The 242,815-nt window shown below is 41.0% G+C and overlaps 2 protein-coding genes and 1 non-coding gene across 11 annotated transcripts; 2 read left to right on the top strand and 1 right to left on the bottom strand.

The window, feature by feature from the left end:
* Positions 1 to 1,048: 1,048 nt before the first annotated feature.
* Positions 1,049 to 17,153, top strand: NQO1 (NAD(P)H quinone dehydrogenase 1). The gene is made up of 6 exons (XM_003814544.5): positions 1,049 to 1,580; positions 9,436 to 9,600; positions 9,714 to 9,844; positions 12,925 to 13,038; positions 14,874 to 14,975; positions 16,713 to 17,153. Exons 1-6 carry the CDS (start codon positions 1,574 to 1,576, stop codon positions 17,016 to 17,018), a joined length of 825 nt encoding a protein of 274 aa, XP_003814592.4. The 5' UTR covers positions 1,049 to 1,573; the 3' UTR covers positions 17,019 to 17,153.
* A 2,167-nt stretch (positions 17,154 to 19,320) lies between these two features.
* LOC112437472 (small nucleolar RNA U13) lies at positions 19,321 to 19,424 on the top strand. Its single transcript, XR_003026075.1, has one exon. It is a non-coding gene; the product is annotated as a small nucleolar RNA U13 (small nucleolar RNA).
* A 3,898-nt stretch (positions 19,425 to 23,322) lies between these two features.
* On the bottom strand, positions 23,323 to 165,428 carry NFAT5 (nuclear factor of activated T cells 5). Of its 9 annotated transcripts, none has more exons than XM_003814542.5 (15): positions 164,995 to 165,428; positions 162,826 to 162,879; positions 101,117 to 101,242; positions 80,067 to 80,625; positions 74,228 to 74,420; positions 71,860 to 72,050; positions 67,746 to 67,918; positions 57,490 to 57,624; positions 57,311 to 57,363; positions 50,278 to 50,410; positions 42,628 to 42,711; positions 36,822 to 36,970; positions 33,674 to 36,161; positions 32,540 to 32,783; positions 23,323 to 31,556 (listed from the first exon to the last, which is right to left on the bottom strand). In XM_003814542.5, the coding sequence occupies exons 1-14, from the start codon at positions 165,065 to 165,067 to the stop codon at positions 32,548 to 32,550; spliced, it is 4,647 nt and encodes a 1,548-aa protein (XP_003814590.2). In that variant the 5' UTR covers positions 165,068 to 165,428; the 3' UTR covers positions 23,323 to 31,556; positions 32,540 to 32,547. The 9 variants fall into 9 exon arrangements, with proteins under 9 accessions (XP_003814590.2, XP_008965495.2, XP_063453776.1 ...); XM_008967247.5 differs by having other exon boundaries at positions 42,628 to 42,708; XM_063597706.1 differs by lacking the exons at positions 162,826 to 162,879; positions 164,995 to 165,428 and adding exons at positions 81,075 to 81,136; positions 82,816 to 95,999 and having other exon boundaries at positions 101,117 to 101,240.
* Between the last annotated feature and the right edge of the window lie 77,387 nt (positions 165,429 to 242,815).

Here is a 242,815-nt window from a genome sequence, read left to right as displayed (position 1 = left end):
CCCTTTTTAAAAACGTCCTTTTATACTATTTTGTCAGATGGGGTCTCACTTTGTTGCTCAGGCTTTTCTCAAACTCTTGGGCTCAAGTGATTCTCCTGCCTCAGCCTCCCAAAGTAATTCGTAAATACGTGTAAATAATATAGTCCTCTCTTGTTACATCAAAATGAATGCAAAAATGTCACGATGGGGCCGGGCACGGTGGCTCATGCCTGTAATCCCAGCACTTCGGGAGGCCGAGGCGGTAGGATCACCTGAGGTCGGGAGTTGGAAACCAGTTTTCTGGTGCCTCCTTAACTTTTGCACTGGAGGGACAACGGAAGGGCCCTGTGTCATCCTCACCTCCCCCATCTGTAATTCTTCTGATGGTTAATTACCACTTTAAAGCTCTAGTTCTTTTTCCTTCACCTACTGAGAGTATATCTCCTTCTTTACAGTAACTTTTACTTTATAGAGATTTTTTTTGAGACGGAGTCTCACTTCGTCACCCAGGCGGGAGTGCAGTGGCACGATCTCGACCCACTGCAACCTCCGCCTTCCGGGTTCAAGCGATTCTCCTGCCTCAGCCTCCCGAGTAGCTGGGACTACAGGCACCCGCCATCACGCCTGGCTAATTTTACAGTACAGACGGGGCTTCACCAGGTTGGCCAGGCTGGTCTCGAACTCCTGACCTCAGGTGATCCACCCACCTCGGCCTCCCATATTGCTGGGATTACAGGCGTGAGCCACCGCGCCTGGTCCCGTTTTGGCTATTCTTTAATATGCTTCCCTATAACTGCTATCTCCGCACCAGCCTTGCCTTAGCTCATGGGAAACAAAACCAATTAGTTCCCCCATTACCTGCCTTGAGGAGCAGGGGTGGTGCAGTGGCATGCACCCAGGGAAGTGTGTTGTATGGGCCCCCAAGTGCAGAATGTGAATCTTGCAAAGCAAGAAACAAATTCGTCTCCACGGAGCATGTCTCCCCAGGACTCTCAGCCTTCCAAATCCGCAGTCACAGTGACTCAGCAGAATCTGAGCCTAGGGCACCACAGTAATCCGCATCCGGCTCTTTTTCTGCTCCATTTCGTGCCAAGGCTAAAAGGGCATGCCCACTTGATCCCTGGACTCTCTTGGGACGACTTCCACCCTGCATCCTCTTGCACCTCAGGGCACAGTGCGCAGATGGGCTTGCCTTAGCACCCCCAGCCAGATTTTTGAGGCCTCTGTCACACACACCCCTACAATCCCCTCCCCCAGCCCCCAGAGACTTTTCTTGACTTCCACCAGTTGCTCCGGCGGGTGAGAGTGGAGAGGCCCCTCCTTCATCCCCCAGGCTCCCTCCCTTCCTGGAGCTGCAGCCTCGGCATCCTCCGCCCAGCAACCTAGGATTCAGGCGTTGGGTTCCGCCCTTGTAGGCTGTCCAACTCAAACGGGCCGGACAGGATATATAAGAGAGAATGCACCGTGCACTACACACGCGACTCCCGCAAGGTTGCAGCCGGAGCCGCCCAGCTCACCGAGAGCCTAGTTCTGGCCAGGGTCGCCCCGGCAACCACGAGCCCAGCCAATCAGCGCCCTGGACTGCACCAGAGCCATGGTCGGTGAGTGCTGCAAAGGGCGGGGTGCTTGGCGGTAGTCTCTCGAGCACCGGTGCCTGTGGAGGAGGTTGTAGGGGCTTGGCCCTGTATTTTCTTCCTTGACTCAAAACCCACAAAGGGAAGAGATTAGGGACCTGGGATGAGCCTTGATCGGACTCCGGGAGAAGGAGAGCTTCTGTTTGTATCCGGTGTCGCGGATCCTTACTCACTCCACCCCACGAACTCTAGTGGGCATTTAGGAGAAACTTGACCTTGGAAGCAGAAATTCCCTCCAAAACTGTGGTCAGAAACTGGCCGTCAGAGGCCAAATCAGGCTTACGGTCACAGCCCATACCTCTTTTGGTCTATAGTATTTAAAACACTTTGAAATAAGTTGCTAACATTAAAATGGGTGATTTCACTTAAAAATGTGGATTCCGAGCTTCTGAAGAAAATGAGAATATCTGGCGATTGGTGGACAGGAGTGGAGGAAACTGATGCCTTTAGTTTGACGGAGACCAGAACCGGCTCCAGGCTGCCAGGCACAGGTTTTGTTTTGTTTTGTTTTGTTTGAGACGGAGTTTTGCTCTTGTCGCCCAGGCTGTAGTGCAATGGCGCTATCTCAGCTCAGCGCAACTTCCGCCTCCCGGGTTCAAGCGATTCTCCCATCTCAGCCTCCCGAGTAGCTGGGATTACAGGAGTGCGCCATCATGCGCGGCTAATTTTTATATTTTTAGTAGAGACGGGTTTCGCCAAGTTGCCCAGCGTGGTCTCGAACTCCCGACCTCAGGCGATCCACCCACCTCAGCCTCCCCAAGTGCTGAGATTACTGACGTGAGCCACCGTGCCTGGCCTTGGGAGGTATTTTCCATTGAGGCCCTTGGATTAGGCAAACCTGATCAGATCGTACTGGATCCGTTTCTAGTATTGGGTCCACTTCAGTGATAGAGCCTTCCCACTCGGCCATCGACCCTAGGGGAACTCAGAGGTCACCCCAGCTCCACCCAAGGCATAAATAACCAGCTGAGACAACTGCAGGGATTGAGAGCTGTTTCCCAAATAATCTCACTCTGAGATTGGACAGTACCAAGATTTAGAAAGCTGTTGCCTCATCTGGGGCAGAATCCTGCGTTTTGTAATTTCCTTCCCTGTGGACCTGGTCCTGCCTCTAAAAATGCACCTGTACACAAAGAAGCCCATCTTGGTCAAAGTGAGTGGAGGAACAGACTGCCCTTGCAGTTGACAAACTGAAATTATCAGGATCTCTGAGAAAGGGACTAAGCTGGGGATTGGTAGCCCAGCATGAGTTACTGGCAGAGACAGCAGGGAATAGATTCTGACAGCTGAGAGGCTTGCCGCATACACGGTGGTTGCTGTTTCCCTTGTATTTCATTCTTCAGCGTCGAGGCACTGGCACCCTCTCCTCCAATACTAGGGCAGGAACTATTTCCTGACTTTTCAATCTTACAGAATGTTCTGTATTTATGTGTAGCTTAAACACAAAAAAGGGCGGTGGTAATGAGGTGAAAAGGGAAGACTTGGATCTTGTATAATTAGTTTTAGCTGTACCCAGCTAACCAAATCTTGAGGTTAACTAAAGCATCCAGGTTTTTTGTTTGCAACTAATAGATGCATCTGATTCGCACTCATGTTCCCTGGAGCACTCAAGTGAGAAGAGAAGGCAGAAGGAGAATGCATGAAACTGATACAAAGGCTTATCTTTATCATACTTCTTTTTTTCTTTTTGAGACAGGGTCTTGCTTTGTTGCCCAGGCTGGAGTGCAGTGGCATGATCAGGGCTCACTTCAGCCTTGACCTCCTGGGCTCAAGTGATTGTCCCATCTTTGCCCCCTGAGTAGCTGGGACTACAGGTGTGTGCCACCACACCCAGCTAATTTTTTTGGTCAGAGCAGAAGAACTTGAAACCCAGCTAATTAAAAAAAAAAAATTTTGGCTGGGAGTGGTGGCTCACTCCTGTAATCCCAGCACTTTTGGGAGGCTGAGGCGGGAGGACTGCTTGAGGCCAGGAGTTCAAGACCAAGATTCAGCTCAAATGGCAAGCCTCTGAGGGCCTTTCCGAATGGGCCAGCCCTGAGGTCCTGAAGTTTTCCTCTGTTGAACTTTTTGAGATGGAGTCTCACTCACTCTGTTGCCCAGGCTGTAGTGCAGTGGCGTGATCTTGGCTCATTGCAATCTCCACTTCCCAGGTTCAAACGATTCTTGTGCTGCAGCCTCCCAAGTAGCTGGGATTACAGGCGCCCACCACCATGCCCAGCTAATTGTGTATTTTTAGAGACGGGGTTTCACCATGTTGGCCAGGCTGGTCTCTAGCTCCTGACCTCAAGTGATCCACCCGCCTCGGTCTCCCAAAGTGCTACGATTACAGGCATGAGCCACCACACCCAGCCTTCTGTTGAACTTTGTCCCTTACCTCTCCTAACACACTAATGCCATTGTACCCTGAAGAGGTTATCCGTGTGTGCATCTTGTGGCCTCTCTCAGGGTAAACTCTAATAGTCTAACTCCTCCCAGGTCATGTTGCTCAGCTAGTTAAGTGGCAGGAAGGGAAAATGAACCCTCCAGGGCCCAGAAAACTTTTAAATTGCCTATTCACAACCATCTTTTTGTTTGTTTGTTTGAGACAGAGGCTTGCTCAGTTCATTGCAACCTCCGCCTCCTGGATTCAAGCGATTCTCCTGCCTCAGCCTCCCGATTAGCTGGGATTACAGGCACCTGCCACTACACCTGGTTAAATTTTTTTTGTATTTTTAGTAGAGACGGGGTTTCACCATGTTAACCAGGCTGGTCTCGAACTCCTGACATGAGGTGATCTGCCCGCCTCAGCCTCCCAAAGTGCTGAGATTACAGGTGTGAGCCACCGCGCCCCACCCACAACCTTCTTTTGATCATTTTTCTTTTGAGTTGTTTTGGGGATCTACCTATTCCAGGTACTGCACTTTGATGGTTATATTTGTTGCAAATATATTATTCCTGCCTGTGTGTTGCCTTACATGAAAAATTGTAAAGTCACAGGCCTGCTTATAGCTATTAGAGTCTGAGCTCCTTGAAAGAGCAAGAGATGGATATCCTGATTTGCTCATTTTCTGAGAAGTGCCTTGACTGTCTTACTACTTAGAAAATGCTTGTTAACATTGATGAGAAGTCAATAAAATAAAAACTGTTGGCTGGGCGCTGTGGCTCACGCCTGTAATCCCAGCAGTTTGGGAGGCCGAGACAGGCGGATCACGAGGTCAGGAAATCGAGACCATCCTGGCTAACACGGTGAAACCCCGTCTCTACTAAAAATACAAACAATTAGCTGGGCGTGGTGGCGGGCGCCTGTAATCCCAGCTACTCGGGAGGCTGAGGCCGGAGAATGGCGTGAACCCGGGAGGCGGAGCTTGCAGTGAGCCGAGATCGCGCCACTGCACTCCAGCCTGGGCGACAGAGCGAGACTCTGTCTCAAACAAACAGACAAACAAAAACTGTCAGAGCGGCGATCAGTAAACATTGATAAGACTAATGGCAAGTTAAGTTACAAAGAAAATGCCTGTTAGAGCTGAATATGCTCACTTCCCTCCCAATCATGTTAAATCCATGGGTTAAAGAGGTAGGAATTTGTTGAGGCAGCCTCAGAGCTTCCTTTTCCTTTTTCCAAGCTATCCCAAGCAAGTCAATCACTTCCAGCGCATTGAAATCATCATCAGACACCTATTCCACTGAATCTTAGTTTCAAGAGTCCAAAACCCTAGGACCAAGTTTGGAAATCCCCTGTTTGGCATACTGGGCCCTGAAAGTTACACTTGGCTGAATTTAGCCCAAGAGGCACTTGCCTTGCTAGATGTGGTCAATAATAAAAGCAGGAAGAGAGCTTAAGGCTTAAATGTGCCTTTCTAGTTATTTTAGTTATTTCTAGTTATTCAGATGGTGCAAAAAAGTTGCAGATGCCGGCTGGGCGCGGTGGCTCACGCCTGTAATCCCAGCACTTTGGAAGGCCAAGGCAGGTGGGTCATGAGGTTAGGACATCGAGACCATCCTGGCTAACATGGTGTCTCTACTAAAACAAAAAATACAAAAAAATTAGCCGGGCGTGGTGGCACGCGCCTGTAATCCCAGCTATTCGGAGGCTGAGGAAGGAGAATCGCTTGAACCTGGGAGGCAGAAGTTGCTGTGAGCTGAGATGGCGCCACTGCACTCCAGCCTGGGTGACAGAGCAAGACTTCATCTCCCCCGCCCCCACCCCCACCCCGCCAAAAAAGTTGCGGATGCCTTCTCTCCCAGCTCCACCCACTGTTCATGGTAGGGTATGAAGTAGCAGCGCACATTATCAGGAGCAACTGTGGGGGTAAGCGTCCTTTCTCTGGCAATTCGCTCTATGCCCTTGTACGCTGTTGTTTGTATTTCTCACTGTTTGTAAGTCTCACTGTCGCCCAGGCTGGAGTACAGTGGTGTGATCACGGCTCACCGCAACCTCCACCTCCCTGGCTCAAACGATCTTCCCACCTCAGCTTCCTAAGTAGCTGGGACTACAGGCACACACCACTACGCTCAGCTAATTTTTTTTTTTTTTTTTGGTAGAAACGGGGTTTCTCCATGTTAGCCAGGCTGGTCTCAAACTCCTGGGCTCAAGCAAGCTGCCTGCCTCGGCTTCCCAAAGTGCTGGGATTACAGGTGTGAGCCACCACGCCCAGCCACTCTCTGTGTTTTTAAATTATTCCAGCTTCACCACTTAATGACTACACACTTGGGTAACTTGCTTCTCTCCTGTGCCTCAGTTTTCTCATCTGTAACATGGGGCTACTCATGGTATTGACCTCATAGGGTGTGTCTCAGTCTATTTTGTGCTGCCATACATAATACTTGGGACTAGGTAGTTAATAAAAAAGAGAAATTGATTTCTCACAGTTCTGGAAGCTGGGAAGTCGAAGATCAAGGTGCTGGCAGGTTTGGCTGTCTGGTGAGAGCTGCATTTGGAGGAATGCTGCGTCCTTACACAGATGGTGAGAGGTAGAAGGTGGAAGGGCAGGTGAGCCCCGTGCTGGGCGAAGCCTCTTTTATGAGGGCCTTAATCCCACTCATGAGGAAGGAGACCCCCTCGCCTAATCACCTATCATAGGCCCCATCTGTTAATCCTCTCCCATTGGCAGCACCTGAATTTTGGAGGGGGACACGTTTAAAACATAGCAGGTTGTCCTGACAAAGGAAGAAAGTGCAGGCCGGGAGTGGTTGCTCACACCTATAATCCCAACACTGTAGGAGGCTGAGGCAGGCAAAATTGCCCCAGCCTGGGCAACACGCCTCCAAATTTGACCAGCCTGAGCAACATGGCAAATCCCTGTCTCTACAAAAAAAAAAAAATTAGGTGTGGTGGTGCACACCTGTAGTACCAGCTACTCAGGAGGCTGAGGTGGGAGGATAGCTTGAGCCTGAGAGGTCAAGGCTGCAGTGACCTGAGATCATGCCACTGCATTCCAGCCTGGGCAACAGATCGAGACCCTGTCTCAGAAAGAGAAAAAGAAAAAAAAGGAATGCAAAGCACTTAGGGCAGTGCCTAGCACTAAGGATCCACTAAATACTGTTCTTGCAAATTGAAGCATGCTGCCTCTGACAACCTTGTTAATATAAAAGAGGCCCATTTCCCTTCTACCTGTACCTCTTTGCCATTTCTTATAAAGGAAGCTGAGCTGTTAATAGTTTAATGTGATTGGCCTGGCACGGTGGCTCACACCTGTAATCCCAGCTACTGGGGATGCTGAGGCAGGAGAATCGCTTGAACCTGAGAGGCGGAGGTTGCAGTGAGCCGAGTTCATGCCACTGCACTTCAGCCTGGGCACTCCAGAGTGAGACTGTCAAAAAAAAAAAACAAAGTTTAATGTGATCACTGCACATTTTTCCCCCTCATACCAAGGTGCTGCAAGTCTACATACAAATATATGTCATTTCTTTTTTTCTTTTTCTTTTTTTTGTATTTTTTTTTCTTCCTTCCCTTCCCTCTCTCTCTCCCTTCCTCTCACTTCTTTCATTTTAAATAAAAATGGATTCATATTCACTTGCTTTTTTATCAGTTAATAATATAGCATGGATATCTTTTTGAGTCACTACATATAGTTAATTCATTTTAATTTTTTTAATTTTTAAAATTTGTTTATTTGAGACAGGGTCTCCCTCTGTCACCCAGGCTGGAGTGCAGTGCAGCGATCACGGATCACTGCAGCCTCAACCTCCTGGGTTCAAGTGATCCTTCCATCTCTCAGCCTCCTGAGTAGTTGGGACTACAGGCATACACCACCGTGCCCAGCTAATTTTTGTACTTTTTGTAGAGAAGGGATTTCGCTTTTGTCATGTTGCCCAGGCTGGTCTTGAACTCCTGGGCTGAAGCAATGTTCCCGCCTTGGCCTCCCAAAGTGCTGGAATTAGAAGCGTGAGCAACCGTACCTGGTCAACAGTCTCTAAAAATTTTTTTTTATGACAAGGTGTCACTATGCTGCCCATGCTGGTCTCCATCTCCTGGCCTCAAGGGATCTTGCCGCCTCAGCCTTCCAAGTAGCTGGATTACAGGCTCCAGCCACTGTGCCCAGCCAGTTTAACTCATTCTTTTTTATATATTTTTTACTTTTATCTTAATTTATTTATTTTTCTGAGACAGGGTCTTACTCTGTCACCCAGGCTGGAGTGCAGTGGCAAGATCTCAGCTCACTGCAACCTCTGCTTCCTGGGTTCAAGCGATTCTCCTGCCTCAGGCTCCTGAATAGCTGGGATTACAGGTGCCCGCTACCACACCCAGCTAATTTTTGTATTTTTGTAGAGACAGGGTTTCACCATGTTGGCCAGGATGGTCTTGATCTCTTGACCTCGTGACCTGCCCGCCTCAGCCTCCCAAAGTGCTGGGATTACAGGCTCGAGCCACCGTGCCTGGCCAACTCATTCTTGTTAACAGCAAAATATCCTGTAGTGTGGATGTACCCATAATTTCTTAAAATGTTCCCCATAGACAATCAGGTTATATCTAATTTTTGCCAGTGAAAAGCATGGTGTAATACACATCCTTGCTCTTATAGCCTGAAGCTTTTAGTCTGTAGAACAGATTCCCCTAAATTGGAGAGCGAGATAAAAGATTTATGTGTCTTTAAAGTTTTAAGAGATTCTGCCTCATTACTTTCCCTAAAGGTTGAGGCAATTCATATCCCCACCAGTAAGGTGCCAATTTTTCTGTTGGTACAATCTTAATAACCCTGGGTGTTATTTGTTTTACATTTTGTGGGTAAATGTAAACTCACGGTAAATGTAAACACAGTACCCATGTAAACGAATGGGTAAATGTCTCATTTTAATTTTGCTTTTCCTGACAGGTCACGCAGAGCATCTTTTTTTTTTTTTTTGAGACGGAGTCTCCCATTGTCGCCCAGGCTGGAGTGCAATGGTGCAACCTTGGCTCACTGCAACCTCCCCCTCCCGAGTTCAAGTGATTCTCCTGCCTCAGCCTCCCGAGTAGCTGGGATTACAGGTGCCTGCCACCACACCCAGCTAATTTTTGTATTTTTAGTAGAGACAGGGTTTGGCCATGTTGGCCAGGCTGGTCTCAAACTCCTGACTTCAGGTGATCTGCCCGCCTTGGCCTCCCAAAGTGCTGGGATTACAGTTATGAGCCACGGAGCCCAGTTGTCAACATTATTTATTAAATCAGCCACTGATTTAAATGCTTCCTTTAATCTTCAGTGCTTTTAAGGGGAAAATACATTTCTGGCTACAGGAGATGGAATGCAATAACCTAATGTCAAACAAAGCCGCCCCCTCCTTTACAGACTGCAACTCCCCTGTAGCTGAAGGTTTGCTGGTTGGTAATGGGTTTTCCCTGTGTGCTTTGTGTGTGTCTCTGTAGGCAGAAGAGCACTGATCGTACTGGCTCACTCAGAGAGAACGTCCTTCAACTATGCCATGAAGGAGGCTGCTGCAGCGGCTTTGAAGAAGAAAGGATGGGAGGTGGTGGAGTCGGACCTCTATGCCATGAACTTCAATCCCATCATTTCCAGAAAGGACATCACAGGTAGGAGTTCCTCCTCCCCTCTTTAATTAGTTCTTTGCAGATCTCCTTGCCTGTGGGTCCTCTGGCCCAGCTTTGGCCCCTCTGGCCCCAGCCTCTCTTTTTCTTCTCTGCAGGTAAACTGAAGGAACCTGCGAACTTTCAGTATCCTGCCGAGTCTGTTCTGGCTTATAAAGAAGGCCATCTGAGCCCAGATATTGTGGCTGAACAAAAGAAGCTGGAAGCCGCAGACCTTGTGATATTCCAGGTATGGGGGGACATCGGAAGGGGTGTCAGGGACATTTGCGTGCTTATTGTCCTAGACATGTACCTAATTAGCTATGGGATCTTAAACAGTTACCCACTTTACTGCATTCTCTCCAAATAAGGGTGATTACTTTAAAGGTGCAGTATTACATGGATTTCACAGATATTGGGAATCTGGCTGTATTACTGTTGCATGTGTAAATGCAACTGCAAGGCCAGGCACGGTGGCTCACGCCTGTAATCCCAGCACTTTGGGAGGCCAAGGCAGGTGAATCACAAGGTCAAGAGACCAAGACCATCCTGACCAACATGGTGAAACCCTGTCTTTACTAAAAGTACAAAAATTAGCTGGGCATGGTGGCATGTGCCTGTAGTCCCAGCTACTCTGGAGGCTGAGGCAGGAGAATCACTTGAACCCGGGAGGTGGAGGTTGAAGTGAACCAAGATTGCGCCACTGCACCCCATCCTGGTGACATGGCGACAGAGCGAGATTCTGTCTCAAAAAAAAAAAAAGAAAGAAAGAAATGCAGCTGCAGAGATGATGTACAGTCCTTGAGCTTGCTTTCCTCCAGGTACTTAGTCTCCCCTTCAGTTAGCGATTCCTTCAGTTAGCGATTCCTTCAGTTAGCGATTCCTTCAGTTAGCGATTCCTTCAGTTAACGATTCCTTCAGTTAGCGAATCCTGCAGTTAGCGATTCCTGTTGGACTCTCTCAAAATTTGCAGTTCTCCTCCTTTCTCCATAAGAATCCCAAATACTTTGTAGAATAATCCATGAGACATTGACTTCTCTGCCATTGTAGCCTGCCAGCTGAAGGGGGCTTTGAAACCCTGCTGAATGTGTTCCTGCAGCAAACCACGGCCTTTCTTCTTCGAGAAGCTGCCTTACCGTTTAGCAGACAATGCTGGGATTGTGCGTGCATCTCGTCAGTGATCTTTCCTATAAATGTGACTGTACTCAATGACTTTGCTTTTACAATTCCAGCCAGTCTTTTGATATTGAACATAGAATGTATATGATCCTGGAAACCACGAGGAGGGTGGTACAGGCTGTGTTTTTTTCTCTCTCTCTCTTTTTTTTTTTTAGTTATTCAATCAGCTACAAAACATCCAATCCTTGAAGTCCTTTATTTTACCCACAGGCCTGTTGCTAAGAATCAAAGCCACATGCCACTAGCCAGTACCCCAAAGGATGGCTTTAAAAAAAAATTTAAATTGGAGACAAGGTCTCACGGTCACCCAGGATGGAGTGCAGTGGCATGATCTCTGCTCACTGCTGCCTCAACCTCCTGGGCTCAAATGATCCTCCCACCTCAGTCTCCCGAATAGCTGGGACTATCAGTGCACACCACCATGCCCTGCTAATTTTTAAATTTTTTTGTACAGATAGGGTCTCACCATGTTGCCCAGGCTGGTCTCAAACTCTTGGGCTCAAGTGATCCGCCTGCCTGGACCTCCCAAAAGGCTGGGATTATAGGCATGTGCCTTTCATATCTTTAAATCATGAATCAAGGATAAGAAAACCTCCTGGTATAGTCCTTACTCTGCTTTTATTAGGATAAGCGGTCAGACAAGACTTTCTCATGGGAAGTCCCTGATGAACCTTAGTCACACTAATTATTATTTATTATTATTTTTATTTTTTAACATTTTATTTATTTATTTATTTGTTTTTGAGATGGAGTCTTGCTCTGTTGCCCAGGCTGGAGTGCAATGATGCAATCTCGGCTCACTGCAACCTCCGCCTCCCGGGTTCAAGCCATTTTCCTGCCTCAGCCTCCCAAGTAGCTGGGACTACAGGCATGCACCACCACGCTTGACTAATTTTTGTATTTTTAGTAGAAACAGGGTTTCACCATGTTGGCCAGGCTGGTCTCAAATTCCTGACCTCAAGTGATCCACCCACCTTGGCCTCCAGAAGTGCTAGAATTAAAGGCATGAGCAACTGCACCTAGCCACGTTGATTATTATTATTATTATTATTATTATTATTTAGAGATGGAGTCTTGCTCTGTCACCCAGGCTGGAATACAGTGGTGATCACAGCTCCCTGCGGCCTCCAACTCCTGGGCTCAAGCAATCCTCCTGCCTCAGACTCTCATATAGCTGGGACTAGAGATATGCACCATCACACCAGGCTAATTTTTAAATTTTTTTGTAGAGACAAAGTCTCACTTTGTTGCCCAGGCTGGTCTCAAACTTCTGGGCTCAAGTGGTCCTCCCACCTTGGCCTCCCAAAATACTGGGATTACAGGCATGAGCAACCACACTCAGCCATCACACTGATTATTAGTTTGCATTTTTGAGTGATTTTGTTTATTCTAAGTGATATGATTTTTCATCCACGATAACAAGGGACAGTCATAAAATGAAGAAGGCCTACATTTTTTTCCACGATGGGGTCTCACTCTGTCACCCAGGCTAGAGTGCAGTGGCACGATCTTGGCTCACTGTAACCTCCACCTCCCGGGTTCAAGTGATTCTCCTGCCTCAACAGCCCAAGTAGCTAGGACTACAGGCGTGCGCCACCACGCCCGGTTGATTTTGGTATTTTTAGTAGAGATGAGGTTTCACCATGTTGGCCAGGCTGGTCTCAAACTCATGCCCTAAAGTGATCCACCCGCCTTGGCCTCCCAAAGGGCTGGGATTACAGGCTTGAGCCACTGCGCCTGGCCAACAGTCATATTGTTGATACCACACCTACTAAAGCGAACTCTTGGGAAAATACTGATTGAAGCAACAGCATGAAGCAAACCTTGTTTGCAATCCTTGCTATTTAGACTTTGCTGCCAAATGTGATTTCATACAAACAAGTTTCATATCAACAAGTCTTCTGTGTATCTAGCTTTACTCGGACCCACTCAATATTTGCATTTTCAGGGAAAAAGAAGACTGTCAAGTTGGCTGACCAAGGACAATAATGATCTCTTTCCTTAAAGTGCTAACTCCCCAGGAGGAATGGGAAAGGTGTGAAGAGGGGCTTCCTGCACAGTGCCATCATGGGGAGCGGCTCAGCACTCCGAGCCACCTTCTGGGCTTGGGGAGCCCCTGGTCTTACCTCAATGATGTCTTCTGTCCCACAGTTCCCCCTGCAGTGGTTTGGAGTCCCTGCCATTCTGAAAGGCTGGTTTGAGCGAGTGTTCACAGGAGAGTTTGCTTACACTTACGCTGCCATGTATGACAAAGGACCCTTCCGGGTAGGTGGATGATTCTGAATGCTCTGACAGCCGGCTTCTGGGTGGTCTGTCCTGATGCAGGGGTGTTTGTTTGTTTGTTTGTTTGAGATGGAGCTTCCCTCTTGTTGCCCGGGCTGGAGTGCAGTGGCGGGATCTCGGCTCACTGCAACCTCCACCTCCTGAGTTCAAGCGATTCTCCTGCCTCAGCCTCCCGAGTAGCTGGGATTACAGGCATGTGCCACCATGCCCGGCTAATTTTGTATTTCTAGTAGAGACGGGGTTTCTCCATGTTGGTCAGGCTGGTCTTGAACTCCTGACCTCAGGTGATCTACCCGCCTCAGCCTCCCAAAGTGCTGTGATTTCAGGTGTGAGCCACTGTGCCCGGCTCTGATGCAGGGTTTTGAGCACAATTAGATCCTAAGCCTAGGCTCCAGGTCCTTTGGGAGAGACGCATGATCAAGTTTTTACAGATGGAATGACATGATGTTTGGGATTTGTTTTAAAATGCTCCAGAGGCCGGGCGCAGTGGCTCACGCCTGTAATTTCAGCACTTCGGGAGGCCGAGGCAGGCAGATCACCTGAGGTCAGGAGTTGGAGACCAGTCTGGCCAACATGGCGAAACCCCGTCTCTACCAAAAATACAAAAATTAGCTGGGTGTGGTGGCGGGCATCTACAATCCCAGCTACTCAGGAGGCTGAGCCAGGAGAATTGCTTGAAACCCAGGAGGTGGAGGTTACAGTGAGCCAAGATCACGCCACTGCACTCCAGCCTGGGCAACAAAGCAAGACTCCATCTTAAAAAATAAAAGGCCAAGCGCGGTGGCTCATACCTGTAATCCCAGCACTTTGGGAGGCCGAGGCAGGCGGATCACAAGGTCAGGAGATCAAGACTATCCTGCCTAACATGGCGAAACCCCGTCTCTACTAAAAATACAAAAAAAATTAGCCGGGTGCAGTGGCACGTGCCTGTAGTCCCAGGTACTCGGGAGGCTGAGGCAAGATAGTTGCTTGAACCCGGGAGGCAGAGGTTGCAGTGAGCCGAGGTCGCACCACTGCACTCCAGGCTGGGTGACAGAGCGAGACTCCATATCAAAAACAAAAACAAAAACAAAAATTAGCCAGATGTGGTGGTGGGCACCTGTAATCCCAACTATTTGGGAGGCTGAGGCAGGAAAATCACTTGAACCCGGGAGACAGTTTGCAGTTGGTTGAGATGGTGCTACTGCACCCCAGCCTGGGCAACACAGCCAGACTCTGTCTCAGAGGAAAAAAAAAATGAAATAATAAAATAAAATAAAACGCTCCAGAGAAAAAGGGGGTCATGGGTCAAGCTAAAACTAGAATAGCAGAATACTGAGAGGTGAAGGTGAGTGATAGATGCAGCACTATTTTCTCATTTACATGTGTTAAAAATTTCCATAATAAAAACAAAAGAAGGCCTGTCTTCATTTTTTGGAGGCCCAAATCCTGCACAGGGAACCCTTCGAGACCTTCCAGATGAAAGAGCTTGTCCTACGCCATGCCTAGCCCGTGGGAGGATGGATAAGAACAACCAATAACTCCACCTAGGCAGCCAGCAGCCAGCACTGATTTTGGATATGGTGACAGCCTCATCCTAAGCCACATGTGGGGGTTTGGAATCCTTCATTTGCCCCAGGCCGCCGGTCTGTAGACCATCTAGGCTGGCACTCCTGCAGAGTCATATTATGTAGCTCAGGGGAGCCAAAGTATGAAGTAATATAAACAGCAAATAGGACAGACTTGTGTGTTCTTTTCCCTGGAGCTGTTTCATTAACTTCTTGTCACCAAGGGGATGTGGAGGGAAGTGAAGTTTGTTATTGCTTTTTCTTTTGCAGAGTAAGAAGGCAGTGCTTTCCATCACCACTGGTGGCAGTGGCTCCATGTACTCTCTGCAAGGGATCCACGGGGACATGAATGTCATTCTCTGGCCAATTCAGGTACCTCATTTTCTTTTCTTTTCTTTTTTTTCTTTGAGACGGAGTCTCACTCTGTCATCTAGGCTGGAGTGCAGTGACACCATCTTAGCTCACTACAAGCTCCGCCTGCTGGGTTCAAGCAATTCTCCTGCCTCAGCCTACTGACAGGCACCCACCACCATACTCGGCTAATTTTTGTATTTTTTAGTAGAGACGGGGTCTTGCCATGTTAGCCAGGCTGGTTTCAAACACTTGACCTCAAATAATTCTCCTGCCTCAGCCTCCCAAAGTGCTGTGATTACAGGCGTGAGCCACTGCACCTGGCCAGGTACCTCATTTTCAACGAACCTTCAGGGGAATTCATTCATTGAGCCTTCGTGGGGTTCAAAACCTCAAGATAGCATCTGAAAATAGATCTTGAGTTGTGAAGATGAAAGCATGGTCATGATTCAGAATGATGGGAGCCTCCTTTAAGAACCTGCCTGCCTTCCCAGGTGCCTGTGTGTGAACACACCTGCGTGTGCATGTGTTCAAACAGCATTCTGTCCCAGCCAAGGACTAGTGTGAATCACTACCCTTGATTTGTATAGCCGTGGGCCCTGGTCTCACCAGATAACTGACATCTCTCTCCAGCCTTCCTGTCCTTCTCCAGGTTGCTGATACAGTCCCATGGACTATTAGAGCCCAAGACAATTTAAGAAATGATTTACTGGGAGGCTGAGGCAGAAGGATCGCTTGAGCCCAGGACTTTGAGACCAGCCTGGGCAACATATAAGACCTCATCTCTACAAAAAAAAAAAAACAAAATTAGCTGGGTGTAGTCATACACCTGTGGTCCCAGCTACTTGGGAGTCTAAAGTGAGAGACCCAGGAGTTCGAGGCTGCAATGAGCTATGATCACACCACTGCATGCCAGCCTGGGATACAGGGCGAGACCCTGTTTCGAAGAAAAAGGAAATAATTTAGTCCAGCCAGTTTATACATGGATAAAACTGAAGCCTGGGGTGGGCTTATTGGTGTTACCAAACCCTCAAGATAATTTCTATAAAGAGGGAGGTTGGAGAGAAGAGCCAGTGGGTGGCCACTTATGAAAATCATTTATCAAGACTCATCTGGGCCTGTAATCCCAGCACTTTGGGAGACTGAGGCAGGCGGATCACTTGAGGTCAGGAGTTTGAGACCAGCCTGGTCAACACAGTGAAACCCTGTCTCTACTAAAGATACAAAAATTATCTGGGCATGGTGGCGCATGCCTGTAATCCCAGCTACTCAGGAGGCTGAGGCAGGAGAACCGCTTGAACCCAGGAAGTGGAAGCCGCAATGAGCCGAGATCGTGCATGGCACTCCAGCCTGGGCGACCGAGCGAGACTCTGCCTCAAAAAAAAAAAAAAAAAAAAAAGGACTCATCTGGTTATATGGAGAGGCAGAGAAATGCACCCACGCAGGTCTTGGTGAGTCACCTGCCAAGAAACTGAGACTCCCTAAAGTAACAGAACTTCCAGCCTTCTTGGCAAAGGATCCAGGTTGGCACAGTTTCAAGGTTTATGCATTTAAAGAAGAACACACCTGAGAAGGCTAAAATTGGTAACGGCTAGGTAGAGGGTAAGAGAGAGACGCTAGCTCTGAACTGATTCTCTAGTGTGCCTGAGGCCTCCTTATCAGAGTGTCTTACTGAGAAGCCCAGACCAACTTCTGTTGTTTATAGTACAACTGCATGGAATTGGTTGACTTACCTCTCTGTGCTTTCTGTATCCTCAGAGTGGCATTCTGCATTTCTGTGGCTTCCAAGTCTTAGAACCTCAACTGACATATAGCATTGGGCACACTCCAGCAGACGCCCGAATTCAGATCCTGGAAGGATGGAAGAAACGCCTGGAGAATATTTGGGATGAGACACCACTGTATTTTGCTCCAAGCAGCCTCTTTGACCTAAACTTCCAGGCAGGATTCTTAATGAAAAAAGAGGTACAGGATGAGGAGAAAAACAAGAAATTTGGCCTTTCTGTGGGCCATCACTTGGGCAAGTCCATCCCAACTGACAACCAGATCAAAGCTAGAAAATGAGATTCCTTAGCCTGGATTTCCTTCTAACATGTTATCAAATCTGGGTGTCTTTCCAGGCTTCCCTGACTTGCTTTAGTTTTTAAGATTTGTGTTTTTCTTTTTCCACAAGGAATAAATGAGAGGGAATCGACTGTATTCGTGCATTTTTGGATCATTTTTAACTGATTCTTATGATTACTATCATGGCATATAACCAAAATCCGACTGGGCTCAAGAGGCCACTTAGGGAAAGATGTAGAAAGATGCTAGAAAAATGTTCTTTAAAGGCATCTACACAATTTAATTCCTCTTTTTAGGGCTAAAGTTTTAGGGTACAGTTTGGCTAGGTATCATTCAACTCTCCAATGTTCTATTAATCACCTCTCTGTAGTTTATGGCAGAAGGGAATTGCTCAGAGAAGGAAAAGACTGAATCTACCTGCCCTAAGGGACTTAACTTGTTTGGTAGTTAGCCATCTAATGCTTGTTTATGATATTTCTTGCTTTCAATTACAAAGCAGTTACTAATATGCCTAGCACAAGTACCACTCTTGGTCAGCTTTTGTTGTTTATATACAGTACACAGATACTTGAAAGGAAGAGCTAATAAATCTCCTCTTTGCTGCAGTCATCTACTTTTTTTTTTTTAATTAAAAAAAATTTTTTTTTGAAGCAGTCTTACTCTGTTACCCAGGCTGGAGTGCAGTGGCGTGATCTCGGCTCACTGCAACCTCTGCCTCCCAGGTTCCAGCAATTCTCCTGCCTCAGCCTCCCTAGTAGCTGGGATGACAGGCGCCTGCCATCATGCCTGGCTAATTTTTGTATTTTTAGTAGAGATGGCATTTCACCATGTTGGCCAGGCTGGTCTCAAACTCCTGACCTCAGGTGATCCGCCTGCCTCAGCCTCCCAAAGTGCTGGGATTACAGGCGTGAGCCACCGCACCTGGCCCTTGCAATCTTCTACTTTAAGGTTTGCAGAGATAAACCAATAAATCCACACCGTACATCTGCAATATGAATTCAAGAAAGGAAATAGTACCTTCAATACTTAAAAACAGCCTTCCACAAAAAATACTTTATTTCTGATCTATACAAACTTTCAGAAGGTTATTTTCTTTATCATTGCTAAACTGATGACTTACCATGGGATGGGGTCCAGTCCCATGACCTTGGGGTACAATTGTAAACCTAGAGTTTTATCAACTTTGGTGAACAGTTTTGGCATAATAGCCAATTTCTACTTCTGGAAGTCATCTCATTCCACTGTTGGTATTATATAATTCAAGGAGAATATGATAAAACACTGCCCTCTTGTGGTGCATTGAAAGAAGAGATGAGAAATGATGAAAAGGTTGCCTGAAAAATGGGAGACAGCCTCTTACTTGCCGAGAAAATGAAGGGATTGGACCGAGCTGGAAAACCTCCTTTACCAGATGCTGACTGGCACTGGTGGTTTTTGCTCTCGACAGTATCCACAATAGCTGACGGCTGGGTGTTTCAGTTTGAAAATATTTTGTTGCCTTCATCTTCACTGCAATTTTGTGTAAATTTCTCAAAGATCTGAATTAAATAAATAAAATTCATTTCTACAGACCCACACTCATTGGTATCAGTGAAGCTAATGATAGTGGAATCTAGTGGGAGGCAGATCAGAGGATTCAATCACAAACTGCAGCTGGAAGCCCCTTGGTGACTGGCTTGACAACTCACCCAGCAAGGCTGCTTCCTACTAAATGGTAATGGAACAACCTATTCAGTCCTCTCAGGGAATTTAAAGGAAAGAGAGTGGCATAGAAATCAAGAAAAACAGGCTGCGTGCAATGGCTCACGCCTGTAGTAATCCCAGCATTTTGGGAGGCAAAGGCGGGTGGATCACCTGAGGTCAGGAAACCCAGTCTCTACTAAAAACTTAAAAAATTAGCTGGGCGTGGTGGTGCGGGCCTGTAATCCCAGCTACTCAGGAGGCTGAAGCAGGAGAATTGCTTGAACCCGGGAGGCGGAGGTTTCAGTGAGCCAAGATCGTGCCACTGCACTCCAGCCTGGGTGATAAGAGTGAGACTCTGTCTCCAAAAAAATAAGAGACATCTATTAAGATTGCCAGGTGAGGCTGACAAGTAGGCAGTTGGATAGGAGGAACCTGGAGTTAAGGCAGAAGTTATGGCTGGAGATGCACATTTGGGAATCTTCAACATATAGATGGTATTTAAAGCAATGAGATTGGCTGGGATCAATCTCTTTGAGTTTTGAGAGAAGAGATTTGATGATTTACCTCTGGGGCTCGACAATGTTAGGAGATGAAGATGAGAGTGAAAAGCAGTGGTCAGATCCTTTTGTAGTTCCTAAGTGTGTTGATTGGGTGTTCACGTGCATGTGTGAGATGTGGCACCCTTGAATCTTGTTATGACATCAGTACATTTCCCGTCTGACATGAAAAAAAAAAAACAAACTGGTGTTCAGGGATGCAGGAGAGCTGAGTGTGGTGTCCCGAAAGCCAAGCGAAGAAAGTGTTTGAAGATGGCCGGGCGCGGTGGCTAACACCTGTAATCCCAGCATTTTGGGAGGCTGAAGAGGGTGGATCACCTGAGGTCAGGAGCTCGAGATCAGCCTGGCTAACATGGTGAAACCCTGTTTCTACTAAAAATACAAAAAATTAGCTGGGCATGGTGGTGCGTGCTTGTAATCCCAGCTACTAGGGAGGTTGAAGCAGGAGAATTGCTTGAACCCAGGAGGTGGAGGTTGCAGTGAGCTGAGATCACACCATTGCACTCCAGCTTGGGCAACAGGAGTGAAACTCCGTCTTGAAGGGGAAAAAAAAAGTGTTTGAAGGAGGGAATGATCAGGTGTGTCAAATACTGCTGACAAGCCAAGCAAGACGAGGCCTGGGAAGTGACCACTGGACTTGGTCACATGGAACCCATTTGTTGGTGACATTGACAAGCACCATTTCAGTAGAGTGGCGTGATGAAAGCCTGATTTGAATGGGTTTGAGAATGGAAGGAGAGGAATAGAAATAGTGTGGAGGAGGCTGTGTGATCAAAGAACAATTTTTTTTAAGAGATCAGAGACATTACAACAAATTTCTATGTCAATGGAAATGACTCAGAGAAAGGAAAAGTTTTGATGCTGATGACAAAGGGACATCTTTGAAAAAGCCAAAATGCTATATTTGTATATTTATCCCCTCCAAAACTCAAGTTGAAATTTCATCCCCACTGTGGCAGAATTGAGAGGTGGGGACTTTTAAGAGATGACTGAGGGCCAGCATGGTGGCTCACACCTGTAATCCTACCTAGCACTTTGGGAGGTAAGGCAGACAGATCACTGGAGCCCTGGACTTCAAGACCAGCCTGGGCAACATGGTGAAACTCTATCTCTACAAAAAATGCAAAACTTAGCCAGGTGTAGTGGGGGTATACCTGTAGTCCCAGCTACTCGGGGTAGGGACTGAGATGGGAGGATTGCTTAAGCCCAGAAGAGGCTGCAGTGAGCCGTGATTGTGCCACTGCACTCCAACCTGGGTGACGGAGTGAAACCGTCTCAAAAAAAAAAAAAAAAATTATGAGGGAGGGCTCTGTCCTCATGAATAGATTAACCCACTACTCATGGATTAATGAGTTATCATAAGCGGGCAACTGGTGGCTTTAAAATAGGGAGACCTGAGTCCTTTGCATGCTCAGCCAGTTGCCCAATTATGATAACTCATTAATCCATGAGTAGTGGGTTAATCTATTCATGAGGACAGAGCCCTCCCTCATGATTTTTTTTTTTTTTTTTTGAGACAGTTTCACTCCGTCACCCAGGTTGGAGTGCATGCTCAGCCCCCTTGCCGTGATAGCTTGCAAAACCTTGGGATTCTTGGGAGTCCTCACCAGCAAGAAGGCTCTCACCAGACACAGCCCCTCCACCTGGACTTCTCAGCCTCCATGGCTGTAAGAAATTCTTTTTCTTTATACATTGCCCAGCTTCAGGTATTCTGTTAAAATCAAGAGAAAACAGACTAATACATAGAAGGATGTGAGAAGTAGTGCGCAAGAGCTAGAAGAGCAGAGTAGTATCAGGACTAGTAATACTAATACAAGGTAACACTTAGGAGGCACTTACTGTGCCAGGAACTAGGTAATTTTACATGGACTAACTTGCTTAACTCGTTCAACAACTCTGCAAGGAAGGTTCTGTTATTGTTTTCACTTTATAGCAAAGGAAATTGAGGAATGGAGGTTATATTATAGGCAAACTCAAGAGCCTATGCTTTTAAACACTATGTTATATTGCCTCAGTAGAATAGAAGCAGAGATGGCACCATGAAATAGAGCATGAGAGTAGCAACCAATATCTCTTTTTCTGAGAATAAGACCATTAGTGTTGCTGTTGAGAAGGTATAGCTATTTTTTGATTTCTAGAGTCCCTACTGTGTTCTCAGCAGGGAAAAATGATATTTTGGTCCTCTTCTAGGCTTAGATGGCTGCAGATAATTTGTTTCTTGTAAGTTAATAGAGTAAGGCTCTTACCAGCTTAGAGTAGAGCAGGACAATTACCTCCCTTATTCTGGACACTGTACTTAAATTATGTAACTGAGATTGCATCAGATTTTCTGGCAGCCCCATCCTATTGTAGTCCCATCTTCAGATCAGTATTTTGCCCACATAAGCTTTTTTTGAACCAAAATATATAATTTGATATACTTATTACATTTCATTTGGTTATTGCTCATTTTCAGTGCCATTGAAGTCAATAAACACCAAAAGACAACTTTTATTCTTTTTTTCCTTTTCTTTTTTTTTTTTTAGACAGTGTCAGTATCTGTTATCCAGGCTGGAGTGCAGTGGCATGATGATAGCTCACCGCAGCCTCAAACTCCTGGACTTAAGTGATCCTCTCACCTTAGCCACCTGAATAGCTGGGACTATGGGCGCATGCCAACATGCCTGGCTAATTATTTTATGTTTTGTAGATACGAAGTCTCACTTTGTTGCCCAGGCTGGTCTTGAACTCCCGGGCTGGCTCAAGTGGTCCTCCTGCCTCGACCTCCCAAAGTGTTGGGATTACAGGCATGAGCCACCATGCTTGGCAAGGCATACTGTATTTAGAACAGAAGCATTGTTTAAAAAATAATAATAAATTATATATATATATATATATAAAATCTCCTAACAACTCATTTAGATATATATAGAGATTTGGATGTATTAAGAATTGTTACTCCTTTACAGAATCAACAGATACTGTCTATATTTGATAGGAAGTATAAGTATACTGTCTAAAGCAATGTCTTTTACGATTCAATTAGATACCATATTCATGACACCCATGTATCTGTATTAGCATTTTTAAAAAAATATTTTTCTTCCTTTTTCCTTTCATTTAAACATTAAAAAAAAATAGAGACAGGGTCTTGCTATGTTGCTCAGGCTGGTCTCCAACTCCTGGCCTCAAGTGATCCTCCTGTCTTAGCCTCCCGAGTAGCTGGGATTACAGAGGCATGAGCCACTGAGCCCAGTGATTTACTATTTTTCTTTAATTTGACTCACTTTTTCCCTCACTCTGGTAGGTAGACACATTATTATTTTTTTATTTTTTAGACAGAGTCTCGCCCCGTTGCCCAGGCTGGAGTGCAATGGTGCGATCTCTGCTCACTGCAACCTCCGTCTCCCGGGTTCAAACGATTCTCCTGCCTCTGTCTGCCAAGTAGCTGCGATTACAGGTGCCTGCCACTATGCCCAGCTATTTTTTTTTTTTTTTTAGTAGAGATGGGGTTTCACTATGTTGGCCAGGCTGGTCTCGAACTCCTGACCTCAGGTGATCTGCCTGCCTCAGCCTCCCAAAGTGCTGGGATTACAGGCGTGAGCCACTGAGCCCAGCCTATATTTTTTTCTATTACGCATCAAAACACTTATACATGTAAGTTTAAAAATAGTGTTTATCCACGTACCATGGGTAGTTGTGTACCACACTCTGATATGCGCTAATTTAGAGATGTAGAAATAACACCAAAAGAATAAACAGAGATTGTCTCTGGGCATGGGACTGAGGGATGGGGAGACTTGGTTTTCATCAAAAGCACCTCCGTGTATATGTATTGCTTTACTAAACATGAAACATTTAAATTATACGTAAAACAAAAATTCTGTCACACTGAGTCACTTATACTCTACCTGGCAAAATGGTAGGCACAAAATAACTACTCAGAAATATGTGTATATTTCACACCTCCTCCCTAATGATTTTATAATTTCAGCCATATACTCATGCTGCTCAAAACTGTTGTTCATGCACACAATTCCATTCACAAAGTTTGAGGAAAAAAAAGACAGCTATCCACTGCAAAATGAAAACTTTCAGTGTTTTATTTTTGACTGCAGCTGTTTACAGAAATATAGTTGCGAGTATACAAATGTTCCAATAGAAGCAAAATATCTTTTTAATATTTAACAAGTTATCACAGATAGCTAAAAACATAGATGCAAATGAAATTCCCCCAGAGAACAAACTGAAAATATCTGGTATCAGTGCTCTGAAATCCCAACTATGAAAGCCATATACACAAAAATGTAACCCTTATATCATTGCAGGACAATGGAAGAAGGCAGTTCAGTGGTTGATCAGTGTGCTCAAGCAAATAAAATTAAATAAAAATTAAAAATGGCAGAATGGTAGCTAAACCACTTGAGAACAGGTTAATGAAATTATTGGTACTATACTTAAAACACTAAGTAAAAGAAGTGAATGAAACTCATTTAAAGTTGTCAAAAAATTAGCAACTACTTGGAGCTTATCAATTAAAAGGAAACAAGGTGAGCAGACACATTCATTAGATCAAAAGAAATTAGATCAAGTTCACTGGAATCAGTCTGTAACTACTCAAGTCACAATGACTTCAGTGCAGGAGTTTTTTACTGGACACAGAAGTCTGATTCCAAGCCCACTCTTCAACAGCTGAGATTTTGTGTGCGTTTATGTATGTGTGTGTGTGTAGATGTTGTCCTGAGGTTCATCAGCTAAAATAATATAATAAGCAATCCCTACAAAATATTTCAAACCAGGCAAATGACTTCTGGAAGAGAGAGAAAGGAAGGGGAGAGGGAGGGAGAATATGAGTAAGCAAGCAGGGTCATATGGTTAAACACGGAATTTTTTAAAGGAGTTATTACAAGTGGGAGTCAAATAGAACTGTGGTAGAATGCTTTGGGTACAGGAATATGTTATGCAATAAAGTGAGGAAGAGAAAAAGGGAATAAGAAGGGAGGAATGTAACTAGAGCAGCTCCCAACAGTTTGCCTATGTATTTGCCAGCACCAAAATTTGTAGAGTAAGCCACTTACATTTCCACTGCTAGTATTAAGGAAAGACAGCAGTGGTGATTTTTATAAAGTGAGTATACATTTATTTTTATTCTGATATGTGAATTTTTCTTTCACGAGTTAATTAACTGGTAATTTGTAAACAGTGGGAAGAAGATTAGAACAATTATGGAGGTACTGAATTACACAAGGAGATTAAAATGAAATGAATCAATCTACCTATCTTGTGGTTAGTTTATATTTACCACGATGCATACACTTGAGAAACGAGAAATGCCCAAATTGTATAATGCATTATCTTGTTTATTATTTATTTTAGTAAATAATTCTTGTCTGAAACATAAGCTCCAAGGATAGCTATATCTATACTGATAGCTTAGTTCTTATACAAAGCAAGCTACTTTTGAAGAAGTTTTACCTATTAAAAAAATAAGTTAAGGTGCCATGTTGACCTGGCCAGCCATCTTGTTTACTATCTCAGATACAAATATAAATACAAGGAATGATGATTTTGTTCTGAGGGTTGGTCTAGCCAGGGAAAAACTGTGGTCTGCTGGTAAAGTACTAGGCAATGAAAAGAAAGCTTGTATTACACTGCCCATAATGTACCCATTTTATGGATAAACAGGAGACTTTAGCACCGGTCAATTATATTAGCTACTTAAATGTCATAACAATTAAAATAAACATAGAACATTGCACCTATATATTTAAATCAGTCATTTAATGTAAACTTTTTAGTAAGTGGTAGGAAAATGCCAAACTAAATTAACTGAATTATCAAGAATTAGACTAATTGTGTATGTACATAAAATACACTATATCTCTATAGGCAGTACTGAGAATTAACTTTTGCCAATAAAAGATTATAGATAACCAGGTTAAGCTGAATTTACATGAAGAACAATGTATAACTATATCAGTCTGAGTGGAAGAAAAACTCTATATCTCAACAGAGTCTTAGCCCAGTGGTTCCTAAACTTTAAAATGTGCATCAGAATCACCTGGAGGGCTTGTGAAAACAGATTGCGGGGCCCTATTCCAGAGTTTCTGACTCAGTATGTCTGGGATGGGGCCCAAGAATTTACATTTCTAACTAGTTCCCAGGTGATACTGATACTAGCTGGTGGGCTGAGAACCATACTCTGAGAACCACTGGTTGCACATACTACATATGTAGAAAAAGATATATTGTAATGTTCTTATATACATGGCACAAAATATATAGACAACTGGTTTTAATGAATTCCCAAACATGTAGGTTAGCAAGCTGAATGTTTCTAAAATGTGACGTTTCTAAAATGATGTGCTAAAGCATAATTATTTCCCCTTATAAGTAAATTACATTTCAAAGTCTTAAGTCCTATACAGTCATTTTAGAAAAATCCATATAACATTTATACCAAGTTGGCTATCCAAAAGAAAAGGGACATAACATTCTAAATAGTTAAGATGAATTCATTAGGAAGGAATCATCACTATACAGCATTCTTGGCTTCTTTGGAATGATTAAAGTGCATAATATCAATAGGGTATTAAGAATATTGCATAAAAGTTTGCAGTCCTCAGTGCCACTAACAGTCACAGAAATACTAGCACGGGGAAAGCAGCCCTATCCCAAAGGTAAAACTATCCTGACCTGTTGCTGATGATCCTTTCTTTAAGCACCACCGCTGTGGTAAGGAACTGGAATAGAGGCAAAATTAACAAAAACCAAGGCACTCCATCTGACTGTATCTGATCAAAAGGAATTATCTTAGGTCTGGAGGGAGTCAGATATAACCTTTTTCTCATTTCCTTTGACACTTTTTGTCTAGGTAAATTAACTGAGGATAGACAAGAAGTACACTAACATAAACAACTTTGCCCTGTCTAGTTAAAAAAAAGTGGCATAATCAGGCTTTACCTAAACTATGTTTTAGTGATTTATTTCCATCTAATTAACATCAGAGAAAATGCTTTCAACACTTTCTTCCTGAAATTTACACACATCTGGTGCATGGAGTTTCACAGATGCTAAAATTCTCATCAGTATTCAGATAAGACCTACCATTAGCTGGTTGAGATGAAGACAAATTTAGTTTATATAAAGGCTGAACAGTCTAATTCTGTAATCTTTTACCCTCTCCCAAAGAAACAATTCTAGCAATGTACCTTTTCTTTTATTCTTAAGCCAAAGGGAAGAAATGGAGAAAAGAAGGTTTAAATGGAAAAAGTGAAAGCTGGGACCTACTGAAACTATTTGTTTATGTGTTTTTGGAAACAGTGAAAAATGAAATTATAAATGATAAAAAGGCACTTTTCCATAGCATTTGATCTAGATATAAAATATTAATTTAAAAAATTTCCTGAAAGAGAAAGTAAAAACATAATTTTATTAATAAATGAGGCTAGAATGGCATAAAAATAAATGGGGATTAAAGAAGTAATTAGGCCGGATGTGGTGGCTCATGCCTGTAATCCTAGCACTTTGGGACACCGAGGCAGGTGGATCACTGGAGGTTAGGAGTTCGAAACCAGCCTGGCCAACATGGCAAAACCCCATCTCTACTAAAAAAATACAAAAAAAATTAGCCGGGCCTAGTGGAGGGTGCCTGTAATCCTGGCTACTTGGGAGGCTGAGGCAGGAGAATCGCTTGAACCTGGGAGGTGGAGGCTGCAGTGAGCCGAGATCGCACACTGCTCTAGCCTGAGAGACGGAGCAAGACTCCAACTCAAAAAAAAAAAAAAAAAAAAAAAAAAAAAAGAAGTAAAGTAACTAGAGCACTGGGACCTGGGACCATCCACAAATGATACTGTAGATATTATTCTGATATTTACTGCATTATGAGCATTATCTCTACAATTTTGCTCTAGTGACACAAGCAGAGAAGAAAACCTCTTTTTAATACATGTTATGAGATTCTACTAACCCACTTACTAGGGTATATACTATGAGTTATTTTTCTAACCTATGGTCTTTCTTCATGGAGTCCCTCCACACAGTCTAAGGCATGCAGATATAAGACAGCTGTCTTGGTTAGGGATAAAACCTATGGTCATAAAGCAGAGGAAAGCTAATTAATTTAAAAAATCTTTTAGGAAACAGATATTGGAACAGAAATCTTCATCAGAAAAATGAAAAATTGTAAGATTACTATTTCTGGTGAAAATGTATAACCATGGTGATTTGAGACTTTAATTATTAAATCGTTTTGTCCTGGTCATTATTTGTTGATGCATCTAACAGATTCACTTTCCTAAAACAAGCATTTATAAAGGCTTAAATGGTCAAAAAGAATTATCTTAGTTCTGGAGGGACTCAGATACAACTTTCTCATTTCCTTTGATACTATTTTTCCTAGGTAGATTAGCTGAGGTTCTGATGAGCAAGAAATGCACTAGAATAAAATTCCAAACTACAGCACATGTGATATTACAAAAAATAAAAATAAAAGGCAAGGAAGGATGGATGGAAGAAAGGAAGGAAGGGAGAAAGGAGGGAGGGAGGAATAAGGGAAGGAGAAACAAAGAAGGCAGGGAGGAGGGGGAGATGGAAGGGAAGAAGGGAGGCAGGGAGGGGAGGAAAGGGAGGGAGGAAGGAAAGTCCTTCATTAATACTTCTTCTATAATAAAGCCCTTAAAAACTTGTTCTTTTTTTAAACTATTTGTTTTAAAACAGATTTGCATTGGCTAAATAACATGATACTTTAATCATAAAGGTAACATGATCAAGCTTAGAGGCAAAATATGACTTTGAATTATCGTCACCCATGTTGGTGTGGATATATAATGGAATGACAATAAGGAAACACACACATACACACAGAGAGAGAAAGAGATAAGCTCCAAGCATTAATGTGAGTTGCTGAAAGCAAGAACACTTAAATGTAACAATATAAAGAAGAAAAGGTGGCTCACAGTTTATTTAGGTCCTTCTGCCATAAATACATTTAATAAATTGTTGTTTCTATGGCCTTTGCTGGCTCACTGAGTCTCTCCCATATGTAGCTATAACTTGTAACAGTAATCAGGAAATTGCATTATTAGCACAAATATCAACCACTGAGCTTCAAAGAAGATGAATACTCTTTGTAGCCAAATTGTATTTTCAGAATGTTGTACTTAACATTGACCTTTAGGGGTAAGGAACATTTAACAATGTAAAAAAAACAACAAACCTATTATTATTGAACAAGAATATGGTAGCATAGCACAGCCCTTGTATAAATAACCACAAAATTTATGAGAATAAAAATCGGGTTTTCTGTCTCCATCTGATCAAACCACTACAGTTCAGGTATATATTCTGTTCTAAACTTAGATATTATAAAACAGAAAATTGGTCCCAGTGCCTTGGCATTGCCAATTAGCATTTGATAACAATAAACCTCTTGCTAAACCACAGAAGTCAGCACACAAGCCAGTCGCCACTTCATCCACAGTGCAGTATTAACAATCATCCTAATTAGAACTTGAACAGATAGATTTCTTTAGTCTCCTATGTAATCTCTTAGAAAAAAGTTCAGAAAATTCAAAAATAACTTACAGATTTTTATTTATACTACTTTTTATACCTGCTGGGTTTGCTTTGTCTGAAATTTCAACCAACCCTACTTTAGGGTTAGAGTTTTACATTTTCAAACTGAAGCACTGGATTGTGTGGCTGATCCTCCTCATAACCTGAACTATACTGGGTAATTTTTCCCAATAGGGGTTGGGGGAGAAGAGATACACTGAGGAAAATACTTTTGGTTCAGAGAATTTATAAAGTAGCTCTGGATATTACAAGATGGGAAAAATGTTATTAAAATTACAAACATGGGTTTTCTTAGTGTCTTTATAAATAAAAGGCATAGAATACAGAAAGCCAATTAATAATAACAATAACAACAATAATAAAATATTAAATATATAGTGAGCAAAGACTGAATGGCTCATTCTTGTGAAACACCATTTGACGCCATTGCCTCAATGGGTTTCCTGACTCTAACACTTGGCTGAGTGAAAGCTCCAGCAAACACACAGTAAGCTGCCTTTAGCCCACTACTGACATCAAGGAACTAAGTGCCTGATGGAATGGCCACAGATGAACAGGTCATTTGTTTCAAAAGATACTTAAATACTCAATAAAGACATAACAAACCCCACCCCCCCTCACTGTTATCAGACGCCACGTTGTGGTAGAACATCAGACAAACTCACAAATTTACCACAAAAATGTGTGGCAAAAAAGAATAGTTTATATATATGTATATATATAAATTTCTATATTTATGCCAATGTACTCACTCAGTACAAATAGCAAAATAGTATACCATTTCCTAAATACAAAATATAGCTTTCCAAAAAAATGAAACACACATTAGATATAAACCATCCAAAACTTGAACGATTGAAAACTGTATTCAAAATTAAATGACCCAGAGTAGGTCTCTTTCTGAAAAGTTCCCTTCATATCGGCAAGAAGCCTGTACTACTGAAAACGTAATTCAATGCCTCTCAATCAGAGAGAGAAAGAAAGAAAGGGGTGGAGGTGGAGGGAAGAAAACATGAGAAAAAAGAGAAAAAGACAAAAGAGCACATTCAAAGAACAAAGGAAGATCATCACAAAACAAAAAGAAGGAAAAATCTGGCTGTGTAAACAAAACCAACACCACAATTCCACACAGTTCAACTAAATGTACAGGATAGAAAAAAAAAAGAACAGAAAAGTAGCCTTCAACAATTACCAGGTTATTTTTTGTACACTTAAAAAATAAATGACACGGACAAGGATACCAAAACATTATCTCAACACATAGAAGCCACACACACGTTGGCCTTACACTGCATTGACAGCTTTCCACATGCCAAAAGGAAAATGAGACATAAGCATGTGTCCAGACACAGGTGGTAGTGAGAAGCAGGCATCCCACGGGTGGCAAGAACACCCAAAACTGTATAACTAATGCTACAACTGCCAAGTTCTGGAGTGTGTTATTTTGCTCTTTATAGATGTAACACAAGTTAATTCTTCATTTTAAGTCAATGATACGACCCTGTAAAGCCTAAGGCTTGTGGGAACCATCAGGTAAGTGACCACTTCAAACTGTAAAGCACTGAGGTGACAAGTGAATTTATACTCACTGCAGATCAGGGAGAAGTGATATTTCAAGAAATTTTAGTTTGCCTTTTTTTTTTAATTAAAATTTATACTGTTTCCTATTAGAGGGAAAAATTTGAAGACTTCAGAACAGCACCGTTCATGGGGAAAAATGTGTCGTTTCTCAGGAATCAACTCCCAATAATTCCTAAGACAGTACTCTCTGCCCTGTGCTGCAGGATTGCTAGGTCACCCTAGATTAAAGTGGCCAAAGATGCTACAGGGTCATGAAGCCAGTAGTATATTAATAGTTCTCTAAAGTAAAGTGAAAAAGAGGTGAAAAGTAATATAGATATATATAAAAAGGGAATACCAGCCTAAGACTGGGTTAAGAAGAAAACATTCAAATTTTTCTGTCAATTTAAACTACTGTAGGAGGATATCAGAACATAATTTATCATATATTATCCCCTTCATTTTTTACAGATAATTATTTTTCTATGCACAGTTATGGCTAAACCCCTTAGTAGAAACCCAGAGAACTAACAACTCTCTGAAAAAATAAAATCAATAGCATTCCAGCTGTTCCCAGTTTTATAAGTGTATCATCTGCCTTTGTGTTAAATCAAGAGTACTTTTATCTGCACATACAGTTTACTTGTTAGAATGTTACCCTTCAGTTTCTCCAATAAAACTGAAAAAAGATTCCTTCACTTTGGCCAACAGCTGTGCCTTTTATATTGAAAAAAATCACAGCCTTAGTTATTATTGAACTTTACTTTTTCAAAAGCCATTACTTGACTAAAACAATGCAGGAAAGAAAATAATGAAGAACAAAAGTAAACATGATATATTATTTTCTAATAGCAATAATAACTGAGTGGTCCAGCCTTGAATTTAAACTGTACGTTTAAGGAAACTGCGCCTAGGAAAATAATAACAATTAATTCTGCCAGCTGGAAACTCAAATAGATTCTCAGTCATCACTGTTATTAGGAATATAAAGTATGAAGATGTTAACATTGGTGGTTAGTCACTGCAACAAGCAGCATAGGTGTGCTCTTTTGCAGTCAGAGTAAAATCTATCAGTTTACTCAAACACAGTTTTTCATATTTTGTTTTGTTTTTAAAGTAATAATTCTCATGGGACCACAAGATCTCAGGACATCTTGGAATCAGGATTTTCTTCGTGGAATTTCTAAAAAAGAGAAAAAGTTTAATGTAACTTACTAGGGAGGGAAGCATTTATAAAGTTTCTGACACCCTGAATGATCCTAAAGTATATTATGGTACTGTAAGTAAAACTTTATCATATTTGATCTTCCACAGACTTTTCTGACTCAATATTTATTTCTGGAGGAAGGGATAAGTGAGGCATGGTTATATCCAATATATAGTACAAAGGAAACACATTTTGCATACTCATCAGATGTTTTGTTATTCCAAGGCAAAGAAGCTCAGAGGCAGAAGGAATGTCCAATATAGGTTGAGTATCCCTTATCTAAAACGTTTGGGATCAGAAGTGTTTCTGATTTCTTTTTTGGATTTTGGAATATGTACATATACACAGTGAGATATCTTGGGGATAAGACACAAGTCCAAACATGAAATTCACTTCTGTTTCACATACACCTAAAAAAATCTATCACAGCTGAAGGGAGCTGGGAGGATCTTTTTTACCCTTGGGGACACCAAATAAACTGCATGTTGTGAGCCTGACTTTTGACTATGACCCTATCATATGAGGTTAAGTGTGGAATTTTCCACTTGAGATGTCATGTCAGCATTCAAAAAGATTCGGATTTCAGAGCATTTTGGATTTTGGATTTTTGGACTAGGGATGTTTGGTCTGTATTTTTTTTTTTTTTTTTTGTATTTTGTAGTAGAGACGGGGTTTCACCATGTTAGCCAGGATGGTCTCGATCGCCTGACCTCGTGATCCGCCCACCTTGGCCTCTCAAAGTGCTGGGATTACAGGCATGAGCCACCGCGCCTGGCCTGGTCTGTATTAACTATATGACCATAAGCTATCATTCAGAATAATTTTATTCAGAGTAAAAAAGTATCATCTTGTGAGAAAGCCACATTTTAAAAGATTAGAACTACTATTACTTAACCTAAATCTGTTAAGAAGAATAAAATCTGATGCTTTTCAATAAGAAGCCAAAATGCAATACTTACATATCCAGTTAAAAGGAGCCAGTCAAGTTGTTCCCTTGGTTTTGCAATGAAACAAGCAAATCAATCTTTTCGATGTTCTGGTTGGTGTTTATAGAGGATGCCAGTGGAGAATTCTCTGGCATTTGCTGAGAAAGAAGTGTTGTCACAGGTGGCTGGCCCTCGTTTTGTGGTTGGCCTGGCTGACTTATGGCCATCAACTGATCAGGCAATGTAGCTGGTCCAGAGGTTAAAAGCTGACTACAGTCTGCAGAGACATTGAAAACAGAAGCTTAAAAGCTGACTACAGTCTGCAGAAACATTAAAAATAGAAGCTATCTGATTAGTAAAGATTCATGAAAAGATATTTATTAGTTGTTGGGGAAAATTCATTACTGCATTCTCCTTGTATATTACTAAAAGTTAGGCACCTGATAGTCCAAGAAAAAGGTTTTCACAGACTGGCACTGGAATTCATCTTAGGTTTCCTTTAAGCAGTCTAAAAATACAACTTTGCTTAAATATCAAAAGTCCTATATAAATTCCTTGGTATATAAACATTAAAGATGAGTTTCTACCTCCTGAGAAACTACTTACTTCAACTGGGTAAGGTATTATCTGTCATTCTGACTTCATTTTCCTTTTAAGTTTATAGCTTAAAATGGCAAACACACATTTTTATACATTGCCATATTTAATCTTCCCCAAATCCATGTAAAGTATGTAATATTATTACCATTTTAAATGAGAGAATTGAGACCCATAAAAGCCAAATAACTTGTACAAGATCTTATAGTCTATAGGTGATAGAGTTCTAACTACAATCTGTACTCTTAAAACAACTATACAGGACAGGTGTGGTGGCTCACACCTGTAATCCCAGCACTTTGGGAGGCCGAGGCCAGCGGATCACTTGAGGTCAAAAATTCAACACCAGCCTGGCCAACATGGTGAAACCCCGCCTCTAACAAAAATACAAAAATTAGCTGGGCGTGGTTGTGCACACCTGTAATCCCAGCTGCTTGGGAGGTTAAGGCAGGAGAATCACCTGAACCTGGGAGGCAGAGGGTGCAGTGAGCCGAGATCACACCACTGCACTCTGCTTCCTTCTAATAATAATAATGACCAATTAAGTAATGAAAAATTAGAGTTTCTTACTATTTTGAATGCCAAATAAGAACATTCCTGATGTCTGCTGAGATGAGCCAGGAGAATTCTGCAGTTGGTTCATTGTGCCTCCTGCTGTGTTGTGAAATAAAGTAGCCTGTGGTTGAGGCGAAGATGTGGCTCCTTGAATTCCAGGCATGTTGTTCTGAGGGGAATAAAGAGGAGACTGTTGCATATCTTGTTGATTTATACTGGTCTGCAAGGCAGACATGGATGCTGGAGATAAGAAGAGAGTTACTTGCTGCTCTTGAGAACTAGGTGACCCTTGTACCAACTGAATCTGAGGAGAGCTATGGAACAAGGGGGTCTGTGATGATTCCGACTGGGTAGGACCTGGGTTCTGAAGTGAGGAAACTGTGGACTGACTCTGAAATTGCATGGGCTGTTGCTCTTGATTCATTGGGGCCATGTTACTTTGTTGGTGAAAAATTGACTGGTTCTGTTGCTCCTGATTAGCCATTGGATTTTGATTTGGGTTGAATATCATGTTTGGTGGTGGTTGCTTTGGAGATGCCATTGTAGCCATGGTATTCTGATTACTGAATAAAATGCTCTGTTGTTGTTGTTGCTGCTGTTGCTGCTGCTGTTGCTGCTGCTGCTGCTGTTCCTGGGATGGAGAGTTACTCTGCATGGCAACTATTGAGTGCTGTGACTGGAACATGGTTCCTTGTTGGCTTTGAGGCATTGGATTAGGTGGAAGGGAGCCCAGGGCCACCTGAGGCTGAAATAAACCCTGCTGCGGGGGTTGTGCCTGTTCTTGGGAAAGCATAGGGGTCTGGATGTGTGATATTGGAGCTTGCTGTTGGAAAGCAGCTTGTTGTTCACTGTTTGATGTTGACTGAAGTGGAGAAATTGAGTTCGGTGCTGCAAAAAATGCTTCTTGGGCTACTGTGTTAGTCTGAAGATTATTCATGGGACTCTGGGAAAGAAATATGTTGGCTGACTGCTGGTCTTGAGGAACTGAAGAGCCCTGTAACACAGCAATGGTACTTTGAGAGTGAAACATTGGAGGCTGCATTTGTTCAGAGGAGGTCGTAGAAGTCTGACTGTGGACAATAGGATTTGGACTATGAAAGAGAGAACCTTGAGTTTCCTGGGAAAGGTTCTGAGCATCGGCAATAGGATTTTGAGAATGAAAAAGTTGGGCCTGTGAATGAGAAGACTGCTGCAAAAAATTTCCAGATTGAAGTGACATCATCTCATTCCCTTGCTGGAATAAACCATTACCTTGTTGTTGGGTACCACTATTCTGAACACTCATCATACTTTTTGTGGATGAAAAAAGGTTAACTTGAGGTTGATTGTCCCCACTATGTTGCATTTGGACCATGGTCTGAAAGACACTGTTCTGAATCTGTTTTGCTTGTGTTCCAGTTTCTTCTCCATCTCCTGAACTTGATGTCTGAAACATGGTAGTGCCAGGGGTTGCAACCTGCTGTGTGGTAGTTGTAGAAGTTTCATTTCCAGAAACTGCAGGAGGAGAAGAAAACAATTCACACTGCATTTGCATATCCTCATTGGTAGACAATGCACTCATCATGTGAGAAGTCTGCTGGTAAACTGGCGATTGCTGAAGGTTTCCATTTGCTGAAGCAGTTGAAGGGAATAACTCTGACTGAATCTGGGCAGCTGCCTGGCAGATACTCTGTTGCATCTCCATCACCATTGCGGCTGAAGATTCCATCACTTGCTGTTGCTGCTGCTGCTGCTGTTGATTAGATAACGTGTTTTCAGACTGTGGATGAACACTTTCAGCTCTTCCAGGTAATAAATTATCTGGTCTGGTATGGACTGTTGGCTCTGTTGAGGAAAACATTCCAGGGCTTACACCACTCTGAATTTGACTGACTTGTTGAAAAATATCTGCACTAAGCTGCTCTTGAACATTCTCATTACCATCTGGAGCAGAAAATAAAACTGAAGATAACTGCTGCTGTGCCTCTAAAACTTGTTGGACCAAGTCAACACTTCCACTGCTGCCACTAGCAGTACTGCCTGTGAAACTCCCTGCTTGCAGCTGCTGAATAGTATTCTGAAGCTGACTCACACTATTTGGTGATGGAAAAATATTTGATGAAATCTGCTGCTGTAAAGTCTGTGCTTGTTCTTGTAGTGGTGACTGCTGCTGTTGTTGTGACGCCTCAGTCAGTTGTGACAAATTAACCACTGTGCCATCTGACTGTAATACCTCTCTAGACTGAGTTTCTCTTGTCTGAAACTGTGTAGCCTGCTGCAATAGCGCATCGCTGTTGGGCAGCTGACTAGAAGCAGAAACTGCTGGAAAAGTACCAGGCTGTGAGATGTCCTGGGTTTGAATAGTTGTCAGGGTCTCTGGGTTGTATGCCTTGGGCTGAATCTGCTGCTGTTTTTCATTTTCAGAAGGTAGGTGGGAAGATGATGGTGATGAAAAAGAGCCATTTCCTGCTATGTTTGAGATGTTTTCTAATGTTTGCTGAGTTGATCCAACAGACTTTGTAGTCTAAAAAATAAAAATCCCCAAATATTATGAATATATAAACATTAAACAAGTTTGTAACATACATCAAAAATCACTATTGCTCTAAAAATATATGCAGGACCAGCTTTCCACTCTATATTATTATCATTTAGAAAACAGGTACAGGACTACAATTCTCCATAACATGATGTCTCATTTTCCTTGGGATATATTTTTTAAAAGTACGACAAGCAAAGATAGTCAAACAAGGAAGTAGAATAATCAGCTATTGATATGCTTAGGTGAATTAAGGGTAATCAGAACACATTAATTTTATGGTTCATGAAGACCAGGTATCAAAATATCTCAATTTTGTGGCTCCTCAGTAACATTACAGGGGATAAGACAAGTAAAAAAAAGAAACAGAAAGTTATGGGAAAAGACTGGGAAAAAAATAAAAACATCTCTAATTCTGAAAATGCTAAAATTAGTACTTTCATCAATATCTCATGCAACATATTAATTCCTCCCTTGTATATTGGAAGTCACTATGTGGGCAATTTTGCTGAAGTATAAAGCATTCCCTCTTTACAGCAAAATTCATTAAGTGCATCCAAAGTAAAAATAATGTTAAAAAAATAGGAAAAGTAAAAGACAGCAATTTTTATATAGGAGGTTTGTGCACTAGTCAATACAGCTTACCTTAAAAATAGTGGAAGATCTTTTTTCTGCTGTTACTTCCATTGGAGTAACATCTTCACTCTTAATCATACTGCTTGGTATGAGTGGAGTCATCAGGGCATTAGGGATAATATTTACCTTATCTAAATTACATCCAGTAGTTTTCATTGCTGCATACACACACACACAAAAAGAAAAGTTTAAAATCACAAAATTTACCAACTATTTCATTCTAAAATTTGTTGATTATTAGCCATGATTTAAATGTCTATTTTTTTGATGCTACAATGGTAGCATGAGATACAAAACTGGTATATTAAGATATATCTTCCCTTTTATGAAGTGCATTGGCTGGGGGACCTCTGGAATGGGCCTGGAACTTAGCTTAAATATTAATAATAAGCTTAAGCAGTTCAATTACCAAGCTATATTCCCCAAGACGGTTCCAAGTGCCTTGAATCATACTACCCAACCTGACCAAGAGTATATTATAGGATAAAGCTTAAAAATCTCCAGGAGGATAAAGCTACTCAATTACAAACTACACTCTCCTCTTAGCATTTAGCTATCTGACAATATAAAGTCTCAGAACTTCTTAAGGACTATGAGATTGTCAGAGCACTTCTTTCTTAAACTAAGTTCAAGCTTCTCATTAGAAAATACCACCCAGTGATTAATAAATTTTGCTTTTCTAAATTAAAAGAAAACTAAATTAATTAGAAAACTTGAATATGACAAGTTGACCCATGGACACAATTCTCTTTTAGACTGGACTTTAAACATCTTTTTTTTTTTTTTCCCAGAAATAAAGGCTATTTTAGGTTTACAAACCAAATTTCCCAAGCAAAATGAAAAATTATTTCCCACCTCCTACTACCTCCATTTTCAGGAGTAGTTAGTTCTAGATTTATACCTAGAGGCAACATATAGCAAGATTCTACCACTTCACTATATCTACCTTTCCCCCTTGATTGCTTTTCTTTCTTCTTTTTTGTCTACTTGAGTCCGCAGTGGCACTCAGTGGTACCTACTGCTATTGCTAATGACAGTCTTCTGAGTTGAGCACATAGCCAAATCCTGATTTAAAAGTTTACTACCACTTGGAAGCTCTATGGAAAGAGTCTTCAGAAAGCATAGCTGTTAAATTTCTTAATTTGATATCGAGAAGAAATCCTGGCTATAAAGAAGCTTTTAAAATGGCACATGGTCTATAAGTTGGATCTCTCCCTTCATAAATTTTTGTTGTTGTTGTCAGTCAATATGCTGCTGAAAGGCCAAGTGTGGTGGCTCATGCCTGTAATCCCAGCACTTGGGGAGGCCGAGGCAGGTGGCTCACTTGAGGCCAGCAGTTCGAGACCAGCCTGGCCAACATGGTGAAACTCTGTCTCTACTAAAAATACAAAAATTAGCAGGGCATGATGGCACATGCCTGTAAATCCCAGCTACTTGGGAGGCTGAGGCACAAGAATTGCTTGAATCCAGGAGGAGGTGGTTGCAGTGAGCTGAGATCGCTCTACTGTACTGCAGGCTGGGCTACGGAGCAAGACTGTCTCAAAATCTGCTGAAAGTAAATATTTTCATCTAAAAATGTTTGCAATTTTCTTGTCTTACTTCAACTTGCCTCACAGCCATTTGGCTAAAAACCTAATTCCTATGAAAACTGATTATTTTGACAGAGGGGAAAGTGCTCATTTAACTTTTGACATTCCATGTTTTATTATTCTACCTGTTTGAGAAATGAATCATTTATTCATGAGTTCTTTGGACCTATTTTCACCTAAATTCTAATACCAATACAATTCCCCTAACAACCAGATTTTTATTTTATTTTATCTTATTTGAGACAGGGTCTCTCTCTGTTGGTGGGAGTGCAGTGGTACAATCAGGCCTCACTGCAACCTCCACCTCCTGGGCTCAGGCAATCCTCCCACCTCAGCCCCATAAGTAGCTGGGACTACAGGCACACACCACCATGCCTGACTAATTTTTAAAATTTTTTTGTAGAGACAAGAGTCTCATTACGTTGCCTAGGCTGGTCTTGAACTCCTGAGCTCAAGTGATCCTCCCTACTAGGCTGCCCAAAGTGCTGGGATTATAGGTGTGAGTCACCACACTCGGCCTACAACCTAATTTTGACTGAGACAAAACTTGGGATCATGCACAGGGCAGGCATTTAAAAGTAATCTAAGAATATCCCATAGAACATTTTGAAAAACCATTAGTGTTATCTTAAGTTGATCCTGTAATAGTCAACTACTATTATTGCTTTTGAATTCCCTTAGATCATGAGCTCTGTGAAGGCAGATGTTGTTATCACCTGTTGCACAGTAGGTAATCAACAAATGTTTGCTGAATGAATGAAGAAAATAATCTTACTTTAGCTTTATCACTGTCAATTTAGTTTGTTGTTGATTGTTTGGTTAATCCTATAAAAATAAAAATATGGGCCAGGTGCATTGGCTCATGCCTGTAATCCCAGCAATTTGGGAGGCAGAGGTGGGTGGACCACGAGGTCAGGAGTTCGCCAGCCTGACCAACATGGTGAAACCCCGTCTCTACTAAAAATACAAAAAAAGTAAAAATAAAAAAAAGCCAGGCGTGGTAGAGGGCACCTGTTACCTCAGCCTCTGGAACCCAGGAGGCGGAGGTCGGAGGTTGCAGTAAGCCGAGACCATGCCACTGCATTCCAGCCTGGGCAACAAAGCAAGACTCCATCTCAAATAATAATAATAATAAATAAAAATAAAAATATACAGTCTGTATTTTTCTTTTTAAAAATATTCATTCATTCATTCATTCATTTACTCACTCATTCATTCAATTAGAGACAGGGTCTCACTCTGTTACCCAGGCTGGAGTGAGTACCTGCAGCCTCAAACTCCTGGGTTCAAGTGATCCTCCCACCTCAGTCTCCTGCGTAGTTGGGATTATAGGCACTAGCCACTGTACCTGGCTTATATTTTTATTAATAGTATTTTTGATCTAAAAATGTCCATGTTTACAGATAAGATATTATAATTCAATTAGAAATTACATATAAATAAATATATCACCTATACAGTTACTGCTTAACAGATCTACAATTTTTCTTAAAATGTATTTAGACAGTAATGCTTATTATCTTCTCCCCCTTTCTGGAAAGTGAGACTAGGTAGAGAAAGTTGAGCAAGAGTCTTTTACCTATCCTCAGTTGACCACTGACAAGTATGTCTACTGGTAAAGACAAACAGTAAAAGGACATTTAGTCTAATGCTCATGCAAAGACACAAGTCTTTCTACGGCCATATGCACAAAGGTCACAAAGGTTAATTTTATTTATGTTCCAATCCTTTTTTTTTTTTTTTCAGAGTCTTGCTCTATTGCCCAAGCTGGAGTGCAGTGGCTCAATCTGGGCTCACTACAACCTTCGCCTCCTGGATTCAAGCGATTCTCCTGTCTCAGCCTCCCAACTAGCTAGGATTACAAGCACACACCACCACGCCCGGCTAATTTTTTTATTTTTAGTAGAGACAGGGTTTTGCTATGTTGGCCAGGTAGGTCTCAAACTCCTGACCTCAGGTGATCCACTGGCTTGGCCTCCCAAAGTGCTGGGATTATAGGTGTGAGTCACCACATCTGGCCTTGTTCCAATTTTATTTAAGTCTAGTCCCACCAAAAACAGTCCAAAATGTCTCCAGGCCAGACATTAAGTTTGTCAGATATGTTCCATCTTGTTAATTTAATAATAATCTTCTAGTCAACTTCAATTTAGTAGTACATTATAAATGAAAATATCAGATTAATCTTTTTCTCCTCCTCACTAAGAATTAATTTGCTCTAAGAACATCAAGCTGGTGTCAATGCATTACAATCCAACACTTGCATTTTTTCTCAAGTAATCTCTATTTATCAAACAATTTCTCATATGTGATTTATATATTTTTTTTGAGGTGGAGTTTTACTGTGTCGCCCAGGCTGAAGTGCAGTGGCATGATCTCGGCTCACTGCAATCCCCGCCTCCCGGGTTCAAGCAATTCTTCTGCCCAATCTCCCAAGGAGCTGGGATTACAGGCACGCACCACCATGCCCAGCTAAATTTTGTATTTTTAGTAGAGATGCGGTTTCACCACGTTGGCCAGGCTGGTCTCAAACTCCTGACCTCAGGTGATCCAATCACCTCAGCCCCACAAAGTGCTGGAATTATAGGTGTGAGCCACCGTGCCCAGCCTGATTTAAATTTTTTATCAAAAAAGTATATAAACCAACCAAATTTCTGCTTTGTTTTGTTTTTGAGAATCTTGTTCCTTTGCCCATGCTGGAGTGCAGTGGTACGATCACAGCTCAATGCAGCTTCGACCTCTTCAGATCAAGCAATCCTCCTACCTCAGTCTCATGAATAGCTAGGATGATAAGTGCATGCCACCATGCCCAGTTAATGTTTTTAATTTTTTTTTTTTTGAGACCGAGTCCCGCTCTGTTGCCCAGGCTGGAGAGCAGTGGCACAATCTCGGCTCACTGCAGCCTCCACCTCCCAGGTTCAAGTGATTCTCTTGCCTCAGCCTCCAGAGTAGCTGGGATTACAGGCACACATCACCATGCCAGGCTAATTTTTTTTGTATTTTTAGTAGAGATGGGGTTTCGCTATGTTGACCAGGCTGGTCTCCAACTCCTGACCTCCAATGATCTGCCAAGCTCAGCCTCCCGAAGTGTTGATATTAAAGGCATGAGCCACCGCGCCTGGCCTATTTTTCTTTCTTTCTTTTTTTTTTTTTTTTTTGGAGATAGGAGTTTTGCTCTTGTTGCCCAGACTGGAGTGCAGTGGCACGATCTCGGCTCACCGCAACCTCTGCTTCCTGAGTTCAAGCGATTCTTCTGCCTCAGCTTCCCAAGTAGCTGGGATTACAGGCATGCACCACCATGCCTGGCTAATTTTGTATTTTTAGTAGAGAATGGGTTTCTCCATGTTGGTCACTCTGGTCTTAAATGCCTGACCTCAGGTTATCCGCCCACCTTGGCCTCCCAAAGTGCTGGGATTACAGGCGTGAGCCACTGCGCCTGGCCTGTTTTAATTTTTTTGTAGAGACAAGAAATCTTCTCACTGTGCTGCCCATATCTGTTCAGCAATAACTATAGATGATGCATTTAATTATTAGCCAATGGATATTTATCATCTCAAATTTCTGGACTCAAGTAATCTTCCTACCTTGGCCTCTGAAAGTGCTGGGACTATAGGTGTGACCCACCGTGCCTGGCCTTATTTCACTTTTTTTTTTTTTTTAAGACAGGGTCTCGCTCTGTCGCCTAGGCTGGAGTACAGTGGCATGACCTTGGCTCACTGCAACCTCTGCCTCCCAGATTAAAGAGATTCTCCTGACTCAGCCTCCCGAGGAGCTGGGACTATGGGCACCTGCCACCACCCCTGGCTAATTTTTGTATTTTCAGTAGAGACAGGGTTTCACCATGTTGGCCAGGCAGGTCTTGAAGTCCTGACCTCAAATGATCTACCTGACTCAGCCTCCCAAAGTTCTGGCATTACAGGCATGAACCACTGTGCCCAGCCTCATATACTTTTAATATTGGGTAATTAAAAAAAAAAACAAAACTCCTCCACTCCAATATACTTAAAAAATATATATATATATATATATAAACATATTCAGCAAGAAAAATATCAAATTGGAAAACAAGTCTCTACATTTAGTAAAGTTAAACACATATTTATTTTACAATATGGAAGATACCCTGCAAAGTATTGTAAGTACCTAAGAGAAAACAAAATAGTAAGGTGTGCTAGAGAAAACATACAGGAGCACCCAATTATGATTTTTGAGAAGAATTTACTTGGTACCTTTCATGGCCTCTTCAAAAGAGCAAGGTCTTGCTGGACTAGATATTTCCTTCTTCACATTTACATTCAAAGCACCAGCTGCTGCTATTAAAAAAAAGATTAATGTATTTATCTACATTTACTCATCCTAAAAACCTTATATCTTAAATTATTTAATTAGAATATCTTGTCACAAAGTATCATTTAATTATTTATTTAGCAGAAATTCTAGTTGAGGTAAATTTCTATCCTCTAAATTCTCCAATCTCCAAGTGGGCGGAGCATGTGATCACTTAGCAAAACAAAACCAGGCCATGTGTAGTGGCTCACATCTGTAATCCCAGCACTTTGGGAAGCCAAGGTAGGTGATCACTTGAGATCAGGAGTTCAAGACCAGCCTGACCAACATGGTGAAACCCCATCTTTTTTTTTTGCGACAGAGTCTCGCTCTGTTGCCCAGGCTGGAGTGCAGTGGCGCGATCTCGGCTCACTGCAACCTCCACCTCCTGGGTTCAAGCAATTCTCTGCCTCAGCCTCCCGAGTAGCTGGGATTACAGGCGCCTGCCACCACTCCCAGCTAATTTTTTTGTATTTTTAGTAGAGACAGGGTTTCACCATCTTGGCCAGGCTGGTCTTGAACTCCTGACCTCGTGATCCACCCACCTCGGCCTCCCAAAGTGCTGGGATTACAGGTGTGAGCCACCGTGCCCAGCCAATTTTTTTTTTTTTTTTTTTTTTTTGAGGCAGTCTCGCTAGGTCGCCCAGGAGGAGTGCAGTGGTATGATCCTGGCTCACTGCAACCTCCACCTCCCAGGTTCAAGTGATTCTCCTGCCTCAGCCTCTTGAGTAGCTGGGATTTCAGGTGCACGCCACCATGCCAGGCTATTTATTTATTTATCTGAGACGGAGTTTCGCTCTTGTTACCCAGGCTGGAGTGCAATGGCGCAGTCTTGGCTCACTGCAACCTCCACCTCCCGGGTTTAAGGGATTCTCGTGCCTCAGCCTCCCAAGTAGCTGGGACTACAGGCGCACACCACCATACCTGGGTAATTTTTGTATTTTCAGTACAGATGGGGTTTCACCATGTTGGCCAGGCTGGTCTCAAACTCCTGACCTTAGGTAATCTGCCCACCTTGGCTTCCCAAAGTGCTGGGATTATAGGCGTGAGCCACCGCACTGGCTGCCAGGCTAATTTTTGTATTTTTAGTAGAGATGGGGTTTCACCGTGCTGGCCAAGCTGGGTCTCAAACTTTTGACTTTAAGTGATCTGCCTGCCTTGGCCTCCCAAAGTGCTGGGATTACAGGCTTGAGTGCCCAGCCTACTATAACAAATTTAAACTATAAATTTAATGGGCCTAAATATAAATCAGTTCTAAAAAATAAAGTTTAATAAATTACAAATAAATTCGTTCTTGCTTCAAATGATTATATATTTTATTTGAATATACATATATATTTTCTTTCTTTGAGACAGGGTCTGGGGCTCTGTCACCCAGGCTGAAGTGCAGTGGCGTGATAACGGCTCACTGCAACTTCCACCTCCCAAGCTCAAGCCATCACCCACCTCAGCCTCCTGAGTAGCTGGAACTACAGGCACACGCCACCATGCCAGTCTAATTTTTATATTTTTGGTAGAAATGGTGTTTCGCCATGTTGCCCAGGTTGGTCTCAAACTGCTGAGCACAAGCAATCTGCCCACCTCAGACGCCCAAACTGCTGGGATTACAGGCATGAACCACCGTGCTTGGCCTTAATTTCTACTTTTCTTTTTTCTTCTTTTTTTTCTTTTGAGACGGAGTTTCGCTCTTGTTGCCCAGGCTGGAGTGCAGTGGCGCGATCTCAGCTCACTGCAACCTCCGCCTCCTGGGTTCAAGCGATTCTCCTGCCTTAGCCTCCCCAGTAGCTGGCATTACAGGCATGCCCCACCGCACCCTGCTAATTTTGTATTTTTAGTAGAGATGGGGTTTCTCCATGTTGGTCAGGCTGGTCTCTAACTTCTGACCTCAGGTGATCTGCCCACCTCGGTCTCCCAAAGTGGTGGGATTCCATGCGTGAGCTACCACGCCCAGCCAATTTCTATTTTTCAATATATTTATTTTATATTTTCTAACATGTCAAATGATAGTTATAACAAAAATAAAGAGAGAAATCTGTACACATCTCCTGAGAATGAAGTTAAATAATTTATCTTAGTATGCTTCACAGTAGGTCCAACAAATGATTTATAGGCAACTGAATGGAAAAAAAACACACATATTTATGCATGACATTAATTCTAGTAACAATAGATTTAAAAATATAAACTAATCCTTGAAAAAAATTTAAATTTCTACTTTTAAATCATATTATGAGTTATTTTTAAATTCTTATTATTTTTTTGAGACAGGGTCTTGCTCTGTTGTCCAGGCTGGAGTACATTGGCATGATCATGGCTTACTGCAGCCTCAATCTCTCAGGCTCAAGCGATCTCTCACCTCAGCCTCCCAAGTAGCTGGGACTACAGGTGCATGCCACCATGCTAAGCTTAGTATTATTTTTTCTTTGTAGGGATGGTGGGGGGCGTCTCACTATATTGCCCAGGCTGGTCTCAAAGTCCTGGGCTCAAGTGATCCTCTTGCCTTGGCCTCCTGAAGTGTCAGGACCACAAATGTGAGCCACCTCACCCAGCCAGTAATTTCTTTTTTAGAAAAAAAAAGATGTTAAATATTACGTCCCCATTTCTTATAGAAATCACCACTGTGGAGTTACAGCAAATAACATCTAGTGTGATTTTTGTGTCTGAATAGGCTGAAGTAAAAAAAATAAAAAATTAAAATGTTTTAATGGCTAAGCAAAGCTTCAGAGACTATCAATAATACAAAGGTTTTATGACTCTGAAAAGTATCTAAATGCCTGAGAGAATACACATTTTGATTTGGGGCAGTATGGCCCCATTGGATGTTAGAAGGTCTGTACCTGGAAGAATGTGTGGAACCAGGATATGTTCACTTGAGCCTTTGCCTTGACCCTACCTTTAGACCATGTAACAGGCACCCAGGATCCCTAGATTTTCTTTTTTTTCTTTTTTTTTTTTTAGATGGAGTCTTGCTCTGTTGCCAAGGCTGGAGTACAGTGGCGCGATCTCAGCTTACTGCAAGCTCTGCCTCCCGGGTTCATGCCATTCTCCTGCCTCAGCCTCCTGAGTAGCTGGGACTACAGGCACTTGCCACCACGCCTGGCTAATTTTTTGTATTTTTTAGTAGAGACGGGGTTTCACTGTGTTAGCCAGGATGGTCTCGATCTCCTGACTTCGTGATCTGCCCACCTCGGCCTCCCAAAGTGCTGGGATTACAGGCGTGAGCCACCGTGCCCGGCCAATCCCTAGATTTTCTGTACAACTATCCTAGATTTTGTGAGCACTCTTAGGCATATTAGGTGGAAACACTGATTAAGGTATCAAAGGCTTCCAAGTATAGGATGGAGCCAAAAAGTGGCAAAAGAAGGGTGGCAGGCAGGGATGCTCTCTCCTCATGCTACCATAGCCCAGCTTAGAACTCAAAGCAGTTTGAATTCAAACTAAATTCAAATTTAGCCTTTCAGGTTGTTATGAGGGTATTTTGGTCAAAGTAAGATAGGAGGTATTTCACTTAATGATTTGTTAGTTTTATTTATAACTTTTAAGTATTTCAACTAATAGTATTAACAGTCACCACTTCTACTCCAACATGTAAATATTAGGATGGACCTTGTTTTGGCTGCTATAATAATACACTATTGAGTAATCAAATATTTAACAACAGTCTCTAAATGAATCACAACAGCTATTAGTTTGTCATACTGAGATAGGCCAAATTCTCTGTGCCCAAGTTTTCCTGAAATCATATTCTCTCTCATGGCTTCCAAGACACTTCTCATGGACACTTGAAAAGATTATCACATTTCATAAAATACAAAAAAGTACAATTGTGGCTCATGCCTGTAATCCCAACACTTTGGGAGGCTGAGGCAGGCAGATCACTTGAGGTCAGGAGTTAGAGACCAGCCTGGCCAACATGGTGAAACCCCGTCTCTACTAAAAATACAAAAATTAGCCAGGTGTGGTGGTGGGCACCTGTAGTCCCAGCTACTTCGGAGGCTGTGGCAGGAGAATTGCCTGAACCTGGGAGGTGGAGGTTGCAGTGAGCCGAGATCACGCCACTGCACTCCAGCCTAGGTGACAGAGCAAGATTTCATCTCAAAAAAACAAAACAAAACAAAAACAAAAACAAAAAAACGAAAATTGCAGGAAGACTAATTAGCTGTATCATAAAGGCAGAAGCTAAGACATTAGATTGTATTACAAAGTTTGCATACCTTATATTTATTCAAACAAGGTTTTCTAAGAGTGATTGCTATCTCTAACATACAAAATATGCTGGGGGAAAACTTGAAAGAGCAAACATACAGTAATGATTGCCTAAGAATGGCCAAAATTAGGCAATTAGTATAGCCTTTGAAGTAGAATACTTAAAAGTTGTTTATTCAGCAATTTATCAAAGGCCAATTTCTAATAATTAGCATTTATCACTAAGAAATGATGATTCTTAGTGTTGATGCTAAGTACTTCAAAGTCCTGAAGTCTCATATCAATAAAAACAAAGAAACAAGTGAAGACAAGAAAATCTCAGTGTTTTCAGGATAGCAAAACCTTTAAGGCTATTTCCTGACATAAATTCCTTTCCCTTCCAACACAACTGATGCAGAAGCTCATCAGGAAACAAATCCTATGTATTAATTATACCATCTTTCTTCTCATGTTTGTGCAAGCTCCTGCAAAACATTAAATGTCAATATTTAGTAACTATCAGTTACTAAAATGCTTTAACTATCATTAATTTTCTTTCTTTTTTTTTTTTTTTTTTTTGAGATGGAGTCTTGCTCTGTCGCCCAGGCTGGAGTACACTGGCGCAATCTCAGCTCACTGCAAGCTCTGCCTCCCAGGTTCACGCCATTCTCCTGCCTCAGCCTCCCGAGTAGCTGGGACTACAGGTGCCCGCCACCGCGCCCGGCTAATTTTTTTGTATTTTTAGTAGAGATGGGTTTCACCGTGTTAGCCAGGATGGTCCTGATCTCCTGACCTCGTGATCCACCTGCCTTGGCCTCCCGAAGTGCTGGCTGGGATTACAGGCGTGAGTCACCATGCCCAGCCAACTATTATTAATTTTATATCAAATTTCCTTAGATGTTTTAAGCCTTCCTAGAAAGGAAACAATAAAATATTTGGTCTTTGAGAATAAGCCAATCTTCTTTCTCCTATTTTTGTTGAAGCCAGGATGTTATTTCTAAACTTTGCCTTTTTGGTCCAAAGTTTTCACACATGATCTTTAATTCTGAGACAAATATCAAGGTTATTTATTTATTTATTTTTTGACAAAGTCTCACTCTGTTTCCCAGGCTAGAGTATAGTGGTGTGATCTTGGCTCACTGCAACATCCACCTCCCGGGTTCAAGAGATTCTCCTGTCTCAGCCTCCCACGTAGCTGGGTAAACAGGTGCCCACTACCACGCCTGGCTAATTTTTGTATTTTTAGTAGAGAGGGGTTTCACCATGTTGGCCAGGCTGGTTTTGAATTCCTGGCCTTAAGTGATTCTCCCACCTCGGCCTCCCAATGTGCTAGCATTACAGGTGTGAGCCACCATGCCAGGCCTTCAAGGGGTATTTTAACAGTGCTGTACTGTGGCATACCTTTTGTAACAAATTAGTAGAAAATAATGTTGCAAAATTCAGATACGATTAAGAATAAAATAGGAGGCTGGGAGTGGTGGCTCACGCCTGTAATCCCAGCACTTTGGGAGGCCGAGGCGGGCAGATCACCTGAGGTCAGGAGTTTGAGACCAGCCTGGCCAACATGGCAAAACCCTGTCTCTACTAACAAAAATTAGCCACGTGTGGTGGTGCATGCCTGTAGTGCCAGCTATTCATTAGAGGATGAGGTAGGAAAATCGCTTGAACCTGGGAGGCAGAGGTTGCAATGACCCAGGATCACGCTACTGCACCCCAGCCTGGGCAACACAAGACTCCATCTCAAAAAGAAAAGAAAAGAAAAGAGAATAGTGAACAGAAAAATTAAGTGATAGAAAGCAATTAACTTAAACTAGTTGTTATTCTGTCCTAGCTACTGTTTTCTTCACTTTTTGATGCCAGGGCTTTCTTTCTTTGCCCCATTCTTTACCTTCTACCTCACTGGATCTTGAACTATATGGAAATAACATACTAATAAACTACAGATAGAGAAGAACTGCTAATTCTGAAGTATGCTTGAGACTGGACTGAACTGAACCAATGGTAAACATGGCAGAAGCCAAGCCTAGGTCAATGGAGCATGCAAAGAGTTTCCATTTCCAAAATGTTCTCCCCATTTCTGCCAAAAGGAGGCTTTTTGCTTTTTTCAGGCATCTAAATGAATGCAGGCAAATAACTTATGAGACACTTCATAAATAGGTATCTTCTAAACTTTGAACATTTTAGGGTCGGACGTGGTGGCTCACGCCTGTAATCCCAGCACTTTGGGAGGTCGAGGCAGGTGGATCACAAGGTCAGGAATTTGAGACCAGCCTAGCTAACATGGTGAAACCTCGTCTCTACTAAAAAAACAAAAATTAGCTGGGCGTGGTGGTGTACGCCCGTAGTCCCAGCTACTCGGGAGGCTGAGGCAGGAGAATAGCTTGAACCCAGGAGGTGGAGGTTGCAGTGAGCCAAGATCGCGCCATTGCACTCCAGCCTGGGTGACACAGCGAGACTCCGTCTCCCACTCACATGCAAAAAAAAAAAAATTTAGTTCCTCTCATTTCTAAAATATCAGGTTTTTGTTTTGATTTCTGTTTTTGAGACAATCTCGCTCTATCGCCCAGGCTGGAGTGCAATGGCACAATCTCAGCTCACTGCAACCTGTACCTCCTAGGTTCAGGCAATTCTCCTTCCTCAGCCTCCCCAGTAGCTGGGATTACAAGCACCCATCACCACACCCAGCTAATTTTTTTTTTTTTTTTTTTTTTTTAGTAGAGACAGGGTTTCAACATGTTGGCCAGCCTCATCTCAAACCCCTGACCTCAGGTGATCCACCCGCCTCGGCCTCCCAAAGTGCTGAGATTACAGGTGTGCATCACCGCACCCAGCCTAAAATATCGTTTTAACCCAACCAAAGTTTTATTTAAAATATTTATCAGGTATTATGGGGCAATATAGAAAGAAAAAAATATTTATTCACCATCAGTCTTTGGGATTTTTTATTTTATCACCTGTCACTCTAGTTTATCTCTTCTCTCTCTCAAAATGTACCCTATAAACCAGCCAAACTAAACTATTAGCAATTTCCCAAAGTTGTCACTTTCAGGTTTCTGCACATAAGCGGTAGTCAATGCATGGAAATTCTTATGGAGGAGTAACCTGTCAGATAGCTTCAGAGAATGTGACTTCAGAGCATTGCTGGCTTTCATTATTATAGTATAAGGTAGAAATGATTCCTTAACATAAGAGTAAAAGCAGTATTTGGCGGCTGTCCTCTTAGAAAATAATGTCATTTCCAAAAGAAACTAACATCAATTCATCTTAGTGAGCAACTTTCTTTTTGGTTGGCTAGTCATCTTCATATTCTTTCAAAAAACTGGAAATTAATTATTTGTTTTAGTTCTGAATTTTTCATTTTGACATACCTGGGTCTGGAGTGTAAGTGAATGGTTGAACATCATGAGATCTTCCAGCATTCGTCACTACATATATTCCCACTGACACAGGCAAAGTTATATGTTGGTCATGATAGGGGGGAACCTTCACAATAAGATGATTCTAATGTAAAGAAAAGCACAAGAGTTGGAAAAGAAGCAATACTTAAATTTAAAAATTTTAAATTAAGTATATTTCCTGTTAGCTGTAAAGTTTAAAAAGTGATTAAAAAAAAAGAATGCATTTTAAAGCTCAGGTTCACAGGCATCAGGATATTAATCTTAACACTGCTTTCAAGGTAAAATCCAAGTGTTTTACAATGGCTTACAAGGTCAAGATCCCTGCCCTGTCAACTTCATCTCATTCCTGCTCTTCTAGCTCACTACACTGTAGCCACACTGACCTCCGTCCCTTCTTTTAACATACTAAACTCAGTTTTACCTCAGATTCTCTATACTTGTTATTCTCTTCAATTGCAATATTATTCCTTCACCTCCTCAAATGGTGAGTTCCTAACCCATTATCAGGTCAGATACAAATGTCACCTCAGAGAAGCCTTCCCTGATCATCCTATTTAAAGCAAAAACCCTTCCCCAACCTTATAACATAATCTTGTTTATTTCCATAACAGCACTTATCATCACCCCTGCAAATTACCCTATTTGCTTGTTTTTTGGTCTTTCTCCAAACATAAGAATGTAAGCTCCATGAGGATCTAGGCTGTTTTGTTCTTCACTCTGTCTCACTTGTAAAGAATAGTACCTTACATAAGGTACATATTGAATAAAAGAATGAATAAATTATTAGAAAAAAAATATGCCCACCAAGGGCAAAGTCAGTTACTATACGTTCTGTACAACCTCAATGTGAGATGTATTTCACAATGCAGTTCGCTACTCCTAACAACATAATTCTCATTTTAAGTCAAATTGGATTCAGTTTATCCACATCTCAGTAAACCAAAGATGTTTTTAGTTGGAACAGTGGCAGAAGCATCCTTATAAGAGAAAGGCAGAGTTCATAAAAGTTTCACCAGTACTTACTCGAGGGTACTATATCTTCTTAGAGGGTAATATGAGCCATATTTGACTTTTTTTTCTTCTTCCCTAGTAGATTATTATAATGGTAGGGGATATCACAGGGTAGTGATTATGCTTTTTCACTAATGATCTGATTTGCAGGAGGCCGAAGCTGACAGCTGAGGGTGACGTGAGTTTGATGACATTTAAAATTTAGTTAGACTACATAGTTCGTTGACTCAGTTGAATAGAAAACATGGGACAAATGAGATCAAGGTCAAGGTTTCCATTTCTGAGAATTTAATTTGTTTCTGAGCCATCTTAAAACACTCTCTGAAATACAGTCACATTATAAATAAAGAACTAGGCCAGGCACGGTGGCTCACGCCTGTAATCCCAACACTTTGGGAGGCCGAGGTGGGCAGATCACCTGAGGTCAGGAGTTTGAGAACAACCTGGTTAACATGGTGAAACCCTGTTTCTACTAAAAATACAAAAAATTAGCCAGCCCTGGTGGCACATGCCTGTAATCCCAGCTACTCAGGAGGCTGAGGCAGAAGAATCGCTTGAACCCGGGGGGCGGAGATTGAGGTGAGCCAAGAGCGCGTCATTGCACTCCAGCCTGGGCAACAAGAGCGTAACTCTGTCTCCAAAAACAAAAAACAAAAAAACAAAAAACTAGCTTCTAATTTACGGCATTAACAGAATGCCTCCTAAGTTAGCCATCTCAAAAAAACCACATTCTTTTCAACTAGGTGGAAAAACGTACAAATATGCATACATCCACAGTTATGAGGCAGGAGCTAAATCTGAACACATACAAGGTCATAAAAAATGCACTGGTATTGATCTAACTTCTAAGAAACAGAGTTACTGAATCTTGTCTACCTCATTTTTACTCTGTTGTTTAAACACTACAACTATGTCACAGAAACAGTCTATCTAGAGTTAAGGAGATGGTTGAATGAACAGCTTGTGAGAGCTCTCACTCTTAAAACTGTTTGGCAAACTCCATAATTCAAACTATTCTTTTGAATAAAAACTTGTTTCTTGGCAATTAGTAACAGGACTAGTGTCTACAAATCAGATGCATATTTTATCAAAATACTTTTACTCTACTTGCTTTGGAGAGCACATTTAAGTAAAACTAATTTTGAAACCTTTTAAAAACCAAATGAACCTATTTTGCTACTAATTCTTCAAACTTCCTCAATCTGAATCTAGAAATTCTACAACTGATCTGAATTTAAAATTAGGTAAACTGTCACTAGTGATCAAAAGCTATTTTTAATACCCTCTCATAAATTAGAAACAATTAACTATCACTGAGCTAGGGATACAGTACATACAAAACATACAAAGGGTTGGGAGGCTTTGGGAGCAGGTATAATGCTCTTTGGGATAAAAAAAGGAAAACAATTGAATTTTAATTTCTTAGAAAAATCTGCTTAGATTCAAAATAACTTTTTCCCTAGCAGATAATCTTTTTCAGAGTGTACCAGCAATGGTGCTAGATATCTTTCACTCTTCTATGAGATACTTTTTATTTTGTCACATTAATTTTACAGTTGGGAATATATATAATTAGAATACCTACATAATTAGAATATCTACAATTAGACTTGACCAAAGACCCATTACAAAATTACTCTTAGAACTGATTTGGAAAACATAACCTCTAAGCTTTCAAGTCTTTGTTTAGTCTAGCTCTTCCCACAAATTCTTCTGAGGATCTTTTTTTTGTACTTCTTTCAAGAATTTTCTTTCCACATTTATACCATCTTCCCCGAGCTATCCTTTTATGTATATTTGTATATATAGATTGAATATCCCTTTATATATATATTTTTAATAGGTAATTAATGTTATATATAACTCATCTACAGTTGTTAAAAGGGAATAGACATAATGAATGATCATGTACCCATCATATTTGGTATACATGAGCATGAGGTATACTATGGACCAGAAGACCAGAAAACAATTGAACAAAGAATTGTTTTTCCAGACTTCATTAGTCTCAATATTTATAATACCGTATTACTTTTTTTTTTTGAGACAGTTTCACTCTTGTTGCCCAGGCTGGAGTGCAATGGCGTGATCTCAGCTCACTGCAACCTCCGCCTCCTGGGTTCAAGTGATTCTCTTGCCTCAGCCTCCTAAGTAGCTGGGATTACAGGCATACGCCACCACACCCAGCAAATTTTTGTATTTTTAGTAGAAATGGGGTTTTGCCATATTGTCTAGGCTGGTCGCGAACTCCTGACCTCAGGTGATTCACCTGCCTCGGCCTCCCAAACTGCTGGGATTATAGGCATGAGCCACATGCCTGGCAATATTTATAATATGATAGAAAAAGTGTAATACCTGACGAATTGATTTTGGGTTTGCAACTGAATGGCTATTACAATCTTTCACAATTGCAATTTGTGAAATTATCTTTAAATGGTCTTTTCTACTATACCATCTGCTGGGTATTTTTAAATATTGTAGAGATTCCCTTTCAACTTTTTTTGTGTAGGCCTAATATTTCTTTACTGATCACATCCAAAGTGTGTTGTCTTTTTTTTTTTGTTTGAGACAGGGTCTCACTGTCACCCACGTGGAAGTGCAGTGGCGGAATCAGGGCTCACTGCAGCCTCAACTTCCTGGGCTCAAGTGATTCTCTGACCTCAGCCTCCCAAGTAGCTGGAACTATATGCATGTGCCACCATGCCTGGCTATATTTTAAATTTTTTGTAGAGATGGGATCTCACTATGTTGCCCAGGCTGGTCTTAAACTCCCAGCTTCAAGCAATCCTCCTGCCTCTACCTCCCAAAGTGCTGGGATTATAGGTATGAGTCACCATGCCCAGACTCAACACATTTTCTTCCCCCTAAAGGTTTACTTTGTGGGTTTTCTTCCTTTAATATAATCTCTAGAATCAATTCTCTAGGATCTCAGCTCTGATTCCACTCAAAGAAAAGGCTTCCAAGAAAACCCCTTTAGAAAAAAAATAAAATAAAACCTCTCTCTGAAAAAGATAAAAATGAACAAAACCACAGAATTAACGACAGATTATATTATGATTTAGTTTGTTTACATACTTGCTTGCAAAAACCCCAGGACCTCCAGATATAGTCACCAAATAAGGATATAATTCCTTTCCATTCCACCACGTGTCTTATTTTTATGATTATTATTCTTTAACCTACTGTAGCTGGCATAACTGCCTTGAAAAAAAGTGTTTTAAAAATATAACTACCCCATGCCTCAAAAGGCAAGAGAGAGAGAGAAAGAAAAATGGAGGTAGGGAGGGAGGATAACTTATGAATATAAAGTTTTATACAAAATAGCAAGTTAACACTACAATTTGTTGGGGCTATGTCATTGATATTTTGTATAATTTATAAGGCAAGTCTCTCAATCTCCAGAAATAGTCTCCTTATCTATCAATCTTTATCATAAGAATAACAATCATAAAAGAGCATTACAAGCAAGGGAGTCTACATTAATCTAACTAATTTGTCAAGAAACAAAACATGTTCATAGCATACAAAAGTACTGCATGAATAAATTAAGTTTCAGTTAGGATTACAACTCTAGGTATTTAAAGACCTGGCTGAAATTAGGGTTTGAAGTATCCTCGGAAAGAACAAATGAACCTTACTTAGACCACACAGTCACCCATTTTTTTCTTCAAGGTGAATAAAATGAACTAATAAGTTTTTCTTGTGTATCTATTAAGTGTTTGGTATTACAAGGAACACAGAAGAATTATAATACATTGCCTCTAACCTCCAGGAGTACTCCAGAGGAAGCTATTGTTGGTTCATGGGAGTGGAGATGGTCTGATCAAATAATATAAGAAATAATAAAATGTTAGAGTCAGAGGAGTCTCAAATAATCTAATGAAAGCGCTTATCTTACAGATCAGAAAACTGGAGCACAAAAGTGATTTGTCTTACTTAGTTAACACAGATTGCTAATGACAAAGCAGGTATTAGAACTTCAATTAAGACTAGTCTGACTATAAACCCTAGGAGATATTGCCCAATGGTCTGTGTGACAAAGGAATGTTTGTTAAGTCCCATTATCTCTTTTCCACAACATGTAGTTGCATAAGGCCAGAGGAAAACTTGCCACATAGCATTTGTCTAGATATATAGGAATCTCCACACCATACGATATTGTCTAGGAAATAATTAACTTCACCCAGAGAGAGTTCTGGTCTTTACCTCTGGCTGCTAGGAGGTAATCTCTAGGTTCCTGCAATGTCTTGTGTGACAGTGGTATTTACTTGAGAGCTTTGGTCACTGGATAGTCTAACAATGTGATTTATAACAGAGGCTTTGGAACACACCATATCAATTCTAACCTTGTGGAAGTGAAGACCAAAGGTAGCTGCATGGGCAGTATATAATCAGGTCTGAAATAATAACTCTGGACACCAAAGGCTTGGGTGAGCTTCCCTGGTTGGTAATTCTCTGCATATTGTTATCATCACACATTGCTATGCCAAGATGGTAATGTCTTCCTGAGGATGACAGAAGGTTAGTGCCTGGGACACTCCGAGACCTTGTGTTATGCATCTCTCCCTTTAGCTGATTCTGATTTCTATCCTTTTGTTGTAAAACTATAGGCACTAGGCCAGGCACAGTGGTTCACACCTGTAATCCCAGCACTTTGGGAGGCCAAGGCGGGCAGATCATGAGGTCAGGAGATGGAGGCCATCCTGGCCAACATGGTGAAACCCCGTCTCTTCTAAAAATACAAAAATTAGCTGGACATGGTGGCACGTGCCTGTAGTCCCAGTTACTCAGGAGGCTGAGACAGGAGAATTGCTTGAACCAGGGAGTCAGAGGTTGCAGTGAGCTGAAATCGCGCCACTGTATGCCAGCCTGGCGACAGAGCAAGACTATCTTAAAACAACAACAACAAAACAAAAACAAACAAACAAAAAAACTACAGGCACTAAGTATAGCACTTCCCAGAGTTCTGTGAATTTTTCTAGGAAGTTATCAAATCCAAGGGGACAGTAGGAAAAATACTGTTTGAGCCACTCGTTCAAAAAAAGAGGGTGGCCTGGGGACCTTTGAACTTGTGTCTGGTGTATGAAGTGGGAACAGTCTTGGCTGTGCCCTGAGCCTTGAGTGTGGCAATATATTGGATATATGTTTTAAATTTTATTAGGTTTTTAAAAATACACAAAGGAATAAAAAATAAATTTTAAAACAACAAGGAAATTATAAACTTTTTGGATAAAGTGGCTATAGATTGTCTAATTTTTGCCTCTTCTATTTCTCTACCTTCTGTCATGTGCTCTTTTCTTTCCCCATCAGCTTACACTAAATTTTAGGCTTTGGGTAATTTACACATTAGCTTGTTCCTGTTTCTCTCTTCTCTCTCTGTCTCAGGTCTACACCTGTACATACTACCTCTTCTCCATGTGCCTTCTAACTTGCTTATAAATTTGGCCTTCTGTTAGTCTCAATTTCTAGGGGTTTGGTCCTGTCTGCTCTAAATACGAATTCCTAAGTCAGGTCTTGATCCTTGTTTTCAAGTTTTCATTGTTATTTGGGAAACAATACATGGTAAGGTCCTGCAAATACAGACTAATATCAGTGTGATGAGTGCTTCTGAACACAAGAAGGTTTAACAAATATAAAGCACCTGAAACATAACAGATTCTCAATAAATATTGGTTTCCCTTTTATTTAACTATATAGTGGATTAAGATTATGCAAATCCTCAGAGAAAATAAATATCAGGAAAGAAAGATTTTGTTTATTAACAATGGAAACATTTGTTAATGATCCTAACTTTTTAAAATAGAGGTGGTCATGTTTACCATTAGGAAAATAATTCTATTTTGGTTAAAGAAACTCAAGAAAGAAACTTTAAATAATTCATATCAATCCCACAGGAAGAAGAAATTTAATCTATTGATTCAGGAAAATTTCAAAACAAAACTGAATTGCTCAGAGAGTAAATAACCAAATTATAAAAAAGCTTAAATTTTACCTGATGAAATAGTTCCATATCAATTTCAGCTTCTGACTTCCAAGAGTTTTCATCTGATTGAAATAAAAACAGTGATTTATTAAACTTTTGAACTATTTTTTTTACTCTGTAGCTATAACTATATCCATATAACAAAGTGAAAACATACAAATATCTGTACCACAAATATGCGTACTTACCAGAAACATTTTCTTGGAAAATAACTTTAGTTCCTTTCAGAAAGTTCTTGCCGATTAAAAACACTTCTTCTTCTCCTTTCACTGAACAGCTATGCAAGCTTTTCTTTAAGATTTCTGGCACTCCTGCTGGCTGAGCTGTGGAGATACATAAGCATTCTATAACAAGAACCACCAAAACTTATTTCTTACCTAAAATCAACTTGCAATCATCCGGTTCTATGAGTTGTCTTTATTGAAGGAGGAGTAATAAATATTTTTATAGTTACACAATTATCTGGAAAGGCTATAATTCTTGCTCTACTGACAGGCTTGGTCATGTGACTGGTTTGGATAATCAAATGTGAACTGAAGTAATGTGCCAAGTCCAAGTGAAAGTTTTGAGAGCCATCACATGGTTTTACCAACTCGGTTGTTGTAAGCCACTGAGTTTTGTTTTGTTGTCTTCTTTTAAATTGTGTGTTATTGCAGTATCATTTAGACTTCAGCTATTGATACAAACAAGTATCCTGTCTTTGTTAAATACAGGTTGAGCATCCCTAATCCAAAAATCTAAAATCTTTTTTTTTTTGAGACTGAGTCTCACTCTGTCGCCCAGGCTAGAGTGCAGAGGTGTGATCTCAGCTCACTGCAACCTCTGCCTCCTGGGCTCAAGTGATTCTCCTGCCTCAGCCTCCTCAGTAGCTGAGATTACAGGTGCACACTACCACGCCCAGCTAATTTTTGTATTTTTAGTAGAGACGGGGTTTCACCATGTTGGTCAGGCTGGTCTCGAACCTTGTGATCCACCCACCTCGGCCTCCCAAAATGCTGGGATTCAGGCATGAGCCACCATGCCCAGCCAAAAATCTAAAATCTTAAATGCTCCAAAATCCAAAACTTTTTAGTGCCAATACAATGCTCAAAAATTTACACACCTGGGCTGGGTGCAGTGGTTCACACCTGTAATCCCAGCACTTTGGGAGGCTAAGGTTGAAGGATCACTTGAGCCCAGGAGTTCAAGACCAGCCTGGGCAATAGTGAGACCTTGTTTCTACAGAAAAATCAAAAAAATTAGCTGGGCGTGGTAGTATGCACATACAATTCCCAGCTACTTAGGAGGCTGGAGTGGGAGGATCACTTAAACCCCAGAGGTCGAGGCTGCAGTGAGTCATGATTGCACCGGTGTTAAGTACTTATGTGTGAAGAAATATAAGAAAAGGATTGCTTATTGGTAGCATATAAATTCAGAGTCGGGTGAAACACTGTTTCTACTAAAAATACAAAAAATTAGCTGCGCGTGATGGTGGGTGCTTGTAATCCCAGCTACTTGGGAGGCTGAGGCAGGAGAATCTCTTGAACCTGGGAGGTGGAGGTTGCTGTGAGCCAAGATTGTGCCACTGCACTCCAGCCTGGGTGACACAGCAAGACTTCGTCTCAAAAAAAATAAAAATAAAAATAAATTCAGAGTCAGGAATGATGGTGATGCCAAACAGGTTATTTACAAAGATTGTTTACAAAGGTGGCTGAAACAGTGACACCTTTGCTTTTTGAAACTCTGATGCACAAAATTATTTAAAATATTATGTAAAATTACCTTCAAGCTATGTGTATAGCTGTACATGAAACACAAATGAATTCTGTGTTTACACTTGGGTACCATTCCCATGAAACCTCATTATGTATATGCAAAGAAATTCAAAGTCCAAAGAAATTCAAAACCTGAAACACTTCGGGTCCTAAGCATTTAAGATAAGAGATATTTAACCTGTTTGTATATGATAAATGACATTTTCAACAATGCTGGGGAGTTTAAAAGAAATTGTGAATGTATAAACAAATACACTGGCCAGGTGAGGTGACTCACGCCTGTAATCCCAATACTTTGGGAGACCGAGAGGGGCAGATCACCTGAGGTCAGGAGTTCGAGAAGGTCAGGAGTTCGAGTTGGTCAGCCTGGCCAACATGGTGAAACCCCATCTTTACTAAAAATACAAAAAATTAGCTGGGTGTGCTGGCACATGCTTGTAATCCCAGCTACTCGGGAGGCTGAGGCAGGAGAATCGGTTGAACCCAGGAGGCAGAGGTTGCAGTGACCCAAGATCACGCCACTGCACCCCAGCCTGGTAAACAAAAGTGAAACCCTGTCTAAAAAAAGAAACAAACAAAAAACAAAAAAACAAAAAATAAGTATTGTCTAGAACCTATAGGGTAAATGTGTGAACAGAATGGAAAGGGTTATTGGTCATACACTGACAATGATATACCCTTTTAAATGAAGAATTAACTAAATCAGTTTATTCAAAGGTAACTTTTTGGAGTAACAGGAAATAGATACTTGTTTTTAAAAACATTCCAGAAACATATGGTATATCTTGTTAAAATTACATTAATATATTGTATTACCAAAATGAAACGTAAAGCGTATAACCTTTCCCTCCATTTTCAAATACTGTGTGGAAATTCCACTTCACTGATTACTGATAAAACTTTTTCCCATATCTCATTTTTTAAATTTAAGTGTTAAAGGCATAAGACGGCCAAATGAGGCCCCAAGGTTTAGAATATATTTGTCTTCTACATATTCGTATTTACATTACAGAAAGAACTAGTCGGTTACTTTTTTTTGTTTGTTTGTTTCTGAAAAAATGACCTGCTTTATTCACAAGTTATACAGTACAAGTCAGAAAAGAAGTATATTGAATCTTGACATTATACAATTATGCAGAAGGGATCCCACATATTATACAGTTTTGTTACTTAAAATTTACTATTCTTGTAAAGTTTTTTTTTTAATGTATTATTATTATACTTTAAGTTTTGGGGTACATGTGCACAATGTGCAGGTTAGTTACATATGTATACATGTGCCATGCTGGTGTGCTGCACCCACTAACTCGTCATCTAGCATTAGGTATATCTCCCAATGCTATCCCTCCCCTCTCCCCCAACCCCACAACCGTCCCCAGAGTGTGATGTTCCCCTTCCTGTGTCCATGTGTTCTCATTGTTCAATTCCCACCTATGAGTGAGAATATGCAGTGTTTGGTTTTTTGTTCTTGCGATAGTTTACTGAGAGTGATGATTTCCAATTTCATCCATGTCCCTACAAAGGACATGAACTCATCATTTTTTATGGCTGCATAGTATTCCATGGTGTATATGTGCCACATTTTCTTAATCCAGTCTATCGTTGGACATTTGGGTTGGTTCCAAGTCTTTGCTATTGTGAATAATGCCGCAATAAACATATGTGTGCATGTATCTTTATAGCAGCATGATTTATAGTCCTTTGGGTATATACCCAGTAATGGGATGGCTGGGTCAAATGGTATTTCTAGTTCTAGATCCCTGAGGAATCGCCACACTGACTTCCACAATGGTTGAACTAGTTTACAGTCCCACCAACAGTGTAAAGGTGTTCCTATTTCTCCACATCCTCTCCAGCACCTGCTGTTTCCTGACTTTTTAATGATTGCCATTCTAACTGGTGTGAGATGGTATCTCATTGTGGTTTTGATTTGTATTTCTCTGATGGCCAGTGATGGTGAGCATTTTTTCATGTGTTTTTTGGCTGCATAAATGTCTTCTTTTGAGAAGTGTCTGTTCATGTCTTTCGCCCACTTGTTGATGGGGTTGTTTGTTTTTTTCTTGTAAATCTGTTTGAGTTCATTGTAGATTCTGGATATTAGCCCTTTGTCAGATGAATAGGTTGCAAAAATTTTCTCCCATTTTGTAGGTTGCCTGTTCACTCTCATGGTAGTTTCTTTTGCTGTGCAGAAGCTCTTTAAATTAGATCCCATTTGTCAATTTTGGCTTTGGTTGCCATTGCTTTTGGTGTTTTAGACATGAAGTCCTTGCCCATGCCTATGTCCTGAATGGTAATGCCTAGGTTTTCTTCTAGGGTTTTTATGGTTTTAGGTCTAACGTTTTAGTCTTTAATCCATCTTGAATTGATTTTTGTATAAGGTGTAAGGAAGGGATCCAGTTTCAGCTTTCTACATATGGCTAGCCAGTTTTCCCAGCACCATTTATTAAATAGGGAATCCTTTCCCCATTTCTTGTTTTTCTCAGGTTTGTCAAAGATCAGATGGTTGTAGATATGCGGCGTTATTTCTGAGGGCTCTGTTCTGTTCCATTGAACTATATCTCTGTTTTGGTACCAGTACCATGCTGTTTTGGTTACTGTAGCCTTCTAGTATAGTTTGAAGTCAGGTAGTGTGATGCCTCCAGCTTTGTTCTTTTGGCTTAGGATTGACTTGACAATATGTGCTCTTTTTTGGTTCCATATGAACTTTAAAGTAGTTTTTTCCAATTCTGTGAAGAAAGTCATTGGTAGCTTGATGTGGATGGCATTGAATCTGTAAATTACCTTGGGCAGTATGGCCATTTTCACGATATTGATTCTTCCTACCCATGAGCATGGAATGTTCTTCCATTTGTTTGTATCCTCTTTTATTTCATTGAGCAGCGGTTTGTAGTTCTCCTTGAAGAGGTCCTTCACATCCCTTGTAAGTTGGATTCCTAGGTATTTTATTCTCTTTGAAGCAATTGTGAATGGGAGTTCACTCATGATTTGGCTCTCTGTTTGTCTGTTGTTGGTGTATAAGAATGCTTGTGATTTTTGTACATTGATTTTGTATCCTGAGACTTTGCTGAAGTTGCTTATCAGCTTAAGGAGATTTTGGGCTGAGACAATGGGGTTTTCTAGATATACAATCATGTCGTCTGCAAACAGGGACAATTTGACTTCCTCTTTTCCTAATTGAATACCCTTTATTTCCTTCTCCTGCCTAATTGCCCTGGCCAGAACTTCCAACACTATGTTGAATAGGAGTGGTGAGAGAGGGCATCCCTGTCTTGTGCCAGTTTTCAAAGGGAATGCTTCCAGTTTTTGCCCATTCAGTATGATATTGGCTGTGGGTTTGTCATAGATTCAAGATAATTTAACTTTTGGCCTTTTAAAAGGTCCTTTCTTTAAAGTTTACAAGATGGGTCCCCAACAGACGCCATACTAAACACAACTAAAGTCAAGATTACTTAAGCATTAACTGTTTTATTTTTAAGTTATTTACTTATTTATCTATTTATTTGAGACGGAGTTTTGTTCTTGTTGCCCAGGCTGGAGTGTAATGGCGCAGTCTTGGCTAACCGCAACCTCCACCTCCCAGGTTCAAGCAATTCTCTTGCCTCATCCTCCCGAGTAGCTGGGATTACAGGCATGCACCACCAAGCCCGGCTAACTTTGTATTTTTAGCAGAGATGGGTTTTCTCCATGTTGCTCAGGCTGGTCTCAATCTCCTGACCTCAGGTAATGGGCCCACCTTGGCCTCCCAAAGTGCTGGGATTACAGGCTTGAGCCACTGCGCCCGACCAAGTTATTTATAAGCTGACTCTTGAAAGGAATAATGCTTAAAAATTCCTTGAAAGGAATAATGCTTAAAAATTAGAACACACAAAAAAGAAATCACCTTTTTGGTATTGTAAAAACTGTGTGCTTTTAGATGCTTTTCAACTAGCAGTCTTAAAAATAAAGTTGAGGCCGGGCACGGTGGCTCACGCCTGTAATCCCAGCACTTTGGAGGCCGAGGGGGGTGGATCATGAGGTCAGGAGATTGAGACCATCCTGGCTAACATGGTGAAACCCCGTCTCTACTAAAAAATACCAAAAATTAGCCAGGCGTGGTGATGGGCGCCTGTAGTCCCAGCTACTTGGGAGGCTGAGGCAGGAGAATGGTGTGAACCCCGGAGGTGGAGCTTGCAGTGAGCCGGGATCGCCACTGCACTCCAGCCTGGGTGACAGAGTGAGACTCCGTCTCAAAAAATAAAAAATAAATAAATAAATAAATAAATAAATAAATAAATAAAGTTGAAAAAAATAATGAATATCTGAATACTGAAAAATAAGTAAGCAAATATTTCAACCTGTCAAGAGAATAAAGCTTTGTAATAATGTCTAGTAGAACAACATATTTAACAGAATATTTTAGAATATAAAGCCTACATCTGACTATGTAAATTACTAATCCTATCCAAAATTTTAAGAGAGGGATAGTTTGCTTAACAATACCATCCTTTCCCCATAGCTGTGGGATAGGTAGAAATAGGGGAAGTAGAAAATTCTTAAATTCAGAGTCTTATTTAATTGAGTAACCATAAGATAAAATCTAATATATATTACATGTAAGAAAGCCATGATTAATTTTGTCCTATTAAAAACTACTACAGAAGGGTAGATATGAAAATTTTTTCTTTTTTCTTTTTTAAAGACAGATCAATAAGACCTCACTCTGTTGGCCAGGCTGGAGTGCAGTGGTGCCACCATAGCTCACTGTATCCTTGAACTCTTGGGCTCAAATAATCCTCCCATCATAGTCTCTCAAGTAGCTGGGTCTACAGGGACATGCCACCATGCCCAGCTAACTTAAAACATTTTTTTTGTGTGTGGAGATGGACTCTTGCTATGTTGTCCAGGCTGGTTTCGAACTCCTGGCTTCAAGCAATCTTCCTACCTCGCCCTCCCAAAGTGCTGGTATTACAGGCGTGTACAACTGCACCTGGCCTTTTTTTTTTTTTTTTTTTTTAAAGAGATGGGTTTGAATCCCAGGCTGGATTCAAACTCCTGGGCTCAAGTGATTCTCCTTCCTCAGCCTCCCAAGTAGCTGGGACTACAGGTGCGTGCCACTGCACCTAGCTGAAAATTAATATTCTTAATTTGACATAACATAACAAAATAATATAAACATACATACCAAAACAAAAAACATATACACCTATATTGTCTGGAGAACATGAAAGATGTTAAGAATGTAAAAAGGGATGATCTTCTATCCCCTTAAAAACAAAAAGACAAAGGATCCAATGGCCATTGTTAAACCAATAATTAGAAGTAATTTTTTTAAAGCCACAAGGCACTGCATGAATCCTGATATTAGAAATTCTTTCCACTGAGTATCTATAGAAGGAAGATCAAGTATCTGTTTCCTCTTCTCCCTTCCAACTCTGTCACCTTTTGGCCCCTTTCCTTTTCTACCTCTCTCTCTTCCTGTTTCCTTCTATCTCCCATTCCAATCCCAACTCTTCGCACTAACCAATTTCCTTTTTACCTCTCATTTTACTGCAACTGCTTAAAGCTGCCAAAAAGTTTATATTCACGGAAAGAAATACAAGCCAGAAACTTATAATGGAACAAACATTTTAATTTTTTTAAATAAAAAGATTTTTGGGGTCCTGTGTTTTACTGTAGATCATTGTTATGTTTATTCTTCTTTTCCTCCCATATCCAGCCCTCAAAGTCGCAAGTTCAAGCATCAAGCTTCCTAAGTGGTCAGGATAAAATTCAAATTATTTTGCTGAATACACAAGTCTCTTTATGAAAGAGGTGTTGTCGGCCGGGCGCAGTGGCTCACGCCTGTAACCCCAGCACTTTGGGAGGCCGAGGCGGGCGGATCACGAGCTCAGGAGATCGAGACCATCCTGGCTAACACAGTGAAACCCTGTCTCTACTAAAAAATACAAAAAATTAGCCAGGCGTGGTGGCGGGTGCCTGTAGTCCCAGCTACTCGGGAGGCTGAGGCAGGAGAATGGCGGGAACCCGGGAGGTGGAGCTTGCAGTGAGCAGAGATCATGATGCCACTGCGCTTCAGCCTGGGCGACAGAGCGAGACTCCATCCCCCAAAAAAAAAAAAAAAAAGAAAGAGGTGTTGTCTACCTCTGTAACCTCAAATCTTACCACTTCATCATGTGTATCTTTTTATTCCAATCACATAAAACTCTTTTTATTTCCCCCAAAAGAATCATATCCTTTAAGGGAGCATATTTATACATGAATCCCTCTGCCCAGAATTACTACAGAAGGGTAGATATGAAAATTTTTCAAGTAAATCCCATTTTACTTGTTTTACTTCTATTTGTGTTTTAAGACAAGACAGAACAAGTTCTACCATCTCTGAGCAGTCTGAATTAGATGCTCTTACTATGTTTCCACTGTACTTTATTCACACAGCTACTGTGCAGTATAGTATCTTTATATAACTTTATAATACAATTGGAAGCTTATATAATTTTTATATGCAATTAAAAAAACAGAGACAGGGTCTTGCTTTGTTCCCGAAGCTAATCTGAAACTCCTGGGCTCAAGCAATCCCCCTGCCTTGGCCTCCCAAAGTGCTCCGATTATAGGTGTGAGCTCCCACGCCTGGCCTATATACAATTTTATATACACATATATGGAAGTTAATATAATTTTACTATAAAATTAGACATTTACTTGCCTGTTTTTTCCCCAGCCTGCTAAACTGTAAGCTCCTTAAACTATAATCTTTAATTTCAGAGTTAGGCACACTGTAACTATCCATTGAATTAACTATGAAGTTTTCCAAAAACAAACCATCAATTGGCATGCCTTTTTGTTTGTTTTAAAGCACTACAGGTGACTCGAACCTACACCCAGGATTGAGAACAACTGCATTTAATTTATGTTGACTAAATGAGTGACTGAATGAGCAATGAGGCATATTTTGTTATCAGAACACAATAAAAATTAAAAATTAAAAAAAAGCACTCATCTGAACAATTTCCTTTTTTTTTTTTTTTTTTTTTTTAAGAGACTGGGTCTCTTATACAGGCTGGAGTGCAGTGGTGTGATCATAGCTCATTGCTATCTCAAAACTCCTGGGCTCAAGTGATCCTTCTGCCTCAGCCTCCTGAATAGCTGAGACTACAGGCACATGCCATCATGCCTGGCTTTTTATTTTTTTTTTAATTTTTGTAGAGACAGGTTCTCTCATTATGTTGTTCAATACACTTCCATTATAAGTTTCTGGCTTATGTTAGTTTCCATGAATATAAACTTTTTGGCAGGTTTAAACAGCTGGAGTAAAATGAGAGGTGAAAACAAAGTTGGTTAGTAAGAAGAGCTGGGATTGGAATGGGAGACAGAAGGAAACAGGAAGAGAGACCAGCCTCGGCTGGTCTCAAACTCCTGTCCTCCTGCCTTGGCCTCTCAAAGTGCTGGTATTACAGGCATGAGCCACCATATCCAGCCTTCTTCTAACAACAACAAAAAAAAGGGTGGTGGGGGGTGCTGGGAGGAGTGGGCAGATCATTTGAGGTCAGGAGTTCAAGACCAGCCTGGCCAACAGGGTGAAACCCCACCTCTACTAAAAATACAAAAATTAGCCGGGTGCTAGTGGCACACACCTGTAATCCCAGCTACTCGGGAGGCTGAGGCAGGAGAATCGCTTGAGCCTGGGAGGTGGAGGTTGCAGTGAGCAGAGATCACACCATTGCACTCCAGCCTGGGCAACAAGCGAAACTCCATCTCAAAAAAGAAAAAAAAAAAGAGAGAGAGATGTGAAAAGGAAAATTTTTCCTATTTATTACCTATAACAATAATCATTAGAGAGAAACTACAATTATGGTGAGACATATATAACAACATAATTGAATTTATACACACAAACACGCATATATCATTTTCTATCCATGTCAAGGTTAGTGATAAGAATTGAATTTCCCACTCCCAACACTATACTATAATATTATAATTAGTAATTGAAACTTCTGACATGTTGTTATTTGCAAAGTTCTGCTTACCTTACTCATGTTCTAACACAAAACAGTTAGAACCATAGCAATTTACCACACAGTGAAGATGCTTAGAAAATGCTTTCGCTTTGTAATTTACTTCTGATAACCAGCTCAAATTACTTTCTTGTTTTTTTTTTGTTTTTTTTTTTTGAGACAGTCGCAGTCTGCTGCCCAGGCTGGCGTGCAGTGGCACGCTCAAGGCTCACTGCAGCCTTGACCTCCTAGGGCTCAAGTGATCCTCTTGCCTCACCTTCCCGAGTAGCTGAAACTACAGGCACAAGCCATCACACTCAACTTATTATATATATTTTTTTATTTTGTAGAGACAGGATTTTCACTACATTGCCCAGGCTGGTCTTAAACTCCTGGGCTGAAGGGATCCTCCCACCTTGGCCTCCCAAAGTGCTGGGATTACAGGTGTGAGCCACCATGCCTGGTCCAAATTACTTTTTAAATCAGCATATTATGATAATAGGAAACTACAAAATGTTCCACATCTTTTGAATTGTATCCCAAGTATTCACCTCTAGTTTGGTCTAGAAAATCTGACTACTGCTTTTAAAATATTTCAAATTTTGCATGATCACAAGCCGGAGCATGTGAAATATCTAAAATTTAGAGATGTCTAAAAGATTAACAGAAAATGAAAGAAACTCCATATGTTTAGTATCTCCGTATCTTCTTACTTACTACACAAAATTGGAGAAGAGGGTGTTTGCAGTGTCAAAGTGGAGCCATCTTTCCTCATGATATTAACTCGAAAAACCAGTCTGGCACGAGTGCTTTTCTTCTTGGAACCAGCAATTCCTATTCTGGCTTCGACATCAGCATTCCTCAATTTCAATATCCCTACGCAGTCCACCCTAATACAGAAAAATATATATATAAAGGGACATTTTGTTGTATAAATAGTATAATGTTCTTAATCAACAAGTTTGTTTTTAAAATTTTGCTTATCTATTAATTCTGTGAATATGTAATAAAGTTACAAAGTTCCAAGTTCAAAAAGTACAAAAGGGTAAATTCTAAACATTCACCACTGTTCCTAATCCTGTCAATCTTTTGTTTATAATAATAAAAAGTAAAAAAAATAAAATCACTATTTTAAAATCTGAACATAAATAATGGCTTATAAGAGACCTTTTTTTTTGAGATGGAGTCTCACTGTCACCCAGGCTGGAGTGCAGTGGCGTGATCTCGGCTCACTGCAACCTCTGTCTCCTGGGGTTCAAGGGATTCTCCTGCCTCAGCCTCCTGAGTAGCTGGGATTACAGGTGGCCGCCACCATGCCCAGCTATTTTTTGTATTTTTAGTAAAGATGGGGTTACACCATGTTGGCCAGGCTGGTCTTGAACTCCTGTCCTCAAGTGATCCACCCACCCTGGCCTCCCAAAGTGGTGGGATTACAGGCATGAGCAACCATACCTGGCCAGAGACCTTTTTTAAAATAAATAAATAAATAAATAAATACGTTTAGTCTCTTTCTTTACAGAGCTAATTCAGAAAACAGATAAAATGGATTTTACTTTTAAAAAATTAGTAGCTGCCTCCAGAAGGATGGAATAATAGCCACTAAAAAGTATGTTACCACATTGAATGATATGTGAAAAATGCTCATGATATGTTAAGTAAAAAGCAGATTACAAAACAGTGGGTACAGTATTTTCTCAATTTTGTCCAAAAAAGACTGGGAAGATACACATTTAAATAGTGGTTATTTCCAGGAAGTTGGTTTTTATTTATTTATATATATATATATATTTTTTTTGGACAGAGTCTCGCTCTGTCACCCAGGCCTGAGCGCAATGGCGCTACCTCAGCTCACTACAACCTCTGCCTCCTGGGTTCAGGTAATTCTCATGCCTCAGCCTCCTGAGTAGCTGGGATTACAGGCACGCACCATCACTCCAGCTCACTTTTGTATTTTTAGTACAGTCGGAGTCTTACTATGTTGCCTAGGTTGGTCTCGAACTCCTGGCTCAAGAGATCTGTCCACCTCAGCCTCCCAGTGTTGGTATTACAAGCATGAGCCACTGTGCCAGGCCAGAAGTTAGTTTTTAAAGGGCATGTTTTTAGCTTTTTTTACCCTGTGTTTTCAACTTTTTTTTTTTTTTGAGACAGAGTTTCGCTCTTGTTGCCCAGGCCAGAGCACAATGTTGCAATCTCAGCTCACTGCAGCCTCTGCCTCCAGAGTTTCAGAGATTCTCCTGCCTCAGCCTCTCAAGTAGCTGGGACTACAGGCATGCACCACCACTCCTGGCTAATTTCTATATTTTTAGTAGAGATGGGGTTTCGCCATGTTGGCCAGGCTGGTCTCAAAGTCCTGGCCTCAGATGATCTGCATGCCTCAGCTTTCCAAAGTATTGGGATTACAGGCATGAGCCAGCACGCCTGGCCTGTTTTCAACTTTCTTATATTGAATAAGTACTATTTTTATAATCAGTAAATTCTTTCCTTTCCTCCTCTACTATATGTATTTATTTATTTATTTTACTTTATTTATTTATTTTTTTTTTGAGACAAGTCTCGCCCTGTCACCCAGACTGGAGTGCAGTGGAGCGATCTTGGCTCGCTGCAAGTTCTGCCTCCCGGGTTCACGCCATTCTCCTGCCTCAGCCTCTGGAGTAGCTGGGACTACAGGCGCCCGCCACCACGCCCGGCTAATTTTTTGTATTTTTAGTAGAGACGGGGTTTCACCATGACAGCCAGGATGGTCTCGATCTCCTGACCTCGTGATCTGCCTGCCTCGGCCTCCCAAAGTGCTGGGATTACAGGCGTGAGCCACTGCGCCCGGCCTATATGTATTTATTTTTATAATTGTCTTTTTTTTTTTTTTTTTTTTTGAGATGGAGTCTTGCTCTGTTGCCCAGGCTGGAGTGCAGTGGCATGATCTCAGCTCACTGCAACCTCCACCTCCCAGCTTCAAGCAATTCTCTGCTTCGGCCTCCCAAGTAGCTTGGATTACAGGCGCCCGCCACCACGCCTGGCTAATTTTTTGTATTTTTAGTAGAGACAGGGTTTCACCATCTTGGCCAGGCTGGTCTTAAACTCCTGACTTAGTGATCCACCTGCCTCGGCCTCCCAAAGTGCTGGGATTACAGGCGTGAGCCACTGCGTGCCCAGCCCCTTTTTTAGTAATTTTCAAAAGTTACAAGTTAAAAAATATTTATGAGGCCAGGCGCGGTGGCTCATGCCTGTAATCCCAGCACTTTGGGAGCCTGAGGTGGGCGGATCATTTGAGGTCAGGAGTTCAAGACCAGCTTGACCTACACAGTGAAACCCCATCTCTACTAAAATACAAAAATTAGCCAGGTACGGTGGTGGGCGCCTGTAATCCAAGCTACTCGGGAGACTGAGGGAGGAGAATTGCTTGAACCCAGGAGGTGGAGGTTGCAGTGAGCCGAGATCGCGCCACTACACTGCAGCTTGGGCAACAAAGCAAGACTCCCTCTCCAAAAAAAAAAAATTTACAAAATATTTCTCAAAATGTCTTTTCCAACTAACCTTTTACCAATCTATTTAAAATGGCTTTCAAAAGAAAACTGAAAACCAAGTAAAGTCTTTAGCAACTATCCAATATGCAAATAATTACAACATAGATCTACCCCATACCAATATATTTCCTGCTGTTACGGTTCAATTTTAGGATTAAAGGTCCTTTACAAAACGCTTAAGGAAAAATAATTTTTAAAATTTAAATGTACAAGATGAAAAACACATAATCTAAATCTAAAGATATATATTTTTTAAACAGAGGAAAATAACAACAGACGGTGAATTTAAACCAGCAATATGTGTTTCACATCAAGATGGAATAAGGCACTTCATAGTCTCTGCTGAACAGTTTTTCAGCTGGGTGCAGCGGCTCACACCTGTAATCCCAGCACTTTGGGAGGCCAAGGTGTGTGGATTACCTGAGGTCAGGAGTTGGAGACCAGCCTGGCCAAGTTGGTGAAACCCCGACTCTACTAAAAATACAAAATTAGCCGGGTGTGGTGGCAGATGCCTGTAATCCCAGCTACTGGGGAGGCTGAGGCAGGGAGAATCACTTGAACCTGGGAGGCAGAGGTTGTAGTAAGCAGAGATAGCACCACTGCACTCCAGCCTGGGCGACAGATGGAGACTCTGTCTCCAAAAAAAAAAAAAAAAAAAAGTTTTTAAAGCAAACATTAAGAAAGTGGAATTCAGGAAAGCAAATCAAATTGAAGTTTTTATTTTCAATGTTACTATTATAAACCCAAAAAAGTAAGTCTTTGGCCAGCTTTCCACTTGGCTTTGATTTCCCTGCCTTTACCACGGGAATTCTTTTTTTTTTTTTTTTCTGTGAGACAGTCTCGCTTTGTTGCCCAGCTTGGAGGGCAGTGGCACAATCTCGGCTCACTGCAAACTCCGCCTCCTGGGTTCAAGTGATTCTCCTGCCTCAGCCTCCCAAGTAGCTGGGATTACAGGCACGTGCCACCACACCCAGCTAATTTTTGTACTTTCAGTAGAGACAGGGTTTCACCATGTTGGCCAGGCTGGTCTCTAACTCCTGACCTCAGGTGATCCACCAGCCTCAGACTCCAAAAGCACTGGGATTATAGGCATGAGCCACTGCGCCTGGCCCAACCATGGGAATTCTTTAGCAAATGGTAAAAGAGTTAATTTTAACCCATTACCATTCTGAAGTAATGTCTTTTTTTATTCATAATATTTAAAACATTTTAATAAAATAGTCAAAAAATCTTCTATACATTAGAAACTGAACAATTCTGCCTAACACAAGAGTGTAATGTATAATGAAAAATTCTTACTAAGTACTTACGCCAGTGTCATGTTGTTGCTAGGATCAAGGCCGACTTCTATAACAGTAGTGCCTTCAATGTCCACTTCTTTGCAAGGAGTTGTATTTCGTCCAGTTACCCTACAGGCCTGATAAAATCCATGTGGTTTCACTCGTCCAGAGTCGTTGCCCACAAACACTTGCAACACTACAGGTTCATTATGGCCTTCCAGCTGAAACCAGAAAACATGCAACAGAAACACTAATTAGCATTTCAAATAATCTAATTATAAAATCAAATATTTAAGACCAAATCCTATACTTGTAACTGAATTACATTTAAAAATATTTAAATCTTCAACAAAAATAGAGATAAAACATTTTCATAAAAGAGTTGGCTAAATTCCTGAAGTAAGTCATAGTTTTAATTCTGTAATAACTATACTTAAATTATAAATTTAGATGTTAGATGATAAATTATCATTTATAATTTATTTGTACAAGCAGATGAGAATGAATGCACAGTACTTCAGGCAGCATTTGGGTTGCTCAGGACCTACCACCATAACTAATGGAAAAACTCACAAAACTGTTAGTGGCATCATCATCATCATCAAATGAGAGTACATATACCAAATTTTTATTCTACTAAAGCTACTTGAGTAGAAAAGTATGAGTGCAGCTATATGAATAACAAGGAAATGAAGCTCATTTTCACGGACTAGATACATACATATAACATCATTAAATCCTGGGACAAAACATTATGGTCTGAGAGACTGCTAGTTCAAACGGGGATCTATGGATCATTACAGGTCTCTAGCAAGAATTCATAAATTAAATTATAATTTGTATGCTGAAAAATAAATAAATATTTAAAACAGCATTTGGGAACAAATGTTTCCAATCCTGATTCTTGATAAGGCTTATAGTTAAACATTGAAGCTCCTAATATAGAATGCAGAAAATCACAAAGTAAATTGTACAATGCATGCCAAACAAAGTACTTAAAAAATTCACACATCTTTTCTATTCCAGTACAGCTACATCTCTATAAAATGGTATCATAATGAGGAAAATAAGCAAACTAGTCAAATTGCTGGTCAGCAGAATCTAGAACAGTGCCTGGCACATGGAGGAGTGTAGTATTTGTTGAATGAATGACTAAACAAACTTTTAAGGTCAATTCATTCCCTATCATAGTTAAGCAATTAATCTAACAATACTTCTAACTAGACAAAACGTAACTTAAAGTCAGGGCAATTAGGTTAAACGTAATGACCAAACTACCAAAATATCTAGCTAGACAAATATTTACACAAAGCATAACATAGATTTCTCATTTGCCTGTTACCTGTCCTGGGATTGAAGGACTGGGTGTGGGTTAAGGTAGTATGTAGTGAAGAAGGGTAGACTTGATATTGTACACGTGACTATTAACAACCTTATAAATGGTGGCAGACACGTTTCCTGATTGATCCAGAGTTTCAATCATAATTTCATTCAAGTATAAAATGAAAGGCGGTCCACCTCTACTCCTAACTTAAAATACTGTTCAACTAACATATTTATACAAACTGTATTTAATAAGAATCTACCATATGACTAGCCAAAATTCCTCCCTACTTAGTATTTTGAAAGGGGTAGGGACACTTGTTAAGTCCTCTCCCCATTCCCCCATTTTTTTGAGGTTTGTCTTCAAAGACAAATATTCTTTATACCAAGATATCCTAGGTGCTAAAATTTGAGTCCCTTTTAACTTTTAGTCTCAACTTTAAAAAAAATTAAGACTCAATTGATACCTCATTTCTTTTTTTTTTCCTCATTTCCTTCTTTCCTCCTGTACTTGAGTGGATGCAAATGATATCCCATTTCTTAAACCGAAGCCTTAAGTATTAATCAAGTCTTTTCTCAGTCCAATAGTCTTGATTACTATAACCATCTCAAAAACCTTATTTTCAAAGTTCTTAATAATTTCTACTGTATTTCTTTGAATTTACTTTAATATTTCTTCCTCCAAGGCGGGAGGATCACTTGAGATCAGGAGTTCCAGACCAGTCTCGCCAACATGGCGAAACTGCGACTCTACTAAAATACAAAAATTAGCTGGGCCTGGTGGCACACACCTGTAGTCCCAGCTACTCAGGTGGCTGAGGCATGATTACTTGCACCCCGGAGGCAGAGGCTGCAGTGAGCTGAGATCACACCACCGCACTCCAGCCTGGGTGACAGAGTGAGACTCTGTCTCAAAAAAAAAAAAAAATTCTTTCTAAAGTTTGGGATGAATCTAATTCAAATATCAAATATGAGGGAAGAAAATTCATGATTTGAAAATATTTTACTTTTAAGGACATATTCTCATTCCCCTTTACATTTTAACTAAAATTCAAATGATAAATAAAGTAAATACCTTTACTGTAGGAAAGCCTTGCTGTGTTCTATCTTTTACTGAGCCACGGCTGCCCTCAGTCAGGTACCGAGCTCGGTGCTGTGTCTCAGGTTGTACAACTATCTTCAGCTCCTTTCCCTCACTTTTAACAGGATATTGTCCACACAACATAGGGCTCTTCTTTACTCCAGTTCCTTTTTGGTTTTCCAATGTTCTGAGAAATCAAAGCACAACATGGAGAAAGTATCAAAAAGAGTTTTTTGATTAAAAAAAAAGCCATTAAGACAAAGGAAGAAACAGAACTGGCAATAATAGTAAAAACAACTATTTAGCTTGCTGGCAAAATAAAATATTGCCTAAAGGAAGATACATGAGCAAAGTATCTTTAAAAAGGTTTTGTAAAAAAGTTTACTATATGATGCAAAAATAAAACAAAGTACGTTTGACAGAAAAGAAAATGAATGTATGTGAGTGGTAGGAGGAAGGGAGGAAGATTGAGCGCAATAAACTGAGACTAACAGGAAAGAATAGTTAATGTCACTATAACCTTTAACATTGTACTTCAGTCAAAATAAGATTTAAAAATTCCATGTATGCATTCCATATATAAATTCCAAAATTTATATAAAGCTATAAGATTAACTACTGTTATTTTTTAACTGCAAAGTAAAAGAAAAAAAGTGAGGGTAGCGAAAACAAAAAACAAACCCCCAAAAACCCTACATACCCCCATACAAAATGGCCTACAAACCAAATGAAGGTATATGTAGCTTATTCTTTTGAGTATCCTTCTCAGTAAACCAAACTGAAGAAATTAGATAAAAAATTAGCGATTCAATTTTTATTGGGAAATTAGCTTTACTCTAAACAATCTTTTCTAGGAGTGTGATTTTTCAGATTATTTTAATCTGTGATTAGTTAAGTAATTAAAGCCCTCAATAAAAATTTTTACAATCTGGGCTTTACAGCACCAGCATTCTACCTTTTTTTTTTTTTTTTTTTTTTTCTGAGATGGAGTTTTACTCTGTCATCCAGGCTGGACTGCAGTGGCACAATCTCAGCTCACTGTAACCTCTGTTTCCTGGGTTCAAGTGATTCTCCTGCCTCAGCCTCCCAAGTAGCTGGGATTACAGGCACGTGCCACCACGCCCAGCTAATTTTTATATTTTTGTTAGAGATGGGGTTTCACCATGTTGTCCAGGCTGGTCTCGAACTCCTGACCTCAGGTGATCCTCCCGCCTCAGTCTCCCAAAGTGCTGGGATTACAAGCATGAGCCACTGCACCTGGTCCTTATTTTTTTTAGTTATGCTTTTTAACATTTATTTATAATGCATTTGCTATGTGGAATGCATGTTCAAAGAAAAACAGTATCCCAAATGGTGGTTATGACTTCAGGCAAACACATTTAATCTGTAAAATAGTTGAAGCACTGCAAATACATAATAAAAACAAGTAAAAACAATATTGTTAGTTATTTTTCCTTTTGAGCAATGGTATGGTGTCTCACACCTGTAATTCCAGCACTTTGGGAGGCCAAGGGGGGTGGATCACCTGAGGTCAGGAGTTTGAGACCATCCTGGCCAACATGGTGAAACCCCGTCTCTACTAAAACTACAAAAAATTAGCCAGGAGTGGTGGCAGGCACCTGTAATCCCATCTACTCGGGAGGCTGAGGCAGGAGAATCACTTGAACCCAGAAGGTGCAGGTTGCAGTGAGCGCAGATCATGCCATTGCACTCCAGCCTGGTCAACAAGAGCAAAACTCCATCTCAAAAAAAAAAAAAAAAATTCACGTATGTTTTTAAATAAAGTCAGGGTCATAGCTTTCTCTGTGACCCTCCTAGTCCTAAGTTTTGACTCACATCGAAGATCCAGGAGCCAGATGACTGTGAAGAAAAATCTCTAAAAGCAACCAGATTCCAGTAGGAATATTACGACTTCAAACACAGAGAAACTAAGCAGGCTTAAACCCGGCTCTAATGTTTACCCCTCCAGCTGTAACCAAGTTGTTGCCTCAATCATCAAGAACAAAGTGAGGAAAGGCACTATCTTCAATGGAAATGGGGAGTAGGTTGAATCCTTGGCTAGGAAAGAGGCAAAAGAATGGAGCAATGAAGGAATGAAACTAGCATAGGAATTCAGTAAGACTGATAGATGAGAGGAAAAGTTCTCAAGGCGCAATACTGTGCTTAATCATCTTTATATTCCCTGAACCTGGCACACTTCCTGAAACATAACAGGTGCTGAAGAAATGTTTGTTGATGAAGGCAAATAAGAAGAAGAAAGGGACAAAGAAAGGAAAGCAGAGGGATAAAGAAGCTTCTGTAATATTAAGATGAGAAAGATCCTAACTGGACAAGGAATGCCATTCGTGTAAATTTGACATAAGTAAATCAAAGATCACTTGTGCAAGTCATTTAAAAGGCCCTGGAAGAATAAATTCTACGAACATAAGTATCAAGTTGAAGCTGGAACAATGGGCAGTAAACCCTGTTTTTCTTTTCATCATTCTGGGTACAGATTCAAACATTTGGTCTAACTAGTGTGCAGTTCCTCACACATGAAAGTCTATGATATTCTGTTTTATACTAATCTTAAAGTAAAAATATTCATTTATTGAAACTATGTAGAAATATCCCCCAAATATACATACAAAGAGATGAAAGAAAATACTGCAAAATGATAATAGCAGATTTACTGAGTGACTAGATTATGAGGTTTTCTTGTATTTTTCAAATATTTGTAATTCATATCTATCAATTTTATAATAGAAAAGGGAAAATTTTAGTTTGAAATACAAGGAAAATTCATAGAGCATATCGATTAACTTGGCAAGACATGTTTTTATACTCACTTATGCTAGTCAAGCTAATATTTATAAGGGCAAATAAATGAAAGTGAGTTTTACTAGTCTGGCAAAACAAATGATCTCACTTGGGATGAAGTATTGAGTGAGTATACACATTATGGCTTAAAGAAGAATATCATATGTAATTAAGCAATTTCTAAAATGGTACTTTAGAAGTCCTTAAAACTATCTTTTTTTTCTAAAATGTAAAAATGGAATACATACATATTGAGATGTATAGACATGTAAAACCATGAAAACATCCACTAATGCTTAGAAACGTAGTCAAGTTACTAATTTTTAAGGCATGATGGCTTAAGAAAAAATAAAGTAGCAGTCAGTTACATGGGATTTTACTTCTAAATGACAACCAAAAAGGAAAATCCACCATCATGGCATTCAGAAGTCATAAAATGACATTCTAATTTATTTGTGCCGCATAATCCTTCTGGTGACCTATGTCAAAAAAATAATTTTCATTACAAAAAGCCTAAAGTAGGTTTCACATCCAGATGACATCCTATCTTAACTTATAGAAATATCTAGAAGAGACATGGGGCAACAGATTCTCAGGACATTTAGTTGAGAAATTTAAGAATGATATGGCTAGGAATATTCAAATACTAAGCTTTTTTTTTAATGGTTTTATTCTCTTATTAGACTCTAACATCTTAGTCATATAAAAATGCTATTTTCATCTACAAGCTATCAGATTTCTATGTGGTATCTTGAAGATCAATAAACTGCTGTATACATTTTAAAGTACATTTTCTAAATACTTAGTATGATATAAATTGTAGATTTATGGCACATTAGATCTAAGGCTATATCCTTATCTCTCAAAACATTTTAAGATTTTTTTCACTGTTGAAGAATACAGGCTTTTAGCTTCTCATGCTCTGAAAAATTATTTTTAAGGCCGATTTTTCTATATATTTAGGTATGGTTTCATCCTTTCCTCAATATAGTTGTTATAAATTCCAATTTTAAAATTCTTCCATCATTTCCATATACTAGTTTCAAATATTTTTTTCATTACCTAAGAAGCTGGACATTTCTTCTGCTTGATGGAATTTCTGCTCCATGAATTATTTCATGAAAGAGTCTGTCTTGACCAATGTCATTATACTTTCCCTGGGTAACCTCAAATCATTTCTAAGATATAGCTATCATACAAAAGTAGAAGCAGAAAAGATGAAGGTCAAGATATTTAATTAGCAACTGCAAATCACTGTTTACTAGCCATAAGTAAAAATTCTATTTGCTCTAAATTTGAACCTTCAACATTCATTTTGATATAAAAATGAAAATTTATCTTCTGGAACTTTATATTAAAGACTTTCTCCACTAAAGCACAAATAAACACACACGTAATTAAATGATATTCATGAGACTTTTAGATCTGTGTTACTATCACAGTTACTTAAGTATTTACCTGCTGTATTCATTACATTTCAGAGCCTTATTTTATAAGTAATAGTTCTACAAATATTATGTTCTGAAATTCTTGATTTTATTAAATGGCAACATTTTAGGAAAGAGTATATCTTATTTTCTTTTAGGTAATTTACTAATCTGGACTTTCTAAAACTAAAAAGCATTTAAATATTCATTTTCATTTAACTACATCACCCTTAAGGAGGTAAAGAAGCGGTGTAGAGTAATTATTGCTTAAAGGGTAGATATTACTTTTTAAAATGTACTGAGGGAGTGCTTAAGGGCAAGTTTAACATATATTAAGAATATTCTCTATAATATTCAACTGAATTTTTAACCAAAAAAAGATCAGCGATGTCATCAAGTAGTAAACCAATCTAAAGCTTCTTGACCACTTTTTGTGTAAAACTGAAATTGTAGGAGATCCTGGGTCCTAGAGAGTTAAATTTTAACAAATTATTTTGAATGTACTATACAAAAATCTAATTTAAAAGTCTAGCAATTAAATATTACAATAAAATTACTAAAGGAATTAAAAGTCATACTAGTCTGCATTATAGCAGTGAATATTCTGTAACATAGCTATTGAACTATATTAGTGGGTAGTGTGACTGGCAGAGATGAAAGAAAACTCAAACAATGTACCATGATCCTGTTTCATCACCCTCTAAATAAGTAACCCAGAATCACAGAAAAAAAATGATTAAAAAAAAATTGACTCTGTACAATCAACGTATTAGTATCAAAGGAAAAAAGCTTATGATACATGAATCTAAATGAGAATCAAACTCTCAATTTAGTTTTTTCTTGTTTTCATCAATTAAAGAGAAAAAAATTAAGTCTAAAATCCTCTAAAAAATGTAAACCATATGAGGACACAATGTGAAAGAGAACATAGCTCTTAGTGACTGTCTGAGTTGTTTTGGATGGAGTCATTACATTGCTAGTTCTTTCGTTTTTTTTTTTTTGAGATGGAGTTTCGCTCTTGTCGCCCAGGCTGGAGTACAGTGGCGTGATCTCAGCTCACTGCAACCTCTGCCTCCTGGGTTCAAGCGATTCCCCTGCCTCAGTTCTCCCGAGTAGCTGGGATTACAGGCACATGCCACAATGCCCGGCTAATTTTTTTTGTATTTTTAGTAGAAATGGGGTTTCACCATGTTGGTCAGGCTGGTCTCAAACTCCTGACCTCAGGTGATCCGCCCGCCTCGGCCTCCCAAAGTGCTGGGATTACAGGCGTGAGCCACCGCACCTGGCTGAGTAAAAATATTTTTAAGTCCTTTTAAAATATAAATTCATTTGAAATTTAAGTTATTTCAGAACAGATTATTTTCATTTTCTACTACCTAACTATACTGATAATAAGATATCTATTGCTAGAATCTATGATTATTTTATTTTCTATCTAGTAAAAGTTGGTAATTTTAAGTTAAAATTTTCATGTATTTCAATGATAAAATTAGCACTGTTGCTTTATATGCAAACTTGAGCTGAGCAATTAGGAAAAACTGGGAATGTTTTTTTGTTTGTTTGTTTTGCATAATGATGATAGAATTTTAAAAAATGTGAATACCAACCCATTTCCCGCTTTTGAGTTGCCTTTGTTGTCCGTGGTAAGCTGAGAAAGCACATAGTGAGGTGCTTTGGCACTGTCGGCATCAAATATATCCATATTAGATTCTTCACAATCTCGTCGTTTGACCCCCGGCCTCTGCTTTGGATTTCGTTTTCGTGATTTACGAGGTACCTCAGTGTTATCATTGTAGGAACTGGTGCTCATGTTACTGAAGTTGGAGGGGGAATCCTCCATCCACATACTGCAGCTCTGCTCAGATTCCAATCCACACCCCTCATCCTGGCAGGACATCCGACTGTTATCCAGCAAGTCCTCAGGTGGTGGTGAGATGTACAAGACTGTGTGCCTCTTCGGTGTTGATGGATGCTGCTGAACTGTGTTACTGGTTAACTGCTTTTCACTTACCCCTCTGTTACTTACCCCCACGGCTGAGGAGCAGCTCTCCACTTGCATAGCCTTGCTGTCGGTGACTGAGGTAGAATAAATGGTAGGGCTGGAAGAGGTGGTAAAGGAGCTGCAAGCACCGCCCATGGAGGAAGAGGAGGGAGCTGAAGAAGCATCTGCAGTGTACAATTCAAGAGTAAATACACTATACATGTTTTCACCTATGCTGGCTAGCAGTCCCATTGAAAATGTGATTTGTGAACTGATTGTTTTTCCCCAAAATAAATAGTCAGAATTTGGTTATGTTTTAGAATATAAATGCTTCAAGCAATATAAGGCCTAAGAAATGGAATTTTTAAAAATGCCCAAATAGCATTATTTTACTTGTGTTACAATCAATAGATTTTTAAAATCTCATTTAACGTTTTAAGCTGTAAAGCAAAAATAAAGCTTTTATTGCCTCAGCTGGACATTCTATTGAATTTTAATCATTTAAAGTAATAAAGAAAACCCCAATATGAAATATATGCTTGTGGTCCACATTCAATGCCAATTAAATAATTCATTATAGAATTTGAAAAGTGGGACTGTGCTTAGCCACAAAATATTAAAATAAGTTTCTAACCTATGAAGCAGAGAACTACAGGTCATTTTTAATGCAGACACTCCCTGCTTCAGAGGCAAATCCTGGAATAAAAATATGAGAAAATAAATGAGAAAAGAGCTGCTGATTATTCCAGATATCAATTATAAAATGAGAAATAAATAGAAAAAATATATAATCAACTGAATTGGAGGCAAAATGGAACTGGTATTGTCACTATGATTTGTTGTAAAATCTAGGAGAATCAAGATGAAAAAGGTTTGATTTGGAACATTCTGGGTTGTAGAAGATAAGCAAGTTAATCATTGGGTCTCCAGAAGCTGGAAGTGGTAGTTCAAAACCATAAGCTCTAAAATAAATCCATCCTTTATGACATAATGAAAAGCAAAGGAAGAACTGATTAATGGATGGATTTCTCTTAATAAAGTACTTGATTACATGCTTGACAATTGGTTAGAGCTGTCCATTTTCTCTTTTTAAAGGACCTGGTTGATTGTGACTAGTAAGGGAATTTTCCAATGTAAGAACAATGGTAAATTTTACTGGCTGAAATCTAACAGAAAATAGTTAAGCATAAAAATCTCTGGAGAGCATCAGAATTAATATTTTTTATAAAACTATTTATCTATTATGCCTAGCAAGAAAGATTTAAGTAGATCTTTTCAGCATGTGTGGCAACTGGCAGAATAGCGCACTGAAAATACTATTACTTTAGCCCTTAACAGCATAAACTCAGAGGCGCGTTGATTGCTAAGGTTGGAAGTTGTCATGACTAACATTTTAGATATCATTTTATCTTGTTCACAATATGGAAAGGTTGTCATTACATACACACACAAAAATAAAAATAGGTAATGTGACAAAGATATGTTTCAATCTAAAATTAATTTGTATCTATGACCAAGTATGCCACTGTTTTAAAGTGTATGATAAAACTGTATGTGCAGTTATTGGAATTGCAACATACACATCAATTATAATATAAAGAGCAAAATGTAAGAATGTCAATGTTTACATAATTAAAAGCCAAGTGCCAAAGATCTGTTTTTTCAATTGAAAACATGTATTTAAAATATACCTAAATTATTTGAATGAACTATATCCACCCAGAATTCTTCATTACTGTCAAGGCTAAAAAGCACAGTAATTAATATTAGTCATCAAGAATATGATCTATATAATGCCACATGGAAAGATTTTTCCCAACTACCGTAAGTGAAGGAGTCTAAAGAAATTAGATGATACCAGTTCCATTTTCCAGTATGTATCCTTCTCAAATGCAGTAGCTGAAATTGGAAAATTCAGTCACTTTAAACTGCATTCCAATTTAAAGGAAAACTTATCAATTTTGTATCATGCATTAATGCAATGTTTTCTTAGTAAATAAATATTTTTAAAAGTTTGTAAAAACTACAAAATCTATATGCTAATGTCAGTGACAGTTTAGGAGCTGATTTGTAGCCACTTTGAGTTTAAATATAATTTTTTTCCTTGTCTTTTGAAAAATACTACAGAATTCATTTTAGAAAAAATAGAAAAGGTATTACATCTAACATTCCTTCATCTGTTCCAACTATTGGCAAAAACAAAACTAATTTTTTGTGTACTTATGAGCCTATGTTCTTCATTTTCAGAGAAATACAAGTATGCAGCATACAAGTATGCAGCATACAAGTATGCAGCATGCAATATTTGCAGTGGAACACACAAAACATGAATGCTGTGAACTTATATTTCTATAAAGCAACTTTCTCCCACTCACCCTTTTTAAATCTAAGGATCATGCACATGAGAATGCAGAGTATGAACATCTCAGGGATCCCTGTTCATGACAGATGGAAAGTACAGGTGAAAAGCAATCATGAACCCAAAAGCAAGTTATATGGTATTATGAATTTAATATGCACGATATAACCTTGTCTTGTTCTCTGAGGTAAAAAATTTTATCTTGCAAATCTTATCAAATATCAAAACCGTAATGATTATAAAACCTAACTGATTTAACAGTCAGACATAAGTGTGTGTTCTAGGGTAAGTATGCCAAACTGTGATATCATATCCTACATAAATTTAAATATTCTATACATTTTCCATGGACAGCTAACACATGATTGTGTGTGCACAACTGCAGGATTGATCCTGGGCATACTTATTAAAGAAAAAGTTAGCACAAAACTATGACACTGAAAATATTAACTCTGTCAGAAAAGAACAGTAACCATCTTTTAATAGAAAAATATTACTTTTTAAAGTCTACCTCAATTGCAAAGATTCTACTCATTTTAAGACAAATGAAATAATTTTTTTTAAACTGTAAAATTCTTTTTTTTTTTTTGAGGCAGGGACTCGCTCTGTTGCCCAGGCTACAGTGCAGTGGCACGATCATGGCTCACTGCAGCCTTGATCTCCTGGGCTCAAGCAATCCTCCTGCCTCAGCTTCCCGAGTAACTGAGACTACAGGCACACAACACCATGCTTGGCTACTTTTTAAATTATTTGTAGAGGCAAAGTTTTGTCATGCTGCCCAGGTGGTCTCAAATTCTTGGGCTCAAGCAATCCTCCAGCTTTGGCCTCCCAAAGTACTGGGATTATAAGCGTGAGCCACCACACCCAGCCTAAAATTCTTTACCATGGTACTACTGATACTCTGATGATGATAATGATGTATAAAATCTTTCATATCAAAACATTACATTCTGGTTAGCAAGAGATCTGAGTGCATTAATTAATAATGCCATGTGACGTAGTAAAATGGAGGGTAAGAACTGTGAGCACCTCGAAAGCACTGACAATATCTTTCTCATCTTAGATCCTCCCAACACCTATCACAGTGCCCACATTGTAATAAAATTCAAATTATTAAATTGATTTATGGGAAGCCAAAAATTTGATATGTATTTGGAGTTACATTAAAGATAAACTGGCAAATAAATGTAGGTTGAAGAATAAAAGAATTTTTATTCTTTTATATTCAAATATAATTCAAAGTACTTAGAATATATATTACTACGATAGCATTATTTGATACAGGGAAAATACTAAGAGTCTAGAGGTAACGATTTGCTATCTCTACTGAGAGTACTCTAGTAATTTTATTTCCTTAAATTATAAATAAGCCAAATTACCTACTTATATATCCATAAATTTACCATGAAAAAAATCCTTAATATCCTATTAAAATATAAATACATAAAATAATGATATCAGAACATTTTAACTTTCTAATGCTAATTAGTCATTTCCAAGCATTCCCAGAAAAGTGCTAACAAATCCTCCTGGGAATACCACTGTATCACTAAATAAAATATCAAAAAACAGCTTGATATTCTATAGAACCAAAGTGTGAATGCAGTTCTGACCTGTCTATATATTCTTTTTTTTTTTTTTTTTTTTTTTTGAGAGGGACTCTCGCTCTGCTGCCCAGGCTGGAGTGCAGTGGCGCAATCTCGGCTCACTGGAACCTCTGCCTCCCAGGTTTCAAGTGATTCTCCCGCCTTAGCCTCCTGAGTAGCTGGGATTACAGGTGCCCACCACCACGCCCAGCTAATTTCTGTATTTTAGTAGAGATGGGATTTCATCATGTTGGCCAGGGTGGTCTCAAACTCCTGACTTCAAGTGATCCACCCACCTCGGCCTCCTGACGTGCTGAGATTACAGGCGTGAGCCATGGTGCATGGCCATGTGAATAAATTTTATTGATTTTTTTTCTTTTATGAAGGAATTATCTTTGAACCTATAGTCTAACTTATATAGAATACTTTTATTTTCCTTTTTCTTTTCTTTTCTTTTTTTTGAGACACAGTCTTGCTCTGTTGCCAAGGCTAGAGTACAGTGGCACAATCTTGGCTCGCTGCAACCTCCGCCTCCTGGGTTCAAACGATTCTCCTGCCTCAGCCTCCCGAGTAGCTGGGACTACAGGCGCCCGCCACCACGTCCGGCTAATTTTTGTATTTTTAGTAGAGACGGAGTTTCACCATATTGGCCAGGCTGGTCTTGAACTCCTGACCTTGTGTTCTGCCCACCTCAGCCTCCCAAAGTGCTGGGATTACAGGTATGAGCCACTGTGCCTGGGCTAGAATAATTTTATTTTTTCTAAAGCATTTTCTGTGACCACAGAAAGCACAACAAACTAAAGGAAAAATTAATAGACCATTCTATAATTTACTCATAGAAATTTATAATGTCAGGTTATTTTAAATAGAATAATTTTAAAATTTAAAAGAGGCAGGTAAGTGTCATATGTAAAGTATCTTGTATTTAAGTCTATTTGCCACTATCAACAGTAGCCAGTTATCAGACCAAATGCCAGTAACGATGGTGAACTTGAATTGTACATACAGCTTCTTTTAAGAATTGATGGAAACTATAAATACTCAAAAATAGTTGAGATTCAAAGACTGGCAGATATTAAATAATGTCTACATGGAATATGAATATCCCAGAATCTGTAATTTAATAAAAGATGAAACAGGATTTTATTTGTTTTCTTTACTTTCTTTTTTGTTTTCTTTGTTGAGACAGTCTTGCTCTGTTGCCCAGGCTGGAGTGTAAGGGCACGATCACAACCCACTGCAGCCTCGACCTCCTGGGCTCAAGCGATCATCCCACCTCAGCCTCCTGAACAGCTAGGACTACAGGTATGCACCACCATACCTGGCTAATTTTTGTATTTTTTTGTAGAGATAGGGTTTCACCATGTTGCCCAGGCTGGTTTTGAACTCCTAGGCTCAAGGGATTCTCCCACCTCAGCCTCCCAAAGTGCTAGGATTACAGGCATGAGGCACCGTGCCCAGACTGAAATAAGATTTTAAACGATACCATTTATAGAAACCCATGTAGATTTTATATACTCCTTGCTTAAACTGTATTTTAAACTTAAGAACTATCAGCTCTAGATTTGTCAACTAGAAATTATTTTAACTACCATAATATATTAGTGCTTAAAATATCATAAAAAAGATATACTTTATATGGAACTAAAAAGTTTTAATAGAAAGCTTTGAAATTAGAAATATTTGCTGAAGTCCTCAAAAGAAAGAAATACCTTTCACTGCTTTAAAATATATGACAGAAATGATATTTAATTTCCAAGCTTCCAAGATTAAAATTTGATCCCTAACATTTGAATATGTACATATTTTATAATTTTTCAACATCTGTGCAAAATTGAGTTTTCTAAAAAAGCCAGTTTAAAAAAAGCCATAAAATTTTGCAAGAGTGCTAAATGAACAAATAGTGGAACAAAGAAGGAATAAATTATTGACTATTCAAAAAATAATCATTAAAAAAAAGATATTTGGAAACAATTTCCTTTTTTTTTTTTTTTTTGAGACGGAGTCTCACTCTGTTGCCCAGGCTGGAATGCAGTGGCACAATCTTGGCTCACTGCAACCTCTGCCTCCCAGGTAAAAGCGATTCTCCTGCCTCAGCCTCCCGAGTAGCTGGGACTACAGGTGCCCGCCACCACGCCTGGCTAATTTTTGTATTTTTAGTAGAGACGGGGTTTCGCCGTATTGGCCAGGCTGGTCTCAAATTCCTGACCTTGTGTTCTGCCCACTTTGGCCTCTCAAAGTGCTGGGATTACAGGTGTGAGCCACCGTGCCCGGCCTTTTTTTTTTTTCCTTTGAGATGGAGTTTCGCTCCTGTTGCCCCCGCTGGAGTGCAATGGCACAATTTTGGCTCACCGCAACCTCTACCTCCCAGAGTCAAGCGATTCTTCTGCCTCAGCCACCCAAGTAGCTGGGATTACAGGCATGCACCACCACGCCCGGCTAATTCTGTATTTTTAGTAGAGACAGGGTTTCACCATGTTGGTCAGGCTGGTCTCGCACTCCTGACCTCAGCTGATCCGCCTGCCTCAGCCTCCCATAGTGCTGGGATTACAGGCGTGAACCACTGTGCCTGGCCAGAAACTATTTCTGATCTAAAACACATAATGTTCAACCTTCGTTATTTCTTCTTAAGCATTATATTTTTCTTACTGGTAACAATGACCAACTCTGAAGTTCTCATCTGATAAAAGTCACCAGATACAAGGACATATTTTCAGATTAAAGAAGAAAGATATTCAGAGAAAAAAACTGTAAGGCCAACACTCATGTTGCCAAGAGACTGAAATATCTAGAACACACAAAGTGGCTGCAAACCTGCTTTGTCAACACCTTACATGCCAACCTTCATTTTCTACTTTTTTTCTTTTTCTTATAATATTAATGCAAAGTTTAAAACTTTACAAAAAGTTTTAGTTTCAATCAGTATCAATCCACTATTTAGAAACAAACAAACAAAAAGTAAGAAAGGAAGAGAGAAAGAAAGAAGGACTTATGAAGAAGTCTGAAAACGAGACCGACCTATACCCTGGGTGAGATTGGATGGGTTAAGTGTCTCTGGCACTATTTGTCTTCACTATTGACAGACACTGTCACACAACCCACCACACGATGCCTGTCTCTGAATGGCGAAGCTAGAATGCAAGTTAAGTGTATTAATAGAAAAAACAACTAGCATCCCAGCATATAAAATAAGCATTCCAGATTATTAAAAAAACAAAAATTGTAGGGCTGATCATTTACATGATTAAAACAGTTTCAATCTCCCATTTGTACTTTTCCCACCCAACATATGTTTACATGTTAAAATAAGCAATGTTTTAAAATGAACTTCAAAAAATTTAATTATTAACCTCTGAATGCATGTGGGGAAATTTCTTAGACAAAATTTTTGTGAACTCTTATTCACCAGTTTGTTCTGTTTATAGATGCTCTCTAATCCATAAGCCAGAATTCTCTCTTTCAGGTGTTTTTCAGGCTGTTCCCTTACCCAAACTCTTTTGAAGCGTGGAAGAAGATATGTTCTGAGCAATGCACTTACACTGTAAAAAAACCTATATTTTAGCAGCAAAATAACCTTTCCATTTTTCAGACCACACTGACTCCTACATACTTCTTTATACTCCCCTTAAAAAAGATACCAATTTATACTTTTAATGATACATGCTACTTTGTATAATATGTTTGATCCTAGAGGCTCTATTTTTTTAAAAAAAATAATGAGCACTACTGCTGAAGCTGAAGGGTTTGTTTCTGATTTATTGCACACATCTTTTTCTTCTCCAGTTCATCAAATTGCCATTCAGGGTTCTAATGTTATAAAACAATTACTCTCCAGTTTTTAATCTGAATTCTCCTTAAATAATTATTTCTACCTTATCAGAGTACCATTAATACACTCATATAATATTTACTAAAGAGTGCTCCCTGAAAAATAAAATGCTTATCCTGAAACTTAGAGCAATGTTTTAAATGTATTTTTTGTTCTATCCAAACAAAATTTTTTTCTATTCAAACAAAAATTCAACCCAAAGGATCTAAGCACAGTGTATAAAACATGTACTAGATATACACATTAAATACTTTGATTTTTAAGTCCATGTAAAATTCTTTCCTAATGGAAGAAAAAGATGTTTTCCATCATCCAATGATTTAAGTACCACTGGATACCATCACTTGTCAATACTGAATGAAGAGACTAATACCCAGATGTAATCTTCTATCTCCAATAATTTAAACACAAAAGGGAATAATTATACTAGCTGACAGCTACATTTATTACACTGCCAAATATACCAGGAAGTATAGGCTAAAAAGAGAGAGAGACAGAGACAAACACTGTACTACTGAAAGATAATGTCACTTTAAGATAAAAACAGAGTATCACTAAACTTCAAAATTAGAGAAAAAAACAGTTCCAAGGGATGTTATCTGAAGGACACTTCAATACACTACATTTTAAATATTTTAGATTAAAAAATAAAGGCATTCCTGCCAATTCTACTTCAATGTTTTTACTTTTTTTTTTTTTTTTTTTGAGACCGAGTCTCTCTCTGTTGCCCAAACTGGAGTGCAGTGGTGCAATCTCAGCTCACTGCAATCTCTGTCTCCTGGGTTCAAGTGATTCTCCTGCCTCAGCCTCCCGAGTCGCTGGGATTACAGGCACCCACCACCACCTCTGGCTAATTTTTTGTATTTTTTAGTAGAGATGGGGTTTCACCATGTTGGCCAGGCTGGTCTTGAACTCCTGACCTCAGGTGATCCATGCACCACACCTTCCAAAGTGCTGGGATTACAGGCGTGAGCCACCGTGCCCAGCCCTATGTTTGTTTTTTTTAAGATATGATTAAACAATAATAAAAAATCATTTACAGCATCATTAAAAACTTCTGATTTAATCAATCAGGTTTTAGACCTGGGTCTGGAGTAAAGTGTACATTAGATCCAATTGTAGACAAAATAAACTGCCTAGACAAAAAACCAGAAGTCATAAATTGCTCTACCCGAAGTTTTTTTGTTTTTTGTTTTTGTTGTTGCTTGTTTGTTTGTTTTTGAGACAGAGTCTCACTCTGTCGCCCAGGCTGGAGTGCAATGGCGTGATCTCGGCTCGCTGCAATCTCCGCCTCCCGGGTTCAAACGATTATCCTGCCTCAGCCTCCCGAGTAGCTGGGATTATAGGTGCCTGCCACCATGCCCAGATAATTTTTGTATTTTTAGTAGAGCCAGGGTTTCATCATGTTGGCCAGACTGGTCTCAAACTCTTGACCTTGTGATCCGCCAGCCTCAGCCTCCCAAAAGGCTGGGATTACAGGCGTGAGCCACCGTGCCCAGCCTCTACCAGAAGTTTTGATCATTAACCATGCAACTTAAATCACTTCATTAAAAAAATACTATTAAGAACTCTTAAACAGCAGACTTTATAGAATTAGTCCTTCAGAAACTGTCGGTCTTTCCTATGATTTCATCATCCTCTATCAATGTTCCTTTTATATACAAAGGTTCTGATATGGTTTAGCTATGTATCCCCACCCAAATCTCAACTTGAATTTTATCTCCCAGAATTCCATGTGTCGCAGGAGGGACCCAGGAGGTGGTATTTGAGTCATGGCGGCTGGTCTTTCCTGTGCTATTCTTCTGACAGATAATAAGTCTCACAAGATCTGATGAGTTTATCAGGGGTTTCCACTTTTGCTTCTTCCTCATTTTCTCTTGCTGCCACCATGTAAGAAGTGCCTTTTGCCTCCCACCATGATTCTGAGGCCTCCCCAGTCATGTGGAACTGTAAGTCCAAATGAACATTTTTTCTTCCCAATCTGGGGTATGTCTTTATCAGCAGCATGAAAATGGACTAACACAGTAAACTGGTATCAGGAGTGGGGTGTTGCTGAAAAAATACCAGAAAATGTAGAAGTGACTTTGGAACTGGGTAACAGGCAGAGTTTGGAACAGTTTGGAGGGCTCAGAAGAAGACAGGAAAATGTGCGAAAGTGTGGAACTTCCTAGAGACTTGTTGAGTGGCTTTGCCCAAAATGCTGATAGCGATATGGACAATAAGGTCCAGGTCTCTGATGGAGATAAAGAACTTGTTGGAAACTGGAGTAAAGGTGACTCTTGTTATGTTTTAGCAAAGAGACCGGCATTTTACCCCTGCCCTAGAGATCTGTGGAACTTTGAACTTGAGAGAGATGATTTAGGGTATCTAGTGGAAGATATTTCTAAGCAGCAAAGTATTCATTAGGTGACTTGGGTTCTGTTAAAGGCATTCAGTTTTATAAGGGAAGCAGAGCATGCAAGTATGGAAAATGTGCAGCCTGACTATGTGACAGAAAAGAAAAACCCATTTTCTAGGGAGAAATTCAAGCTGGCTGCAGAAAACTGCATAAGTAGCAAGAAGCCTAATGTTAATAATCCCCAAGACCATGAGGAAAATGTCTCCAGGCCATGTCAGAGACCTTTGTGGCAGCCCCTCCCATCACAGGCCCAGAGGCCCAGGAGGAAAAAGCGGTTTTGTGTGCTGGGCCCAGGGTCACCATGCTATGTGTAGCCTAGGGACTTGGTGCCCTGTGTCCCAGATGCTCCAGCCATAGCTGAAAGGGGCCAATGTACACAGCTCAAGCTGTGGCATCAGAGGGTGGAAGCCCCAAACCTTGGCAGCTTCCATGTGGTGTTGAGCCTGTGGGTGCACAGAAGTCAAGAACTGAGATTTGGGAACCTCCGCCTAGATTTCAGAGGATGTATGGAAACCCCTGGATGCCCTGGCAAAAGTTTTCTGCAGGGGTGGGGCCCTCATGGAGAACCTCTGCTAGGGCAAAGCAGATGGAAAATGTGGGGTTGGAGACCCCACACAGAGTCCGTACTGGGGTACTATGTAATGGAGCTGTGAGGAGAGGGCCAATGTCTTCCAGACCCCAGAATGGTAGATCCACTGACAACCTGCATCATGCACCTAGAAAAGCTGCAGCCACTCAATGCCAGCCCATGAAAGCAACTGGAAGGGAGGCTATACTCTACAAAGCCACAGGTGCAGAGCTGCCCAAGACCATGGGAACCCATCTCTTGCATCAGCGTGACCTGGTTATGAGACCTGGAGTCAAAGGAGATCATTTTGGAGCTTTAAAATTTGACTGTCCCACTGGATTTCGGACTTGCATGGGCCCTGTAACCCCTTTGTTTTGGCCAATTTCTCCCATTTGGAACAGCTGTATTTACCCAATACCTGTACTCCCATTGTATCTAGGAAGTAATCAGCTTGCTTTTTATTTTACAGGCTCATAGGCAAAAGGAGCTTGCCTTGTCTCAGATGAGACTTTGGACTGTAGACTTTTGGGTTAATGCTGAAATGAGTTAATGAGTTTGGGGGACTGTTGGGAAGGCATGACTGGGTTTGAAATGTGAGGACATGAGATTTGGAGGGGCCAGGGGCAGAATGATGTGGTTTGGCTGTGTCCCCACCCAAATCTCAACTTGAATTGTATCTCCCAGAATTCCCATGTGTTGTGAATCATGGGGGCTGGTCTTTCCCGTGCTATTCTTGTGATAGTTAATATGTCTCATGAGATCTGATGGGTTTATCAGGGGTTTCTGCTTTTGCTTCTTCCTCATTTTCTCTTGCTGCTGCCATGTAAGAAGTGCCTTTTGCCTCCTGCCATGATTCTGAGGCCTCCCTAGCCATGTGGAACTGTAAGTCCAATTAAACCTTTTTTTCTTTCTAGTCTCGGGTATGTCTTTATCAGCAGTGTGAAAACAGACTAATGCAGGTTCCCACTGAGAGAGTGTCAACATGACAGAATAACAAAGTCAGAAAGTATATCCCATGGCCCACATATATATACATCTTGACTGGTGTGTGAAACTTCAAAATAAGACCAAAAATAGACTGGGTGAGAATGCAAAGAAAAAAAGTCAAAATAAAGTTCAAAACTAATTTTTATAAAGAGAACCTATTTTTTAAAACCTTACTAATGGCCAGGCATGGTGGCTCACGCCTGTAATACCAGCACTTTGGGAGGCTGAGGTGGGCGGATCACCTGAGGTTCGGAGTTCAAGACCAGCCTGGCCAACATGGTGAAACCCTGTCTCTACTAAAAATACAAGAAATTAGCCAGGCATGGTGACAGGTGCCTGTAATCCCAGCTACTTGGGAGGCTGAGGCAGGAGAATCGCTTGAACCCAGGAGGTGGAGGTTTCAGTGAGCCGAGATCGCACCACCGCACTCCAGCCTGGATGACAAAAGTGAGACTCTGTCTCAAAAAAACAAACAAACAAACAAAAAAAAAACTTTACTAACAAAGGAGGTTAGAAACACATGGGGAAGGAGGTCAATGTTTATTCAATAATTACCACTTGTCAGAAAATGTTCGGCTATTTTACAAATTTATCTTCATAAGAACCTTAAGAAGAAGTTGGTATTATTGTCTAACTACAAGGATAATATTATTAGAAATTTATTTAACTTTCCCAAGAGTCCATCTATATAGGAGATATGATATGATAGCAATTAGATTCAAATTCAGTCTTTATGACTCCAAAGCCCATGTTAATCTCATCTGTGAGAAAAATAAACAAATAAATAAAACTATGTACATGTTGTGTGTGTGTTTGTAAGTAAGTTTGATCTAGAGAATGGCTGTATAGACCTGGTACTTTGAGGTGCTTTCTCACTCATTTTCTGATTTAATTTAGTTGATGATAATACCCTGTAATTATATGGGAAGAATAAATTCTACCTGAGTGGGCTAAATAAATACTGCCAGTACACACATACTTGATACATATATGCAATGATGGATGAAAAGTGAATATAACCTTACTTATGCCAAATATAAATCCATCAAGTATCTAATATATCCCATATATTTGTTAGTTTTTAAGAGTACAGTTTATCGGACACTTTTATTCATATAGTCATTTGCACCCACTGATTTTAAAATTATGAAATATTTAAAACACTCATGTAGCTTCCACTCATATTCAAAAAATGCTACCATTTTACTATGTATGTTTTTTTTTTTTTTTTTTTTTTTGTGAGTCGGAATCTCACTATCGCCAGGCTGGATGGAGTGCAGTGGCATGATCTTGGCTCACTGTAACCTCTGCCTCCCAGGTTCGAGTGATTCTCCTGCCTCAGCCTCCTGAGGAGCTGGGGATTACAGGCACCCGCCACCACACCCAGCTAATTTTTGTATTTTTAGTAGAGATGGGGTTTCACCATGATGGCTAGGCTGCTCTCAAGCTCCTGACCTCAAGTGATCTGCCCGCCTCGGCCCCCCACAGTGCTGGGATTACAAACATGAGCCACTATGCCTGGCCCATGTATGATTTTTTTAATTTTATTTTTTTAATTAACAAATAATAATCATACATATTCATGGGGTAGATAATGTTCTGATACATATAATGTACAGAAATCAAATCAAGGTAATTAACATATCCATTATCTAAATATTTATCATTTCTTTGTGTTAGGAATGTTCAATATCTTCCTTCCAGCTATTTGAAACTATATAGCATTGTTAACTACAGTCATCCTACAGTGGTATAGAACACTAGAACTTATTTCTTCTATCTAGCTGAAATTTTGTATCCTTCAACAAATTTCTCCCTATCCCTTCCTTCCTCCTACCCTTCCCAGCCTCTATTATCTATCCTCTGTCTTACTCTTTACTTCTATGAGACCAACATTTTTTAGCTTTCACATGAGTGAGAACATGCAGTGTTTAACTTTCTGTTCCTGGCTTATTTCACTTAATGTCCTCCAGTTCCATCCACATTGCCATAAATGACAAGATTACATTCTTTTTTATGGCTGAATTCCAGAGGAAAAAATATCACAGAAACAGGTGAAGTTCCTTTCTTATAAAACAATTAGTTATAAACACTTTTTTGCTTATATTTTCAATCTTGTTGGTGATATAAAAAAGTCCACTTCTATGCATTAATTTCTTAGGCAAAATTGTACAGAATGCATAAAATCAGTAACTGTATCTATTTTCTATAAGTATTTAGCTTATGAATGAGAATCTGTGAAGAGTTTCAAAATGCTGTTCTGTTGACTCAAGTAATATAAAAATATGCTTACTTATTAGAAACTGAATAAATCATAATATTTATAAAAGTGTTATTAAGAGGACAATAAAAAGAGAAATATTAAAGGAACAAAGCAATAATAGGCCAAGTTTGTTTTTTGGCAATGTCAATTTGTAACTGTCAAACAATTAGCAGTTGTTTCTGAATTAATGGCTATAGGCCCAAGTTTGCTCTCTAATAATGCAGACTTCAGCATAAATCCATACATACATACCATCCATATGTATAAGTGTATGTATTTAGATTTACTATGTAATTTCAGTATAATAAGATAGAAGGAGGAGTAAAGATTTTTAAATCTGCTTGCAACATGTTTGTAACTAGGATCTGACTTCCTTCTAGAAATGGTCCAGTTTTCTTGGAAAAAAGGGAATGGCCATAAAGAATAACCAAGATCAACTCACAACATTTTAGCTCACAGCATCTATAGGTGAATTACCTTTCTCGTTAGTGGGTTTCTGGTTTAATTTCATGAAGAGTATACTACATTAGGTGGCAAAAATTCTGAAATATGTTAACCCAGGAAAGCAATCAAAGGCAAATTTCTTCCTCAAATTTAGTCAACTCAAGAAAATCCTCATTATATAACTGTAAATACTTTCTAACACAAGTAAATTAAGTTATAATAAATTCAATGGGATAAAAAATTTTGTTGCTAGAAATCACTTTTATTAAATTATTATTATTATAGAAATCAAATTCCCATTTGAAGATCCTGACACTTGTAGAGAAGAGGTATGGCTTTTCAACTCAATATTCTATACATTGCCTAGTTAAGGATCTTGTGTTTCCCTAATCGAAGTGATAGCACACAATGCCAAATTCCCTCAAGCACAATGACAAGGAGTAAGAACTAGGTAAAAGAAAAAAGAGAGATACTTTATGGCTAGAAGGATTGTGATATGATGTGCAAATTATCTAACACAATTCTTGTCACATAGTAGGAACTTAAAAGTGATAATATATTTTCATTTTTTAAAAGCTGTCTCCTACAGGAGGAGTAACATATTTTCTTCACCTCAGTTTTTGTACAGTGTATTATTATAGATGGTTTAGAAATTTCTGTGATTTTAATTCAGGTGATTAGGAGATATGAAATGAATTAAAATATAGCACTTATTTGATTATAGGACATTAATTTGCATCTCTAGTGACCTCTCTTATAGTATAAACAGCACTCAACGAAATTTTGTAGAAAATACTTGTTACATACTTGAGATTTATTAAGTGACATGGCATAGAACTCAAAGCACTATATTATCAAAGCTCTTCCAAAAGAAAAATTTATTATATGGATCACTTCACATCAAGTTATGAACTTAAAAACCGACAGTGGTCCAACAAGTGGAGATATTCAACCAAGATTTCCACTGTACACACTTTATGACTGTGTATTATCTCTATACATGTTAAAAACTGCTATGAAGTTAGCCGGGTGTGGTGGCGCGCACCTGTAGTCCCAGTTACTCGGGAGGCTGAGGCAGGAGAATCGCTGGAACCCGGGAGGTGGAGGTTGCAGTGAGCCAAGAGCCTGGCAAAAGAGCAAGACTCCATCTCAAAAAATAAAAACAAAAACAAAAGCACAACTGCTATGAAGTATTAGTGTACTGTTACTTCTAAAAAGAGTATTAATATATAATTACTGAAACCAAAATATGAATATTATGAAACTATGCAAAAAAAGAATTATTAATGCATTATTAAGATTCTCTGGCTGAATTATAAAACCTATAGTTTAATTCATTTTTTTTTGTTTTGTTTTGTTTCTTTGAGATGGAGTCTCACTCTATCGCCCAGGCTGGAGTGCAGTGGCATGATCTTGGCTCACTGCAACCTCTGCCACCCGAGTTCAAGCAATTCTCCTGCTTCAGCCTCCCAAGTAGCTGGGATTACAGGAGCCTGCCACCATGCCCAGCTAATTTTTGTATTTTTAGTAGAGACGGGGTTTCACCATCTTGGCCAGGCTGGTCTTGAACTCCTGACCTCATGATCCACCCACCTCGGCCTCCCAAAGTGCTGGGATTACAGGCGTGAGCCAGTGTACCCGGCCTAGTTTAATTCATTGTTTAGTTCAAGAATTTGAATTAAAAATTTTAAAGAAACTTGAAACAGTCCATTTAGAAAAATATATTTTGAAATAAACTAATAAACACAATGTTATATTCCCAAATGAAGCCAAACAAATCAAGTCTAGAATAGAACAAGAAAGTAACTTGATTTCTTAAAATGAAGACTAAAGTTTATTGTTTACTTCCATGAAAGACTTTCTATTTTAAATAAATTAAGTAAATTTAATGATTAAAACTGTAAGCACATAGATTAAAAATATTTGAATATACAGCATGTGAATTATGTCTCAATAAAGCTGTTATTTTAAAAAACCCCAAACCTGCCATACATCTTTTCAAAAGCCCCAAGTTCTGATATAACTCATTTAGTTCTCCTAATACCTATGTTTTAATTCTGTATAACTATACTACAGGATTATCCAAAAAATAAACAAAAGAATCTTTTCATGATTTGTACTTCTTCTTAATAAACTCCTTATTTTGCCAAAAAGTGTCATCAATTCATTTGGATAACTCTTATGTTTTAGGAACATGGCCTCTCTTTTAATTACTGAGAACTTACAAAATGGTTCAGAAAGTTTATATTTTTAAAGCTTTCATTCATTGATATATTGAACATCTAAGGCTTAACTATCTTTCCACGGGGACAAAAACAGAATTCTTAAAAATGAGGAGGAGGGCCCAGTGTGGTGGCTCACACCTGGAATTCCAGTGCTTTGGGAGGCCAAGGTAGGAGAACTGCTTGAGGCCAGGGGTTTGAGACCAGCCTGGGCAACACAGGAAGACAACTCTACAAAAAATTAAAAAAAAAATCCAGGGCCGAGCATAGTGGTTCACACCTGTAATCCCAGCACTTTAGGAGGCCAAGCATCGAGGATCACCTGAGCCCAGGAGTTCGTTCGAGACCATCCCTAGAGAAGCAGCATAGTGAGACCCTGTCTCTACAAAAAACACAAAAATCAGCCAGGTCCATCACCTGAGGTCAGGAGTTTGAGATCAGCCTGGCCAACACAATGAAACCCCGTCTCTACTAAAAATACAAAAATTTGCTGGGCATGGTGGCGTGCACCTGCAATCCCAGCTACTCGGGAGGCTGAGGCAGGAGAACTGCTTGAACCTGGGAGGTGGAGGTTGCAGTGAGCTGAGATCACACTGCTGCACTCCAGCCTGGGCGACAGAGTGAGACTCTGTTTTAAAAAAAAAAAAAAATTACCCAGGTTCATGTGGTGGCATATGCCTGTGGTTCCCAGCTACTCAGGAGACTGAAATGGGAGGATCACTTGAGCCCAGGGGGTTTAGGCTGCAGTGAGTCAAGGTCACACCAGTGCATTCAGCCTGGGTGACAGACCCTGTCTCTTAAAAAAAAAAAAAAAAATTAGCCCAGTGTAGTAGTGTGCACTTATTTCCCAGATGAGGTGGGAGGATCACTTGAGCCCAGTAGTTGAAGGTTGCAGTGAGCTATGATCGCACCTCGCACTCCAGCCTAGGTGACAGAGCTAGAACATGTCTCTTAAAAAAAAAAAAGGGACAACAAAATTGGTGACTCTGAACTCTACCTCCCAGATTCTGATACTTGGCCCCATGAAAAGGGGAGAAATTGTGTCTAAATAAGTCCCTTTCCCCCACACCTTGACCCTGGGATTACAGGACTAAAATATATTATTGATGGGAGTGCGTAAAAGTATGAACTGTGTAGAAGCAGATAAAGGCTTGAAAGACGCTCTTTTACCCAATATTCTGGATTGTGGATTAGCAGCATCATATTTACTTATTCCCTTAGTAACAGGAAGAGGAAAAAAATCTAAATTGGTGAATCTGAGAAACACATTTTAAAAAATTAAACAACAAAAAAATGTCCATGAACACTCATATGCCCAGTCTTTAAATTTTAAAATTTAAATTAATTTAAAACTTGTCAAACACAAACCTTTATGGCAGAACTAGAAGTCTGTTCCCACCAGGCCCTCATACCTGAGAGCAGCCAATCCGGCTCCTTCAAAACTCTGAAGAATTAACTATATCAAGAGTCAATATTTTTACACATTTCATATTTTTTCTTTTTTCTTTTTGAGACAGAGTTTCACTCTTGTTGACCAGGCTGGAATGCAATGGCACGATCTTGGTTCACTGCAGCCTCCGCCTCTCGGGTTCAAGCAATTCTCCTGCCTCAGCCTCCGGAGTAGCTGGGATTACAGGCGCCCGCCACCACGCCCGGCTAATTTTTTATATTTTTAGTAGAGACGCAGTTTCACCATGTTGATCAGGCTGGTCTTGAACTCCTGACCTCAGGTGATCTGCCTGCCTGGGCCTCTCAAAGTGCTGGTGTGAGCCACCATGCCTGGCCCATATTTTTTCAAAAATGCTAAAGATTTTTTAAAAACCCATACAAGTCTAAATTAATATGCCTTTCCCTAGACATCTATCTAGCCTTTTGGCTAGAAAAACATTGAGTAACTTGGTAGTATACTCCAAGTAACTCTGACAGTTATATCACCAAGAATATTAATATGTCAAATAAAAATATAATTCTAATGATATATACTGATTTCCTTAAAATAATTATTCTGTGATTTAAACTCTCTTGTTTATAATGGTAAGGTATAAAGTACTCTTTCTAAGCTATTAGAATCCTAGAATAATCTACATTGGTTGCTAAATTTATATTTTGAAAAAGATTTTAAATGACTTGTTAATGATCATATAAACTTTCTGTGTGTGACTATAACAAAACTAGAAAGTTTACCTTCTTACTCTCTTTGCCATCTTTACAATGTCAATAATTTCAAGATAATAAGAATGCATTACTTCAAAATACTTCTTTTAATTAGATTTCTTATTTTCATGATTTTTCAACTCACACCTTTCAATGTAATTTATCTTGAGAGATTTTTCTTAAATATACTGTGGTGGGGAGAAGGTTAATATTTCATTAGGGACCCAAATTCAAGAACTTTTAATATTTTTTTTTATATATAAGAATTTCTAAACTTCAATTTGGTATTATCTAAAAGGAAGAATTGTTCTTTTTCTAAACCTAACATTTTTTTCAGCTTTTAAAAGGAACTGGATCTACCGTCAACAGATGTTAAAAAGCACAGAAGAAACAGACTTTTAGTTCTATATAGATTCAACGTATCTTTAAAAAACAATCTCAAAAGATACAAAAGAAATCAGTTAGTCAATTTCTACTTGTGGATTTAAAGTGAAGTATCTCATAAAAAATATTTTATCTTTGTCATATTTTATTATCGGATGCAATTTTAAAACCAGATTTAAAACTTAAAATTCCAGAAAAATATCATCAGAGCCATTTTAGAACCCAGTGGATATAAAGCAAACCAGGTCATCTTATCAATTTGATTACTAAAAAGTTCACTAATTCACAATTAAATCCACAGAAACTGTTAGAAAGTGTCTGGCAACACATGAACAGTGAACAGGGCTGATCAGTTTCTTTGCCATATTTAAAGTTTTCCTGCCTTCAACCAGGAAGGCTTCAACAATGCACTATGCAGCCTGAGAAAGATTGGTACATAAGGTTAATGGTACATAGGTTAATGCATATGAGAAATATATCTGAAGTTATACTATAGTACCAATATCCTCATTTAAACCACAACCTTACACTTTACTGTTCTCATTTTGAAACTAAAATAATTTACTGAAAACAATGCTCTGATAAACTTTAAATATCATTTTTAAAGATGAGAGGTGTCATATTAGGCAAGAAACCTCTAATTAGGACAGATAAAACTTCAAAAAAAAATATATATATATATGTTTCCTTTTTTTAAAACAAACACACTTAGCAGTCTATAAATCCAATATTAGGTGGGTAAACTAATATTACAGGAAGGACTGATACTAATTTGTCACTGATAACACTTTTTTCTATTAGCTTGTCTGTCAATCTTTTATTTTTATGTAAAATAAAAATTTGAGCCAATTGTATATCATTAAGTGTATGATTTGAGAGCTGAGTAAAAATAAGTCTAATAAATTTCAAACATTACTTTCTATACCTTTTCATCAATATAAGAAAATGTCTTTATATAAATATTATATTGACGTCCTCCATTACTTTCAATAAATTGAAAACTACGAAGTCACATATATTTTTAAATATAATAAAAAGGTTTCAGTAACATGCTATGAATATAAAAGACACTTGAGTGCTTCAGTCATTTTTCAGATCATATAAAATGTTTTCCCTTGGTGCAAGTCTTTAAAATTAATTATTAAACAGAAACTCAAATATAATTTTCTATTCACAGCTTGGTATTTAACCTTTTTAAGCGCAGTCAACCAAACAACTTTAAGCTGGTTCCCATATTTGAAGACAAGGTCCATTTTAGGAAATGGCATTTATAGATGAGACAATGTAAAATTTTAAGAAATAAGAATTACATTAAGAAAATAATATTGAAAAAGTTTAAGGTTAAAAGTACATATTTTAATGCCTCTTTTTAAAACCCTCAAATCACACTCTTTTTAGTATGAATTTTGCCAGCACTGTTCATGTTGGCCAGATTTCATGTTGGCCCTAGTTTTCTTTAATAAAGTAAAATGAAATGCATACCAGCAGCAACAACAGCTGGAGGAGGCGAGCCTGCCTCACCACCGCTTGTCTGACTCATTGATGCTACAGATGTTTCTCTAGATGGAGGTAACTGTAACTCCTTTGGGAGAAGATCATAGACAGATTCTGTGCGGAGGGGAAAGAGAGGAGAAAACAATTTTTAAAAGAGATTCAGTCAACAATCTAATATGCACAAAATGAGTATGTCTTTTCTCTCATGAGGAGAACTGTATTATTCACAAACAATCCCACAAAATTAATGTAAAGAGCTATTAGCAGCTGAGCACAGTGGCTCACACCTGTAATCCATGACTTTGGGAAGCCAAGGTGAGAGGATTGCTTGAGGCCAGGAATTCAAGACGAGTTTGGGCAACACAGTGACCCCCATCTCTACCAAAGGTTTTTTTTTTTTTTTTTTTTAATCAGCCAGGCGTGGTGATGCACACCTATAGTCCCAACTATTTGGGAGGCTCAGGTGGGTAAACTGCTTGAGGTCAAGGCTACAGTGAGCCATGATCATGCCACTGCACTCCAGCCTGGGTGAGACCCTGTTTCAAAAAAAAAAAAAAAAAATTTTTTTCTTTTATTATATAATCTTATTGAACTGAAAAATGAATTTCCCATTAGTTCTGTCCCTGTTTTCTTCTTGGCTTTATTCCTTATGTTCAAGATAGTCTCTAGAAAAAGTTATTAACATTGAAAATTGGATAAAACTAGACAGAATGGAAGAAATGTCAAATAACCCAAGATGGTCCAGTATCTTCCTTTGTAATAGTATAAGTAAAACTTACCCTTTACATATGAAATGGCATATACTACTGTGGATCAGCTTTAAATTGGCTTCTCCAGTCAATTAGTATAGTCCTGCTCTTTTACCCAACACCCTTGAGAAAATATTTTAATTCAACACTATCATAATTCATTTTTCCCAATTATTAAAATAAATCAATCTAATCAAAGAAAAACTTTGTGGATTGAAGCTTAAAAAAAAAAAAAGGAATGTTATGGCTCAAGCAAATACTTCTTACTCTCTGAGGCATCTCCAGCCCTGGAAAGGTAAAGGAAACTCTTAAATCAGACTGCATAATGCATAAATACCTATATTAGATTACGATTACTTTTGTATTCCAAATTAAAGAACGCTGTATCTTTTAAAAATATTTTGTAATACTATAATTGCCCATAAAATTATATATATTAAAATATATTTTAACTTTTTAAAATATCCTTTATTGTATAGGTTTTTAACAGAAATAATTCCCAAAATATCCTCTAAAGGTAGTAGAATCCATGTTAGAAGGAACTTCAAAAAACCAATTAGAGCTGGGCACAATGGTCATGCCTGTAAATTCCAGCACTCTGGGAGGCTGAAGGGGGTGGATCACCTGAAGTCAGGAGTTCGAGACCAGCCTGGCCAACATAGTGAAACCCCATCTCTACTAAAAAATACAAAAAATTAGCTGGGCATGGTGACGGGCACCTGTAATCCCAGCTACTCAGAAGGCTGAAGCAGTAGAATCACTTGAACCCAGGAGATGGAGGCTGCAGTGAGCCAAGATCGCGCCATTGCACTCCAGCCTGGGCAACAAGAGCGAAACTCCTTCTTTTTTTAAAAAAAAAAAAAAAAGAACAATTAGAGGCATATCGCATATACTTATTTTCAAAATAACTGAGGCATGAAATTTAAGGGACTTGCCTAGTATGCCAAGAAATCCAACATTCCAAAAATTGAAGAAGATTATTAATTATCTGCCTGAGTACTTTAAAATACAAAGGTAGCACCATAAGATATTTTATCCATGGTAAGAGACAATATTTCTAGTTAACTGCTTACTGGATTCATAAATACTTTGAGCTTCCTAGTTAATCACTAAAGTATATATCCTAACTTTGATGTGGATAGGGATAAGGAGGAAGGTCATGAAAGAAAGCTAAAATTAGAAGTTGTACTCTTAAATTATCTTCATTCACAGTAAAGAATAAACTTAAAAGTTTCTTTTGAAAAATGCTGTTACCTGGGCCAGGCGCGGTGGCTCACACCTGTAATCCCAACACTGGGAGGCCGAGGCGGGAGGATCACTTGAGGTCAGGAGTTCGAGACCAGCCTGGCCAAAATGGTGAAACCCTGTCTCTACTAAAAATACAAAAAGTTAGCCAGGCGTGGTGGTGGTCACCTGTAATCCCAGCTACTCGGGAGGCCGAGGCAGGAGAATCACTTCAGCCTAGGAGGCGGAGGTTGCAGTGAGCCGAGATCACGCCATTGCACTCCCGCCTGGGCAATAATAGTGAAACTCCATCTCAAAAACAAAAAAAAATGAAAGAAACAAAAGAAAGAAGGAAAAATGTTGTTACCTAATGCTTGAAATGTTCATCTTCAAAGCATGTGGCAAATTCAGCATCTGTCAGAATATAATATGCCCTGACTAAAAATTTTCAGTTTGTTAAAATGTTGTTAAAAGCCTTAAGTAGACGGCCGGTCACGGTGGTTCATGCCTGTAATCCCAGCACTTTGGGAGGCCGAGGCAGGTGGATCACCTGAGGTCAAGAGTTCGAGACTAGCCTGGCCAACATGGTGAGACCCTGTTTTTTTCCATCACATAAATCATAAATGCATTTCGGTAGATCTTTTTCTCTTTTTATTGAATCTGTTTCTTTTTTTTTTTTCAAATTTCCTTTTTGTTTGGGCAAAAAAAAGAAAAAAAAAGACTTGAGGCCAGGTGTGGTGGCTCATGCCTGTAATCCCAGCACCTTGGGAGGCCAAGGCGGGCAGATTACCTGAGGTAGGGAGTTCGAGACCAGCCTGACCAACATGGAGAAACCCTGTCTGTACTAAAAATACAAAATTAGCCGGACATGGTGGTGCATGCCTGTAATCACAGCTACTTGGGAGGCTGAGGCAGAAGAACCACTTAAACCTGGGAGGCGGAGGCTGCAGTGAGCCAAGATCACACCATTGCACTCCAGCCTGGGCAATAAGAGTGAAACTCCATCTCAAAAAAAAATAACAATAATAATAATAATAATTAGCTGGGTGTGGTGACACACACCTATAATCCCAGCTACTTGGAAGGCTGAGGCAGGAAAACTGCTTGAACCCGGGAGACGGAGGTTGCAGTGAGTCGAGATCGTGCCACTGCACTTCAGCCTGACCAACAAATCAAGACTGTTAAAAAAAAAAAAAAAAAAAAAAGCCTTTAGCAAATTACTTCCATCTTTCAAACAATATGGAGGGAGTAGAGATAGGGAGAACCTAATTAAAACAGAAATGCCATTATCACCAAATATTCATTGTAATACAATTATCTTTCTCATTCCAGGTTGAAAATAAGAGTTCCTTAGACATAAGAGAGAAACACACTCAAGTCCATTTTTTTTCTTTTTTTATTTGAGATGTAGTTTCTCTCTTGTTGCCCAGGCTGGAGTGCAATGGTGCAATCTTGGCTCACCACAACCTCCGCCTCACAGGTTCAAGCGATTCTCCTGCCTCAGCCTCCCAAGTTGCTGAGATTATAGGCATGCACCACTATGCCCGGCTAATTTTGTATTTTTAATAGAGATGTGGTTTCTCCATGTTGCTCAGGCTGGTCTTGAACTCCCAACCTCAGGTGATCCACCCACCTCGGCCTCCCAAAGTGCTGGGATTACAGGCGTGAGCCACCACACCCAGTCTCGAGTCTATTTTTTTCTTTTTCTTTTTTTTTTTTGCCCAAACAAAAAGGAAATTTGAAAGAAACAGATTCGATAAAAAGAGAAAAAGATCTACCCAAATGCATTTATGATTTATGTGATGGAAAAAAATTTATCCTAGTAATAGCCCAATCACTAATAGCATGTTACTAATCAGGATTTTATCTCCATTTCTCCAATTATTAAAATAAACTAATCAAATCAAAGCAAAACTTTGTGGATTGAAACACTCTAACTTTCCCAAAGAAGAGTATAAAGTTGAGGTATCATACCTCTCCACTAGAGGTATGATAGTAATGTTACTAAAAAGTACATGGAAAGAAATTAAATGCAGAACTTGTTATATTCCACCCCTCTCCAAAGTCTGCCCCTCAAAACAAACAAGTAAAATGCAAGGTCAAGTGGAAGGTATAGGAAGCATGGATTCCTTCACCAAAGATGTTTTCTGATTAACTGACTCAAGTGTTTGGAAATAAAAGAAGTCAGCCTGCCAGAAGTTTATCATGCCTATCCAAGGGAAGCTACAGTTCATATAGTCATTACCAGCACAGGATTTTATTTCAGACATAACTGGTTTGGTTCTGCTACTTTAAATAATTTCTCTAAGACTTAAATCATCATTTAAACTCTTCTTTTACCCCAGTACCCCAAAGATATTCCCTCTAAACTATAACCATACAATCTGAACACAGCCACTGGCCTTTCTCCTAAATCTGCTTCCCATGGGATACCGAAAGATTAAAGGAATATAAATTATGCTATTAATACTGCTATTCAACCCTAAATTCAATCTAAATTAAATGCTTTTACAGTCTCCACTAGCCAATGAAAGAAATCCTGAATAAGAGCACATGCACTTTATTTATTTTATTTTATTTTATTTGAGTCAGGGTCTCACTGTGTCATCCAGGTTGGAGTATACAGACACAATCAAAGTTCACTGCAGCCTCCAACTCCTGAGCTCAAGAGATCCTCCTGCTGCAGCCTCCCGAGTGGCTGGGACCACAAATGTACACCACCACACCTGGCTAATTTTTTAAAAAAAACTTTTTGTAGAGACAGAGTCTCCCTCTGTTGCCCAGGCTGGTCTCAGACTCTTGGACTCAAGTGATCCTCCTGTCTCTGCCTCCCAAAGTGCCTGGATTACAGACATGAGCTGCACCTGGCCCATATGTACTTTAAATCTATGAAAATGACAGTCCTAAATAAGTGCTGGCTACTTCATGTTATGCCACAGTATCTATTTTTCTTATGTTATCTTTTAAATCAGTTCAGAAATATAAGAGAATAATGAAATTCCAGGTTTATAAACACAAGATACGAAGAAACAGAATGGGAAATCCCTAATGGAAAGGCAGCTACTGAGGAAAGACTTCCTTAGAAAACAAAAGCAAAATCACTTAGATGAGAGAGAAAAGAGAGTGAGAGGAAGTGAGAGAGAAGGGATATGGGTATTAGATAAGGTTTCTTTTTGGAGTGATAAAAATGGCAATGGTTACACAACTCTGTATTTACATTAATAACCACTGAATTGTACCCTCTAAATGGGTAACCTTTATAGTATGTAAATTATATAATCAATAAAGCTGTTTTTTTTTAAAGGAAGAGAGTAATAGAAGAAGCACAAGAAAGAATTAGACAAGAACAAGCAGGGTATCTAATAGTGCTCTAATAAACTTCATGGACAAAACCATCTCTCTTCACATAGCTTCTATATATAAAGAAGGCCAAGCTGCAAACTAATTTGTCTTTTAAGGCTCTTCTACTAGAGGATCAGGAAAATGCTGCAGGCAGTTATTCTAAATTCAGTAAAATATGTGATAAAAATCTTTATAAGTTATTGTAAACAAGATGAAGAAATATAGACTTAATAAAATAGATGACTTCTAAACAACAGTACCCAAAAAATGTATAGGTTCAATCTGGAAGAAGGTGGTTATTATATCACAACTTGAACAAAGATATGAATTTTCAAATGACATAGGCTTAAAAGGGATTAAATCTTATGTCATAATTCATCACAGATCATGAAAGACTGGAATATCTGCCCAAAGGAAGGAGATGAAACTTAACAAGGATTAATGTAAGAGCTGGTAAAATCTGCTCTTGTGCAATAAACTTACATGTACTCACTCTATTTCTCTCTCTCTCTCTTTTTTAATCTAGAAGTGATTTTACTTTTATGTTCTAAGGAACTCTTTCTTCAGTCAGCCAAGACTAGGGTGATTATTTTCTTTTTATTTATTTATTTTTTCTCAGACAGGGTCGTGCTCTGTCACCCAAGCTGGAATGCAGTGGTGTGATCATGGCTCACTGCAGCCTTGACCTTCTTGCTCAAGCAATTCTCCCACCTCTGTCTCCTGAGTAGCTGGGACTACAGGTGCATACCACCATGCTCAGTTACCTTTTCAATTTTTTTGTAGAGACGCGGTCTTGCTATGTTGGCCAGGCTGGTCCTGAACTCCTGGGCTCAAGCAAGCCTCCTGCTTTGGCCTTCCAAAGTGCTAGAATTACAGGCGTGAGCCACCATGCCTGACCTGATTATTTTCTTATATATTTTTTCTATTAATGCTGCTAATAATTTGTGCGATAATGTGTAATCAACTCACCTAAATTTCATTAAAAATTTTAGTTGACCAAAATGCCAAGGTAAGTGCACTGCTTAAGTATCCATGTAGTAGAATTAGGGCAAGTGCGATATAATAACTCCATTAACATAAGTTATTAATATGTGTATAAGAAAAGTAGATAGGCAGAAAGGGAAGCAAGTTCAGAAGATCAAGAATCTGTCTCATGCTGGTGCATTCTCATAGAGCCCAGGGCAATTGGAAAAAGGAAATAGAGGAATGAAATCAACATTTTCAGATATTGAAAATAAATTAATGCTTCCCAATGTTGGGTGGAAAGGAAAACAATGTAAAAAAGCACTGACTGGTTGGCTTGTTTAGTCATTCTGTAAACTCTAATAGATCCATTTATGTCACTGATTATTTCTGGGTTAATTCAATCCTTTATTATTCAACACTGTCTACAAGAGGGTGGAAGAATTTCACTACAGTGGGTCAAATTTAAAGTAGGCAGAAATCCTATTCTGAGGCACAGGACAGTGAGAGAGAAGAAAAAAATTGGTAATTTAATAGGGCAACTTAATTTTTTATTTGTTTGTTTCTTCTCAGTTGGGCACTCTATGTCCAAACAGCTGATCACCCAAATCCCCTTCTCTACTGCTTTACTGTTACTGGTCATTCCAGGAAGAGATGAAAAGACCTCAAGAGTGCAGGGAGATAAGCCACAGGAAACAGCTGGGAAAAGACATGCTTTTCATGCTGTACTCACTCAGCAAAATAACAACATTAATAACATAATTACAGCTACTATTTTTTGAGCACTTTGCAGGGCCAGGCTCAGTATATGTATTTTTCTCATTTAACCTCAAAACAATCCTATGAGGTAGGTTTTATCAATAAAGAATGTGATATCTGTATTATAGTAAAAAAAGAAAAACACATGTGATAAAAGAAAGATGATAAAGTTTAGGACAGTGGCTTCCTTTGATGGGAGACAGGAGGAGTAGAAATAAGCTGAGCTAAACAATGGGTTCACAGGTGTTCTTTTTACTGAAGTATATAATCAAATAAAATATATACAACAAAATTAGGGCTATACACGGATAGAGCACAGCCTCACAGAGATGCTACAAGACTTAAATAAGTTGATCTCTTGAAAAGAAGTCTAAGTTCTTATTCTTTCTTAGAATTTTCATCCCTACCTCCCTACCTCACCCTTGTTGACCTAAGAGCTGGCATTTGGTGTTCAACTGCTTTCGGGTCAGAGAGTAAAAATCAAAATAGTCAGAGAGCCCATCTACTTTATGACTTTTCTCAAGACTGTCTTATTTACTTTCAAACAGTAAAATAAAGTTGTACAACTAATACTATGGACTTGCATCTATACAGAGGTGGATAATAAAAAAGGGGAAAAAAGCTCCGTAAATAAGATGTTTCTGTTTAGTTGTCAAGTAAGCAGCTAAAGAGAAATAAATATCTGTGGTAAAAAAGAATGTTCCTTTGTGTTGGGAATGCTTTAAAAATCTAACAAGAAGTAAACTAATGCTCAGAACAGATATTAGTTACTCAAACAATGAATGCTCTCTGATATGAAATGCAAACATTATAATCCTGAAAAATCCATTTCTAAACATTTTAATCTCTTTTTAAATATTAGATTTTACTTTTAAAAAAACCTCTAAATGTGAAGCTACTCTTGGAATCTGAAAGAGTTAGAAAAAACCTTCAGAAAATGGTTTGGGAATGAAATGCCTTACTCTTCCACCTCTCCATTAACTATCTCAATCAGCTGGTAAATTCCAAGGTTATAATTTCACATTAAATATTCTAAAACAAAATGCCTGGCATCTACAATGTGCCAACATAGTTCTGCATTGAAGAGAGACAGCATTCATTTTGTTAAAAACACTTCAAGCTTGACAGTCATCATACTTGGCATCTCTACTGGAAAAAATGTACTGGCTGCAGGTCCACTGGATATTCAGTTTCTAAAAGAGTATGCAGTCCAAGAATAACTGGTAGGTAATGCTCTGTCTTAACAAATTTTTCTCAATTTCTAAGTTTAAGCCAATTTACTAGTCTGCTGCCACATATTTACTTATTCATAGCACTTCCGCCAGGTTGTATTTAATTACTGTTTTCCTAAAACAATCTAGTGTTTTAAAGTAATTTTAAATAATATATAGCAGTATAAATTATATCAATTTGGGGAATAAGAAAACTAACTTGAGTTCTACAGAGTTTTTTTTTTTGAGATGGAGTTTTGCTGTTGTTGCCCAGGCTGGAGTGCAATGGCACGATCTCAGCTCACCGCAACCTCCGCCTCCCCGGTTCAAGCAATTCTCCTGCCTCAGCCTCCCAAATAGCTGGGATTACAGGCATTCGCCACCACGCCTGGCTAATTTTGTATTTTTAGTAGAGACAGGTTTTCTCCATGTGTTGGTCAGGGTGGTCTCGAACTCCTGACCTCAGGTGATCCGCCCACTTTGGCCTCCCAAAGTGCTGGGATTATAGGCATGAGCCACCGTGCCTGGCCTTCCACAGACAATTTAATATAGTATAACATATCTTTTTTCTACTAGGTATTATTTTTCACTCAAAAACTTTAAAATTATGTTCAGCCAGGCAAAGTGGCTCATGCCTGTAATCCAGGCATTTGGGAGGCCAAGGTGGGAGGATCACTTGAGCCCAGGAGTTTTGAGACCAGCCTAAGCAACACAGCAACACCCTGTCTTTACAAAAAAATACAAAAATTAGCCAGGTGAGGTGGTGCAAGCCTGTAGTTCCAGCTACTCGGGAGGCTGAGGTAGGAGGACTGCTTGAGCCCAGGAGGTCAAGGCTGTAGTGAGCCATGATTGTGCCACTGCGTTCCAGCCTGGGTGACAGAGCAAGGCCCTGTCTCAAAAAAAAAAAAAAGAAAAGAAAATTGTTCTCTAAATAACCTCTTAGCATGAAAGACAGAATGGAATATACCAGTCACCTAACTATTCTGATTATCTATATTTTAAATTTCTTTGTTATTTTCTGAAGAAATTTCTTGAGTCTATCCTAGAAGGAACAAAACTCTCTAGTTATCAAGAATCCATACACCACTGAGTAAAACATTTATGGTTTATTTATAATTTTTAGATATCTTACAAGAGTACCTTTTCAACAGAGCTTTAAGAACTTTGAGGCTGGGCGCGGTGGCTCACGCCTGTAATCCCAGCACTTTGGGAGGCCGAGGCAGGCAGATCACAAGGTCAGGAGATCGAGACCATCCTGGCTAACACGGTGAAACTCCATCTCTACTAAAAATAGAAAAATTAGCCGGGCGTGATGGTGGGCGCCTGTTGTCCCAGCTACTCGGGAGGCTGAGGCAGGAGAATGGCGTGAACCCGGGAGGCGGAGCTTGCAGTGAGCCGAGATCGCGCCACTTACTCCAGCCTGGGTGACAGAGCCAGACTCCATCTCAAAGGAAAAAAAAAAAAAAAAGAACTTTGGACTCAGATGGAGTCCAAGAGGAATAAGAGAGCTCAAAGGAGGGTATCGGAAGCCTAGAGGGGAGGGGGAAGGATACCTATAGAGAATAGGGGGAGGCCTGGGAAGGGATTTCAGAGCTTAAGCAGGGTGAGGAGGACATAAATGAGTGGATGAGAGGGGCAAGAGATATTCTAGACGCAGAGTCTGAGCAACATGAAGAAAGTATCTATATAGGACAGCCTAGTGTGTGGTGTCAGAGCCTAAGCAGGGTGAAGAATATATGAATATCTGTGCAGGGGAGGATGGCTCAGGTTGGGATGTTAGTGCCCAAGGAAGTGGGAAGAGGACAGCATCCACGCAAGAAAGAAGGCTGATGCACAGGGGGTCTGCCTAGGGTGGGAGGTGGGAACCCAAACAGAACGCAAATCTCCATATGGATGGACAGCCTAGCCCAAGGAGTAAAAGCATGAGTAGAATGAGAAGGATCTCTGTGGAGTGAGCAGGGAGAGCCCAGGATAAAATGCCAGAGCCAGAGAAGGGTGAGGAGGGTATCCATGCAAGGGGCAACCAACAGAGGGTATCATAACCTAAGTAGTAATGAGGATGTCCACATAGAAGGATTGCCTAAGGTTGGTTATCAGAGGTTACCCGGCAGGTATAATTAGTGTGTTCACTGGGCAAGAGAGGGGGAGCCCAGCACGGGGAGTTACAATCCAAGAGGGGTGAGGAGGGCATGTGAGGCCTTGGAACCTGAGCTGAATAAGGAGGGCATCTGTGTAGAAGGGTTGCCTACGGTGGGAAAGTAGAAGACTGACTAAAGAGGGCATTTCCGTAGATAGGCAGCCTGGCATGGGGTGTTGGAGTTCAAATGGGGTAGGGAAGACATCTATAGGGGTTGAGGGAGCAGAAGCAAAGGGCAGTTTTAGGTAGGATTCAAAATCCTAGCAGGATGAGCAAGATAGGAGGCTATCTACCTAGTAGGGCCGCCCAAAGTGGGGAGTAAGAAACCAAGTAGACTGGAGGGTATTCACAGGAGAGCAGGAGGACAGCCCCGGGTGTCAAGAGCATCCATGTAGGAGGCAAGCTATGAGAGGCCAAGTTGGGTAATTAGGGTATTAATGTGTCAGAAAGCGGGAGGCAGTAGCAATGGGAGATTGGTTACAACAGGAGATTGATCAAATAAGTAAACATAGTAAGATGAAAGGAAATCAAGTTTCTCAATAAGATGAAAGGAAATCAAGTTTGTCAAACAGTGAGTTACAAACATAGAGAGAAAAGAAGAAGGAACCCTATGGTATTGCATTGCAGCAGGAGGTACTGATGTGAACTCATCAGTCAATATGTACAGATAGAAAAATATAGGTATAAATGTGTATATATACCTGTGTGTGTGTACAGACATATAAATATACATATATTCCCTAGCTTCTGTCCTCTGAAAGGTCCTAGGAGAAGCAGCACCCCAAAAGTAACCAGGGCTTTTCAGAGAAATAGTATCAGGGCTGGGACAGGCAAAATACAAGATGAACCTGGAATGTCTTGTTTTGCTAAAGGTAAGAAAGTACTCAAAGAATTACGGGGGCATATCAAAAGGACACAAAAGACAGCATGGGTTGGGTGCGGTGGCTCATGCCTGTAATTCCAGCACTTTGGAAGGCCAAGGCAGGCAGATCACCTGAGGTCACAAGTTCAAGAGCAGCCTGGCCAACAAGGCAAAACGTCGTCTCTAGTAAAATACAAAAATTAGCCAGGCATGGTGGCACGTGCCTGTAATCCCAGCTACTTGGGAGGCTGAGGCAGAAGAATCTCTTGAATCCAGGAGGAGGTTGCAGTGAGCCGAGGTCGCGCCACTGCACTCCAGCCTGAGCAACAGTGAGACTCCATCTCAAAAAAAAAAAAAAAATTTAGCTGAGAGTGGTGGTGGGTGCCTATAGTCCTAGCTGCTCAGGAGGCTGAGGCACAAGAATTGCTTGAACCCGGGAGGAGGTGAGCCAAGATCGTACCACTGTACTCCAGCCTGGGTAACAGAGCAAGATTCTGTCTCAAAAAAAAAAAAAAAAAGAAAAGAAAAAGAAAAAGAAAACCATAAAAGTCCAGGAAACACCAAGGAATGATTTCAGATTCAAAGAAACTAAAGAGATATGACAACTAAATGGACATATAATTCTAAACTGGATCCTTTTGCTATATAGGAAATTATTGGGACAATTTGCAAAACCCAACTAGGATCTAAGGACAAGGTGAAAAAATGTATTGATGTTCATTTTTATTTTGATAGCTATATTGTGGTTACATAAGGGAATATTCTTATTTGTTGGAAATACCAAAGTATTGGGAGGCAATGAGGAAACATGTCAGCAACTTATTCTCAAATGATTCAGAAAAAAAGCAATAAATTATTTGCACTATATTCACAACTCTTTTGTAGGTTCAAGATTGTTCCAAAAAGTGCATTCAGGCATACATTTCATTAGGAATTTATTAATTACTACGGATTCAAAAAATTCAGCTATGTAACTGTAGCTTCACATTATAAGATCTCAATTTGCAAAGGAATGAATCTATCAGAGTAAACAAACTTATTTCATGTCTTCATTTTTAGGTATCTGGCAATCAAAAACCAATCTAGGGCCGAGCGTGGTGGCTCGTGCCTGTAATCACAGCATTTTGGGAGGCAGAGCTGAAGGACTGCTTGAGCTCAGGATGTCAAGGCTGTAGTAAGCTGTGATTGTGCCACTACATTCTAGGCTAGGTGACAGAGCAAGACCTTGTCTCAAAAGAAAAAAAAAAAAAAGAGAGAAAGAGAAGAAAAGAAAGAAAAGAGAGAAAAGACCAATCTACCTTGTTCTCCCTCTCACTTTTGCTACACTTTCTGTTTAAAATCAAACAAAACCAAATATTTTAGTTGAAAAAGGCAACAGAATCTTGGTTACGACACATACCATGAGTCTTCTCTTGGTCATATAATTACTTGTTTGACATCTTATTTGCCACAGTCACAGGGGCTAAGTATTTTTGTCTATGCCAGCTCCTCTTCACTATCACCTTCAACCTGACAAAGCAGTAATTAAACATTCATTCAACATTTATTTAGCACCTGCACTGATCTAGGGACACAATACAAAAGAAAGTCACCCTTATTAAGCAGTTCACAGTCTAGAGATAATAAAATGAGTCAAGTTTAAAATAATGCAGTATGTGCTTTAATAAAGTATGAAGTGTTACACAACTGGAGAAGAGGGAACCTTTAATGTTATCTGTGGAGGATCTGAGAAGGCAGCACAGAGGATGTAACACCAGAAGTCAACCTTGAATATTGAAATGGCTATTTAGCAGACAGACTGGGGAAAAGGAAGGAGAAACTATAAAAGCAAACCTGAACAAAAAGAGTATTTTCATCTCAGGTTTTTAGGTAACTCAGTTACTCAGAACATGGAAGTTACAAGCAGTAACATGAGATGAAACTACTAAAGGCAGGGTGAGGCCAGATTATGACAGGGCTTGTGTATCATGCTAAGCAGTAAGGGTTTTATCCCTCAGCGCACAGGGAGCCTTTGAGGGTTTTAAGCAAAGAAATGATAAACTCAAACATATATTTGAGGAAGATCATCCTACCAGGAATACAGAGAATAGATTAGGTCCTAGAGATGGCGATGAGTAAGAAGGTTTTTACAATAATAGCCTAAGCAAGAAATAATGAAATCCTGAACCAAGGCAGTGGCAGTGAAATAGTCAATAGGCTACGAATTTAAAGCTGTTTAAATGGATGAACTAAATTGGATGACTGGCTACGGTGGGGAAGGGAGAGGGGAAAAAAGGAGAGTTCCAAGTAGCACATAGGAACTCTGGCTTGGGAAAATTGATAAAAAGTGGTGCCATTTCCTGTGATAGAGAATATAGGAGTTAAGAATAAACCTGGAAAGAGAATTCAGTTTTAAATGATGAATTTGGATGCCTATGTGACATCCAAGTGAATACATAAACAGGAGAGAGGTCTAGCAATTGATGTTACTAAACAAATAGCCTGCTTTACTTTTGTTTTTTATATCAAATCTGTCCTAGAACTACAGTTTTGCTTTTTTTTTTGAGACAGGATTTCGCCCTGTCACCCAGTGACATGATCACAGCTCACTGCAGCCTCAAGCTCCCGGGCCTAAACTGATCCTCCTACCTCAGCCTCCCGAGTAGCTGGGACCACAGGTGTGTGCCACTATGCCTAGCTAGGTTTTTGGTGTGTGTGTGTGTGTGTGTGTGTGTGTGTGTGTGTGTGTCTGTGTATGTGCTTTATAGAGACAGGGTCTCCTTTTGTTGTCCAGTCTGGTCTCCAATTCTTGGGCTCAAGTGGTCCTCCTGCCTCAATCTCCCAAAGTGCTGGGATTATAGGCATGAACCACTGCACCTGGCCTAGATTAATTTATTTAGAGTTATTGCTTGCTTTTAAAAATACACATAAGAAATAAAAATTCAACTTGCCCATGATCTCATCAAAGATAACCATTAAAACAATGGTATACTTATGCTTCCTTTCCATATTTTAATGCAAAGTTTTTAAAAGTTGAATAATATACATAAACAATATCAAATTTTCACTTGAATATAACATTAATTTTCTACATGTACCATTTTTTTGACACCCCTCAGGTTGTTACAAATCATCTTTGTATCTATTTCCTACTTCTCCAAATGGGTTGAAAACCCTTCATGGACCAAAACTATGTCATGTCTTCTCTGACTAAGGTTCGGCAGTACTCTACTTACAAGAGACACTCAATGTTTGTTGATGAGGTTATCAAAATATTAAGGAAAGCTACTGGATAATAATTCTAAGTTGTAAAACAAGCTTCAAGAAAACTTCTAATTTTAATATTATTTCAGAAACACTGCTAATAAATAAGAGGTAATAAATGAATATATCAGTGGTGAAGAAACAACATTGTACCTGCTATAAAATGAACGACAGCTCAGTAAATATTCTCATTCATTTATTCATGTACTCATTCACTCAATAAATATTTATGGACTGCCTGATGTACACCAGGCTGGGGATACATCAACAACAAAACAGACAAAAATATGTCTTCATGGACCTTCCATTCTAATGGGCTTAAATGACAGTGACTGCTTGCTTGTCTGGTGCTATAGTCTGAGTGTTAGTGTCCTGCCAAAATTCATGTTGGAACCTAACATCCAATGTAATAGTGTTAAGAGGTGGGGCCTTTTAGGAAGTAAGTCATGAGGGCTCTGCCCTCCCAAAATGGAATGAGTGCCCTTATAAAAGAGATTGAAGGACACTGCCTTGGCCCTTTCACCACATGGGTACACAATAAGAAAGCATCATCTTCAAAGCAGAGAGCAAACCCTCAGCAGACATATAATCTGTTGGTGCCTTTATCCTGGACTCCCCAGACTCCAGACTGCGGACTATCAGCAATACATTTCTATTGTTTATAAATTACCTTGCCTAAGGCATTTTGTTATAGCTGACAAACAGACTAAGACATCTGCTAAAGAGAAAAGGAGACTCCAGTTTCCTCCAATTTTCTACCCTTACTAAACTCACATTTAATTGTTACCAGTAAAATAAGCTCATTTCTGGAATGTAAGCAATAAAAAATGTCAACATACATTCATTTTAAAATTTAGAACACATACTTAAAACAGAATTTTGCTGAGTGCTTATAAAACCAATACTGAATAGAGATCTGTTCCATGGCTATTAACAGCTAACCATATTATATAACCATATATTTAATAATCATTCCTTTCTAAACTAATCATGTCCTTGTAAACATACATAATAATCTATCAATGAAAAGAAACAAGCAGAATTACAATTTATATTATTTTACATATATTATTTTGTTGTTGATCTTGAAAGACAGTCTAATATTAAATTCACAAGATCAACAGCATTTTCAAAAATAAGAAAAAACTAATTTTGTCACCATTTGTTCATTTCGTGTGCATAGGTACACACACAGTAAATCACATGTTCACAGAAACCCGAGTCTGTTCCCAAAAAGCTTTCAGTCCAGTGAGGTTGACTGAAAGCACATAAATAGCCAATCAAAACTGTATCAAGACACCGGAGCTATGAGGGAAAAAAGGTAGTAGGAGAGAAGAAATATATAGAGGGCCATGCAAGAATGGTATGAATGTAATGAATGTAGTTTTAAGGGATTAATCTAATCTAAATTAATCTAAAATTCACATTAAAAGCAAGAATTTTAGAGGTAGAAGTGGTGAAAGTATTTGGTGTAACCCTCAGTTTTTACAGAGAGGAAATTATGTTCCAATTAGGTTATGACTTCCTTTGTAGAGCCAAGACTAGCTAAAGCTGGGTCCCAGGCAGAAGAATAGCTGGCTGAAAGATAAATTCTTTCCCCAGCATTCCTGTCTATGCAATTAGAGTAACACTGAGGTTAGGAATGCCATCTATTTTACTTACTATATTATTATGCCTGGCACATAATGGGCATTTCAATAATGTGCTTAATAAATAAACGAATGAATAAGCAAATCATCTACCTTAAGTGATTCTACCTAAACAATTCTAAAACATAAATTCCTGTTTTTATACCATAATCTTAGAGACGAAAAACAAAAATATTAGACAAACAAAAACCAAAAAAACCCATCTTGTTTTCCTTTCTGTCATTACCAGAATATCCTACTACCTGAACTAAAAATGTTATCTTTCTATGTTATATTTAATCCAAATACCCTGTCCCCTCACGTCCTATCTTCCAACTTCTACCCCATTATCACCTAAATCACCAATTTTCTGATTAACAAAAATCACTTTTCATATCTCAGGGTCTTCACTTTCAGTTATTTTTAAAGCCTTAAAAAGTTAGTTTTCTTTTTTTCTATTTATACACACAATTTTTTTCCCTTCTTTGACCCAACACTGAAGAACTCAACAAGACACTCGCTCTGTCTGTCTCTCTCTCTCTCTCTTCTTGTCTCACTCTGTTGTCCAGATTGGAGTGCGGTGGCACAATCATTGCTCATTGTAGCCTTGACCTCCCAGGCTCAAGTGATCCTCACACTTCAATGTCCCAAGTATGCTGGGCCTACAGGCTCATGCCACCATGTCCAGCTAATATTTTCTTTTTTCTTTTTCTTTTTTTTTTTCCAGTAGAGACAGGGTCTCACCATGTTGTCCAGGCTGGTCTTGAATTCCTGGGCTCAAGCAATTCTACCACCTTGGCCTCTCGAAATGCCGGTATTACAGGTGTGAGCTACTGCACCTGGTCCTACTTTGTCTTTTCTATTCTACACAAAGATGATCACCCACAAGCAAGTATTCAGACCTCATACTTTGAGATATAAGCTGATGTTTACAGAGATCAAAAATAAGTGTCTACAATGAGTGGCAATGAACAAATGATCAAATTCATTACTTCTGCCTCTTAATTCAATTTTTTCCATTTTAACTTTGTTTCCCTTACTTCCCGTACAACTGCAGAATGCCTCTAACTTAAGACTGGTTTTCAACAGGGAATACCAGAATTTCATGTAGACATATGTATATTTTTTTTAACCTGAATGAAGATGCCTGGGATTTCATCACAGACCGACTACTGAATAAGGGTTTACAGGGAATAAGATCACAGAATGTATATGTGTATAAAGTTTCACAAGTGATTCTGGCTAACAGCCATTACTCTGAAGCATGAAATTCTGCTGGAATGAAAATGGATTGACTTGTATTTACTACCTCTTTAAGCATTGCTAGTTAATTCATTTTTTTCTGAAGAGTCTAGGAAAGAACAGCAACCAAAGACCTGAACCACCTTCTTCTGCAGATTACCTAAATACTTTTTTTTTTTGAGGTGGAGTCTCGCTCTGTTGCCCAGGCTGGAGTGCAGTGGCATGATCTTGGCTCACTGCAAGCTCTGCCTCCTAGGTTCACGCTATTCTCCTGCCTCAGCCTCCCGAGTAGCTGCGACTACAGATGCCCGCCACCACGCCCGGCTAATTTTTTGTATTTTTAGTACAGACGGGTTTTCACCTTGTTAGCCAGGATGGTCTCGATCTCCTGACCTCGTGATCCGCCCGCCTTGGCCTCCTAAAGTGCTGGAATTACAGGCGTGAGCCACCACGCCTGGCCAGATTACCTAAATTCTTAAACCTAGAGGAAAAAACAATTATATTTACATAACAAAAAGGGGAAATAATTGTTGTATCTTTTTCCTGACTAAAATGACAACTACTATTTCACATGGTGGTAGATAATTTTCAGTATACTTAGATTTGATACATGTAGACTTGAATATACCTAAAATAGTGAAACAAATTAGCAGAGCTCCTATTATTTCAGCCTGAGAGAAATTATCTAGAATTACCCCTTATAGGCAAAGACTAGATTCTAAATGAGTAAAACTGACTCACTGATAGTGTATGGTACCCCTCCAGATCATCTGCCTGGCTATTCTCTAGCACAAATAATATTTGTTCTATAAAAGTTTAATACATTGTTTCTTACCAAAAAAGAATACTTTGATTGTGCTATATTAACCAGAGGTCAGTTTACTGATAGAAAAGGCCATTATTTTTTTATTTTTTATTTTTTAGAGACAGGGTCTCACTCTGTTGCCCAGTAGCATAATCACAGCTCACTGCAGCCTCAACCTCCTGGGCTCAAGCAATCCTCCCAACTCAGCCTCCCAAGTAGCTGGGACTACAGGCATAAGCCACCACGACTAGCTAATTTTTGTATTATTTTGTAGAGACTGGGTTTCACCATGTTGCCCAGGCTGTTCTAGAAGGCCGGGGCTCAAGCGATCCACTGCCTCAAGCTCCCAAAGTGATGGGATTACAGGTATGAGCCACTGTGCCTAGCCACAAGGCAATTTTTTAAAACATGAATTGTGATAATGATTTTCATTTGTCATTTACAATAGCAAATGAAAAGATAGCTTGTGCAGTCCTTTGTGCCACACGTGGTCTATAAATAGAAACAGAGAAACAGCGCTAGAAAGTTGAAAATTATTCTAAAAATAAATAACTGAAGTATCATGACTTAAAGTTTACAAAATATTTTATATGCACAATCATAATATTATTTGTGAAAAGTGTTTTGACATAAAGCATACATAAACAAAAATGGATAATTATTACTGATCTTATAGGTCATAATTTCAGAATTGACTCTTTTTTATTAGTGGTTTTTTTTTTCTTTTTTTAAAATGACTAAGTCTTGGCTCTGTTGTCCAAACTGAAGTACAGTGGTGTGATCATGGCTTACTGCAACCTCAGACTCCCGGGCTCAAGTGATCCCCCTGCTTCAGTCTCCCAAAGAGCTGAGATTACAGCCATGAGCCACTGCACCCAGCCAGTTTTAACTTTTTATTAAAGCATGACATATACATACAGCAAAGTGTACAAATCTTAAGTCTTGAGCTTGCAGAATTTTATAAAGTGAACATACCCATAACCACCACCCAGCTGATTAAGCATCCCTCCACATGCTTCCCCACTTCCAGAAGTGACAGATCTTCTGGCTTTTATCACAGACTATAGTTTTGCCTGTTTTTGAATTTTATATAAAAGAAATCAGACAGGATATGGGTGCAGACCAAAAAAAAAGCCACAAGTCATTTTTGGATCAGTTTTGATTTATTGAATTTTCTCCTCATTAAGTGTTTCCATGACTGGTGATTTTTTTATTGGATACCAGATATTGAGAATTTTACCTTGTTGTGTGCTGAATATTTTAGTACTCCTATAAATATTCTTGAGCTTTGTTTCAGGATATGGTTAAGTTACTTGGAAACAGCTTGATCCTTTTGGTTTTTGGTTTTTGCTTTTTTTTTTTTTTTTTTTTTTTGAGACAGTATTACTGTCACCCAGGCTGGAGTGCAATAGTACAATCCCGGCTCACTGCAACCTCCGCCTCCCGGGATCAAGTGATTCTCCTCCCTCAGCCTCCCGAATAGCTGGGATTACAGGTGCCCACCACCATGCCCAGCTAATTTTTTTGTATTTTTAATAGAGACGGGGTTTCACCACGTTGGCCAGGCTGGTCTGGTGATCCGCCCGCCTCAGCCTCCCAAAGTGCCGGATTATAGGCGTGAGCCACTGCGCCCGGCCTTGGTTTTTGCTTTTAAGCTTTCACTGGCAAGAACTAAAGTGTGTTTAGTCCAGGGCTAATTTTTCCCCACTAATGAGGAAAGACCCTTCAACACTACCCAATGCCCCTGAAAATAAGACATCATATCCAGTCCTTTGTGAGCTCTGGAAACTGTTCCCTCTAATCCTCTCAGGCAGTTCCCCCCCTTTCCAGCCCACTCCCCATCCTTGAGTAGTTCCCCACATGCATACAATGATCACTACTCAACTAGATACTCTAAGGAGATCCTCTATAGATCTCCAGAGTTCTCTCTGAGTGTGTCTCTCCTTTCCAGTACTCTGCATTGAGAACCCCGGCCATCTGGGCTTCCCCAGACTCCTAGCTCTACCACTTCAACTTGAGAAGCTTAAGAAGACTGCTGGGTGGCCAGGCGCGGTGGCTCACGCCTGTAATCCCAGCACTTCGGGAGGCCGAGGCGGGCGGATCACGAGGTCAGGAGATCGAGTCCATCCTGGCTAACACGGTGAAACCCTGTCTCTACTAAAAATACAAAAAATTAGCCAGGCGTGGTGGCAGGCGCCTGTAGTCCCAGCTACTTGGGAGGCTGAGGCAGAAGAATGGCGTGAACCCAGGAGGCAGAGCTTGCAGTGAGCAGAGATTGTGCCATTGCACTGTACCACAGCCCAGGAACTTTCTCCTGGCAGTAAGCCAGGGCAACTGTAGGCCTCATCTCATTTGTTTTCTCTTAGGGACCATTGTTCTTCATTGCCTGATGTTACATATAAAGAAAATAATTGTTTTATATATTTTATCTGGCTTTTTAGTTGTTTTGGGCAAGAGGTAAACCTAGTCTTTTCATTAATCTACCTTGGCTGGAAGCAGAAGTTATTCTATTGTAATTTTAACCCATATCAACATGTTCTTTGCTCAGGAAGGATTAAGAATTAACATTACCATTTCTACTTGACAACCTTTAACAGATTTGAAGAATTTTCAGGTTAGTTAATTTAATATTCAATAAATATTGTATGTGCCTTATGTAACATGCTGGGTTAAGCCCTTTGAAGCTTAAAAAATTAGTCTTAATTTTGTAAAAGCACAAAATACTCTGTACACACACAAGTGTATCCTCTAAGTGCAAAGGGATTTAAAAGAAATTAAAGATGCAGTAGTTCCTGCCCTCAAATAACTGAAAATCTAGCTGGGATAAGGTTACACACTTACACACACACACACTCTTAGAGAATAAAAATAAGCTGTACAATATCGACAATGGTGATAATTAAAGACAAGAGACAGGAAACCAGGGTCCTGAGTAGTTAAAAAGTGCCGTTTGGATCAGATCTAGTAATGGACTAGCACAAGCTTATCAACTGTATAATAAAGCAGTTTTTCTTTTCTTTTCTTTTCTTTTCGAGACGGAGTCTGGCTCTGTCTCCCAGGCTGGAGTGCAGTGGCTCGATCTTGGCTTACTGCAACCTCCAACTCCCAGTTTCAAGGGATTCTCCTGCCTCAGCCTCTCTCGAGGAGTTGAGATTACAGGCGCGCGCCACAACAGCCGGCTAATTTTTTATATTTTTGGTAGAGACCGGGGTTTTGCCATCTTGGCCAGCCTGGTCTCGAACTCCTGACCTGAAGTGATCTGCCCACTTTGGCCTCCCAAAGTGCTGGGATTACAGGCGTGAGCCACCGTGACCGGCCAATAAAGTAGTTTTTCTAGTACACTGTTACAGGATTATACTACCATAAGCATTTAGTTTTCTAATTTCTTTTTAAGCACCATGGCCCTTTTGAAATTATATCAAATGCAGAAGTACCTTTTCAGAAATCATAGTTAACAGCAGTTTGACTACTACTGGTATGAGGAAAACAAACACATGAAAGGGAGTAATGAAAAGAGAGAGTGGAAAATGGAAAAAGTATGTCACAGAATCAAGTCAGGAAATTGAAAGTACCTTAGAAAAGAAATTGAGAATCTCTTCCACTGACATGAGCGAAAAAGAAAATAGAAAATGAGAAGACCAAAATAAATTTTTCAGAAGAAGTCACAAGTTGAGAAGCTTTAGTGAGATGGATTCAAATGTGCTCTAGAAGAGAATTCAGTTGTTTCCATTTGCCAGTGGCTATGCTGTAGAAGCAGATGCTTAAGAGGTATGTAAGAAATCCTTCTACACCTATTTATCTTTAAAGGGCCAATTACAAAATATGGAAGAATTAAGGGGTTAAGACTCAGGGGATAAAGGTTCTAGTATTAGAGGTTGTCAATATCATTGTTAAAAGCACATAAATTTTCATTTGGCTTGATCAGAAACTCACAATCATGACTATACATAACAGATAATTAGGACGCATTTCAAATATTTATTGTAATCTCTCTTTTTTTGCATTAAGGGGGATAAAGTAAAAAGAAGAAAGTCACAAGGTTCCTTGGAAAAGTCTACAACCATTATACAAAGCATCTGATCCTTGTGTCAGTATACCAATATTGTTTATAATAAATAAGAGGTAGGCAGCATGTCATAATGAAAGAACAAAGGTAGTCAGAACTGAGGTTTCATCATAAATGTATCACTTATTTTTTGTGTGACCTTGGACAAGTTACTTATCACAGCAAGCCTTGGCTGTCTCATTTATAATACAGTGGTAATACCTATCTACCTTGTAGAGTTGTAAGCACTAGCAATAATGTGTAGAACACACCTAGAACTATTATTAATATATTAATTGGAGCTACTAACATAAATAAAAACTATAATTTCTGCCCTCAAAAGGGTTAGCAATGAGGAGGTGTTACTAAGATATTCCACGGGCATTATTTCTTTTATTCCAAAGGCAATCTGATGAATACCTCATGCCCATTTCAAGGTGACTCTGATTTCACTTCACAATACACAGCTTTCCTTTTGTTGTTGTTGTTGTTCTGAGACAGTCTCCCTCTATCACCCAAGCTGGAGTGCAATGGCGCCATCTCAGCTCACTGCAACCTCTGCCTCCCCAGTTCAAGCAATTCTCATGCCTCAGCCTCCTGAGTAACTGGAATTACAGGCGTACCACCACGCCCAGCTAATTTTGTGTATTTTTAGTGGGGATGACGTTTCATTATGTTGGCCAGGCTGGTTTTGAACTCCTAGCATCAGGCGACCCACCTGCCTCGGCCTCCCAAAGTGCTGGGATTACACCCGTGAGCCACCATACCCAGCCACAGTTTTCCTTTCTACAGGTCTTGTACTTCCTATAGTAAGTACTTGGACTGCAGAAGTGTTCTGTTTCGCCTGCACAGTTTAAAAAAACATTTAAAATTAATTGCCAACATTTAAAAATCAGATTTTACATAAAAATCTCAGACCTTTGGCTTCTCTTGAATCACAGGATCCAGCAATACTAAATCCACAAGGAAAACTGGAGCTGCCTCCTTTAGTGTACTCTCAAGTTACCTAAAGTACCGTTCAGCCAATTTCTCTAATTGATATTATGCTGTCTGTGCCCTATAGGCACTTGAGTTCTTCAGTCTCTACACTAGGGTTTGCAAGATATGGAAGGGGAAGATGGGAGGATGAAAAATGAGTCTTTCCTGAAGAAACCTTGCAAGAGGTTAAAGACGAGAACAGTGAGTGGTCCCAACTTTCTTGATCATATAGCCCTTTCCAGAGGCAAATTTAATGAGAAAGAACTGCCTACAATAGCCAAGGGCTGGTAAGTACCTATCTTCCAGAGGGTAAAAGGATATAGTACCAAAACATTCCTATTAAAAGAAAAAAGGGAATAGACTTTCACAGAACTTAAAAGACTCTAAAAAGAGTTTAGTCTATTTCTTTACAGAAATAAAAACTAGGGCACAGAAACTGAGGATTTCTCCAAAATCAGATAGTTGATAGCAAAATCAGAATTAGAAAGAAGTTTCTCAAAAACCAAAAGTTCAATTTAACAAACATTTGCCCAGCACCAAGCCATGCTCCCTGCAAGATGCTATGATACAAATGTATACAGTAGTACTCTTTACTGTATACTACTTTTCTATTTTCTTTTTGAGACACTGTCGCTCTGTTGCCCTGGCTAGGGTGCAGTGGTGCAATCTTGGCTCACTGCAACCTCCGCCTCCTGGGTTCAAGAGATTCTCCTACCTCAGCCTCCCAAGTAGCTAGAATTACAGGCGCCCACCACCATGCCTGGCTAATTTTTGTATTTTTAGTAGAGATGGGGTTTCACCATGTTGGCCAGGCAGATCTCGAACTCCTGAACTCAAGTGATCCACCTGCCTTGGCCTCCCAAAGTGCTGGGATTACAGGCGTGAGCCACCGCACCCGGCCTCCATTTTCTTGTTTAATTAATATTTTTATAGAATTTTTAAACATCCAATAAAGGCCATTTTCCTTTAAAAAAGAAAACTTATACTTAAAAGAATTAAAAATTGGTAGTCAAACAAATACATGTACACATATGCTATTATAGGATGTGAACAGCAACACTATTCACAATGGCCAGAAGGTGGAAATAACCTGAATGTCCATCAGTGGATGAATAGGTAACACAAATTGTGGTATCCATAGAATGGAACAGTATTCCCCCACAGGAATAAATGAAGTACATGCTACAAGGTGGATAAACCTCAAAAATATTATACTGAGGGAAAGAAGCCAAACTTAAGAGGTCACATGTAAATCCAGAATAGGCAAATCCATAGCAATAGAACACAGATTGGTGGATGCCATAAGTTGGGCTCATGGCGGGCAGGGGAGATTGAAGATGGACACAGGATTTTCCTTCTGGGAATGATAAAAATGGCTTTGAACCAGACAGATAGATAGAGGTAGTGGTTGCACAACACGGTTTTCTTTAAAATGATTGATTTTTTGTGCAGTTCACCGCAATAAAAATTTTTTAAAAAAGAACTCCTACTCATGGACACAAAGAGAGGAACAGACACTGGGGCCTACTTGGAGGTCGAGGGTAGGAGGGAGAGGGTCAGGAAAAAATAACTATTGAATACTAGGTCTAGTACCTTGGTGATGAAATAATCTATCTGTACAACAAACCTCAAATCCGAGTTTACCTATATAAAAATTCCTTATTTGACTACCAGGTGGAATATGCCACCTAATTCAATGAGATCACTCTGCCCATTATAAAAGAAAATTCAATTGAGCACCTACAAGGTACCAAGAGCAGTGCTAGATCCTTTAAATATACATTATTTCAGCAAATCTCACCCAACCAAGAGAGAAATTTATCACAGTAGGAAGTACGGAGTGTGTGTGTGCACGCTGTCCTGGTACCAAATTGCCTCCATTTAAATCCCAGCTCTGCTGCTTGCTTCTATGTGCCCCTGGACAAGTTACTTTTAGTCTGTTTTCCTCTCTGTAAAATAGGAGTAATGATACTATCTAGACTTTATATGGTTGTTCTGAGGATTAAATGCAATAATCCAAGAATCCACTGACCTAGGCTATTAGAAAGAATTAAAACAAATATTAGCTACTAAAATTAATTATATAATTAAGTATAATATAGCTAAAAATTAATGTTGTTGGAAATTTTTAACTGTTAAGTCTCTCCACCATCAAAAGCTGCTGCATGTGATAATACTGGCAAGGAAATTGTTCAAATCTCAAGTTTTTCTATTTAGTATATCTACAAAGGAAATGATAATCCTAGAATTATACACACATCACAGAATCAGACCTTAATACAGAAATATGTTCTGTGTTTGTTTTGAGATAGGGTCTGACTCTGTCGCCCAGGCTAGAGTGCAGTGGTGTAATCTCAGCTCACTGCAACCTCTGCCTCCCAGGCTCAAGCCATCCTCCCACTTCAGCCTCCTGAGTAGCTGGGATCATAGGTACGCATCACCATGCCCGGCTAATTTTTGTATTTTTTTTAGAGACGAGGTCTTACTTTATTGCCCAGGCTGGTCTCAAACTCTTGAGTTTAAATGATCTGCCCACCTCCCAAAGTGCTGGGATTACAGGCATGAGCCACCGTGCCTGGCTGATATGTTCTATTTTAACTCCAACAATGCATGATATAAATGACAAACCTGAAGAAGATTTAGAGGGCTGCCATAAATATAAACACTGCAAATTAAAATCCATGAGAAAAAATTAAGATAATCATAAAAGTTTCAGTTATAATGTTCTACTACATGAAGATTCCTATTTTAATATTTGCACACTTTAGGTTATAAAAGTGATAGACAAAAAGGATGTATAAAGGATTTAAGGGAGATATAAAGGTGATATATCATAAAATTTCAGAAATTTTTTAAAAGTGTAAGACGGAAAATAAAAAGTCACTTCAAATCCCAAGTCCCACAGATCACCATTCTAACATTTTAGTCTATTTTCTATAGGCCTGTTTTTTTAAAAAATAAAACTAGGATCATAATTTGATATGTTTCTTTAAAAAATGTAACATACAATCATGAATATTTTCTATCATTAAATATTCTTTGAATACATGTAACATGATTTATAATAATACATATTTAATACGTAAACATGATTTATAATAGGAACATAGGATTTCATTTATGAAGGTTTGTTAAAAAAAAGATAACCAAGGCCAGGAGCAGTGGTGCATGCCTGTAATCCCAGCACTTTGTGAGGCTGAGGTGGGTAGATTGCTTGAGCTCAGGAGTTCGAGACTAACCTGGGCAATGTGGCAAAACCTCATCTCTACCAAAAACAAAAAACAAAAAAATTAGCTGGGCATGGTGTTGCACGCCTGTAGTCCCAACTACTTGGGAGGCTGAAGTAGGAGGATTGCTTGAGCCCAGAAGGTTGAGGCTGCAGTGAGCCAAGATTGTGCCACTGCCCTCCAGCCTAGGCTGGAAAATCTTTTCTTATAGATTTTGAGAGTGAGAGTCTGTCTCAAAAAAAAAAAAGAAAGAAAGAAAGAAAGAAAAAGTATGGGCACGGTGGCTCATACCTGTAATCCCAGCATTTTGGGAGGCTGAGGTGGCGGATCACCTGAGGTCAGGAGTTCAAGACCAGCCTGACCAACATGGAGAAACCTCATTTCTACTAAAAATACAAAAAATTAGCCAGGCGTGGTGGCACATGCCTGTAATCGCAGCTACTAGGGAGGCTGAGGCAGGAGAATCATTTGAACCCAGGAGGCAGTTGCAGTGAGCCGAGATCGCACCCTTGCACTCCAGCCTGGGCAACAAGAGTGAAACTCCATTTCAAAAAAAAAAGATAATAACCAAGATTTATCTACTTTCCCTTAATCTAGAAAAGGAAAATAACATTAAACTGTACCACAAAGGATTTTAATTAGCTAGAAAATTTTTAAATAATGATTATTTCATCTCAGTTATAGAGTTCTCCCAATGAAAAAAAAGCCTTATGCTTTCAACGTTCTTTATTTAATAGACTGGAAAACTGAAGTTTAAAGCTATACAACTAAATGAAGAAGCAGAGCAAAGATGTGAATCCAAATCTGTTCTGACTCCAAAGCCTATGCACTTAACCTCAACACTATAGATTACAAGATGGTTTGGGGGTGGTCTTATCTAATAATATGCAGGTAGTCTTATTCATTTGGATCCATTCTCAAGAGAAAGCTAAAAGAATGCAAGTCTGAAGGATTCACCTTGAAACATGACAGCAGAAGAAATTTAGAAATAAAGGACAAATTTAAGTACTTAGAACAGTACTCATACCAGTACAGGGGGAAATCATTTGTACTATGTTCATTACAATGACTTATAACAGTTAAAAAATAAAATGAAATAATAGTCCATCACCAAAGGATTGGCTAATTAACTAAATTTTGTTATTTAAACCACGTTGATTGGCATGGTAGCTCACACTTGTAATCCTAGAACTTTGGGAGGCCAAGGCAGGAGGATCACTTGAACTCAGGAGTTTGAAACTGGCCTTGGCAACATAGCGAGATCCTGTCTCTACAAAAAAATTTTTAAAAAATATTAGCCGAGCATGGTGGTGCACACCCATAGTCCTAGCCACTTGAAAGGCCTAGGCTGGAGAATCACTTGAGCCCAGGAGGTCGAGGCTACAGTGAGCCGTGATTGCGCCACTGCACTCCAGCCTGGGCAACAGAGAGAGACTCTGTCTCAAAAATAAATAAATAAATTACCATGTAATACTTTGCAGCTATCACAAATTGTATCTATATTTAATAACATCAGTAGGCAAATAAAACAGATGTATAACCCCTCTTATGCAGAAATGTATAAATAAGTAGATATGTATACATATATAGAGACGCCTGAAAGAATAAGCACCAACATATTAACAGTGGTCATATCTAGATATGGCAGGACTGCATGTTATTTGTTCTTGTTTTGTCGTTTTCCATATTTAAAAAAATGTTTAAGTGCTTAAGGGTGTGTGTGTATGTGTGTGTGCGTGGTGCGTAAATTCTAATGGACTAAACACAAGGCAGCAATAGCAGAGAAAAGTACAAAATTAAAAGATAAAAGACCAATGGGGGCCATTTCAAGGAAAAGACAAAGCCTGAGCTTGTGTCTTGAAGAATTCCTTTACCCCATCCCTATTATTTTTTGAACATATTCATCCTGTTAATCATACCCAATCCTGAATGATCCTAAGCACTCATCTTCAACATTCCTGAACCACAGCTTCTAAGTTTTGATAGAGAAAAATCAAAATTGTGGACCAGTACCACTATGAATTCAAGATCTTCCTCAAAGTAGCTCAGGAGCCTTTTTTTTTTTTTTTTCAAAGTATTCCTTATCAGCTTTACTCCCCAGTTCCTCATGATGATTCTCTTAAGGCTACTATCCTGTATCTATCATTCTTGGCAAATGACTGTTTAATTCTCCACAGCAAATGTATAGGACATAAATTTCCCATACTTCCTTTCCCAGGTAAAAATTATCCTTACCTCTTTGGGCTCAAGAAAAGAAGCAACCATGTGTACTAGATCCCTTTTTCTTCACTGCTCCTCCAAAACTTTCCTCTATTAATAATTCCTGTCCTTTCAACTCCCTCATTCCACAAGATTCCTATTCTTATATATGCCTTTCTAGTTTCCACTCTCTCCTTCCCCTCACAACCATCCTTACTTAGTACTACAGTTGTCTTCCTAGCTGCCTCCACTTCCTCTATTCACATTTATTACTTAACCAACTACTACTTGGCTTCTGTTCCAACCACTCCCCATTCAAATTGCTTGGTTATCAATAAACTCCTAATTGATTTATTTCCAATTTCTGACACAATTGAATACTCCTGCTTTCAGGAATTCCTGTTTATTTTCTTCCTTTGTTGCCTTCTCTTTAGTCTACTCCTCTCTTCATGTCCCTGAAATATCTTGGGTTTTTTTTTTTTTTTTTTCCCAGAGAAATGAATCCTGACTTTTTCTTTCTCACTTTTCTAATCGAGAATTCCACCACTTCTTAACAACCTCCACTACTACAATCCTGATCTAATCATCTCACCTGAACTACTTCAATTACCTCCTAATTGATTTTCTCTTTTACTCTTACACTTTATTATCTACACTGTAGCCAGAATAATTCATTAAAAACCTAATTCAGATGACATCACTCCTCAGCACCCATCTCAGCATAAAACCCAAAGTCCTTACATGATCTAGCACCTTAATATCTCTCTCCCTTTCTCTCCTACAATTCTCCTGCTTTTCCACTCTGCTCCAGGTATACTGCCTTTATTGCTACTTCTTGAACATGCCAAGCACTTTCACAGCCTTGATGTCTTTGTACTTGCCTTTCCTCCACCTGGAAAACTCCACATGTATCTCCGTTGCTTACTCCTTCGATTCCTTTAGACGTCTGTTCAAATGAGGCTCAAAAATCACTATGATCATGCTCTACAAAATAGTGCCCCCACCATTTTCTTATCCCTCCTAACCTTGCTTTATTTTTTTCACTCCCAACATTATTTTATTCTTTTTGAGACTGTCTCTCGCTCTGTCACCCAGGCTGGAGTGCAGTGGCACAATCTTGGCTCACTGCAACATTCGCCTCCTGGGTTCAAGCAATTCTCCTGCCTCCCGAGCAGCTGGGATTACAGGCACGCACCACCATGCCCAGCTAATTATTGTATTTTTAGTAGAGACAGGGTTTCACCATATTGGCCAGACTGGTCTCAAACTCCTAACCTCAGGTGATCCTCCCTCCTCGGCCTCCCGAAGTGCTGGGATTGCAGGTGTGAGCCACTGAGCCTGGCCAACTCCCAACATTTTTTGAGATATAATTCACACAACATAAAGTTCCACCCTTTTAAAGTGCATGATTCAGTGGTTTTTAGTATAGGCCCAAAGTTATGTAGTCATTACTACTACCTAATTCCAGAACATTTTCATCACCTCAAAAAAGAAAAGCCATCCCCATTAGCAGTCATTCTCCAACCTCCATTCCTTTAATCCCTGGCAACCACTAATTTACTTTCTGTTTCTATGGACTTGCCAATCCCATACCCTGACTTTTTTTTTTTTTTTTTTTTTGAGACAGAGTCTCACTCTGTCACCCAGAGCCCAGACTGGAGTACAGTGGCGCCATTTCGGCTCACTGCAACCTCCACCTCCCAGGTTCAAGTGATTCTCCTGCCTCACCCTCCTGAGTAGCTGGAATTACAGGCACGCACCATCGCGCCCGGCTAATTTTTGTATTTTTAGTTTCATCATGTTGGCCAGGCTGATCTCGAAATCCTGACTTCAGGTGACCCACCCACCTCAGCCTCCCAAAGTGCTGGGATTACAGGCGTGAGCCATCGTGCCCGGCCTACGCTGACATTTTTATAATCATTTCTTTAATGTCTGTTTCCAACCACCAGAATATGAACTGGTGAGGAAAAGGACTTTATTTTCTTTACTTTTTGTAGCCCCAGCATATAGCTTAGTGCTTGTTGCATAGCAGGTGTTCAATATCCCATAAGCATCTCAATTTCAACATACCCCAAACTGAACTTATTATCTTCTACTGTTTATTTTTATCATGAAACAATTATTTTACTATGTTGATATTGTGTGCCCGTCTTCCCTATTAACAATGGTGAGTCTCTTTATACTTCAAGCACTGGGCACAAAATGTATATTGAATAAATGGCCACTTTCCCAAATATATATATATATATATATATATATATATATATATATTTTTTTTTTTTTTTTTTTTTTTAAAGAGACAGGGTCTCGCTCTGTCACCCAGGCTGGAGTGCAGTGGTGCAATCATGGCTCACTGCAGCCTCAACCTCCTGGCCTCAAGTGATCCACCTACTTCAGGGTGCTGAGTAGCTGTGACTGCAGGCACACACCACCATGCCAGGCTAATTTTTTATTTATAGACAGGGTCTCGTTATGTTGCATAAGGCTGTTCTCAATCTCCTGGGCTCAAGCTATCCTCCCGCCTCGGGCTTCCAAAGTGCTGGAATTACAGGTGTGAGCCACCACACCCAAATATCTTAATATTCAGTATATCAATGACAAGCTTACATGTAAAAATTAAACCAATAACTAAATATCATAGCAACAAGTCATAATTTACACTCCTTCATACCCACTTTATCCCTTGCTTTTCCCTAACATCTTCTTCTCTAGACAACTGTTACTAAGGCCTAGCAAGAGTAATCCTCACTTAGTTATCTATCCTCTATTCACACTAGGTCCGGCTGGGCGTGGTGGCTCATGCCTGTAATCCCAGCACTTTGGGAGGCCAAGGCAGGTGGATCACGAGGTCAGGAGATCGAGACCATCCTGGCTAACATGGTGAAACCCTGTCTCTACTAAAAAAATACAAAAATTAGCCAGGCGCGGTGGTGGGCGCCTGTAGTCCCAGCTACTCAGGAGGCTGAGGCAGGAGAATGGCGTGAACCCAGGAGGCGGAGCTTGCGGTGAGCTGAGATCGCACCACTGCACTCCAGCCTGGGTGACAGAACGAGACTCTGTCTCAAAAAAAAAAAAAAAAGAAAACATTAGGTCCAAGACCCACCTTAGAATTCTTTAGAGCAAAATTAACCTCAACAAGCCAGAGTAAAGAAATCACGCTAGGAATGACAGCAAAAGAATCTGATAGCCAAAACTGATCTCCAGAGTTCACCATGATGAACAGTGCACTGTTAACCTATTTTCAACTTTTAGGATAATGTGCCCTTTACCGTGCAAGGAAATCGCAAGATATATATATATATATGTAAAATAACTGTATAAAATATCACTTGTTGGCTAAAATATTTCTAACACATTTATTTAGCCTGTGATACCTGCAGTACTCTTTTTCTCTTCCCAGTTGTCACTAATTTAGGACCTTATCATATCCAGCTTTTGGTTTACCGAATCTTTCATAGCTACGTCCTTTCCCTCCCCTTCCCTCTTCTCTAGCTCTATAATCCAGCCATACTGAATTTCTTTCAATTCTTCAATACACCAAGCTCTCATTTACCTCCAAAACTTCTAACATGGTATTCTCCCCTCTGCCTGGAACGTTCTTCCTCCAACATAGCCCTTTAATCTTTACATGACTAATTTTTATGACTTCAGGACTGATTTTGATAGCAAGTTCACCTCCCATCAAAAGCCCTTCCTGATCCCCTGGCACACAGGGACTCCTCTTTACTTCCCACCTCATCAAACTATACTTTCCCTTTCAGAGCACCTAACATACTGTTTTTAATTAATTATTTACTAGTCTGACTCTCAAACTATGAAGTAAGCTCAATTAGGGAAGAAATCACATTTATGTCTTTTATCATTATAGCTGAAAATACTCAGTAAATAAATTATCTTGGTTGCAGTTAGAGAAAAAAAATGGATTGAAGTCAGAATACTTTTTTTTTTTTTTTTGAGATAGAGTCTTGCTCTGTCGCCCAGGCTAGAGTGCAATGGTGCGATCTCGGCTCACTGCAACCTCTGCCTCCCGGGTTCAAGCGATTCTCCTGCGTCAGCCTCCTGAGTAGCTGCAATTACAGGCCCGTGCCACCACGCCCGGCTAATTTTTGTATTTTTAGTAGAGATGGGGTTTCACCATGTTGGCCAGCATAGTCTTGAACTCCTGACCTCGTGATCTGCCCGCCTCGGCCTCCCAAAGTGCTGGGATTACAGGCATGAGCCACTGCACCCGGCCTTCTTTTCTTTTTTTAAGACTAGCTCTTCTAATGACTAACAGTGTCAAATTGAGCAAGTCTCTTAATCATCTGGGACGTTTGGGTTTTATTACCTATGAGAATATATACCTCTCAGATGTCAAAAAGATTAAATGAAATAAATATACATCAAAGTGCTCTATAAAATTATGAGCAAAGTACAAGACTAGTGTAATATCTGCCTGCCCAGTCTCTTATAATCTAAATAATCCTGTTATCATAACATGTTAAGTCAGCCTACTAAAGTTACAAGTAACTTTTCTCAAAACGAAATCAACTCATCTCGTAAATACAGTAGTCCTCCCTTATCCATGGTTTTGCTTTCCATGGTTTCAGTTACCCATGGCCAACCAAGTTCAGAAAATATTAAATGAAAAATTCCAATTTAAATAACTTATATATTTTAAATACGACACCATTCTAAGTAGCATGATGAAATTTTCTGTTGACCTGCGAGTCCAGCTCCATCCCATCCAGGACATGAATCATCCCTTTACCCAGTGTATCCATGCTATACACACTATCTACCCTTTAGTCACTTAGTAACCATATGGATTATCAGATTAACTGTCAAAGTATCACAGTGCTTGTGTTCAAGTAACCCTTATTTTACTTAACAATGGCCCCAAAGTGGAAGAGTAGTGACATTTGGCAATTTGGATATGCCAAAGTGAAGTTTTAATGTGCTTCATTTAAGTGAAAAAGTGAAACTTCTTAATAAGGAAAGAAAAAATCGTATGCTGAGGCTGCTAAGATCTACGGTAAGAATGAGTCTTCTATCTGTAAAACTGCGAAAGAATGAAAAAGAAATTATTCATGCTAGTTTTGCTGCCACACCTCAAACAGCAAAAGTTACAGCCAGAGCAAGATAAGTGCTTAGTTAAGATTTAAAAGGCATTAAATTTGTAGGTGAAAGACATGAACAGAAAACATGGTTTACCGAATCTTTCATAGCTACCCCCTTTCCCTCCACTGACAGCAATATGTTGCACCAGAAACCCATGAGCCTAAAGGAAGATTTCAACAAGGGATCCCCTAAAATGACTGACACAGATTCGGGAATACAGAAGGTCAACAGTAGCCTAATGCTGTGTCACAATGCCTACGTGATGCACCTCACTTAATATCATCACATCGGCACTGTATCATCTTACATCATTATAAGAAGGGTGAATACAGAACAGTAAGCTATTTTGAGAGACCACATTCACATAACTTTTATTATAGTATGTTGCTGTATTGTTCTATTTGTTAATAGTTGTGATGGTTAATACTGAGTGTCAACTTGATTGAAGGATGCAAAGTATTGTTCCTGGGTGTATCTGTGAGGGTGTTGCCAAAGGAGATTAACATTTGAGTCAGTGGACTGGGAAAGGCAGACCTACCCTCAATCTGAGTGGGTACAATCTAATCAGCTGCCAGCACAACCATAATAAAAGCAGGCAGAAGAACGTGAAAAGACTAAACTGGCTTAGTCTCTCAGCCTACATCTCTCTCCCTTGCTCGATGTTTCCTGCCCTCGAATGTCAGACTCCAAGTTCTTCAGCTTTGGGACTTGGACTGGCTTCCTTGCTCCTCAGCTTGCAGATGACCTATTGTGGGACCTCACCTTGTGATTGTGTGAGTCAATACTCCTTAATAAGCTCCCCTGTAGATATATACATCATCTATCCTATTAGTTCTGTCCCTCTAGAGAACCCTGACAATACAATAGTTATTATTATTAATCTCCTACTGTGCCTTATTCATAAATTAAACTTTATCACAGGTATGTATGTATAGGAAAAAACATAGTACAGTCATGTGCCACATATGTTTCAGTCAAGGATGGATCACATATATGACAGTGGTGCCATAAGATCATAATACAGAATATACAGAAACCTGCTATATGCCACTTAATACTGACATTGTAGATCAAGTAGGGAAAATGGATAATATTCAGCAATGGTGCTGGGACATTTGGTTTTCCATATAAAAGATACATAAAGACTTATAAATTATAATTAATATACAACACTGGTCCCATAAAATTATAATGCAGACTAAAAATTCCTATCTCCTAGTGATGTCATGCCACGTGTTACCTCGTCTGTTCAGATACACAAATACTTACTATTGTGTTACAATTGTCTACAGTATTTAGTTCAGTAACATGTCGTACAGATTTGTAGCCTAGGAGCAACGGCTAAATCATACAGCCTAGATATGTAGCAGGCTATACCACATAGGTTTGTGTAAGTACACCCTATGATGTATGCATGATCAAACTACCTAACGACGCATTTCTCAGAACATACCCCATCATAAAGTTACACACGACTGTATATATAGTGTTTGGTACTATGCTCAGTTTTGGGCATCCACTAGAGGGTCTTAGGACATATTCCCCACAGACAAGTAAGGACTGCAGAAAAGTTCCAATTCCAGCTATGAGCAGTTTCAACTAACAAGCACATTTTCCTGAACCTATTAAAGTAGTCAAGCCCTAATAGGTTAATGAACAACCAGGGAGCCTGGAGTAAATTCACCCCATTAATAGATACAGCTGAAAACAGGATCTGGAAAAAAATGGCTCTAATATGAAAATGGGTTAAAATACAAAACTTAATATTTAAAAATTCTGATAAGCTTATATTTTTATACTGCACAAAATGGCGTGTTTTCTTCCAATAATAAACTCAAAAATTAAATTTACCATATTTCCTCCTTCAATTTAATTTGCTTCCTTTTTTCTCTCCCCATTCTACACACCAAACAGTTTTCAGATCACATCCCTTTTACCTGTGTTCTCAAAATTACTTTGTTAGAAATGTAACTAGGCCGGGCATGGTGGCTCCTGCCTGTAATCCCAGCATTTTGGGAGGCTGAGGCGGGAGGATCACTTGAGCCCAGAAGTTTGACACATGCCTGGGCAACCTAGGGAGACACTGTCTCTAGTTAAAAAAAAAAAAAAAAATTAGCTGGGCCTGGTGGTGCACACCTGTGGTCCCAGCAACTTGGAAGGCTGAGGTGGGAGCACTGCTTGAGCCCAGGAGGTGGAGGCTGCAGCCTGGGTGACAGAGTGAGACCCTGTCTTAAAATTAAAAAAAAAAAAATTTTAAAAAGAAGTAACTGTGCTGCAATACCACAAGTAAAGTTATTCATTTGGCAGACACCACTTCATTTCAGTTTCCCTCCTTAGACATTTCACTATAACATCTAGAAAGATAAAGACAGAAACTCAGTAAAAGTCACAGTTTTAAAAGTTGACCAATCAAAATAAAATTCTGACTAACATTTGTTGGCTAATTTATGTATTCATAGTTAGTAAGAGTATGTATATACATAAAATATTCAAAACACATAGGAAACCTAAAACGTTTATTCATTTTTGACACTAATGCAACTAATCTAATTAGAAAAATATGTACTTAAACCTGGGATTTTCATGATTCCTCACACAAAAAAAATAAAATTCCCAATAGTTCCAGTTTTAAAAAGGATTAAATTCCTAAAGTACCCAGACAGGAAATAGATGTGAATCCATTCTTATATCCATGCCTCTGTGCTCAACTTCAAACTCCGAAGAATAAACCCTACTCTACTCTGAAAGTAATTTATTCCATTTAATGATCAATGCATTATTTGCCTTTAAAGGATATATCTAAATCCCTTAGTTCTACACTAAACAAGTACCAATATATTTTATGATTAATAAGCATTCTTATATTTTTAGCTAGAATGCATTTTTCAGAAGCATGAATTGAGGGGAGTAATCAAAAGATGAGAAAACTATCAATTTCATAAGTATTAATGCCCCTTAAAAATTTAAGTCAGAAACATTATGAGGGAAAAAAACAGCTTCACTTTAATCTTAATCCCTGTAAAGCACACATTTTAGTCAAGACTTGAGATCATAAGAATTTGAAATAATCACAAGCTTTTATTTATTTTTCTCCTCACAATCTGTTCCCATGTTCACAAGATTTTATATACTATAATAATTTTTGAACAACAACAACAACAAATCAGTGACAACTAAGTACCATGTATCATCCCTAAAAAGTAGTTACCATTGAGCATGGTGCTCACGCCTGTAATCCCAGCACTCTGGGAGGCCAAGGTGGGTGGATCACTTGAGGTCATGAGTTCGAGACCAGCCTGGCCAACATGGTGAAACCCCGTCTCTACTAAAAATACAAAAATTATCCAGGCGTGGTGGTGGGTGCCCGTAATCTCAGCTACTTGGGAGGCTGAGGCAGGAAAATTGCTTGAACTCAGGAGGCAGAGGTTGCAGTGAGCCGAGATCACACCACTGCACTCCAGCCTGGGTGACAGAGTGAGATTCCTTCTCAAAAAAAAAAAAAAGAAAAAGTAATTATCATTTTCCTTTTAAGGATTATTGGTAGGAGTTACCAATAAACCTAAAAGAGCCAATAAGTATCATGGAAAAAGAGAAAGAATAAAGCTTAAAGTTTTTATAGCTTTGGAAAGACTTTTTGTAATTTTTTTTTAAATCAAGACAGGGTCTCATTCTGTCACCCAGGCTGAAATGCAGTGGCACAATCACAGGTCACTGCAGCCTCAAACTCCTGGGCTGTGTAGGAAGGGGTCTTGCTATGTTGCCCACGCTGGTCTTGAACTCCTGGCCTTAAGTCATCTGCCTTGGCCCCATGAAGTGCTGAAATTACAGGTGTGAGCTACTGTGCCAAGCCAACTTTCAATTTCTGAAAAATTTTTTGTTAAAAATATCTTGAACACCCAAAAAGAATTACTTATCCTGAAAAATCAACTTTTTTCTCAAAATATTCAGAGCAAGTTAGAGATTCATATTCAAACACTGTTTAAAGGCACTAGCATAATGTAGAAAATTATTCATAGAAGCTTCACGATAACCTTGCTAGATAAAAAGGAAATGAGGATAAAAAGGGGAAAAGAAATAAAACTAGCAAAGTTTAAAACAGATACTTGATTATGTTTCCTAACTAGAAATCCTGTACTTTTCCCCTTACTAAACAGCTTCCTCCAAATTAACTGAATTGCATATTTCATAAAACAGTAAATAATTTTTCCATGGTGGCCAGGCTGAAAAACCAACTATCTAAAGCTTTCCACTTCATCTTCATCCTCGGAGTAAGAAAACTGGGGCGGGGTGGGGAGGGGACTCTTTAATAATTTTTTCATATCAACTAGAAGTTAGAGAAAATACAATTTGTGGCCAGGCACAGTGGCTCATGCCTGTAATCCCAGCACTTTGGGAGGCCAAAGCAGGCATATCACCTGAGGTCAGGCGTTTGAGACCAGCCTGGTCAACATGGCAAAACCCCATCTCTACTAAAAATAGAAAAATTAGCCAGGCATGGTGGCATGTACCTGTAATCTCAGCTACTAGGGAGGCTGAGGCAGGAGAATCGCTTGAACCCAGGAGACGAAGGTTGCAGTGAGCCGAGATTACGCCACTGCACTCCAACCTGGGCGACAGAGTGAGACTCAGTCTCAAGAAAAAAGAAAATACAATTTGGGAAATAAAATGATACAGCCTCTCACACATTAAGGTCCAGATCGTGCCTAAATTTCTAGTGATTTGAGTTAGAAGACCTGAAAGATTCTCCTTTGTCTCTTATCTCACTCTAATCCCACAACACTCTACCCCAGATGGGGCGGGGAATCCCATGACACTGTACCCAAGAAAGGTAGCCATTTTAAAAATATGTTCAGCAAAACTGAAAAATAACTACATGGGACAAATCTCCCTATCCTGAACAATTAAACCGTTAGGCTGAGGGAGGGGAAAGCCAAAAAAAGATATAGAACACAACCTGAAATTTATATAACACTAAATTTAAAACATGATTTGGTTTAAACCACTTCAGAATTAATTTTCTCCTTATAATCATCTAGCCTGAGACAAAGTAGCTATGAATAACAATTTTCCAGTATTTTCAAACTGAAATTCAACTGAGTCTTATTTTAACAATACAAATACAAAGAAGAACTAGAACTGCCTTATACTTTAAATCACATTTACGCAAAAAATCCTGAACTTTGACTAATACAGTTTTTTAAATAGCACTTTAAATATCCAAACCTAAAATTATTTGGAAATAACTTTGTTGCATACCATAGCAAAATTGTCTAAAACAAGATTTGTCAATTTACAAATCTATTTACAATACTAGAGTTTTTAGTCACTGGATACTCAGGACTCAACGTCTGTACTCAGACGACCCACAACTGCCAAAATGCAGAGCTTTTTTTATTTTTTTATTATTTGAGACAGGGTCTCATTCTGTCGCCCAAGCTGGAGTGCAGTCGTGCGATCATAGTTCACTGTAACCTTGAACTCCTGGGGTCATGCAATTCTCCTTTATCAGTCTCCTAAGTAGCTAAGACTACAGGCATGTGCCACCAGACTTGGCTAGTTTTTTTAAAGTTTTTGTAGAGACAGTTGGGGAGGGGGGTTGGTCTTGCTATGTTGCCCAAACTGGTCTCAAACTCCTGGACTCAAGCAATCCTCCCACCCTGGCCTCCCAAAGTGCTGGGATCACAGATGTCAGCCACTGTGGCCAGCTTAAGGAACTTTTTAGATGCCTGGGGTGTCAATGAGTCATCTATGATGGAAGAAAAAAGATACAGAGAAGGAATAATGAGAAACAAAATTATAAATAACTTATATTTCAAGAAAAATAACTTCCTGTTTCTTAGCAAAAAAATGAGGATTTCTCTTTTTTTAAATTCTTGGGTTGAGAATTCAAGAGCCATACCTTAAAGACTCAAAGTGATTTGAATCATCCTGAGGTAGACACTGCAACCTGAAGTTTCTATTCAACCTTAGTCAAATATAAAACTTAGGGCTACTGCTTTCTACTCTGTCTATTCCCAGCTGTTTTAACTGCTAAAATTTTTTTTGCCCTCTTACTTTTATCAAATTTTATGCTTTGAGTTTCTGAGTTGAGGTTTTATTGTCATTTAAAGATTATCTGTCTTATTATATAGCACATCCACATTTCGATTGCTAAAACGGTATTTTTCTCATAGGACACACCATCCAGTTCTGTTACAAAGAGCTATGTTTACTGAAATCCATGATCTCTGAAACATCCAACTGGTAGACAAGTTAGACAAACAACGGGCTACTAAAAAAGAAGTAGGAGGCTGGGCGTGGTGGCTCACGCCTGTAATCCCAGCACTTTGGGAGGCTGCAGTGGGTGGATCACCTGAGGTTGGGAGTTCAAGACCAGCCTGACCAACATGGAGAACCCCTGTCTCTACTAAAAATACAAAATTAGCCGGGCGTGGTGGCACATGCCTCTAATCCCAGCTACTCAGGAGGCTGAGGCAGGAGAATCACTTGTACCCAGGAGGTGGAGGTTGTGGTGAGCCGAGATTGTGCCATTGCACTCCAGCCTGGGCAACAAAAGCAAAACTCCATCTCAAAAAAAAAAAAAAAAAAAGAAGTAGGAAAAGAGGAGGGAGGGTCCAACACCAAGAAGGACCCTGCATGTAATGCCCTGGTCTTTCTTTCCAAAACTAGACAGTGGTGAACATTCAAATCATTCTACATGGTCTTTTCTTCATAAACTTCCCTCTAATCTGGCATTTCAACATGGATGGGTTCTCTCTTCTAGGCAATATTATAGGTTCCAACCTAAAATGATTTTTCCAAAGGAGTCTACCTCTCATAGTTCACTTTTTCTGTTTCATTTTACTCATAAAATAAATGATTGCTAAATTTCACTTCTAAATATATTTGATATGGGAGATCCCAAAACACAGTTTGTTTCTTTGCTAGTTAGTAGTTGATGATTCTGGTAAGTAGCCTAGCAATCTGAAGAAGTACTTTCTAGTACAGAAAAATAACAGAACAAGACATATCTAAATTTGAGAGGAAATGCACTTTTAAATTTACACACAAATAAGTAAATAAGTGTGGTGAGAACACAATTACTCAGTAGCTATCTTTCTGGCTCTAGGTTACCTTTATATTTTAGGATTAGCAATCATCTCTCTTTTGAAGCTTGGCACCCCAAACAGCCCATTAATTTCACCAAATATAGGCAACCCTGATTACAGACCTTGTCTTAAGTATTCTCAGGAGTTAGTTGGTTTTTATAATTAGAAAAGATATTAAGCTAATATGCTAGTCAGGTTATCTATCAGGAAATTATTACTTGGTGAAAGCACTAATCATGCGGCCAGGTGCAGAGGCTCAGGCCTGTAATTCCAGCACTTTGGGAGGCCGAGGCAGGTGGATCACGAGGTCAGCAACTGGAGACCAGCCTGGCCAACATGGTGAAACCTGTGTCTACTAAAAACACAAAAACGGGCCAGGAATAGTGGTGCGCACCTGTAATTCCAGCTACCCAGGGGGCTGAGGCAGGAGAATCGCTTGAACCTGGGAGGCAGAGGTTGCAGTAAGCCGGAATCACGCCACTGCACTCCAGCCTGGGCAATAGAGTGAGACTCTGTCTCAAAAAAAAAAAAAAAAAAAAAAAAAGAAAGCACTATAAATTACCAAAGTGCCTAATTTATACCTAAAATAATTTATTCACAAAATCTACTTGTGCACAGCTAATATGCATTTTACCAGATGCATTTTACCAGTAAACAAATGTACTGGTTAAGATTAATTTAACTTTAATAAACAGAGTCATATTCCTATTCTCTCATTTATTCTCAAATAAATTGTCAGCTGTGGCAATAATCTAATATTATTCTTTCAAATAGAAAATGCTTTAGTAGTTGAGGACCATAAGAAGTGAAATTAGGCTGGGCACAGTGGCTCATGCCTATAATCCCAACACTTTAGGAGCCGGAGGTGGGCAGATCACTTAAGGTCAGGAGTTCAAGACCAGCCTGGCCAACATGACAAAACCCTATCTCTACTAAAAATATAAAAATTAGCCCGGCATAGTGGCGGCGCCTGTAGTCCCAGCTACTTAGGAGGCTGAGGTAGGAGAACTGATTGAACACAGGGGGGCGGAGGTTACAGTAAGCCGAGATCACACCACTGCACTACAGCCTGGGCGACAGAGCCAGACTCCATCTCAAAAAAAAAAGAAGAGAAATTGAAGAAAAATAGGCCAGGCGTGGTGGCTCACACCTGTAATCCTAGCACCTTGGGAGGCCGAGGTGGGTGGATTACCTGATGGTTGGGAGTTCAAGACCAGCCTGGCCAACATGGTGAAACTCCGTCTCTACTAAAAAAAAAAAAAAAAAAATACAAAAAATTAGCCAGGTGGTAACTCCAGCTACTCAGGAGGCTGAGGCAGAAGAATCACTTGAACCTGGAGGCAGAGGTTGCAGTGAGCCGAGATCGCGCCATTGCACTCTAGCCTGGGCTACAGAGCGAGACTTTGTCTCAAAAAAAAGAAAAAAAAGCACTTTAATATTCACACAAAACAAATACTAAACTACCTAACAGTGCCTTTTAACCAGGCCTTTTGATGAATACAATCATACCTAGATTTAATCTAGCAGTTATCTTGGGTTTTCATGAACCCCTACCAATGTCTAATAATACAAATACAAAGAGAATACCTTTATGAGACTTAGTAGGGTTTACAGTTTCCATAGCTATAGAAGTATGTCTTATTTCACTAATACAGCTTTTCTTCTTCCTGGCTCACTGCCATAATTCTGTGATATTTATTAGAAAACTGCAATCCTATTGCTACTATTAAATACAAACATTTGCTTTCCAGAAATCAACAAAATGAATCAACCAAGCATATTAAAAGTCAAAAAATTTTCCAGTCGAGGCCGGGCATGGTGGCTCATGCCTGTAATCTCAGCACTTTGGGAGGCTGAGGTGGGCAGATCACCTGAGGTCAGGAGTTCAAGACCAGCCTGGCAAACACGGCAAAACCTCGTCTCTACTAAAACTACAAAAATTAGCCAGGCATGGTGGTGGGCACCTGTAATCCCAGCTACCCGGGAGGCTGAGGCAGGAGAACTGCTTGAACCTGGGAGGTGGAGGTTACAGTGAGCCAAGATTGCACCACTGCATTCCAGCCTGGGTGACAGAGTGTGATTCCGTCTAAAAAGAAAAAACAAATTCCAATCTAAACAAGGTTAATATGTCTATGCCTCATGAATTTTTCACAAAGTCATCTGTAGTCTAGTCTGGCTTATCAAAATTTAGTGTTTTTTTTTTGTTTTTTTTTTTTGTTTTTTTTTTTTTGAGACGGAGTCTCGCTCTGTCGCCCAGGCTGGAGTGCAGTGGCACGATCTCGGCTCACTGCAAGCTCCGCCTCCCAGGTTCACGCCATTCTCCTGCCTCAGCCTCCCGAGTAGCTGGGACTACAGGCGCCTGCCACCACGCCCGGCTAATTTTTTGTATTTTTAGTAGAGACGAGGTTTCACCGTGTTAGCCAGGATGGTCTCGATCTCCTGACCTTGTGATCCGCCCGCCTCGGCCTCCCAAAGTGCTGGGATTACAGGCGTGAGCCACCGCGCCCGGCCCAAAATTTAGTTTTTGATTATCAAAGATGTAACATAGTCAGTGATATTTAGGTCATCTCATTTACATCTAAAGCTAAAGATTTTGGGTCCCACATAGAAAGTAACAGAAATTCACGCTCTCTGAAAACAGAAGGAAGAAAACCATAAATGACAGACAACTAAAACACTATATTCTTTTAAATGCAAAAATGAAAATATTCTCCTTTCCACATACCACCACACAATTATGTCTCACAAACTTTACAAAAAAAAGTAGTGCATCTTACTCTTAAAAATTTCTTGTTTTTTGAACGCATTTTTAATTGCAGTAAATTATACATAAAATTTACCATTTTAACTATTTTTAAGTGCACAATTCAGTGGCATTAAATCTATGCATGACATTGTGCAACCATTACCATTATTCATTTCCAGAACTTTTTCATTACTCCAAACAAACTCTGTACCCATTTAACTATAGTTTCCCATTCCTCCCCAACCCCCAGCTCCTGGTAACCAATATTCTACTTTCTAGACAATATTCTACTTTCTTTCTCTGCCTATTTTAAGTATCTCATGTGTCTGGTTACCTGATGTAAATGGAATCATACAATATTTGTCCTTTTCTGTCTGGCTTATTTCACTTTGCGTATGTTTTCAAGGGTCATTCATACTGTGGCATGTAACAGAACTTCATTCCTTCTTAAGGGTGAATAATATTCCCTTGTACTTATATACCACATTTTGGAATTTATCCATTCATCTGTTGATAGACACCTGGGTTGTCTCCATCTTCTTTTGGCTATTGTAAATAATGCTGCTAGGAACATTAGTGCATTAGTATCTGTTTGAGTCCCTGCTTTCAATTCTTGGGGGTATATACCTATGAGTGGAATTGCTGGATCATATAATTCTATGTTTAACTTTTTTGGGGGAACCACCTGTTTTTCACAACAGCTGCACCATTTTACATTACCACCAGCAATGCATGAAGAAAGCTACTTTTATGACAGACAGCCCCACACAATTAAAAAAAAAAAAATTGGGCTGGGCGCCGTGGCTCACACCAGTAATCCCAGCACTTTGGGAGGCCGAGGCAGGTGGATCACGAGGTCAAGGGATCAAGACCATCCTGGCCAACATGGTGAAACCCCATCTCTACTAAAAATACAAAAAAAAAAAAAAAATTAGCTGGGCGTGGTGGCATCTGCCTGTAGTTCCAGCTACTCGGGAGGCTGAGGCAGGAGAATCGCTTGAACCCGGGAGGCAGAGGTTGCAGTGAACTGAGATCATGCCGCTGCACTCCAGCATGGCGACAGAGCGAGACTCCACCTCAAAAAATAAAAACATAAATTCTACTCTGTTTTGACAGCACTTGCCATCTGTTTAAACCCTTCCAATCCATTTATATTTGCGAATATATATACATGTATATATATACATATTTTATTGAGATATAATTCACATATCATACAATTTACCTACTTAAAGCACACAATTCAGTGGCTTTCAGCAGAGTCACAGTTGTGCATCCACCACCAAAATAAATTTTATTTTTGAGACAGGGTCTTACTCTGTCACCCAGACTGGAGTGCAGTGGTACAATCATAGCTCACTCAGCCTCGACATCCTGGCCTCAGGGGATCCTCCGCCTGAGGCTCCTGAGTAGTTGGGACAACAGGCACGTGCCACCATGCCCAGCTAATTTTTTTATTTTTTGTAGAGATGATGTCTTGCTATATTGCCCAGACTGGTCTCGAACTCCTCGGCTCAAATAATTATCTCGCACTGGCTTCCCAAAGTGCTGGGATTACAGGCATGGGCCAACATGCCTGGCTAATTTTTCTATTTTTAGTAGAGACGACTTTTCGCCATGTTGGCCAGGCTGGTCTCCAGCTCCTGGCCTCACATGATCTGTCCACCTAAGCCTCCCAAAGAGCTGGGATTACAGGTGTGAGCCATCCTGCCCGGCCTATTTCCAATACTACAATAACCTCATGTTAACTTGTTACATTCTGTTCTGCGGGGCACAGGCTTTTGAAGACCATTTTTAATTAAGACCCACCCTCAAAAATAATCCTCCCAAACATAGAGAAGGGGGAGAAAGTCCTGCTGGGAAAAATTATGTTGTCTCATGTAGGATAAAGACACCAGGTGTTTTCTATGCCATAAGACTAAGGTCATATTTCTAGCTTTAGCGATTATTCATGACAGTCCCATTATCTATTAATTTAACCATTCTAGAGTCTGTTATTTCAGTCTATAACATATCAGAGATTTAAAGTTCCCTATAAGAACTTTTGCTCATTATATTACATAGTTACACATTTTGCCCTAAAGCTGCCTCTTTCAAGCTCCGAGAGAACTTTCTGATTCGAGTATTCTGGATTTAGAGAACAAATCCACCTCAATTTTCAAGTGCCAGGCATGGTAGCTCACACCTGTAATCCTAGCACTTTGGGAGGCCGAGGCAGGTGGATTACTTGAGGTCAGGAATTCGAGACCAGCCTGGCCAACATGGTGAAACCCTGTCTCTACTAAAAATTCAAAAAATTAGCCATGCACCTGTAGTCCCAGCTGCTCAGGAGGCTGAGGCAGGAAAATCATTTGAACCTGGGAGGCGGAGGCTGCAGTGAGCCGAGATGGCACCACTGCACCCCACTCACTACACTGCACTCCAGATGACAGAGTAACACTCTGTCAAACAAAAAAAAGAGACACAGAACAAATACACCTCAATTTTCATCTTATTTATCTAAATTCTTATCTTTACAGATTAAATAGTTCTGATTATTATTATTTTGTTTTTGAGACAGAGTCTTGCTGTATCTCCCAGGCTGGAGTGCAGTGGCACGATCTCAGCTCCCTGCAACTTCCACCTCCAGGGTTCAAGCGATTCCCCTGCCTCGACCTCCCGAGTAGCTGGGATTAAAGGTGCGCACCACCATGCCCAGCTAATTTTTTGTATTTTTAGTAGAGACAAGGTTTCATCATGTTGGCCAGGCTGGTCTTAAGCTCCTGACCTCAAGTGATCCGCCCACCTCAGCCTTCCAAAGAGCTAGGACTACAGGTGTGAGCCACCGCAACTGGCCCCAACTCTTTAAAGGCCTAGTTCCCCATTTGCAGTTATTTTAATGCAATTATTATTATTCCAACTGAAACCTGCTACTTGTAGGTTACATATAACTAGAGCAGAATCCTCAAACTTCCAAAACCCTTCCTTCTTTTCTGGATGTAGGATTCATTCATTTACTCTTTCATTCAATAAATATCAAGAACCTTTCAAATACAAAGCATTTGTGCCAAGTGTTACAAAAATGCAAGGTATAGTCAATGCCCTTAAGAAGCTTACCATCCAGTATAACTATTTAAGCAAAACTGGACTTCACTAGATGTTCTTTATTGTTTACTGCAGCTTTACATCTATGACTGATTCTAATATTTTACAGATTTTATCATATGCTAGGTTTCTTTCCCTTAACACATGCATAATCTTGTGTTTAAATACAAAAGCTCAGCTAGGCCTTGAGGCTCATGCCTGTATTCCCAGCATTTTGGAAGAATGAGATGGGAGGATCACTTGAGGCCAAGAGTTCAAGATCAGCCTGGGCAACAGAGAAGAATCCATCCCTACAATTTTTTTTTTTTTTAATTAGCTGGGCATGGTGTTATACACCTGTAAACACTGAGTAGTCCCAGCTACTCAGGAGGCTGAGGCAGGAGGATTGCTTTAGCCCAGGAGTTCAAGACTACAGTGATTCATGCTCATGCCACTGCACTCCAGCAGCCAGGGTGACAGAATGAGACCCCATCCCTTAAAAAACAGAAATTTAATAAATAAATTTAAATAAATAAAACAGAAATTTAATAAATAAGAGCTTTCCTAAATTTTGACAAACCTTTCTTCAAATTATTTCCATAATTTTATTAACACTTAAAAAACAATGATTAAAAAAGAATGGAATAGTTATAAATAAATTTTTAAAATAATTGTTGAAATAAAGATCTAAAAAAAATAAAAAGACATTCCATGTTCATGGACAAAAATATTTAATATTATTAAGATGGTAATACTCCACAGATTAGCCTACAGATTCAACAGAATTCTTACTAAAATCACAGCTGACTTCTTTGTAGAAATTGAGAAGCTGTTCCTAAAATTTATATAAAAATTCAAGAGACATTAAATAGCCGAAACAATCCTACAAAAGAAGAAAAAAAGTTGGAAGGCTCACGCTTCCTAATTTCAAAACTTCTACAAAGCTACAGTAATAACACAATATGGTATTGACATGGGATAGACATATAGATAAATGGAATAGAACTGAGAGTCCAGAAGACAAAAAAAAAAAAAGCCATACATCTATGCCCAATTAATTTTTGACAAGAGTGCCAAGACCATTCAATGGGGGAAACAAGTCTTTTCAACAAATAGTGCTCAGGCAACTAGATATGCACATGCAAAACAATGAAGCTGTTAGGCTCTTACCTCACACAATATACAAATTTAGCTCAAAATGGATCAAATACCTAAATGTAAGAATTAAGATTATAAAGTTCTTAGAAAAAAACATAGGTATACCTGTGTGACCCTGGGCTAGGCAATAGTTTTTAAAATATGACACCAAAGCATGAGCAACAAAGAAAAAATAAATTGGCTTTTATCAAAATTAAAATATTTGTGCATCAAATGACACTACCCCCTTACAATTCAAGAATAAGATGACAACCCAATTTTATTTTATTTTATTTATTTACTTATTTATTTGAGACAGAGACTCGCTCTGTTGCTCAGGCTGGAGTACAGATGCACGATCTCGACTCACTGCAAAATCCCCCTCCTAGGTTCAAACAATTCTCCTGCCTCAGCCTCCTGAGCAGCTGGGATTACAAGCATGCACCACCACACCTGGCTAATTTTTATATTTTTAGCAGAGACGGGGTTTCACCATGTTGCCCAGCCTGGTCCTGAACTCCTGACCTCAAATGATCTGCCCTCCTCGGCCTCACAAAGTGCTGGGATTACAGGCATGAGCCACTGCGCCCACCCGGCCTAATAACCCAATTTTAAAGTGAGAAAAATTAATAACAATGTATTACATTCTTGAAAATCACTAAGAAAATAGATTTTAAGTGTTCTCACCAAAAAAAGTTAATGCATATGTTAATAAGCTCAAATTAGCCAATGTATACATATTTCAAAACATGTTGTACATGATAAATATATAATTTTTAAGATTTTTTCATCATAAAAAGTTCACAAAAGCCTTGAATAGGCATTTCTCCAAAGATATATTAATACTACTGTCTAGTAATCACATGAAAGGATGCTCAATGTCATTAGTCATCAGAGACATTTACTCAAAATCACAAGAAATACCAATTCATACCCACTAGGATGGCTTTATTAAAAAGACAGATAGGTACTGGCAAAAAAATTTGAAAAAATCTGAACCTTCATACACTGCTGGCAAAAATGAAAAAATGGTGCAGCCATCATGGAAAGCAGTTTGGCAGTTTCTTAGAAAGTTAAATATAGAGTTACCATATGACCCAATAATTCCACTCCTATGTATAGACAGACCCAAGAGAAATGAAAACATCTGTCTATACAAAAACTTGTACATGAATGTTCACAGCAGCATTGTTCATGACAGTCAAAATATGGAAATGACACAAATATCCATCAACTAATGAATAGATAAACAAAATGTGCTATATCCATAAAATGGAATACTATTCTGCAATAAAAAGGAATGAATTACTGATGCATACTACAACATGGATGAACTTGAAAATATTATGCTAAGTCAAACAAGCCAGTCACTAAAGACCACATATTGTAGGATTCCTTTTACATGAAATGTCTACAATCAGGCAAATCCATAGAGGCAGAAAGTTAACAAACGGTTGCCAGGACCTGAGGGAAGAGGCAAATGGGGAATGACTACTTAATGGGTAAGAGATTTCTTTGCTGGGGATGATAAAAATGTTCTAGAATGTGATAATGATGATGGTTGCACTACATTTGAATATACTAAAAACCATTGAATTGCACACTTTAAAATGGTTAAAATGATTAACTTTAGCTGGGCGCAGTAGCTCATGCCTGTAATCCCAGCACTTTGGGAGGCCAAGGCAGGCGGATCACTTGAGGTCGGGAGTTCGAGACCACCCTGGCCAACATAACAAAACCCCACCTCTACTAAAAATACAAAAAATTAGCCTGGCGTGGTGGCACACTCCTGTAGTCCCAGCTACTCAGGTGGTGAGGCATGAGAATCACTTGAACCCAGGAGGCGGAGGTTGCAGTGAGCCAGGATCGCACCACTGCATTCCAGCCTAGGTGATAGAGTGAGACCCTGTCTCAAAAACAAAACAAACAAACAAACGAAATGAACTTTGTTAACTGAATTTTTTCTCAATTTTTTTAAGAAATATAATGAGGACCCAGGTTTTAAGAATTTGGATTTCGGCCGGGTGCGGCAGCTCATGCCTGTAATCCCAGCTCTCCGGGAGGCCAAGGTGGGCGGATCAAGAGTTCAGGAGATCGAGACCATCCTGGCTAACATGGTGAAACCCTGTCTCTACTAAAAACACAGAAAATTAGCCGGGCGTGGTGGCGGGCACCTGTAGTCCCAGCTACTCGGGAGGCTGAGGCCGGAGAATGGCGTGAACCTGGGAGGCAGAGCTTGCAGCGAGCCGAGATCATGCCACTGAACACCAGCCTGGGTAACAGAGCGAGACACCACCTCAAAAATAAAAAGAATTTGGATTTCATCCTAAAACCCATGGATACTACTAAAGGATTATTTAAGCAAGTGGTAAGTTTGGATTTGTATTTTAGGAAGATAAACCCTGCGCAACACAGTGCTATAAATGCCTAAACTTTTTTTTTTTTTTTTTTTAGTTTCGCTCTTGTCGCCCAGGCTAGAGTGCACTGGCAAGAGCTTGGCTCACCACAACCTCCACCTCCTGGGTTCAAGCATTTCTCCTGCCTCAGCCTCCTGAGTAGCTGGGACTACAGGCACACGCCACCAAGCCCGGCTAATTTTTTTGTATTTTTTAGTAGAGATGCAGTTTCACTGTATTGCCCAGGCTGGTCTTGAACTCCTGACCTTAGGTAATCCACCCACCTTGGCCTCCCAAAGTGCTGGGATTACAGGCAGGAGCCACCATGTCCAGCCCTAAACTTTTAATATGTAATGTAGTTACATTACATTACATATTAAAAGTAATTATATACATATTTAATATGTAATTACATTACATATTAAAATACATATTACATTAAAATACTTATTACATTAATATGTAATGTAATGTAAATTTAGCAACACTTGAGTTGTTCTGAAGCTTATGCTAATAAAATCCTGGTTTCTTGCTACATTCTAAGTATGTTTGCCAAGTAATTTTCCTCTGGGTACATACTTTTATTTTGCTTATTTAAGAAGCACTCATATAGCACTTACTATGTGTCAAGCACTATTCCAAATGCTTTAGAAATATTAACTCATCCATTCCTCGTTACAGTTCTATAAGTCTATTATTCCTATTTTACAAGAACAAACAGTCACAGAAAGGTTAAGTAACTTGCCTAAAAATCACACAGCCAGTTAGTAATGCATGTTTTTGAACTGGGTTTTTATTTACAACCCTGATAAATATGTGGGACTTCTGATCTGCCTATTATCATCTTTACCATTTTTTAATTTCTAAAAATAGCACTTCTGTGCATCTGTTCTCAATTTAGTATGCACTATTTTTTTTCTGTGCAGAATTTATAGTGTTAATTCTATCCATCCTTGTGAAGTTTGGTTAAAAAATACTTTCAAGGAAGTGTTTTTTTAGTTTTTATTTACCATAGTTTACACTGTAAGCATGTTGTTTGTATTTACTGTAATACAGTGGTAATTTAGTTAACTTAATGACATTCTGTCTTTCAACTACCTAATTACCTAGTTTTTAAAAAAGCAATAATTAGTTTTTTAAGGAATTAAGAAGTCATTTTATCCCAAGCATCTATAATTCAAATATTACATATAAATTCTCATCCTTACCCAATATTATAGGCAAAAATTAACTAAGAAAATGAAAAGTTCTTTAAAAATAATTATAAAATTACATCTGTGTTTATTTTCCCATCCATTCACCCTACGTTAGCCCAATATTCCAGAGAATATAATTTAATAACAGACACAAAAAAGAATACAGAAAAATGTCTTGGAGTTCACAATATAATTGTATTAAAACTTATGGCCAGGCGCAGTGGCCGGTGCCTGTAATCCCAGTACTTTGGGAGGCTGAGACAGGCGGATCACAAGGTCAGGAGTTCCAGACCAGCCCGGGCAATATGGTGAAACCCCGTCTCTACTAAAAATATAAAAAGTTAGCCAGGTGTAGTGGCGCAGGCCTGTAGTCCCAGCTACTTGGGAGGCTGAAGCAGGAGAATCACTTGAGCCTGGGAGGAGGAGCTTGCAGTGAGCCGAGATTGTGCCACTGCACTCCAGCCTGGGTGACAGAGCCAGACTCCGTCTCAAAAAAAAAAAAAAAAAAAAACTTATTCAGATGCAACTTTTATAGTGTTTCTAAAGTTCTTACAAATGTCAATTATCAAGGTGTTTATAAGTTGAATATTGACATTTGGGAAAATTAATTTATTATTCATTCCATTTTACCATAGTATTTTTTTTTTCAAGGAAAATCTTTGTTTCAGTGTTTCAGAATGACAATCCAACAAGTTGCTACTTATAAACTGGAGAAAAGAAAAACATTAACAAATTCACAACTCCATTGTAAAGGGTAGCTATTTGTTGGCTTAAGTCTATGTTTGGCTTATGGTCGCTGTCATAAGACACACTTAAACACGAGTTTTATTGACTTAGATGACTGTAATGAAAACTTTAATTCAAACAAATAATTTGAGTTATGTAATCAGTCTTCTACCAACAAATTTTAAGTGTTCTATTGAATTGCTAATAAAAGCATTTTAATGCCTAATATCTCAAACTAGCTATCAGAATACAGTATATATATGACTATGGGCACATTTGAATTTTACTCAAAATTAGTATTTATGATACATAGTTAAGCACAAGATAGTACTCACTTGTAAGGGACCAAAAACTCATATTCTGTTTTCACCTTTATGCTTAACTATAGAAACTATATATCAGAGTACAGTCATCCCTTGGTATCTGTTGGAGATGGGTTGCAGGACTTCCCGCAAAATTTCCAGATGCTCAAGTCCCTAATATAAAATGGTTTTGTATTTGCATATAACCTATGCACATCCTCCTATATACTTTAAATCATCTCTAGATTACTTATACCTAATACAATGTAAGTGCTACATAAATAGCTGTTACACTGCATCACTTAGGGAATAACAACAAGAAAAAGAAGTCTGTACATGTTCAGTACAGGTAAAAAAAAAATTTTTTTTTTGAGACAGGGTCTCACTGTCACCCAGGCTGGAGGGCAGTGGCACGATCTCTGCTCACTGCATCCTCTACCTCCTGGGTTCAAGTGATCCTCCCACCTCAGCTTCCCAAAATAGCAAAATATCACTATTCATATAGCTTACATTAATACTGTTTCTTCTGTTGCCCAGGCTGGAGTGCAGTGGCAGAATATATATAACCCATGTCCTTTATAGAAGTATAGAAATGCACCCATTTTAAATGTTCTATGAGTTTTTTAAAAAAATATGTATGTTTGTGTAATCACATGGTCAAGATAGAGAACATTTCAATCATTCCGTAAAGCTACTTTTGGTCCTTTGTAGTTAATCCTGCCCACTCCAGCCCCAGGCAACTACTGATCTGCTTTTTCTTACCATAGGTTTGTCTTTTAAAGAACTTCACATAAATGGGTCTATACAGTGCGTACTCTTTACCTTTTTGTTGTCGTTCAAGCACCACAACCTTCTAAAAGGGAACACAGTATTTTTAAAACTGGGTATAAAGGTAATAAATTTTTTGTTCTTTTATAGATTCCTATATTATTCCATAATATAGCCAACCATATATTTTTCATGTATATGTGCAAGTATAGGTTACTTAGCCATAATAGTGTTATTTATTCATTCACTCAAGATGAATTTACACATAGGTTCTGGCCCATGTTGCTTATAGCTTATTAGAAGAGACTAAACCACAGGGGGAGGGTTAACTTCTAAACTACAATTTACAATAGCAAACCTCCTTTATAGATGTTTGTTTTTCAGAAGAAGGGAAATAGAGAAAGGATACAAGATGCCATAGCAGAACAACAAAATGTATAGACTACCGTGAGAAAACGGATACACGGGGTGAAAGGGGCAGATTAAAAAAGACAAAGCAGAAAGAACCAAAGTAAATTAATAAAGGCTCTATGCAAAATACCACTATTCACATAGCTCACATTAGTACTATTTCTTCTGTTGCTCATCTCTTCTTGAATTTACTTTGTCTCTGAAACATACTAGCAGAAATAGGGAACAATGGCATCCATGCTTCCATAAAACTACTGCCAAAGAAATCAAGAGCCCCACGGCACCTTCATTTCTAAAGTAATTCCCCTTAGGTGGTGGCTTCTGCTTAGCCTTCTCCTACTTTTCACTTCTGAGTCCCATCATCAGCCAGGACAGAGGTATTTCTTGACCTCCTGGGCTCATGTGATCCTCTCACCTCAGCCTGCCTCCCAAGTAGCTGGGACTACAGGTGCGTAACACCATCCCTGGCTAATTTTGGTAGAGAGGGGGTTTCACTACGTTGTCCAGGCTGATCTCGAACTCCTGAGTTCAAGTGATCCGCCCACCTCAGCCTCCCAAAGTGCTGGGATTACAGGCATGAGCCACTGAGCTAGGCCAACATAGGTGTTTTGATCAGCCATCACTTCCTCTAAATGTTAGACACTCACCAAAGCCAGGCAATGATTTGCTAATTTTGAGTATTAAAATCTTCCCCAAAAGAGTCACAATCATATTCTTTATGAATTTTTGTATGTAGTTTATAAAATTTGTCTCATTATTTTATGGAAGCTGCTTAGTAAAGAATCCTACACAAACTATTCTTTTTATACCATCTGAACAATGGTGTAATCTTATTAGGGCCCAAAGTACAAATGCCAATTTCAAACGTTCTTTTTTTTTTTTTTTTTTTTTTTTTGAGACGGAGTCTCACTCTGTCGCCCAGGCTGGAGTGCAGAGGCGCCATCTCCGCTCCCTGAAAGCTCCACCTTCCGGGTTCAAGCCATTCTCCTGCCTCAGGGGACTACAGGTGCCCGCCCACCACGCCCAGCTAATTTTTTTGTATTTTTTTAGTAGAGACGGGGTTTCACCATGTTGGCCAGGATGATCGCGATCTCCTGACCTCGTGATCCGCCCACCTCGGCCTCCCAAAGTGCTGGGATTACAGGCGTGAGCCACCGACCCCGGCCTCAAATGTTCTTACTGACTGTAAGACAGTCAATATAATCTCACAGCTCTGGGGTAAAACTGGTGAAGTTCAAATTCCAGCCTCATCCACGAGATATGTGCCCTTGGGAAAATTAGTGGATCCCTCTGTACCTCAGTTTGCTCATTTATGAAATAGGGATACTGGTACTACATCGCAGGATTTTTCTAAGAGTTAAATGTGAAAAATATATGTAAAATGGTGTTAAACATAAACTGCTTGACATATAAATTGCTCAAAAAAGGTTTTCAATTATTACTAACACTGAATTTATTCTTTTGACTAGCATGTCCTACAAAGATTGCCTCAGGTGCAGTTTTTTTATTAAAACTAAATTTTTTTCTTCTCTTGCTTTATTTATTTATTTTATTATTATTATTTTTTAAGACAGGGTCTTGCTCTGTTGCCCAGGCTGGAGTGCAGTGGCATGATCCCATGATCATGCAGGCTCAATGCAGCCTTGACGTCCTGGGCTCAGATGATCCTCCCACCTCAGCCTCCTGTAAAACTAATTTTATAAAGATAAGCATAATCAGCCGGGCCCAGTGGCTCACACCTGTAATCCCAGCACTTTGGGAGGCTGAGGGAGGCAGATCACCCGAGGTCAGGAGTTCGAGACCATCCTGGCCAACATGGTGAAACCCCATCTCTACTAAAAAAATACAAAAAATTAGCTGGACATGGTGGTGCGTGCCTGTAATCCCAGCTACTTGGGAGGCTCTGGTGGGAGAATTGCTTGAACCTGGGTGACAGAGGTTGCAATAAGCCAAGATTGTGCCACTGCACTCCAGCCTGGGTGACAGAGCACAACTCCGTTTCAAAAACAAAAAAAAAAAAGAGAAAAGTATATATTTTTCAAAAGCTATTAAGAACAAATAAAAGTAACTGAACTCTCATGTAACAAATGTTTAGTTCAAATGATTAAATATATATATCCTTTATTACATCAAGTTTATTTATTCTGAAAGCTAGATCCATTATCTGTAGTTAACTCATAGAAGAAATCTCTACCTTTTCACTCAAGTACATAATTATCATTGGTCTTATACTCTGTTAGTTTATTTAAACTTGACTTTTATTAACACAAAAGCAAACAGAAGACACAGCAACCTTCTTTGCGTAACTTGAAATAAAATCTTAGCAACAGCAAGAAAAGACAATAATATAAATTAATAAGCAACATTTCTATTGAAAAATGTCTTTTACCTCTCTAAAGTTAATAGGTCTATGTCCTATGCCACTGAATAATCTTTTTTTTTTTCTAGTTACCTGTTACTCTTAATATAAAATATACTCTGAGGAGTCAACTTTTTCATATAAAAGTGTCTGTTTTGGTCGGGCGCAGTGGCTCACGCCTGTAATCCCAGCACTTTGGGGGGCCGAGGTGGGTGGATCACCTGAGGTCACGAGTTCGAGACCAACCTGACCAACATGGAGAAACCCTATCTCTAATAAAAATACAGTATTAGCCAGGTGTGGTGGTGCGTGCTTGTAATCCCAGCTACTTGGGAGGCTGAGGCAGGGAAATCGCTTGAACCTGGAGGCGAAGTTGCGGTGAGCTGAGATTGCACCATTGCACTCCAGCCTGGGCAACAAGAGCGAAACTCTATCTCAAAAAAAAAAAAAAAAAAAAAAAAAAGTGGCTGTTTTTTATATATAATACTAATCACACTGGGAAATGTTTTTCTGTACTACCACTTTGAAATTTTAGGGGACTCCTGGAATAATCAGAGTCAAGAGTAAATTAAAATCAGGCCAAGAACCACTGGATTAGAATATGAATTTATATCCTTTTATTTTAAATAAGCAATAGAATTCCAGTATTGAGTGAAAATAATGAAAGCAGAGTTTAGGAAGGGACACAAAAACAGATGGTAAGCAATCAGAAAGAGATGGATCTAAAGACAAGAAGCTGGGATGAACTAGGTATGACTTTTGACATGTTTGAACTTCATTATTTCCATAATACTTTTAGTTTACTAGACATGGATCCACAGAGATTATTAGATACTAAACAAGAAAAGAATTCAATAGATTATTTTTCATGTTAAATGTTTTCAAGAAATCCTTTCCAAAAAGGTATCTTTGTACATAAAATATTATAGGCATTTATGATCTATGATATAACAAGGGCCCTAGGAAGAAATATAAATCAGAAATATTCTATAAAGTCAATAAAACATTGCTACTATGTTTAGGATTTTCCATTTTTGCACTATGAAGTATAATTCTGGATGGTACCATATCAAATAGATTAGCAGTAGTAAAAAAAAAAAAATCATAGCTTATTTTCTCTTAACTCATTGTCATATTTCACATTTTCTTTTAAAAATCTTCCGGTCTTAAATGTTTAATTTAAACAAAGATTGTGGCCAGATGCGCTGGCACATGCCCGTAATCCTAGCACTTTTGGGAAGCCATGGAGGGTGGATCATGAGGTCAAGGGATTGAGGCCACCATGGCCAACATGGTGAAACCCTGTCTCTACTAAAAATACAAAAATTAGCTGGATGTGGTGGCACGCGCCTGTAGTCCCAGCTACTCAGGAGGCTGAGGCAGGACAACCACTTAAACCCAGGAGGTGGAGGTTACAGTGAGCTGAGATCATGCCACTGCACTCCAGCCTGGCAACAGAGTGAGACTCTGTATCAAAAATAAATAAATAAATAAATAAATAAATAAATAACAAAGATTGTATCAGATCAGCATTTAGCTCTTATTTAACCAGTTCTTTCATTTGATATATAATCTCTTAACTCATGCTTTTAAAATCATTAAAATTGTTAAATCTATTGTTTATATTTATCTATTTTTCCAATTTGTTTATATTCTTATTTTTCCTGTTTTATCTATGATTTTTCTATAATCTTATATTTCTCTATTTCTAGAATGATTCATTCAGTTTCATTTCTATCCTAGTTTTTCATTTGCCAAAATGAATAGTTTTCATTATAGAATGTATAACAAATTGTGCCTTTTCTCTGCAGCTGAATTTTTTTCCCAGGCACTTCAAAAAGGAATCCTAGCCTTCGAATTTGAACTTACTAACGGCAAACAATTTTATTTTAAAAAAATATATAAACCATGTTCTTTAAAGATGGAAAATACAAAAATAGAATTGAAAAATAGAAAATCTGTGATGTATACTTTTGTTCAGGATTTTTGTAACACAAGTTACTTTGAATATAATTGTAACAGCATAATTTTTATTTACTTATTTTATTAAGAGTGTCACATGTTAATTATGGGGTTACCAGAAACATCATTTAATGGCCATGTATTATAACATTAATTAATTAGCCAGGACCCTTTTCCCATTGTCAGGCAATCATCGTATTAAATTTAAAAAGAGGTTGCAAGAAAGACTAGCACTGTTTTGATAGGAAGGTTAAATGCAAACTCAGTTGAATAGTAGACATTTTGAATCTACTTCTAAAGTTTAATAATACCCAAGTGCAGGCCAGGCGCGGTGGCTCACGCCTGTAATCCCAGCACTTTGGGAGGCTGATGCAGGCAGATCACGAGGTCAGGAGATCGAGACCATCCTGGCTAATATGGTGAAACCCCGTTTCTACTAAAAAATCCAAAAAAAATTAGCCGGGCGTGGTGGCAGTCGCCTGTAGTCCCAGCTACTCAGGAGGCTGAGGCAGGAGAATGGCGTGAACCCAGGAGGTGGAGCTTGCAGTGAGCTGAGATCGTGCCACTGCACTCCAACCTGGGCGACAGAGCAAAGACTCCATCTCAAAAAAATAATAATAATAAATAATAATAATAATACCCAAGTGCAGGTTTTCCAACCTTGTTTCCCCCCCAAAAAAAAAAAATTTAAATTTGGAAAACGTACGTTCTATAAAAAAATTAAATTATATCACACCAATTACTTAAATTCCCCTCACTCTGGGCCAAGTTTTTAAATACTATTTATAGATGAAAATCTAGACTACTGATGTAAAACATGCATACATAAATATTACTAGACAGAACTTGATAGTATATACCATTGGGAGTTAGTACAGCACAGTAGTCAAGAGGCTAGGCTAAAGTGAGACTACCTGGGTTGGAATCCTGGTTCTACAATTTACTAGCTTGTGACTCTGGGTGAGTTATTGAAACTCCCTATGCCTTCAATTGCTCATCTCTAAAGTGGGATAATAATAACCATCTCAAAGGGTAGTCAGGAGAATTCGCTGAGTTCTTATTTTGTTTGTTTGTTTGTTGTTTTTTTTTGAGACAGAGTCTCACTCTGTCACCCAGGCTGGAGTTCAGTGGAGTGATCTTGGCTCACCACAACCTCTGTCTCCCAGATTCAAGGGATTCTCCTGCCTCAGCATCCCGAGTAGTTGGTATTACAGGTGTATGCCACCATGCCTGGCTATTTTTTTTTTTTTTTTTTTTTTTTAGTAGAGATGGGGTTTCACCATGTTAGCCAGGCTGGTCTCAAACTCCTGACCTCAAGTGATCTGCCCACCTCAGGAGTTCTTATTTGTAAAGTTCTTGGCACACAGTAAACACTCTACAGCTAGCATTTAGTTTTTAAAAATTTTTTAACTTTAGCTAACATTTACTGAGCACTTAGCATGTGCTAAATTAAATGCTTTACACGAATTTGCCTCAAATAATCTTCACAAAAACCTAGGATGAGGCACTACTATTGCTCCCGTTTAAAGATGAGAAAATTGAAGCAAAAAAGATTAAATTATTAGGCTAAGGCCATACAAGTAAATGTCAGAGCAACAATATGAACTCCAATCTAGCAGCATGGCCTACAATTTCAACATAGGTTATAGGATATACTATATACTAGAAGCGGTAGCCTCCTGCAGCACTCTATCTTGAAAAGAGGGCAGGAGAGTCACAAGAGACTTTGCTGAAATAAACTAGAATATTCCAAGAAATAGTTTATAAACTATACAGAGTAATTAAAAATTAATACAATTAATAATTATATTAACAATTAAATAATTAATATAAGAAAGTCACTGTAATACAGAAATACTTATGTATGAAGTGATCTGATGTTTGATATTTGTTTTAAAATAATCCAGCTTGAGAGAGAAGAAGGGATAAAAGAAGCAAGATTAGATAATGGTTAAACTGTGGTGATGGGTATATGGGGCTTATTTTATTCTCTCTACTTTTATGTATTCTTTAAAATGTCAATAATAAAAAAGAAATAGCAACGAGGTGGCACAGATTAGACACTTCAATACAGAAGCAAACAACTTTTTTAAGACACCCTGTCTCAAAACATTTTAAAGGACATGACAGAATTGATACTTATACATGTTATATTTTATATATAATTTCTAAAAGGGTAGCCTTACTTTAAATGAGAATCCCCTTAACTAAAATGAAAAATTAACGAAAGTATTTAGGCATAAACAGGTAAATAAACATGCTAAATGGTTGTCTGTATTTCCATCAGCTCATTAAAAATATTTGCTTAAATAATTAACACTAATTTTTTTCTTCATGTCTTTCTCCTCCCTGAACATCTCTATGATTATGACACTCTATGGTTTGTTGTCCAGGAAATGAGATGGGTTTGTACAGACAAATATGTCTCTACAACATGGTCACAAATTGAATATGAATAAAAACCAGAAATCTGCTTCACTAAGAAACACTGCTAAAAATTTCTCACTTCAAATTGTAGTTTTAAAAATATTTGATTTTCATACTAATGTATATCTATGGACTTCTTATATGTACAAAACAAATTTAACCAATTATTTATTTGAGAACATTTTATATGCTCTAAATTACACTGTTAAAAAAATTTAGCTGATACTAAAGGAAAAAACATTTATTAAGCTAGACGCTATGCTAGGCAATTTAATACACATTAGCTCACTAAATTTAAGAGACAGCTACATTTTAACAGGAAGAATATTAAAGTTTAGAGAGGTAAAATCACTTGCCCAAAGTCACAGAACTAATAAGTAGCTAAGTTAGTATTCAAATTTAAGCTCAACTACAAAACCCACTTTCCCCCCACTATCCCGGACTACCTCCAAGGGAGGCAAAAATCTTCTCAAGTCAAACTTAAATATTTAGGGCCTTTTTAAAGTAGACCATAAAATGTTTGTTACTGGTTACATATGTATTTCACAGTGGCCGCTTTGCATAAAGAGCACTAACTGAAACGCAGAAAGTATTATTTCTTCTACTGTGGGACTTTTTTCTTTTTTGGTTTCTTAATTTCAGCCTTAGTTTCTCTTCTCTACAATGGGGAAATTAGTATCTTTGCTGTCCAATTCCAAAATTATAAAGATTTAAAGATGATATATGTGAAATCACTTCAAAATCTACAAAAACACAAGACTATTTTATGTCTTAAAATGTTAAAACACACACACACACAAAGCCAAAAGTTTTCTAAAGTAAGTGTAAGCTGTTTAAACTAATCTACAGACTCTATTAACATTTCCAGAACTTTCTAAAACCCTTTCTTCTAAGCATAGCTCAATCATCATCGCTATTACTTGGCTTTCCTTACCCTTAAGTATAATGCAATAATAATGGCATCAATGCTTTTGCAATAAATAATTAACATATTTTGAAATGCTCAGCATATAAATGTTCTAAATTCTGAATTTTCAAACTAATTATGTGTTTGGTGTCACTCCTTTATATTCATGTTAATGTTTGGGCCTTTTCACATTCTATTTTGTGTATAAAAAGCTAAAATGAAGGTCTGGAATTCTAAAGTAGAACACTCAACACATAATTTAAAATGATTTTTTTTTCAATGTTTCTCAAAGCAGATAGAACAGCCAACAAGCACATCAAACGCAGCAACAAAACCCATTGAAACATTCAGCTGCTCTAAAAGAAGGATCAGACTCTTTAGGAGAAAACTACATTGTGTGAGTTTGCAAAGTTTCATACTTTCCCATTTAAACTCCATTTCAGAGAAAGCCTTTGCATACTAACACAATATGCTTTAAAATGGTACTTTGCTGACCTTCCAATAGTCCAGCTCTATGAAAATTCTGTGATGGGTGTAACTTCAGAGAATCTGAAAAACACAAAAAGCATTAGGTACTTTTTATGCTGAATGAGGAAAAAAATGCCAAGGATAGCATACATCTTTTATATAACTGCAATGTGTATATATATATATATATACATATACACACACACACACACACATATATATATATACACACACACACACACACATTTTGAAACGGAGTTTCGTTCTTTCTGCCCAGGCTGGAGTGCAATGGTGCGATCTCGGCTCACCGCAACCTCCGCCTCCTGGATTCAAACGGTTCTCCTGCCTCAGCCTCCCGAGTAGCTGGGATTACAGGCATGCACCACCACGCCCGGCTAATTTTGTATTTTTAGTAGTGACGGGGTGACGGGGTTTCTCCAAATTGGTCAGGCTGGTCTCAAACTCCCGACCTCAGGTGATCCAACTGCCTCGGCCTCCCACAGTACTGGGGAATACAGGCGTGAGCCACCGCGCCCGGCCAACTGCAGTGTATTTTTAAGCGCTAAAGCCCATATTTGTGAATATATTCCCCGCAAAAGAGGCTGAATTGTCTCTACATTGGTCTCGAAGCTAAACTTAGATTTTCATAAAGTATATGTTTCATGGAAAATTATCTGATGATTACTCCCCAAATGGTGTTAATGTCTTGGCTATTTTTAGCACTCAATTCTAACACATTAGCCCTGCTCTAAGAATCATCTCTTGATATGTCTCTTTTTTTTTTTGACATTCAAAACTACAATATTTCTAAAGTACCTCAGGTAATGTTGCCCGAAAAACATCCTACAGGATGGTGGCTGCCAACTAAAGTCAATGGAGCAACAGACAATGGCTACAATTACTAAGTAGGACTCTGCGTACAAAATCAATGGTCAGTCTGTAAAGTCCAGCACCTTTCAGGGTAAACCATCTCACTCTGATTCACTTAAACAATTTAGATACACTAGTAGGAAGGTGAAGTCCCTTTTTTGGAGGGGGTGGAATAAGCAAATGGATGGATACATCAAACCAAAAGCAGAAGAAACACCTACATTTTTTTTTACACGGTGAAATGAATAGTTAACAACCCAGTTATGTCTTTTGCCCCCTCCCGGTGGTTTAAAAAGCGGTAAAGAGCGCAGTGAGAATATTTTGGTTTTGAAGCCCCTTGCACAGGGAACCTCTTCTGACACATTCTTGTGGTGTCCAGTATAGGAATTTCACCTGAGTAGGGATCAGCTCCAGTGCTAATATTTCAGACGCTGGGAATCCCCTGCAGGCCTTAGCCAAAAGAGTTCTTAAATGAAGAGTCTCTGCCTGAGCTCCCTCCCTGCAACCAGCCCTTGAACGGAAAAGCAGAGAAAATTCTCAAAGGACAGCGTCTGTGCCTGGGCTGGTCCTCCTGGGAGAGGAGAGGAATAAAACCAATCCAGAGAGGGCACCCCCATCTTTGTAAAGGAGAAGGGAGAAGTAATTAGAATGCCACGGAGGTGGGAAGAGAAAAAGAAAAGAAAAGAAAATTCGGGCCCTTTCCATCGGGCCCTTTCCAGCAAGAAGATGACGAGGAAAGGAAGAACGCCTGGTCGAGGGGGGCTGTCCCAACATGGGGAGGGAGTGGACTAGGCCGGAGGGAGAGGGGGTGGAACGACGGCGCAAAAACAAGCTGGAAGGGGAGGAAAATGGTGACCCTGCACCCAGAACCGGCTCCAGGCCACGCCGCCCGCTTGGGGGCAACTTTGCTGGGGAGGAGGGTCCCGGTAAGAGAAGACGCGGCGCCCCGATCGCGGTGGCCCCAGCGCGGGGCCCAGTCTGGGGCCATCCCCGAGCCCGGGAGGCCGGGGCCGGCGGCTCGCGGAGCCTGGCGGGGCCGGACGGGCTGAGAGCGGCTAGGAGCGACCGGTGCCGCAGAGCCCCGGGGGCCGACGGAATCTGGGCCCCGAGCGGCCGGCGGCTCCGCGGGGGAGGGGCCGCCACTGCTCCGCCCGCTCCCTCCACCGTCACCCCGATCCCTTCGGCCTCTGCCCGCTCCGGCCAAAGAAGCCATGGGGGTCGCGGCTCAGCCGCCCCCGGCAGGACGGGGACCCCTCGCCTCCCCTGGCCCTGTCTCCCTGTCTCCCCGCCCCCACGCCCCACCCCCCACCCCCCAGCCTGACTCACCTCGCGAGTAGAGGGACTTGGGCGATTCCAGGTCTAGGTCCGCGCTGAGCAATGAGATGAAGTCCGAGGGCATCGCAGCTCGACCCAGCCCGGCCCGAGGGCAGCGGGAGGGGGGGAGCGGCGGTGGCGGCGGCACCTCCTCTCCGGGACCGCGGGCACCGAACCGGGGGCGGCGACGCGAGGGCGGCTGCCGCTGCCTCCTCCTCGAGGGTAGTGACTTCCACTGGGCCGAGGACCGAGGAAACGATGGCGAGGTGGAGGGGGAAATCCACGGGGACTGATTCTCGGTGACCAGGAGAGGGGTTCAGGACGGGGAAGGGGAAGGGGGAGAGCCAAAGGGTCCGTTTCGTGTTTCTCCTCAGCGAAAACTGACGGTCGCCGCCACCGCCGCCGCCGCTGACAGGAATCTGAGCCCCGCCCCCGTGGGGCACAGCGCAGGCGCGGAGGGGGGTGCCAGGGAGCGCGGAAGAGCCGCGGCGGCCCCCGGAGGGCGGGGAGGCGTGCCAGGGAACAGCAGCAACAAGGGCCTCGCTTCCTGCCGCCGCGGCCCGGGCTCCTGCTGTTCCTGAGCCGGGAAAGGGCCCCGCTGCCAGGGTGGGAGGGAGGGAGGCTGGGAGGTGGCCGCGCGCTGGGGCCCCGGGGAGGGAAAAGGTATTTGCAACGACCTGGTGGCGGCGAGCCTGAGGCGGCCGGCCCCGAGCAGAGCTGAGCGCAGGAGACAGAGCCGGGAGAAGCGAGAGGTCTGCGCGAGCCGGGCACAGACCCCAGAGGCCGGCGGCGGACGGGCCTGGCTGGCCCGGGGTCTCGCAGGGGACCGGAGTGTCATCGCCCGGACAGCCGCCAACCCTTTGGGGTTTGCCTAGCAGTGTGTACAAAGGGACTGTCAAACCCATTTCTTAATTAGGAAATGGCAAACCGTAGCCCAAAAACCTCGAGTTATTGATTTTTAATTAAAGTGCTTTCTCCCCTAACACTCCCCTCCTACCTTTGGAGGCTGAAATTTTTTTAAAAAAAAAGATCTCTCTGATTGTGCTGGGGCATCCGGGTTATTCGGAGTGGGACATAGAAGACAATTAAAAAATTGGATCATGTGAATCCACCTGGCTGTTCTAGAGGAAAAACAAGTAAAAAGCAAACCTCAACGCTACTCTTCCAAACAGTTTTTCTTTTTTCTGATTCTTTTTTTTTTTTTTTTCCTTTTGGACTAGGCAAGGATGGAGGAAGAACGCATTTAACTGAGTTTTTGCTCTTGCTCTTCTGTTCGTGGAGCCAAAAGTTTCCGTTGCAAAAATTTAAAATCCTCACCGACACCGCAGAGCGTTTTCTGATTCTAATAGACTTCTGAGAAATTTTTAATCAAGTTATTGAAATATTACCTGGAGTGCAGGGTGTGCATCTTGGGAAGTAATTTTAATCTTGTGTGGAATATTGATGCCAGTAGCCACGTGGGCAAGGTTTTTAAGCTATTCGAATGGTTTCGTTTTTTATCTACAAGGATAGTTACAAATCATGAAAATCAGTCTGTTGTAATATGTGTATGTGTATATATATGCACACATATATATACATACATATATACACACATATATACATATATAGAGAGAGACTTTTTCCCATGAAATTGAGCAGTTCTCGGGACTTGGAGTGCTAGGGTTGGGGTAAGAAGCTCTCAGCAAAGGAGGGCCCAGTACAGATGTCGCTGAGGCAAGGCCCTTTACAAAGTTTTACCTGTAGACCTAGAATTTAAACGTGTGTCATCAGAGCTCACCTATCTTTCATCTCAACATTTGATTCAGGTTGCCCAGTTGTCTTCACTGAATTGTGTGTAGTAATCAATCCTGTGAACATTTTTCTTTTGTCAGAGGTTCAGAAAGCTTTACAGAGCCACCCCAAGATGGCAAAGCAGAACAAGAAACTGCCCTCGAATTGCCATCTCTGCTGTATGGTGTCGTGACAAGTCCCAAGGGAAGTCCCTTCATAACTGATAAGAGCCCCACTCATTTGAGAGAGGAAGATTGAAACCTCACATTGCCCAACAGGCCAAGGCCTACTGAAATCCTATAGCTTCTGAATTGGAGTAAACACACCTCTTGGAGACCCCCCATACGCCACCCATTAGTCAGTATATAGGGTAGCAGAGAGGAAATGCGATTCACCACCCCATACTAAGAAAGTTGACTGAATCACTCTGAGCAGATCCCTTTTCCCCAGACTGATGTAATCACTTAACAAACTTAGGGTATAGGAAATCCCCAGTACGGTTCTGACCCTAATTAACTAGTCAAGAACTGGCAAGTCCTCTTCCTTTTTCTGTGAATCCTTCTCTGCCCTTTTGTGACCTTTTTTTCCCCCGTTGAGGCTTTGTTGTATATGTTAATCAGATTTCCCCTGATTAGGTAAGAGCAAAGTGAAGAGAGGCCCACCAAAGTGTGGCTTGACCTAAACTGCGAATTCCCTGAGAGGGATTCTGTGGGCTCAGGCCTCACTTACCTCATTAGGTCCTGCATTAAGCACGGATTATATCTAAATAGGTATTTGAAAAATCAGTGTCCACTCCCACCCCCTGCACCTGTCTTCTTACAGAGATATATTCTCTTTTTTGTTTGTTTTTTTAAGATGGAATTTCACTCTTGTTGTCCAGGCTGGAGTGCAGCAGTGCACTCTCGGCTCACTGCAACCTCTGCCTCCCTGGTTCAAGTGATTCTTCTGCTTCAGCCTCCTGAGTAGCTGGGGTTACAGGCGCCCACCACCGTGCCCGGCTAATTTTTTGTATTTTTAGTAGAGATGGGGTTTCACCATGTTGGCCAGGCTGGTGTCGAACTCCTGACCTCAGGTGATCCACCCGCCTTGGCCTCCCAAAGTGCTGGGATTACAGGCATGAGCCACTGCACCTGGCCTATATTCTTTTCTTTTTTTTTCTTTTCTATTCTTTCAGGTTTTTTTGTTTGTTTATTTTTTTGAGACAGGGTCTTGTTCTGTTGCCCAGGCTGGAGTGTAGTGGCAGCTTCATAGCTCAGTGCAGCTGCAGACTGAAACTCCTCCCGGGCTCAAAGTGATCCTTCACCTCAGCCTCCCAAGTAGCTGGGACTACAGGCACGTGCCACCACACTCGGCTAATTCATTTTATTATTTATTTTTATTTTTTATTTTTTTGTAGAGACATGGTCTTACTATATTACCCAGGCTAGTCTTGAACTCCTTTTTTGCAGAGACATGATTTTGCTATATTGCCTAGGCTGGTCTTGGACTCCTGGCTTCAAGTGATCCTCCTTCCTCGACCTCCCAAAATGCGGAGATTGGAGGCATGAGCCATTGAGCCTGGCCCAAGACACCTTCTTTGAAAAACTGCTTAGTTGGCTAGTTTTCTTGGCCATACTTTGCAACAGCATAGAGACCTAGATTTTCATTTTGTCTTTCAAATTTCAGTGACTGAAAACACAAATAAATTCATTAGTAAATAGTGTTTGCTCTGCTCTCATCACAAAATAAAATGTGACCTGCATGATATTCAAGGTTATCAGAAATAAGTACCTGATCACTGTGTCATTAGTAAATTATACGCCATTCTTAGTTCCAATGATATTTCCCTCTGTGATCATTTACATCTCAGTTGCATCCCCTTTTCTTTGATGTTTGAAATAGTCTAATGATATATTTTTAAAACTACCCCTTCAACTGTATACCTTTATGAAACTTCCTCTGGCCGGCCGCAGTGGCTCGCACCTGTAATCCCAGCACTTTGGGAGGCTGAGGCAGGCGGATCACTTGAGGTCAGGAGTTCGAGACCAGCCTGGCCAACAAGGTGAAACCCTGTCTCTACTAAAAATACAAAAAAAAAAAAAAAAATTAGCTGGGCATGTTGGCACGCACCTGTAGTGTACTTGGGAGGCTGAGGCAGGAGAATTGCTGGAACCCAGGAGGCAGAGGTTGAGTGAGCCAAGATCACACCACTGACTCCAGCCTGGGCAGCAAGGGTGAGACCCTGTCTCAAAAAATATACATAAATAAAATAAAACTTCCTCTGTACACAACAAAAGGTAAAATTTGGAAATTTCCTCTTATTGAAAATTATAATGGGACCATGGAGCAAAACATACAGCAGATTTAGTAGTTTATAGAATTCCTTTATATTACTTCCCAATCGTATATTACCTTCCCTAGTCACTTGATTAAAATTTCACAAGAACCCAGATTCAACTACAAGACTGTAGATTATGCAATAGAATGGCACTTTTTATATTGGTGGTGTGTACTTTAACCCCTCCTGGACTTGTTTAGGCACTTTGTGAATTGTGTAGCTGGATTGACTCTAAATGAAAGAGGTTCAAATATCAGCCACTGAAAAGGAATTAAATAAACTCATACAGAACAGAGTTTATTTAATCTTGCTGTCACAAGATCTACAAATCTTTGTCATTGTAATACAATTAAGGCTGTTAAAATAATTTTAGTCACACATATATTGTAAGGAACCTACTAAACAAACACAAAATCTGAAAGGAAAATTTCCAGAGTAATTCAAGTCAAAGACCAAAAAAAAGTTTAGACCACAGTTATTTTTGCCCCACCATGGGAGCACTCCTTAATAATAATGGAGAATTGATAGTGGTGGGATATAGTAGTGACAGCATTTGTGCTGGAATTGTAATCAAATTCCTATTTGAATATGTTTAAGTGTCAGTTTCCACTCATATAACATGTTCTAGCAAATGTTTCCTTTTTTTTTTTCTTTGAGACAGGGTCTCACTCTGTTGCCCAGGCTGCAGTGCTGTGGTGTGAACACAGCTCACTACAGCCTCAACCTCCTAGGCTCAAGTGATCCTCCTGCCTCAGCCTCCTGAGTAGCTGTGACCACAGGTGTGTGCTACCGTGCCTGCCTAATTTTTTTTTTTTTTTTTTGTAGAGACAGGGTCACACCATGTTGCCCAGGCTGGTCTCAAACTCCTAGGTTCAAGCAGTCCTCCCTCCTCGGCCTCCCAAAATGTTGGAATTACAAGTGTGAGCCACGGTGCCTAGCCTCACAAATATTTGTGAAGGCAAAATTAGTTTATATGCTATTTAGCATCAGGTTTCAAACATTCTCACCCCTGGCATCTTCTAAAGTGCCCAAATCTTAGCATCAGACATCCAATTCACTTTGTTCACTTTGATGGCATACTTCTTTAGTTTATGAGTTGGTCTCAGAGTTTGCATCTAAAGTCTTATAGAGACCAATTAAGTCTCTCAAGATCTAGAGTAATTGCAAGTCCTGAGAAACAGCGCAATCATTTTGAATCTGAAGGACTCAGTGAGCAGGGAGAAAGGAGGTAAATACCAGAGCTTTTTTTTTTTTTTTTTTTTTTTTTAAGTAGAGACAGAGTTTTGCCATATTAGTGGCCAGGCTGGTCTCAAACTCCTGACATCAAGTGATCCGCCCTCCTCAGCCTCCCAAAGTGCTGGGATTACAGGTGTGAACCAGCCAGTGCTAGAGCAGTATGAAGGATAAATTAAGGAGGAGAAATTTTAATGGGAAAATAGAAATAGTTGATCCCATTTAACCCAAGAAAGGAAGGAAGATAATGTCTCCAGATCATCACTAGGCAGGTTACACGTGAAAACTGCAAGCAAGTCCTTATTCACACTGGCCTACCACCATTGTGTAGACCACCACATTGCATTTGCTACAATGCTCTTTCCTCCATGTAATCATGGTATCTATTATGTATAGTAACCCCACCTCAGCTGTGATATTAGTTTGACCAAGAGTATGAATTAGTAAAGATTGTACAATTTCTCATTACCCTCTCTCTTAATTCAGGGAGTTTTAACTCTGAGGTCCTTGGGTTTGCTTCAAGGCATCTGTAATCTTCTTAAACTTATATGGAAATTTTGACAAACATCTCTTTTCTTGGGACAAAGTTTAAAATTTTGGACTTCTTAAGCTTTCTGAAAGAAAGACTCATCACCCAAAAAAGATGAAAAAACTATTCCTCTATATATAGCAGAATCATTCTTCTCTCGTTCCACAGTGGGTGCCCGGAGCTGTGCTAGGTATAAGAGATATAAACATTTTACACGGCCAGGGGCTGTGGCTCATGCCTGTAATCCCAGCACTTTGAGAGGCCAAGGTTGGTGGATCACTTGAGGCCAGGAATTTGAGACCAGCCTGGCTAACATGGCAAAACCCCATCTCTACTAAAAATACACAAAAAAATTAGCCGGGCGTGGTGGTGCGTACCTGTCCCAGCTACTTGGGAGGTTGAGGCATGAGAATCGCTTGAACTGGGGAGGTGGAGGTTGCAGTGAGCCAAGATGGAGCCACTGCACTCCAGCCTGGGTGACAGAGAGAGACTCTGTCTCAAATAAATTTTAAAAAGGATATAAAGATTTTTAAAAGATGAATATAAGAAGTACACTTAGCATTGTGATAGGTGCTATGCTAGAAATCTGTACAGATATCTAGAAATAAATGATCAGCTTGCTTTCTTAGTGACCTGCGAGCAGGGAAGGAGAAGGAACGTCATCTCACACACCACACTCTTTTCTCCTCCTGCTACCACAGCTGGTATCTCTTCACTTCAACCGCAGTTTCTTACAGGGGTCAAAAGAGGCTAGACAGCCTGGGCACGGTGGTTCATGCCTGTAATCCCAGCAATTTGAGAGGCCGAGGCAGGCAGATCACGAGATCAGGAGTTTGAGACCAGCCTGGCCAACATGGTAAAACCCCGTCTCTACTAAAAATACAAAAATTAGCCGGTCGTGATGGTGGGCACCTGTAGTCCCAGCTACTCGGGAGGCTGATGCAGGAGAATTGCTTGAACCCGGGAGGCAGAGGGAGAGGCTGCAGTGAGCCGAGATTGCACCACTGCACTATAGCCAGGGCAACAGAGCAAGAATCCATCTCAAAAAAAAAAAAAAAGGCTAAACAGTTGCAGGAAAAAGTCCTGACATACAAATGTTTACAGTGTGATGCATCACAGGTATTACTTGTTGATGCAAAGAGTCCATGAAATACCTGGGCTTCACTGGACTTTGTCAGTGGATGGTCAAAGAAACATTGAGTGTCTTTTTTTCAGCTTTGTGGAGGATTATGGTTCAACACTTAAGTTAAGGATGCAATGATAAAATAATTGAATTGATCATCCACAACTAAGCACCAGAATTAAAGGGCTGAGCTGAAGTTACTGGATAAACTAGACTGATTTTAGAAATAACATGTTTCACCTGAGAAGCATTTGTTTTAGCTGCATAAGGAAATGTGGACTGCCCCAAACATGGGAAGAGACATACAAGGGATTGATCTGCCTGCAGGTGTTAGAATCTAATTACAAAATATGAACTTACAGAGAATATTTATTTATTCGTTCAGTTTCTCCACCTGCAAAAATCTTACTTTATTTTCAAAGTCCAGCTCAGATATTACTTCCTCTGTGAATTCATCCCAAACCTTTCCAAGCAATATTAATCATTCTCTCTTCTGTGTTCCTATAGCATTTTGTTCAAATTGCTGGCATAGCAGTCATCACAGTGAATTAAAGTTCCTTGGTCCCCTCTCTGATATATTGTGAACACACTTGGTCATATAGTATCAGAGAAAGTAAAAATAAATAAAACACAATTCTTGCCTTAAATAGCTTATAATTGATTGCCAGCACACAGCTTTAGCACCCAGACGAATGAAACAAATGTTACAATAGCCATCTGTTGACATTTTAATAAGAATTTGACATTGGGTGCAGAGATGAACAGAATGGAGGAAGAAGTAAGAAACTCGAAAGGTAAGAAAAGGGCAGAGGTGAAAGATCTTAAACATTATGCCAAGGATTTTGTTCTTTATCCTGAAGGCACTGAGGACCATTGAAGATTTTTTAAGAAGAAATGACCTGACCAGAGCTAGCATAAACTGGCAGCTGAGAGCCTAGAAAGAGAAACCAGCCAGGAGCCAATGAGGCCTGAAAGAGTAAAGCAGGAAACAAAATGTAAAGAAGGAATCGTATTTGTAAAACATAGAAGTAGAATCAGAAGAACTCAGAACTGCTCAAATGTTGAGAGTATGGAAGAGAGAAAAGTCTGAAAAAGGAGATGATGAGTCAAAGGTTTGAAACTTCTACCAACAGGTTCTTCATCGTTGGAGTCTGATACCGTTTAAATGTTTGTTCCCTCCAAATCTTAGGTTGAAATATAATCCTCAGACCAGGCATGGCGGCTCACACCTGTAATCCCAGCACTTTGGGAGACCGAGGCAGGAGGATTGCTTGAAGCCAAGAGTTCAAGACCAGCCTGGGCAACATAGCAAGACCCACCTCTATAAAAAAAAAAAAAAAATTAAAATATTAGCCAGGTGCGGTGGCCTGTGCCTGTAGTCTCAGCTTCTTGGGAGGCTGAGGAGGGAGAATCACTTAAGCCCAGGAGTTCAAGGCTGCAGTGAGGTATGATCCTACCACTGCACTCCAGCCTGGGCAACAGAGTGAGACACTTGTCTCAAAAAAGTAAGAGAAATGGAATCTCCAAAGTTGGAAGTGAGGCCTGGTGGGAGGTGTTTGGGTCATGGGGGTGGATCCCTCATGAATGGCTAGGCTCCTTCTTCCTGGTAATGAGTGAGTCCTCGCTCTGAATTCATGCAAGCTCTGGTTGTTTAAAGAGCCTGGCACCTCCTCTTTCTCTCTCTTGCTCCCTCTTGCCATGTGACATGCCTGCTCCCACTTTACCTTCCTCCATGAGTAAAAGCTCCCTGAGGCCTCACCAGAAGCCGAGCAGATGCTAGCACCATGCTACTTGTACATCCTGCAGAATCGGAGCCAATTAAACCTCTTTTTATAAATCACTCGGTTTCAGATACGTCTTTATAGCAATGCAAAACTAGCAGAGTCCAATAGCTTAATCCACCAAAAGAAAATTTAACAGAGAAGCAAACACCACCAAATATAAATCACTTGAGAGACTTTATACTTTGTTTTTTTTGGTTTGTTTTTTTGTTTTTTTGAGATGGAGTCTTGCTCCATCGCCCAGGCTGGAGTGCAATGGCCCGATCTCGGCACACTGCAACCTCTATCTCCCGGGTTCAAGCTATTCTCCTGCCGCAGCCTCCTGAGTAGCTGGATTACAGGCACCCACCACCACGCCCAGCTAATTTTTGTATTTTTAGTAGAGACAGGGTTTCGCCACTTTGGTCAGGCTGGTCTCAAACTCTGACCTCAGGTGATCCACCCGCCTTGGCCTCCCAAAGTGCTGGGATTACAGGCATGAGCCACAGTGCCCAGCAAGACTTTATACTTTGTTACCTGGAACAGCAAAGACTCTACTCAGAAATGATCCTAGACTTACACTTTGCCAGTAGGAAATTTAAGTGAACATAACTTGCTGAAAGTCAGAGAAAGAGTAAACTGGTAAGAAACAAAAAGAAACAAATCTGCATGACCATGCATTCCCAGTTTTCGCTCCAAACATACTTGAGCACTAATATTTAAGCCTTTATATGCTCACTTTTATAACGAAGTGTGGAAGAAGTTCAAAAATCCTACAGGCCAACAATTCTGAGGAAAGAGAAAACAAGCTTGTAGAAAAAAAATAAAGCAGCCATATGGCTAATGTCTATAAAGAGGATCAATTTGCAAACCTTCCATTCATGGAAGACTTGGGTAATAATGGACCTAAAGGTTATTCTGTAAGACCTGGACTAGGCACCAAAATATTTAAAAACTAGATACAGTACAGGCTGAGGGTAATCTGAACTCAGCTCTGACAGCCTGACCTGATCAGGAGGAATCAGTAGATCATCTGTGCTTCTGAGCTATTAAGTGAATATTTTTTTTGAGTGCAAACAGAATTTGAAAAAAAAAAGAGAAATTCAGAAAGAAACGTTCAATAAGAGAAAAAGCCTGTAAAGAGTTGCGCCAGCAGGCTTTCCTCCAGAGCAAAGGAGAAGATGTAATCTGTGTTAGTACTCATGAGCAGGTCCACCCTAAACCTCAGATCAGACTTGGTCTTCACTGTTGGGGGCCATCTTAAGGTATGGTGCCCAGTGATTTCTAATTTATTCTAAATAGACTTGGTATTTTCTCCATGGTACTCACATACCTTAGTGGTGATAAGCTTCCAGAGGAACATGTGATCATCCATGTGATTGAAGGAAATATCTGATATTTCTCATGGATGCTACACATACCTATTTAGGATACATTTTTCAGAGGCTATTTGACAAAGTAGAAAGTGAACTGACTTGGGGCCAAGCCCAGTGGTTCACACCTGTTATCCCAGTGCTTTGGGAGGCCAAGGCGAGAGGATCCCTTGAGCCCAGAAGTTTGAGACCAGACTGGGCAACATAGCAAGACCCTGTCACTTAAAAAAAAAAAAAGGAAAAGTTAGCCAGGTGTGGTGGTGCACACCTATAGTCCCAGCTACTCAGGAAGTTGAGGTGGGAGAACCCCTTGAGCCCAGGGGTTCAAGGCTGCAGTGAGCTATGATTGCACCACTGCACACTCCAGCCTGGGCAACACAGTGAGACTGTGTTTCTAAATAAATAACTAATAAAATGAAATTTAAAAAGAAAGTGAACTGACTTAGAGTGCAGAGTCCTAAATTCTAGTTGGTTTTGGCCCCTACTGTGCACAGGAAGTGAGGCTTCTCCTGAGTAGTGTGACTTTCCTCCAGAGAGGAGTTTTCACTTTCTGCAGGACTTCGTGCTGGGTGAGGTAAGGCTGGAGCTGCTGGCACCACCTAGCCACAAAGAGGAAAGAGCCAGAAGCAGACTAATTATGAGGAAGAAGAGCCAAGAGATGGGGAGAGAGAAAAACCAGAACCTGAAAGAAAACAAAACTGGAGTCTCTGGAGGAAGACATGCCTGACTTCAATTATCTGAATTAATAAATTCCTTTTTTCTTTTTCTTTTTTTTTTTTTTTTTTTTTTGCTTAAGAGGTTGTTTGTATTGGGTCTTCTGTCAGTTTAAAGTAACCCAGAAGGCACAACATAACCTGCCCAGGTTTATGGGACTTTCTTGGGCCTCCGTCCCCTCTCTGTGAAATAAGTGGGTTAGGTTATTTATCAGGGAAGGATTGTGTTTGGCTGCTAGTAACAAACACCAGTGGCTTAGAGGTTTTATTTTTCTCATGCAAGAAGTCTGGAGTTAGGCAATTGATATGGTTTGGCTGTGTCCCCACCCAAATCTCATCTTGAATTGTAGCTCCCATAATTCCCACGTGTTGTGGGAGGGACCCGGTGGGAGATAATTGAATCATGGAGGTGATTTCCCCCATTCTGTTCTCCTAGAAGTGAATAAGTCTCACAAGATCTGATGGTTTTATAAGGGGAGACCCCTTTCGCTTGGTCGTCATTCTCACTTGTCTGCCACCATGTAAGACGCCTTCCTCCCCAGCCATGTAGAAGTATGAGTCCATTAAACCTCTTTTTCTTTATAAATTACCCAGTCTCAGGTATGTCTTTATCAGCAGCATGAAAATGGACTAATACAGCAGTCTAGGGCTAGTCTCACAGCCCCACAATGCCATTAGGCACATAGGTGTCCCTGTTAGCCAGCTTGAGAGGTGGCATTTGTTCTCATACTCAGAAGATGACTGTCCCCTCTAGGCATCATGTCTGCATGCTAGGCAGGAGGAGGAAGGAAGAAGAAAGGGGCCAACCCACACAGTGGCTTTGACTTGCATCTCATTGGCCAGAACTGTGTCACATGGTCACTATCTGAAAGGGAGACTGGGAAATGTGTAAGTTGGGTACATTGTAAATGTGTTGTAAAAGTTGTAAATGTATAGATGGGTACATCGATACTCTGAACAAAATTGAGGGTCAGTTTGCAAGGAAATGGGGGGAGAATAGATGTTGGGTAGACGATGACAGTATCTGCCACGGAATACATAATACCAAAAGTAACCTCTCTCTCAGAAACTCTGTAATTCTAGTCTTCTTTCCATTTTATTTTACTTAATCATTTCCTAATGGAAAAGAGCTAAGTAGTTTATGGAAAGCACATTTTTAAAATCCAAAGTATTGGAGAAGTAGAGGTATGTCTCATATATTAAAAGACAATACATTTGTGTGAGATATCAGATTACAGTCAAAATTGCTTCACATTTATTATATTTTTCCTGAAACGTTCTTAAACTTTTAAATTCCAAACTTGAGGAAACTTATTCTCACTAATCCCAGCTATTCAGATATCTTCTTTTGTTGAACTAAGTTACCTGAATTTTCCTTCTAATTTTCCAGTCCTGGCCAGGTGCAGTGGCTCACGCCTGTAGTCCTAACACTTTGGGATGCCAAGGCAGGTGGATCACTTGAGGTCAGGAGCTGGAGACCAGCCTGGCTAACATGGTGAAAACCCATCTCTACTAAAAAAATACAAAAATTAGCTGGGTGTGGTGGCACGCACCTGTAATCCCAGCTACTCGGGAGGCTGAGGCAGGAGAATCGCTTGAGCCTGGGAGGCAGAGGTTGCAGTGAGCCAAGATCGTGCCACTGCACTCCAGCCTGGGGAACAGAGCAAGACTCTGTCTCAATAAATAAATAAATAAATAAATAAATAAATAAATAAATAAAATAAGTGAACTAAGTTACCTGGGTTTTCCTTCTAATTTTCCAGTCCTTCTCAAATGATTTCATATCCTTGTGTTTCATCTCTCCAACTAAATTGTAAACTTGTCTAGAGCAGGACCCAACACTTAGCACAATGCTGGATTCGTAGTGAGCAATCGATAATGTTTCAGCAATGAACGAATGAATGAATAATTGAAATCTGAGTTTCTATGTCTTTTCTCTCCCCAGAACTCTGCCTTCCATGCATGCTTGTGAACTCACTGCCTCTAAGAGTCATTACCAAGGCAATTTGTATCCTAGGCAGCCAGCTTCAGAAAGCCTTTTATTTTCTGCCCTCAAATCCTCTCCACCATTATACATTCAGCTGGCCCCACAAGTATGCCCTGACCACTTCCCTTTGCCTAATTGTTTCACCTAGTCCCCTTCCCATTTTAACAGATTAAAGGTCTTACCTTCAGGAAATTCTCCTTATGTCTAAATTAAATTCGGTACACAGCTATTTCCTCTTCCTTTGCTCTCTAAGTTGACAGAACACAGCAGGTAATATGTTTATCAATGCTTTAGAAAGGCCCGAGTGGTTTTTTCTAATAAAAAATAAGGTGTGTGGGGGGTTATACTTCAAAAACAATAGGTGTTCATTGTAAAAACAAAAAATAATCACTGAAAATATAAATAAGTAAGTAATAATGATCCAAAAACTCATAAACTATCACATAGAGAAGATCATTTAGTATATATCTTTCAGGAATTTTTCATGTATATTTTGCATTACATGTTATAAAAATTGGCTATGCTATGTATACTGTTATCCTGCTTTCCTGATTTAACTGTGAACATCAGTCCACATCAGTCAATATTCTTAATAATGTGTGATGGCAGAAGACTATTCCATTACAGGAAATACCTTATTTAGCTAATCTCCTACTTTTGGCATTTAGTTTATTTTCTTTTTCAGAAACCTTTGTAGGCTGGGCGTGGTGGTTCACACCTGTAATCCCAGCAATTTGGGAGGCCAAGGTGGGTGGATCACTTGAGGTCAGGAGTTTAAGACCAGCCTGGCCAACATGATGAAACCCCATCTCTACTAAAAATACAAGAATCACCCAGGCATGGTGGCGCACGCCTGTAATCCCAGCTACTCAGGAGGCTGAGGCAGGAGAATCACTTGAACCTGGGAGGCAGAGTTTGCAGTGAGCTGAGATCACACCACTGCACTGTAGCCTGGGCGACAGTGTGAGACTCTGTCTCACAAAAAAGGAAAAAAGAAGAAGAAGAAACCTTTGTAAATACCACTGAAATGAACATCCTTGTAGCTAAACCTATGCTTGTGGCCTTTCTTAATTATTCCCTTTAGATATGCTCCTAAGATTTATTTTGATGACCAATAAGGAGGAGCAATACACATTTCATGTGAAATGGGAGAGAGTGAAGCAAACCCACAGTAGTACTTTACCATTATTTTGGGACCTAAAATGTATTTGGCTTGCAGGCTCCAGGGCTTACTCAGCATAACCTAATGCAATGGTTTTAAAATTTATTATTGTGGCACCACACCTGGAAATCTGAGCTTTCTGCAGAACACTGAAGAAATTTGCATATGGAAACTTAAACATCTTAAAACATATAACATCGTACTAAACCAGATACCATCCTATTGCAGCATCTAGTATAGACAAGCATGAGGTATCCATTTAAGAAAAACACGTTAGAGAAAAATTTACAATTAACCCATTTATGCCTGAGGTTTCTATTTTTTGAATTTTTGCAATCAGACCTTAGCGATGATCTTGAGCAGTAGGTAAATAACTCCCATATGCTTAGCGTTCCAATAATGGAACGCTAGGCATAAATGGGCCTAAAGTATGGCCAGGCACGGTGGCTGAGGTCTATAATTCCAGCATTTTGAGAGGCCAAGGCAGGAGGATTATTTATGTCCAGGAGTTTGAGACTAGCCTGGGCAACATCGTGGGACCCCCATCACTACAAAAATAATAATAAGAAAAATTAGCTGGGCGTGGTGGTGTGCACTTGTAGTCCCAGCTACACGGGAGATTGAGGTGGGAGGATCACTTAAACCTGGGAGTTCAAGGCTATAGTAAGCTGTGATCACACCACTGCACTCCAGCCTGGGCAACAGAGCAAAACCACATCTCTAAAGAAAAAAAAGAAAAAAAAAAGAAAAAAAGAAAGTATGGCCCATTAATTAATTTTTTTTTACTCTAAACTAGAAAAAGGCTGGTACAATCTGACATGGTGGAGCTCAAAAACCACTAGTGCAGGTGGTAAAAAGCAGAATATTTCATTTTTAGTCTCTATTCTGACACTTTTTTTTTTTTTGAGACAGAGTTTCACTCTTGTTGCCCAGGCTGGAGTGCAATGGCACGATCTTGGCTTACTGCAACCTCCACCTCCCAGGTTCAAGCAATTCTTCTGCCTCAGCCTCCCGAGTAGCTGGGATTACAGGCATGCGCCACCATGCCTAGCTAATTTTGTATTTTTAGTAGAGACAGGGTTTCTCCATGGTGGTCAGTCTGGTCTCGAACTCCCAACCTCAGGTGATCCGCCCAACTCAGCCTCCCAAAGTGCTGGGATTACAGGTGTGAGCCACCACACCGGGCCTCTGCCACTTATTTAATACATAAATCTCCTAATCACTCCGAAACCTCAGTCTTCCCTTGTGCAAAAGGATTTAATAACAATATCTGTGTCATAGGGAAAAAATGAGCTGAAGTGTGAGAAAATGCTTTGTAAAGTGTAACACTGTGACACAAATGTTAACAGTAGTTCTTATTGTAGTTAATGAAGTATTGAAAGCTTTAGGCTTGATTGACAGTAATCCTAGCACTTTGGGAGGATGAGGCAGGCTGACCCCACCTAGGAGTTCGAGACTAGCCTGGGCAACGTGGCAAAACCCCATCTCTAGAAAAAATATAAAAATTAGCCTGGTGTGATGGCAGGCACCTATATTCCTGGCTACTCAGGAGGCTGAGGTGGGAGAGTCACGTGAGCCCAGGAGATCGAGGCTGTGGTAAGCCATGATTGTGCCACTGTGCTCCAGCCTGGGTGACAAAGTGATACCCTGTCTCCAAAAAGAAAGAAAGAAAGAAAAATTTAGGCTTTATTGGAACTGAGTTTCTAACAAAGATCTGACAGCATAAATAAAATCCTAAATATAAGAATGTAATGATTTGGCTGGGCGCCATGGCTCACGTGTGTAATCCCAGCACTTTGGGAGGCTGAGGCAGGCAGGACACTTGAGGTCAGGAGTTCAAGACCAGCCTGGCCAACATGGTGAAACCCCTGTCTCTACTAAAAATACAAAAATTATCAGGGCATGGTGCCGGGCGCCTGCATCACAGCTACTCTGGAGGCTGAGGCAGGAGAATTGCTCGAACCTAGGAGGCGGAGGTTTCAGTGAGCCAAGATAGCGCCACTGAACCCCAGCCTAGGCAACAGAGAGGCTCCATCAAAAAAAAAAAAAAAAAAAAACTGGTTGGGGGAGGGTTATATGAACAGGGACTAAAAGGTAGCAGGCAAAAATAAAAGTTGTTTTTGTTTTGTTTTGTTTTTCTGAGACAGAGTCTCTCTGTCACCCAGGCTGGAGTGCAATGGCATGGTCTCAGCTCACTGCTACCTCCACCTTCGGGTTCAAGTGATTCTCCTGCCTCAGCCTCCCGAGTAACTGGGATTATAGGCATGCACCACCACGCCCAGCTAATTTTTTTTTTTTGTATTTTTAGTAGAGACAGGGTTTCACCATGTTAGCCAGGCTGGTCTTGAACTCCTAACCTCAGGTGATACACTGCCTCAGCCTCCCAAAGTTCTGGGATTACACCGTGGTGTGAGCCACGGTGCCTGGCCAAAAGTATTTTTATATTTATTTATTTATTTATTTGAGACAGAGTTTCACTCTTGTCTCCCAGGCTGGAGTGCAGTGGTGCGATCTGGGTTCACTGCAACCTCCGCCTCCTAGGTTCAAGTGATTCTCCTGCCTCAGCCTCCCAAGTAGCTGGGATTACAGGCGCCCACCACCATGCCCGGCTAATTTTTGTATGTTTAGTAGAGATGGGGTTTCACCATGTTGGCCAAGCTGGTCTCAAGCTCCTGACGTCAGGTGATCCTCCCACCTCAGCCTCCCAAAGTGCTGGGATTACAGGCGTGAGCCACCGTGCCCAGCCAAAAGTATTTTCATATTTGTAAGACTTATGAATTGTTTTATTTTAGAATTTCCATTATTACTCATAATACATCATTTTAAATAAAAATTTAAATGTATAAAGAACAAATAGTTTCTCCTCTTTGTCTTATTTTTTCCTTCTGTTTCTTTAAAGTTTGTAATTACATGCGCAAATCAATTTAAAGAAATTCATCCCAGCTTGAGAGTACTTCGAATTCTGTGTCCTTTAATCAGCTTATTCCTGCTCAACTTCCAAAAATATTTGTAATTAGACAGGAAACATATTCTAATCTATGTTCTAGAATTAAGCGTTCTATCTTGGTTAGAAACAAACACCAGATAAATAAATGTTATAGGGGCCAGGCACAATGGTTTACGCCTGTAATCCCAGCGCCTTAGGGCACCTATGTGGGAGGACCTCTTGAGACCAGCCTGAGCAACATAGCAAGATCCCATCTCTACAAAAAAAAATTTTAAATTTAGCTAGGCATAGTGGCATGCACCTGTAGTCCTAGTTACTTGGAAGAGTGATGCAGAAGGATCACTTGAGCCCAGGAGTTCGAGGATGCAGTGAGCTATGATCATGCCACTGTGCTCCAGCCTGGGTGACAGGGCAAGACCCTGACTCAGAAACAGAAAAAAATACAGAAGACAAAGATGTTTTCCTCTCAGTGCTACTATTATATATTGTCCTGGAGGTTCTAGTCAATGCAATAGAAAGGGTTGCAAAGTAAGGAAGAAAAATCTTTGTTATTTACAGCTGAAATGTTTATCTACATAGGAAGTCCAAGAAAAATATTAAAATAATACAGCAACTTGCTGGCAAAGACATTCAAAAATGTCGTTAATTATAAAAAATACAATTTCAAGAGCAACAAAACTATGAGACGCCCATGAAAATATAATAAAAGATGGGAAATCCTTTTTGTTGTTGTTGTTGTTGTTGAGATGTCGCTCTAAACAGGCTGGAGTGCAGTGGCGCCATCTCGGCTCACTCCAACCTCCGCCTCCCAGGTTCAAGCGATTCTCCTGCCTCAGCCTCCCGTGTAGCTGGGACTACAGGCGCATGCCACCACGCCCAGCTAATTTTTGTATTTTTAGTAGAGACAAGGTTTCACCATGTTGGCCCAGATGGTCTCAATCTCTTGACCTTGTGATCCGCCCACCTCAGCCTCCCAAAGTGCTGGGATTACAGGAGTGAGCCACCGTGCCCGACCGGGAAATACTTTTAAGGAGAAATTTACAAAATGTTTATTGAAGGACACAAAGGAAAACTTTAAAAAATAGAGCTGATACTATGTTCCTGAATAGAAGGACTCAATATTACAAAGTTAGTCTATCAATACATTATAACACCAACCAAAACTCCCAAAGGACTTTTTATGGCTCTTGATAAACTCATCCTAAATTTCATATGAAAAAACAAATAGGCCAAAAATAGCCATGATAATTTGGGGGGAAAAAGTACATAGAGGAGGGAACTCAACCTGCCAGATAAGAAACATTTATCATAAAGCCGTATTATTTAAAAAAAAAAAAATGCAACATTTGTTTAGGAATAGACAAACAGATTAAAGGAGCAGATAAGCCAGAAACAGCCTAAATACATATAGAAACTTGTAAAATAGAAATGGCTTTATAAATCAATCAGTGGGAAAAAAATGAAAAACGCAGTGGTGCTAGAACAATTATTTATACAAACCCCCCCACAAAACTAATTAGTTCCTTACGTAGATGAAAATAAGTTTTAAATGGATTAAAAATTCGAAAGGTAAAAAGCAACATGTAAAAATTTTTGGAAGAAAATGCAGAATGTCTTTATGGCATCAGAACAGGGAAAGATTTTGTAAAGACTCAAAAGTACAAAGCATAAAGAAAAATATTGGACTATATTAAATTCAAAATATCTGTATACAAAATATATTATAGAAAATATCAAAGGATAACATATAAACTGAAGTTATTTACAGCTCATTTACCCAACAAAAGATTATACACAAATATAAGTATACCTTGAAGATATTTCAGGTTCATTTCTAGACTAAAGCAATAAAGTGAGTCATATGAATTTTCTGGTTTTCTGGTGCATATAGAAGTTATGTTTACACTGCACTATAGCCTATTAACTGTGCAACCACATCATGTCTAAAAAACTGTACATACTTTAATTCATTAATTAATTATCATTATTTTTTGAAACAGAGTTTTGCTCTTTTTGCCCAGGCTGGAGTGCAATGGCATGATCTCGGCTCACTGCAACCTCCGCCTCCTCGGTTCAAGTGATTCTGCTGCCTCAGCCTCCTGAGTAGCTGGAATTACATGTGCACACCACCGTGCCTGGCTAATTTTGTATTTTTAGTAGAGACAGAGTTTCGCCATGTTGGCCAGGCTAGTCTCAAATTCCTGACCTCAGATGATCCGCCTGCCTCAGCCTCCCAAAGTGCTGGGATTACAGGCGTGAGCCACCGCACCTGGCCCTTACATTAATTTAAAAATACTTTATTGCTGGCTGGGCACAGTGGCACATGCCTGTACTCCCAGCACTTTGGGAGGCCGAGGTGGGTGGATCACTTGAGGTCAGGAGTTCAAGACCAGCCTGGCCAACATGGCGCAACTCCGACTCTACTAAAAATACAAAAAAATCAGCCGGGCGTGGGTGGTGGGCGCCTGTAATCCCAGCTACTCAGGAGGTTGAGGCAGGAGAATCACTTGAACTCAGGAGGCAGAGGTTGCAGTGAGCCAAGATTGCACCACTGCACTCCACCCTGAGCAACAGAGCTAGACTCCGTTTCAGAAAAAAAAAAAAACTTTGTTGCTAAAAAATGCTAACAATCATCCAAGCTTTCAGTGGGTTGAAATGTTTGTGCTGGGGAAGGGTCTTGCTGAGATGTTGATGGCTGCTGACTAATTAGGGTGGTGGTTGCTGAAGGCTGCGGTGGCTGAGGCAATTCTTAAAATAAGACCACAGGGAAGTTTGCCACATCAATCCTTTCTTTCACCAAAGATTTCTCTGGAGCATTTGACGCTGGGTTTTTTTGTTTGTTTGTTTGTTTTAGAGATGTGGGGGGGGGGGGTCTCTCTATCTTGCCCAGGCTGGCCTCGAACTCCTGGGCCCAAGCAATTCTTTCTCCTCAGCCTCCTGAATAGCTGGGACGATAGGTGGACACCACTGTACCCAGCTCGTGATGCTGTTTGATAGCATTTTACCCACAGTGCAACTTCCTTGAAAATTGGAGTCAATCCTCTCTAATTTTGCTGCTGCTTTATCACTGAAGTTTACATAATAGTCTAAATCCTTTTTTGCTGGCCAGGCACAGTGGCTCATGCCTGTAATCCCAGCACTTTGGGAGGCTGAGGCGGGCAGATCACCTGAGGTTAGGAGTTGGAGACCAGCATAACCAATACAAGGAAAGCCCATCACTACTAAAAATACAAAAATTAGCTGGGCATGGTGGCGCATGCCTGTAATTCCAGCTATTCAGGAGGCTGAGCCAGGAGAATCGCTTGAACCTGGGAGGCAGAGTTTGCAGTGAACCAAGATTGTGCCACTGCACTCCAGCATAGGCGACTTTTCTGTCATTTGTAACCTCACTGAGTCCTGACTGACCCATCTAGAAATTATCAACAAGTTAATCTAAATCAACACTCAGTTTTTTATAAAAGGAAAAAGGCCATAACTATTAAGCAAAGCCAAAATGCCTAGACTTAAGGCCCCAGAGGCCAATCAAACCACAACAATCAACATTTCTGCTGTTTACAATGTACAAACTATTCCAGATAAGTCTGTTGATCAAAGAACAAAATCAACAAACGAAAGAAGTGAAATGAATGCAATGCTTAAAGTAGAAGAAGATATTTTATGAAGCAATGTCTTACAAACTCTATATTCATATAAATCAGCTCAAGGTGAAGTTTTTTCCTTCTGTTTTATTTTATTTTAATTTAATTTATTTTATTTTTTGAGATGGAATCTCACTCTGTCACCCAGGCTGGACTGCAGTGGCACAATCTCGGCTCACTGCAACCTCCATCTCCTGGGTTCAAGCCATTCTTCTGCCTCATCCTCTTGAGTAGCTGGGACTACAGGCGTGCACCACCACGCCCAGCTAATTTTTTGTATTTTTAGTAGAGATAGGGTTTTGCCAGGCTGGTCTCGAACTCCTGACCTTGTGATCTGCCTGCCTTGGCCTTGATCCGCCCGCCTCAGCCTCCCAAAGTGCTGGGATTACAGGCGTGAGCCACTGTGCCCAGCCTTCTGTTTCATTCTAAAATAGGAAATATCTCAGCTGGGCCCAGTGGCTCACACCTGTAATCCTTGTACTTTGGGAGGCAGAAGGATAGCTTGAGGCCAGAGTTCAAGACCAGCTGAGGCAACAGCAAGACCCTGTCCCTACCAAAAATAAAAAAATAAAAATTAGAGCTGGTTGTGGTGGCTCACGCCTGCAATCCCAGCACTTTGGGAGGCTGAGACAGGCGGATTACTTAAGGTCAGGAGTTCAAGATTAGCCTGGCCAACATGGTGAAACCCCGTCTCTACTAAAAATAAAAAATAAAAAAAAAAGTAGCCGGGTGTGGCGGCACACGCCTGTAATCCCAGCTACTTTGGAAGCTAAAGCAGAAGAATTGCTCGAACCCGGGAGGCAGAGCGAAACTCCGTCTCAAATAAATAAATAAATAAATAAATAATAAGAACAAAAAGTAGCTGGGTGTGGTGGTGTGCATCTGTAGTCCCAGCTAGCTACTCAGGAGGGTGAGACAGGAGGATCACTTGAGCCTAGGAGTTCAAGGTTACAGTGAGCTATGATGGTCACTGCTCTCCAGCCTGAAAGAAAGAGATAGACCCTGTCTCAATAATAATAATAATAATAAATAAAATAGTAAGTATTTAAAATATACAGAAAATAGATGCCACATATCCCCAATCCAGAATTAACAGATGTCAACGTTCCGTATATTTCTTCATATTGTTTTCACATTTTTTAGAAAGAAAAAAGACATATACATAACACTTAAGTCTCATTCCCTATTCTTTGTTCCTTTCTCCTTCCCCTTAGAAACTACTATGCTAGGCCAGGCACCGTGGCTCACGCCTGTAATCCCAGCACTTTGGGAGGCTGAGGCAGGTGGATCACCTGAGGTGAGGAGTTCAAGACCAGCCTGGCCAACAGGGTGAAACCCCATCTCCACTAAAAATACAAAAATTAGCAGGCATCTGTAGTCCCAGCTACTCGGGGGGGCTGAGGCACGAGAATCGCTTGAACCCAGGAGGTGGGGGTTGTGGTGAGCTGGCATCCCGCCACTGCACTCCAGCCTGGGCAATAGAGCAAGACTCCATCTCAAAAAAAAGAAAAAAGGAACTACTATTTTGAAGTTGGTATGTGTCATCTGGTTGTTTTCATACTTTTACTACATATGTACATATCTCATTGTTGAAATTTGCATTTTCCTATGACTACTCTGGACATCTTTTCAGATGTTTATTGACCATTAAGTTTCCTCTTCTCTTTGTTTCCTTTGCTAATTTTTTCATTTAGGATATTTTTATCTTTTTTTCTTATTGATTTGAGCCTTTTCCTTTTTTTAAAATTTAATTTTTTTTTCTTTTTAAGGATAGGGTCTCACCTTTTCAACCAGAGTGGAGTGCAGTTGCACTCTCATAGCTCACTGCAGCCTCAAACCCTCAGGGTCAAGTGGTCCTTCCACCTCAGCCTCCTGAGTAGCTGGGATTGCAGGCGCCCGCCACCACACCCAGCTAATTTTTGTATTTTTAGTAGAGACAGGGTTTCGCCATGTTGTCCAGGCTGGTCTTGAGCTCCTGACCTCAAGTCAGGTGTCTTCTAATTCAATTCAATTCTAACACTGCCTACCTAGAGATAGTGTCAGATCCCACAGGTTGAGGGCTCAGTCCCACAAGTCTGCCCCCACTTTCTGATGCCAAACACAAGTCCCAGGTTGTTTTTCCCATGCTTCTGACCAACCAGATATAAATAGGGGTTCTCACAACCCCCTCCTCAGGTTTGATTAATTTTCTAGAGTAGCTCACAGAACTCAGGGAAACAAATGTTTACATTTACTGGTTTATTGTAAAGGGTATTGCAAAGGATACAGATGAAGAGATGCATTGGGTGAGGTATGGGGAAAAGGGCAGAGTTTCCATGTCCTCTCCACCCTCCAGGAACCTCCATGTGTCCAGCTAATCAGAAGGTCTCTGAACCCTGTATTTTTGGGTTTTTATGGAGGCTTCATTACATAAGCATGATTGATTAAGCCATTGGACATTGGCGATCAACTTAACCCTCAGCCCCTTACCCCTCCCCAGAAGTTGAAGGGTGGGGCTGAAAGTCCCAATCCTCTAATCATGCCTGGGTCTTTCTGGGACCAGCTCACATCCTGAAGCTACCTAGAGGCTGCCAAGTCACCAGTCAAATTATTAGCAGACTAAAACACACATCACTTTGAAGGATTTTAGGAGTTGTATGTCAGCAAATTGGATGAAGACCAAACACATATTTCACAATATCACATTACTATTATTATCATCTTACAGATGAGAGGACTGAGGTTTTATTCTCCTATACAGCTCAAGATTCCCATTCTTCAAGAGGGACATTAAGATGCAAAACAACAGGTATACTATCAATATATTATACATCTAAACAACTCTATACAATCACTATATATTGAAACAACAGCTATATAAGCTGGGCATGGTGGTGCTAACCTTAGTCCCAGTCCTCAGGAGGTTGAGGCAGGAGAGTTGCTTGAGCCCAGGGGTTTGTGTACAGCCTGGACAGCATAGTGAGACCCCATATCAAAAAACAAACCTATAAATATGGGTAATTAAAAAAAACACTCAAAAGAATACTACATACTGTTTTATATAAAATATATGTACCTTGTGGCTCATGCCTGTAATCCCAGCAGTTTGGGAGGCTGAGGCGGGTGGAGCACCTGAGGTCAGGAGTTTGAGACAAGCCTGGCCAACGTGGCAAAACCCTGTCTCTACTAAAAATACAAAAATTAGCTGGGTGTGGTGGTGGGCGCCTGTAATCCCAGCTACTCAGGAGGCTGAGGCAGGAGAATTGCTTGAACCCAGGAGGCAGAGGTGCAGTGACCCGAGATTGCGCTACTGCACTCCAGCCTGGGCAACAGAGCAAGACTCCGTCTCAAAAAAAAAAAAAATATATATATATATGTATATCTTTATATGAATGTTTATGCTTTATGTACATATATATACACTCTACACATACTTTTTTTTTTAGAAATGGAAGTAAAAATTTCAGCCTCATTGTAGGGGATGGTGGTTAAATCTGTCTTTGGATTTATCTGCAATATTTCAGGGCTTTTTTGTTTCGTTTTTTGTTTTACAAAGGTAGAAACAAATAAAACACTGGTAGCAAATATGACAAAATGTTAATGATTATTTCTAGATGGTGAAAATATGGGTGTGATTTTTTTAAAAAGTCTTTGTGCTTTTCTGTATTTTAAAAATTTCTTGAGGCCGGGTGCAATGGCTCATGCCTGTAATCCCAGCACTTTGGGAGGCCGAGGCAGGTGGATCACCTGAGGTCAGGAGTTTGAGACTAGCCAACGTGGTGAAACCCCATCTGTACTAAACATACAAAAATTAGCTGGGTGTGGTGGCACATGCCTGTAATCCCAGCTACTCGGGAGGCTGAGGCAGGAGAATCGCTTGAACCCAGAAGATAGAGGTTGCAGTGAGCTGAGATCGCGTCATTGCACTCCAGCCTGGGCGACAAGAGTGAAACTCCATCTCAAAAAAAAAAAATTCTCAAAATATAAAAGATTTTCTGAAGAAAAAATGGGTCTGGGTATAGTGGCTCATACCTGGAATCCCAGCATTTTGGGAGGCTGAAGTGGGAGGATCGCTTAAGCCCAGGAGTTCAAGACCAGCCTGGATAACATAGGGAGACCCTCTCTCTTCAAAAATAAAAAAAAATTATTTTCATGCTAGGCATGGTGGCACACTCCTGTAGTCCCAGCTACTCAGGAGGCTGAGGTGGGAGGATCACTTGAGCCCAGGAGGTGGAGGCTGCAATGAGCAGTGATTACTCCAGCCCGAACAACAGAGCAAAACTGTCTCAAAAAAAAAAAAAAAAAAAGAGAAGAAGGAGAAGGAGGAGGAGGAGACAGAGATGGAGATGAAGACCAAGAAGAAGAAAAAATGGGAAGGAACTACACCAAAATAGTAATAGTGATCATCCTTTTATTCTTCCTTCTGCTTTTCTATAATTTCCAAAGTTTTCATAATAAGCAAATCTGTAATGGGAGGGAAAACACTAGATCTTTCTGTTTTGTTCGGAAGTTTTGTTTTTAGCAAACTTAATCCTAATACCTGGAGGTTAGTTAATGTCAGTATAGAATCAACACTCAGTAACAAGTATCTGCAATTAAATAGGTGATAGAAAAGCCCACATTTTCTTTTTATTCTTTTTTTTTTTTTTTTGAGTCAGAGTCTCGCTCTGTCGCCCAGGCTGGAGTGCAGTGGCATGATCTCGACTCACTGCAATCTCCACCTCCCAGGTTTAAGCAGTTATCTCACCTCAGCCTCCCGAGTAGCTAGGATTACAGGCACGTGCCACCATGCCCGGCTAATTTTTGTATTTTTAGTAGAGATGGGGTTTCGCCATGTTGGCCAGGCTGGTCTCGAACTCCTGGCCTCAAGTGATCCGCCCACCTCGGCCTCCCAAAGTGCTGGGATTACAGGCAAGAGCCACAGCACCCAGCCAAGCCCACATTTTTCTAACAATATTTCCCCACCCAGATAAGTGGATTAAAGCCCTCTCCTAAGATTTAAATCATGTGAACATGAGTAATGGACAAAATGTCAAGGTCTATTGTAAACTTAATTTCTAAAGAGTAGAATATATATTTGCCTGCATGTGTGTATATTCTAAAATACTGAATTGTGGTTCCTGCCCCAAGACAACTGACACATTCAAACTAGTAGAAATGAGGTATTTGCTGGAATTAGATAGTTTCTCTTACAATTATTATTAATTGCATTGATATTAACAACTGGGTAACAGCAGGTGTGAATGGGTAAAATGACTCTAAGTCACAACCACATGGGGGAAGTTAGAAAAACTGTGCAGCATGGAAACCTTTTTACTTTTTTGCTATCTGGGCAAGCAAAGCTTGGGTTTCCAAGTTTAGTGACAGATTTATTTTAATGTAATTAAATAATTGGAGTTTTCCACTGCCAGAAACTTTTATCCACTTTATTACTTAGAGGATTAAAAGAAAATTTGATCTGATGTTTTATAGAGCTTTCTCTTCCCAGGGACCCAGAGAGGGGACAACTGGGAACATATGACCCTGGATATTATCTGTTTCCATTGCATCTGACTGAGCACAGCATAGACTAGATGATTGCCAAAAGTTTAAAGTCAGTCTCTCACCTCTATTGTTCCAGAAGAATTGGGTTTGATGCTGGAGGAAGAAACCTTAGAAATCACTGAATCCTTGTTTTACAAATTATGGCACTCTCCTGGCAGAACTAATAAAATTACACTTATGCATATACTGTGATGTAATTTCCCTCTTAAGAGCTAACCAGGAGGAGCCTAATGCTATGGTTTGGCTGTGTCCCCCAAATTTCAGGTGTTCAAAATTTAATCCAAATTTGCATGTTGATTGGGGCTTTAGTGAGGTAGTTAAGATTAGATAAGAATATCTTGGTGGGGTCCCCAGAGTGGGACTGGTGGTTTTATAAGAAGAGGAAGAGGCCAGGCACGGTGGCTCACACCGCCTGTAACCCCAGGACTTTGGGAGGCAAAGGCGGGTGGATCATGAGGTCAGGAGATCAAGACCATCCTGGCTAACATGGTGAAACCCCGTCTCTACTAAACATACGAAAAATTAGCTGGGCGTAGTGGCAGGTGCCTGTATTCCCAGGTACTCAAGAGGCTGAGGCAGGAGAATGGCATGAACTCAGTGGGCAGAGCTTGCAGTGAGCCAAGATTGTGCCACTGCACTCCAGCCTGGGCGACAGGGCGAGACTCCGTCTCAAAAAAAAAAAAAAAGAAGAGGAAGAAAGATCTGAGCACACACACACACTCTTCTCTTCTTGCCATGTGATGCCCTCTACCATGTTATGAAGAAGCAAGAAGGCATGACCAGAGGCTAGAGCCATGCTCTTAAACTTCCCAGCCTCCAGAACTGTGAGCTAAATAGTTTTTTTCTTTATAAATTACCCAGACTGTGATATCCTGTTATAGCAACAGAAAATGGACTAAGACCTCTAAGGAGACAATACAAAGATGTTCATTGCAGCATTGTTTGTAACAACAACAACAAAAAAACCCTGAAACAGCCAAAATATCCATCAGTAGGAGAATGGCTACCAAAACATAAAATAGTCATACCACAAAGCACTATGCAGTAGATAAAAGAAATGAGCTAGATCTAACAGGACAGATGTCGAAAGCAGAATGAGTGAAACAGCCGAGTTACAGAACCTGTGAAACATATATTTGTATAAAAACTCATGCAACAAAACTATTTTACATGGGTATAATATATGTAATATGATCTTGAATGTAAAAATCTTCTAAAAGGTCTAGACCTGTGCTGTCTAATACAGTAGCTACTAGCCACATGTGGCTATTTAAATTAAATGAATTAGTCACACTAGCCATATTTTGAGAGTCCATTAGTAACTATGGCTAGTGGCTTCTGTTTTGGACTACACAGATATATAACATTTCCATAATTGTAGGATGTTCTACTGGACAATGCTGATCTAGACAAATACATGCCAAATTCATAAGATCACTTAGCTGGGTAGTGGTAAAACCAAAGCTGGTGTCAGACGACTACTATTGATGTATTCTTGGCATGAGGGCCCATTTGGGTCATGGATGAATGGATGGATGAATGAATGGATGGATGGACTCATTCATTCATTCATTTACAAAGTATTCATTCATTTGGAATCATTTGCTTACTATATGTAAAATGGTTTCAGCCCTTGGGAAACAAAATGTAATCTGATGCCATCCCAGGCCCAGAGGACAGAATAGGCAGGTGTCAGTCATCATCTATGCACCAAATACCTTTTCCGTCACAGACTCTGTGTGAGGACTGGGTTCAGTGGCAAACAAAAAGATATAATCCCTCTTGTTGTGGAATGCACAATCTGCAGTAGGGTTTCTCAACACTGTGGACATCTTGGATGGCTCATTCTTTCTTCTGGGGGCTGTCTTATACATTCTATCTTTTCTTTTCTTTTCTTTCTTTTTCTTTTTCTTTTTCTTTTTTTTTTTTTTTTTGGAGATGGAGTTTCTCTCTTGTCGCCCAGGCTGGAGTGCAATGGCACCATTTCGGCTCACTGCCACCTGTGTCTCCCAGGTTTAAGCAGTTCTTCTGCCTCAGTCTCCTGAGTAGCTGGGATTACAGGTTCATGCCACCATGCCTGGCTGATTTCCGTATTTTTAGTAGAGGTGGGGTTTTACCTTGTTGGCCAGGCTGGTCTCAAACTCCTGGCCTCAGGTGATCCACCCACCTCGGCCTCCCAAAGTGCTGGGATTATAGGCATGAGCCACTGTGCCTGGCCTAGTCTTGTACATTTTAAAATGTTTAGCAGAATCCCTGATCTCTATCCACTAAATGCCAAAAACATCCCTCCATCCTGCCTCCCTCCAGTTGTGACAACCAAAGATATCTTTAGACATTGCAAATGTTCCCTGGGGACAAAATTGTCCCTATTGAGAACCACAAGGAAATACGGACATTAATCAAATTATAACAAATTATTTAAATGATGACAAGTGTGCTGACTGCTGTGATAGGGATGTGTGGGATTCTTTGAAAGCTTTAACAAGGGGCCTGACCTAATCTTTAGGGGGTAGATGAGAAAAGCTTCCCTGGGGATGTGACGACATTGCCTCCTCTTTTAGCCAAACATGGACAGAACTTGCCTGCAATGGACACAATTCTGTATAAACAGGTGTATGCCATGATCTTGGAGAAAGGAAGTGAGACATCAGGTTCCTTTAGGAGAGGTAAGGTAGGCTGGCTTTGATGCATAATTATCCATTTCAGATGCTGCTATCTAAAGCACACTCAGCTGGCACAGCTTGGGCAAGCGGCCATGAACTTAAGACTAAACCAGCTAGTAAGAAATGGAGACCAGCTGTAGATCCTGTCTTCCTCACCAGAGATCTGGAGGTCATAAACAATAGAGCAAAATGAGAATCAGGATTTACCACATTCTCTGATTTCTCAAAGGATTTGGATAAACTCTCCCTCTGCCTCGCACCAAGCCTTTTACAACACAATAAATCCTAGTAGAGAGAAATGGAAAAGACATGTGAGATGAGCAAATGTCTTCATTCTCAGTGGTCACGGGATTCAGGAGTCCCCAGTTCGAAGATGTGATCAGATCTTTAACTGTTCCTTAATGAGGCCAAAAGGGACTCCTTGGAGCTAGGGCATCTATTTTAATGTTTTGAGAATTCTGTTTTAAATGACTTTGCATCCTACTGTGACTTCCTCATTTTTGTCTCCCCCGAAAATCAGTGGGCCTGGACTGTGAGAGAGGGAGCTTAATGATCTCTTGCCCTACCCACTTTTTTTTTTTTTTTGACGGAGTCTTGCTCTGTCGCCCAGGCTGGAGTGCAGTGGCACGATCTCAGCTCACTGGAACCTCTGCCTCCCAGGTTCAAGTGATTCTCCTGCCTCAGCCTCCCTAGTAGCTGGGACTACAGGCGTATGCCACCATGCCTGGCTAATTTTTTGTATTTTTAGTGTATTTTCATCATGTTAGTCAGGATGGTCTGGATTTCCTGACCTCGTGATCTGCCCGCCTCGACTTCCCAAAGTGCTGGGATTACAGGCGTGAGCCACCGCATCTGGCAGTACCCACTTCTTTTATAGATGAGGAGACTATGGTCCAGAGAGAGGAAGTATCTGGCTCAAAACTGTACAGCTGCCTGGGCATGGTGGCTCATGCCTGTAATTCCAGCACTTTGGGAGGCTGAGGCAGGAGGATCACTTAAGCCCAGGAAGCTGAGGCTGCAGTGAGCTGTGATTGCACCACTGCACTCCAGCCTGGGTGATAGAGCAAGACCCTGTCTCAAAACAAAAATAAACAAAAATAAAACTGCACAGTTATTTGTGGCAGAGTAATTCTCAAGCATCTTGATCTCCTCTTTCCCCTATATCTGAGAACAACAAAAGACAATATAATATACATATTAATTTATATTTTACATATATATTGATATATATGCAATGTGGGGATCCTGAACAAAAAAAGGATGTTAGTAGATAAACCAGTGAAATCCTAATGAAGTCTGGTGTTTAACTAGCAGTAATAAACTAATATGGGCTTCTTAGTTTTGACAAGTGTTCCATGGTTATATAAGATGATCACATTAGTGGGAACTGGGTGAGGAATATACAGAATCTCTGTACTATTTTTGTATCTGTTCTGTAAATCTAAAATTATTTCAAAATAAAAATATCATTTAAAAAAGACGTAATAAATGTGCATAAAAACAGGTTCAAACAAAACAGAAGTGTTTAAAGAAACCACCACCAAAAAAAGAATTAAAGTTCTTTCTTTCTGCCTTATGATGCTGCCCCTAAGTTCCAACCACTTTTAATAGCAGAGTGTGTCTTTGGGTATATTTATGTTAATTCAAATACACAGAGTTTTAAAATATTCTATCTCATTTCAACAATGAGCGATAATCATATGATAACAATCATATGAAATGGGCATGACAATCAAATGAGGAAACCGAGGCTCAGAGAGGTTAAGTACCTGGCCCAGAGCCACAGCTAGTAAACAGTAAATATCAGGGACTAGATTTAAAGCAGACTCTCACTCCACCTAACTCCAAAGGCCATGCTGTTTGCAGGGTCTGCTAGAGCTGTGGAGTGGATGAGTGGGAGCCCGTTTGTGCTCTCCAAGTCACACGCTCTGGCAGGGGCTGTGTCTGCTTAAAGGACAGGTGCCACCCTTTACTTAGCATGAAGGCTCTCTATGGACAGCACCAGCCCTCCTCTTTCCCTCTATCCTATGCCAAGAGGAAGGTGATGCTGGCCATGGCCATGATCGTTGTAGAAAATAATGAGTGTGATTGAGGATGTTTCAGGTTGTCAGCAGTGAAGTATGCGAACGGAGGTATGTTCTGTAAATATCAGGAAACACAGGAGTATGAGATCTCATAATATGTTCTAGCAAGCCCATATTCTGCAGATGATGGGTGCGCATTTTGGGTCCTTTGGTGTGAACCAATAGCAGAGGATTCCAAACAAAATACATTCAGCTTTCTTTCTCAAAGCAATGTGCTCCACTTGCTAGGAATGGAATTTTCACACATTTAAGGTCAAAATGAAATTTCTGGGAGGGATCTGTGAATCATCTAGCCAGTCACCACTTGCAGGGGCCTCTGAATGGGAGGAAATCAGGACAACAATATGCTGAGTTTTTCACCACTGGCTGCCGGGCAATTCAGGATATTGAGCCCTGTGTGACCTTCCCAACAGAAAAATCACCGTTGGATACAATAGCAGAGTGGTGTTCAGAATAATTCCCTAGAAAAACAAACTAAGTTTTGCACCTTAGAAAGGAGGAAACTACAGTCTGTCTTACTGTCCTTCACTCTGTGCCAAGCCCTGCATTAAGCACTTTTCTGTGCTCTCACTTATTCCTCACATCACTTTGTGAGGAATGTTCAGTACAATTATCATGCCCATTTCACAGATGAGGAAACTGAGCCCAAAGAGGAGAGGTATCTTACCCATTCATATTCCATAACCAGCTAAGAAACAATTCCGCATCACTGGGTGCGGTGGTGCACGACTGTAATCCCAGTACCTTGGGAGGCCAAGGTGGGCAGATCACCTGACGTTGGGAGTTCAAAACCAGCCTGACCAACATGGTGAAACCCCCTCTCTACTAAATACAAAAAATTAGCTGGGTGTGGTCGCATGCCTGTAATCCCAGGTACTCGGGAGGCTGAGGCAGGAGAATTGCTTGAACCTGGGATGCAGAGGTTGCAGTGAGCCACAATCATGCCACTGCACTCCAGCCTGGGCAACAAGAGCAAAACTCTGTCTAAAAAAAAATAATAATAATAAAAATCAAATTCAAAACAAAATACATTCAGCTCACACCAAATCCTTTGCTTTTTTTTTTTTTTTTTTTTTTTTGAGACAGTCTTTCTCTATCGCCCAGGCTAGAGTGCAGTGGCTCAATCTCACTCATTGCAACTTCTACCTCCCGGATTCAAGTGATTCTCCTGCCTCAGCTTCCCGAGTGGCTGGGACTACAGGTGTGCACCATCATGCCTGGCCAATTTTTGTATTTTTAGTAGAGATGGGGTTTCACCATGTTAGCCTTGGCTGGTCTCGAACTCCTGACCTCAAGTGATCTGCCCGCCTTGGCCTCCCAAAGTGCTGGGATTACAGGCATGAGCCACCACACATGGCTTGTAGTATTATTTACAGTGAAAACTGGAAACAATTTAAATGCCCATAATTAGAAAATGATTGATCATGGTATGTTCAAAAGATGGCATACGATACACATGTTAAAAATCATCTTTCTTTTGCCTTATAGAAATATGTATCAATCTAGCATATGGCATATGTGCACAATGCAAATGTAATATGACATTCAAGGATGTAATTGCTAAGATTGCCATATCATTCTCTTTGGTATAAGAAAATAATAGATTGAGTATCAGAATCTGAAAGGCACAGGACTCCAGGAGAAAAGGAGTCCAGGAAAAGATAGAAATGCTCTTTAAAGGGCATCATGATATAGGACATGTGTGCAATTAGCTCAGTCTTGAAAAGCTTGATGTACGATTAAAAAAAAAAAATCACCAGCGTCCTTAATTGTGTACACATTTGTTGAGTGCTTACTATACGCAGACACTGGAGACTCGATGGAGAGAAAACGTTCCTATCTTTCTGAGCAATGCAGTCTGCATAAGAAGGCATTGTTGGCCAGCACAATGGCTCACACCTGTAATCCCAGCACTTTGGGAGGCAGAGGCAGGCGATCACTTGAGGTCAGAAGTTCAAGACCAGCCTGGACAACATGATGAAACCCCATCTCTACCAAAAATACAAAAAAATAGCTGGGCGTGGTGGCGCATGCCTGTAATCCCAGCTACTTGGGGGGCTGAGGCAGGGGAATCGCTTGAGCCCGGGAGGTGGAGGTTGCAGTGAGCTGAGGTCACACCATTGCACTCCAGCCTGGACAACAAAGTGAGACTCTGTCTCAGAAAAAAAGAAAAACAAAGAAGTAATTGTTCTATCTAGTCTGTGGGTAGCATCAAATGACTGAGTTAGGAAAGATTTTCTCCATCTTATAATACTTAGAGGGGTGGTTCTCCAAGTGGGGTGATGTTCCCCGCAGGGGACATTTGGCAATGTCTGCAGACATTTTTGAATGTCACTTCTGGGGGGCGGGGGAGGAGTGCTTCGGGCACCTAGTGGTAGAGGTCAGGATAGTAAACATCCGACAAAGTACAGAACACCTCCTAAAACAAAGAATTATGTGGCTCAAATATCAATAGCGCTGAGATGGATAAACTCTGACTTAGACCATCAGGATTCTTTCTTGGAAGTTACAGAGTTACGTTTCATGGTGGGAATGGGGAGGGAGTGTCCCACAAGGAGATGGCAGCCTTGCAGAGACGTGAGTGCAGGAGGGAAAAGGATTTACCTGGGTGATCCTGAAGCTTGTTAGGCAAAACTATGGGTGGAGACAGTCCCAATTTACTGAGAATCCTACTCCAAACGTTAATTTGTAAATTGCTGCTTTGGCATATCTTGGATCCCTTCCATGCCTCCTTCCAGAAGGAGACCATATGTTAAAAATGAAAGGCTCTGGAGATAAAATCAAAAGACCTGGGTTGAATCTCAACTTCATAATCATGAAAATCATTTTACTTTTCTAAGCCTCAGTTCCCACTTTTGAGAAGTGGGGATGCAAATGCTACCCCTCCCACTGCTGAGAAGAGAACAGTTGTTTGGGCTGCTTGGCTCTGGATACAGGCTCATGTGTAACTCTGACATTGTATGTTTATAACATATCATTAAATGAAAAGGGTGGTTATAAAGCAGTACATATTGTATGCATCCAATTTTTGTTCAGTGTGAATATCTGCTGAGAAAATAGTCGGGAAGTAATTATATCAAACAGCTAACATAAATTGTTCTTGAATGGCCAGAAACAAAAACCAAACCAAAACACGAACCAATATATTATCTTTGGTATTAGATAATAAATACATGTTATTGAAATTCATAAAAGTTATCTTTTTCAAAAGAGATTTTATGATATGAGAAATACTTAGGATGCAATTTAAGCAAAAACAAAAGCAAGTTAGAAATTGCATGAATTTGCCAGACAAGGCTCATGCCTGTAATCCCAGAACTTTGGGAAGGAGGATTGCTTGAGGCCAGAGTTCGAGACCAGCCTGGACAACACAGTGAGACCCCACCTCTAAAAAAATGAAAAAGAAATTAGCCAAGTATGGCAGCATACATCTGTAGTCCAGCTACTTGGGAGGCTGAAGCTGGAGGATCACTTGAGCCCAGAAGGTCAAGGCTGCAGTGAGCCATAATCATATCACTGCACTCCAGCCTGGGTGACAGAGTAAGACCTTGCCTCAAAAAAAAAAAAAAGGGGGTTGCACAGGCTTGCACTGTTCAACATGGTAGTCAACAGCCCCACATGCCTACTGAACACTTGAATGTGGCTAACTCTGAATTCAGATGTGCAAGCATGTAAAATATCTCATTTTTAATTTAATAATCATAAAAATTGCTAAATGTTTGTACTGATTATATGATAAAATGATATTGTTGAAATATTTGGTTGAATATAATATATTGTGCAGTGGCTCACGCGTGTAATCCCAGCACTGTGGGAGACCAGGGCGGGCGGATAACCTGAGGTCAGGAGTTTGAGACAAGCCTGACCAACATGGCGAAACCCCGTCTCTACTAAAAATATAAAAATTCAGCCAGGTATGGTGGCAGGCACCTGTCATCCCAGCTACTCAGGAAGTTAAGGCAGAAGAATCGCTTGAACCCAGAGGTTGCAGTGAGTCAAGATCACGCCACTACACTCCAGCCTGGGTGAGACTCCATCTCAAAAAAAAAAAAAAATATATATATATATACACACATACACACACACACACACAATTTCACCTGTTTTTATTTTTCTTTAATGAGGCTTCTGAAGCATTTTAAATTACATATATGGTTCACACCTGTGGTTTGCATATTTCCTTTGAATAGTGCTGATATAGACTACAGAAACTTGACTATATAATGAAAAAATACAGAGAAAAAAATAGAATGGAAAAATACCAAACTCATCACTGTGATAAAGTTTAAACGATAGGATTATAGGTGATTTTTTCTGCTTCTTTGCATTTTTCTGCACTTTCAAATATTCTACGGGGTCCAGATCTCCCTGTGATAATTTGGAAAAGGGCAAAAGGAGTCTAGAATCTCTCCTGTACTCCTGGGGCAAAAACTATTCTTCCTTAAAAAGATTACATCTTATGGGGACTGTTATTTTGTGAATTAAAAAATGGGGTGCCAGCTAGTCTCCATGGTTCTGGGTATGACGGAGAAGGTCCCACATTCTGATCCCTGCTCTGGGCGAGGAGGGGCATCTTCCTCCTGCCTTCCCCACAGAGAAGGAACCAAGGGTATGAGAACTATGAGAAGCAGCTCCGTGGATGCTCAGAACATCCCTGGGCAAGGAAGTGAGTCATCCGGTGAGTCAGCTCCGCCGCCCTGCTTTCATTCTTGGGATTGTTCCATGTCACTGCTCCTCTGTTACCCTTTCCCCCCTCACCCCCGCATCACATGTGTGGTCTCAAGGCAGCCCAGGCAGATCGCACTAAGAAGGGCTCCTGGGTGCTCAGCACCTAAAGTGGGTCATTCATGGAACTGCCTGCGGTCACCCACAAGCTCGCCTCTTACTCTCATGTCAACTCATCCGGCAAAGGTGTTATTAGCATTCCCATTTCACAGATGAGAAAACGAAACAGAGAGAGGTGAAATACTTGGCCAAGGGCTCACAGGTAGGAACAGACTGGGTCCTGAGATTCAAGTTCAGGCTGATTCCAAAGCATGTGTTTCCTAGAACTTTCATCTAGGTCTGCCACAAACAGGACTGGGAAGTAATTTTTTTTTTTTTTTTTTTTTTTTTTTTTTTTTTTTTTTTTGAGACGGAGTCTTGCTCTGTCGCCCAGGCTGGAGTGCAGTGGCGCGATCTCGGCTTACTGCAAGCTCTGCCTCCTGGGTTCACGCCATTCTCCTGCCTCAGCCTCCCGAGTAGCTGGGACTACAGGCGCCCGCCACCACGCCCGGCTAATTTTTTTGTATGTTTAGTACAGACGGGGTTTCACGTGTTAGCCAGGATGGTCTTCATCTCCTGACCTCGTGATCCCCCCGCCTCGGCCTCCTGAAGTGCTGGGATTACAGGCGTGAGCCATCGCGCCCGGCCAAGACTGGGAAGTAATTAACTTGTGTCTTCCAAGCCTCCATTGCCCTAGATTTCAGGAGCCTGAGACCTTCATAAGGTCTGATCGCTCTCTTACAAAACAGGTCTCTGGGAAAGAGTCTAAGAATCTGATATCAGACATTTACAACAAAGTATGAATTTAGGCCCATCATTACTCCTTCGGTGAAAACCTGCAATGTGAAGTCTCATTCCAATTGTGGGGTGAAAGACTAAAAGGAATGTCTACCACTGGAATACACACTGGGGAGATGTCTGGGGAAGAAAGGGCGTGTGCTTAGAGCTACTCTCTGTTGAACCGGACCAGGAGCCACCCTGGGCCATCTGCTCGGGAACGCAGTCTTGCTTCCAGTTTACTAAACCAGGTGGGTGGGGCCAAGGCCCAGGAAGCAGACGCTCATGTGATGTAGCTGCCACAAGAATCCCACCCCCTACAGATTCCTCCGGTGGAGAGTCACACCTAGGGATTAAGCATTTCCCTTTCTTTTCAACCTTTTGATTTTTTGGTAATTTAATGTTTTTATAGGTAATCTGTTCACATGGTTCAAAAATTATATACATTACACACACACACACACACACACACACACACACAATTTTCTTTCTCTTTCCCTTACCAGGTCCTCCTTCTCCCTAATTCTTATCCCACTCCCACAGTCTCTGATGTTATTAGTTTCTTGTGTATCTTTCCAGAGTTTCTTTATGCATATACAATAAATGCACACATGCACACACAGCCACCCTTCTTTTTATACAAAAGTTTCAGGCTCTTTTTACAAAAGTAAAAATGCTACAGGGAAGAACACATTGCAATAAACACTTGAATTTAAAGGAATCTAGCCGGGCACAGTGGCTCACATCTGTAATCCCAGCACTTTGGGAGGCCGAGGTGGGTGGGTCACATGAGGCCAGGAATTCGAGACCAGCCTGACCAATGTGGTGAAACCCCATCTCTACTAAAAATACAAAAATTAGCCGGGCGTGGTGGCGCATGCCTGTAATTCCAGCTATTTGAGAGGCTGAGGCAGGAGAATTGCTTGAACCCAGGAGGTGGAGGTTGCAGTCAGCCAAGATCATACCACCGCACTCCAGCCTGGGCAACAGAGTGAGACGCCATCTCAAAAAAAAAAAAAAAAAAAAAGATAAAAAAGACTTCTCCCACCCCCACCACCAAATTCTTTGATGCCCCTTTGCAGTCTCCTCTATTGCAACCCCCAACCCCTAGCAACCATTGGTATGTTCTCTGTGCTTCTAGCTTTATGTTTTCTAGAATGTCTCATAGATGGAATCATACATCATTCCACAAAAATATGCACTCTTTTGTGTCTTGCTTTTCTCACTTGGCAGAGTGCATGTGAGATTCATCTCTGTTGTTGTTGCATATGTCGTGCATGTTAATAGTCTGTTTCTCGTTATTGGCGAGTTGTATTCCATTATTTGGATGTACCACAGTTTGTTTATCTGTATATCAGTTGAAGAGTTAAAGGACATTTGGACATTTGGGTTGCTTGCAGTTGGAGGATATCATTTCCATTACTTCTCTTCTTTTTTTTTTTTTTTTTTTTGAGACGGAGTCTTGTTCTGTCACCCAGGCTGGAGTGCAACGGCATGATCTCGGCTCACTGCAACCTCCGCCTCCTGGGTTCAAGTGATTCTCCTGCCTCAACCTCCTGAGTAGCTAGGACAACAGGCGCCCACCACCATGCCCAGCTGATTTTTTTTTGTATTTTTAGTAGAGACGAGGTTTCATCATGTTGGCCGGTCTCAAACTCCTGACCTCAGGTGATCCACCTGCCTCGGCCTCCCAAAGTGCTTGGATTACAGGCGTGAGCCACCCTGCCCGGCCTCTCTTTTTTTTTTTTTTTTTTTTTTTTTTTTTTTGGTGATAGGGTCTCACTCTGTGGCCCAAACTGGAGTGCAGTGGTGCCATAATAGCTCACTGTAGCCTGAAACTCCTGGGCTCAAGCAATCCTCTCACCTCAGCCTCTCAAGTATTAATAGCTGGGATTACAGACACATCACTGCCCCTGGCCATCTCATTTTTAATCTTTATAATAGCCCTATGACTTGGACTCACTAGCCTCATCCTAGAGGGGAAATCTGAGGGCAGGAGAGGTTCAGTGGCCTGCCCTCCCACATCACTCAGTGGATAAGTGGCAGAGATGGGATCTGAATTCAGATTTGACAGGAAAAAACCTTCTGCTGGGAACGGCGATGTGATCCTGTCTTCCTGCCACCATGTTCAAAGGAGCCAAAGACACCTAAGCTGTAAGGGCTAAAGGTATTAATAAAACACAAACTTCTCTTTCTAATTTTGGCTCCCTTACAAGAATTCAGACTAGTGGTGAGAGGAAATACTAACAGGGGCCCCTCTAGGCTGGCAGCACGCTCTACTGCCTTGAGCCTACCAACTTTCCCAAAGGGAATGATTCCTAATGTTTTCGAGTGGGTATGGAATGTGCTCTTAAAAGTTTATAGTTCACTTAATACGCATCATCTCATCAAAGAACAACTTCACAGAGGGGTGGACCTGGCTCTCCCTGCAACCCACCTACAGAGCACGGACACCTGGTGAGCTTCGTGCTCAAGCCTATGAGTGACCCTTAGCATTTCCCTCAATTCTGAGCCGCACACCCCTCCCCTTGTGCAATGACAACCTGGCAATTCCATACGCCCTCCTGGCACGCCTGGATTGGCAGGGTGGTGGCCTGGAACGCCAGTCCTCCTCTTGGGAGTTTGTAAGGAATTAGGAGGGCCATATGAGCACCCAGAATGGGGCCTGGCACCCAGGAGACAGGCAGCAAATATTCTTCCCCTTCGCTTTGCTTAATACAAGAGTCAGGTACCATGCCAGCAAACGAGACACTGGAGGTTAAATCAATGTGCTGCGTGCCACAAGCAAGTCACCTCCTACTCCAATGCTTGCAGTTTCCACATTCATAATGCGGAGCAGGTCCAAGTTCATTAAATGGCATATAATTATATATGTAGCCTTTCTTTCAGGTGAAAGAGGAGGGATTAAGGAAAAAAAAACTCTATAATCTCCTGGGTACCCAGAGGGCCTTGCCCACCCCAAGCAGAGAAAAGATTTTACAACCATAGAGAAGCTATCAGACGCAGCTGGAAGAGACCTGAATCCTATTGATCACACAAAGCCAGGCCCACAAGGGGACATGAAAGAGTGTTTCACTGGGTCATAGAATAAATAGATTCTCTGTGTCACACTTATTGTAGAAGTCTCTATAAAGTGGATTGTGGAGATAGCGACCTAGAGGGCACAGATACTTCATTGGGGTGAAATGAGACCATTGTGTATGAGCCAGCGGTCTCATGTCAATTCTATTTGGCCCACACATAGGGTGACCAACTCATCCTTATGTGCAGTGGAAGTTCCACACCCCAGCCGGGCGCAGTGGCTCACGCCTGTAATCCCAGCATTTTGGGAGGCCAAGGTGGGCAGATCACCTGCGCTCGGGAGTTCGAGACCAGCCTCACCAACATGGAGAAACCCCGTCTCTACTAAAAACACAAAAAATTAGCCAGGCGTGGTGGCGCATGCCTGGAATCCCAGCTACTCAGGAGGCTGGGGCAGAAGAATCGCTTGAGCCTAGGAGGCGGAGGTTGCGGTGAGCCGAGATCGCGCCATTGCACTCCAGCCTGGGCAACAAGAGCAAAACTCCATCTCAAAAAAAAAAAAAAAAAAAAGAAAGAAAAGAAAAGAAAAAGAAAGTTCCACATCCCAGGAAACCCCTTATCCTAGACATCACAGGAAACAACTTAGTCCTGGACAAACCGGGATGGTTGGTCACCCTTCTTACATGATCATTTCTTAAAACCGAATTCATAACCAACATTCACAACTGAGAGGATTTCTCATGAAATATTCCAAATGTCCAGAATCTCTTAAAAACTGGACAGCTTGGTAACTCTGCACCCAAATTTTGCACATGGAAACAATTGGCTGGTGCTGAGTGGTAGCAGCTTCTCCCCGATGGATCAAGCACTCACGGCTTTGCCACAGTCCGCATCACTCCTTGTCTTACATACACCCATCCACTTCACTCCAGGTATTACCTGCCTGGCTCCTGTAGCATTAGAGTTTGCAACCCTTGAGGTAAATGTACTCTAGCCTTTGAAGAGCTTACAAATTTAAGAGATGGCCGTGCACAATGGCTCTCACCTGTAATCCCAGCTACTTGGGAGGCCAAGGTGGGAGGACTGCTTGAGGCCAGGAGTTTGAGACCAGCGTGGGCAACATTGGGAGACTCCTGTCTCTATAAAAATTTTGTTCTTAAAATTATCCGGTTTGGTGGCATGTGCCTATAGGCCCAGCCACTCCAGAGGCCAGCCTGGGCAACAGCGGGAGACCCCCGTCTCTAAAAAACAAACAAACAAAAACTTAAGAGACAAAACTTTTAAAAGCTGACCCTGGGTTACTCCTTTCCAAATGTTCCAAGATAGGAATATTTTAGTGGCTACAAAACACCATCAATTTTCTTCTTCTCTTTTTGAGACGGATCTCGCTCTGTTGCCCAGGCTGGAGTGCAGTGGCACAATCTCGGCTCACTGCAACCTCCACCTCCCCGTTCAAGCAATTCTCCTGCCTCAGCCTCCCGAGTAGCTGGGATTACAGGTGCATACCACCATGCCCTGCTAATTTTTGTATTTTTAGTAGACACGGGGTTTCGCCATCTTGGCCAGGCTGGTCTCGAACTCCTGACCTCAGGCAATCCACCTGCCTCGGCCTCCCAAAGTGCTGGGATTACACGTGTGAGCCACCGCGCCTGGGCAAAACACCATCAATTTTCTTACTTGTGCTCTTACTTAATAAACAAAGTAATGTAAACAGTGAGACTTTACACTGTTTGCCATAAAACTTAGTGGTGGTGTTGTTCAATGTAAAAAAAAAAAAACTTAAACTCCGCTGTTTTCATCTTGAATTGACCCTCAAGCACAAATTCTAGTTGCAAGTAATAGAAACCGAATCTAAAGTAGTTTCAGGAGAGAGACTGATTTAATGACTTCTTTAATCAAATTACAGACCAGTGGGAGTGGGTATCTGGATCCACGGTCAACTGGATTCAGAAACTCCGGTTCTGCTCAAGCCAGAATTCTGTTCCAGGTTCTCTGCAAATCGGCTTCATTCTCTCAGGCCAGCTTCTCCACAGGGAAGGGGAAATGAACAAAGGCAGCTCTGAGCTGACATCCTTACTATTTGAAACCCAAAAGGTGGAAATGTTGTGGAGAGAGGGAGTACACTTTTTTCTACTAGTTGGAAAAATCCTAGGAAAGAATTTCTGTTGCTGGGCCTATCTAGGGTCTGTTCCCAGAAGAAAGGAGGGATGGGTTTCAAGCAGGCCCAAATCATATCTACCAACAGGTCACTCTCTGTGGGTTTTAATGATCTTTAGAGTCCTCCAGGTTGGAAGCTCTTCTCTGTAGTCTAGTTTTTTTGGTAGCAGTGATAGTAACCATAATTGCTTACAATGCGCCAGACACTATTTTCAATGCTTTGCATATTACATGCATGTGCATAAATACATATTATCTCACTTAATCCCCTCAACAACCCCCTAAGGGAGTTTATTCTCCCTGTTTTACAAATTTGGAAACTAAGACACAAAGCAGTTAAGTAGTTGAGACGCTTGCCAAGTGGGCCCGACTTCAGCTGTGAACTGAACCCAGGCGGCCTAGCCAGAAATCACAGGGCCCAATCATATCACAGCTGCCTATCTGAGAGAGCTATATACTAGACTATAAAAGATTTGTCACAAACGCCTGCGTGCTGGCAATGCGCAAAGGTGTGACCAATAATGGTGTGGCTTTCCATCTGTGAGCGTGGGTTGGGGACTGGGTGAGAGGTCTCCCAGATTCCTGCCATGCTTGCTACCTGTGCTGGGAAATCCGGCTTTGATCTGCCCCTGGAGCCACCGGGCACAGCACTATCTGTTTATCTAGCTCTCCGCCAGGCACCTTGCCTCAGACTCTCCCGCTGCTGCATTTTTACTTCTCATCAAATCTGCATCCAGTGACCCGAGTCCTGCATCAGTAATCAGAAAAATCATGTTTTGATTTTTTGTTTTGTGTTCCTAGTCTAGACTCTGTTTCTAACAGAATACAAATAGCAACATGTTTGTTGATTGTCTGGGTTTTAGAGGACTTAAACTCAATTGAACAAATGCGTAGTGAGTTTCTACTCTGAGCCTATGTGGCCAGAGGTTATAGCAACAAGTGAGAAGTAGATTCTGTCCTTAACAACGAAAAAGCTACATTTTTTAAAAAGGACTTATCTCTAAACTCTCCGTTCTGGAATAGGCAAAAGCTTTCTTGATGGTCTGGGTCCCTTCAGTTTCTCGATGTTTTCAATTCTTTCAAAGAGCTGCAGCCAGTCTAGTGGCTGTAGAATGCCGCTTTCATCGACAGCAGGAACGTCTTTCCTCCCACCCCAGGACTAAATCGGACCTTTAAATCAGGCCTTCTCCCTTACCTTGGGGTAACCCAACCCAAGTGAATTGATTTGTTCCCTGCATTGTTAACCTGTGGGAATTAAGCTTGTCTATTGTTGTCTCCTGGTGCACACCCCTTCTTTGTAATTGACCTTCATCCAGAGTTCTTGGTAGGCTTAGGCAGCCATATTTTAATCACATGATTTTCTTCTTGGCCACAGCTGATTGGTTCTGAGTGATCACCTGACCCAGCCCATGGGCTGAACTGAGCCAATCGGCTTCTTTGTCCTTCAGAGTCTGACTTAAATAGTTCAGAGAGTGAATGAGGAAGGTTGGTCCTGGAGCAGGAGAGTATTGTGGCATTAAGATGTCAAGCTTGCACCAGGTAAAATCCTAATAAGAGAGATAAGCCAGAGGATGAAGCCTATGTACAGAAAAGAGCAGAAGTAAGAGACCATCCATGAGGCATGATCGCAAGAGAGGAAAGGAGAGAGGGAGGAGGGTTGGTGCCCAATTTACCAGGTCTCTTTTGAATCCAAGTCTTAGCCTTGGATGTCTGGTGCACCTTTCAATAAACTCCCAATTTATTTGAGCAAGTTTGGTACGGCCTCAGTTTCATGCAACTTAATTGATTAGAATATCAAAATATTTTGTCCATATTATGATTATCACAGTTATTACAATAAAAGATAGATATTCTGCCTATCCCCAACAGATGGTCATGTCTTTTTTTCATCTTTCTGTCTCCACTACTTTCCCTTGCCTCTGTGCCTAGAGCGTAGCATGTGCTCAATAAAAGCTTGATGAAAGAATGAAGGAATGTTCATCTCCTCTAAATTTCTCTGCCTGGCTTTCCAGCCTTCCCCCATCTGGCCCCGTATCTAACCTCATTACCCACTACTCCTCACTCCACACCCTCCACTGTGGTTAAACCAGTCTCACCAAGGCATCCGGCTCATTTTTCTGGGCCTTTCCTCATGCTGGAATGCCCTCCTCCCTCTTCTTCACCTACTTATCCTTCTTAAATCAGCCCCCTCCTTCTTCATCCATTCTTCAGACATTTACTGAATGCCCACTGTGTGTCAGACATTATGCTAAGCGCTGGGCTACAGTGGGGAACAAAACAGATGTGCTTTCTGTAGCCATGTTACTTATTGTAAAAGGGGAAAGATGTATTCGTTTTGAAGAGAAACCAGAGTATATGTTGCTTATTGTCTTACAAACCTTCCCTGTGAAGTTTCCTCCAAGAGCTGCACCACCCCCCGCCATCTCCTGCTCATCTTCCTCCTCGCTTACCTTGTTTAATTCTTACTAACTCACATCACTGTTTGTTAACAGTTTCTCTTGAGTTTGTTTTGCCCACCAAGCCTCCTCCTATTAACTGGATTTTATGTGTCTTCAGGGCTGAAGCCTGAATCTTGTACTTTTTCTATTTATACTTACGTGGCTCAGCAACAGGGACACAGTGGGCACCTAAAAAATAACTCTTCACTGCCTGGCTGCTTGATCAAAAATGTCTCCTGCCCTCCTGGCCTGGTAAATGAAAGGACAGAGAGGTATTTGTCTGTCTTTGCAATCCCAGGAATAAACATCAGCCTGGATTTCAGTTGATCCCCATAACCCTGGCCATAAAGCACCATCTAAAGCCAGGGGAGAGATGAACAAATAGAGGTTGTATTTGTTCTGTTTAGTCCCGGGTACTCTGGGGGAAGGCTTCACAGACCTCCTCACCACAAACCCATGCTAACAAACAAGAAGCCACTTCTCTGGCAGTCTCCTGTACAGTGTCCTTTTACCTGGGAGTCAGCTCCCTTGTCTCCAGCCCTTCTGAAAGACACCTTTCAGCTCTGTGTCTTTACTGGGTGGAAGGGAAAGAAAAAATAGGGGCACTAGATTTCATTCTCTCCCCAGACATAAGCAAAGGTAGTCCACCCCAGACCGAGCTCAGCAAAACCTCACCACAGAGTTTCTCTGCATAAAGAAAGTGCCTTTTGAAACACAAAGTCAGTCTTTCAAATCACGAAGGGAAAAAATAACCCACCAACCAACCCCAAACCTGCACTTGGCCAAAATCCTGAGGTTGGTGGCAGGATTGAAGTGAATCATTTCTCTTTACTCTGATTGCATCAGCGACAGGCAGCTACTTGGTCCCCAGAAGAGGCCTCATGCCATGTTTGTGCCTAATTTTGATTCCTTATTTTCTTGTAAGCAAAGCCATCTTAACTAATGTGAGATGGGAATTGGGTTTAACCCAGGTGGCTGAGGCCAGAAACTGATAGTTCTGAGACAGAAACTGTTATACCCATTAGGGGCTGTTCCTCTTAAGTCTAAACTAGCTCCATCTCTCTGTTCCCTGTTTGAGAGGTTCCATGATACTTTTGACATGAAGTCCTAGCTCTTAAGTATCCTAAGTTCTATGCAGTGATAACTACAACTTTTTGAGCAAAGTCTTCCTAAGTACTCTGCCCTTGCCTAGACATTATGTATATAGTATTTCACTGGATCCTTTAAGAAAACAAACACCCCATGAGGTAGGTGCTACGGTTAGATCCATTTTATAGATATGGAAACTGAGGCCCAGAGAAATTAGGTGGCTTGTGCATAGCTGAGGTGGGACTTGGACCCAGGCTGCTGACTACAAAGCCTACACTTTTTTTTTTTCTTCTTTTTTTTTGAGACAGAGTGTTGCTCTTGTTGCCCAGGCTGGAGTGCAATGGTGCGATCTCGGCTCACCGCAATCTCCACCTCCAGGGTTCAAGCAAGTAGCTGGGATTCCAGGCATATGCCACCATGCCCAGCTAATTTTGTATTTTTAGTAGAGATGGGGTTTCTCCATGTTGGTCAGGCTGGTCTCAAACTCCTGACCTCAGGTGATCTGCCCGCCTCAGCCTCCCAAAGTGCTGGGATTACAAGTGTGAGCCACCAAATCCAAAAGCCCACACCCTTAATCACTGTGCAAATGAGTCTCCCTTTCTTCTCACCTTTCCAAGGACTCCCCATTCTCTAAAGACTGAAGGAAATTCCACCCCCTTCCAGATATCTGCAGCCCACTCTGAGCTCTCCCTTAACTGACTGACTTCCTCTAGTCTGTTAACACCTCGCAGGACATTTTGAAATCATCATTCATTTGTGCAATAATTATTGAGCACCTATGTATGCCAGACGCTGTTCTAGGAGACCCAGCTGTGAACAGAACAGACAAAAGTCCTTGCCCTCACGGACTTTACATTCTATGGAAGCAGACCGACACGCAAAAATACAAATACACTTTGGGAGGCTGAGGCGGGTAGATCGCTTGAGCCCAGGAGTTAGAGACCAGCCTGGGCAACAGGGTGAAACCCCATCTCTACAAAAAATATAAAAATTGGCCTGGAGTGGTGCTGTGTCCCTGTAGTCCCAGCTACTCCGGTGGCTGAAGCTGGAGAATGGCTTAAGCTCAGGAGTTTGAGGCTGCAGTGAGCTGTGATGATGCCACTGCACTCCAGCCTGGACAACAGAATGAGACCCCATCTCAAAAAAAAAAAAAAAAAAAAAGAATATAAATACGTAAAAAATTTATATTAAGGCCAGGCGTGGTAGCTCACGCTTGTAATCCCAGCACTTTGGGAGGTCAAGGCAGTGGATCACCTGAGGTCAGGAGTTCGAGACCAGCCTGGCCACCATTGTGAAACCCTGTCTCAACTAAAAATACAAAAATTAGCTGGGCATGGCGGCACACGCCTGTTGTCCCACCTACTTGGGAGGCCGAGGCAGGAGAATGGCTTGAACCTGGGAGGAGGAGGTTGTAGTGAGCCAAGATCACACCAATGAACTCCAGCCTAGGTGACAGAGCGAGACTCCATCTCAAAAAAAAGAAAAGAAAAGAAAAGAAAAAAACTGTATTAGATAGCAATAAGTGCTAAATTGAGAAATAAGACAGAGAAAGGAGATAGAGAATGTGTCAGAAAAGGTAGAATTGCACACAGAGTGGCCAGGGCAGGCCTTACTGGGAATGTGATACCAGACTTCAGAGCTAAGAAGACTGAGGCATGGAAAGGGAAGGGCATTTGAAATGGAGGGAAGGGAAACTGCAAGGGCACGGAGGCCGAAGTGTGCCTGCTGCACTCAAGGAACAACGAGGGGACCAGCGTGACGGGAGTAGGACAAGTGAAGGCAAGGATAGTTAGGAATGCAGTGAGAGAGGCGAGAAGAGGAGACCAGCCTCTGTGGAGGCCTGCAGAGCCTGGTGAGGGTGTTGGTGTTTATTCCGAGTGGAATGGGGAGCTCGTAGAGGATTCTGAGTAGACTAGTGTGGGGTGGGAAAGTGTGATGCCTTTCCTCACCCATCATAAAGGTCACTGCCAACACTCCTATAACAAAAGATAGGTTAACAAGAGAAAAGCCTAACATGTTTGTTTGTTTATTTATTTATTTGAGACCGAGTTTCATTCTTGTCCCCCAGGCTGGAGTGCAATGGCGCAATCTGGGCTCGCTGCAACCTCTGCCTCCTGGGTTCAAGCGATTCTCCTGTCTCAGCCGCCTGAGTAGCTGGGATTACAGGTGCCCACCACCACGCCCAGCTAATTTTTGTATTTTTAGTAGAGATGGGGTTTCACCATGTTGGCCAGGCTGGTCTCTAACTCCTGACCTCAAGTGATCCGCCTGTCTTGGCCTCCTAAAGCACTGGGATTACAGGCCTGAGCCACCATGCCTGGCCCTTACACATTTATTTAATCAAAGTTTTTTTTTTTAATACTTTAAGTTCTAGGGTACATGTGCACAACGTGCAGGTTTGTTACATATGTATACATGTGCCATGTTGCCGTGCTGCACCCATTAACTCATCATTTACATTAGGTATATCTCCTAATGTTATCCCTTCCCCCTCCCCCAACCCCACGACAGGCCCCAGCGTGTGATGTTCCCCACCCTGTGTCCAAGTTTTCTCATTGTTCAATTCCCACCTGTAAGTGAAAACATGTGGTGTTTGGTTTTCTATCCTTGTGATAGTTTGCTCAGAATGATGGTTTCTAGCTTCATCCATGTCCCTACAAAGGACATGAACTCATCCTTTTTTATGGCTGCATAGTATTCCATGGTGTATATGTGCCACATTTTCTTAATCCAGTCTATCATTGATGGAAATTTGGGTTGGTTCCAAGTCTTTGCTATTGTGAATAGTGCCGCAATAAACATATGTGTGCATGTGTCTTTATAGCAGCATGATTTATAATCCTCTGGGTATATGCCCAGTAATGGGATGGCTGGGTCAAATGGTATTTCTAGTTCTAGATCCTTGAGGAATTGTCACACTGTCGTCCACAATGGTTGAACTAGTTTACAGTCCCACCAACAGTGTAAAAGCGTTCCTATTTCTCCACATCCTCTCCAGCACCTGTTGTTTCCTGACTTTTTAATGATCGCCATTCTAACTGGTGTGAGATGGTATCTCATTGTGGTTTTGATTTGCATTTCTCTGATGGCCAGTGATGATGAGCACTTTTCATGTGTCTTTTGGCTGCATAAATGTCTTCTTTTTAGAAATGTCTGTTCATATCCTTTGCCCACTTTTTGATGGGATTGTTTGATTTTTTTCTTGTAAATTTGTTTAAGTTCTTTGTAGATTCTGGATATTAGCCCTTTGTCAGATGGGTAGATTGTAAAAATTGTCTCCCACTCTGTAGGTTGCCTGTTCACTCTGATGGTAGTTTCTTTTGCTGTGCAGAAGCTCTTTCGTTTAATTAGATCCCATTTGTCAATTTTGGCTTTTGTTGCCATTGCTTTTGGTGTTTTAGTCATGAAGTCCTTGCCCATGCCTATGGCCTTAATGGTATTGCCTAGGTTTTCTTCTAAGGCTTTTATGGTTTTAGGTCTAACATTTAAGTCTTTAACCCATCTTGAATTAATTTTTGTATAAGGTGTAAGGAAGGGATCCAGTTTCAGCTTTCTAAATATGGCTAGCCAGTTTTCCCAGCACCATTTATTAAAGAGGGAATCCTTTCCCCATTTCTTGTTTTTGTCAGGTTGTCAAAGATCAGATGGTATTATTTCCGAGGCCTCTGTTCTGTTCCATTGAACTATATCTCTGTTTTTGTACCAGCACCATGCTGTTTTGGTTACTGTAGCCTTGTAGTATAGTTTGAAGTCAGGTAGTGTGATGCCTCCAGCTTTGTTCTTTTGGCTTAGGATTGTCTTGGCAATGCAGGCTCTTTTTTGGTTCCATATGAACTTTAAAGTAGTTTTTTCCAATTCTGTGAAAAAAGTCATTGGTAGCTTGATGGGGATGGCACTGAATCTATAAATTACCTTGGACAGTATGGCCATTTTCACAATATTGATTCTTCCTATCCATGAGCATGGAATGTTCTTCCATTTGTTTGTGTCCTCTTTTATTTTGTCGAGCAGTTATTTGTAGTTCTTCTTGAAGAGGTCCTTCACATCTCTTGTAAGTTGGATTCCTAGGTATTTTATTCTCTTTGAAGCAATTGTGAATGGGAGTTCACTCATGATTTGGCTCTCTGTTTGTCTGTTATTGGTGTATAGGAATGCTTGTGGTTTTTGCACATTGATTTTGTATCCTGAGACTTTGCTGAAGTTGTTTATCAGCTTAAGGAGATTTTGGGCTGAGACGATGGAGTTTTCTAAATATGCAATCATGTCATCTGCAAACAGGGACAATTTGACTTCCTCCTTTTCTAATTGAATACCCTTTACTTATTTCTCTTGCCTGATTGCCCTGGCCAGAACTTCCAACACTATGTTGAATAGGAGTGGTGAGAAAGGGCATCCCCGTCTTGTGCCAGTTTTCAAAGGGAATGCTTCAAGCTTTTGCCCATTCAGTATGATATTGGCCGTGGGTTTGTCCTAAATAGCTCTTATTGTTTTGAGATACGTCCCATCAATACCTAGTTTATTGAGAGTTTTTAGCATGATATTTAATCAACGTTTTACATGACACAGGGAACTTCAGAAATGAAGACCTAAACATCCTGGGAAAACTGTCCATTTTTCTGCTTAGCTTCAAGGAAGAATGGGCGGCTGTGTAGAGATGTGATTAGTCAAGGGGGGTATGATCTAATGCAAACAGACTGAGGGGGAAACCTAGCAAGGCCTGTCTGTGCCGATTCTTCTTGGCCTTTCTGTGTAGCATTTCTTCCTCTCAGATATAGGGTAGGACCTTTCTGGAAAGAGGGCCTTATGACTTACTCTCAGATGAGGGAGGTCAGAGAATTTCTTAATGGCCAGCTCCTCCACAGAAAGGTGGGCGAAGGTTAGAGTGAGTGATATTTCTAGGGGGAGAAATATCACTTTGGGGGAGAGGGGTTCTACATTTTTGGGTGTTTTGTTTTTGTTTTTTGAGATAGAGTCTCACTCTGTCGCCCAGGCTAGAGTGCAGTGGTGCAATCTTGGCTCACTGCAAACTCCGCCTCCCGGTTCAAGCCATTCTCCCGCCTCAGCCTCCCGAGTAGCTGGGATTACAGGCATGTGCCACCGCGCCTGGCTAATTTTTGTATTTTTGGTAACGACAGGGTTTCACCATATTGGTCAGGCTGGTCTCAAACTCCTGACCTCAGGTGATCCGCCCACCTTGGCCTCCCAAAGTGCTGGGATTACAGGCGTGAGCCACTGTGCCCCACCCAGGTTTCTAGTTTTTATGATGTGGCTTGGAGAAAGAGGAATTCTGATTTCTATGACTCACTTCAGTGGAGAAAAAGGGGCAGGAGATAGGAGGGCAAGAAAATGTCAGAGAGATACTTTGCTTCTGAGGCCTTCTAATGTCCTTTAGCTCAAAGTACTAAGCCTGCCAAAGCACTATACTTTGGGGTATCATTTTCTGAGCCCTAACATTTGCATTTTAACAGTACAACTCTGGGCCAGGTGTGGTGCGCATACCTGTAATCCCAGCACTTTGGGAGGCCAAGGCGGATGGATCACCTGAGGTCAGGACTTTGAGACCAGCCTGGCCAATATGGGAAACACTGTCTCTATTAAAAATACAAAAATTAGCCGTGTGTGGTGGCAGATGCCTGTAATCCCACCTACTTGGGAGGCTGAGGCAGGAGAATCGCTTGAACCCAGGAGGTGGAGATTGCAGTGAGCTGAGATCGCACCATTGCACTCCAGCCCAGGCGACAGAGCGAGTCTCCACCTCAAAAAAAAAAACAAAACAAACAAAAAAATAGTACGACTATGGCCATTGTGTTGAGAGCAGACTGAGGAAGCACAAGGCAGGGATGCTGTGAATAATGGTGGAGGCTGATGGTGGCTTGGATGGAGGGAGTGAAGGTGGCGAGAGTAGTCGGATTCTGTGTTTTGAAGTTAAGTCAACAAAATTTCCTGACAGTTTGGAGGTGGGAGGTGAGAGAAAGGGAGGAGTTAGGAATGACACCCAGGTTTTTGGCCTGAGCGTCAGAAAGAATGGAGTTGCCATTTACTGAGATAACCGTGGGAGGAATGGGTTTGGAGGAGGGATCAGGAGCTCAGCGTTGGACATGATGCATTTGAGATGCCTACTAGGGACCTAGGTGGAGATGAGTAGGTGGTTCAATAAGCAGTTCTGAAGTTTAGGGGAGAGAGCTGGCTGGAAACGCCAATGCGGAAGTTATGAGGGTATAGATGGTATTTTTTAAGGTCACAAAAGTGGGTGAAGTCATCAAGGAAGTGAAAGTAGCTTAAGAAGAGAGGTCTAAGGATCATGCCCTGAGGCACTCCAACATTTAGATGAGGAGGAACCAGCAGGAACAGACCAAAAAAATAAAATAAAATAAAATAAGGAGGTAAGAAGAAACTTACTTGAAGAGCGTTTCAAGATAGAGGGAAAGGTTGACTGTGTCAAATGCTTCCCATTGGTCAAGTAACAAGAGGACTGAAACTTGACCCATCAGATGAAAATAAGAAATGCTTAATTAAATAGTGCTCTTGCCTAGTTTAGATGTGGATTCCTCTAGACTTCTCGGTAAGACTAGGCAGGGCAGGGATTTTGTCCTTGAGTTCTGTATCTTACTCTCATCTCACCACCATATTTCTGTTCCTTCCTCCCCTGTCCTCTTACCCCCAATCCCCCATACACCTCCATCCAGGCTTTGCTGAGGTCTGAGGATTGGCTCAGCCAAGGGACCCTCAAGCCTGAGCTGAAGCACTAGAACAATCTCTTAGGCAAGTCACTGCTTCCCAGATTTGGCAAAGGAAGTGAGCTGCAACCACCACTTTCAAGCAAAGAAGATGGAAGGGATAACTCAGGGTGGTAGAAGGGGAATATGCTGACATCTCTGTAAAGGGAAGACAAATTTTGCTTGTAAAAAAATGCCCACGGCAATTTTTGTGGTTGTAAGGAAGCAAAGGAATTTCTCCTGGGCTGCATGGCTCCATGGTTTAGGTCATTAATACGTCTTTTCTAGTTGGATTCATCCTGCAGCCTAGATGAGGGTAGAGGTTGAGAACTAAATTCCTCTGCACTGAGTTTTTCCCTGGCAGGTGAGGGAGACAGGCGTGTCAGAGCCTGGGAACTGGGAGAAGGGAGATGTGAGCAAGATGGCTGGCAAAGAATTCCCAGGGGTGGGGCTGGGCTGAGGAACCTGTTTTAGGAGGAGTGAGGGCTAACATTAATTTTTGAAAAACTTTTCACTGGAGCGTATAATAGATAATAGGGAGAAGTATGTGCCACTCAATGAATTTTCACAAACTGTGCAGACTCATATAACCAGCACCCAAGTCAAGCAGCAGAACCTTACTCAAGGACACCCAGGAGCCCCCCATGTCCTCTTCTAGCCATGACTCGGCCCAAGGGCAATCACTAGCCTGACTTTGAATGGCATGAACTTGTTTTGCCTGTTTCTACACCTTATATGAATGGGTCTTATATTTTATGTCTGACTTCTTTCACTTAACATTGTATTTGTGAGATTCATTCATGCTGTTGCATATACTCATAGATCTCTCATTCTGATTATTATATACTCTTCCATTACATGATTATACCACAATGTATTGTTGATGGACATATAAGTGGTTTCCACTTGGGGGCCATTACAAATGGTGCTGCTATAAACATATTTGGACATGTCTAATACTCAATTTCCCCCCAAGAGTTTACTTTGAAATTTTTCAAACATATAGAAATGTTGAAATAATTGTACAGTCAATAACTATTATGAACCAACCACTCATATTCTAAATTAAAATTTTATATTTGCTTTATCACTTATCTATCCTATATCCATTTATCAATTCATCTTTTTTTTTTTTTTTTTTTTTTTTTTTTTTTTTGAGACAGAGCCTTGCTCTGTTACCCAAGCTGGAGTACAGTGGCTCCATCTCAGCTCACTACAACCTCTGCCTCCCAGGTTCAAGCCAGCCTCCCACCTCAGCCTCCCAAGTAGCTGGGACTACAGCTGCATGCCACCACATTTGACTAATTTTTGTATTTTTTGTAGAGATGGGGTCTCACTATGTTGCCCACGCTGATCTCAAACCTTTGAGCTCAAGCAATCCAGCCACCTCAGTCTCCCAAAGTGCTAGGATTACAGGTGTGAGCCACCATGCCTGGCCAATTCATCTTTTTTTTTTTTTAACGCCTTTTAAAAATGCATGTGTTGGCTGAGCGCGGTGGCTCAAGCCTTAATCCCAGCATTTTGGGAGGCCAAGGTGGGCAGATCACTTGAGGTCAGGAGTTTGAGACCAGCCTGGCCAAAATGCTAAAACCCCAACTCTACTTAAAATACAAAAAATTAGCTAGTGTGGTGGCAGGTGCATGTAATCTCAGCTACTCAAGAGGCTGAGGCAGGAGAATCACTTGGACCCGGGAGGCGGAGGTTGCAGTGAGCCAAGATCGTGCCACTGCACTCCAGCCTGGGCGACAGAGCAAGACTCTGTCTCAAAAATAAAAATAAAAAATAAATGCATGTGTAGAGTAAACTCTACACAGCAGTCCACTTTACCCCCAAACATTTCAATATCATTCACAAAGGTTTAATATTTATTTACGAGTTTTTTCTTTGAGGGAAAATTTCTACAAAGTGAAATGCATGTATGTGAACTGTGCCATTCAATGAGTTTAAGAAATGTATGCACCTGTGTAACCTATACCCCTGTCAAAACATGAAACATTATCACCCAGAAAGTTCCCTCAGGCACCTACCCAATTTCCCTCACCACCATTGTGTTCTCATTTTTTTCACCATAGATTAGCTTTGCCAGATTTAGAACTTCATATAAATACCATCATACAATATGCACTTGTTTGTCAACAGCTTCTTTCACTCAGCGCGGTTTTGAAATTTATTTATGGTGTTGCATGAACAACTTGTTCCTCTTTATTGCTGAGTAATATTCTCTTGTATGAATACACCACAATTTCCTTATCCATCCCCCTGTTGACCAACATCTGGAAGGTTTCCAGTTTTTGGGCCTTATGAAGAAAAATGCTATGAACATTTTCAATCTAGTCTTTTTGTGGACATATGCTTTCATTACTCTTGGGTAAATATCTGGGACTGAAATCACTAGGTAATACGTGTATGTTTAGTTTTACACGAAACTTCCAGAACTTTATTTCAAAGTGAGTTGTATGATTTTGCACTCCCACCAACAATATAGGAAAGTATTGTTCAATATCCATGCCAACATTTGGTGTTGTCAGGCTTTTTAACTTAAGCTATTGAGTGTGGAGTGATACCTCATTGTGGTTTAATTTGTATTTCCCTGATAAGTAATGGTGTTGAGCACCTTTTCAAGCGTTTATTAGCCATTCATATATCTTCCTTTGTTTTTTTTTGTTGTTGCTGTTGTTTGTTTGTTTGTTTGTTTTGAGACAGAGTCTCACTCTGTCACCCAGGCTGGAGTGCAATGGTGTGATCTCAGCTCACCACAACCTCCACCTCCCAGGTTCAAGCGATTCTCCTGCCTCAGCCTCCCGAGTAGCTGGGATTACGAGCACCTGCCACCACACCCAGCTAATTTTTTGTGTTTTTAGTAGAGACGGGGTTTCTCCATGTTGGTCAGGCTGGTCTCCAATTCTCAACCTCAGGCAATCTGCCCGCCTCGGCCTCCCAAAATGTTGGGATTACAGGCATGCGCCACTGTGCCTGGCCTGTCTAGTTTCTTTATTAAGTACTGAGAAGTAAAATGTCCAACTATGATATGATAGTGGATTTTTGTATTTCTCCCTTTAATTCTGCCATTCTGTCAGTTTTTGCTTCATGTATCTTGAAACTGTTATTAGGTGTACACATATGTATGATTATTATGCCTTCCAGGTGATATTTATTATTATAAAATTTCTCTTTTAATCTCTAATAATAATCTCATCCTGAAGACTACTTTGATTTAATGTAGGCACTTCAACTTTCCTATGCTTATTGTTTGCATAATACATTTTCCCCATCTATTTCCTATCAACCTCTTTTGTGTGTCTCTTGTAGACAGAGTATATTTGGATCATGCTTTTTAAAATCTGCTTGGCTATCTCTACCTTTTAAGTGAAGTGTTTTAGACCATTAACATTTAACGTAATTATTGGTATGGTTGGAAGTAGGTCTACCATTGTACTGTTCCTCTGTTCATTACCCCCACCCTTTTCCTGTTCCTCTGTTGCTCCTTTCTTGCCTTCTTCTGAGTTAATTGAATATTTTTTAGAAATCTACTTTCAGCTGGGCATGGTAGCTCACGCCTGTAATCCCAGCACTTTGGGAAGCCGAGGTGGGCGGATCACCTGAGGTCAGGAGTTCAAGACCAGCCTGGCCAGCATGGTGAAACCCCATCTCTACTAAAAATACAAAAAAAAAAAAAAAAAAAAAAAATTAGCCGGGCATGGTAGCGCATGCCTATAGTCCCAGCTACAGCATTTTGGGAGGCTGAGGTGGGTGGATCACCTGAGATCAGGAGTTCAAGACCAGCCTGGCCAACATGATGAAACCCCGTCTCTGCTAAAAATACAAAAAATTAGTTGGGCGTGGTGGCATACTGCGCGCCTGTAATCCCAGCTACTCAGGAGGCTGAGGCAGGAGAGTCACTTGAGCCTGGGAGACGGAGGTTGCAGTAAGCCAAGATTGCATCACTGCACTCCAGCCTGGGCAACAAGAGCAAAACTCTGTCTCAAAAACAAAAAACAAAAAACAAAAAACTACTTGCATTTATGTATTAGCTTTTATTAACATACTCTTTGCATTTTAAGTAGTCACTATAGAAATTATAATACATATCCTAATGCTTCACAATCTACTTAGAATTAATATTGTACCACTTTAAAATGTGTATTATGGGCCAGGAGCGGTGGCTTATGCCTATAATCCCAGCGCTTTGGGAAGCCAAGGCAGGCGGATCACTTGAGGTCAGGAGTTCGAGACTAGCCTGGCCAGCATGGTGAAACCCCATGTCTACTAAAATACAAAATTAGCTGGGCGTGCTGGTGCATGCCTGTAATCCCAGCTACTCAAGAGACTGAGGCAGGAGAATCACTTGAACCCAGGAGGCGGAGGTTGCAGTGAGCTGAGATCGCACCACTGCACTCCACCTTGGGCGACAGAGCGAGACCCTGTCTCAGAAAGAATAAATAAATAAATAAATATAAAATGTGTATTATATATTACATCTATGTAAATTATAAATCTCATAGTAAGAGGTTATAATTTTTGCTTTAAACAATCATAGGATTTTTAAAAAGTGAAGAGGAAAAATTGCTTTTTTTGAGACAGAGTTTCACTCTGGCACAGGCTGGGGTGCAGTGGCATGATCTTGGCTCGCTGCAACCTCCGCCTCCTGGGTTCAAGCCTCCTAAGTAGCTGGGATTACAGGCACCCGCCACCTCGCCCAGCTGATTTTTCGTATTTTAGTAGAGACAGGGTTTCACCATCTTGCCCAGGCTGGCCTTGAACTCCTGAGCTTAGGCAATCCACCGGTCTCAGCCTCCCAAAGTGCTAGGATTACAGGTGTGAGCCATTTTGCCTGGCCAGAAAAATTACTTTTTATGTTACTCTTATACTTACTATTTCTGGTGTTCTTCATTCTGAAGATATCTCATATCATATCCTTTTACCCTGAAACGTTTTCCTTTAGCATTTTTAATAATGCAGGTCTGCTGGCAATGAATTATCTTAGTTTTTATTTATCTAAAAACATCATTTTGGCCAGATGAGGTGGTGGCTCACACTTGTAATCCCAGCACTTTTGGAGGTTGAGGCAGGCAGGGTTGAGCCCAGGAGTTTGAGACCAGCGAGAGCAACATGGCAAGACCTCATCTTAACCAAAAAAAATGTTTTTAAATAGACAGGCATAGTGGTGTACACTTGTAGTCCCAGCTACTCAGGAGGCTAAGGCAGGAGGATCCCTTGAACCCAGGAGTTTGAGGCTGCAGTGAGCTATGATCACACCATTGCCCTCCAGCCTGGCTGGCCAATGAATACCCGGTCTCGAATTTTTCAAAATTGACAAGCATTATTAAGTGCTTAATGTGTACTTTTAATTGTTTGGGTTTCCACAGGACTTTCAGACATCTTACTTTTCAGCCAAGGAACGTGAAGACTTGGCAAGAAGACCCACTCCCCCCGCATTGGGTCTATGGAGTCTGCTTAATCTGTGATACCACCTGGAAAAGTTGCTTACCAGCCAGATGCTGCCACACATGCCCCATGATGAGATAAACAAGGCAAAACACAGAGAGGCTGAAAAAGCTTCCTCTCACCATCAGTGATGCCAGGAAAAGACAGCATTTCCTGAGCCCCATGTTGCTCAGGTCACCAAAGCTGGGCATGTCTGGGGCAGGTGATATGGCAGCTGCTTCTAGCTTTCCCTAGGAAGGATTCATGCAGATCTGTAGACCCAGGACTAAATAAGGCCTGTGAAGCACTTGCCTCAAGTGCAAAATTTAAGCGGGTGCCCAAAAACCCAATCAAGATAACATCTTAATACCATGCGAAAAACAAAGTTAATGCAAAAAATCTATGATGAACAAAATATCAAACTTTTAAATAAGACAGACTTTGCATTCGCATGACTCACATCACTTACCACCCCCCTAATCTCAGCCCTGTTGGATCCTGCCTTTACTGAAAATGTTGATGTTTTGCTCATCATGGATTTTTCTGCATTAATTTTGATTTTTAAAAATATTGCATAAAAATGGCACTTATCTTGATTAATAGTGGGGTTTGGGGCACACTTAATTTTGCAGTTGCCTCACCCCAGTCCCATTCCGGAAGATCATTACGGACCTCTTTACAATCTTCCTTGCTACACCCCCATCCCCGCCAAAAGAAATCCCCCCAGCCTACTTTGATGATAGCAAGGCATTTTTTTCATACATAAAAATAAAACATTGACTGGTGACACTAATGACAGCCAAGTGAGGGGTTTGGGTAAGTTCTTGGCATAGTTCACTTAGCAGTTTTATAAATAGGAGTTCTAACAGACTTCTGGATCCCAGAGTAAAAAAATTCACCAATTAAAATGATCCTAAATTTCCTCATTTCGACATAAGACACCAGGAACAAGATTAAGAAATACAAGAAATCTGAGTATTTTTAATGTCTGTTATAATGCACATTAATGTATTTGTTTTGAATTTGGGGCTGCAAGTGGATAGAATAATGAAATCTCGGATCTTATATTTTGTGGCAGAAGATGGCCAGCATGGTGCCATTCGTAAGATATTTCACACCTTTTCTTCAATCCTATTGTGTGTCTGTAGAGGCAACATGGAACAGTACTGGGGACCCCAGTTACGTGTATTACCCATATCAACCTGAACAAGTTACTAATTATCCATTCGGTCTCACTTTCCTCATGTGCAAAATGGGACGACAATCTACCTTAAATAAAGGTTAAAAAACATTTTATAGGCCAGGCATGGGGGTTCACTCCTGGAATCTCATTACTTTGGGAGCCTGAGGCAGTAGGATTGCTTGAGGCCGGGAGCTCAATAACAGCCTGGGCAACATAGCGAAACCTTGTCTCTACAAAAAATACAAAAATTAGCTGGGCATGATGACATACACTTGTAGTCTCAGCTACTCGGGAGGCTGAGGCAGGTGGATCACCTGAGCCCAGGAGTTAGGGGCTGCAGTGAGCTAGCTGATTATCCCTTTGCACTCCAGCATGGGTGACAGAGCAAGACCCTGTGTCTAAAACGAAAACCAAACAAAAAACAAGTCTTCATGGCTCTCTCCTTTATTTATGCTAAATAATTACAGGCTATCTCGATTATCCTTGGTCTCTAAAATTATAAAAGTTAATTCTGAACAATAAAAAATTATTATCTTTTAGACATATGAGCTCATTCTCTCTCTCAGGCTGGAGTACAGTGGCTCAGTCACAGCTCAGCTCACTGCAGCCTTGACCTCCCAGGCTCAAGCAATACTCCCACCTCAGCCTCTTGAGTAGCTGGAACCACAGGCACGCATCACCACACCTGGCTAATTTTTGTACCTTTTTTTTTTTTTTTTTGAGATGGAGTCTTGCTCTGTTGCCCAGGCTGGAGTACAGTGGTGCTATCTCGGCTCTCTGCAACCTCTGCTTGAGGTTCAAGCTTGTACCCAGGTTCAAGCGATTCTCCTGCCTCAGCCTCCTGAGTAGCTAGCTGGGACTATAGGCACACACTACCATGCCTGGCTAATTTTTATATTTTTAGTAGAGAGGGAGGTTTCACCATGTTGGCCAGGCCAGTCTTAAACTCCTGACCTCAGGTGATCCACCCACCTCAGCCTCCCAAAGTGCTGGGATTACAGGCGTGAGCCACCACACCCGGCCAATTTTTGTATTTTTTGTGAAGACGGGGTTTCACCATGTTGCCCAGTCTGGTCTTGAACTCTTGAGCTCAAGTGATCCGCCCGTCTCATCCTCCCAAAGTCCTGGGATTACAGGTGTGAGCCACTGTACCCAGCTAAAGAATTATTTCTAGAGAACATTTTGAATGAGGAGACAGGAATAAGTAGGATCAGATTTTATTTTGAAAGTAATAATTACAAAACTTTTTGGAACCCCACATATTGGTATGTATAAATGAAATGGGACCATTTTTTATCTGTAATTCCAGGGAGTTCAGAACAAATGCCCTGGGCTAAAACATCAGCAATCTGAGTTGATTTTTAAAAATCTGGTCTTAACACCTGGGCTACAGCTTCAGTGGGTCAAGGCTGCTCTTGACAATGGCTGTCATTCTCAGACGAGAAAAGCATCATACTCTCACCAGGACTTAATTAGGAATCTGGATTCTATGAATACTATTAATTTCTTCCCCAAAGGCAAGAAAATCTTGGGATTACAATTCATGATTCTCATTGTACAGTGTCTAGTAGGTTAGAATTATTCTTTCATTATTTTGCTCCTCACTGTCTTTGTCTTTTCTTTTTTTTTTTTTTTTTTTTTTTTGAGACAGGGTCTTGCTCTGTCACCCAGGCTAGAGTGCAGTGGCACGATTTTGGCTCATTGCAACCTCTGCCTCCTGGGTTCAAGCGATTCTTCTGCCTCAGCCTCCCAAGTAGCTGGGATTACAGGCGCCCACCACCACGCCTGGCTAATTTTTGTATTTTTAGTAGAGAAGGGTTTTATCATCTTGGCCAGGCTGGTCTCGAACTCCTGACCTTGTGATCCACCCGCGTCGGCCTCCCAAAATGCTGAGATTACAGGCATGAGCTGCTGTGCCTGGCTGCCTTTTTTTTTTTGCCCACCCCCAGTTGGGAGTCTTGCTCTGTTACCCGGCCTGGAATGCAGTGGTGTGATCACAGCTCCCTGCAGCCTCAACTCCTGGGCTCAAGCAATTCTTCTGTCTCAGCTTGCCAAGTAGCTAGGACTACAGGCACATGCCAGTCACCACATCTGGCTAATTTTTGTATTTTTTGTAGAGATGGGATCTCACTGTGTTGCTCAGACTGGTCTCCTGGACTCAAGTGATCCACCTGCCTCAGCCTCTCAAAGTACTGAGATTATAGGCATGAGTCAATGCGCCTGGCCCCACATTTCCTTTATTCATTCATCAGTTGATGGACATTTGGGTTGTTTTCATTTTTTGGCTATTATGAATAATGTTGCTATGAACATTCGGGTGCAAGTTTTGGTGTGGACTTTTTTTTTTTTTTTGGAGACGGAGTCTCACTCTATCACGCAGGTAGAAGGGCAGTGGCACGATCTTGGCTCAATGCAACCTCTGCCTCCCGGGTTCAAGCGATTCTCCTGCCTCAGCCTCCTGAGTAGCTGGGATTACAGGTGTGCACCACCATGCCCAGCTAATTTTTGTATTTTAGTAGAGATGGGGTTTCACCATGTTGGTCAGGCTGGTCTGGAACTCCTGACCTCAAGTGATCTGCCTGCCCTCGGCCTCCCAAAGTGCTGGGATTACAGGCTTGAGCCATCACACCCAGCTGACATGTTTTCATTTCCCTTTGGCATATGCCTAGGAGTTAAATTTCTGGGTCATGTGCCTCTTTATACTTTTCTTTTCTTCTTTCTTTTCTTTTCTTTTCTTTTTTTTTTTTTTTGATGCAGAGTCTTGCTCTGTCGCCCATGCAGGAGTGCAGTGGCGCGATCTCGGCTTACTGCAAGCTCCGCCTCCCGGGTTCACGCCATTCTCCTGCCTCAGCCTCCTGAGTAGCTGGGACTACAGGCGCCCGCCACCATGCCCGGCTAATTTTTTGTATTTTTAGTAGACAGGGGGTTTCACCGTGTTAGCCAGGATGACCTCGATCTCCTGACCTTGTGATCTGCCCGCCTCGGCCTCCCAAAGTGCTGGGATTATAGGCGTGAGCCACTGCGCCCAGCCCTATACTTTTCTTTTTTTTCTTTTTCTTTTTGAGACAGAATCTTGTCGCCCAGGCTGGAGTGTAGTGGTGTGACCTTGTCTCACTGCAACCTCCACCTCCAGGGTTCAAGTGATTCTCCTGTCTCAGCCTCCCGAGTAACTGAGATTACAGGCATGGACCACCACACCTGGCTAATTTTTGTATTTTTAATAGAGATGGGGTTTCACCATGTTGGCCAAGCTGGCCTCAAACTCCTGACCTCAAGCAATCTGCCTGCATCAGCCTCCCAAAGTGCTGGGATTATTGGCATGAGTCACCACGCCCGACCTCTCTTTATACTTTTCAAGAGAATCGTATGAATTACCTACTGCTGTGTAGAAAATTGCCCCAAAACTTTATGGCTTAAGATAACAATAATAATAATAATAATATATAATAATAAGATAACAAGAGTTTCACTCTTGTTGCCCAGGCTGGAGTACAGTGGTGCGATCTCAGCTCACTGCAATCTCTGCCTTCCGGGTTCAAGCGATTCTCCTGCCTCAGCCTCCCGAGTAGCTGGGATTACAGGTGCCTGCCACCACGCCTGGCTAATTTTGTATTTTTTGTAGAGACAGGGTTTCTCCATGTTGGTCAGGCTGGTCTCAAACTCCCGACCTCAGGTGATCCACCTGCCTTGGCCTCCAAAGTGCTTGGATTACAGGCGTGAGCCACTGTGCCTGGTAGAAAACAATAATTATTATCACTCACAGTTTCTGAGGGTCAGGTGTTTGGAGCCCTCCAGGTTGCTCGTGAGGCTGCAGTCAGATGCTGGTCAATGTGGCAAGGATACGAAGGCTTGGCCTGGAGCTAGAGGATCCACACTGAAGGTGGTTCACTCACATAGCTGGCAAGCTGGTGCCAGCTATTGGCTGGGCGCCTCAGGTCCTGTCCACATGGACACCTGAGTATGCTCAAAGAACTTGGCTTCCTCCAAAACAAGCTAGACAAGAGATGAGCGTGGAAGCTGCATTATCTTTTATGACTAAGCATCGGATGTCACACCCAGTCACTGTCACCCTATTGTATTGTTCATGTATGCCAGCCCTGATTCATAGGAAAGGGACTACAGGAAGAGGTGGATACCAGGGATGGTAGGATCAGCAGGGACCATCTTGGTGTCCCATCCAAGTACTAACGAGGCCCATCCTTGCTTAGCTTCCAAGAAAAGATGTGATCAGGATGGGCGTGATGGGTAGTGCCTGTAATCCCAGCACTTTGGGAGGCCGAGGCAGGCAGATCACAAGTTCAGGAGATTGAGACCTCCTGGCTAACAGGGTGAAACCCCATCTCTACTAAAAATACAAAAAATTAGCTGGGTGTGGTGGCGGGCACCTGTAGTCCAGCTACTCGGGAGGCTGAGGCAGGAGAATCGCTTGAACCAGGGAGGTGGAGGTTGCAGTGAGTCGAGATTGTGCCACTGCACTCCTGGGTGACAGAGTGAGACTCCGTCTCAAAACAAAACAAATAAACAAAAAAAGATGAGATCAGATGCATTCAAGGTGCTATGGCCGTAGACCGGGATCATCCTGGAGGCTGGCTGATTTCAAACAGGTTGATTTCAAGGCTCTGTTCTCTTATTCCTGAGGAGATAATCCAGATGTATACACCCCAGGTTGGAGATCAAAAATTACATGTCTGCTGAGTGCCTGTAATCCCAGCTCTTTGGGAGGTCGAGGCAGGAGGATCACTTGAGCCCAGGAGTTCAAGACCAGTCTGGGAAACATAGAGACTCCATCTCTTTTTTTTTTTTTAATAAAAATAAACAATTTTTTAAAATTACGTCTCAAAATTGGCCAAGTCCTGACAGCAGGATCTGTCAGGATCTGTGATTTGCTTCCTCTTCTTGGTGAATTGAACAGCCTGCAGTGGAAAGTCCTATCTCTCCTGCTGGGGAATTTGAGGAGAAAGAGAACCTTAGTGCGCTATGTAATAGAAATAAGATAATGAAGTCCAAGACTGCATGTTGCCCTTGGGCTGACACAGCCTGAAAGAGCCAGCCCTTTGTCTCTCTATCTACAGCAGCAAAACCTTCCTGGAATGTCATTTGAGTTATTCCACCCAGTGGTCCAATCCACTTTCTCTCCTGGCACATCAGCAAGTTACTTATTAAGCATCTACTGTGTACCCAAGAGCAAATCCCAGGATCATTTGAGACTAGTGTAGATGGATAAGCCAGAACTGCCCAGGCATGACCAAAATAGATGTTGTCAAACCCACCTGTCCAGAGGCTTCAAAGGCAAGGAACTGAAAAGTATTTCTTTCCTTTTTTTTCCCCCTGAGTTAGCATTTAGAGAAGTCACAGCCACGAGAATGCTTTCAGATTTATTTTCATTTAGAAAACTCCCAAGGACATGAGAGACAAAGAAAGATTGAGCAACACTTCTAGATGAAAGAAGAGTAATAGCACCTGACAACAACATGTAATGTGCATCCTGATTGTAGCCTGGACTGAGAAAAAATAGCTGTAAGGTACATGATTGGAAACTGGTGAAATTTGGCATATGAATTATAGATTAGATAACAGTATTCAGTATTAGATAACAGGATCAAGTTTAACTTTCCTACATTTTCTTTTTCTTTTTTGAGATGGAGTCTTGCCCTTATCGCTGAGGCTGGAATGCAATGGTACAATCTTGGCTCACTGCAACCTCCGCCTCCCGGGTTCAAGTGATTCTCCTGCCTCAGCTTCCTGAGTAGCTGGGATTACAGGTGCCCGCTACCATGCCTGGCTAATTTTTGTATTTTTAGGCAAGACAGGGTTTCACCATGTTGGCCAGGTTGGTCTCAAACTCCTGACCTTGTGATCCACCTGCCTCGGCCTCCCAAAGTGCTGAGATTACAGGTGTGAGCCACCGTACCCAGCCTAACTTTCCTATATTTTCTAATTATATTTTGGTCATATAATAAAACAGATTTGTTCTTAGGAAATACACACTAAAAGATTAGTGGGTAAATGTGTCCACAACTTAACCTTCAAGTTGTTCAGGAAAAAAGTATACAAACACACACACGTTTATGGAGAAAGGAAGAGAAAGAGATAATCCCAGCACTTTGGGAGGCCGAGGTGGGTGCATCGCTTGAGGCCAGGAGTTCAAGACCAGCCTGGCCAACATAGTGAAACCCCGTCTCTACTAAAAATACAAAAATTAGCTGGGCATGGTGGCGCATGCCTGTAATCCCAGCTACTCAGGAGGCTGAGGCAGGAGAATCGCTTGAACCTAGTAGGCAGAGGTTGCGGTGGGCCAAGATTGCACCCATACACTCCAGCCTAGGTGACACAGTGAAACTCCATCTCAAAAAAAAAAAAAAGAGAGAACAAATGCAACAGGACGTTATTAATGCATCTGAGTGAAAGATATGCAAGAATTCCTTATAATATTCTGTTTGTTTCTTTTGTGTAAATTTGAAATTTTTCAAAATAAAAAGTTTTTAAAAAATGAAAGGAGGCCAGGTGCAGTGGCTCACACCTGTAATCCCAGCAATTTGGGAGGCAGAGGCAGAAGGATTGCTTGAGGCCAGGAGTTTGAGACCAGCCTGGGCAATATAGTGAGACTCTCTATTTAATTTAATTAAATAAAAAATGTTAAAAAATAAAAGGAAACTGCTGAGGCTCTTCTGTCAAAGACAGGACAGGAGAGGCCGTGGTGTCATCATTTGTTCATGGAATGTGGAATGGTAAGTAGAGGTCGAGGTCAGATGGCTACCCACATGGCCATGCTGCTGCTGTGTCTTGGGAGCTGGAGGTGACAACTGTCTGAGTTGACAGCATCTCCTGGCAGCTGTTAGGAAGCCCAGCACTACCAAAACTTTGCACTGTCCTTGTGACCCTAGGGTCAGCCCCTCAGTCAGTCTCTACTTGTTTCACCCCTACCTCTGATCTGGGGACATCTCAGTGGCTCCCCGTGAGGTCTCAGGCTAGGCCGTGTCCGCATCCGCCCTCTTGCTCTTTAAGATTGAGTACATCCTTCTGTGGAGTTGGGCCCTGGGCCAGAAGGCAGAAACCTCTCCCTTTCCCTCCAGATCAGAAGCAACCTGGCCAGAACACCATGGTATAAAACCCCCAAGTTTCCAAGAACATCTCAGAGCTGCAGAATTAATCAAATATCCTTGCGTGAGTTAGAAAACCCCTCCCCGTGATGCCACAGCATCAGAGGTTAAGGCACCCACCCTGACTCCTAGTCCAGCGGATGTGGAAGAGGCGGCCGAGAGCTCCATGAACATAAGAAACACATCCTCCGGTCAAGGCCCAGAGAACACCCAAGTGCAACACACAGGCCCTTTGGCCTTCAGAATTCACCAAATATGAAGTCTATGAAATAGTTTCAATGCCATCCAAAACTGAGTATCACCATCGCCTGCGGGAGCCAACCCACTGCCTTCCAATTAGCAGTGAGAGGAAGTGGAAAGGGCGCCAGGCCCAGGGGCTTCAAAGAGGAGGAGGTCAGGGAGATCCCTGACAAGAGAAGCAATCAGAGAGCCCCCAAGGAGATGAGCACAACGGGAGAAGAAGGCCTTTCTAGTTCCTGTGAAAGTGGTTACTGGACTCTAATGGCCCCAGGCAAGCCCACAGCCCACACAGCCCCCTCCTGGGGACAAAGCCCTTTCTCTTCCAGCTCTCAGGTGTGCAGGGGTCAGATCAGCTGGACACTATTCACAGATGATATTCTCCACCCTCCTGATTCCCAGCAATCAGGCAAATGAATCTCAGGCCCTAGCCCATAGCAAATTCTTTCTTTTTTTTTTTTGAGACAGAGTTTCGCTCTTGTCGCCCAGGCTGCAGTGCAATGGTGCAATCTTGGCTCACTGCAACCTCCGTCTCTCGGGTTCAAGCGATTCTCCTGGATCAGCCTCCCAAGTAGCTGAGACTAACAGGCACGTGCCACCACACCCAGCTAATTTTTATATTTTTAGTAAAGAGGAGATTTCACCATGTTGGCCAGGCTGGTCTTGAACTCCTGACCTCAGGTGATCCACCTGCCTTGGCCTCCCCATGGCGTGGGATTACAGGCATGAGCACCCAGCCCCATAGCAAATTCTTGATAGCAAACATTTTTTTTTCTTTTTTTTTTTAAGACAGGGTCTCTGTCACCCAGGCTGAAATGCAGTGGCACAATCACAGCTCACTTGAGCCTTGACCTCCCAGACTCAAGCCATCCTCCCACCCCAGCCTCCCGAGTAGCTGGAACTACAGACATGCACTACCACACCTGGCTAATTTTTGCATTTTTTTTCTAGATACTAGGTGTTGCTATGTTGCCCAGGCTGGTCTCAAACTCTTGGGCTCAAGTGATCTGCCCGCCTCGGCTTCCCAAAGAACTGGGATTACAGGTGTGAGCCACCACACCTGGCCAACATTTTTTTAGTGCTTACCAAACACTGTCCCATGCGCTTTACAGATAACAACTCATGGAATCCGCCCAATGATCTCCTATGAGCATGGTACTGTTATTATTCCCATTTGACAGATATGGAAATTGGGGCATGGAGAGGTTAAGTAGCACACCCAAAGTCACTCACCTGATAAAGAAGGAAGCCAGGATTTGAACCCAGGCATCTGGCTTGAGTCTAGGCTCCTAACCACTTCCTTATGCTGGGTCTCCTAGCCCGCTCTACCTGCTGCTTCTAAAAACCTATCGATGAAATAAACGCTCATATTTTTAAAATCGTACGTAGACAGAGATGGATAAGGGGGGTCTGCACAGCAGATTGATAGACGATGAGAAAAAGGAGTGGGTCTCGCTGTTACCTGGTGCACTTAATCTCATTCGTTCCCTCATTCATTCATCCTATGTAGAATTCAGGGGCTACTAGGTGTTAGAATGAGGAGACATCAGAGAACAGTTGAGTTGGTGGAATGAAACCCGATCACACACATAGTGAAATAATTGGGGGAGGGGAGTGCAGGTCCAGCGTGTGGTGCTGGCGTGAGCAGCAGGGTGGGGTCGGGGAAGGAAGATCTGGCAGGAGGAAGGGAGAGGGCCAAGCTCCCTGGCCACCCCACCCCCACCGCAGATTGGGGGCCCTTCCCCTGTCCTGCTTATCTGACCCACACCCCCATCCTTATGTTAGCATTTCCCACACTGAGTTGAAGTTTCCTATTCACTCCTCTGTTATTAATATCTGTATCTCCAGAGATAGGCATGGATTCAGTGTGTGTTGAGTGACCTTCTGAATGAGAAAGCCTCTGAGGGGAAAAAAAAGGAAAAAGCACAGGTGTGCAGAGGGGAAATGAGCAGACAGGCTCACCTGAGCAGGGGGTGCCGTAGCAGGTGCTTCTCAAACTCTAACGTGCATAAGAAGCTCATGAGGAGCTTGCAAAGAACTGCAAATCCTGATTCAGGCGATGCGGGGGTGAGGGCCTGACAGTCTTCATTTCCAGTGAGCTTGCTGGGGATGCCAATATTCCCGGTCGCTGGACCCCACTTTGAGTAGCGATACCCTAGATAATCCCGACCCATCTCCACCCACAACAGAGGCTCATTCCACACTAGGAATCCCTCCCTCCCTCTGCCTCATCTTCCGGAAGCCACTGACGCAGCCTCAGCCAGCCACTGCTCCTGTTTTTCCTCCTCCTTCCCAGGACCAGGTTTGAAGACAATTGGCCTCATCCCTGCTGTTCCCACAAAGTGTCTCCACTGGTCCTAACTCCGGGAGGTTTGGTGAGGGGGCTCCTGTGGTCAGGGACATCTCCCAGGACTCAGAATCACAGCTCACTTTAGCTCCAAGAAGTCTTGCAATGAGAAAGCTTTGTTTAGGAGCTGGGGCTGGTGGGAGGAGGAGGGGAAGAGATGGCTGAGGTGGGGAAGAGACAGCCATTAATCCTCATCAACACCCTCCACCCATGCTACTCAGATATATGTGACACCCCAGGTTTGCTATGCAATGGTGGCTTCCCTGTCATCCAGATGCCACCCTCAGATCTTCCCCATAAGGAAATTCTACAGCCACCACTGGAAACAGGCAAGGTTTGTCTTTATTTTGGGGGAGGTGGAGGAGGGAGGCATCTTTTCCCCAGTCAGTGATGCTCTGTTCATCGTAACTAGTCAGGACCCTGGTCCCCAATCTCCTTTGCCTCTCTTCCTTACAGGATCTGTATTAGTCTGTTCTCACACTGCTGACAAAGCCATACCCAGGACTGGATAATTATAAAGGAAATAAGTTTAATTGACTCACAGTTCCACATGGCTGGGGAGGCCTCACAATCATGGCGGAACATGAAGGAAGAGCAAAGGGGCGTCTTACATGGCAGCAGGCAAAAGAGAGAATGACAACCAAGCGAAAGGGGAAACCCTTTATATAACCATTAGATCTTGTGAGGCTTATTCACCAGAACTGCAAGGGAAAGAACAGCACAAGAAAGACCCACCCCCATGATTCAATTACCTCCCACCAGGTCCCTCCCCATGACAGGTGGGAATTGTGGGAGCTACAATTCAAGATGAGATTCGGGTGGGGACACATCCAAACCATATCAGATCTGATGTTTTTATTTGCACTGAATTGTAAATGATTGATAAGACAGAATTATGTCACCTCTGAAGCCTTGTTATTCGGGGTTTGCTCCCCTCTCCCAACCCCAGATCTATTTTTCTGCTCTTCTCTGACCCTGGGAAGCTGACCTTTGGGGACCTCCTCACCCTCTGGCTTCCTGTTGGGTTCTGCCAATAGGGAGCTCTGCCAGGAGATCGGAGGTCAAGAGGAGACCACCACTGAGATATTTCCCACCTGCTTCAGCCTGGATCAGGGGGCAGTGGATACATCTCCACAGCCTCCATCCCCCTCAAGGTGGCTCCTCCATAGCGCGGCTCTCCCGGGTGCCCTTGAACTCTTCTGCCCCTGGGTGCTAAGAGCTTCCTGCTGTTGCAAGGCCAGGGATGCCTCACTGTCTCTGCAGATTCCTTTAGTCCCATCCATCTTGCTGTAAATAGTTCTTTTACTAATTTTTATTATTTTTTCTTCCCCCCACCCATTTAAACCTGGTTGAGTTTTTGAGTGTGCCTTCTGTATCCCACTGGAATCTGACCGATATAGGATGTTGCATTTTTATCAGGTACAGGGTCCAGATTTGGCTCAAGCCAAAGAAACGAAGCTCTAATCATAGAATTTGGGGCTAAAGAGAGTCCAGAGAGAGAAGGTATTTTTAAAGGGGAAAGTGTGTGGGTGTTTCTCAGTGCCTCAGAATCCAACTACAGCAAGGGCTGGAAGTGAGTTTCTCACTAATTTTATTCTCTTCAGCCGCCATGTACTGAGACACTGCTGTGTTCCAGACACCGTGCTCGGGATTGTGGGAACCGAAGACGATCAAGACCAGGCCCCGTGTCCCAGAACCTTGCATTTGGGGACACACACGACCAGGGCAGGATGAATGCCCTGGCACGGAATTGAATGTGACAGGCAGCCAAGCAGTGCAAAGCTGGCTGAGATAAGGGCCTAAACACAGTTCAGACAGAACAGTGGCTGAGCAGCAGACGGAGGCTATGTTCCAATGCTGGGGACCTGGGAGGAACTTGGGGCCCAGGAGGAGGTCACACAGGTCCCTGGAGGACTGTGAAGTCGGCCTATCAGCACCCTCAGTGCAAAAACCAGGACAAGCCCCTCTCTGTGACCCCCTCAGGGAAGCCTTCTCAGATACCCAGGCAGGTTTTCGTTGTTGTTGTTGTTCGCGACGGAGTTTCACTCTGTCGCCAGACTGGAGTGCAGTGGTGCGATCTTGGCTCACTGCAACCTCCGACTCCCTGGTTCAAACGATTCTCCTGCCTCAGCCTTCCGAGCAGCTGTGATTACAGGCATGTGCCACCATACCCAACTCATTTTTGTATTTTTAGTAGAGACGGGGTTTCACCATGTTGGCCAGGATGGTCTCGATCTCCTGACCTCGTGATCCGCCCGCCTCAGCCTCCCAAAGTGCTGGGATTATAGGCGTGAGCCACCACGCCTGGCCGGCCAGGCAGTTTTATTTGCTGTTCCCCAACTCTTCCTGCATGTCTCCTTTCCTTGCACATTTCCCACTGATCAACGGCTTCCCATGCATACACATTGTGCTGGGGCTTTGCGGCTTGAGCTCATTCAATCCTTCCAACCACCTTTGGGGGAGGCCTCATGCATCCCATTTTATAGCTAAGTAAACTGAGGTTCAGGCCCAGCAACTTGTCCAAGATTTTATAGTGACTGAAAGAACCACAGTTTAAATCCAGACTGCCTTACTCCAAAATGCACACTCTCAACTATTCTATTGTTGCTTTTATTTCTAACTTGCAGGAATAGCAGCATCTACTATCAGCCAGGAGTGGTGCTGGGCACTTTGCAGTCAGTCCTCACAGCGCCCCCATGAGGTAGATCCTAGGATTCTCCTCAGTTTCCAGATGAAGAAACTGACCCATCGGGAAGTGACTTCACTCCCTGAAGGGCCCACAACCGGGTGGTGGTGGAGCCAGGGTTTGAACTCAGGAGACTCCCAGTTCATGCCCCCAGCCACTACATTCCTTGAGGGGAAGACCTAAGCTATTCTTTTTAAATAGACCTTCTTTTGTAGGACCTTTTAGATTTACAGAAAAATTATGAAGGTAATACAGAGTTTCCATATAACCCATTTCCAGTTTCTACTATTATTAACATCATCTATTAATAGGATACATTTGTTATAATTAATGTACCAATATTGATATATCATTATTAACTTAAGTCCCTACTTTATTCACATTGCCTTAGTTTACCTAATGCCCTGTTTGTGTTCCAGGTCCCATCAGGATACTATAGGACATTGTGTTGTCACATCTCTTTTATTTATTTATTTATTTTTGAGATGGAGTCTTGCTCTGTCCCCTAGGCTGGAGTGCAGTGGCGCAATCTCAGCTTACTGCAACCTCTGCCTCCCGGGTTCAAGTGATTCTCCTGCCTCAGCCTCCTGAGTAGCTGAGATTACATGTGCCCACCATCACACCTAGCTGATTTTTGTATTTTTAGTAGAGATGGGATTTCGCCATGTTGGCCAGGCTGGTCTCGAACTCCTGCCTCAAGTGATCTGCCCACCTCGGCCTCACATTGTCACACCTCTTTAGGCTCCTCTTGGCTGTGACAATTTATCACACTTTCCTTGTTTTCGATGACCTTAACAATGTTTTAAATTGTGGTAAAATATATGTAACATAAAAATTATCTTAACCACTTTTAAGTGCACAGTTCAGTTGTGTTAAGTATATTTACATCGTTGTGAGTCAGATCTCCAGAATTTTTGCATCTTGCAAAATAGAAACTCTATACCCATTAAACAGCAACTTTCCATTACCCCTCCCCTAAACTCCTGGTCACCACCATTCTACTTTATGTTTCTATGCATTTGACTACTTTAGATACCTTGTATAAGTGAAATTATATAATATTTGTCTTTTTGTGACCAGGTTATTTTACCTTACATAACATCTTCAAATTTCATCCGTGTCATGGCATGTATCAGAATTTCTTTCCTTTTTAAGGCTGAATAACATTTCACTGAATGGATATATACCACATTTTGTTTATCTGTTCATTTGTGGATGGACACCTGGGTGACATCTACCTTTTGGCCATTGTGAATAGTGCTGCTGTGGACATGGTTGTACCAACATCTCTTTGAGACCCTGATTTCATTTCTTTGGGGTGTATACTCAGAGGTGGGATTGCTGGACCATATTGTATTTCTATTTTTAATTTTTTGAGGAATCATCGTACCGTTTTCCATAGTAGCTGTGCCATTTAACGTTCCCACCAACGGTGCACAAGGGTTCCAATTTCTCCACACTCTCATCAACACTTGCAGTTTTCTGGGGTTTTTTGATGGCAGCCATCTTAATGGGTACAACGTGGCATCTTGTGGTTTTGATTCGCATTTTCCCAGTGACTGGGGCGATGAGCATCTTTTCATACATGTTGGCCATTTGCATATCTTTCTATCTTCATTGGGGGAATGTCTACTCAAGTCCTTTGCCTGTTTTTTAATCAGGTTGTTTAATTTTTGATACTGAGTTGTAGGAGATCCTTACATATTCTAGATATGCACCCCTTATCAGACACAGTCATATGTCACTTAATGATGGGGATATGTTCTGAGAAATGAGTCCTTATGCAATTTTGTCGTTGTGCAAACATCACAGAGTGTACTTACACAAACCTAGATGGCATATATATTTTTATTTACATATATATTATGCAAAACCAGGTATCCCAGCACCAGTACTGAATATCAGTCCTTTCCCTTACTGGACCTGCAATGCCAATATCAAGTACCATATATCAGGTTTCTTTTCTTCTTTTTTTTGAGATGGAGTTTCACTCTTGTCGCCCAGGCTGGAGTGCAGTCGTGCAATCTCGGCTCACTGCAACCTTCGCCTCCAGGTTCAAGTGATTCTCCTGCCTCAGCCTCCCGAGTATCTGGGATTACAGGTGCCCACCACCACGCCTAATTTTTTTTGTATTTTTAGTAGAGACAGGGTTTCGCCATGTTGTCCAGGCTGGTCTCGAACTCCAGGCCTCAGGTGATCCGCATGCCTCAACCTCCTAAAGTGTTGGGATTACAGGCGTGAGCCACCACACCCGGCCCATATATCAGATGGTTTCAATTTGTGTTCCATTGTAATGTCACGGGACCACCGTTGTTTATTCTGTCATGAACTGAAACTTTTTTTATATTGTCATGACTGTATGATTTGCAAATATTTTCTCACATTCCAAAGGTTGCCTTTTCACGTTATTAATTGTGTCCTCTGATGCACAACCACCTTGACAGGTTTGAGGAGTACTGCTCAGGTACATCGTAGGCCTCTCTTTTTGAATTGGTCTGATTTTTTCTATTAGACTGAGCGTAGAGTTTGGGGGAGGAAGACCACAGAGGTCAATTGCCATTTCATCCCTTCATATCAAGGGTACATACAATCCACATGATCTGTGACCTTTATGTTGACCTTGATGGCCTGGCTGAGGTCGAGTCAGGTTTCCCCACTTTAAAGTTACTCTTTCTGCCCGCCCCTCCCCCGACCCTTTTCCATAGTATGTTTCTCTTTGGAAGGAAGTTGCAGCTTTGGTGGTTTCTCTAAATCAAATACACCCTTATGCACAGTCCCTTTATTAAACTCTTCTCGAATTACCTGCTGGGACCCTGGCTACGATATAAACAGATAACACATTTCATGAAAGTCTTTTTGTGGACATATACTTTTCTCTTGGATAAATATCTTAAAATTTTTTTTTTTTTTTTTAGAAATAGGCTCTCTGTCACCAGGCTGGAGTACAGTGGCACAGTCATAGCTTACTGCAGACTCCAACTCCTGGGCTCAAGCAATCCTCCTGCCTCGGCCTTCCAAAGTACTGGGATTATAGGCACGAGCCCTCATACCCAGCCTAAATACCAGTAGATATTCTGGCCAGCCTAAATACTGGTGCTTAGCACCTTGTCATCACTCAAAACTTTTTTGAGGGAGTGTATATTCAGGACACTTAAGTCTACGCCCCCAGGAAAAAATATAAAATAATAAAAAACCAAAATGTTTGATGAGACTAACTGAGTCACAGAACTAAGAGCTGTTAGGTCAATAAGCGTTTCATAGACTAGAGTACAGCAATTTCCAAAGTTGAGCATGGGCCAGGGATTGTGGCTCACACCTGTAATCTCAGTGCTTTGGGAGGCCGAGGCAGGAGGATCACTTGAGCCCAAGAGGCTGCAGTGAGTCCTAATTGCACCACTGCACTCCAGCCTGGGCAACAAAGCAAGATCCTGCCTCAAAAAATAAAAATAAAAATAAAATACAAACTTGAGCATGTAAGCCAGTGGTAAATGCTGAAAAAACAGAAAGGACATCTGAGGTAGACAGTGATTAAGAATTTTGCAGAAAGGACAGGCTTTGAAGAAGAGCCAATATGTGGGGACAACCAGTAGTAGGCTTCTTCCTGCAAGAGACGAAGACTTCTGGCCAGGCGCGGTGGCTCACGCCTGTAATCCCAGCACTTTGGGAGCTGGATCACCTGAGGTCAGGAGTTTGAGACCATCCTGACCAATATGGTGAAACCCTGTCTCTCCTAAAAATACAAAAAAGTTAGCCAGGCGTGGTGGCGCATGCCTGTAATCCCAGCTACTTGGAAAGCTGAGACATGAGAACTGCTTGAACCCAGGAGGTGGAGATTGCAGTGAGCTGAAATTGTGCCACTGCACTCCAGCCTGGGTAACAGAGTGACACTCTGTCTCAAAAAAAAAAAAAAAAAAATAGAAAGACAGACTTCTCTCCCATGCTGGCTGCACAGGGAGAGTCCTGGAGGGTGTCCCTGCTGATGCCACAGCTGAGGGCCCTGTGAGCAGGGAGGCCCAACTAGACCAAAGATTATGATGCCCTGGGTTTGTTGTAGTAAGATTTTTCATGATGTTTTATATCTTGTTGAGGAGCATTAATACCCTTTGTTTTTCCCTCTTGAAATCCACTCCTGAATTGCCACACTGCGAGAGTTTGTCCTGGCCAGAAGACAATCACGCAGTATTTTCTCCTTGGCTCTGAAAGATGTTTGTGTGTTGTCGGAAACTAGGTTTTGGCCTCTCACTAGCCAAGCGTGTCTTTGTCTCTAAAGCTCCTTCCAGCTCTGAAATATTACGACACAACAACTATACTTTTCTTCCTACATGTTTTTTCTTATTACAAAAGTATATGTGTTCACCATAGAAAGTTAGAAAATATAAATAAGGGTGCAGAAGAAAATATAAAATCACTCGTAATTTCACCACCGGACGCTAATTCTTTTTTTTTTTTGAGACGGAGTCTCGCTCTGTCACCAGGCTGGAGTGCAGTGGTGCGATCTTGGCTTACTGCAACCTCCACCTCCTGGGTTCTAGGGATTCTCCTGCCTCAGCCTCCCAAGTAGCTGGGACTACAGGCATGCGCCACCACACCCAGCTAATTTTTGTATTTTCAGTACAGACAGGATTTCACCATGTTGGCCAAGATGGTCTCAATCTCTTGACCTCATGATCCGCCCACTTCGGCCTCCCAAAGTGCTGGTATTACAGGCATGAGCCACCGCGTCTGGCCACCCGGTGCTAATTCTTATTAATAGTCACTCAATCATTTAACTGATATTTACTGAGTGCTCACCATGGACTGAGCAGCTTGAAATAGATCTTTCTAGGCTATTTATATTTTAGTGAAAGCATCCTGCTTTGTAACCTTCCTTTCACTTATTTTTTTATCTTTTATTTTTGAGACACAGCCTTGCTATGTCCCCCAGGCTGGAATGCTATGGTGCAATCATGGGTTACTACAAGTTCTGCCTCCCTAGGCTCAAGTGATCCTCCCACTTCGGCCTCCTGAGTAGCTGGGACCACAGGTGCTCGCCACTATGCCTGGATGATTTTTTATATTTTTGTAGAGACAGGGTCTCATCATATTGCCCAGGCTCGTCTTGAACTCTTGAGCTCAAGCGATCCTTCTACCTAGGCCTCCCAAAGTGTTGGGATTACAGGCGTGAGCTGGCTGTAACCTGCCTTTCACTTAATAGACAGTATGAACGCATTCCCACATTGGTAAATATTTTCCTACAACATTCCAGTTTTTTGTGTTAATAAATACTTTCAGAGCTCAATTTTGAGCAAAGTCATACCATTTCTTTTTTCCTTTAGAGACAGGGTCTTGCTCTGTCACTCAGGCTGGAGTACAGTGGTGCAGTCATAGCTCACTGTAGCCTCAAACTCCTGGGCTCAAGCAATCCTCTCACCTCAGCCCCCTGAGTAGCTGGGATTACAGGCACGCACCATCACGCCTGGCTAATTTTTGTATTTTTTGTAGAGACAGGGTCTGTGTTGACCAGGCTAGTCTCAAACTCCTGGCCTCAAGCTATCCTCCCGCCTTGGCCTCCCAGATCACTGGAGTTAAAGATGTGAGCCATCGTGCCTGGCTGCATTTCCTTAGGATAATTCCTAAATCTCCTAGGTTAATTAGTAATCACACCTGTGAAGCTTTTGGGAGGCAATGCCAAAATGTTGTCTCCAGCTTTCTTTACATCCTTCCACTCATACATACACATAGAAAAGGCCTAAACTGGGCCAAGCGCCATGGCTCAGGCCTGTAATCCCAGCACTTTGGGAGGCCGAGGCAGGCGGATCACGAGGTCAGGAGATCGAGATCATCCTGGCTAACACGGTGAAACCCCATCTCTACTAAAAATACAAAAATTAGCCAGGTGTGGTGGCAGGCACCTGTAATCCCAGCTACTTGGAAGACTGAGGCAGGAGAATTGCCTGAACCCGGGAGGCGGAGGTTGCAGTGAGCCAAGGTCACGCCATTGCACTCCAGCCTGGGGGACAAGAGCGAGACTTCATCTCAAAAAATAAAATAAAAATAAAAATACCAAGGCAGGGAGATCACCTGAGGTCAGGAGTTCGAGACCAACCTGGCCAACATGGCGAAATCCCATCTCTGCTAAAAATACAAAAATTAGCCGGGGGTGTTGGTGGACGCCTGTAATCCCAGCTCCTCAGGAGGCTGAGACAGGAGAATCTCTTGAACCCAGGAGGTGGAGGTGGCAAAGAGCCAAGATTGCGCCACTGCACTCCAGTCTGGGCAACAAGAGTGAAACTCTGTCTCAAAAAAATAAATAAATAAAAATAAATACATAAACTAAAAATAAAAATAAAAAATTGAGCTCTTCAGTTTCACTAGCCACATTGCAAGTGCTCAATAAACATACGTAGCTAGTAGTTACTACAATTGACAGCACAGAAAACGTTTCCATCACCACAGAAAGTTCTGTCCGACAACACTTGTCCAGAATAATGTTCAGTTGATGTTAATCATCATTAGTTTGAGGTGGAGAGATCTGGAGTGATTTTCTTTATATGGCATTTCTTGACTCCTTTATAATGAGTATTTATCAATAAATATATATGTGTGTGTGTATGTGTGTATATATATATATATATATATATATATATATATATAAAATGTTTAAAAGCCCTCCTCACAAAGGTTGTACTTTATACCCACTAGCCACCTGTAGATATGTTTAATTCTTCAGAGCCCTTATGTCTGGTCATAGGGTTTGAATTCTAATTTTCTTCCTAGAGATACAGCACAATAGAGATGTAAGACTCTCTGCCAGGTCCAGTGGCTCACACCTGTAATCTCAACATTTTAGGAGGCCAAGGTGGGAGGACTGCTTGAGGCCAGGAGTTTGAGATCAACCTGGGCAACATAGCGAGACCCCCCTTTCTAAAAAAAGTTTAAAATTAGCTGGGTGTGGTGGCTTGTGACTGTAGTCCCAGCAACTCAGAAGGCTGAGACAGGAGGGTTGCTTGAGCCCAGGAGGTCGAGGCTGCAGCGAGCTATGATCACACCACTGCACGCTAGCCTGGGTAACAGAGAGACCCCCATCTCT

The sequence above is a fragment of the Pan paniscus genome, chromosome 18 (genome assembly GCF_029289425.2).
Source record: "Pan paniscus chromosome 18, NHGRI_mPanPan1-v2.0_pri, whole genome shotgun sequence".
Lineage (NCBI taxonomy): Eukaryota > Metazoa > Chordata > Mammalia > Primates > Hominidae > Pan > Pan paniscus.
Note: the sequence above shows the minus strand (reverse complement) of the source record. Positions and strands in the feature narration are given on the sequence as shown.

What these genes read in the sequence shown, in the direction of transcription:
- NQO1 (XM_003814544.5), top strand. An exon ending in CAGACCTTGTGATATTCCAG is followed by an intron (nt 9,845 to 12,924) that starts GTATGGGGGGAC and finishes TCTGTCCCACAG; the next exon opens with TTCCCCCTGCAGTGGTTTGG. An exon ending in ATGACAAAGGACCCTTCCGG is followed by an intron (nt 13,039 to 14,873) that starts GTAGGTGGATGA and finishes TTTCTTTTGCAG; the next exon opens with AGTAAGAAGGCAGTGCTTTC.
- NFAT5 (XM_003814542.5), bottom strand. Translation starts at nt 165,067, where the DNA reads ATGCCCTCGGACTTCATCTCATTGCTCAGCGCGGACCTAGACCTGGAA. An exon ending in CTCTTCTCCAATTTTGTGTA is followed by an intron (nt 57,625 to 67,745) that starts GTAAGTAAGAAG and finishes GTATCTCCACAG; the next exon opens with CTCAGCCAGCAGGAGTGCCA. An exon ending in TTTTGAAGAGGCCATGAAAG is followed by an intron (nt 36,971 to 42,627) that starts GTACCAAGTAAA and finishes GTGTGTATGCAG; the next exon opens with CAATGAAAACTACTGGATGT.